Source organism: Natrix helvetica (genome assembly GCF_964273705.1).
Source record: "Natrix helvetica genome assembly, chromosome: Z".
Lineage (NCBI taxonomy): Eukaryota > Metazoa > Chordata > Lepidosauria > Squamata > Natricidae > Natrix > Natrix helvetica.
Window position 1 is genome coordinate 27,866,537 of NC_138554.1, and position 288,358 is coordinate 28,154,894.

Sequence of the window (288,358 nt, forward strand, 5' to 3'; positions counted from 1 at the left end):
GTTGCTTTGCGTTTATCTTACATATTTTCACTATTATAGTTTCATGCATAATTCTAGTCTCCATTCTATCAATCTTAGCCATTGCTTATTTTGGGTCTTTCCTTTTTTTGTTCCAACCATTGATAAAATTTATCCCAAATCTTATAATATTGAATACCACCTCTGATCTTCACATTTACGACTTTTGCAGAACTGTACAGCAAAGCAAAGCTGAAGTAAGATCATAAGCACAGTCTCAGTTTTACTTAGCTATAGCAATAGCAATTGCACTTATATACCACTTCACAGTGCTTTACAACACTCTCTAAGCAGTTTATAGAGTCAGCATATCGACCCCAACAATCTGGGTCATTTTATTGACCTCAAAAGGATGGAAGGCTGAATCAACCTTGAGCCAGTGAGGATCAAATGCCTGGCTGTGGCCAGAATTAGCCTGCAATACCGCATTCTAACCATTGAGTGACTACGGTGCACCATTGCATTGCACGCAGTCCTTAGCAGCTATTTTGCTTAATGACCCAACTGCTAGTCCCAATTATGGTCACCAAATGAGGACTGCCTGACATTTTCCCTTTCAATCATGTTGCCAAAAGTGGGTGGCAATTTTTGAGGGAAGTCTCAAATTCCCATTCCAGATTTTGTGGTCTGCACCCAAAGCTTGGACAGTGTTCATATGACTTGAGGTCTCTTCCCATGCACCCTGATATTTGAAATTGCACACACTTCGCCATCTGAAATGGCTGAATTTAGTATCATTAAAGTCTGTAAGTATTTGAATTTGATAGTCCTTTCCATTCAGCTGGCTACCATCCTTTTAATGAAATAACCTAGTTCAGTCACCGCTTGTCCCCTCGACCTCTCTACAAGTGAAATGGATGGATCCTCACCCTTCTCTATATAATTTCCTTATTATAATTTATTGAGAATGTTTTGAAAATATTGGACTGCCTCTGATGGAAAGAAGATGCTGAATGAAAGGACAGATGGAGCAAACCCATATTTGATTTTTACAGGTGGCTCTCAACTTACAACAGTTTGTTTAGTAACTGTTCAAAGTTACAACAACACTGAAAAAAGTGACTAATGACCATTTTTTCACAGTTATGATCTTTGCATCATCCCCATGGTCATGTGATCAAAATTCAGACGCTTGGCCACTGACTCATATTTATGACGGTTGCAATGTCCTGAGTTCATGTGATCATCTTTTGCAACCTTCTGGCAAGCAAAGTCAATGGGGAAGCCACATTCACTTAACAATTATGTTACTAGCTTAACAACTGCAGAGATTCACTTAACTGTGGCAAGAAAGATTGTAAAACGAGACAAAACGCACTGTCTCGCTTACCAAAAGAAATTTTGGCCAATTTGTGGTTGTAAGTTGAGGATTTCCTTTTCTTCTTATTAAATATAAAACACCCGAGGAATACAAGAGTACTCCAAACTCTCTCTGGACTTTTGACTGTGACCTCCAGAGTCAAAGAAGCTCCCAACCATGGTTGGTTTGGAGCAGGGGTCAGCAACCCGCAGCTCTGGAGCTTCATTTGGCTCTTTCATCCCTCTGCTGCGGCTCCCTGTCACCAGTCAGTAAAAGGAAAAATGATGCCATACTAGGAGAAGACTCTATGGTGGAGGAACTGGACTTTTGGTGGGCAGTGGAAAAAGGATGTTGTGCTAGGAGGAGACTATGGTGGAGGAACTGGACTTTTGGTGGGCAGTGGAAAAATGATGTTGTGCTAGGAGGAGACTCTATGGTGGAGGAACTGGACTTTTGGTGGACAGTGGAAAAAGGATGTTGTGCTAGGAGGAGACTCTATGGTGGAGGAACTGGACTTTTGGTGGGCAGTGGAAAAAGGATGTTGTGCTAGGAGAAGACTCTATTGTTAGATATTAGCATATATCGCAGCAAGTCTCCTCTCTGGTCCGCCGCTACAGCGGGAAACAGGTATCGCTGTGATTGGTCGAGAGGCGTACCCAATTCCTATAAAAGGGGAACCCTCCGGCCACAGAGCAAGCTGGATCACTACTACTGCTAATAAAGAGCTGATAAGTCACTACGTGTCCGCAGTCTGTTCTCTCGTTGCCCAAATCTAACATTGGCGACGAAGGTGGGATCGAGAGACAGATAGGACAAAGAGAGCTACCTCAGAATCCCAGGATTCGATCCAGCCCAGGAATTCGGCAGAAATTCCGGCAGCCATCTCAGGACACCGCAGCGCGGCAAATTCAAACGAAGAGAAGATGGCGATGCACACTCCACCCGCTCCATTCGACCCAACGAACGACGAATGGGAGGCTTTCATGATTCGTTTCGAGTGTTTTCTCGAAGCGAACGAATACACGGGGATAACAGATGCCCGAAAGAAAAACATTTTCCTCGGCTACTGTGGGCGAGAAGTCTTCAACACGGCCAGAGATCTCACCGCGCCTACTCCGATACAAGCGGTATCATGGACGGCGTTGCAACAGACTCTACAGACTCATTACGCGCCAAAACCTTCCCGCCACGTTTGCCGCCAGGAATTCAACACGCGGAACCAGAAGGCGGGAGAATCAATCAATCAATATGTTGCAGCCCTACAAAAAGCATCAACTAACTGCGAGTTCAGGGATCTGGACGAGCATATCCTGGCACAATTTGTTTGTGGGTTAAGGGACATTTCGCTACAAAAAAGGCTGTTGGCAAACCCAAACTTAACCCTACAAATAGCGCTAAACGAAGCAAGGGCATCCGAGTCAGCGGAAAGATCATCGGAAAGCATACAACGCGGATTCAACATAAGCCAGCCAGCACCCAGACAAACCAGAGTCCACTACGAGGACACCAACCCCGACTACGAGGATCCCGAGTTCGAGGACAGTCACCTGATGCGGAGCAGTCACATGAGGCCTGGGGGGAGACCCGGATTCCGTTTGCCGCCCTGCGCAAGCTGCGGAGGGAATCACCCCCGGTCTACCTGTCGGTTCAGGAACGTTGTTTGTTCACACTGCAACAAACTGGGGCACATCGCACGAGTGTGCCGGAGCGAAGTCCCTGCCTCACGGCAGCCGCCTACATACCACCAACAGAAGCCCAACCCAGGGGCTTGGCGAATTCAAAAAGGGCGCCCAGAGAGAAATCCACAAGTGTTTACCCAGAGAGACAATTCCCATAGAGCTGAAAGGACGTATTCCCAGAGAGATTATACACAAAGAGCTGAGAGAGCGTTCTACCAAGACGCTCAACGAGAGTATTTTCAGGATACAGATGCTGAGATAGAGTTGACCCAGAGAGAGGAATTGCGAACGTATCTCACCACAATAAGTCAGGTCCGCACCAAGCGGCCTAAAAAGCTGAAAGTCACAGTCCTCTTGGAGGGCTCTCCTTGCGAGCTGGAAGTTGACACAGGATCGTCCTTGACGATCATTTCATGGGCCTCCATGAAAAAGGCTATCCCTAGCCTCAAAAAGAGCCAACTACGCGCACCAGACATCCTGCTACGAGACTACCAGGGGAACCGAGTCCCCATCGTGGGCCAAGGCACGTTCCAAATTCGCTTCAAGGACATCGTAGCCCCGCTGCCCGTGACCATCGCCAGTGCTCCGTTACAGAACCTTCTAGGACTAGATTGGTTTGAAGCCTTGGGGTTAGAAGTCACCGGGATCAACGCCGTGGAGAACAGCAGTGCTGAGCAGATTTTTAAGGAGTTCGAGGATGTGTTCAGCCCCGGTCTTGGTAAGTATGTGGGTAAACCGATCTCATTCAATTTAGACCCCAAAGTGGCGCCAATCCGACTTAAACCGAGATTAGTGCCTTTTGCACTCCGCCCAAAAATAGATAAGGAGATAGATAAGTTAGTTGAGCAAGGAATCCTTGAGCCGGTGGATCACGCGCGCTGGGAAACTCCCATTGTGACCCCAGTCAAGCCAGACGGGTCAGTCCGCATCTGTGCGGACTATAAATGCACAATTAATATCGCGCTACAACAAAGCGCATATCCTGTGCCAGTAGTACAACACTTATTGCACTCATTGGGGCCAGGAAAGATATTTGCTAAATTAGACATGGCACAAGCTTACCAGCAGTTGCCCGTGGATAGCGCCACAGCGGAGGCCCAAACTATAGTGACGCATAGAGGAGCATTCAAATGCAACCGGCTACAATTCGGTGTGAGTATTGCTCCAGGTCTGTTCCAGAGCGTCATGGAACGGCTTTTGCAAGGGATACTGGGAGTCATCCCCTATTTTGACGACATCTTGGTGTCCGCTGCAAACGAGGAGCAACTATTAAAAAGAGTCAGAACTGTTTTGGCCAGAATCAGAGAAAAGGGCCTCCGCCTCAAAAAGGAGATATGTCAAATTAATGTGCCTAGCGTAGAATTCCTGGGATATAGAATTGATGGTCAGGGAATACACCCCACTTCAAAGAAAATTAAGGCGATCCAGGACGCCCCCACACCACGAAATCAGACCGAGTTGCAGGCCTTCCTCGGACTACTTAACTTCTACAGCGTTTTTCTGAGACAGAAGGCGACCGTTGCTGAGCCATTACATCGACTACTCCAGAGGAACGCAACATGGAGATGGGGACGATCCGAGGCAGCAGCTTTTGCCGCAGTAAAGCGTTTGCTCACCACTAACTCACTGCTAGTACAATACAGCCAGTCCAAGGTCAGACTTTCCTTATAGTTGTGGATGCATACTCCAAATGGCTAGAAGTAGTCCTAATGACTTCAACCACGGCAGAGGCAGTCATTAAGGTTCTACGGCGACTTTTCGCCACTCATGGCCTGCCCGATCTACTGGTCTCCGACAATGGGCCCCAATTCACGGCCATGCAATTTGAAACGTACTTAGCAGGTCAGGGAATTCGGCATGCCCTCATCTCGCCATTCCATCCGGCATCAAATGGACAGGCGGAGAGAATGGTGCGATCCGCAAAAGAGGCCCTCGCTAGGATGGGTCCAGGTGATTGGCAAACACGCATTGACCATTACCTACTAATTCAACATATTACCCCCAGCGCAACGACGGGTAGGAGCCCCGCTGAACTACTCATGGGCCGCCGTCTACGGTCTCACCTGGACCGTCTTCACCCTAATTACTCTGCCACAGCGCCCCCAGACTCTACAAGCAAAATTCGGAGTTTTAGCATAGGGGATTCAGTATACGCCCACAACTATGCAGGGGAAACATTGTGGATCCCGGCAAGGGTCATTGGCATCACAGGTCCACGATCGTATCTGCTAGAGCTCGAAGATGGACGGAATTGGAAAAGGCACATCGATCAACTACGGGGTCGCCTGGCACACTCAAACCTGCGGGCTGACGATGGGAACTACCTGCCAATACAAAGTCAGCCACTAGAGACCCCCAACACAGAGAACCAGGATACCTACGAGCCCAGGGGAGAACAAGAAGCCGAAAGAGAACCCGAACAACGCCAGAGCAACGAAAGTCTGCAGACCCCCGAACACGAAGCAGAGAAAACAACCGATCCTGAAACCACTCCAGATCAACCAGAACTGCGACGTTCTACCCGTGTAAGGCAAACACCAACATATCTTAAGGACTATGTAACTAACCGTAATGCACCGTCTAAGAGGGGAGGGGTGTTAGATATTAGCATATATCGCAGCAAGTCTCCTCTCTGGTCCGCCGCTACGGCGGGAAACAGGTATCGCTCTGATTGGTCGAGAGGCGTACCCGATTCCTATAAAAGGGGAACCCTCCGGCCACAGAGCAAGCTGGATCACTACTACTACTAATAAAGAGCTGATAAGTCACTACGTGTCCGCAGTCTGTTCTCTCGTTGCCCAAATCTAACATCTATAGTGGAGGAACTGGACTTTTGGTGGGCAGTGGAAAAAGGATGTTGGGCTAGGAGGAGACTCTATGGTGGGGGAACCGGACTTCCAGTCAGCTACAGAATTGAATGGGGGGCTTCTGGTTAGGACCTTTGTGGCTCTTTAAGTGTTTAAGGTTACAGACCTATGGTTTAGAGCCACCATATGAGGCCTTCATCTGTGTGGGGCCACATCACAGACCTGTGCTGGGGCTTTGGTATATCTTACAGCCATTTTGGGGAAAACCCAGTTTTCTGACCTTAAAGATAATTGTAAGTTTAAGTTAGTTGGCAAGAAACATTGGTGAAGGATATTCATCATTAATCATCTGGGGCGAACTCTTCTCAACTGTCCAGCTTCAGAAAAATGGCTGACTGTTCAAAGAGATGCTAGGCATCTGCCAGACTCCGTGCTCCATAACTCTCCCACTCCCACCAGCCCTAGCCAGTATGGCTGGTAGGGAAGATAATTGTGGGAGTATTGCAGTCCTTCAAATTTTCCTGGGTCACGGACTATCTGCCTTTGCTCTCTCTCTCTCTCTCCCCCCATCCCCCTTGTGCGTGCCTGTATACACTTGTACACTCTTCCATATGGCTACCTGTGTGCTGCGCTACTGGCAAGGAATGTGTGTGGGGTTGCAAGGGGAACGTTTTGGAGCTTGCCTCAGCATTTGAGGGACTTGGTTGCATTTCAAAGTCTGGATTTTTCTATGCTTGAGTGTTCACAGAAGCTTTTGTAGTCGAGGCATGATTGATGCCTCCACGGCCTACTTCTCATCCCCCTCCCCAATATGCACCGCTATTTCAGCTACCACCTGGGGCCACTCCCTGCCCCCCTTCTCCAAGCCTGGGGGGCATTCCAAGCCCCCTTCAAAGGGGGCAGGTTCCTGCAGGCCCCAAAATCTTAGCTGGCTCCTTCTCCTCCCTGCACGGAAACCCCCTCAGCCAGCAAGGGGAGCTGCCAAGAGACACCAAAGCAAGCCACATCACACCTAATCCCCCCCTTGATCCCCACAAAATTGTTTCCCCCTGCCCCCTCCCCCTTGATAGCTTTGAACCTGAAAGAAAAAGGCAGATGAAAAGGAGGAGGAGAAAAAAGGTGTGGTGTTCTGGGACTGATAAGCCACAATGCCAACCCACAAGAACCCGTTCTGACACTGTTTTGTCCCTTCCACCCACAGCTTGCTAATCCTGGCATTCTTTTCTGCCATCTCATTGTTCCTCCACTCTTAGCCTCCCTAGGAAAACACATCTGGAACTATGCCCTTCCATCTCTGTACATCTACCTTAGCACACATTGACCTAGTTTTATGTAGGTTGGGGTCATTACTGGTCCCCTGAAATGTGGCAAGGTTACTACTAGTCCCTATTAGAGAAACAGAGTAGAACAAAAGCCCTCTCTCACACCATGTACCTCAGAGACTTAACGCTCTCAGGCAGGGTTAAGATTTGTGGACTTCAACTCACAGAATTCTGAGAGCTGGAGTCCACATGCCTCTGCTTACAGTAGAATCCCTTACGCTACCAGGCTCAAAATTTTGGGCTTGGACAATCTGGAACTGCACCGCCTATGGTGTGACCTAGGCACAGTGCACAAAATTGTCCGCCAAAATATTCTACCTGTCAACGACTACTTCAGCTTCAACCTCAATAATACATGGGCAAACAATAGATACAAACTCAAGATTAACCGCTCCAAACTCGATTGCAGAAAATATGATTTCAGCAACAGAGTGGTCAACGCCTGGAATGCTCTACCTGACTCCGTTGTTACATCCTCTAACCCTCACAGCTTCAACCTTAAGCTGTCCACAGTGGACCTCTCCCCATTCCTAAGAGGTCTGTAAAAGTGGGTGTGCATAAACGCACCAGTGTGCCTACCATCCCTGTCCTACTGTCCCCATTTATTTATACTCATCTTCTTTGTTCATGTCCATGTTTATACTTAAACCTGTTATCTTGTTCATGTTTGACAAACTAACTAACTAAATTATAAATAAAATTGTTAACGTTGAGAAAACTAAGGCAATTTTTGGTGTTGGTCCACACGTCTTAAAATTTCCGAGGTTGAGAAACTGCTGTAAGGCATAATTTGTTTGCCGTGACATCTGCCCTGTGGAACATCAACTCTCCCCCACTCCCCCAAGATTAGATTAGCCACAACCTTGCTACATTTTAAAAGATCCCAAAAACATTTTGGCTAACAGGCAGGGGGACTAGGGAACATCATATAGCCAGCACAGTGACTGTACCAAGTACCTTGACTCTTAGTTTTTATTTCATAATAACCCCATAAGAGCAATTAGGCTGATGGTTGTGAGTTTTTTTTGGGGGGGAAGCATTGTTTATAGGCAGTCCTCCACTTAGTGACTGTTCAAAGTTACAATGGACTCCTCCAAAGCTACTAATGATTCAGTTTTGAAGTTCTGATGTTGGGTGGTGTGCTTTGAGTCAATTCGGTTCTTGTGATCTGCCCAACAAATAATCCTGGAAAGTTTCAGACTTCAGAAGTGTTTTTCATTTGAACAAATTGTGTTATGGATCCTAAGAATCTTTGAAGGAAGTACACAGTAGCTAAACCAGTTTCTTAAACCAATTGAAACATTTTCTTAAACCAATTGAATATTGCAGTGTCAACTTTCTTCAGCCCAGGGATGGTCAGACTTAGGTTTTCTGGATTGATTGTCTTTGCTAGATCCTCCAAATCCATCTACCAGGAGGCAGTGATGGGATTCAATTTTTTTTTACTACTGGTTCTGTGGGCGTGGCTTGGTGGGTGTGGGAGGGGCATGATATTGTAAAATCCCCACTCCTTCCCCACTCCAGGGGAAGGTTACTGCAAAATCCCCATTTCCTCCCAATCAGCTGGGACTTGGGAGGCAGAGAATAGATGGGGGCAGGGCCAATCAGAGGTGGTATTTACCGGTTCTTCGAACTACTCAAAATTTCTGCTATCAGTTCTCCAGAACTGGTCAGAACCTGCTGAATACCACCTCTGCTTGGAGGGTAGGTAACAAACAGTGGCTCAGGAGATGAATCAGGATGGGTGGTAATTAAGAAGCAGAAGAATCTCTGAATGTAGTTTTTAGTGTTCAAATGACAGTCCCTTCATATGAAACCCCAATTCTGATTTTTTTTGTGTTTCATTTTCTTACATCTCATTGTTTTGAGGGGGAGTAGAATTTAATCTTGTTGCTTTTGCTAAATAACTGGGAGTCAGAAATGCATTTTGATCAATTGAGAATTATTAAGAGAACAATTTAGGTGGAGATGAAAGAAGACGAATCTGCTGCACCTGGAGAGAGAGGCCATTTTGGGGAGGACTGCTCTAAACATTAACTCAGCACGGGCTCATCTCTCTTTCACCTTGGAGTATCTTAGCATTTTTCCCCCAACATTATTGCAAGGAGATCAAGCAGGGCATCGTACAAATTCACCGCAGGTTCACACCTTGAATCTCTTTTTATAGCCAAAATATTTTATTTAATAGTACGCATCAGTCTAGTGAATTAGATGACATACACATCACTATAATAAAAAAAGAAAAGCATTTGAATATGAACTGACAGCATTTCTACTTAAATTAATAACCAGTGAGAGCAGGCTTTTGCTGTGAATTTCTAGCAAGTATTGATCCAGTATTGATGTGTAGAAAATCCCAGTGGTGCGATTCAAATAATTTAACAACCGGTTCTCTGCCCTAATGATTTCTTCAACAACTAGTTCGCCAAACTGCTCAGAAAGTTAACAACCGGTACTCCTGAAGTGGTGCGAACTGGTTGAATCCCACCACGGGAAAATCCTCTTAAGCTTAGCTCTTTCTGCCTTTCAAAGTTGGGTCCAACACAACCTTTGGACTATGTAAAATCAGAGAAGCATTTTCTCTGGTTTTTTATGGCATCGATTTGAAACCACTAGGTGAGATTTGGAATGTCATCAGCATATCGGTCACCCTGAGGAAATAGTTGATATCTTGGACTGTCACTTGGGCTGGCTTAGTTTTGGGCTGAACAAGTGAGAACAAGCAAAGCTAATTTGAAGCTGCTATTGATGAAGAGATAGCTTGGCCCAGGTTTAGATTTCAAATTGTTCCAGAAAGAGTTACAGGTTTCTTGGAAATGCTTCTTTGCTCCTCTTGGCTTCCAGATTTTGAGTGGCAGCAGTAGAAGGGAATTCTTCAACAATTAAGTGCAGTGCATCAGCTGTAAAGTTTTCTTTCAACATTCCTCCATACTTTAGCTGCCATGACTGGACAACTGCAGTGAGCTCTTGGTAGGGCTACCCTTGAAAAGAATCCAGAAGGTTTTATTGTGTGAAAAGTTGCAGTTACGAGTATTTATTGGGGGGGGGGTGTACCCCGATTATATCCTTGTCACCGGAATATCTCTGCTAGGTGCCATTGCTTTTCTGACACAGTTTAATTTATTAACCTGTAAAAGCTTCTAGGGACGCAGTGGCTTAGTGGCTAAGACGCTGAGCTTGTCAATCAGAAAGGTCGGCAGTTTTATGGTTTGAATCCCTAGTGCTGCTGCCTAACGGAGTGAGCTCCTGTTACTTGTCCCAGCTTCTGCCAACCTAGCAGTTTGAAAGTACGTAAAAAAATGCAAGCAGAAAAATAGGAACCACTTTTGGTAGGAAGGTAACAACATTCCGTGCGCCTTCTGAGCGTTTAGTCATGCTGGCCACATGACCATGGAGATGTCTTCGGCTTTGAAACGGAGATGAGCACCACCCCCTAGAGTCGGGAACCTTCACCTATAAAGGTTTCTGTGGTTGATCCCGGCTATCTGACTGATTGCCCATATTCTATGACCTTGTCTGTTATTCACTCCAATAGACAATCTTGTTTTTTAGTTACCACCGACCCAGCTTATGTGAAACGGCATTCTGGCAGATGAATGCATATCCACCCGCTTTGCTTCTGGGAGGATTGCCAGAGCCCTTTTAAAAGTACGTGGTTTTTTTTTTTAATGCGGGTCTGTGTTTGTTAAAAGGGCTGATTCATTGATTCTGTTGTTTAATGAACTATTCTGTAGTATTCGTGGTGTTATTTTTGTTCTTACTAGGCGATCGCCCGGTATCTCATCTGCGATCCTCATCTGGTTGGCTTTCTCTTGCTGACGCAGGGCGGGTGTTGAACAAAAGCTGCCGGGCGGGGTGCAATCCACAGCTCCCGTCCTGGCCATCCAGCAACTTCCATCACCCCACGCCCGCGTCCCCAAAACTCCCGTTTTCTCATTACGAACCGCCGCCTCCTTCCTTGGCTCCGCCCCGTCTCGTATTTCCAAGGCTGCGCGCAACGCTGAGAAAAGGCAGCGACTCGCTTGCAAAACCGATGCCGCCGAAGAGCCGCTTCTTCTCCCTCCCCTCCCTCGGCCCTCCCTCTCCGGGATGGGACGTCCCAGGGGCGGCCGCCGGCCAGGGCGGGGAGATCTGCTGGGAGTGGGGTGGGATGGCGGAGGAGCCGCCTTCCCTTCTGCCTCTGGCTGCCAGGGGAGCGGGCTGGGGGAACGGAGCGCGGCGGCGGAGGCAACGGCAGCAGTAGCTGCGGCCCCGAGAACGGAGCCGTCTGGCCAAGCCTCGTCGAGCCGGGGCGCGCGGCTGCGACAGGTGGTCGTCTTGCTTTAGGACGGCTAACTGAAGGACCCGACCTTTCCAGCTGCCCAGCCTAGAGGACCACAACTCAGGCTGCCCGAGCTGAGTCACCCGACCGATGTAAACAAGCGCCACGGCTCTTACTCCCCTCGTATTTGGTCCTTCGAGGATCGGCCGTCTCCGCAGGCGGCTGCGGCTGGCAGGATCGCTCTGGAAGCCACAGTCCAGTAGACGCCGAGCGAGTTTCCTCGAGGGATAGAAGAAGCCCACCTGAGGATGACACCTGGCGGCAACTGGGCCTGACCGGTCTGAAGAGGGGAAGGTCCGGAGATATCCGGATTTTATCCCAGGAGCGAGAGGGGAGCAGGAGGGATTGGTCGGAAGCCAAGAGAGGCGGGGAAAGGAGGCGGAGAGACAGAGACCGGGAACCATCCCTAAGCATCCCGCTTCTGGCAGGAGGAGACCCAGCCGATTCGAGATCTGAAGTTTAGGAGCGAAGCCGAGAAGGGCGAGGCGCAATCCTGTCTCCGAGGCGCTTCTTCAATCCCGCCGCCAGGATGATCTCCGACCCGGAGAAATCCCAAATGTCTCCGGGAAGACGAGCTTAATCTGTGGCTGCGTTGGGAGGGCGCCTCTTGGGCTCCTGACCCCCGAGTAAAGACTCCAGTAAAGGTGCGCGTCGACTGCAGCTCCTTCAGATCGGGAGAAAGCAGCCTCCGAGGCTCTAGAAACCCAGAGGAAGATCATAGTTGCAAACAAAACAAAGCAAAACAAAAACCCTACCCTGAACAGCGAAATCAAGTCCTGGGGACTATGGCAAACATTGCCCACTGATCCATATGACCCCTTGATCCCTCCTCTCTTGGCCGCATTTCAGAGAGGGTTTTGCAGCCCCGATTGTCAGCTCTAGCTGTCAGTTGGGATTCTGGCGGTTCCCACACCCTCCAGCTGCGGGGCAGCCTTGATGCCCAGAGCAGGGGTGACACTGTCCAGAGATGCCCTGGGAAGTCGTTGGTTTCCTGCTGGTGCTCCTTCAACGGTCCTGGACTCTGCAGAAAACAGGTAAGTGAACTGGGAAGATGAGGTTGGGAGTGGGGTCCATAAGACCCAGGACTTAAAACCTGGGAGATGGGACAAAGAGTCTGTATTGGCCTGGGATGAGGAGCAGACATCCTGACTTGGCCATCTCTGCTTTCCTAAACCAGTGTTACCCAGGCAATTCAGACTACAAAACCCATCATCCCCAATCACAGTGGACATTGCCTTTCCGTGCACTCCCTACCAGCATCATGGGAGTTCTAGAATCAGAAGGTTGAGTACCAGGTTTGATAGAGAGCTGAGCAAACATGCCCTCCGTCTCACATGCAGGCAGCATTCACACATCATCTTATCAATTGAAGATCTACCAGCAGCATTTGCAAAGGTGCCCAGCTGGTTTAGTTTTGATTGGTTTGTCTGCTCCTGGCTTACAGGGTTGTGGGACACCCCCCCCCCCCAATGGAATCACTCCAGAACTAAGTTGTTGTGTGAACATGCATCTATTTACGCCACATGTGCCTGTGGAGCTTGTTGTGAGAGTGTTAGCCACACATGCAGAAAGTGACAGCTGGAACACAGCCATAGCCTGTGGACACCCCAGAAACTGGGAAGAGAAGAAGGAGAGCCACTTAAGTGGTGTTGGTAGACTTTTTCTCTGCCTTTGGCCTGGGAGGACGCTCCTGCCACTTTCACTTGGTGCCTCTGCTTGGCCCGAGGAGCCCTCGGCCTCAGAAGCACCCTGTCTGGACCACCTGTCTGCCCAACTGCAGACAGATGAGCCTCACCAATTTCTCCCTCACCCTGGCAGACCAGACAGCTGCTGGACCACAAATGGCAGCATGGATGGTAGTGGGATGGGAAGAGAATACCCTGGCAGAGATCCTACCCTCTCCCCCTGCAGCCCTTCTGAGCTGAAGCATCCTCTCCTCCTCCAGATGTGCTTGACTGGAGTCCAGGATTCCTGTGAAACGAGGATCCCAAGTGACGAGAGGGTTGGGCGAGACTATTGATTATTGAGAAAAAGACTGTGATGGCAGGAAGGGATGAGCCTCACCTCCACCCCCAAAAACATTCCCATGCTACTAGAAGGATAGCAGCTTCAGTGGTGGTTTTCCCAGTTCTTCCTTTTTCTCCTCTCCAAACAAGCCGATCCCTCTTTCAGTTATTTGCAAAGATGGTTATTTGAGGTATGGCAAAGCTTTTTTTTGGGGGGGGGGGCTGTAAGAGTAGCAATGGGGATTGCTTGCTGTCTATTGAACCTGGGTGTTGTTAAGGTTTCTCGACTCCAGTCAAGCACATCTGGAGGGGCAGAGGATGCTTCAGCTCAGAAGGGCTGCAGGGGGAGATCCTGCCGATCTCTGCCAGGGTAGTTTCTCCAGCAAGGAGAAACGGGGGTTTGTGATCTTGATGAGACGTCAGGCTTTTGTTTTCAGCACTTACAGCACTGGGTGAAGAATGAGGGACAGGACGCTGCCCCCAAAGGGGCTGTAAGAAAGGAAAACTGGAGAGAGACGGAGAAGAGCAGTTCTGGGAAAACAGCTCCATGTTTTTAGCTTTAGTCAGGACTGCTTTACACAGGCTGGCGCCTTTTGGGATATGTTGTATTACAGCTCCCACTCGTCTCAAGCGATTGACATACTGGCTTGGGATTGATGGGGGTTGTAGCCTTAAACCCTCAAGGAAAAACTCCAGATTGGGGAAAGCTGGAATTGGATGCAAGGAACTGCAGAGAGTTCCAGACGTATGGTGGATTAATTAAAGTAATTAAATGGGAGGAAGAGCCTAGTGAAAGGTGTGTTTGTATCCATCATCACTAGAGTTAGTTTGGTGTAGTGGTTAAGGCCCGAGGCTAGAAACCAGGAGACAGAACTGGGTGCCTTCTGGCCACTCTCTCTCTCTCTCCCAGCCCAGCCCACCTCAGGTTATTTTGGAGAAAATAGGAGAAGGAAGGAGTATTAGGTATGTTCCCCACCTTGAGTTATTTATAAAAAAATATAAAGGCAGGGTGTAAATAAATAAAGCAAAGTCACTACCACTGTGCAATTTAGCTGGGAAATCTGACCCTTGATGTTGAAAGAACCTAACCAGGATTGTGATCCCTCCCAAGTGTGCTGATGCACTTTTGTACATATTCAGTGGTGTTCTTGCACACATTCCAGAGTGAGCTTCTCTTTGGAAAGGGATCGTGGCACTGTGCTAAAGTACCTGCTTGGCATGCTAGAGGCTGGATTCCATTGGAAAAATCCAATTACAGCAGGTGAAGGAAAGCATCTCTATTTTATCCTCCGGAGATGGCCTTCTGGCAGAGCAGGCTGCCCTGGCCTCAGAGGACCAGTTCATCTCCACATGAGACGGCTTCATATATTCACAACCCAGCCAATATAGATATGTTCTGGGCTGAAGACCAAATAACAAATGCTGTCCAGGTATGCAGTAAGAAGACATTGCTATTCCACACCTCCTTTCATTGTATCTCCCAGGGAGAGGGAAAGATGTCTGGCTACTTTCCCAGCCAGGCAAGGACTTATATCATGGAGCTGGATATTAATCCTTGAGATCTGACAGTTACTAAGGCTGCCAATATCCTCCCCCTTCCACCACCACCCCCAAACATACCTTGGCTGTCCTTCAGTGCCTTTAATGTAATACTTTCCTGAAGTCACCCTACATCTCTACTTATTCTTCTATTTGGGGGCTCTTTGTTCTCTTTCATGGACAAGTGGTGTGGAAACTCTTGGGTGGTATGGTTGATCCATGCGCAGGTGTGCTTGGTGGTTGCCATTATTCGGAGAGGTTCAGAATAGGGCTTTTAAGATGGTTGAGGAATGGAAGACTCATCCAAGAAGATAAACAACTCTTTCATTTTTCTTCTTCCCATCTTGGGCCTCCTTCAGAGTAGTTAGATGTCACTTGGATAGGGAAATGTGTGCCATGAGAAGCACAGAAACAGCCAAAGAGAGATGCCAAAATCAGAATAGCAATGGAAAGGATGGGGAGACACAAAGAAGAGAAGTGAGATTAAGTATTCCAGTTTTGCAAACTCTACTCACTGGCTTCAACCACTGTTTGTTTTGGGCTCCACTCACTCTTCTTTGGGCCCTCCCCACCAATCCACTTTTATTCCGCCCTCCCCCCCACATCATCATCAATATTTCTCCATCCTTTAGTCATTGTTCAGTTTAGCATGTCATGTGAATGCAACCACCACAGCTATTTTGTTGGCTTGATTAAATCTGGAGCACATCCATTAAATGACTTGTAAACATCCATTCATTCTTGTTGAGCTTCTCTTACTCTGTTAAAAGAAAATGATGGGGAATTCAGCTTGTTGGGGCTTTTGGGGAGAGGGGAGGGCACATTTAATTTACCCAGAATTTACCTGCTGGAGAAAGAAGGTTTTACCTATCATGCTATCCAACTTTTCCTGAAACCTCCTCTGCTGTTTATGCTCTCGTACATTGACATGTTCAGGGTAAAACAGAAATTTAGCAGATGAAATATGAATACCTGCACTGAAGCTGTAGTGGATCATGTAAGATTCACCTGTTGAACCTCTGCCCTTTGGTGCAGTTAGCAAAGGTGGGGTTATTAGTGTTGACAACTCTGTTGGTTGCAGATCATGAAATACTCCATTTTCTCTTTGTTGTTTTGCTTGAATCAATTATAATTTCTTTCTATTTCTTTTGTAACAGGAAATGCCAGTTAGTCTCTTTCAAAGTAGCTTCTTTCTGTTTTTCTATGTTCTGAACAATAAGGCAGAAAAAGCCAGTTTTAAAGTTTCCTTAAGGGGGCACTGTGGTCACAGAGGCAGTTAGACAAGTTTGCTTCCTTTTGTTCCAGACAATTTTTCAGAATGGCACGACGCTATTTTGACTTTTTTATTTTTTAATCTCCTAGGTATGATCTTTAATAATGCCTCTGCAAGTCTCACTGTCCCTGAAAATACAGTTGCCTTAATTACCTGCTGAATTTCATTTTGGAAACCTGTTCAAAGATGAGACTCAGGAAGAGAGACACAAAAGAAAACAATAAGGCAATTTTCCAGTTTTGTGGAATGCAGAGTAGTTAAGAGTGTAGAACGCAGAGGCGTGACCTTAGTGCATAATCCGTGCTCCAAAATTAAAGAGTTATCTGAATTAGCGGCATTGTTACATCTTGCCGTAGGAATACCCAATCATTTCATTATGCTGTTGTGTGGATTTTGGTTAAGCCAGGATTTATTAATTTATGAGCAAGAACTCCTGCCAAAAGGCTTAAGCCAAAGGGCTTGTATCAAAAGTGCACGCCTTTCAGTTTCTCACAAGTAAACTAGAGACGTTCCTATACATGTAAAACCCATTATTCTGACGCCAGAGCTGCAGTCTACCCTTCCTTCCGACGTATGCAGTAGGCTGGAGCTGTCAGTCTTTCCAAGTTCAGTTTTCTCCTCCAGTCAGTTACAAATTAGGTCTCAGCAAGGGGTTGAATTAAGTTTTTCAAGGAACTCTTCAACTGAAAAAAAAAAAAGTGCACTGTGTTTAAATCAAGGGCGGACAGACTACAGTATTGCAGGCTAAATGAAGACCAGGCAGGATAGAAAATTCAGCAATGTGTAACAGATGTGTTCGAGCATCGGTTCATGGTAGGAAAACTTGAGTTCTGTTTCTATCCCACCTTTTCCCAGAGACATTCAAGGCAGCAAATAGGATTTTCCTCCCTGCCGCCTCCCCCTTCCTCCCTGCCATTCCTCTGGCAGGCAAGTCAATCAGAGAGACAGTAATTAGCACAAGGTCATTTGGTGTGCAATATAGCTGAGAATGGAAATGTGCCTGGATCTCCTCTGATCAGTGCATCGTGCTGGCAGGTTTCTGGGGCCCATTTGCGAAATGTTGAAAAGGGTAAAAGAATAGGGTTCCAAAGCTGGAAGGGACATCAGCTTCCGAACCTGGTGCCCTCCAGATGCGATGTACTACAGTATGACATCAGCCCAGACAATAGCTGCTCCATGCCCTGCAGCAGAAGAAACTGCCAAGGGCCATTGTGAATAGATGACAATCATTAGGAAATGACTTCTAAGAAGTTAGCCAGAAGCAGACATTTCCTTGCATTTTTCTTTTCCTTCCCATGGCTTCCAGTTCAGGTCTCTGAACTGCAACTAGGAACTTAGCTCCACTTTATATGTGACAATCCTTCAGAAATTTAAGACTATTGCCATGTTTTTGCTCAATCTTCTCTTCTTATGGTTAAATATACCCAGCTCTCTCTTTCCTCCTTCAAAGGACTTACTTTCCAAACCTGATGATTCTCCTCTGTTTCTCAATTCTCTTCTTAACTGTCTTTTCAAAGCGTTGAATATTTTAACTGAATTTTTATGGAGCTTGTACATTCCCTGTTTAAAAAGGTCATGCTGTTCTTCAGCTTTTCACTTTAATTGGTTAATCTCTTCCCTTACCCCTAAAATAGGATAAGATGATGGGATATTAGATTTTTAACACTGCTGGAGAGCATTAGATTAAGGAACACTGCTGCTTGGTATATTTATTTAATTTGCAGCAATAAATGATTTTGCATCCATGCTGAATTGTGCTGGTTGCAAACAAAGAGGGAATCTGGTTGGTGAAAAAAGAATAGAAGGAAAAGGCAATTTTAAAAAAAGTGATCTTCATTTTATGGCTGCCTGAGGTATAGCAGCCCATATATTATATGCTGCCAATAACATGCATGTAAATGGTATGTGCTGGAAATCAAAAAATCATCCCACTTTTTATCTCTTCTACACTTTTATGGATCCCTTGGTAATGGTTTCAAAATTATGCAACAGGAATTATAATCCTGAAATATTTAGAAAAGTACCACTTAATGTCATTGAACAGAGACATAGTAGCACTGATTTATCATTAATGACATTATGGCAAATGCTAAACTACAGCTTACTCTGACAGATGATATTTGTGTGAAAGTGTGTAAGTATCATCATCATCACCATCATTTAGCCATTGTCTATCCGCTGCAGGATGAAGGCCTCTTCCGCGTGTTTTCAATCAATACAATCCTGAGCTTTCTTTTGCCAATTGGGCCCACAATACTTGCTGTTATATTCGATCCATTTTGTTTTAAGTCTCTTTCACAGACACTTTTTATCAAGTGGGATCCATTCTATGACTGTGTTGTGGCCCGCAAGCGGAGCTGGCAGCAGATTTGGACAGTGAGGAGGTTGGGGAGGAACGTGGGCCAGTCCTGGAGTCTGGGGAAGGCTCTGATGAGGGCTCTGTGTCGGAGGCAGGGAGGGAGCCATGGCCATCCGACAGTTATCAGCTGCCTTCAGAGTCAGACATCAGTGAGGCAGATGAACAGCTGGAGCCTGTTCCCAGTGTTCGCATGCACAGAGTTGCCAGACGAAGGGATCAGCTAAAGAACAGGGGCTGACTCCGGAGTAAGGGCATTCCCAGAGGAAATAAAAGAAGAGCGAAAGGGGAGTGGAGTTTGCAGGAGACAATTAGTTTGCTTAATTGGTTTGTGACTCTCCGAGACTCCTTGCCAAGTTTTGCAGATATTGGCCTGGCAGATCTCCAAGCCAGATAATAATAATAATAATTTAATAATAATTTATTAGATTTCTAGACCGCCCCCTCTCCCCGGAGGGACTCGGGGCGGTGTACAGGAATAAATTTAAAAACATACAAACAATCATATACATAGCTAAAAATCAAATTAAACAACCCCTGTACGAATTTATAAAAATTAAAAAAACAGACCCTAAAACCAATCCTAAAAATTTAGAGATAAAACTGAGGTGGGAAAGGTGGAATTAGGCCAAGCCGGCTAGCTGGAATAGGTGGGTTTTAAGTTTCTGATGGATAAGGTCTGTAACTGTAAATCCTCCCTTGAAAGACTGCTGGATGTGAATGAGCAGAATTCACAGACAATTAATAAAAGGGGTTTTTGTCGGGACAAGGAGTTTGCTTCATACCCTTGGGAAGCCTAGGTCAGAACAGACAGCCTTGGTCTGCCATCAATTCTTATATATATTTATATATGCATATTTAAATATACCTAAATATATGCAGAGGTTTCTTAACACTTATCATACAATTAAAGCAACAAAAACCCAGAGGGGAGCTCCTTTCTCCGAAGTGTCTGGTTTATACTGATATTTTGGGAGGTGGGGAGATGGAAAATTAGGTGTAAAGAGGAGCGGGATGGGATATCATGGAAGAGTTATAAATGGCAAGCTAGAAAACTGTTCCTTCTTTTCTCCTCATCTCCTCATTCTTTCCTTATCTACCTCTCATTTGAGCTTTTTTAGTGTTCACATTTGTACATGAAGCATCAAGAAGTACATCACTTTTGTTTCTATTTCATTTTTTTTAATTGTCTCAGGTTTGTCAGGGTTCAAATTGTTTTCAAATCTCCCACAGGCCACTTGCCACAGATCCTTTGAGTGAATCAGGGGGGCTGCCCTAAGGATTTGTTTGACAGCACCATTGTTGACTCTGGGCCAGTGTTTCTCAAACTTGGCGACTTTAAGTCCTGTGGACTTCAACTCCCAGAATTCTGGGAGTTGAAGTCCACAGGACTTAAAGTCGCCAAGTTTGAGAAACACTGCTCTGGGCCCTGAAGGCCAAACTGGATGTGGCAGTCGCAATAAACCCAGATCCCTTCACAATTTTGTCCACTGACATGTACAATGAGGAGCAGAGAGTGTAGATAGTTTTACTTAACTATATAAATGGTACTGAAGGAGGGGAACCCCAAGCCCTTCAGGATTTCTGGGCCTTGCTACGGTACCTCTCCAATCCATCACAGTGTTTCTCCATTCCTTTTCTATCTCACTTCCATCTTGCTATGTTTGAACTGAAAAGAGAATGATGCAGCTAGAAAAACAGAGAGATAGACTGAAATCCAAAGCAATGGCGCTTCTCTAACGTGCTCCCTTTACACTTGGCTACTTAATACAAGACAATACAATAGCAGAGTTGGAAGGGACCTTGGAGGTCTTCTAGTCCAACCCCTTGCCTAGGCAGGAAACCCTATACCGTTTCAGACAAACGGCTATCCAACATCTTCTTAAAGACTTCCAGTGTTGGGGCATTCACAACTTCTGGAGGCAAGCTGTTCCACTGATTAATTGTTCTAACTGTCAGGAAATTTCTCCTCAGTTCTAAGTTGCTTCTCTCCTTGGTTAGTTTCCACCCATTGCTTCTTGTTCTACCCTCAGGTGCCTTGGAAAATAGTTTGACTCTCTCTTCTTTGTGGCAACCCCTGAGATATTGGAACAATGCTATCATGTCTCCCCTAGTCCTTCTTTTCATTAAACTAGACATACCCAGTTCTTTGTGAACTGTGTGAACATGTGAATGATGGCCACAAAACATCTCCGGTCCTCCCCCGGCCTGCTTGATGGGGAAGAAGAAGATCTTTGGGGGTGGAGCAGCTGTCGCAAACGATGGGCCATTTGCTGTGGTGCCACTTGCTGTAAAAATGCAAGGTTATGGCAGGAACTCAGAAAGAAGGGAGGAGATGCATATTTGCAAAGCCTATATAACAAAAACAATGGAAGAGGGAGTGTGGACAGGTGGGGCCCCTTTCATAGTAGAAAACAGGAACTGACTGTCAGACATATCATATAAGACATATTGCTAAGATAAGGAATAAGGCTAAGATAGCCAATAGAACAGAGGTCCACAGTCTATGGGCTGTTGCCCACTACTGGGCCGTGGCCTATTTGCAACCGGGCCACGTGAGCAGCCGGTTGGTGCGTGAATGGACATAGACCCACTCACATGAGCATCTCAGGCGCTCAGGGCGCCACTCGCGTGAGCATCACAGACACTTGTGGTGCCACTCATGTTTGCATCATGGGCGCTTATGGTTTCACTTGCACTAGTATTGTGGGCACTCATGGTCCCACTTGCACGATCGTGACCGGCGCTCGCGGCCCACTTATGTGAAGGTCATGGGCATTCTCGGCCACACCCATACGAGCAACATGTGCTGATGTGCATTCATGCACGGCTCTGCCCCCTCACAAAACCATCCTGTCTTTCCTCCTTCCCCCTCTGCTCCGGGCTGCCAAACCTGGGGAACTCTTCAATAGAAGAGATACTCAAAATCTTCTGGGATGCCCATTAATTAATTTTTAGGAATAGGGTTGAAGTAGAGCCAACATAATATTTGTTAGATAACTTTTGAAGTGTTTATTAGTTAAGACTTAGAAATAGAGATGGTGTGGAACCAATATAGGACCTTTTAGATAATTTTTCAAAAAGCCTATTAGACAATGTTTCTTTACCCCACCTTGAAAAACTGTATAAAAGTTCATTGGATCCTTGTTTCTGGGTCCTGGCAGTTTGATGGCCGGGACCCCTTTTGAGGAAGCACTTCAGTAAAAGGAAACCAACCCTGCACCTCGCGTCTGGTTTTCTTCATTGGCTTTGGCGCCAGGCTAAGACCCGAATTTGGGGACAACACCCAAAGCAGCTGATCTTATGTGACTGCTATTCTCACTAAGGGGGCCTGGTAAGTATCCCAAGGATCTCTAGAGTATCCGGAACACAGATGCGAGTCCCAGAGATACAGAATGAAAGTGTGAATATACCCTTGATTTCTTTTTAAAGAAAGGCATTACAGAAATTTCTGACATTCTTGCCTGTCCTATTTGTCGTCCTTTCTCCACAGCCTGTTGGTCTTTCGACAGCTGCAACCCCAGCAGGAGGAAGCTTTCCACAATGGTACCAAAATAGCTAATCCCACGTTTGTTGAAACAGAGCTATGAGCCTCCCGGCCCGCCTGTGTGCGTTCATGTCGCAATTCTTCAGCAATTCAACAGTGCAGTAACACCGAGGCCTCCTGTACCATTTGTCTAATGCCTCACTCCTGATTTTTACTCCCCCTCCCTCACCTCCCCAGGGCCATCTCACATTCGTGCCCCCCAGATAGCACTCCACTGGTCCTAAGCATCTTCTAAAGGACCAGCTGCCAACACCCGCCACCTGCTAGACATCCAGTCTCCGGCCTCTGTGGGCTTCCACATCCTCCCACGAAGAGCTCACTTTGCTACCCTCCCCTTCCTAGTCTAGCCTAGTCCTCTTGCTTCATATTGACCACCTGTTTATTATGTTCTCAGCTATTTCCATCTCCAACAACAGGTGGGTCCCATCCCCTGGGGCTTATGTTTGATGGTTGGAAAGGCATCTGGTTACACCAGGAGATGTTTGGGCTTGGAAGGTGGGCGGTTGGATGGATTGATGGCAGGAGGCAAGTGAAGAGAAGCACAAGTCATGGGTTATTCCCAGCTGTAGAAGGACATTACTATGTCTGGGATAAAACAAGGCAGACTGGGGGCCAACACTCTCAAGTTTTTGGCAGGGGTGAGGGGCAGCCGCTGGATGTCTGATCTCCTTGCCAGCCCAGAATGCAGCTTCCCTTCCCCCTTTGTTCACTCTTACGAGTTCTACCACCCGACATTCGGCATTTTTTAGACTGAAGGATCACTTTCTGAATCTCTGCCATTTTTCCAGAATACAAACAAAGAAAGGGGGTGGGGGTGGGGGGACTACAGATTGGATTCTGCAAGGAAAATGGCCCTCTACCACTTCTGCAACCTACTTCGTGCCATGCCAAGTAGCGCAGACGAATGTTTTTGCTCTTACTTTTTCAGCAGATATACACGGTTGTGCAAATTGCCCTTATGGCTGCCTACGATCTTTTTGCTTCCTTGAAGTGCTATTCTGCGACAGCATTCTGCCTTCGCACCCCTTATGGGGCAGTTCGATGCCAGGGCAATCTTCAAAATGGCAGGGGCCACTGGGCTTGGTCTTCTGTCTCAGATGCCTCTTCTGATCCAGAATGCTATTTTCTTTGCCTAAAGCTGTAATGGAAATAAGTGGCAGGGTTCCAATATTTGTACAAAGCATATACTTCAGACTTTGGATGACAGAACTAACTTGTGGAGATTCTTGGTATGTAGACACATATGAATGCAGTGAGGAATATGCCTGTATGACTTTGAAAGAGAATACAAGCAAAGCCAGAACTGGGCTGGGCTAGAACTTTTTTCCTTGATATGTCAGTTTTTACTTGGGTGAAAGGGAGTGTAGGCTTTGTGTGTTTTGTTTATATGCATTTAGAAATGACATACCAACTTGCAACCTGATGTGGTGCATTCCTCCCATCATTTTCACATTTCTACCACTTTAATCAGCTGCCTAGCGTACTAATTCTCAACCTGGATCCTTTTAAGATGTGTGGACTTCAGCTCCCAGAATTCTCCAGCTAGTATTCTGAAAGTTGATATCCACGCATCTTAAAAGGGCCAGGATTGAGAACCACTAGAAAGACAAGTCTTTCCCTGGGATTAATGCTTCTGATGCGAGCAGGAAACACTGTCACTCCACAGTGGGACAAGATGCTTAGTAAGGGATCCTATGATCACCCATCAACCTAAAAGCCTTGGTTTAAATACTTGGAGCCCTTCTATAATTTCTAATTAATGAATTAATATAGGCAGTCCTTAAAAAAGTGACCTGATCAGTCCTCACATTTATGATTGTTGTAGCATCCCAGTGGTTATGCGATTGTGATTTGGATAGTTGGCAACTTGCAAATTTATGGTGGATGCACTATCCTGCATTCATGTAATCACTATTTCTAACCTTCCCAGCTGGTTTTGGACAAGCAAACTCAATGGAGAAGCCCTCAGCAAAAGTCACAAGTTGCAGACAAGTGATGTCTGGCTTAGTGACCATAGCAAAAAAAAAAAATCAGGTGTGGGCATGTGATGTCTCACTCAACGACTGCACTGTTTAACAAATTTTCTGGTTCTTATGGTCGTAAGTCAAGAATCACCTGTAGTGTTAAATACTTGAACATGTGTCCTTGGTTGCATGTATATTTGTTTTAATAACATTCATTAGGTTTTGAGGTAGACAATTCTAAACTTCTTTAGGAAGACAAGAATGGAGAGGACACCAATCAACAAATAAAGATAAACGATAAGCCTAAACAGGAAAAATAAATACATAGGAATAATCCTATCATTTGCGTGTAAATAAATCAATTCCATTTTAATCCAATTGAATTTAATTTTGTCTTGGCTTTGCCCAGTTCATTATGTAGTCTCTACCACCTCTGGGGAATATATCCCCATCTGTAACTCTATTCAAAGACCAAATGTGACTCACCCTCCTCCCCAAATATTGTTCATCCTTGGTTTACAAAGACTCGTTTTTGACCTTGATGGAGGTCAGAGGTTTAGCAGAGGCTCTGCCCATCTCACTGTCCCCCCACCCAATATTCTTTCTTTGTGTTCTGCCCACACTTGACTGTCTTGGCATGGGCGATTAAATGTGTCTTTGAACTCTTTGATCCTCCTCCAATCCCTCCTCTTCCCAAATGTGAGATCTAAAAGGGTCTCCTGTGTTTCTCTTGCCTCCAGCCAAATCTCACAGGACACCCTCCGCCATTTCCCTTTGAATCTTCAAAGCCCTTGCATGCTTTAACTGATTACACATTTAGCATCTCTAATCTCATTTTGGCCCCCACCCTGGAGGCAGCCTTGAGAGGAGTCCCTCTTTTTCCAAGCTTGTCTTGTCATGCTTGCTCTGATGTTTCTCCAGCTCCACATTTCAGGATTGGGAGGGAAAGTGTTCTGTAGGGAGAACGAGGCAGACAGGAACTGAGGCAAGGCAGGTTGAAGCTAACACAACCTTTATTAACAGTATAACACGGCAAAATGTAAGGCAAACCTCGAACCGGCAAACAGAAGCATTTGAAAGTTGGCAGCCCTTTTTATACTAGAGCTGTCAGACACTGAACCAATAGAATGGCTGCATTCTCCCGCCAGCTGGCTGCTCAGGTCTCATCCAATCAGGGGCCGGCAATGATAGTCAATGGCGTCGTAGACTCGAGGACTTAACACCCCTCTCCTCCCAGTTAGCAAATCCGTAGTCAGCCAAATACGCCAGCCAGCGTTGGCTTCGCCCAGATCGCCTTAGTTCAGGGGTGGTGGCCAAAGGAGGAGCCGCTGGTGGAGAGTCCTGTGGAACATCAGGAGACTGTGCAGCTGAGTCGGCGGGAAACTTGACTGCCGCGGGACTGACCAGATTCTCAGGTAAGCCTGGCAACAAGAATGCATTGGTGTGGGGTGTTGCTCTGTCTGCACTGGAGAAGCCTCTGTCGATATTAGTTCCCAAGGGCAGGATTGGGCCTGCACCAGGTGTTGGTCTGCTGCACTGGTGGCTCGCTGTCTGAACTGGTTGATGTGTCGGCGCCACATTTGCCCATCACTGAGCTGGACCTTATAAGAGTAGGGTCCAGTTAGTTGCATGATTTGTCCGGGAAGCCACCTTGGTTTGGCTCCATAGTTTTGGGCTTAGACTGGGTCTCCCACATTAAAGGCCCATGTGGAGTCACCTGCGAGGGGGCTTTTCTCTGCTGCATAACCAGGGTGTAGCCAGTCCAGGGTTGTCCAGAGCTGACAACCCATAAGCCATTCTGTGGGACTTTGCTTGGTGATTAGGCATGGGGTTGTATGCTGTGCCAGGAGATAGTGGGACAGTTTGTCGTGCTAATTTCCTGGCCCCAGGCAGCCCAATGCCTCCTTAGCCGACCAGACGGTTCGTTCTGCCAGGCCATTTCCAGCCAGGTGGAATGGGGCCGTCGGGGCGTGTTGTATGCCATGCCGGCCTAAAAACATCTGGAAGGGTGCTGACATGAATTGGGGCCCATTGTCAGTCACCACCATGTCAGGCAACCCATGGGTCATGAATAGCCTCCCCATCACTCTATTTACGGCCTCTGCCAGCTCCACCCACTTCGAATAGGTATCTACAAGGACCAAGACATTCTGCCCTAAGAACGGGCCGGCGAAAACTAAATTGACTCATGCCCATGGAGCTCAGGGCATGTCCCATTCCCTGATGGCCACAGAGGGGGGAGCCGGTCTAGATTGCTGGCACTGCTGGCAGGTTGCTACTCACTTTTCTATTTCCTGGTCAATCTTGGGCCACCACATGTAGCTTCAGCCCAAAGCCTTCATGCGCACAATGCCTGGGTGAGCAGTGTGCAGGCAATTTAAAATTGGCAAACTAAGCTTTGGGGGAGCTACCACCCTATTGCCCCATAACAGGCACCCGTTAAGGATGGACAGCTCATGCTGCCATATATAATAGGGGTGAAACTCAGGATCTACTGGCCCCTGTGGCCACCCCCTGTGCACCCAGTCCAAAACCTGAGCCAATATGGGGTCTGTGGCAGAGAGCCTGGCAATATCCTGGGCAGATACTGGCATGGCCAACTCTTCAATTAAGAGGACCGAAACTGTAGGAGCAGAGTCCAAAACAGGCGCTGGCAGAGGGCAGCGACTGAGGGCATCAGCATGGCTCAAGTTTTTTCCTGGCCTATATTGTAGCTGATAATTATATGCTGCTAGAAAGACTGTCCATCTGGACATTCTTGGAGACAAAATCTGAGGAGTCTGGCAATCCCCTGCCAGAAAACCCAATAAGGGTTTATGGTCGGTCACTAAGTGAAAAAAACGACCATAAACGTAATCATGAAACCGTTTTACCCCTACTACGGCAGCTAGGGCCTCCTTATCCAGCTGACTGTAGTTTCTTTCAGCTGCTGAGAGCGTGCGCGAATAATAGGCAATTGGGGTTTCTGAGCCATTAGGTAGGATGTGACTCAGAACGGCCCAATGCCATAAGGCGATGCATCGCATGCCAAAGTTAATGGGGGGCAATCACTGTATTGCACTAATAAAGATTTGGATGTAAGGACATCCTTAACTGCCCTAAAGACTTGGGCTTCCTTAGACCCCCAATGCCAGGGTGTCTTGGAGTCCAGGAGCCTATGAAGAGGCTCTGCCAAAGACGCCTTATGGGGTTAAAAAATGGAGTAAAATTAAGCAGCCCCAGAAAGGCTTGCAGTTCAGCCTTAGAGAAGGGCGTGGGGGCTTTCTTAATTGCCTCTACCTTGGACGGAGTAGAGTGGATGCCTTTGGAATCAACTAGATACCCCAAAAATTCTACACTGGGGACCCCTATTCTACACTTTTCTTGTTTGAGTTTCAGGCCCGCTAGGCGGAAACGGCTCAGGACTGCTCTTAATTTATCGACGAGCTCAGCTTGATCCAAAGTGGATATAAGCACATCATCGAAATAGGGTACTACCCCTGGCAGCCCTGGAGCATCCGCTCCATTAGGCTCTGGAAAATACTTGGGGCTACACTGACCCCAAATTGCAAGTGTTTACATTTGAAAGCTCCCCAGTGCGTTAACGATGGTTTGAGCCATGGAGCTGCTGGTACGCTTGTGCCAAGTCTAACTTGGCAAAAATGTTTCCCTGGACCAAGGAATGGATCAGATGTTGAACCACTGGAACTGGATAAGGGTTGGCTTGCAACCCTTTATTAGTGGTGCATTTAAAATCCCCGCAAATTCTAATACTACCATCTTGCTTAATAGGTATTACTATGGGGGTCTCCCAGGGGGAGTGGTCTACTGCTTTGAGCACTCCTTGTGCTATTAATTTATCTAGCTCTAAATCTACTTTGGGCCAAAGAGCAAAAGGCACTCTCCTGGGTTTTAGACGTATTGGCGCCACCTGGGGGTTCAAATTAAAAGAAATGGGGGTCCCATTATATTTACCAAGCTTGTTGTCAAATATGTCCACGAACTCGCTGGCCAGCACGGCGAAGGAATCTAGAACAACGGATGCCGGAGACGTTGAGCCCCAATGCGGAGAACCAGTCAAGCCCAGGAGGCTGGGCAGATGGCCATCTACAATGATGAGGGGAAGAGGCCCCTGGAAGTTATTTCTGGCTATGATGAATGTGCTGCAACCCACAATGGGTATTGGCTGCCCTTGATAGTCTCTGACGCGAAGTGGGTGCTGCCTGAGTTGAGCTTTGGTCAGGCTGGACACTATCCATTTGATAGTAGCCCAAGAGACCAGGGATTTGGAAGAGCCAGTGTCCACTTCCATCTTGCAGGGCTCTCCCTCTATGCGCACAGTCAGGTATATCTTATAGGTAGGCTTAGTCAGGGACGCATGGCTGATAGCCCAATCAGGGTGCTGCTGGTCACCTGTGATGGCAAAGCAGTCTTCACGGTGTTTGGGAAGTCTTTTTACAAATTGTCTAGACAAGGCGCGCTCCGGAGGTGGGTCAGCGATTGTCATGGCCGCTCTGCAGACCTTGGATAAATGTCTTTTCCTGTCACATTGACGGCATTGTGGCTTTGAACCTGCAGACTGACCTTGCATGGTTCCCGCCACAACTCAGGTAACCTGCCTGAGGTAAAAAATCAGCCCAAGTCCACTTTTTCCTGGTGGCCAGTTTGAGGCGGCTAATCTCTTCTTCCTCATCCGAGAAGTCTTCTACGTCATCTTCTTCATGGTGGACAGCATGGCCCCTGCTGGCATGGGTGGCCGGTGGCAGAAATCTCTGAATTTCTGCGGTGGATTTGTCTGACATTTCATATGCCATGGTTTCATCCACGGCTGCCTGAAGGCTCAGCTCTTTTCGTGCCAGCAAGCATCGCTGAAGTCTGAGGTCTTTGATACCACAGACCAGCTGTTCTAAAAGGGCATCATCCAGCACAGAAAAATCACAGTGCAGGGCTGTTGTTCTGAGGGAAGCCATGTAATCGCTCACAGATTCCCCTTCTCTCTGGGTCCTCTGCCTAAACGCATAACGTCCGGCTATGCGCAAGGAAGTTGGAGAGTAATGATTTTTAAGTTTCTCCAAAAGAGTCTCCCAAGGCATTGAATGGATGAATTGAGGGGCTGCTAAAACCTTGAGTGTTCCAAACATCTCGTGGTCACATGCGCTGAGAAAATATCCTCTTTTATGGCCACTAGACAAACCAGTGAAGTCGTTTGCCTCTAGGAAGCACTCAAACAGCTCGAGATAGGCACCCCATGTTTCAGTGGCCGGGCTGAATGCCATGAATGCCGGTAGATTAGCCATTCTTAGAAGGACGGAACTTGAGGAATTAGTCTTGGAGCAACTACTCGTCGCCTGTGACTTGAGGCAGCTCTTATTAGTGACTTCACTTTTCCTTTACCTCAGTCCTAATCTCATCCTTCGTCGCCAGTGTTCTGTAGGGAGAACAAGGCAGACAGGAACTGAGGCAAGGCAGGTTGAACCTATTTACAGTATAACACGGCAAAATGTAAGGCAAACCTCGACCCGGCAAACAGCAGCTTTTGACAGCTGACAGCCCTTTTTATACTAGAGCTGTCAGACGCTGAACCAATAGAATGGCTGCAATCTCCCGCCAGCTGGCTGCTCGCGTCTCAACCAATCAGGGACCGGCAATGATAGTTAATGGCGTCATAGCCTTGAGGACTTAACAGGAAGGAAAGAAGGGGCCGCTGGCGGTGGTCTTCTGTGAATTTCCCAGAAGGTCTCTTCTCCAGCTGCAGGTCTTCAAAGATGTAGATTCCTTCAACTTTTTGACCAAAGCGAATTCCCCAATTACTGGTAAAAGGGAATCAGGACTATCTTTTCACATTTTCTTCCCCAAAATTATAACTTGTTTTGACAGAAGCTCTTTCTGTGAAGGAACAGAGGGAGTTTCCTTCACCAATTAGTAATCAAGGGTTGAATTCAGCCGTCAGGATTCCTCTAGGACTGAGAGATTAGCTTTAAGATTGTTTGAAAGTTTGGGATCTCTTCCTCATCCAAAAATAAAGTTCTATAAGTCGTGATTATATAGATGTCACAGCTATCCTGCATAATTTATGCCTGATTGAATTTTTGAATCAAGTACAGGTGCTGGTTTTAGTTTAATGATCACAACTAGGATAGGCAATGACTTACTTGAGCTTCCCTTTGCTTTACAGACCTAAATATGAGGAATGGTCATTAAGTTATTTTTTTCATCACCATTGTTAACTGTTGACGGTCACTAAACAAGACAGTGACTAAACCAAGGACTAGTTTTCCACTGTGTCAGTCTTATCAATGCCACAGCTCTCTCTCTCTCTAAGAAAATGCATTCAGGGGTATTTCCTGATTATAATTACTAAGCTCACGCTGTCTTGTTGATTGGAGCCAATTGGGAACTTCAGCTGCCTTCACGCAACTTAATCTGCATGAATTTTCCTGGTTTACACAATGCACTGAATTAATCATGCATTAACCAAAGAAGTTGAATTCGCCCAACACGCCAACTCACAAAAACTGAGTTTAAAACCAAAAAGAGTTAGTAACTTGTATGTGAATTTGCTATATTTTAATTGACTGACTGAAGCTTGTTGTATAAATAGGCCACTAATCTCTGACCAAGTACAAATTCACTAGTCCAGAAGACTTAGGTTTTTTAAAACTGAAAGCCCTTAATTTTCTTGATTATGTAATTTGTATCCGTACATATATTTGTGGGTGTATATATGTGTCTCACCAGGAACTGGTAGCCGCCTAGATGCTGCTGAACTATAATTCCCAGCAGTCGCAGCTGATATGGCCAATGGCTGGGAGTTAGAGTTTCAGCAATACCAGGAGAGCCACAAGTTCTTCATCCATGAGGAACTGTGGATTGTTTTCCTGGCAGGCTATCATAAGTTCCTTGGATGACCTGGTTACTATATCTCAGTTTAACCAAGCTCTCTGGGTTGCTGTGAGGACAAATTCGTTTGTGCATAACAGCTTCCTGAGGGATAGCTGGTTACTCTTCTGCAACAAAATCGAAACAGACTCTTATGCCACTTCAAAGGCTGATATATCTTCAGCTTTTATGCATCACGATCCAGTTTATCAGTTGCAAGTGATACTGAGAGAATTGTTGTGACTGTAAAGAGAAAGATATGTCTTGGGTTGGAAGCGACCAAACACTTAGATTTCGTCATAAAACAGCAATCAAATATGGGTTAGGTGTGAAGATAAAGAATTGCTTGGCTGACTTTGCTAAGAGTTGGACCTGATAAGTTGAAGAACATCCATGCAATCTTCAAGAGTTGATGATTTGCCTCAAAATAATCTTTACTTTGTATGACTTTGCTCTTCAGTGAATGGAGAGGAAATGCACCCAAATAGAAAATAAAATATGCAGGAGCAAACATGTCCCCGACCATCTCTTTTTCTCTCTGATTATTCCCCAGAATTATCTGAATGCTTTATGGTGAATGGAGCTGATTATCGGGGCCTGCAGAATAGAACTTCTCCTGGATCCTCTGGGAAGCCTTGCCTCTACTGGAACCAGACACGAGAACATGCCTACAACACGGCCAAATATCCCAATGGCGAGTGGGGGCTGGGCAGTCACAATTATTGCCGAAATCCAGATGGCGATGTACAGCCCTGGTGCTACATCTCAGAGAATGAAGAAGGGATCTACTGGAAGTATTGTGACATCCCAACCTGCCACAGTAAGTGCTGGACTTTGCATCGAGGTGGGGGATCAGATAATGTTGGATGAAAAAGTTTGGTCCACTCTGTAACATATTAATGAAATTCTCAGAAATGGCGTGTTGTGGTTTTGTCTTTTTTATGTGGGAGCCAAGATGTATGGATGAAAATCCACTCTTGGTCTTCAGTCAAAGACAGTCTTCCAAATGGGGAGGGGTGGTCCTTCTATTGACCCTTTTCAGATTTTGAAGTATGATCAGCAAGGGCAACTTTGAAGTGAAAAATACAGCTGTAGCACTCTTGTACTGTAAACCCAATACATCAAGAAGACACATTTGGATGAAAATTCAAGGACCCTGAAAAAAAATACAGGAAAACATAAACAATACAGGATGAAAACATTTCAAAGAAACCATAAGGCAAAAGTTGGCAATAAATCTATTTTAACTGAAGAGAATCAATTTCAAGACAGCTGCCTGAGCCCTTTCACTGAAAGCAATATGGCACTGTTTCTCAACCTTGGCAATTTCAAGATAGGCAGACTACGACTCCCATGATTCACAGCAGCTGCTGTGAATCATGTGGTCAGCTTGTATCACAGGTAGTCATCACTTATTGACTGCCTTGTTTAGTGACTATTTGAATTTGTGACAGTTGAAAAAGAAAAACAGCTTTGCAACCAGTCTTTGCATTTATAAGCCGTACAATGTATCATAGTTAAGTGGTTGCCATTTGTGAGCTTCATAATCACCTTCAAACAAGTAAAATTAATGGAGAATGCGAATGTCGCAGTCATGTGATGTTTCAGTTAGTGACCATGATGATTTGTGTAATGACGGGAGCAGAAGTGACATCATAGGCCAGGGGTGTCAAACTCATGGCCCGTGGGCCGGATGCATCACGCACTGGCCAAGCCCCCCCCCCCCCAGTTTAGCAAAGGGGGAAAGTCGCGATATGTCACATGATGACAATATGACATCGGAAGTTTGACACCCGTGTCATAGGCTTAACACAATCATATGACTTTTATGCTTAGTGACTGTGGCGCTTAACTACAGATCCCAACTGTGGTTGGTAAATGAAGACTACCTGTAGAGTCCTAAATCTGTGTAGTGTTGTGATATCTTCCTGAATAAACATTCAAAATTTCTACCCATATCTTTCATTGTTTCTTTCAGTGCCTGGCTATGTTGGCTGTTTCCTGGACTCTGGCACTCCCCCAACATTAAGTGGGAGCAGCGGCACCTCCACCAAGCTCACAGTGCAAGTTTGCCTCAGTTTCTGCCGCAAGCGAGGCTATAAGGTACAACCATCTCTTTGTTACATTCAACTCAGGAGGCCTTCTCAGTCCATTGAAAAGGTTGCTTCAAACAGCACTCCCAACATGGTGCTTTCTATGCGTTAGAACTACATCTCCCAGAATTCCCAGATAACAGGCTGGCTAAAAATTCTGGACTGGACTCATAAGTTAGGAATTGAGTTCTTGAACAGTCTAGATATAATTAGCTGGCATTTATTGAGGAAAGAGGACATATAGATTTAATATAAAATAATAAATAAAAGTCAGGGAATGATTCCCACATTCTATTCTCCAGCCTAGGAAAAAAGCACCAGTGAGAAGGATTTCATTCTTTCTAATCTGCCACACTGGAGTTGTATGATGCAGCTCTGGGCTTGTTTTTAATTTAAACATAGAATCCTGACATTGTTTCAAATACCGTATGCTTTTAGTCTTCCCTCTAACTTGGTTTGTAAAGCTTGAGAAAGCTAATTTAATGATCTTTAACATTGGTCTATAGCAGTGACGTGCGGTGAGGTTTATGACTGGTGAGGCACTGACACAGTGCTGAGTTTCAAATATTTTTAGACTTGTGGACTTCAGCTCCCAGAATTCCACAGCCAGGCATGCTCAGTTCCAATTTAAAGCGACAGCATTTGTTTTTCTCCTTTGCTCCTTCTTTCTTTTTCTTTTTCTTCTCCTTCCCCTCCTTCCTCCCTCTCTCCCTTCCTCCCCCTCTCTCAAACACACACACACACACACACACACACACACACACACAGAAGTTGGATTGGACTATCTCTTCTACCCCTTCCCTCTCTCACTCACTCTCAAACAAACCCCCCCACACACAAAAGTTGGATTGGATATCTTTTCCAGTGGCTTGAAGAGTCTTTGCCTGGCTTCCTGCCTCCTCCTGTGGTCTCCTCAGTGCTCGCTTGTGCTCTCCCTCCCCAAGTGTAGTTTGATTGCAGGTGGAGCCACGTTGCCTTTTCAAACTTGTAATCAGTGAAGCTGGGCTAGATTTTTATATAGTTTTATCCAGCTGTGTGTGTGTGAGAGAGAAATGAATGGGGGCCTGGGGAGGAAGTCACTACACTTGGGGAGGGAGAGCACCAGTGAGGTTAAGCAGAGTCATCCACGGTGAGGCAGCAACTAGCTCAGCTTTTTCCTTTTACTTTTTTTTTTCATGATGAGAGTGGTGAGGCTGTGCCTCACTTGCCTCACCTGACTGCACGTCACTGGTCTATATAAGAATCTATCCTGGTTCAAAGAGATACAAAGCATTGCTCTGACACAGCTAACAAATTTTGCCAGTGTGGGACTGCAAACTATTAGGAGGTTCTCTGTTAAATTTATGTATTGATTTATAATTATTGATGAATAAAGAAACTTGGAAAACAACAGAGTTTAGTGACTACAGAATAACAGAGTTGGAAAGGACCTTGGAAGTCTTCTAGTCCCTACACCATTTCAGAAAAATAGTTGTCCAATCCCTTCTTAAAAACTTCCAGTGTTGGGGCATTCACAACTTCTGGAGGCAAGTCCTTCCACTCATTAATTGTTCTATTTCTCCTTAGTTCTAAGTTGCTTCTCTCCTTGATTAGTTTCCACCCATTGCTTCTTGTCCTACCCTCAGGTACTTTGGAGAATAGTTTGACTCCCTCTTCTTTGTGGGCAGGCCCTGAGATATTGGAACACTGTTGTCATGTCATCCCCTAGTCCTTATTTCATTAAATAAGACATACCCAATTCCAGCAACTGTTCCCTGTATGTTTTAGCCTCCAGTCCCCTAATCATCTTTGCTCTTCTCTGCACTCTTTCTAAAGTGTCAATGTCTTTTTTACATCGTGGCAACCAAAACTGGATGTGTTATTCCAAGTGTGGCCTTACCAAGGCATTATAAAGTGGTATTAACATTTCACGTGATCTTGATTCTATCCCTCTGTTTATGCAGCCTAGAATTGTGTTGTCAGCTGCAGCACATTTATATTTAAGTGATTGCCCAGGTGATTGACTATTTCTCTGTCTGGGAACCAAAAAGCTTTGGTTCCCTGAATAAAAAATATCTGATAGAGAAGCTCCACTTGTAATTTCAACCTCTTTTTCATTTTTACTCTTAATGCCCCATTAAACTACATTTCCCATTAAGAACAGCATGACCATTCTTTTTTTCTATTAATAGATAGCCAAGATGGCTCATCTTTCATATTTCAACAGATGCCATCAAAGCAGCTATAAGAGTCTTGCTGGCCACTGATCCATGGTTTTTAATAAAGAGCTATCTATTTAATATTGATACATGGATAGTTTATTTGCCAACTTTTTTGAACTGATCTTAATTACTGGGCCTTGAGCAGCTGCTGCATGATTTTATGGGTAACAGTGCATATCTCCATGCCATAAAAAAACTTTCCCAGTTGATTTGCTTGCCAATTACAATACCATCAGCACTTTGCAGGCAACCAGTTCTCTACCCTTCATTTGAAATTCAGGTACAACATCTGAAAAGCAAATCAAATGATGACCAGCATCCAACATCCCAGAAGATAAGTTCAGGATCCAAAAAGATCTTGGCAGACTTGAACAATGGGCCCGATCCAACAACATGAAATTTGACGTGGAGGAAAGCAAGGTTTTACACTTAGGCAGGAAAAACCAAAGGTACAAGTACAGATTAGGCGAAACCTGGCTCAAAACAGTAACTGTGAGAGGGATCTTGGAGTCCTAATGGACAATCATGTAAACATGCCCCAGCAGTGTGCGGCAGCAGACAAAAAAACTAATACTATATAACTCTTGGTTGTATAAACAGAGGCACAGAATCAAAATCACATAAAGTATTAGTATATACTAAGGCTTTATAAAGCCTTAGTAAGGCCACACCTGAATTGCTGCATCCAGCTTTGGTTCCCACTTTACAAAAAAGATGTTGAGACTTTGGAAAAAGTGCAAAGAAGAGCAGCTAAGATGATTAAAGGCCTGGAGGCTAAAATGTGAAAAATGGTTGCAGGATTTGGGTTTGGCTGTTTAGAGAAGGACCAGGGGGGACATGAAAGCAGTATTCTAGTATTTGAAAGACTGCCACAAAAAGAAGCGGGTCAACTTATTTTCCAAAGCACCAGAGGGCAGGACAGGAAACAATAGATGGAAACTAATCAAGGAGAGAAGCAACCTGGAATTAAGGAGAAACTTCCTAACAGTGAGGACAATTCAGCAGTGGATCAGCTTGCCTTCAGAAGTTGTGGGTGCTTCATCACTGGAGGTTTTTAAGAAGAGACTGCCACTTGTGTGAAATAGTATAGGGTCTCCTACTTGAGCAGGGGGCAGGACTAGAAGACCTCCGAGGTCCTTCCAGATCTATTCTGATTGATTGATTGATTGAACCTCTGAATAAGGCAGCGTTAGCTTACATGGAAGGCCTGAATTCTGATTTTCTTCACTTGCTCTAGGCATGTGTCCTCACCGATCTGATTTTTTCCCCTTTTTTGGATTGGTCTTTCTAGCCTTCTCAGACAACTGATGCGAGTAGAGTAGACACATATTATCCCCCTTCTCTATTTTCATCCCATCCGCCCAATTCTTGGCACCCCGTGAAACAGAGCTCAGCCATCCAACAGCATTTGTTTTGTCGTTCCAGACTATCAGTTTTTATTAGCGCAACAAATGCACAGTTGTTATCCATTTGTCATACTTGGTTGAGACGACTGCCCTCGTGGTTATGCTTCTGTTCTGGAGATACTGAATTTGAAGATTAATCTATTTTTTTAATACCTGTGAAACCATTATTCAATCTGGTGACTTGATTATGGCCCCTATTTAAGCTTTCTCATTTGGAAATAGCAAGATTTTGGGGCTCCCACAGATAATTTTGGCTGTTTTTCTATAATCTTCCATATTCTCCACCCCTTTTATTTTATGGAAACAAATCTGCTGGTATTACTCTGCATGATTGCTCTATAGAAAGTAAACCATTTCTTTTGGCCCTAAAGTGGACAACTGGCTCGATAGTTTATCATGAAAATACAGTCCTTATGGTCTGTAAACCATGATTTATGGTCTAGCATGTTTAGTGAACCCAACCAATTTGGCTTATTCAGTAAACCATGATTAAATCAGGTATGGCTTTCAGTCTACGAGTACGTCATAGGAAGCCTTAAATTTCCTTCAAGACAACTGCCTGTCCTATCCTTGTTTCCTTGCAAAATTTCACGTTTCCCCATTTTAGCCATGCAGTTAAAAAGATGGTGCCATCTTAAATCTTCTTTTATTTTCCTCTCCCTTTTTGGAAAAGTTTGCTGGAGTGGAAGCTGGTTATGCCTGTTTCTGTGGCCATGAAGGGGATATCCGGCACAGCCAGCAAGTGAGTGCTGTGGAATGTGATCAAGTCTGCTTTGGAAAGTCTAGTGAACTGTGTGGAGGAGATGGCCGGATCGGCATTTACAATGGTAAGTGTGAAAATGTGCACACCCATCTTCGATAAAAGACATATCTGGTACAGCCAAATGCATTCAGATGGAATTTCCTCCCTCTGCATATTAATTGAAGGTCATCCATTGAAGTTGGTGAGGTTTAGAAATAACTTCAATACACTTTTAGAAAGACAAAATGCAAGTTACCTTCGTATTCAAGGATTTGAAATCCAAGGGCACCCTAAGTCAGGGTGTGGGCCGTGCCCTTGTACCGGTCCTTGAGCCATTCAGAATTGGACCGCGGAAGTAGGTGAGCGCATACGTGCATCTCCACTTGTATGATCAAATGGGAGTGCTTGCCCACTGATCGCACAGAACCCCCCACGCCTCCCTTGCAGATCCGCAAACCTGGAAAGATTGGGGGAACTCTGCCCTAGGTCACATATTGGACTACCTCAAACTGCATGGGGTTTTTCAGAAGTTTCATATTGTTTATAAAGGGGTTTTTCAGCATCTTGAAAATGTATGGATTTTGCCTTCCAGAATTCCCTAGCCAGCATTTGAGAGTGGAAGTCCATACGTCTTCAAGCTGCAAAGGTTGGGAAACCCTGTTCTGTGCACATATTGAGGCAGTGGTGAAATCTATTTTTTTTTTACTACTGGTTCTGTGGGTGTGGCTTGGTGGGGGTCATGTGACTGGATGGGCATGGCTATGTAGTCATGTAACTGGGGGATCAAAAGACAGAAACTCACTTTAACAATGTCTTGCTACAGCAGGGCTGGACTAAATGACCTCCAGGTCCCTTCCAGCCCTGGATTATCCTCTGAAGCTGTGTCTAGTGCCAGGTTTGTAGTCTTCTTTCCTTTCCTTTTTCCCTCCCTCCCTCCCTCCCTCCCTCCCTCCCTCTTTCCTTCCTTCCTTCCTTCCTTCCTTCCTTCCTTCCTTCCTTCCTTCCTTCCTTCCTTCTTTCTTTCTTTCTTTCTTTCTTTCTTTCTTTCTCAGCACCCCCATGGTCCATTTTTGGCCAAGCAGTCTTCTGGGAAGCCTGCTGAGAGCAAAAATGGACATACACACACCCACGTTTCTGGAGAACCTGTAGTAAAGAAATTCTTAAAAAGTTTTTTTTTAAAGGTTCCGAAGAACAGCTGTGCAACATGCGATAGTCGGAATGTTTTTTAAAAACTTTTTTAGTTTTAAAACTACCGGTTCTGTGAACCAATAGTGTTTTTTACTACCGGTTCAGGCGAACTGGCCCAAACCGGTAGCATTTCACCCCTGTGTTGAGGTTGTACAGAAGGTTAGGGTCTGAGATTGTAATTGCCCCTCCCTGTATCCCCATGACACTGTGAATTTTCTGTGAGAATCTGAAAAGTGATCCAATTAACTGCTGGCTCATTTCCTTCTCCAGAGAAAACATTTCTCCTAGTTTCAGTTCCTAGATGCTGGAATTTTTCCTCTTCTTCCCTTGCCACCATTCATTCATCCACTGTAGTTGCACCATATAATGGCTAGTGAGCATTGTTTCTGTTTTTTAAAATTCTTCTCATGAAAATGTGAAAAGGAAACAAGAAAGGTAGAAGATGCCAGCTTCCTGCCTTTTTTCAGTCCTTCATTGGATTGGATCACTTTTCCAAACCTCACAGAGAGTTTACAGAATCATGGGGACACCGGGAGGGCAATGACAATCAGTTAGAAGACGTGCCAGTCAGTTTACAGCATGGAAGGTGAAGTCCTTGCTGAATCCATCACACTGGCATCAGATAAGGTTTAACATGGACACTGGCGTGGAAATGCTGCTTAAATTTGGAGGAGTAAATTGATGGCTATGGAGCAGAGGATAAAGTTCCATGAAATTGAGTGGGATGAAATTCTGAGAAGAGACATTCATAGATTCAGAGGCATCTGAGGCAAGAAGGATAGGCAGGATAAAAAAAATGACAAAACCAATGTCACACTATCACGATGAACTCTTTTGTGTTTACTGTGTGACCTTACACACACGGGTAAAAGGAGATGAGCTTGCATTGTTGAAGGTGTGTCTTTGTTTTCCTCCTTTAAGATGACACTCTCCAATCCTGCAGATTCTTCTGCATAAATTGTGTTTTCTTTTGCGGAAACTGATGCTGCAGCACAACACTTTTGTACCTGGGATTAGAAAACCTCCATTGTTAATGATGCACGGCTGTGCTTGAGTTCATACTTTGCCATAGCAGAGAGTGCATTTGCAAGTTTCATTTGCAAGTGCCACAAACCTCATCATAAATAGGAAGGACATTTTAGGAACACGCTCTTGCACATTTTTTGGTATAGGAAAGAAGGATGGTATTTTCTTTGGCCGTTGGCTATAATTTGCTCCCATCCTGCTAGTTTTATGTTCTCAACATCTGGAATGCAGTTATTTATTTATTTTAACTAGTGTTACTTTTCAAGAACTTTGTTTTGTCTTCCTGTTTATTTAAGATGCAGCTGGACTCTTTTCCTTCCTGATTTTGACTCTTGACAAAGGCTGTTCGCAGCTTAGTATTATTTCCATTTTAATTAGTTTTTAACAACCATAGCAAGTTGGGATCTATTACTATGTAGGAGCTCCTTTCACATGTGAGGTGGAGCACTGACAGTTTTTCCATAATACAATTGCAACTTAGAAGGCACATGGCAAACACAACAAGACAGTGTTTGCTTTGTCTAGAATATGTGTGTGAGATGCACATTGAATAATTGTGGGAGAAGTGGGGGGTGCTAAAAAAAAGTTGTGTGACTAATAGCTCTGTAATTGCAAACTCCAGCTTGGCCTTTTAAATCTGTTTTTCACTTTTGAATTGTTCTTTGTTCCTTTAAATTTAATAGTTTTATTTGAAAAAGGAAAAGAAAAAAAGATCTTCCAGCTCACCGGTATGTTTTAGGGGCAATGTGATGAGGACTGCTGCTATCTATCATTTTCACAGTAATAACACTTATTCTACTATCAGTTTTATACACTCATCCTAGTCTAGTTAATTTCACATTGTCATTTTTACTATGAAACTAGACAAAGACATGTGAAATTGACTCCGCTTTTACCCCAAAATATCCTAAAAATAAAATCAATAGTAGTGCTTTGAAATATCATGTGTCACGTACAAACGTTTTTGATTAAAAAAATAAAAATAAAGCCTAACCAGAATAGTGGGGGGGAGCAGTTCTGATTTTAAAAAAAATTAACAGGACAGTTGGATCCTTCTTTTCATGGTTCATCAAATTAAGCAGCTCGATCCATCCAGCTCCCCCTCTTCCTTTCCCTTTTAAACTTTGTAGGGAAATCTTTCCTCGTAAAGGAGAAAGAAAAACAGAGTGTTTCTGCAAGTGGGAAGGATAAATCCACCCATTGCCTTTCAAATTTTGCCGCTTCCCTGCTTCCTGTTTGCCAGCATGTCCCCGGGTGATTCTTTTTTCTGGTGGGGCCCCGAGTTGGCTCCATGTCCAGTTTCCTGGAGTGACTTGTTCTGAACCCACCTGGCCACACCCACATGGTTGCATTCACCTGGCCATGCCACCCAGCTGCCCCAAGTCATGTATGCTGAGCTGGCTGCACCTAATCCTCTGCATCAACCTGGCCTCACCCATCCAGCCACACCCACCTGGTAGTGCCCAGATGGCTGCACCCACCCAGTCTTGCCCACCTGACTGCTGTGAGTCATCCCATTCCCAATCAGATAGTCTTTGATTTAAAACTGTGATTGGGACCAGAATTTCTGTTGGTAAGCAAGGCAGTTGGTTAAGTGAGTCACACTTTATTTTAGGACCATTCTTGCCATGGTTGTTAAGCAAGTCACAGCAGTTTTTTTTTTAATTCATCCAGCTTTGACTTGGCATTTCAGCTGGGAAGGTCACAAATGTCAATTACATGACCTCAGGATAATGCAACCATCGTTGCAACATGCCAGTTGCCAAGCACCTGAATTTTGGTCACATGATTGTAGAGATGCTGGATGTTGTATGTGTGAGGACGGGTCATAAGTCACTTTTTTCAGTATCATTATAAATTTGAACAGTTGCTAAATGAATGGTTGTAACTCAAGGACTACCTGTACCATGTTTGAAGGTCTGTCTCAAGATCTTGGCATAAATATTGGGGGTGGGAGAGTCACATATTCGATCAATCCCTTTGCCTGGTCATTGGGGACTCATGAGTTGCTTACTATATAAATAGGAAAGGTAGCTTAAGGTGATCCAGTTCTAAATAGTTCCACATTTGATTAGGATTAGATTAAATTAAAATAACTCCTCCTGGACAATGCCACCCATGCATTCAGGATGAATTAATGGCCAATTCAGGATGAATTAATGGCCAATGAATTAATGCCTCTGCTAGCAAAAAGGGGGCGTGTGGAGGCCACGTGTAGCTCCCTGTGGCCCATTTTCGGCCTGGACGGCCACCTGCAGCACCAATTTTGGCTGGCAAAGTGCTGCAGGAAGCATCTGTCCCATCTCCTCCCCACCCTCCCCGAGCCAGCCCACGAAGGAGAACTACAATGCTGAGCTGACCCTGGAAGAAAGGTGATACCCTAAAGAAGGGTAGATTTTCTTTAGTGCCATCATCTCTGACAGCATTCTGATTTTCACACAAATATACTTATGTGACTGCATGGGGAATTAAAAAGAAGCCAAAAGGGATTAGCATGAGTAGAACATAACTTTGCCCAGCTTCTCCACAATTAGACAATCTAGTTGTGCCTCCTTTGCAATGGCTGCAGATATTTAGCCAGGTTTAATCTCATTCTGCTAGCCCCTGAGTTCAACAAGTCAACTGCCTGGGAGAGAATTGCTCCAATTGTCAAGAGCTTTAGCTTTTGTGCTACTTGGAATCCCTTCTCTTTACGAACATTTCTTAAAGGTAGTTCTAAGTAACCATTCTCTGACTGAGCATGCTGGTTGAGGAATTCTGGGAGTTGAAGTCCACACATCTTAAAAGTTGCCAAAGTTCAGAAACACTGCTCTAAACACTGCCAATACCTGAATATCTCCCTAACCTAGAATCCAGTGAACATCTTTTTTCCAAATTCATTGACAACCAACTCAGGAGCTCTTCAGGCATAGCAGTCATGCCAGTCCAGCAATTGGCATCATGGCAACAAGTTCCCACAACTGATTTGCAGTGCTGGAGCTCTATGGAGGTTTGGGTGGACTGTTTTTCTATACATGGAATCTTGCCTCTCCACTTGGCATTCGCTAGGAGTTTTCCCCCTCTTCTTTTTCCATTCAATCGTGTTTGATTTTTTAGGGATTGCCTGGACAACTCCCTACTGTTTTCTTGGCAAACTTCTTGAGAAGTGATTTGCCATTGCCTTCTTCCTAGGGCTGAGAGAAAGAGATTGGTCCAGGATCATCCAGCTGGATTTGTGGTTAAGGTGGGACTAAAACTCATTGTCTCCCATTTTCTATCCTGATGCCTTGTCCACAACACCAAATTAGCTCTAGGATAGCAATCCTCAAATTAGCATCCTTTGTGCATTAAAGTCCGTCTATCAGAGAACCTGATTTTGGACAGCATCTGGAAGAAGGGGCAAGATTGACAGAAGCAGGGTGCTGGTATCATGATGTAAGTCCTATCTCTTTCCTGATGGAAATTCCTGGCTCAGTTACAATGTAAGTCAAGGACTAACTGTATTGAACGGACGTGGTGGCTCAGTGGCTAAGACGCTGAGCTTGTTGATCAGAAGGTCGGCAGTTTGGTGCTTCGAATCCCTAGTGCCGCGTAACGGAGCGAGTTCCCATTACTTGTCTCAGCTTCTGCCAACCTCGCAGTTCGAAGGCATGTAAAAATGCAAGTAGAAAAATAGAGACCACCTTTGGTGGGAAGGTAACAGCTTTCTGTGCGCCTTTGGCATTTAGTCACGCTGGCCACATGACCACAGAGACGTCTTTGGACAGCACTGTCTCTTCGGCTTTGAAATGGAGATGAGCACTGCCCTCTAGAGTCAGGAACAGCTAGCACAAATGCGCGAGGGGAACCTTTATCTTTACCTGTATTGAGCTTTTTTCCAAGCCCAAACCTTTTGGAGGCTACTCCAGTCCTGAATTTTCAGGAATGTTAATATGCCTGCTTCATCTTATCTAGAACCTGGCTGTTTTGCTCTTTTTCGGCATCCTCCCCTTTATCCTGTAGGCTGTTTCTCAACTTGGGGAGGAGAATCGCATCCCATGTTGACTGCTTCTGCATGCCACCATTGGTATGTGTCCTCCTGGTTGGGAAACCTCGATCTCATGGATTTTGCAACCTTATCAGCAAACCCAATCTTAATTCTCCTAGCAAGTTTCACCATATTTCAAAACTGCCCTGCAACATTTTTCCACCTTCTTTAATAGGTTTCCACACAAGGGCAGGCAGCACCCTACAGCATTATGCTGACTTTGAGAATTTATAGACAGAGGGAAAAAAGGCATATACAGGTAGTCCTCGACTTACAACAGTTTGTTTAGTGACCATTCAAAGTTACAGCCGCACTGAAAAAAAGTGACTTAGGACCATTTTTCACACTTATGACTATTGCAGCATCCTCATGGTCACGTCATCAAAATTCAGATGTTTGGCAAATGATTCATATTTATGACGGTTGCAGTGTCCCTGGGTCATATGATCCTGTTTTGCAACCTCCTGACAAGCAATGTCAATGTGGAAACCAGATTCACTTAACAATGCGTTATTAATTTAACAACTCCAGTGATTCACTTAACGACGGTGGCAAGAAAGGTTGTAAAATGGGGGAAAACATGCTTAACAATTATTTTCACCTAGCAACATAAATTCTGGGGTCAATGGTGGTCGTAGGTTGAGGACTACCTGTAAAAGGAGTTTTCCCTAATGCCAGGATGTTTTTACAAAATGCCAAACCACAAAAGCACACACTGGGTATGGAAAACACGGGGGTGGGCTTAGCAATCCCCCCCTTTCAGTTTGGCTTAGAGCAAGGGTGTGCAAACTTTTTGCAAGGCGGGCCAGATTTGGTGAGGTGAAAATGTGTGGGGCCAACCATTCAGCCTGACATTCTTTGAACCATTAACATTAAATGCAAATGAACTATTTTATGGAAGACTAAACAAGTCACTCTGGCGGGGAGAAAAGGCTGCGAACCACTCGAAATTTGAAAACGGGCCACAATTGACCCCCCGGCTGGACTTTGGACATGCCTGGCTTAGAGGCAAGAGGAGTTGGTAGCTCTTGGAACTGCTGTAGCTCAGGGCACAAGTCAAAAACAAATTGATTTTTTTATGCTCAGCTTTTGGTTAGTTTGAGGGATTGGCTCAGAGGTGGTATCCGGCAGGTTCTGACCGATTCTGGGGAGCCGGTAGCGGAAATTTTGAATAGTTTGGAGAATTGAAAAATACCACTTCAGACTAGCCCTGCTCCCATCTATTCTTTGCTTCCCGAGTCCCAGCTGATCTGGAGGGAATGGGGATTTTGCAGTATCCTTCCCCTGCCACACCAACCAAGCCACACCCACCAAGCCACAGAACTGGTAGTAAAAAAAATTGAATCCCACCACTGGATTGGCTTTATTGTATTCCTGCTTGTCTTCAGAGTTCCAAGGAGTGGAACAATCTCAGGTCTGTTTCCAAATTTGGTGGGTATGGGAGAATGTGGGACTGGGAAGTAGAATTGGTGCTCTGCAAAGGTTCTGTAAAATTGAGGTAGTTTAATCAAGCACTTGTACATCCCACCGAAGAGAGCTACCTACCTAACTATGCAGAGTATTATTTTATGCATATGGTTCTTCCAAACAGCTGCATTCCTGGGTTCCACCTCCCTCTTATCTCCGAGGTTGCACACAGAAATTGATGAGCTTATGAAGCATAATGGTTAAATCTGAGCCAGCTGCAAGATGTAAGAATATTGCTTACATAGGAAAAGATCCAACTGTTCATGTAGGTGGCGCTTACCTTTGGCCAGGTTATAACAACTCCATGATAGTTGGATGCAATGCTCAATACTCCCTGTTAATTGCTTTTAGCATTATGATGTGGGATGTAGTACTGTAGCTGTTGACAAGCTCGATTCAGATCTAAGTTCAGCCAAGTGCTTACTGCTTAGCCTTAGGCAAGTTGCTCCCATTCAGCTTTCACCAGCCTGCTATAATCATTAAGGCTATGCAACAATCCAGGTTCAAAGGTCTACACTGAATTTTGAGCACACATGGGTGGTGCCCATAGCACTTGTTGTGAATACCTTTTCCTGAATTGTATGTGAGTGAAATCAGGTATAAATCTAATTAATAATAATAAGTAGGATATGTCAGGGCAAGAATATTCGTTATGCACTAATGGGAGGCGGGGTAAATTTAAAAAAGAGAGGAACCCCCTTCTCCAGTTTTATGAGAACTCAACCGAGTTATTAAGAGAGGTGTAGCAGAAACATGGAAATGTTGGAAATCTCATCTTCTCTCCTGGGATACTCATACTTGGACCGTACCTCTTGCTACTTATAGTGGCTGGGCAATTCTCACTGCTTCCCAAGCAATACCTTATGGACATCTTCACAGTCCTGTTATGTGTGTGAAAGGAGGTTTTCATCACCTATCTTGTCTTGCTGGCAATAGCAATCATGAAAAAAATTAAATTCTATAATGCAACCTGCTGGCCACTGGGGGAAGAGGGGATGACCTTGAGGGATAGGAGGAAGAGCTGCTACCAAGGCCACAGGTAGATAAAAGAGGACTCAGCCCAGAGCAAGAATGTAGTGTGCATAAATATCTCAGATAAACCCCTGTGGCTCAGTGGCTAAGACGCTGAGCTTGTTGATCAGAAAGATCGGCAGTTCAGCAGTTTGAATCCCTAGTGCCACTTAACGGAGTGAGCTCCCCTTACTTGTCCCAACTTTTGCCAACCTAGCAGTTTGAAAGCATGCAAGTAGAAAAATAAGGATCGCCTTTGGTGGGAAGGTAATAGCGTTCCATGCACCTTCGGCCACATGCCCACGGAGACATCTTCGAACAGTGCTGGTTCTTCGGCTTTGAAAGGGAGATAAGCACCGCCCCCTAGAATTGGGAACGACTAGCACATATGTGCAAGAGGAACCAGACAAATACCGCCCTAGTTCTCAAAAAGATAAAAGGAGGAAGGGGGAGGTGTATTCAGAGTTGCAAGATTCTGTTATTGTAATAATAGATAATAGATAGTCCTTGTTTAAAAACCATTCATTCAACCATTCAAAGTTATGATGGGGCTGAATGAGGAGGACCAGCTTGCATGTCACAGCATACTGTGGTCACATTATTGCTACTTGTGATTTTCACTATCGACTTCCAACAAACAAAGTCAATGGGGAAGCCAGCAGGAGATCTCAAATGCTGAGTACATGATCACATGACATTGTAATCTTTACAAGATTAATTAAATAACAGCAACTGGGATTGCCAGAACTGATATCACAAGTCAGTGTGGTCATATAACGTACTTCGCAACTGAGCCACTTAACAACAGAGTTCCCAATTCCAATTACTGTTGGTAAGTGAAGACTATCTATGTACAAACCTCTATTTACTATAAAAAGACTACAGGAAGTCTTCAACTTACAACTGTAATTGAGCCCAAAATTTATGTTGCTGTGAGAAATTGGTTAAGTGAGTACTGTCCCATTTTACAACTTCTCTTGCCACATTTGTAAACTGAATCACTGCAATTGTTAAATTAGTAACATGGTGGTTAAGTGAATCTGGCTTCTCCATTGGCTTTGCTTGTCAGGAGGTCTCAGAAGGGGATCATATGATCATGGGGACACTACAACCGTCATAAATGTGAGTCAGTGGTCAAGCATCTGAATATAAATCATGTGACCATGGGTCATAAGTGTGAAAAATGGTTGTAAGTCACATTTTTTAGTGCCGTTATAACTTCGGTCACTAAGCAAACTGTCGAGGACTATTTGTATTTCTTTGATCAAAAAAGAAAAAATTGCTGGGCGAAGTTCTGTGCTCTCCAGTAGACAAAGGAGAAAGAGACAAGAGGCTAGTTCACTTTTTCTCCAGAAACTCAAGGTCCAGAAAAATCGCAGAATCTATTCTGCTGTACTTCCATAGCAGTAACCAAAAATTGTCTGAAAGAGAATCACCTGTCAGTTTCTGTTGAGGAAATTTTCCTGGTTCTAATCTAATTAGACATTTTCAGTTGATCAAAACCCTTCAACTAGTTTAAGAGTTATTGTCTGAAGTAACAAATTATATTAAATCATTATGTGGATTCCTCTCTAAACGCATTTGGAAGGTAGGAAAGTATTTATATTTTGACACACAACCAGATAGTCGAAACTATTGCTGAATTATCTAAATTTGAAAACAGAGATGAGGCTCTTGTCTGGGCCAAACAAAGGATAAATATCTTAAGTCACTTGATTTTTAGTAGTTATTTTAAATATTTTGAGAGATTGTATTCTGAAAATGATTTACCCATAACATCTGTTTGGCAGTACATATTGTTGAAACATGTACTGACAAAACAGCACAATCCAGATGCTTTAAGCAGTTTTAGAACTACCTGGAGTCTTAAGAACCCTTAACAGAGGCAGCACTTAAAGTGAACTCAACAATTCACTTTTACATGGAATTTAAAAAAATAATAAATAAATACAATAGTAGAGTTGGAAGGGACCTTGGAGGTCTTCTAGTCCAACCCCCTGCCTAGGCAGGAAACCCTATACCATTTCAGACAAATGGCTATCCAACATCTTCTTAAAGACTTCCAGTGTTGGGGCATTCACAACTTCTGGAGGCAAGCTGTTCCACTGATTAATTGTTCTCACTGTCAGGAAGTTTCTCCTCAGTTCTAAGTTGCTTCTCTCCTTGATTAGTTTCCACCCATTTCCACCCAATAGAAGGGAGACTAGCTTTAATTATATTATCTGTACTGTGGAATGAAGAATTGGAATATCCAATTTTGGAAAAATCGAAGGGCGTAGCTTTTTTTTTAAAAAAAATGTAAACATTATTATTATTATTTTTAAGAATTTAAGAAATTCAACAGAACATATTATTTCATGTCTACTAGACTCCTCAAATAAAGTTTTTAAAAAGTTGGACATTAGATTTTTTTTTTTATACTGGCATTATAAATATTTTTAACATCATTTTGAAAAGAAATGGAATGTAAATGAAATATTTATTATATTCCTAAAACAAGGAATTTGGTGTTTTATGAGAAGATTTGGCTGTACCCTAAACCTAGGGCTTGATAAGGTGGATGATCTTATATAATTTAAATAAAACCTATCCGCCTGATATTAAAGAATTGATTCAGGATATGAGTATGAGTCTGTTATCTATCTTTGAAATGTTTTTATTCCAAAAATAAGGAGGCAAAGCAATATGTTTCTGCATGATCTAGATTTAATGATAAACTTAAAGACTGAAATAATCTCATATCAACATGAAATGGATTTTACATGCATTTGGATCTTTTAAAATCAACTCTCTTTATTTTCTGTTCGGTTACATTTAATTTATTTTCATCATTATACAACATACAGAGTTTTCGTAACTTAGGTATTAAGTACCTTTTATGTTGATGTTGCACTTCTTTGTATTTCAGTATTTGATCATTTTTTTAAAAAAAATTAAAAATATCTAAATTTCATAACCTGAAGATGAGCTTGATTCACCAGAGGCTTTTCCTTTAATATTGATTGCAATTCTGTTCTGATTTTTCTCCTCCTGTTCCAGTCTCCATGGGGGCCTGTCAGGGGAACTTCAGTGATCTGTCTGGAGTGATCTACTCTCCGCAGTTCCCAGATGACTATGAGGCCAACAGCAACTGCAGCTGGGTCCTTTATCCTGCAGGTTATGATTCTATAGAACTCAGCTTCCGGATCTTTGATGTGCGTGATTCAAATGACCGCCTAGAGGTCCGGGATGGACACAGCAATCTTTTACTGGCCCACTTTGATGGGCGCCGAAGGCCAACTGCACCTCTGCTGTTCCCCACGGACTGCCTTTCTCTCTCCTTCCAATCAGACCAGTTTCTGCAAGCCCAAGGCTTTGCCATCTTGTATCGAGGTAGGCACTGAATTGGCTTCCTGGATGATGCGGTCGCCTGACTAAAATGTTAGAGGAAAGTTCTAAAACTTATATGATGATGTTCCACAGGAGCTCTTTCTCTCCCCCCCCCCCACCTTCTGTCTCCCAAGTGGCCCTGCTTACAGAGGGGGAAAGGAGAGACCATCTTAGCAAGATGAGTGAAGTCAACTTTTCAGGCAGTGTAACCATAGATACCTTTTGACCTGTGTGGTGGATTGTGCTCACTTGTATTAGTGACATCTTACCCTTGTACTCTGGGCTCAATCCAATCTTTTTTCCTTGTGCTTGTTTCCCCAATTAGTAGATTCTAGATCCATATGTGTTAGGAGGAATAGCAATAGCAATAGCATTTAGACTTATAGACTACTTCATAGTGTTTTACAGCCCTCTCTAAGCGGTTTACAGAGTCAGCATATTGCCCCAACAATCCGGGTTCTCCTTTTACTGACCTCGGAAGGATGGAAGACTCAGTCAACCTGCAGCCTGGTGAGATTCGATCTGCCAAACTGCTAGCAGCTGGTGATCAGCAGAAGTAACCTGCAATACTGCACTCTAACCACTGCGCCACCGCGGCTCATAAATTTAGTAGAGAGTAGAGATGTTCTATTTTGGAACATATTTCAGGATTCCTTGAGAAATGCCAGAAATCTATTGCCAAATTTATTTATCAAATGTATTGCTATCTGGCCTACATGAAAAAATGTTTCTCAATCAACTAGAATAGGGTTGGAAGGTACCTTAAAGGTCATCTAGTCCAACTCCATTCTCAAGCAGGAAACCCTGTACCATTTTAGATAAATGGCTGTCCAATCTCTTCTTAAAAGCCTCCAGTGATGGAGCACCCACAATTTCTGAAAGCAAGCTTTTCCACTGCTTAATTGTCCTTGCTGTTAGGAAGTTTCTTCTTAATTCCAGATTGCTTCTGTCCTTGATTAGTTTCCATCCATTGTTTCTTGCCTTGCCTTGTGGTGCTTTGGAAAATAAGTTGACCATCTCTTCTTCATGGCAACTCCTTAAATACTGGAATAATGCTATAATGCCACCCCTAGTCTTTCTTTTCTCCAGACTAGCCATACCCAGTTTCTGCAACTGTTAATACAATACAATACAATACAATACAATACAATACAATACAATACAATACAATACAATACAATACAATACAATAGTAGAGTTGGAAGGGACCTTGGAGGTCTTCTAGTCCAACCCCCTGCCTAGGCAGGAAACCCTATACCATTTCAGACAGATGGCTATCCAACATCTTCTTAAAGACTTCCAGTGTTGGGGCAACTTCTGGAGGCAAGCTGTTCCACTGATTAATTGTTCTAACTGTCAGGAAGTTTCTCCTCATTTCTAAGTTGCTTCTCTCCTTGATTAGTTTCCACCCATTGCTTCTTGTTCTACCCTCAGGTGCCTTGGAGAATAGTTTGACTCCCTCTTCTTTGTGGCAACCTCTGAGATATTGGAACACTGCTATCATGTCTCCCCTAGTCCTTCTTTCTCTTAAGCTAAACATACCCAGTTCCTGCAACCGTTCTTCATATGTTTTAGTCTCCAGTTCCCTAATCATCTTTGTTGCTCTTCTCTGCACTCTTTCTAGAGTCTCCACATCTTTTTTACATCGTGGCAACCAAAACTGGATGCAGTATTCCAAGTGTGGCCTTACCAAGGCATTATAAAGTGGTATTAACACTTCACGTGATCTTGATTCTATCCCTCTGTTTATGTAGCCTAGAACTGTGTTGACTTTTTTGGCAGCTGCTGCACACCGCTGGTTCATATTTAAATGGTTGTCCCGAGTCCCTTTCGGGAGAGGGGGCGGTCTATAAGCGCTCAGTAAATAAACTAGGACTCCAAGATCCCTTTCACAGTTACTACTACTGAGCAAGGTACCACCTATACTGTACCTGTGCATTCTGTTTTTGTTGCCTAAATGTAGAACCTTACTCTTTTCACCATTGAATTTCATTTTATTAGATAGTGCCCAATGTTCAAGTTTGTCAAGATCCTTCTGTATCTTTAGCCTATCTTCTGGAGTGTTGGCTATTCCTGCCAGCTTGGTGTCATCTGCAAATTGGATGAGTTCCCCATTTATTCCCTCATCCAAATCATTGATGAAGATGTTGAAGAGTACTGGGCCTAAAACAGAGCCTTGGGGTACTCCACTGCATACTTCCCTCCATGTAGATGCAGTTCCATTGAGGACTACACATTGAGTGCGGTTGGTCAGCCAGTTACGAATCCATCTGGTGCTGATGCTGTCTAACTCACATTCTTCTACTTTATCTAGTAGTAGGTTATCGTCTACCTTATCAAATGCCTTACTGAAGTCCAAGTAAACTATATCGATGGCATTCCTCTGGTCCACTTATGTTCTTCATATGTTTTATCTCCAAGCCTTTAATCATTCTAGCTGCTATTTTCTACACTTTTTCCAAAGTCTCAACATCCTTTTTGTAATGTCCCCAAATTTTTTAATTACATTTTTTAAAATTATGTTTTACATTTAGTTTAATTAATTTTTGTAATATCCCCAAAGAGTTAATGTAGGGCAGTTTCTCTTGACATCCCTTTGAATCTTTCTGTAGCCCCAGATCAGTAATCTGGCTGCGTCCCCAGATCTATTTAAAAAGAGATAACCAGAGCTGAATTTGCAAAGCTAGGAGGCACAATTGTGCCAGGCTTTCACAAGGTATGGTTTGGTCTTTGAAATGAGTGGTTGTTGGATCAGTAGTTTTCATCTGAGTAATAAGTAAAAATATATCTCTACATATTCACATTTGTGGGGTCACTAATTTCAATGAGGAAGAATACCTAAATTGATATAGCGTGCATTGAGAAGGTCAGATGTTTATTTTGCAGTAGAGCATCTCCAAATCTTAAAGACACTTTGATCTACCCCCTTTTTTGCAGTGAAGTTTTTGCTTGGTTGGCTGATTTAAATTCTTGTATTTCATTCAACCTTTCTCTAAAGCAGCAGCTTCCGGTAATTGAAAAATGGGTCTCTGTATGGGGAAGACTCTAGGGGTTCAAAAAAATTACTAATAAGCTGCATTTGTTGCTATTATTGCTTTTGTGCAATACAATACAATAGTAGAGTTGGAAGGGACCTTGGAGGCCTTCTAGTCCAACCCCCTGCCTAGGCAGGAAACCCTATACCGTTTCAGACAGATGGCTATCCAACATCTTCTTAAAGACTTCCAGTGTTGGGGCATTCACAACTTCTGGAGGCAAGCTGTTCCACTGATTAATTGTTCTAACTGTCAGGAAGTTTCTCCTCAGTTCTAAGTTGCTTCTCTCCTTGATTAGTTTCCACCCATTGCTTCTTGTTCTACCCTCAGGTGCCTTGGAGAATAGTTTGACTCCCTCTTCTTTGTGGCAACCTCTGAGATATTGGAACACTGCTATCATGTCTCCCCTAGTCCTTCTTTCTCTTAAGCTAAACATACCCAGTTCCTGCAACCGTTCTTCATATGTTTTAGTCTCCAGTTCCCTAATCATCTTTGTTGCTCTTCTCTGCACTCTTTCTAGAGTCTCCACATCTTTTTTACATCGTGGCAACCAAAACTGGATGCAGTATTCCAAGTGTGGCCTTACCAAGGCATTATAAAGTGGTATTAACACTTCACGTGATCTTGATTCTATCCCTCTGTTTATGTAGCCTAGAACTGTGTTGACTTTTTTGGCAGCTGCTGCACACCGCTGGTTCATATTTAAATGGTTGTCCCGAGTCCCTTTCGGGAGAGGGGGCGGTCTATAAGCGCTCAGTAAATAAACTAGGACTCCAAGATCCCTTTCACAGTTACTACTACTGAGCAAGGTACCACCTATACTGTACCTGTGCATTCTGTTTTTGTTGCCTAAATGTAGAACCTTACTCTTTTCACCATTGAATTTCATTTTATTAGATAGTGCCCAATGTTCAAGTTTGTCAAGATCCTTCTGTATCTTTAGCCTATCTTCTGGAGTGTTGGCTATTCCTGCCAGCTTGGTGTCATCTGCAAATTGGATGAGTTCCCCATTTATTCCCTCATCCAAATCATTGATGAAGATGTTGAAGAGTACTGGGCCTAAAACAGAGCCTTGGGGTACTCCACTGCATACTTCCCTCCATGTAGATGCAGTTCCATTGAGGACTACACATTGAGTGCGGTTGGTCAGCCAGTTACGAATCCATCTGGTGCTGATGCTGTCTAACTCACATTCTTCTACTTTATCTAGTAGTAGGTTATCGTCTACCTTATCAAATGCCTTACTGAAGTCCAAGTAAACTATATCGATGGCATTCCTCTGGTCCACTTATGTTCTTCATATGTTTTATCTCCAAGCCTTTAATCATTCTAGCTGCTATTTTCTACACTTTTTCCAAAGTCTCAACATCCTTTTTGTAATGTCCCCAAATTTTTTAATTACATTTTTTAAAATTATGTTTTACATTTAGTTTAATTAATTTTTGTAATATCCCCAAAGAGTTAATGTAGGGCAGTTTCTCTTGACATCCCTTTGAATCTTTCTGTAGCCCCAGATCAGTAATCTGGCTGCGTCCCCAGATCTATTTAAAAAGAGATAACCAGAGCTGAATTTGCAAAGCTAGGAGGCACAATTGTGCCAGGCTTTCACAAGGTATGGTTTGGTCTTTGAAATGAGTGGTTGTTGGATCAGTAGTTTTCATCTGAGTAATAAGTAAAAATATATCTCTACATATTCACATTTGTGGGGTCACTAATTTCAATGAGGAAGAATACCTAAATTGATATAGCGTGCATTGAGAAGGTCAGATGTTTATTTTGCAGTAGAGCATCTCCAAATCTTAAAGACACTTTGATCTACCCCCTTTTTTGCAGTGAAGTTTTTGCTTGGTTGGCTGATTTAAATTCTTGTATTTCATTCAACCTTTCTCTAAAGCAGCAGCTTCCGGTAATTGAAAAATGGGTCTCTGTATGGGGAAGACTCTAGGGGTTCAAAAAAATTACTAATAAGCTGCATTTGTTGCTATTATTGCTTTTGTGCAATACAATACAATAGTAGAGTTGGAAGGGACCTTGGAGGCCTTCTAGTCCAACCCCCTGCCTAGGCAGGAAACCCTATACCGTTTCAGACAGATGGCTATCCAACATCTTCTTAAAGACTTCCAGTGTTGGGGCATTCACAACTTCTGGAGGCAAGCTGTTCCACTGATTAATTGTTCTAACTGTCAGGAAGTTTCTCCTCAGTTCTAAGTTGCTTCTCGCCTTGATTAGTTTCCACCCATTGCTTCTTGTTCTACCCTCAGGAGCCTTGGAGAATAGTTTGACTCCCTCTTCTTTGTGGCAACCCCTGAGATATTGGAAGACTGCTATCATGTCTCCCCTAGTCCTTCTTTTCATTAAACTAGACATACCCAGTTCCTGCAACCGTTCTTCATATGTTTTAGTCTCCAGTCCCCTAATCGTCTTTGTTGCTCTTCTCTGCACTCTTTCTAGAGTCTCCACATCTTTTCTACATTGTGGCGACCAGAACTGAATGCAGTATTCCAAGTGTGGCCTTACCAAGGCATTATAAAGTGGTATTAACACTTCACGTGATCTTGATTCTATCCCTCTATTGATGCAGCCTAGAACTGCAATCTGCCCTTACTACGGCTCTCATCATGGCAAAATCATAGAGGCTGGTGTTACTGTTTAACATATCAGGAAAGCCTGAGATTTTGATAAGAAGTGAAGTTGAACCTCCGCTGTAATCAAGTCCTTCATGATTCATGATTCTGATTTCCTTCCAGGATTGAAAGCTTCCTCGGTCAACTTACGGACCCTTCCAGGGGATGGATCCCGCCTGACCCCTACCTCTTCTGATTGGCTGAACTCAACCTGGACCTACAGTGCCAATGACTCTGCCATTGGGGTAGGAGGTAAAGGACTAGATCGGAGAGGGCATATAATACTGTGAAGCTGTTAAATGTTATATAAACAGATTCTATGACAATGTAGATTTGCCCTGGATGAAGGAACCTTTGGAGCCATTCTAGTTATACCTGCTAAGAGAACCAGGGTGGCCTTAAATTTACAATATTTGAAAGAGGGGAATTCAAAGCAGAGAATTCATTTGCATGGTGAACTGTACTTAATTCTTTTTCCTATCTGTTTCTTTCTTCTGAATCTAGGGTGAGCTAACTGTATGTACCAATGGTTCAGAGGTGGGTTGCTCCCGGTTTGGCCCGGATCGGACAAACCGGTAGTAGCAGTGGCTCCGCCAACCCACCTGGTTGCTTCTGCACACGCACAGAAGCGGCACGGGTGCGCACGTGGGAACCAGTAGTAAAAAAAAATGGAATCCCACCATTGCACTGGTTAGCATGTATCTTCAGACTTTTTAAAGAAGAATCACCAGATCAAAGTGCTTAAAACTGCCCCGGCCTGATTTTGCTCTCAAAATATGCATAATAGATGAGGCATACCAAGGTTTGGCCATACCCTTACCGGGATTTGAACTTGGGCTATTTTACATGTTAGGCAGTTATAATGTCTGAGCCACAAGCTCTCCTCCCTTATCAGCTGAGCCGGGGGGGGGGGGGGGAGCTTGTGGCTCAGACATTATAACTGCCTAACATGTAAAATAGCCCAAGTTCAAATCCCAGTAAGGGTATGGCTAGCTGATGAGAGCTAAATAGCTTGAAATAGATCTATACTAGTCTCCCTTCATTTATTTATCAGCAAAAAATTCAAGACAAAATGGTTTCGACCTGGAAGGCTCCTAGGCTTATATTTGGGGCATACCAGGTACCTTGACAAAAAACCCAAAACAATCAATACATTTAAAAAGTCGATAAAAGATTTTTTTAGAAAAACCCATCACATTAACACATATTATCCCCCCCCCCCCACTGAATACGGATTAATACATTTATACATCCATCTTCTAAGAAGGGCACTCTTTCAGCATTTTCTCCCACAGTAATGATGTTTGGATATTTTCAAGGCTGATAATTTGGAATGGAGCAATAAGTATGGATGGAAAGCAGATCCCCAACCTTGCATTCTCCCTATTGATTCTTTGCAAAATTTCTCTTTCCCATAAATAGTTCCAGGCTGAAACAAAGAAACAGACACCCACTGGGGAACTCTAAAACTTATTCCAAAAGTATCTAAAACATATTTTTCAAATGGAGAAAAGGAACATTTGAGGAATGGGTTCTTTTCACGTTTTTATACAAACCATTCCTTCTTCTGCCGATTATGAATTGAAGCAAGGCTATCTACAGGTAGTCCTCAACTTGCAACCAAAAATTTTGAGCCCAATCTGTCACAAAACTGATCCGATTTTATGACCTTTTTTTTTCTCTAGTCATTGAGCGAAACACCATGGTCATTTAGTGACGCAATGGTTTACTATGGGTGCAGTTCGGCCAAAAGTCAAAGGTAAATTACTGGGTTTTGGCAAAATCACAGTTGCACAACCACAGTTTATGCAAAAACCATGAATGCAACCTGGTTGCTGAGCACCCAAAGTTGGATCACATGACCATGTGCGTGGGAACAATTGTCAGAACTTTGAATCTGGTCATAAGTAGCCCCCTCTGGTAGGTCTATTGTAACTTCAAACAGTTGCTAACCAACAGGTCGCAAGCTGAGAACTACCTGTACGAACTCATTTAGAAAAATATACATTCCAAATAAGTGGCAACGAGGGAATACAGGTAGTCCTTAACTTGCAGCAGTTCATTTAGTGACAGTTCAAAGTTACAACGGCATTGGAAAAAGTGACTTGTGACCGTTTTTCACACAACTTTGTAGCATACGCATGTGATCAAAATTCAGATTCTTGGCAGCTGTTTCATACTTATATTTCATAAGTATGAAACAGCTGCTTTGCTGTGTCCCAAGGTCACGTGATCACCTTTTGCAACCTTTTGACAAGCAAAGTCAATGGGGAAGCCAGATTCACTTAGCAGCTGCATTACTAACTTATCAACTGCAGTGATTCCCTTAACAACTGTGGCAAGAAAGGTTGCAAAATGGGGCAAACTCACTTAGCAAATGTCTTACTTAACAAGCATGACCATGAGGGACAGCTCCATTATGGTCGTAAGTCAAGGACTGGCTGTAAAGGAATATTTGAAAGAAAATATGTAATTATTTAAATATCTAGTGCTTTGTAAAATTAGACACAGGATAAACAAAAAAACCCACACTGTATAGGGATAAAGTCATTGTAAACAGGTAATAGTGTTATGGAGAAGAAACAGGTTTATGTGCAGCTCAAGTTTTCCTAATACGGTTTTTCTCCAGATGTGCCGGCATAGCAACTCTCCTAATTCTGAGACTGTCTGGTCAACTTATGCAAGGATGGAAACTGGGGCATCACACTCTTGCAATGGTTTGTCTGTGCAATGCACAATCTTGCACTGTAGTAATGTTTCTCAACCTTGGCATCTTGGAAATGTGTGGACCTTTCAACTCCTAAAACTCTCCAGCTTGGGAGTTCAAGTCTACACATTTTCAAATTGCCAGGATTGAGAAATATTGCACTAGAGCAGGGGTCGGCAACTTTTAACACTTAAAGAGCCATTTGAACCCATTTCTCACCAAAAAGGAAACACCAGGAGCCACAAAGGTCCTAACCGGAAGCCCCCATTCAATTCTAGAGCTGACCGGAAATCTGGTTCCCTCACCATAAAGTCTTCTCCTAGTGTGGCATCCTTTTTCCTCTATCTGTCCTAACTGAAAGCCCTATCAATTGTGGAGCCAACCAGAAAACCTACTCGTTGCCATAGAACTGGGATGGCGAAACTATAGCATGCATGCCACAGGTGGCACGTGGAGCCATTTGTCAGGGCATATGAAGCGTTGCCCTGGCAGCTGGCCAGCGTGCATGCGCACACTGGCCAGCTAACTATAGCCTTTTTTGGAGGCCATTTTTGCCCTCCCCAGGCTCCAGAGGCTTTATAGCAGCCTAGGGAGGACGAAAACAGCTTCCCTCGCCCCGCCGGAGGCCCTCCGGAGGCTTCAGGAGCTTCCCCAAAGCCTCCGAAGCACAAAAAAAATGGTCCTACGGGCAAATCGGAAGTTCAGGAACTTCCAGTTTGCTCATAGGGCCGGTTTAAGCCCTCTGGAGCCTCCAGGGGCCTTCCGGAGGCTTCCCTGAAGGCTCCAGAAGGCTTAAGCTGACCCTACGAACTTCCATTTTTTTTGCGCTCTGGAGGGCCTCCAGTGGGGGCGGGGAAGGCTGTTTTCACCCTCCCCAGGCTCCTATAAAGCCTCTGGAGCCTGGGGAGGGCGAAAAAAGCATGCAAAAAAGGGAGGGTGGCACCTGTCATGCGTTTATGCGTGCTGGGGTTGCACATTGCTTTATGGGTGCGACACGACCGTGCACGCCCCTGCATGCGAGCCAAAAAAGGTTCGCCATCGCTGCCATAGAGTCTCCTCTTAGCGCCGTGCTCCCCCCGCTCCCCAATCGAAAGGTCCTCTCAAAATTGTGGTGCCGACTGGCGACAGGGAGCTGCAACATAGGGATGAAAGAGCCACATGTGGCTCCAGAGCCGCGCGTTGCTGACCCCTGCACTAGAGGATAACTCTTACTCTCATTCTGATATTCATTTTGTTTTATTTTACTTCTATCCTGCCTTTATTATTTTTACAAATAACACAGGGTGGCAAACATATTCAACACACCTTCCTCCTGCTTTCCCCCACAAAAACAACCCTGTGAGGTGGGTTGGGCTGAGAAAAAGAGAGTGTGTGACTGGCCCAAAGTCATCCAGCTGTCTTTCATGGCTAATGTGGTACTTGAATTCACGATTTCCTGCTTTGTAGCCTTGTCTCTTAATCATTGAATCAAACTGGCTCTCTGTGGACTATATATACATATGTACTTTATATACATATAAAGTACATACGTATATATGTATATAAGTACTCTTTGTACTCCAAATTGGGTGAATGAACACACCTAGGATCCTAGCAGGTAACCTCTTATTTGGGACAAGACTTTGAATATATTGCATGAGAAAATAACAACAGCAAGATAAATCAGATCTCTGTGTAAGAAAACAGAGCACGGTGAATGCAAAGTTAGCAAGTTTGTAGGTGTATGCTTATTTGGCACATCTTTTTCTGCTGCCTTTATGAGAATGGGAAAAGTGGTTTGGAGAACTCCCTTTTTGGCTTCTGTTCAGCCTCTGCCTTACCTGACTTCAGTTCTACTAGGTGTTGCTCTGCCAGTTTCAAATCTGTCTGTTAAGCCAGAAGGACTAAGAAGAGCACACCAAGCCGAAGCCAACATTTCTCAGCTTGGCATATACGTCCATGACGCAGTCAAAGAAGAATGGAATGCATGCTGTCAATAGAAGAGGCCTTCCTTTGGCTACATTTCTGGTTGGCTTGTGTTAATGCAAACCTGCATCTGTGTATACACACATACCATACATAGAAGTATACTGGGTGACACATATTTTCATGGCGAGTATCTCCATTTCTGAAGTTTGTGCCACGTTCTTAGGAACATTGGCATCAGTAAATCACTCCTCTTGTCAATCAGGCTATCTGGGATTTTATATAATTGGGTGTCATCTTCTAGACTTCTTTCTCCTCCAGAATAATGAGGTTGTTGCTCTTCATTATCTACCCAGTGGTGGGTTCCGGATCCCGGTGCAATTGGTACGGTGCAATAGGGCCCAGCGTCCACCACATGAACGTGTGCAGCGCGCACATGCGTACTTACCGCCTGCAATGCTCCACGATGCCTCTGTGATGCTCCAGCCTCTCGGCAGAGTGTTGCACAGGCATCATACACTCCGTGAGCGTGTGCGGAAGTCCCAAAGAGCTCAAATACCAGTAAGGAGCACGGGCAGGTGGGTGGGCCCTCCGGAGCACCATACTGGAACGGTACCCAGTGCTCCCGACAGGCACTGGCATGCCCGTACCGGGGTGTACCGGTCGTAACCCACCACTGTATCTACCCCATCTGGAAGACATTGGTACTATTCTGTAAATTAAATGTGGCACCACCTAGTGGCAGAGGCTTTACCATTACAGATAGGCCAATGGAAGGTTTTAAAACTGGCCCAGTTAAACCAAAGTGAACCTGGCTTGGAGTTCTGTGACCACTTATTTTTGTGTGTGTGTGTGGCAGGAAATTAGGGGTCTTGAGTTCCACTACATTTGGAAGGCACCAGGCTGAGGAGGGCTGTTGTGTTTAGCATGATTAATGGTTCAACATTTGTTGAACACCCATTGATTTCTTCTGTTCTTTTGTGACACAGCTTGGGTGATGTACACGGCCACAGGGACCTTCATCTTAGCCATCATCATTGTCTCATATCATTTGCGCAAGAGGTAGGTTCAAGCTGATTGGGAGATGTTGTGTAATTTGTTGTGTAATGGAAGTCCAGGCATCCCTGCTTGGAAGTAGGAGTGGTAGCTTCCCTTCCTGTTTTGCAGGACAAAAGGGAATAAATTTTGGAAAAAGTAAGTTAAGGTTAAGGAGATTGAAAATAAGGTGTGTGAAGGCTGCATGGGTACAGGCTAATTCCCTAAGCCCCATGAAAGAAAAGTTGTCATCAAACACATAAGTCCTTGACTTACGACCATTTATGACTTATGACTTAAAATAAGGAAGAAAATGGTAAGTGAGTACTTGTCTACCCTAGACAAGTTCAAATCACCAGGACCGGATAAATTACACCCCAAAGTTTTGAAGGAACCAGCAGACGAGATCTCAGAACAACTGAATTATATCTTTCAAATATCCTGGAGCACTGGGGAACCACCAGAGGCCTGAAAAAGGGCTGATGTAGTTTCCATCTTCAAAAAAGGAGGAAAAAATAGATCCAGGAAACTACAGATCTATAGCCTGACCTCAATAGCAGGGAAGATTTTGGAAAAAGATAATCAAGCAACAAATCAGTGAACAGCTAGAAGCAAACAAAGTAATAACCAAAAGTCAACATGGATTGATCAAAAACAGATCATGCCAGACTAATCTTATTGCATTCTTTGACAAAGTGACAGAATTAGTGGACCAGAGGAATGCCGTCGATATAGTTTACTTGGACTTCAGTAAGGCATTTGATAAGGTAGACCATAACCTACTACTTGATAAAATAGAAAAATGTGGGTTAGACAGCATCACCACCAGATGGATTCGTAACTGGCTGACCAACCACACTCAACATGTAATCCCAAGGCTCTGTTTTAGGCTCAATACTCTTCAACATCTTCATCAATGATTTGGATGAGGAGATAGATGAGGAAATCATCAAGCTAGCAGGAATAGCCAACACTCTGGAAAATAGGCTTAAGAAGGATCTTGACAGATATGAACATTGGGCGCTATCTAACAAAATGAAATTCAATGGTGAAAAAAGTAAGGTTCTACATTTAGGCAAGAAAAATAAAACGCACAGGTACAGTATAGGTGATACCTTGCTCAATAGTAGTAACTGTGAGAGGGATCTTGGAGTCCTAGTGGACAACCATTTAACTATGAGCCAGCAGTGTGCAGCAGCTGCCAAAAAAAGCCAACACAGTTCTAGGCTGCATAAACAGAAGGATAGAATCAAGATCTCATGAAGTGTTAATACACCTTTGTAATGCTTGGTAAGGCCACACTTGGAATACTGCACCCAGTTTTGGTCGTCACAATGTGAATAAGATGTTGAGACTCTAGAAAGAGTACAGATAAGAGCTGGTACTTCTGCCCTACTCCATCTGGCATCTCCCGAATCAAAATAATGTAAAATAAATGAACAAATAAATGAGTGAATGAAGGGAAGACACTAGGACATAAATAGTCTCAGGGATGAAACTGCAGGTAGTGATGTCTTCTAGAGAAAAGATCTGATAGACTAATTGTTGAGCAACCTCCAGAAAAGAGAAATGATTAAAACTGACAAATACAGGGAAACTAGCAAATAAGCACTAGAAGCCCAGTTCAGCCTCCTTCTTTCTTCTTTGCAATAAGAAAAGCAAGACTTCTGCATGCTAAAATAAAGACATGTTTCAGAATACAGCTAAAACAAGCAAAGATAAACCTATCCCCACCTTCTCTTTCCTAGAAAATACTAGAAGGTGGCTGTCCTCTACTCTTCATTTTTGAGGTTAGCTTCAGATAAGGCTCTAGGAAGTAGTGGGTATGAAAGAAGTTCAGAATAACAGAGTTGGAAGGGATCTTGGAGGTCCTCTAGTCAACCCCCTCTTCCAGCAGGAGACCTTATACCATTTCAGACAAATAGATTGTCCAATCTCTTCTTAAAAACCTCCAATGTTGGAGCACCCACAACTTCTGGAAGCAATTTGTTCCACTGATTAATTGTTCTCACTGTCATCACAAGCCAAAGAATAAAAAAAGTCGTGGTGAATAAAAAAAAGACCCACCTACGCCAGAGATGACCCAACAGGTGACATCTCACTCCCCCACACTTAATTTATAGCCAAACTTACTTAGTTCAAGGAACTAAGCATTAATGAAAGGAACTGAGCATTAAAGGCTGAGATGGAGGATGACAAATGATCAGAGGGGAGGAGGCATAGCAACATCTCCCTAAACTCCTTTGGTTACTGCAACCCTTCAATTGACCTTATCTCCAGATAATGGAAAACCCAAAGCTATCAATTTTACACAATTTTGAAGCTGGTTGGTTTATACGGAAAAAGACAGCTAAAAGCAATTTAGAGATGTACAAATAGTCCGTATTCAGTTACTGCAATTGGGACCCACAATTCAGTTGTTAAACTAAGTGGTCTCTAACTAAAATCACCACTGCGCTTATAATCTTATTTCAGTTTTCCTTTGCTTTACAGACCTGCAAAGGTAAAAAAATGCAAAGACTGGTGCCAATTATCTTTTTTCATCACCATCGCACCCACGGGATGGTTGCTAAATAAGACAGTTGTTAAACAAATCTACCTGTATCACCAATTGCCCTGGAAAGTGATGAAAAGTTATTTTTCATGATTGTGCTCTGTGATGGGCATTGGGCATGATTGCATGGCTATTGCTGATGCCTTGCTATCAGAGCTAACTATCATGTGACCTGTTTCTCCCTCTTTTCCAGGACTTGCCTTTTTGTACAAAAGAAGACTGGGAATTCTTTAGTCCCATTTTCCTCCAAAGCGCCACGGAATCGCTGCCAGTGTCTCGGGGGTGAGGCGTGGGCTGTAGCCTACCGACATACCCGTGTGGTGATCTGCACGACACGTGGGGCCCCCCATCACCGTCCCCTGCACAATGGGAGTGGAGTTGCCGGGGGAGACGATGAGACATCCTCCGACTGCTCGTGCCTGTGCCACAGCTATGAGAACCTTTCTTCCACCAACCAGTCCTCTCTCAAGTCCCTCATCTCCACCATCTGAGGAGTTCAGATCCTGAAGTTTGTGACTTTTACTGCCAGACAGTCAAAGCAGACCTTCCTTGGTTCGTTAGGGACAAAAAGACTGGGGCCTTACAGTGTTTAGCCACTCAATATGGGCGGCTGTGACTCTATTGCAAGTGGAAGTCAAAGCTTTTAGGCTGAGAACCACATTCCAGAAAGCCAAAGGTCACTGGGTAGCAAGGCTCCATAACAATATCCCCCACATCACAGCTTTTTTTGAGGCAGGAAAAGCCTGAGGGAGTGCAGACGCTCTCGCCATGTCACCTTGGGGAAGACATGTCAGCTTAATTTAATCTCAAAGCAGCCTTTATGGCACTGGCATTTTGTAAAAAGGTCCTGTGGACAAAGAGGAATGATAGAAACTCCCATCAAACCAGAAATATTCCCCAATGGCATTATAGAGTAATGTCGGTCTGTGTGACAACATACCTGTTCCTTATCACTGATGGAAGGGGGAAAACTTTGGAAGGAATGGAGGCCTGGGTATAGTAATGCTTGATGAATTTTTGGACACTGATTAGGGAAAACCGGTTCTCATGTTGTGGTTGTATCATTGGTGAGATATTTAGCTGCAAACCCTCCGAAGACCTTGAGACCCATGGAAACATTATTTACTTGGCTTCAGGTAATTTTGTAGAGACACCAAAGAATGAGGAAAAGGAAGCTGTCCTTTGCGCCACAGGTACAGGATGGATTTTGGAACTCGAAGCCTTCATTAAATTATTTTCATTTTGCCAAGGATGCTTCTGTGTTATAAGTCATCAGCTGTGTTGGGTTGTAATTCAGAGCTTGATACATTTTCTGCTTTCCTGGACTGAGTAGGAGATACACTGGATTGTCCATTTTTCATTGAACATGGCTCATTTCTGTGAGTATTTTGCCATTAGCAGAGGGGGAACCAAGTGATCTTTAATAAGAGGACAGGTTCTGGGAGAAAGTGAGGAACATTGGTACTTTCTGCTGACTTTTGCTAATCTGGTTTCAGATTCCTGGTTTCCTACTGGACCTGCAATGTGTTTGGGAGGTAAGGTGTGGTGGGGATGTCCCTAAGGCTCTGAGCACTGCAGCTGTAGCCAAGGCTTGAATGGCTAAGCCTCTATGCTGTTCTTAAAAAAAGGTACAGAACATAGGGTGGCAACCAAAATCCTTAGGAGCCTTGAGCAATTCCCAAATAAGGTTTTTTTTTTTACAATGCTGGGATGAATTTCATGACGAGGAGAAGGTGAGCAAGATAGACAATAACTATATAAAATTATGCAGAATGGAATAATCCCCAATAGTATAACATGAGTATATGCAGTGAAGCTGAACTGACAAGAGGAAATACCAGCATTTTTCATGTCACGTAGCAAATTCTAGCTAATGGGACAAAATCTGCATCCAAATAGTGTGTTATTTTATTGAATCATAGACTAGATTGGTGGTGATGAGGCTATTAGCAGATCCTTGTGCCAAATTCTTTCGGTGTTCTTTCCCTAGTCAAAATGATTGCCCGTGCAGAATTGTTTAAAAGAAGAGGGCAGCGTAATCGCCTATTGTTTTCATTTCGTGTTTGGAGTACCCAGTAGCATCTGGTTAGCCACAATGTGAAACAGGATCCAGAACTATGCCATTGATTTAACGCAGTGTGTTTCAAACTTGGCAATTGTAAGATGACTGGACTTCAACTCCCAGAGGATTCTGGGAGTTGAAGCCCACATATCTTAAAATTGCCAAGTTTGAAAAACCTGATGTAACCTATCAGATTTTTTTAAAATAATGTACTATATTTAGGAGAGAGCGAAGACCTTATTCTTTCAACATCTATAAAGGTCAGCTTTTCGCAGTGTGATCCATTAGCTCTTGTAATTCTTCAGCTGAGAATGGAATTTGGGGGGAGGGAGGGTCTGCTCGAGCTGTTAACTTCAAAACAATATCCCCTAGATCAGGGGTGTCAAACTTGATTTCACTGAGGGTCGCACCGGGGTTGTGTTTGATCTCAGGAGGCCGGGTAGGCATGGCCAGCTCGACATCACTCATGTGTTGGCCTGAGTGCTCTGCCAGCGAAAATAAAGCTCGGGAGGGACACGCATGGCTCTCCCGAGCTCCGTTTTCACTGGCAGAGGGTTGCAGGAGGCTGTTGCAACTGAAAACGGAGCTTGGGCAGGGTGCATGCTGGCAGAGGCAATGTGAGTCCAGTCCTTCGCTGTTTCCAAGGCGGTGCTGCCATATCTAAGCACTACACAGGCTGGATTTGGCCCGCAAGCCTTATGTTTAACATCTCCTGTCCAAGATTTTCCCAACGTGGTGCCCTCCAACCGACGTCCTCGTTGTTACATGCTTTTCCCAAGGTGTAGTTCAAATCGGAACCACACAACAACTACAGAAATATATTATTATAAAATTAATCGATAATTTAACAGCCAAACCGGTAAATAAAGTTTAAGGGAAATCAGGAATTACAAGTCCTAGTAATTCTAGAGTATCCCAGCTTGTAAAGGATTTGTTTGAATGGGCATCCTTTGTGTGTGTCCCAGGAGGGGAACAGCGCTCATTAGGGAAAACTTGTTTGTGTGTGTATTTTGTGTGTGTGTGTGTGTATTTTGTGTGTGTGTATAATTCATGAACAGAATGTATGGAATGTTTCAGTTCCAATCATTTTAATTTCAGGATCTTCGACCTTGTTTACCCACGTGCCTTTTGTCAATATTAGGTACCAGAAACCAGTCTTTGGAACTCTTCAATGACTTGTAAGAAGACGAATTTTTTAAGACTGAAAGAGAACAAGACTAAATCTAAACCTAAGACCATGACTCCGGGAGCTGTGGTTTCAGCCCTCAAGTATGTGAAAGAATAAAGAGTGCCTCTGAACATCAGTAAAGTGCTCTTCCTCAACAATTAGGAAGTACATCAAGTGCCTAGGGCACTATTGTAAAACGAGGACTGGCAGATTTGTCTCTTGATGGGTCCCACCCAATGTGGGACTCTCAATTTTAGAATCATTTTGTGGCAACTGGAAAAGATCACAAGCCACGATTTCCAATTTCCTGGAAGGATGCTGAAATGGTATTCTAGGAAGTGTTGCTAGCAGCCCGTCAGACAGTTTTAAATACCAAACCATTCATGGAATGGGCCCTTTTCCACAAAAAGGGACCTGGGTTAATGCCCCATTCCTTCTCCATTTTTTTTTTTAGGTTTGCTGAATCTCCAGGGCCTTATTTTAGAATCATTTACTACAGAGTCTACATTCAAATATGTTTGGTATTTGTTCTGTCGTTTCATTGAATCGAATCCATATCCAAAACTTTATCAGGCCGACTCCTCTTGTCATCCTATTGTATAGAGTTGAAATTTGTTTAATTATTTAACTTATTATGAAATAATTGTGCTGCATGTATATTAAGAAAAACATAATAAAGCAAGTAGCCATTAAAAATAATCGTGTGATTGGATATGTGCCTGGTCTGAAAACACAGAGTGTTTAAGAAATCACCTTCACGTTCAGAAGTGAGTTTTGTATACAACAGTAAAGTGTTCTTAAAATGTTCCTACTGAAATAAAAATTGTCTTCTTTTTCTGGAAGACAGTAGAATCACCTATACCCAGGGAAAGCAATCATCTTGCTGATATCAGCAGTCTGGTGATGGTGTTACACAATCAGCTGAAGAACCCAGCTGCTCCGTGAGCTTTATAAAAGCATGATTCTGCTTGCATCAGGGGGAAGAGACATTTGACCTCCTTTGACCTTCAGCCAGGGGACAGAGAAGCTGACGTCCCCTCTGCATCCCTGCCTCCTACCTAGCAAGTTTCTGAAAACAGTTTGTAAACCCCATTTGTGGGATCAGTAGAGAGAAAGAGTTGACTCATCCTCCACTGAGAATGGCTTGCAAAACCACCAAAATCTGCTTTAGCAAGTTTCATATCCTGCCAATCCCTCAATTCCATATTATACACGTACAGCTTTCATCGATGTGGTCTTCCAGATGTACCAGAATTGCATATATTGACCGATAGCCTTTATTGTCATTTTTACTGTTGCAGGATTGACCTTTTGGTAGTCACCTTAGACAAGGGCTTTCAAACTCGCAGGCTGGATGTATGACATGCTGGCCACACCCACGCCCTGTTTAGGGAAGAGAGGAAAAGTTGCTATACGTCATGTGACATTGCCATGACGACACGAGTTTGACACCCAACCTTAGACTTTCTCAGCAACAGATCAACACCTTGAAACAGGCTGTATCCGAAGTACATCTTTCCTTGACTCACTTTGCATTTAGAAAGGCCCCGAAGCCTATTTTATTTCTGTGGGCCTTAGGTTCATAGTTTGATCGTAAGCAATCTCAGATGATTTTTCATGCTTGTTTTTAATAGAAATATTATAAGTAAATCTCACTTAATGAATATTCATTTGGTGACTGTTCACAGCTACAAAAGCACTGGGGGAAAAAACTTTATGACTGATCCTCGCACTTATGACCATCACAGCATCCTGCAGTCATATGATCACCCAGCCAGCTTCCAACAAGCGAAGTCAATGGGATAGTCGGTAGGGAAGGTTGCAAGTTGCACCCATGTGATGTCTCACTTAATGAACACAGTGATTTGCTTAAGGGTCATGACAAAAAAAGTTGCAAAATTGGGTGTAGTCACATGATGACTCATTTAACGGCTACTATTTAATGATGGATTTTCTTATTCCCGTTGCAGTCTTAATTGGAGGATTATCAACCACACTTTGTACACTTTGCTTTATTTCCTTTGCCGTGCACTACGCAGGGTATAAAATTCTATGGGGAATGGGGAGTGAAATAGGGAACAAATTATATATATATTGTGACATTGTGACCCATTACTTCTGTATTTGGGGTAGATGCTAAGATACAACTGAGTAGTTACTGTACATTGGCCCAGATCAGAGATGGTATTCTATTGGACCAGTTTGCCCGAACTGGTAGCGGAAATCGTGGGTGGCCCCACCCACCCCTCCTGGCACTACGGCATCCTATTTAGGCCAAAGGCTGAGCACTTGCACTCACATTTGCAAACTGGTAGGGAAAGTAAGTGAATACCACCCCTGGCCCAGATATAACTGTATGACTGGGACAGTGTACCATCCATTGGGCAGGATTCAAAACTTACACAATAAAGAATAAAGAAACATAACTTTTTCACATGGATAGGACTAATATAGTCAATTTGTCATGAATGTGGGCATTTTGGGGGTGAATGGTAAAAGAACCTAGACCTTGATCCATAAATTATTACCAGTCAAAAATAAGTGAAGAGTGCAATTCCAAACTGCATCAATTTTATCTTTCTTTTATATAAGGAGAATCTTCTGCAATATATGATTTGAATTCTTTCCTTCCACAATGGCAGAATGATTTATAGACTAGGAGTTTCTTCTTCAAAGTTATTTCTGCCAAACACTCACTCTGATCTCAGATAAATCACTGTCAACAGCCAGCAATTTGAGGGAAATGATATGTGGTTAGACTACCATACAGGGCTGTTGGGAATATTACTGACCTTTTCTGAACTTTATAACCCTATGTAAGATCAGATCTGGTTAGGATTTGGAATTCCAAGTCTCTGTCACAGAACGTCTGAGAAGAAAGCCTTATCAAACTGATTCTGTCTTGCTGAAAAGAAAACTACATGCCTGTAACATGTTCTGGAATTTTTAAAAGCATAAATAAACCTCCTAAATAAAGGGAAAAGTTATATTAGCCCTTATTGAAAACATCTTAGGCCCAAAATAGTCTGCAGGTTTCAAAACTCAAAGCAGTTCCCTCAGACCTTTATTTTTGGTGGGAAATTTGCACATGCTTTTGTAGTGTTGAATTGGCTTTTTTGTGGAATTGTTTGTGGAATTGTTTTAAAATGGGGATAATCTACAGGAGAAAAAGTGTTCTAAAAATAATTTAAAAATTAAATGCATCTTATAACACAAAGACCAATAGTAGTCATAGAATCATAAGTCTGGAAAGGACCTTGGAGGTTTTCTAGTGCAACCCTCTACCTAAGGCAGGAATCCTGGAATAATAATAATAATATAAAATAATAATAAGAAAAAAGTTTGGTTCATTGACACTGCAATACCTGGTGATGCGTGAATTGAAGATAAGAAGCAAGAAAAAATCACAAAGTACTGGGACTTGCAAATTGAAGTTGAGCGACTGTGGAAAAAGAAATCGAGTGTTTCTCCTCGATTCTAAGTTGCTTCTCTCCTTGATTAGTTTCCACCCATTGCTTCTTGTTCTACCCTCAGGTGCCTTGGAAAATAGTTTGACTCCCTCTTCTTTGTGGCAACCCCTGAGATATTGGAACACTGCTATCATTTATCCCCTAGTCCTTCTATTAAACTAGACATACGCAGTTCCTGCAACTGTTCTTCATATGTTTTAGTCTCCAGTCCCCTAATCATCTTTGTTGCTCTTCTCTGCCCTCTTTCTAGAGTCTCCACATCTTTTCTACATCGTGGCGACCAAAACTGAATGTAGTATTCCAAGTGTGGCCTTACCAAGGCATTATAAAGTGGTATTAGCACTTCACGTGATCTTGATTCTATCCCTCTATTCATGCAGCCTAGAACTGTGTTGGCTTTTTTGGCAGCTGCTGCACACTGCTTTAAATGGTTGTCCACTAGGACTCCAAGATCCCTTTCACAGTTACTACTGTTGAGCAAGGTACCACCTATACTGTACCTGTGCATTTTGTTTTTCTTGCCTAAATGTAGAACCTTACTCTTTTCACCATTGAATTTCATTTTATTAGATAGTGCCCAATGTTCAAGTTTGTCAAAATCCTTCTGTATCTTTAGCCTATCTTCTGAAGTGTTGGATATTCCTGTCAGCTTGGTGTTATCTGTAAATTTGATGAGTTCCCCATTTATTGCCTCATCCAAATCATTGATGATGTTGAACAGAGCCTTGGGGTACTCCACTGCATACTTTCCTCCATGTAGATGCAGTTCCATTGAGGACTACACGTTGAATGCGGTTGGTCAGCCAGTTACGAATCCATCTGGTGGTGATGCTGTCTAACTCACATTCTTCTACTTTATCTAGTAGTAGGTTATGGATTACCTTATCAAATGCCTTACTGAAGTCCAAGTAAACTACAATATATCGACGACATTCCTCTGGTCTACTAATTTTGTCATATTATCAAAGAATGCAATAAGATTAGTCTGGCATGATCTGTTTTTGACAAACCCATGTTGGCTTTTGGCTATTACTTTGTTTGCTTCAAGGTGTTCGCTAACTCGTTGCTTGATTATCTTTTCCAGAATCTTTCCTGGTATTGTGGTCAGGCTGATAGGTCTATAGTTTCCTGGATCTGTTTTTTTCCCCTTTTTTGAAGATGGGAGCCACATCAGCTCTTTTCCAGTCCTCTGGTAGTTCCCCGGTGCTCCAGGATCCCTGAAAGATATAGTTCAGTGGTTCTGAGATCTCGTCTGCCAGTTCCTTCAGGACCCTGGGATGTAATCCATCCGGTCCTGATGATTTGAACTCGTCTAGGGTAGACAGGTGCTCACTTACCATTTTCTTCCCTATTTCAACTTGTGTTCCTAATCTGATTTTTGTGGTGTTGTTTTTGATAGGCTGGACTGTTTTATCCCTTTGTGTAAAGACAGATGCAAAACATGAGTTAAATAGTTCTGCTTTCTCCCTGTTGCTTGTCAGCTTCTTGCCACTTTCTCCCAGCAATGGACCAAGAAGCTTTTTTTGTTATTTTTTACTTTTGTGGCAAGCCTTTCTTCATTGTGAGCCTTAACTTTCCTCACTTCATCTTTACATGCTCGGGCTATTTGCTGATATTCTGCCTTAGTTATGTCCCCCCCCTTTCCATTTTTATACTTATCTTTTTGTCTTTCAATTTGTCAGAGAGTTCTTTATGCAGCCATGCTGGTTTCTTTTGGGAGCTGTTATTTTTCTTCTTCGTTGGTATTGTGCTAGACTGGGCTTTTGTAATCTCATTTTTCAAAATTTCCGAAGCTTCTTGAGTTGTTTTCCTCTTGAGGATTCTCATCCATGGAATTTTTCCCAAGCTCTCTCTCTCTTAGCTCTCTTAAATCCAAGACTCTAGTTTCACTTTGTTCTACTACTTGTGTTTGCATAATGTTGAATTCCAATATTGCATGGTCACTTGCCCCCAGGGTTCCTGTGGCTTCAACACCTTTCATTTCCTCTCTGTTAGTGAGAATTAAGTCCAATATGGCTGATCCCCTTGTTCCCTTCTCTACTTTTTGGGAAAATACTAGAGAGTATTTATGCTCTCAGTGCTACCACTGACAACCATTTTGAAGAAGGTGAATTGTAGATATGGACTTGCAAAGAAAGGACTGAAAATCTCGCACTTGGTGTACATGGATGATTTGAAGCTGTTTGGTAAAACAAAAGCTGAATTGAATTTATTAATTGAAAGCACAAAATAATTTAGCCAAGATATTGATATGCAGTTTGTAATTGACAAATGTGCAACAATGGCAACCAAAGCAGGCAAGGTCATAGAAGATGATGGAGTAGAACTTGAGAATGAAGAAATGATAAAGGCAGTAAAACCAGAAGAAGGCTGCAAGTACTTGGGGATTTTAGAGGCCTCTGACTTAATGCATAATAAAGTCAAGGAATTAACTTCAGCCAAGCACATTCAAAGAATTTGCACGATATTAAAGTCCAAATTGAATGAAGGAAACATCATAAAAGCCCTAAATACCTGGGCTATACCTGTGATTCGATATTCTGCAGGAATAATTGACAGGACTTAGATGGAGTTGGACAATTTGGACAGAAAAACAAGGAAGCTTATGACAATGAAGCATGCTTTGCACCCTAAAAGTGATGTTGACCAATTATATCTACCAAGAGCAATGCGTGGTCGGGGACTCCTACAAGTAAAGCAGACTGGGGAAGAAGAAAGACGCAGTTTGAATGATTACATCCAGAAAAGTGAAGAACCAATGATTAAGGAAGTCAATAAAGGAGGCCTTTTGAAGACAACCAAGTTGAAAGCTGAATACAAGAAAGAAGTAATTGAGAAACGAGCTGAAAATTAGAAAAGCAAACCTATGCATGGCCAATACTTGAAAAGTATTGAAGGCAAAGTTGACCAAAAGCTAACTTGGAACCGGTTAAGATCAGGAGTACTGAAAAAAGAAACAGAAGGCTTTATTTTGGCAGCTCAAAAACAACCCTTAGCCACAAATTGCATGAAGGCAAAAATTCAGCATGTTACCACCAACAGCAAATGCCACGTCTGTAATGAGAAAGATGAGACAGTCGACCATTTGATCAGTGGGTGCAGCAAAATTTCACAGACTACCTACAACGCCTTGACCGAGTTGCTAAAATCATTCACTGGAAACTGTGCCAGATGTTTGGATTTGAGTACAGCAAAAACCACTGGGAACATCAGGTTGAGAAGGTTTTAGAGAATGAGAAAGTCAAGATTTTGTGGGACTTCAGAATCCAGACTGACAGGCACTTGGCTCACAACACACCTGATATAACAATAATTGAAAAGAAAAAAGTATAGTTCATTGACATTGTAATACCTGGTGATGCACGAATTGAAGATAAGAAGCAAGAAAAAAATCACAAAGTACCGGGACTTGCAAATTGAGGTTGAGCGACTGTGGAAAAAGAAATTGTATGTTGTCCTGATTGCAATTGGAGCCCTTGGAGCAATACCTAAAGGGCTACCTCCCTATTTGGAAATTCTAAATTTACCTGACTTGAACATTCTGATTCTACAAAAAACCACCCTACTCGGAACAACTTATATCCTCCGACGTTACCTTAACAGTTCCTAGGTCCTTGGTTAGTCGAGCTGTTGAGCTACCAACCAGCCCCAAAGGCTGTGAATCTCACCAAAGATTAACATAATAATAATAATAATAATAATAATAATAATAATAATAATAATAATAATAATGATGATGATGATGATGATGATGATGATGATGATGATGATGATGATGCAACAGGCAGCAAGTGCCGCCTATCCAAAGAAGCTGAAGAAACAGTGGACTACTTGGTAAGCTGCTGCAAGAAGATTGCACAAACTGACTACAAGCAGCGGCATGACGAAGTAGCAACAATGCTGCATTGGAAGATCTGAAAGAAATATCATTTGCCTGAAGCAAGAACTGTGGAGCCATAAAATAGAGAAAGCCATAGAAAATGAAGAAGTTAAATTGCTCTGGGACTTCAGAATCCAGACAGATAGGCACCTGCCACATAATACCCCGGACTTAACAGTTGTCAATAATTAAGACAAAAAAGTCTGGATAGTGGATGTGGCAGTGCCTGGAGACAGCAGAATAGAAGAGGAAGAACTGGAGAAGATAACAAAATACAAAGACCTACAAATAGAAATAGAACGGCAAGCAACGGTAGTACCAATAGTAATAGGCGCCTTGAGTGCAGTCCCAAAACAACTGGAGCACCACTTGAACACCACAGGCATTGACAAATTTGCCATCAGTGAATTGCAGAAGGCGGCTTTACTTGGAACTGCTTCCATCCTGCGATGATATGTCTTTCTTAACATACATTTTGGGTCCAATTGTGGTTTTAAGTGGAGGACCACCACCTGTACATTCTAGATTGTAATGGAAATATAATTTGAAAATAATAATTATTAAGACGCTATAATAGTCTTCCTCCCAGGAGACGTAAGTCTGTTGAAGGCGCTTAGGCTTAACAGACTAGTGTACAGTAGTTTCCGATGAATTAGAATTTAGAATCATGAGGCATTAACCTTACACACCCTTCAGCCTTTGGAGGGCGTCTTTTGCCTGTTTCGGACTATCTTCCGCGCCCGCTGCGCTACCCAATCACAGCCCTCCTTGGGAGGAGATGACGGGCGTGTCCCAATGCTTATGCAAAAAGCTGACGCTTATTAACAGCGAGCCCTGATGCGAGGAGGGGCTTTGCTTATGCTAATAATAGAACGCTATAGTTTTCTCCTGGAGAGTTGATAGGCTCTCAAAATAGAATGGGTGTGGTTTGCATCCCTACATCCTATAGTATTACGCAACGCAGAGAAATCCTGGTTTTGGACAAGCGTGCGTACCGAACTGCGGTGCAGAGATTATGCAAACGAGGCGAAGGGCAGTGGGCGTGGCTTGCCTAAGAGGATGCAAACGAAGAAGGGCAGGGCAAGCGTGGCCTGCGAGAAGCGCGGGCAAAGGCGGCGGGAGGCACCCCGCATCTATTATGTTAATGAGGTCGGTGGGCGGGGCAGAATTGTGAGCTCAGGCTGCGGAGGGAAAAAAGGAGCGGGGGGGAAGCCCAAGGAAGAGTCCCCGCCTGCAGCGGCCCCATCAGCAACGGCAGAAGCAGGAGGAAGCGGAGCTGAAAGGATGCAGAACCCCGGCAATAGCTGACCCTGGGGGGGGAGCCCGGCCATGGCTTTCCTGGGGGGAGCCCGGCTCCTGGACTGGGCCAGCTCCCCCCCTCATTTGCAATTCAACCGCTTCGTGCTAACGGGGTACCGGCCGGCTAGCTCCGGGTCCGGTTGTCTCCGCAGCCTCTTCTATTTGCACAACGAGCTGGGCAACATCTATACGCACGGTGAGATGCGGCAGATTGTCCTTCGAACCCCACGCTTGCTTCCCATTACCTTCGTACCCCACCTCCGCTTCCGGGCTCCGATCCCCTGCAGGGCCGGTCCCCGCGATCACCCTGGCCGCCACCCGCGCTTCTGCCCACCCAGAGAACTCGGGGATTGCGTGGGGCATCGCGGAGGCTTCCCCGCCCGACCCGCAGCTTTAGCCGGTTCCGTGTCTTTGCATGGCTCCCGTATTTCACGGGATGAGGAAATAAGTGGCAGCAGTGATTTTTCAGACGCCGGCCATCCCTCGGAGCCAGCCTCCCGATCTCATTCTTTCAGGGCCTGGATATATTATTTCCCACCCGTAAAAGACTTGGAACCAACCCCCTTCTGTTTTTTCCCCGTCCTAAATCTATATAGTTCAGCCCAGTCAAATATTGAACATCATTATATGGCAGCCCAGTGCAGCCCAATAGTAATACTACCCGTGGAATCATTTAGCTTTCCTGCACCGCATCCTCAGACACACAATCATCCCAGTTGCCAGCCAGCCCTTCTTTGAAAGTTGAGGTACCTACCCGCTTCTTCTTTGCACACAGATATGTTTTTATCTAGACTTTTTTTTTCAACTTTGGATTGTGACCCTCCCCCCCCCCACTCTTGCTGACAAGTTAGGGATTTCTCCTACAAGATGGCAAAGAAGGCAAGTTTGCCAGACTTGGGGCAAAGTTGTGCATGGAAGCATGGGCATAGAGTTGTTTGGTTGTAGCAGCACCTTGCCTTCTCCCAGCAAGTTTGCTATGGGAGTCTTAGTTTGGATTTAGCAAGCAAACGCCTGAGAAGGACTAAGCTTGCACTTTGTATAGTTAAGACCTTGGGTTCAATCCCTGACATCTTTTGTGTGGATTCATTCTCACCTCTTGTGCCTTCTTGACCTTGGTCTGTGACATTTTAGTATGCACCCTGTCCTGGACTTACTTCTGTAGTTTTCATCCCTGATGAAAGAGCCTAAGAGAGAATTTAAATGTTGCTAAACCCAACTCTGATCAATGATAGAAGTTGTTCTTAAGCAGTATTTAAAGGGTTGCAGTATGCCCATTTATCATTGAATAGGAATGGGTTGTTTTAAAATTCCCCTAAGTTCAAGGAAGCAAAGAAAGTGACTAGTCCTCATCAATCCCCCCCCCATACTACATAGCTATGTGAATCATTTTGTGACATGTTGATGATACTGAAGGAAAGTTGGCCTCTCCTATCTATACTCAGAAAGTCAGATAAATAAATAACGACTGCCAATGAAAAATTCTGACTTTGCAAAACATGACATATATTCAATAGTCTGCACTACTTTGCAATCTGATGTAAGCAGCTTGATGAATCAGATCTACTACACAGAACTCTCCTGCTACTTCACTTGAGTAGAGAAGGTGTTTCTACCTTTCTAGCAGGATCATTTGTATCACTGCTTTGGTACCTTTCCTATACTTGCTGTCAACTTGCAATAATAAAAGCAAGGATCCTCATGAACATAGATTTGCATTGGTGGATCACAAATTAATGTTTTGGGTTGTCGATTGGAAAAAAAAATAGGCATAAGTATCTAAAATATTATTTCTCATTCTTTGAGAATTCCAGGCATGTTGTGGCAAAAGCTTCATAAATTCTTATAACATCTTTTAAACTAGCTTCAACCACATATTCCTGATGTTTATGAAAACTCTGTTGTGAGTACTCGCTGTGGTAATATTTGAAGTGTTGCTTGTATTTTAGTTATTCTATTGCATTTGTTTACTGTTGAAGGAAAGCCAGGGTTTATCCTGGGGCTTAATCAAGTGCTGTGTTCAAGGAAATGCTGATACCTGTTCCTAAAGTCCTTTATTTTATGAACCAATTGGGAAAGGGTGTATATTTAACTACGTATCTACATACATTATACATATTTTTAATGTAATTTATGTAACCCCCCCCCAAACTTTATGTAGAATAATTCACCAAACATTGGACTTTATTGTTTAAGGAAGCAACGTAAATTCAGATTTTGTTTGCTGCATCCAAAATACACTGAATGGAATGGTATGTTTTATTCTTACATTTTTAAAAAGGTTCTAATGTTGGACCGAAAACCATGCAGGCAGAAGTCTACAGCTAATTCTGTAAAAACTAAAATCAATGTATCTTAAAAGATTTGTGTAAGCTATTTTTAGATGCATTCTCATATTATTCTCAAATACTTGGCCTTTCTTACTACAAAAGTTGTGATCCAATTTCAAAGTCTAGCTTTTAACTTGAGCATGTAAAGAAATAATACCTATATTCCCAAGGGATGCAGCCACCATCCTTTAGGAATTGTTTGGGGATCCTGTATATATGATTTTGCTTTTCATCATTATGGAAAAGAAGCAGATTGTCAATATATCACATTTATACAGGGTAATATTTAAGCTGTTGGAATTGTGAAATCGGGTTCTAGTTGTCTTCAAAGACAAAAGCTCCCCGATCATTTAAAATTGGTCATTTCCTGTCATCCCAACCTGTTTGCCATAGTCTGTAATGAGAAACATTGGATGCTTGTGTACCTACCCTAAATTCCTTGGGGAAAGGCAGGAAATTAGATATATTTGTTAGACAGAAATCTGATCAATGAATAAAATAATATGAAATAAAATAAACAAATTAAGAGAGGTGTCTTCAAGAACTGAACTTTTGCAGTCTTTTTAAAATAGGAGCCTGTGAACTAATTTTATATAAGAGATGAATGCCTTTTTTGTTGTTTCATTATTTCCTGTGAGAAAATAAGAAGAGCCATGTTTCCACTGTGGGCAAGTGCAATAGTCTGCAATAATAAAGGGAATAAAACTAGTTGTAACCAATTTTCTTAGGACCTTGCAAATTTCCTTTTGTTAGCTGTTCTTGTCAGTTGACCAATAAGTGCAGCCTTTCCTGACCTCTTATGCCTAATCAAGCAAGGTGCTCAGGGAAGTTGTGCAAAACTGCTGCTTGTTGTGGGGAAAGAAGGAAGTAGAACACTTCCTTTCTTAAACCGTTTTCTTGTGCAAATAGCTTTCCCCATTCTGGCTCCCTTCCAACATAGAGACTATAGTTCCTTTGTGCTCCTCACCCTACCAGATCACTTGAAGCAAAACAATATTTCTCAGCCTCAGAAGCTTTAAGGTGGGTGGACTTCAATTCTGGGATTTCAAATCCACACATTGTAAAGTTGGTGAGGTTGAGATACACTGATTTAGACAATGCCACTTTGGAAAAAGTTGCCTTAAAGGTTCTCGATTTTTGTAAGAATAGTACGGGTTCATTCATTTGCTGAATTAATTGAGAGTTATTTGTCATGGATTAAGAGATTTTTGTCGTCTGTGGCCACCACAATTCCTCTTAAATGTTTTACAAGATTGGAGTTGCAAAAGCTTCCCATCTACTTGTGTCAAAGAAATCAAGAATGTGATAGGACCTTTTCCACCTTACAAAATATACCAAGAGGCATAAGCACTTGTGAGCTGCAATACATGCTTAAAATGTGTGTTCTGTCAAGCTCCTGATTTTATGGCCACCATACACTAACCAGCTCTCCTTCTATTATATCTACAACCTAGATGGTGCATATTATTTTGCACCGTAAGAATCTGTGGGTTGAGGCTGAATCCTGAAACTGTTTCCAGAGTGTTCCTTTCTTCCCTATATAGACTTTATTTAAATGGACCTATTTCAATTTACTTGAGTCAATGCTATCCTCCCCACCAATCCCGAAGTACATTTTTTCAAGTGTGTCTTGGTCATCAGAAATGTTCAACAAATCAGAATGTAGGAAGCAGGTCACCCTGCAGTCTTTTGAGAAAATGGCATTTCAGTTTGCTCTAAAAGCATCCTCTTTGAATAGTAAGCTTTTCCTTGATGTTCCTGAGCCGGTCAACAAGAGCATCATAATGAGAAACGGAATTGCTCTCAGTCCGTTGATGTCAAATGAGGGCAGGGAAAAACAAGAGAACAGAGGAGCAGTTGTAGTTGCCTGAACGTATTGAGTGGTATTGGTAGAAACAGCAGTAAGCATTTGCTGGATAGATAACTTTGAACAATATATGTGGCAACTTCCAAAGTTCTCAGACAACACCCTGGGCAGTGTCCTCGGGAGCAGTATTTCTCAACCTTATCTGCTTTAAGACGGCTGGACTTCAACTCCCAGAGAAGGGGACTTCTGGGAGCTGAAGGACATCCCTCTTAAAGGAGCTAAGGTTGAGAAACTCTGTTCTGGAGATATGGAGCCCTGAGGGTGGGTGTGTTCGTGCATGTTTTTTAAATGAATCACTGTCCCACAGAGAAGACAGATACTTAGTTTTCTTCCTTCTAATAATAAGGGGAAAAACCCTGCTCTGGATTAGTGGATTAGAGTCCAAATTCCTAAATGGAGAGACTTCCTTCTACATTGTTTTCTTTGTCAAGGTAACGCCAGTCCATCTGCTGAGGAATCTGTGCATATTGCGAAGGATTCTGGGAAGGGGGATCTCTAAGGCATGCTGGATAATGGTGGACGTGCAGCCTTCTCATCCGGCTTATTCCATCCTTTAGAAACAATTTGCATCTCCCAATTGCTTGAGGGATGGCCTAAATTTTGGAATTTTAGCCAGCATGGCCAAAAGGAGGCTGAGAGTTCCGGGAGTTGTAGTCCCTCACGGTGGAGATGATCCTAAAGAAGCAGGAGGGTGAGGGGGAGAGATAGGAAGGAGCAATAGCAATGCTAAGGTAGAAATCCAGTAACTGCAAATTAATTGCAGCAACTTGTTTTGCAAATCTAATTCTTCCAGCAAAAAAGCTAAGGCTCAGATAGATCCCTGAGCCATGACAACTGTTGAGTCAAACGGAACTAAGTCTCTGTGTTTGCATACTTGTCTATATTCACTTCCCAGGAAAATTGACTTATGGACGCTATTGATTATTTTAGCTTTACAAGGGTGGAGATCTCCAGGGAGTGTCCTGTACCAGATGTCTGGGGTTAGTTTGGCAGTGTCACTTCTTAGGGTTGTGGCCCAAGAATGCAAAAGGAAGAAACAAGGGTGGGGTGAAAACAGGACTTAAGGTAAGCGTTGATATGATCTAACATTCTTTTTCTAAGTGATGACTAACCCCAAACTTCTGAGAAGCTTAGAGCTAGAACTTGTAAATGTTACTCATCTATTATTTGTCCTTTGGCAATTCTCTAAGCTACACTGCCTTTGCCTGTGGGAATATTTACTAGTTCTTCTTTTAGTGATGGCTTGTGGGGGACTTTCGCTTGATTTTGACTAACACTGTGCCCTGCACAGCTGTAATTTTGGGGTTAAAGAATATCATATAATGAGCAGGAGTAGATTCTGTTTGATATTTTATAAAGCCACTGGCAGTTGGAATAAGCCATGCTATTCTTAGATCATTGTGGTTTATTTTGATTTGGGTTTTTTTCTCTCCTATGCTGACTATAGATCCTACCCGAAGGAGCAGATTGGACTAGATGACCTCTGGACTGTTCTTGTTCCAGCTATTAAGTCATCTAATTGGCTTGTTGTACAGCTCAATATATAAGAGTTTAATCTGTCCAAGGTGATCTTTCTTTCCAGTTCAGTCTAGTTAGCTTTCATCTCTTGTAGAATTGAGGAGTCCTTCTGGGAGATGAGAAGGAATTACAATTTATAAACATAGAAGGCCTTGCTTCTGAATTGGAGAAGAAACCTTGTTTAAGTATTTCATATTCTTTACTCGATACTGAAGGATGAGGACAGGATATGATTACCATATTTGAGCTGCAAAAATCCCATTGGCCAGATAGGGCAGCACTTTCTGTATTGCTTTACTCTTGTCTAAAGGTCATTCTAATTTCCACAGGCCACATACTGTATGATAGCCATAGGAGGTGTTAGATGGTGTAAACTCTTCAGCAAAAAGTCATAGATACTACTGGTCTTGATTCTCTTGTTTTGCTTAAAAGCTTTAACTTCTAAGATTTGTGAAACAAAGTACTGTAGCACAGGTATGGGCTAGAGTGTATGTGTGTGTGGCAGATGATGTGACTTGTATATTTTGAAGTCAGTTAAATAATATACCCAGTAACCACTTTAACAGATAGCTCTTCCAGAAAACCCCAAGCCCAGTGCCAGAGCATATTTCACATATTAAAATACCCAGAATTAATCCTTTGCTTCTTTAGTTGGGAACAGCAAAATCACTGGTCAAACTAGAGGATTGCTTATCTTTGGCTGTTTAGATGAGGCAATGTCCCAGAATTCCACAGGCAGTATAGCATTGCTAAGAATTCTGGGAATGGAAATGCACACATCTGGAAAGACTCTATAGAGAAAGGTGGCTGCAGGGTCTAATTCTATAAAACGTTCATCTATCACAGAGGTGGGGAACTATGGCCCCTTTATGACTCTATATCAAGAATTCTTGAGCTGTGCTGGTTCAAAAATTATGAGAGTTGAAGTCCACAGGTCATAACAGGGTCTTAGTTCCCCACCTATCATACTAACCATGTCAGTTTTTCAATGAGCTCATGCTGATTTTTGAGGTCAGAGTCAGAGACTGGATATGCCTCATGATTTGATGAGTCTATGCTTGGAGAAATTAAGTGACATTGTGTGGCCATGAGGTAAGAGGACCTGGACCTGGACTTCCCCTTCTCTTAAATGCTGCACGTGGCTAAAAGAAGATTGTATGTGCTCATCCTTCCTTCCTTTTGGCTTCGAGGATTCTGTCCAAATAGAGAGTGAACCAATATATCCATTGCCGTCTGCTGCAATTCTGAATCCTTTGTGTAGTGAAGAGAGTTTTGATTCTTCTTTCACAGATAGAGAATTGAGGTTTGGGATTCAGCCAGGACTTTATGGTGGTGGGAGTGGCAAAACCTGATTTCACTATTATTTAGAAGTTTTAAATCTGCCTTTTGATGGCTCACAAATATTTGAAAAACATCCCAAATGAATAAGATAGATTCACTCAGCCTAGAAAATTAAATAATATATTCCAAAAACAAATACAGTAAATGGGTCAACAGTAGCTAAAAAAAAGAGAGAAGATCAATATTAATTGCTGTTTAAGGCTGAAGAGAACAGGATCAACTGTGCCTGGTATCTGAAAGGAGATTGTGCCAGGCAAATATGCTTACAAATGGAGTTTCATAATTGTGGTGCTGTTACAGAGAAGGCCTTCTCGGGAAAAGTTACCCACTGGCCACCAGAAATTGGAGACTGCAAAAAGCAGACTCTGAATTATCTTGCTCCATGTAGCCAAAATTCTGCAATTTGCCTGGGACAGTGGATCTTCAAAGAGTTGACAGGGATAGCTTGAAAAAAACAAGTGGAAGGAGAATATATCCATTCCTATTTGAAGCTGAGTGTAGATACCTTGGTTTGTAATAAGCTCTTTATGGTACTCCAGATCTGTTGCATTGGAATTCTCTTACAAATTAAGAGAATTGTGGATTTGGAGGGCACCATTCTGGAGTTAGCTAAAACATTGATATATTTATTCAGTGTAGATTTTGTGGAATATCCTTTAAAAAAATAATTAAACGGGGGACAAAGAATCCTTTTTCGTTACCCCACTTTTTGCAGCTTGCAGAAACAGCTCATCAGATTACATTGTCAAGACTCTAAATCAGAGGTCTTCAAACTTGGCAACTTTAAGACTTGTGGACTTCAACTCCCAGAATTCTCCAGCCAGCTCTGCTGACTGGAGAATTCTGGGAGTTGAAGCCCACAAGTCTTAAAGTTGCCAAGTTTGGGGACACCTGCTCTAAATCTTTTGAGAACCCCAAATTATGACAATTATTTTCATTCTTTGTGACTTTGGAACCATAATTACTCTTAATTTTGTCCCACCACATAGAAGATTTAACACTAAGCTCTTTTCCTGAGCTCATCTTGAAATATTCCAAAGATATGAAACAATTATCCACCTTCTATTTATCTTCCTATCTCCTTCTTTCCAAACAGCTAATGGTGATCCTATTATAGGCTCAGCTCTTTTCTCTCTTCCTTCCTCCCTCTCTCCCTCCTGCTTCTTTCCAGTCAGAGGACCCATGTCATAGATCCCGTGGGAAGGAAGATACATCCTATACTAGATATGCTGAAATAGTAGTTTTTGATCTGAGTGGTTTACACTTTAGCAGCTGACTGTGTAGGTGGCAAGGGGAAGCTGATTTGAACTCTTGCAAAGGTGTTTTGGGTGTTTAAGCACAAAATACCTCGCATAACACCTTTTGCACATGTTTATATACCGTATATGTACATCTGCATTTACATCACACACATGTTTATTGTTGCTTTCATCAATGTCTCTTCTTTCTGCTCCACCTTCGATGAGAATCTAGATCATCATCAGCTCATAACAGAGTTCTGTGTATCCTGTGCATAGCTCTCAGTTGTTCAGCCTGCACTCAAACTCTGTTGTGGTATAGCCACACTGTTTTCCCTTTCCTTTGGGAAATCTAATTTTGCTTACAAGTTCACTGGAGGAAGGATGGAAGTTTTATTCTCTTCTAGTGCTCATGAGAGAGTGGTTAGTTTTCTGTTTAGCCCCTAAAGAGATTTTAAAATGACTTATGTATGCCCCATCCACCTCAGCAAGCATGCTCAGCCTGCTCCTATGTACTGCATGTGCTGCATATATAAATGACAACCCATAGAAATAAGTGAGGTTTGTCTTGTAGCCAGGAAAAGATTTGGTGTAAAGGGAAGGTGTATTTGCAAGATGACAGTCGGTGAAAAGCAGGGGAATCTCCCCCTATTCCTTTTCCAGGAAATCTCAAATAATAGCATGGTGCAGCATATTTTCCCTTGCCCAAAACTGTGCAGCTTGGGGAGTATCATTATTATTGATTAGTATTGTATTGCCATGATGCCTCTGAGTTCAAAGTCCCATCGGTGATGCAACCTTGAGGGAAGCAAGCAAAGTCAGGATGTGTGCAGTAAGAAAGAGAAATATCAAGAGAGGCACTGAATGGAAAGATAAGACACAATTGGAAAACTCTAGTTAGCTGCCTTTTCTTGAACCCGGGCATTGGATGGAGTTGAAGGCCACTTGCTTCCTATCCTCTAACATTCTGTACAGTTCTTCAAGTTGTTAGATTTATATGTACATTGTGCCTTCCCAAGGCCATCACTGTGCTTTATGGCTAACTGTGGATTTGCATCCTTGCCTCTCCCACTTCTGGTATATAACTGAAATTTTAGACAACAGCAAAGAGGTAGAACCTTTTCACTTAAGTGCATTAAATTTTGCATCCTCAGCCTAAATCTATGGTGTAGTTAAGACATTCACATACAATTTCAACTATTACTCTACACAGACCCACCCAATTTTTAAGTCTAATTTCCCTGCCCAATTTCTAAAAGCCATTTTCAGCTTCCTTCAAGTTTCTTAGCACTTGAAAATTTGGATGTTTGAATTCAGGTTTTGTTGCCTTTCTTCTTTAGGTTAAAAATCAGTTTCCTCGGTGGTTTGAAGGTGGGAATGTGAGAGAAATGAAAGCAGCTTGGTATATTTTCTTCTAAAGTAAAAACATCATCCTCCAGAAACTAAGTTGCTGCATATCTTGTTTAATTGGTTTGGCTGCATTTTGGAGGCATTTGCTGCTATACAGTTAGAGCTTGGGTACCAAATTTCTGCTGTCAGCAAAATGTACAATTGCAATTTATCTGCTGACACACCATCCCTGTTGTCCTTGAGGCTGTCATCCCATCCGTTGGAGTTTCTAGGAACCAGTGAGAACTAAAGTGAAAAAAACACTTAGATATCTTTTCACTGAAATATGTGGTATTGGATTCAGTGACTTGGTTTTATGATCATCATCGTTTCTTTGATCCTTAAATGCAAAGTTTTAGATTCCAAGCCCATAATCCTCCCTATCAGTAGGAACATTCTTAAAGGCAGTGGAATGCATACTTTGGTAGGAAGATACAGGTAGTCCTTGACTTACGACTACAATTGAGCCCAAAATTTCCGTTGCTAAGTGAGGCATTTGTTAAGTGAGTTTTGCCCCATTTTATGAACTTTCTTGCCAGAGTTATTAAGTGAATCACTAGAGTTTTTTAAGTTAGCAACGCGGTTGTGAAGTGAATGTGACTTCTCCATTGACTTTGCTTATCAGAAGATTGCAAAAGGGAATCCCATGGCCCTAGGACATTGCAACTGTCATAAATATGAGCCAGTTGCCAAGTGTCTGGATTTTGATCACGTGACCATGGGAATACTGCAATGGTCGTAAGTGTGAAAAATGGTCATAAGTCTTTTTTTTTTCAGTGCCATTATAACTGTGCTTCCGGTTTGCTCGGAGGGTTGTTTTAAGCGTTCCGAAGGCTTCAGGGAAGCCTCTGGACGGTCCCTGAAGCCTCCGGAGTTCCTCTGGGGAGGCGGGGGAGGCTCTTTTCACTCTCCCCAGGCTTCTATAAAGCCTCTGGAGCCTGGGGAGGGTGAAAAATGGCTTTTAAAAAGGTGAACTCAGTTGGCCAGCGTGTGCATGTGCGCTGGCCAGCTGACAGGGCAGCGCCTCGCGTGCCCTGACAAATGGCTCCGCGTGCCACCTGTGGCACATGTGCCATAGGTTTGCCATCACTGCTCTATAAGCTTCCCAAAGGCTATCCATGCAATTTTTTTGACAAAGAATGGGCTGCTTTTTGCTCATTTTTGACCCCTCCCAGGAGCACTCTGCAAGCCCCCTAAGGCTATTCATGCCTTTAAAAAAAAATGGGCTCGTTTTCACGAAAAACGGGCCATTTTTGGGAGGTTTGCAGAGTGCAAAGACTTTTTTTTTTCCTTTCGGAAAGCTCTTTACTTAAATTGGAGAATTAGATGGATCAAGTGCTGTGCCAGCAGAAACAAAGTCTTAGATGCTGTAAATCGTCAGTGATTTATTTGTTCAGCACATGGATAAATACACCTGGAAACATCTACCTACCTACTCTCTCTCCCTCCCTCCCTACTGTTTTCTCTCTCTCTCTCTCTCTCTCTCCCTCTCTCGATCCCTCTATCTACCTACCCACCTACTCTCCCTCTCCCCCTATCTACTGTATTTCTCTATCTCTTTCTATCTCTCTCTCTATCCCTCTCCCTACCTACCTGCACCCTCTGTCCCTCTCCCTATCTACCTACCGTGTTTTCCCAAAAATAAGGCAGGGTCTTATTTTCTTTTGCCCCACGAAATATGGCCTTGGGCTTATTATAGGTGGAAGGCTTATTGTTTTAGGGTTGCCAGGCAGCTGCTCCCTTGCAAACTGGCTCCCGAACAGCCGGGCACAGCCTCAAGGGCGAAGCAGCCATGAGGTGACCGCGCTCACAATCAACCGCCCAGCAAACCCCCTCTCCAGCCAGGCAGAGCGCCATTCACTGACCTAGGGGGTATCCCTAAGGTGCCAAAGCATGTGGTGCTCTGCCCACTCCCCAGCTTGGCACATTCGGGATACCCCCTAGGTCAGTGCATGGAGATCTGCCTGGCTGGAGGGGGGGTTGCGCGAGTGCCTGTTTTGCCCCCACTGTGCTCCGAGCATAACTTCTTCTCCGGCTTCCAAACTCCAAAACTCGGCTGCCGAGTCTTCCAGCAGCGGCCGCTCTAGGAGTGTGCTCTATGGTAGTGGGCCGGCTGCCGGACAGAGTCTTCCAGACAGAGTCTTCCAGCAGCCAGCCCACAACCATAGAGCGTACTCCTAGAACGGCCGCTGCTGGAAGACTCAGCAGCCGAGTTTTGGAGTTTGGAAGCCAGAGAAGTTATGCTCAGAGTGCGGTGGGGCGGAACAGGTGCTCGTGCAACCCCCCCTCCAGCCGGGCAGAGCTCCATGCACTGACCTCGGGGGTATCCCAAATGTGCCAAGCCGCGGGAGCTGGGGAGCGGGCAGAGCGCCATGTGCCTTGGCACCTTAGGGATTCCGCCTAGGTCAGTGAATGGTGCTCTGCCCGGCTGGAGAGGGGATTGGTGGGCAGCTGCTTGTGAGCGTGGTCACCTCATGGCTGATTGACCACTGAGGCTGTACCCGGTTCTTCGGGAGCCAGTTCGCAAGGGAGCAGCCTCCCGGCAACTCCCCCCTCCGGCCAGGCAGAACGCCACTCCCCATCCTAGCGGTATCCTGAAGGCGCCAAGCAACGTGAGCGCTCCCCCTCCTGTCTCCCACGGCTTGGCGCCTTCAGGATACCACTAGGTCGGTGAGCGGTGCTCTGCCTGGTCAGAGGGGGGGTTGTCCAGGGGGCTTATTTTCGGGAGTGGGCTTATATTTTTGCCGACTCAAAAAATGTGGCAAGGTGTTAGTTTTAGGACAGGTCGTATTTTCGGGGAAACATGGTACTGTATTTCTCTATTTCTCTCTCTCTCTATCCCTTTATCTACCTACCTAATTACTTTCTCTCTGTCTCTCTCTCCCTACCTACCTACTGTATTTCTCTCTCTTTCTTTCCCTCTCTAACCCTCTATCTACCTACCTACTTTGTTTTTAATTTGCCTCTTCAAAATCTCGGTGCGTCTTATACTCTGAAAAATACAGTACTTTTTTTGGCAGACGAAGGCCACAGATCCAAGATTTAAATCATAACATTTTTTCAAGCCCCTCTGATGACATTGTAACCCTCAAAGGGTCTGTAGACCACAGGACGAGAACCACTGGTTTAAACAGTATTGAATTTAAAGGAAGGCTTGGAGTAAAACTTTTGCCTGTCTTTTTCTGGGTGGAGCTTTGGCCAGATTTAAAAAGTGGAGTTTTCTCTTTGCATTATCAAGACAAAGTAACCTGCTCTACCTTGCTGAGCCTTTCATGATGGAAGTAGCACTCTTGGGATGTTTTAAGAAATTCAAGGTTTTCTTCTTAAACGTTACTCCTCCATCCCTTTGCTCCTTGCCTCTCCCTTGGTCAATTTTACTTCAACTGAATTTTAATTTTAATTTTAATTAATTAATTTGTATACTGCATTTTAATTGAATGACTATAAACTGAGAGTCGCTTTTGGCAAGAGGGGCAGCAGGTAAGTTAAATAAATCAATTCCTACCCTTTTTTGTATTTTTATCTCCTGACTATGGCCCAGTGCTCTTGATATACATTGGACGAAGCTGAAAAAACTACATTTGGGGGGGGGGGGGGGCAAGGATAATGACTTACTAATTAACACTGTTTTTCATACTGCTGTTAAAGCCACAGAAATCCTGTTAGCAAAACATGTTTGGCCATAAGCTTTCTGCATGATGCCTCACTTTGTGACACTACCTCTAGTCTAATGGCAGGCCACCTGAATTTTACTTGTTAACTCCATCACTTGTAGAATCTTCTCTTGGGCCTGACACAAGGAGAATAGCTGGCCCTTAATGGATTTCAAGGTGTGTGTGTGTGGGGGGGGGAATGTTTATCATCTTCCTAATTGAGATCTGGCTTCAGGTAGCCTCAATTAGCGCAGTAATTGGGCTCAAGGAGACCTAATCTGTTTGTGTAAAGCTGCAACCTCTGGGGAAACAGGAGATGAGACAAAAGAGGATAAGGTCAAGCATATAGACGTGCAAATCAGAAATGGATGAAATTCATTGGGTTTGGAGTGAAAAGGAAATCTACTCCAGAATATATCCGTGTTTCCCCCAAAATAAGACAAATAAGAAAAATATTTTCTTTTGATCTATTTTTGAGGTGCAGGAAGTGGCAAGCGTGGTCACCTCATGGCTGCTGCTATATTTCAATATTTTCGTGGAGGGCTTATTTTCAGGGGAGGGCACATACACTCAAAAGCCCAATTAGGCTTATTTTCAGGGGAACAGGGTAGTAATAGGAACATACAATGTTTTTTCCCCTCAGAATAATTTTTAGGAATTATGATGGCTGGATGACAGATTACAACATATATCCTTGAGAATGACGAGTTGGTATCAAACAAGTGTGAAGATTCCTCATATTTGTGAGTTATTTTCTTTGAAAGAAAAAGAAAATATCAAAGAATGCCACATGAGTTTTACTGGTTACATTGGACAGCAAAAAAGCATTGTATGAACAGTTCTGTCCGTTTTGAGATAAGATGCTATTCTGTAGGGGTCAAAGCCTCTACTAACAATTCAACTCATGGACATTTGCATCTTAGTGCAAGTTAGTACAGTGCATTAACTTTAGGAGCTATTCAGGTGATTGCAGGAAGAAATATGGGGAAAGTCATGTAAAATTCTGTACGAAGGGACATGAATTAATGTAACGTCTGAATCTCTCTGTTCTGAGAGTTTCAAGGAAAGTAGACTGCATATGTCCGTGATAGTGAACCTATGGTATGCGTGCCACAGGTGGCATACAGAGTCATATTTTCTGGCATTGCAGCCCTCAGTGTCAGCCTCTGTTTTGGTTACTTGCTTACGGCTGCTTTGCTATGCTTGCTTACTATCGGCTGCCATAGGAACCGGGGGGGGGGGGGCATGGTATTGGGGAAGGGAATAATATTGTACTACAGGAGTCTTGTTCTCACCATCTTCTGCGCATGCTGGTGGCTGATGTTTGGACTTGGTCAAGGCCAACCATCTCACATACCAACTTGATGAGGCTGTTTGAAGATGCACCCCACATGACACCTTAGGGAGTTGCAGATTGGACACTGGGTTGGGGAATTGGGGGGAGGGTGCTGGATAAACGTTTGATATGTATATGTTCCCGCCTTTCTGGCTCAGATCTTGTTTTCCTTTTAGCTGCTTTCACTTCATATCTAGTAAAAGTACTTTATCTCTATTCAAATGGAGTTGAAGTTTTTCTTTCTTGGATATTGAAGGAGGCATGCCTGACATTAAGTAAGATCTCACTTCGCACTCATCCCATATTTAAAAGCTTCTATGGGGGAGCATCCAAATGTCTAACCCCTGCAACAAGCAGGGGAAGAGAATGGCAAGGGTCACAACCAGCCGAAAACCCGAAGATGACTGACAGGCAGCGGAAAGAGAGGATCTCATGATGACCCATGCTTTACACCTTCTTCAGGAGGCTTGAGAACGACGATGCTTCCATGTAAGTCCCACTGAAAGGGAGAGTGGATTAGCCGAGCTGGCGGAGGGGGGAGCAGAAGACCTGGTTAGCCCTGAAACGTCCCTGGGAACAGCTCCCTGAGCTGGGCAAGAGGGAGGGGCCCCAGCCACAGCAGTTCGAGCTTCCCCCACCAAATGCCTCAGATTCCTCCACTTGGAGTGAACTAGAGGAGATCCCAAAGAACTGGAGGGGGGGGGGTTTACTGCAAGTTTGGGATTACATGCAAGAGTATGGGGAAGTTTTCTCATCAGAAGTTGCCAAAGTAAGAAGTGTTACTATGGCTTTGGGAGGCAAAACGGCTGCCTGGATGTGAGCCTTGCATAATGATGATTCCCCCCTGCTGAGTGATTACAAGGAGTTTATGACTGCCCTGAGGAAATGTTTTGATGACCCCCTCCTAAATCAAAAGGCGAAAAGCAGGATGAAACCCTTTACCCAGGAGGGGAGGCCTGAGGTTGAGTACACACAGGAGTTTCGTGAGCTGTTTGTGCATATGCTGACTCTGGCTGGTGGGGAGGAACCTGGCTGACAGCTAGGGAGACGCTGTGAAACTGCCCTGGAAGGCATGGAAGGCGCTGATGTCCTTCCTCCAGGCCAGGAGAAGAAGGAACCCTCCTCTTCCACGGGAGAAAGTGAAAATGATTCAGATGATGACCGCTCGGTGAGTCCCCGATCCGGCCCCATGACCATCCCAGTAGAATTAAAAGTGCCATCAACAAGGGGAAGGTGCTGGCCCTTTTAGACTCTGGATGCACCGATGTGTAATCAGCCCAGAGGTGGTGGAGAAAATGGGTTTAAGACTGAGGACTTTGCCTTTTGCCAGTTGGATGGGTCAATTGCTGGGGGTGCCCCTGCCCATTTTGTAACTGAACCAATAGAAATATGAAGGGGGGATCACCAAGAAACCTTGAGTTTCATCAAGGCACCTGGGATAGATTGCCCCCTCATACTGGGATTACCGTGGCTACGGAAATGGAACCCTTACATGAACTGGAGGAAAGGGTGGTTGCGCATTCGTTCTGCAAAACCCCCTGAGGGGAAAGGGAGGACATCCCACATAGCCAATGCCGAAACGAACCTAGCTGCTACAGTGCAGGAAAAGATTAAAGGAGAAGAGAAAATCCCCAAAGAATATTGGGACCTCAAGGTGGTTTTCAGTGAAAAGGCCTCCAACAAACTACCTCCCCCCCCACCGTGCCACTGATTGCAGCATTGAAATCATCCCAGGGGAGAAACTCCCTAAGCCCCAGATATACTCGATGACCCCATGTGAAATGGAATTATGAAAGTTCATTGACAAAAACTTAAAAAAGGGTTTCATACAACCAGCTAGGCCACGAGTGGCCACACCTGTATTGTTCAGAGAAAAGAAAGATGGCGCCTTTCGTTTATGTGTGAATTACAAAAACCTTAATGGAATTTGCATGGAAAATGTATACCCCCTGCCACTCATGAAGGATATGTTAGCCCACTTGGGGAAGGGAAAGATTTTTACCAAGTTGGACCTAAGGGAAGCCTACTACAGAGTCAGAATCAAAGAAGGGGATGAGTGAAAAACTGCTTTCAACTGCCCTTTGGGATTCTTCAAGTTCAGGGTACTCCCGTTTGGTCTGCAGGGGGCGCCAGCAGTTTTCATGCAATTAATAAATGAAGTTTTGCATGAACACCTGTACAAGGATGCGTTAGTTTATCTCTACGACATCCTTATCTACACAGAAACACATGAGGTACACGTGACTTTGGTCCGCTCAGTCCTCAAGAAACTCCGAGCCACTGAACTTTATGCGAAATTTTCTAAATGTGAATTTTATCAGGAGAAGATCGATTACCTGGGATACCGTATCTACCACAAAGGCATCGAGATGGACCCAGCAAAAGTCCAGGCCATTACTGATTGGGCGCCTCCTCGCACCCGCAAGCAATTGCAAAGTTTTCTGGGATTTGCAAATTTTTATCGTCAATTTATTCCCTTGTTCGCTTAACATCGGTCTGGCCACTACAAATCTTCTAAAATCTAAAGGAGAAGCAAAACCTAGGCCTGGGAAGCCTTTTAACTGGACTATGGAGTGTCAAGCTGCTTTCGAGAAATTAAAGCGACTCTTTGCAGCAGAACCAGTTTTGAAACACCCTGATATTAATGCGCCATTCGTGGTACAGGCTGATGCAGTGACGTGGCGGTGGTATTACTTCAAACAAACGCTGATGGTAAATTGCAACCATGTGCTTACACCTCACGTAAGCTTACAGAGACAGAAAGGAGATGGGCCATATGGGAGAAGGAAGCTTTTGCTGTAGGATGGGCTTATATGACATGGCAACATTTTCTGGAGGGGGCGAAACACCCTTTTGAAGTATAGTCTGATCATAAAAATTTAGAAGCGTTGAAGACCCCGCGAAAACTGTCACCTAAACAAGTGCGTTGGGCACAGCATTTCAACCGGTTCAATTTTACCCTGAAATACATCCCGGGGAGGAAGAACTTTATGACTGATGCTTTGTCCAGGCTTCCCCAGTTACAACAGCTCAAAACTGAGCATGGTGTCAGGCCTGTAGTTATATTCTTTTTAGGATCTTTGGCCTGCCACACTTTCTTATAATTTCCTATGTGTTTTAGAAGTGTAGTAGTTGGGAGGGGGGAATAGAAAGGAGTAGGATTGTAGAATGGATTGTTGACATTCTTTTATAGAAGCCAAGGTCATCTTTTGTCTCCGCACCTCGACACCTGACCGGAACCAGAGGGGTGTAGATGCCAGCGTGGAAAATGATGATTGGAACATGTGATGGATTTGTGGGTGTGGGGATAGATCATGAACTTTCAACTGGGTGGAATTCCAGGATGTACATCAGAGTTGGAATTTTCCATAGAGGTGCTAAATTGCTTGTAGAATAAATTGGACCTTTAAGGATGTTTTGCCTTGGACAATGATTTATTTCTGCATGGTATTTAGAACCCTAACATTATTCCAACTCTCTCTCTCAAAATAATTCACTAATTCGCAGGGGGGGGGGGCTGGTGATGGGGGGTGCTGCATTCCCAACGCTGACTGGGACAGCATAAAATATCAGCGAAGAAATAATGAGAAAGCTTTTGGTGATAAGAAGCTGAGTGCGGAACTTCAAAGGCAATGGAATGTTGCTTCCAGTTTAATTGCATCTGGAGGAATGCAGGAGGAGGCACGACAAGACGAAGGAAAGTCTCAGACCAGAAGTCTTCAGCAAAACGTGAGTGCATGCTCCCCCTCCTTCCCCCCAGCTTGGAAGCAAGGCTTGGAGAAAAAGAAAAAAAAACCTAGAACGGAGGTTTGGGCTCCTTCCAGACGGCAATAAATGAAATGGCTTATTACCCTGCAACTAACTGGGAGAAAGATTCCCTTTCAAAATGGGAATTTCAAAGGAGGCAGGAAGAAGGGATTTTGCCAGCATCTTTCACTTGCAAGCCACCACAAATGGGGCTGCAACCAGTAAATGAAGCAAAACCAGATTGGGCTTTCTTCCCAGGATTTGGATGGAAGAGATGCTACTGGCCACCTCCTTTGCCATCAGCATGGGGAAATGCTCCAAGCCAGCAGAGGGCACCTACTTGGCCCATAACTCCTCCAAACCAGCAGAGGGCACCTACTTGGCCCATAACTCCTCCAAGCCAGCAGAGGACACCTACTTGGCCCGTAACTCCTCCAAGCCAGCAGGAGGGTCCTTGGCACATAAAACCCCCTAGCCAGCCATCATTGGTTGAGCTGCAACCTGTGAAGCAGGCAACCCCGGGAAGGGTCTTAACCCCAGGTCATGGATGGGAGGGATGCCAGTGGGCACCTGCCCTCCCTCAGCAGATGGCACCATGGCAGAAAGCTGGGCAGTGGCCAACCGAGGGATTGACCTTCCCACCGGTTCCAGTCTCCCCTGCAAGGCCCAAAAAGGTTCTTACCAGACCTTCCTACAGAGAAGAAATCTCCATGGAAGAAGGGATTACCAAACAGAGGCCTGCAGTGTGGATGGCGGGAAAATGTGCGCCTGCAAGGCCCCAAGTGGTTCTTAACCCACCTTCCTACAGAGTAGCAATCACCAACATGGAAGAAGGTTGCATTGCTGATGCTTTGCAATGCAAGGTCCGTAACCAACAAGGCCCCCCTCATTAGCGAGTTGATCTCCGAGGGGGAGCTGGACCTTGCAGGGATAACGGAGACCTGGTTGGGCTACGAGGGTGGTTTACCCCTCGTGGAAATGTGCCCACCGGGTTTCCGTGCATTCCATCAGCCTCGGGCCCTGGGTAAGGGTGGTGGGGTGGCGGTAGTTATACGGGATGGTCTAGAACCGAGAGAGTTCACTGTCCCTCAGATACCCGGTTGTGAATCCCTAGGTGTGAAATGGGGCCCAGGAAGGAAGTTGGGCCTGCTGATTGTATACTTGGCTCCTCGCTATACATCAGCGGCCCTGCCCGAGCTCCTCGAGCTGATCTCAGAGATGGCGGTTGAGATCCCCAGGCTTTTGGTCATGGGGGACTTCAACCTGCCGTCGACGGGAGCAGCATCTGAGGTGGCTCGGGAGTTCATGGCTTCCATGACAGCCATGGGCCTGACCCAATTAATTCAGGGCCCCACACACGAGGGCGGTCACACACTGGACCTTATTTTTGTATCTGAACAGTGGACGAGTGATCTGGGAATAGGGGATTTAGTTATTACTCCCCTGTCATGGTCAGATCACTCATGTCTCCAGCTCGACTTCCCTGCCGCTACCCCCCACCGCGAGGAGGTGGAGCCAGCCTGTCCAAGCTGGTACCGCCCCAAGCACCTGATGGAACCGGATAGGCTCCAGATGGAGCTTGGGCCACTACCTGTAGCCCTGACCCGCGCTCGGTCGGAGGACCTAGTGGCCGCCTGGAATACGGCAGCGGCTGGGGCCTTGGACCGGATTGCGCCTTTGCGACCTCTCCTGCGGCAGCGATCCACCCGTGCTCCTTGGTATACCAAGGAGCTAAGGGTGATGAAGCGCCATAGGAGACGTCTAGAGAGCAGGTGGAGATCCTCACGCTCCGAGTCTGATCGAACACAGGTAAGAGCCTATTTACGGACCTACCTTGTGGCATTGAGAGCGGCCAAACGTAGACATTGTGCCGCTCTTATTGCGTCCGCGGATAACCGCCCTGCCGCCCTATTTAGGGTGACCCGCTCTCTCCTGTCACAGGGGACGCGGGGGGCACCCTTGCAGGGTAGAGCAGAGGAGTTTGGGGAATATCTGCAGGACAAAGTCGCTCAGATCCGGAGCGGATGGGCCCCCTCCAGTGGGCCGGACGAGCCGTCAGCAGTGAGTCTTGTGAGACCATTCTGGGAGGAGTTTGACTCTGTTGCCCCCGAGGATTTGGACAGGTTGCGTGGACGGCTGCGACCCACCACATGTTCAATGGACCTGTGTCCCTCCTGGCTGGTACTGGCATCCTGGGAGGTGACACGAGGCTGGCTTCTGGGCCTGGTGAACGCCTCATTGGGTGAGGGATCCTTACCAACTGCCTTGAAAGAGGCGGTGGTGAGGCCCTTACTCAAGAGGCCTTCACTGGACCCAATGGAGCTGGCTAATTATCGTCCAGTCTCCAACCTTCCCTTTTTAGCGAAGGTTGTTGAGAATGTGGTGGCACAGCAATTTCCACGACACCTTGACGAATCTGAATATCTAGACCCACGCCAGTCCGGCTTCCGACCCGGGCACAGCACAGAGACAGCCTTGGTCGCGCTGGTTGATGATCTCTGGAGGGCCAGAGATAGAGGTTGTTCCTCTATCCTGGTCCTATTAGACCTCTCAGTGGCTTTTGATACCATCGACCATGGTATCCTATTGCACCGGCTGATGGGGATGGGAGTCGGAGGCACCGTTTTACGGTGGTTCGGCTCCTACCTCTCCGACCGGTTGCAATGTGTGTTGACAGGGGGGCAGAGGTCGACCCTGAGGCCACTCACTTGTGGGGTGCCACAGGGGTCGGTCCTGTCGTCCCTCCTGTTCAATGCATATGTGAAGCCACTGGGGGAGATCATCCGTGGTTTTGGGGTTGAATACCATCTGTACGCTGATGACACTCAGCTGTACGTTTCAACCCCAAACCACCCCAGCGAGGCTGTCGAAGTGATGTCCCGGTGTTTGGAAGCCGTCGGGGTCTGGATGGGGGACAACAGACTCAAACTTAACCCCTCCAAGACTGAGTGGCTGTGGCTACCGGCACCTCGGTTCAGTCAGCTGACTCCAACGCTGGCCATAGGGGGCGAACAACTGCCCCCTGTAGAACGGGCGCGCAATTTGGGCGTCCTCCTAGATGCCCGGCTGTCAATGGACGACCATGTGGCAGCCGTGGCAAGGGGGGCGTTCCACCAGGTTCGCCTGGTGCGCCAATTGCGCCCCCTTCTGGACTGGGATGCCCTACGCACGGTCACTCATGCACTGGTGATGTCTCGCCTGGACTACTGTAATGCTCTCTACATGGGGCTTCCCTTGGGACGCGCCCGAAGACTGCAGCTAGTCCAGAACGCAGCCGCACGGGCAGTCATGGGGAGTACCAGGTACTCCCATGTAACACCGCTCCTGCGCGAGCTGCACTGGCTACCTGTGGTCTTTCGGGTGCGTTTCAAGGTTCTGACCACCATCTTTAAAGCGCTCCATGGCATAGGGCCTAGCTACCTGCGGGATCGCATCCTCCCACACACATCCCTGCGGCCAATTCGCTCTCACAGGGAGGGGCTTCTCCTGGTGCCGTCCACTAGGCAATGCCAACGGGCGACACCAAGGAGTAGGGCCTTCTCTGTGATGGGCCCAACCCTCTGGAATGACCTCCCCCCTGACATTAGAACCACCACTGACTTCCGCTCCTTCCGACAGAAATTGAAGACACACCTGTTCCGACTGGCTGGCCTGGCATAATTTTAACGTCTACCTCCTGGCATACATATTTCTTACTGGTTTTTTAGGGGGATTGTTTTTTTAAACTTAATTTTGTAGGATATTGGGGTTTTAAATTCTGTACATTTTAAATTATTTACTTAGCAGTACAGTTCTGTATATCTTTTTATCCTCTTATTTATGTATTTATGTATCTATCCACTTAATAATTTTAATTGTTTAAATTTTATAGTCATTTATGATATATTTTGGTATGGACTGTACACCGCCCCGAGTCCCTTTCGGGAGAGGGGGCGGTCTATAAGCGCTAATAAATAAATAAATAAATAAATAAATAAATAAATAAGGGATTACCAAAGCCAGGCCTGCAAGATGGGAAGCGGGACAAGGTGCATCTGCAAATGCCCAAAAGGTTCTTACCCCACTTTCCTACAGAGAAGCAATCTCCACCATGGAAGAAGGGTTTACCAAGGGGGCAGCTGCAAGTTGGAGAGCAGGGCAGTGTGATGAAACGGTTCCTGAGTTTAGAGATGTAACTAGGTTCCATTCCTCGTGGGGCCCAATTAAATGCCACCATTGTTGTCAAGGTGGCCACAGAGCGTCAGAGTGCTTGGCTCCAGCCCCAATGCCACAAACGTGCGCACCAACCACCACGGCGGTAAAGAGAGGGTCCCAGATGCCACCACAGAAGAGTCATCTGGGCCAACAACCTCTGGAAGTGGATCCCCAACTTAAGGTGAGGAAGTGTCCTACCAAGGGGGAGGCCTCAGAAGAGGAAAAGGGCAGACAATCTCTGGAGGAGGATCCCCAACTGAAGGTGACAAAGAGTCCAACTAAGGGGGAGGCCTCAGAGGGGGAAAAGCCTAAACGACCTCTGGAAGAGGATCCCCAACTTAAGGTGACAAAGAGTCCTACCAAGGGGGAGGCCTCGGAGGAGGGAATTGCCGAAGAACAAACGTGTGTACCAATTGCCACGGTGGTAAAGAGAGGGCCCCAGATGCCACCACAGAAAAGTCATCTGAACCAACAGCCTCTGGAAGAGGATCCCCAACTTAAAGTGATGAAGTGTCCTACCAAGGGGGAGGCCTCGGAAGAGGAAAAGGGCAAACAATCTCCGGAGGAGGATCCCCAACTGAAGGTGACAAAGAGTCCTACCAAGGGGGAGGCCTCGGAGGAGGAAAAAGGCCAGCCGTGGATGATTGAATCCAAGAGCCCAGAACCTACAGCACCTGCAGCAGAGAGCCCTAAACGGCCATGGGAAGATGTCGCAATGGACTTCATCGTGGAACTCCCAGACAGCAGTGGGCATAAAGTAATTTGGACTGTTATTGATTTGTTTTCTAAGCAGGCACATTTCATTGCTTGCTCAGGATTGCCATCCGCAAACGAATTAGTGAAAATATTTGTGAAACACATTTATCGCCTGCACAGAGTACCCAAGAGGATCATTTCAGACTGCGGAGTCCAGTTCACAGCCAAGTTCTGGAGAGAGGTCCTGAGATCCATTGGGTCCACACAAGAACTGAGCTCAGAGGTTCATCCCAGCATGAACGGCGCAGCAGAGGAAGTCAATGCGGTGGTGGAACAATATATCCGGTGTTTTGTGGACTATCAGCGAGACAACTGGTTGGACTTGCTACCCTTCGCCGAAGTGGCATACAATGATGCAGTCCACAGCAGCAGAGGATTAGCGGGTTTCCAGATTACCAGTGGCATGGAAGTTGTTGCCATGCCTGAGCTGCCTAGAGAACCTCCTTCCTTCATGTCTTTGAGTGAATGGATGGACATGCTAAAGAAAGGATGGGAGAATACGAAGAAGGCTCTAGCAGTTGCGGCAGAAGCCTACCAGAAGCAAGATGATCAACATCGCTCACTCCTAAACCCCTACCGTGTGGGGGACAATGTTTTTGTATCTACCAAATACATAAGATTAGAAATGCTTAGCAAGGAATTGGATCCAAAATTTCTAGGGCCATTCCCAATAGTGAAGATAGTTAACCCAGTTACAGTTCAACTCAGTCTACCTAGTAGTCTAGGGGAAATTGACCCAGAATTTCATTGTAGCTTGTTGAAACCAGTAATTGGGTCTAACAGAAGAGCATCCACCCAAGCTCAATCTCCTCCTGTAGTGATGGAAGGGGAAACACAATCTGAGGTGGAAAAAATTGTAGATTTCAGGCTGAATAGGGGTCGCTTACAGTACTTAGTGCATTGGAAGGGTTACCCTTGGTCTGAAGCTAATTGGGTGAACAGTGGGAACCTAAAAGTGGAGAAGTTAGTAAAGCAATTCAATGGGAAGTTTCCCGAGAAGTCAAAGGGTTCCCCTGGGTGGAGAAGAGGTGGTTAATTTTGTTATGTTAACTTTTATGTTATTCTCTTTGCAGGAAACGTTTTTCTTTTGAGGAGAGGCCGCCTGTCAGGCCTGTAGTTATATTCTTTTTAGGATCTTTGGCCTGCCACACTTTCTTATAATTTCCTATGTGTTTTAGTAGTGTAGTAGTTGGGAGGGGGGAATAGAAAGGAGTAGGATTGTAGAATGGATTGTTGACATTCTTTTATAGAAGCCAAGGTCATCTTTTGTCTCCGCACCTCGACACCTGACCGGAACCAGAGTGGTGTAGATGCCAGCGTGGAAAATGATGATTGGAACATGTGATGGATTTGTGGGTGTGGGGATAGATCATGAACTTTCAACTGGGTGGAATTCCAGGATGTACATCAGAGTTGGAATTTTCCATAGAGGTGCTAAATTGCCTGTAGAATAAATTGGACCTTTAAGGATGTTTTGCCTTGGACAATGATTTATTTCTGCATGGTATTTAGAACCCTAACATATGGTTCATCCGGTCATCCCAGCTAGAGACATTGCTGCCCCAATGATTACTAGGAGCCAAGGCCCAGTAGACTTGGATGTAACTACAGACCTAATGAACAAACTGAAAGATGGCCTTGAATCTGATGACTGGTTCAAGGAACATTCTGATGAATGCACCATGAAAGATGGAATGGCATGGGTGGGAGCTAAACCGTATGTTCCGGCTGACCTGAAACCTGTCGTACTTCAACAGACCCACGATTCGAGAATGGCGGGCCATTTTGGATTTGTAAAGACTTTACATCTGATTAAGAGGCAATTCTGGTGGCCTTCATTGAAAAAAGACATTGAGTCCTACATAGCCAATTGTCCCATCTGTGCGGCCGCAAAAAGACCACCGGGGAAGCCCCAGGGTCTTCTCCAAAGTGTTTCTTGTCCTGGAGCCCCAGGGAAAGAGATATCAATGGACTTTATTGTCGAGTTACCAAAGACTGGGGAATACCATTATTTGGGTTATCACCGATCTGTTTTCCAAACAGGTTCATTTTGTGCCGTGTTCCAAGATCTCATCAGCGAAGTCATTGGCTAAATTGTTTATTTCACATGTATATAGGTTGCATGGAGTGCCTGAAAGCATTATTTCGGACAGGGGGATCCAATTCATCTCCCTCTTTTGGAAAGAGTTCCTGAAATTAATTGGCTCCGCCCAGGGACTAAGCTCTGCCCACCATCCTCAGACTAATGGGGCTTGTGAACGGGCTAACTCGGTTTTGGAGCAATACCTCCGATGTTTCATCAATTATCAACAGGATAATTGGGTTGAACTGTTAGCACACACAGAGGTGGCGTACAATAATTTGGTACACAGCAGTACCGGCATGACCCCTTTTTGAAGTTGTGTTTGGTCAGGACTTTGTGCAAATTCCTGAATTGCTTCAGGAAAAACTGCAAATTTTGTCCTTGTCTGAATGGAGTGATCAACTTCAGCAGTTTTGGCCCATGACCCACAAAGCGTTAGATGAGGCGCACCAGGCTCACAAACAACAAGCAGATAAGAGAAGGGTTAAGCCGAAAGAGTACCAAGTTGGGGGTAGAGTGCTTTGTCCACCAAGTTTCTGCAAACCACCCAAAAGTTGAAGAAGTTGGGGCCGAAGTACATAGGTCCGTTCCCCATTGTAAAAATCATAAATCCGGTATCGATGAAGTTGGACCTGCCAAAAACCTTAGCAGAATTTATCCTGTGTTTCATGTGAACCTGTTGAAACCAGAGCTTACTTCTTCCTTTTGTCCACCTCAACCTTCACCTCCAGTCCCTCTTCTTATTGAGGGAGAGCAACATTTTTAAGTTAAAGAAATCTTGGACTCCAGAAAACATATGGGTCACATTCAGTATCCAGGAAACATTTTCCCCCTTCCCAGGCTGAATGGGTTGACAAATCTCATGTTAGAGCTGCCAGACTTTTGCGGAAGTTCTACACCAGTTATCCTGATAAGCCTTGATTTTATAATAGATGTATATGCTATATTGTTATTTTGTATTGTTTTTCCTCTCTCTTTTCCTGCGGGAATGTTATATCTTTCTGAAGGAGGGCCGGATGTCAGCCTCTGTTTTGGTTACTTGCTTACGGCTGCTTTGCTATGCTTGCTTACTATCAGCTGCATGGTATTGGGGAAGGGAATAATATTGTACTGGAGGAGTCTTGTTCTCACCATCTTCTGCGCATGCTGGTGGCTGATGTTTGGACTTGGTCAAGGCCAACCATCTCACATACCAACTTGATGATGCTGTTTGAAAATGCACCCCACATGACACCTTAGGGAGTTGCAGATTGGACAGTGGGTTGGGGAATTGGAGGGGAGGGTGCTGGGTAAACGTTTGATATGTATATGTTCCTGCCTTCTGGCTCAGATCTTGCTTTCCTTTTAGCTGCTTTCACTTCATATCTAGTAAAAGTACTTTATCTCTATTCAAATGGAGTTGAGGTTTTTCTTTCTTGGATATTGAAGGAGGCATGCCTGACACTCAGTTCCGGAGGGCCGGTGGAGGCCGTTTCTGCCCTCCTCAAGCTTCAGGAAAACCTCTGGAGCCTAGAGAGGGTGAAAACTAGGCCCAACGGCCCAACTGGAAGTTTGGGAACGAATGTCCGGTTGGCTTGTTGAGCCTGTTTTTCGCCCTCCCCAGGCTCCAGAGGCTTTCCTGAAGCCTAGGGAGGGTGAAAACAGCCTCACCTAGCCCCCTGGAGGCCTGGGTTTTCCCCAGGCTTCAGGAAAGCCTCCAGAGCCTGGGGAGGGTGAAAATCCTCCCCACATGGGGTGGGTTGCTCGTGCATGCGCAAGTAGGTGGGCACATGCGATAGCATGCGTGCACACAGTTTTGGCACACCTTTAGAAAAAGGTTAGCCATCACTGGCATATGCCATTCTGATAGCACTTCCAGAGATCTTTCCCTGCAACTATTAAATGCTAGAACCTGGGTAGCTGGATAGCTAATGCACAGAGTAAATCCTTGACTTACAGCCATTTATTTAGTGACTATTCAAAGTTACAGTGGCACTCAAAAAAGGTGACTTATGATTGTTTTTCATTTACCACCCTTGCAAAATTCCTGTGGTCACATGATCAACATTCAGATTTCCCTCCCCCCCTCTTCTTTCAGGTATCCCTCTGCTGGGATTTCTCTTCGTGCTGCCGCTGACCATTCCATGGGCTCGACTTTCAGAATCATGGCTGGGAGTCGTGCACTATTTGGCTTGCATTTTTCCACAGCTGGGCAGCGTGCTTTACCATCTCTTCATGAATCATGAGGGAGGCCCTGCTGTTTACCATACCTTGCTCACCCTGGATATGTGTGGGGTATGCATGGTCAACACTTTGGGTGAGTTAAAGTGCTCCCTTGTGATCCATGGATGACTTATTGGATTGGAGCAGTAAAAGGGGACAAAGTTGCAGCGTGTGCTGAGAACATAGGAGGGCTGAAAGCGTATAGAGGGGCAAATTGCATAGAAGACATATGAGCCAAATTGTGTTGGCTTTGGGTACTGAAGAGACAATCTTTATGTGATGGCAAAAGCCATCTTGGGTAAAAGCTAAAGAATGAAGAAGAGGTAAGAGTGGTGTAGAATTGAGCAGTTCTGGTTATGCTTGGACAGGAAATACTCATGCTGACTTAAAACAACTGAATTTAAAACAATGAAAAACATATTTTCTGTGTATGATCCTTGCATTGTAAAGATTATTTGGGGTAAAGGGGGCTTTCGATTGTTGTAAATCTTTGTTCTGGGAGAATCTGGAGGGCAGCTGAAATATTTTTTGAGAGTGCTACATGAAGTCCTTGCTTAACAACTATTTACAATAGACTTTTAAAAAAAAGTTATGACCCATGATCAAATTTATGCCTCCTGCACGCATTCTTGAGATCGTATGATCGCATTTCAGGCATTTGACAACCAAGCATTTGTGACTGGTTGCAAAAATCCAGCTGTCATATGATCACAATTTGCAACTTCTTTGCCATTTTCCAGCAGGAAACAGCAAGCAATGCCCACTGGATATGCTGGATTTGTTTAATGACCATGTGGTTCAACCAAGTGATTCGTCTAACTTCTACATTGATTTGCTTTATAATTGCTATAAAAAGATTGTAAAATTGAATCTGATCAATTTATTGATTTTAGGCCACAATGACATACAAAATTCAGGCTCCATTATGGTTGGAGACTACCTGTAGTGACTGGCCATGTAAGCTGATTGCCATTGTTTTTACCCTTAATTTCTTGATGGACTGACTGTCTCTTTCCACACAGGTGCTCTACCAATCATCTACTGCACGCTGGCCTGCTGCCCACTTCTTCGTTCTATTGCCCTGCTGGCCTACACAGGCTTGTCAAGCTATGGTATCTTTTGTGCAGTGACTGCTCGTTCCAGTGTCCGGCGCTTACGAGCCTTTGCCTGGCAGGCTCTGTTCCGCTTCTTCTTTTTCTATTTGCGGTGGGTGGGATTAGGCACTGGCCATCCCACTTCTCTGCGTTCATACCTCATTATGGACGGTCTGGCTTTTCTTGGGGGCGTCATCAACATCTCGCGAGTGCCTGAGCGCTGGAAGCCAGGCTGTTTTGACTATTGGTTCAACAGCCATCAGATTATGCACGTGCTGGTGGTGGTCAGTATACTCTATCTTCACTGGGGAGTAGTGGCTGATCTTCATTGGATTACCAACTCAGCCTGTCCAAAGGAAGGACATCATGTTTGAATTCACCCCTTCCACAGAAAATCTGCTGACTGAGAAGTGGGTGACATATAAGGTGTGAACCACTGTTCTCATTGTTCAAGATCTTCTACAAGGGCTGAAGTACATAAGAAAGGACATCTTCTGGATGTAATTTATTTAAGAGGCTGCATTTTTCCCTGTGGGGTTAATATAGTAGTTTCCTATTGGTTGATTATTCATGGATCAACGTGTCTAGGATTTGTATACTTCTGAGTCTAAAGTAATGAATTTCCACCACTTGAAGTTCTTAGATCAGTTTGTGCAGTTCAACTATTCTTCCAAATTGCAACAGGCAAACATAATTTGGTTAGAAACAATCTTGATCATTAATAAGATAGGATCAGAGAAATAATTCACTGTACTAGTGAAGATTCCCATCCCACGTCAACTCTTACTTTTGTTTGCTGTAGGACTTTCTGTCATCAGAGCTGTTCTTGAGGTAGCTTTGATGATAGTAGGAAGAACCCGATTAGTTGCTTCTCTTTTTTGAATTTGCATTGAAAATGAAATGGGCACTGGGAAGAGAGAGATTTCTTGGTAGATGTTGGAGGGCAACTTCTCTGCTTTTTAGAGGCAGTTACTTAGATACTTTTTTATCCAGGTGTCTTTCAGACACCGTGCAATACTTTCTGATTTTTAAAAGGGCTTGTCAGACACCAGAATATTAAACTCTGCTGCATAGTTTAGTTTTTCTTTATCTGCCAGGATAATCAGGAGCCTTGAAACTGGATTTGGGTTGAAGTTGAAGAGTCCTGATTTCAATTCCTGGCTAATGTCATCAACTTTAGGGCCATGACTCTTTTGCAGCATACCTCAGTTTCCTATCTCTCTCTTGGCAGAGTGTACAATGTTTATGGTCAGATTGGAATTCTTTTTTCTGCTACTACATTCCAATTTTACCCTGACCAGAGCAATGCTTTTCAAAGCTTTATAGTTTTGTATGAATTTGGAAGAACTCTTTCTACTCCACATGGCGGCTGCAATTGCAGTAATCAATAATAGGCAAACACTGCTATCTTTTCCCCTTTGTTACTATCTTGATTGGTCCATTAACTACAGCTTCTGGATTTTGGTTCCCTTCTATTCAGAGGCATGCTGAATTGGTCCATTTTGAAGATTTTGCTTTTTAATTTGATTGGTTTTTGATACAAATAGAATCCTGAGATTGATTCTTCCTCTAAAGAACTACGTTTTTAACCGTTGGTTCATGGTCAGAATTTTTGGGGAGGGGGCGCTTTTTGAGAACCTAATCAGAAGTGGCAGGTTGAGGATCAAAACAGCATTCTAGCAAATATTTTACAATCCTTTTGAAGTTTTCCCTTGTCTTAAAATTAGGAATTGGGAGAGCTAGCATTTATTTTAGATACCTAAATTTGGTTTGTAGTCCTTAGCTTGCTGAACTATATTAGACCCTGATGCATGTAACACTATTGTCTAAATAGGGGTAAAGTATGTGAGATCTTACAGGCCCTGATGATCTTCCACATCTGAACATTCAAGTAATTGTGCGTAATGCTACTTTCAATGTAAAATGGATTTTCAAGTGAAATTTGTTTTAGTGTTTTATGGCAGATCTTGAAATCAGGTTTTTTGGTTTAGCTTCAAAATACATCTAAATCAAGCAATCCATTCAATATTTGGTAGCCCTTTACGTTTTGCATTTATGTAGATCAAGGTAATTTGGCTTTTAAAAAGCTATGTGTAGGGGTTCTCCTTGAAATGGGGAATTTCTCTATTTTCTATGCAGCACAAGTTACTTCATATTGTTTTAGTTAGCGAGGCACAGAATATTTTAAAAAATGGTTAAAGTATTTTATGTGACCTTTACTGAAAATTAATTTTCAGTGTACAGTAAACCAACTTACTTGGATTTTAGTTTAATTTATGGTCAAATAAGAAAAAAAAATCTTCTTGTATCTTTCTAAGAATATAAGTGGCAATGGAAACTCCTTTCTCCAAAGAAAGAAATTTGGAAAGGGAAGAGGATGATATTTGACTAACATATCAACTAAAATAAATCATTTCTGATTCATTTAAAGATCAAAATTGTCCTCCTGCAGCATCTGTAAATCCACCTTGTTAAAAACCAGCCAGACTGAAAAACAAGCATGTAGATATGGAGGCCAATTTTGATTTTTAAAAGAATCAGGAACCCCCCCCCCCCCCCCTAATATTAATGTATACAATATGTTAGTTTGGATGTATCATCTTTTGAAAAGATAACTAAGATAAAATATGAACGTGATGTAACTTAAGCTGAAAAGTGAGTCAAACAAATTCTTGAAGGAAGAGAGTGATGGTTAAATAATTTCTTTGTTCTAGGTTGCAAGTAGATCTGTGTTATGAAAAGAAAACATTGACCTAAACCTTCCATGTTAGAATGTACATTTTGTGTCATACAGCTACATTTTGGAAGAGGATTTAATTTGCTGCTAATCAAGTCTTGTCTCTTGTTATCTCAGGGTAGATGGACATTGCTGATGTTCACAGCTTCTGGAGTTGAAGCGTCACATATCTTTAAAATAAAAGAGCAAGGCAGCACACCCAAAAAATGCACTTCATATGGGAGGGAGGGAGAGATGGGAATTTTAAATACTTAAGATCCAGAACTTTTTTAAAAAGGCTGAAAAAAAAGTTGGGCCAATGGCAGATTTGGGCTTTTGATTAAAAAAATGTTTAAAATGGGGCTGAAATGAACTACTACTTCAAATCTCTTGATTTTTTTCAGTTTACGGTGGCTATGCTATCCCTAATGCCAGATGGCTCCTTCATATGTCTATTAGGGTATCTATCAAATTTCATTCTGAAGCAGTTGCGGGGGGGTGGTGGTGTCTGTGTCTTAAAATACTTTCACTTTAACAGCTTTTATTGTGTGTGTACATTTGAATGAATTGTTGCTAAGGTAAGATCTATGAACTTGAATTGTGGTTCAGCGAAAACTATCATGCTGGCGGGAACTAATTGGAATCTTTTACAAGTAAAGGACCATGTTTCTTCTGGAAATCATAAGTACGGTTGAAGATTCTACTATGAACCCTAACCCTTTGAAGCAGTTATATTGGCTAAAAGGAAAAAAATGTAGAAGGAACTTTATAAGATCAACTTAAATTTTAGAAAATGAGATGCTAGTTCTGGAATTTCTAAGATCTCTTCATCAGGTAAATAGACTAACATAATAGTTAAACAAAATCAGCTCCTGAACATATTGGTTGAGTTACAACTGGTATTTAAGGTATTTTTGCCTTAAATCTTGTATCATGGAACTCTTGCTACTGAAATTTAAGATTGATACTGGAAAACTACACCTGTTAAATATTCTGATAAATGGGCACGTTCATTTTCTCTATGTAAAAAAAAAAGTAGCGATTTCCCAATAGGAGCAGCTAAGTATAAAACCTATTATACTGTCACCTATTGTTTTAGAGGTTAAAATCAGATTGTCAGTACTGATGAAAACCACAAGATGCTTATTTCATGCTATTTGGGCATATCCTGTTCCTTCTTTTCTCATCACTTTTGCCTGCTTCCATTCTGTTATCTCCGTAAAAAACAGGATACGGCAGCACTGTGCTGGTGGTTTGTCAAAATTATATAGCAGGACTAGACTACTCTGCTCAGCTAGCAATGCTTTAACCTTATCATTTTTACCAAGTTAGTGCCAGGCTGAAATCATATAATAAAGAATGATGGCATCAATGTATTTTTTGCCCCTTTGCTGGTTAAATAGCATAGGAAGTCCATATGTATTGTCTATTTAAGGGAAAGTGATGAAAGAATCTGCAGTGACTTTTTAACTTCAGTTTGGGTTACAACATAATACAATATAGAGTCAGCCTATGGATGAGAATCACTGTCTGCAACCAGATTGTCTCTCCTCACTCCCCACTTCTTCCTGTAGTGCCTTGGTTGGCTGCTATTTTTCCTACTAGCAAATATGCAGAAGAAAAATTATAGCCAGAAAAATCAGCTGCTTTGGTTGTGAGATATTGCGTACATAAAATCAAAGCAGTCCCATTCTATGAGGCAGAACAGATGCTACAGAAGTAGGACAGGAATTGGTAATGTGGCAAATTTCATGCTGATACTGTATAGATTTTTTTTTGCTAACTGAATGATGCACATACCATGTTTCCCCGAAAATAAGACAGGGTCTTATTTTCTTTTGCCCCACGAAATATGGCCTTGGGCGATATTATAGGGTTTATTATTTCTGGGGCAGGTGAGAAGCGAGGTGCGCCTTTTACCTTTTCAGCTCCATCGCGTTCCTCGCCATTGTGCTCAGGGAAGCGGCTGGCAAAAAAAAACCCTTCTTGCGAGTTCAATCAAACATCTTGAAATCGCAAGAAGGGTTTTTTTTTTTTTACCAGGGGCTTCCCTGAACACAATGGCGAGGAACGCGACGGAGCTGGAAAGGTAAGAGACGCGCCTTGCGGCCCAACACCGCCCACCTCGCCCCAATGATAAAGGCAGCCTGCCTGGTTCCCTTCCCCGCCGTCCCTTTGGCGAGGGGTGGCAGGTGTAGGGGGGGAGAAGTGAGACGCATGTCCTAGCGCTACCAGAGACTGACAGCTACATCGCATTCCTCGCCCTTTCGCTCATTGAATCCCCTTGTAAAAAAAATATTGCGAGTTGAACTCATGAGGTTTTTTTTACAAGGGGATTCAATGGGCAAAAGGGTGAGGAACGCGACGGAGTTGGGAAGGTAAGAGGCGTGCCTCGCTTCTCCCCCACACACCTGCCACCCCTCATTAAAGGGACGGCAAGGAAGGGAACCAGGCAGGATGCCTTTACCATTGGGGCGAGGTGGGCAGTGTTGGGCCGCAAGGAGTATACCTTTCCAGCTCCGTTGCGTTCCTCGCCATTGTGTTCAGGGAAGCCCCTGGTAAAAAAAAAAAAAAAAACTCGAGATTTCAAGATGTTTGATTGAACTCGCGAAAAGGTTTTTTTTCCCACCAGCCAGTTTCCTGAGCACAATGGCGAGGAACGCGAGGAAGGGAACCAGGCAGGCTGCCTTTGCCATTGGGGTGGGCGGTGTTTTTTTGCACAAGAAGGAACAGGTGGGAGGGGGTGATCATATTGCTGACCTGCTACTGTTTTTGCAGCGAGCCCTCTTTTTGCCCTGCAAGCTGTACCGGTAGGTGGTACAGTGTTAATGGCGGGGAGCGGTTGTGCATGCGCTTAAATAGTTGGGGCGGGCTTATTTTCAGGGGCGGGCTTATTATGGTGCATGCTCTGAAAAGCCCGATTGGGCTTATTAGCAGGACATGTCTTATTTTCGGGGAAACACAGTACATTCATCAGTAGGCCTCCAATTGGATATTCTAGAATCAAAATACATGCATCCTAATTATATCCTAATTGAAGCTTATTAAAGTAGAATGAATAAGCTTCCAGAAAAGCACATTTTAATCTATCACCAGTCACTTTTATCTTTACCTAGTATGAATAGAGTATCTCATGTAATTTGATTAGAAAATCCTGAAACCAAGAGAGACACAATAAATATGGGTAGCTAATAATAATGTGCACAATTTACAATCACTTCTCTAAAGGTCTATATCAGCGATGGCGATCCTTTTTTGGCTCGCGTGCCACAAGGGGGAGCGCAGGGGAGTCGTGTGGGGGCATGCCGCACCCATAATGTAATGCGAGACCCCCCAGTGCGCATGCGCGCACAACAGCCCCCCCATTTTTACATGCTTTTTTCACCCTCCCCAGGCTCCAGAGGCTTTATAGGAGCCTGGGGAGGGCGAAAAGAGCCTCCCTGCCCCCCCCAGAGGCCCTCCGGAGGCTTCAGGGACGGTCCGGAGGCTTCCCTGAGGCCTTCGGAGCGTTTAAAACAACCCTCCGAGCAAACCGGAAGTGACTTCCGGTTTGCTCGGAGGGTCGTCAAAAGTGTTCTGAAAGCTTCAGGGACGGTCCGGAGGCTTCCCTGATGCCTTCGGAGCGCTCAAAACGACCCTCCGAGCAAACCGGAAGTTCCGGTTTGCTCGGAGGGTCGTTTTAAGCGTTCCGGAGGCTTCAGGGAAGCTTCTGGACGATCCCTGAAGCCTCTGGAGGGCCTCCTATAAAGCCTCTGGAGCCTGGGGAGGGCGAAAAAATGGCTTTTAAAAACGGTGAACTCAGCTGGCCAGTGTGCGCATGCTCACGTGCCCTGACAAATGGCTCCGTGTGCCACCTGTGGCACGTGTGCCATAGGTTCGCCGTTACTGGTCTATATTTTTAAGGTTTCCTTCCATTAAACATGAAATTCAAATAGCTTTCCTCATCATGTATTAGACTTGGCTTTAAATAACATCTCCTATAAGCCTTTTTTTTCTTAATGGAGTTTTACTTTATAATCATGCTTTTTAAAAAGAAGCAAACCAATTAGTGGAAATTATGAATGCTTTTAATATTCATGAAATAGCTACATTTGTAAATCCCCAGAAAAGATCATTGAGCCATGAAACTCAAAGTCCAATTCCACAAATGATGAAAAATAGTTGAGATACAAAGAGAAGACAAAAGCTTACAAAAAAATCATATAGAAATCCTCACATTTTTATGAAAGTAGGATGCCTTTTCCCTTAAATGATGACAGATTATGATCTTCTTTCTACTGACTATCAGCAAAATATTCTTAAATCATGAAGGCAAAAAATAATATATAAAAAACAGCCTTATATATACTGACGTAGATAAAATATACACAGCAAAGCATCTTTAATAACTTGCCTGTTCTTTACTAGTCTGAAGTTGGTCAAACTTTGGTACCTCTGAGCATACTGACCTCTAGCATGCTAAAGAAAAGTTCCCAAAAAAAGGGCCTAAGCAGTCAGAAAATAGTTCCCCCATCAGCTCTGACATTTTTGTTTAGGTGCTGTATAATCCTCAAATAAGCTTAGCAAATTTTTTGGCTCAAAAGTGGAGTACTCATTTGAGCATTGAGGTAAAACTGATCCCCATTTATCTTCTGTTTCATCATATGTTGGTGTGTGCTGCAATGTATTCGCAGGTAACGTGTTTGATAAAGTGGGGCTGCTGCATGGGGACTTCAGACTAATGCGACTAAGGTTGGGACTTCCCTGGAGTGTAAAAGACCTGTGAATGATTTAAAAAAAGTTAAAAAGGAAGAAATTATGGAAACTTCACAACTTAGCAAGAAAGAAACTAAAATATTTGGCCTCTCCACAGTCTTAAGAGTCTTGGGAAAATCTTAAGCTTCAAAATACCACACTTTTATCATTTCCTGAACAGCTGAAAACATGCAACTAAAGTATTAGCCTGTGCTACAGTTGCTGCCTGGCTAAGTCATCAAACATTCTGAATATTATTTTGTGTCTTTAGTTTGTAGGTGACTCTGCAAAAGTCTCCAGAAGTTTAGTTAGTTACTGACTGGTTTTAGACACAATAAGCCTAGGTTTAAGTAATAGGACTTTACTGAATATTACACTTGCACAATCCTGTAAATCAAAACAAACCAGATTATATCTGGTTATACATATATGAAAACAAATATTTCTTTATAGTCATTGCTTCAATAATATCTCACCTGCTTTTCCGGCAATGAGTCTGTTGGGGTGAGGGATGCCGTGGTGTGGAGGTGCTTCCTGCACATGTGCATATGGTAAGCAGAGGAGAACCAGGCTGTCTGGAAGAAAAATAAAAAGGAGGTTTTACCACCAGGTTTAACAGAACTCTGACAGATATATTGGAGAATGGGTGGGGAATTCAGACCAACACATATAATAAATGATGCACATCATGTTTGAACAAGTAGGTTGTGTTAGTTATTTGTTCCTTTTCTCTCTTTCATTCATGATACAAGCTCTAGGTCAGTGATGGCAAACCTATGGCATGCGTGCCACAGGTGGCACATGGAGCCATTTGTCAGGGCACGTGAGCATGCGCACGCTGGCCAGCTGAGTTCACCGTTTTTAAAAGCCATTTTTTCGCCCTCCCCAGGTTCCAGAGGCTTTATAGGAGGCCCTCCAGAGCTTCAGGGACCGTCCAGAAGCTTCCTTGAAGCCTTCGGAACGCTTAAGATGACCCTCCGAGCAAACCGGAAATGACTTCGGAGGGTCGTTTTAAATGCTCCAAAGGCGTCAGGGAAGCCTCTGGACCGTCCCTGAAGCCTTCGGAACGCTTAAAGTGACCCTCCGAGCAAACCGGAAGTCTTCCGGTTTGCTCGGAGGGTCGTTTTGAGCGCTCCAAAGGCATCAGGGAAGCCTCCGGACGGTCCCAGAAGCTTTTGGAACACTTTTGACGACCCTCCGAGCAAACCGGAAGTCACTTCCGGTTTGCTCGGAGGGTCGTTTTAAACGCTCCGAAGGCGTCAGGGAAGCCTCCGGACCGTCCCTGAAGCCTCTGGAGGGCTTCCGGGGGGGGGGGCAGGGAGGCTCTTTTCGCCCTCCCCAGGCTCCTATAAAGCCTCTGGAGCCTGGAGAGGGTGAAAAAAGCATGTAAAAATGGAAGGGTTGTGCCTGTTGTGCGCGCATGCGCACTGGAGGGGTCTCGCATTACATTATGGGTGCGGCACGCCCGCATACGACTCCCCTGTGCTCCCCCCACTTGTGGCACGCGAGCCAAAAAAGGTTCGCCATCGCTGCTCTAGCTTAAAACAGACCTATTCTGTCCTTTAATAAAAATGCAAATCATTTCCCCCAAAAGGTGAATTCTTAGCCAGAAATAATTTGAATTATCAGAGGATAATTATTTTTTGATAGGGCGATTGGCTATCTTTATCAATTAAAAAAGATGAAATTTTGTTGAAAAGCTGAATGAGTATTTTCAATGATTTTTAAATACTTAGACAATAATTGATGGCAGCATTTCATAAGCTAAAAACATTTCATAATAATTAGAGAAAATATCAGAAGAGCAATACATTCTCTCATGAAAATCAGATTTGGATAAGTTTACTAATGTCATAAGTTGCCTTCAGGCTTAGGTTGTATTTTTCTGGAGAATCATTATGACAACTATAAAAAGCGTTGGAGGATACTACTGCTTGGAATAGTGAGGTAGTTTCTCTTTCAAAGACTTGGTGCTATTGGAAGCTCTTCCTTGTCAGTTATGCTCCAAGCAGTAAATTGGGAAGGGCTCTTTATAACATGCTTTTTCAAATGCTTTTAAGAAGACAAATCATTTTCCTCTATTTGGGATTTCAGAGACTGCTAAAACCAGAGATATGTTACTGCATGCAGTTGAAGTGTTAGGGAATTAAGAAGTTCTAAAAAAGGATGAGTGAATGGACTTTATTTCATGTTACTAATTCATCAATTCCAGTATCAAAAAAATTTCAATGGATTTTTGTGATTATTTGTTTTTCAAATTAGGCAAGCACTTCACTGACCTTAAACAGCACTAAGATTCATCTACCATATTTGAATATATTTTGATGCAGGCCACTTGTTCATGTTCACTTTCTACTTCTGCTACATTTTGAGATAGATAGAAAAGGGAATATGCTTCTCTCTCTCTAACTTACTTATCCAAGGACTGCAGCTCCACAGGGCAAGTGTGATTATGTCGTTTACTTATCTCTGAAAGTTCAAATACATCCTCGCCAAAGCTCTCTTTATCATCCTCATCTTCTTCACCCCAGTCACTAGCGAGATTGCTGTTTTCCAGAGGAAGAAGAAAGGGTGAATGTGGTGGTGTGACTGGAACAGTCTTACGCCAAAAGAGCAACCATTGAGCTGGACGGTACAGAGCTCCCCAAAGCCATTGCATGAACCTGAGGAGAGTCTGTAATGAGCAAAAGGAAAAGATCAAACTCTGAGAAAGAGATCAGCAGACACACCAAGCAGAAAACAACTATGAATACCACATCTCCTAAATTTGACAGTAAAACAATCTAGAAAGGGTTCTAGCATTAAATGATAATAAACATTTGAAATAAATCAGTGAATTTTGTACTAATAGGTACCAAAGAAATCCAAGAATTCGAGAAGTAGAACCAGTTCGGTTTCATTCAATCACAGGTAAAAGTAATAAGTTAGTAACAAGGATAGAAGTCATAACCATAGTTATAAGGAAAAGAGTGTTCTGGCAGCCCTATGGAGTATTTATTTTTAAAAGGTTGTTTAGCCAATTTTGAAGCAAATATACATAATAATGAGAAGTCACCAAAGAGGTGTGGTTAAATGTTGCTGTAAAATTTGGACCATAACAATGTCTGCCTAAATTCATGCTTACCTTGTACATGGAGACACCCTGCTGGACCCCAGAGTGTGCTAACAACACAAGTTTTCGCCACCTTTCAGTTTTTTGCATGAGACTAGAATTAAGCAACATCTCTACTGAGGGCCGGAGATGATGATTGGGTTCCAACATGGCAACTAGGAGTTTTTGCAGCTCAACAGAGAGACCTGAAATGGATAGGAAGATTCAGTCACCTATCTTTAATTGTCTGGCATACTGAATTTTTCATTTCATCTTCACTTGATCAATCTGCTTTTCAGTTTGCCTGCTTCTTAAGAGATTGCCAGCAGAATTCTTGCATGTAGCTATTATACATAGAGATGTCTCCTTTGCTGCTGCTCACCTGCAGTGAATTCAGGGGGCAAATAACCCTGTCGAAGTTGCTGCCAGCCTTTACCTCCATTGGGGAGCTCCATATTACAGGCAATTTCTAGAATAGTTATGCCAAGACTGGGAAGACAGAAAGACATAGATCAAGCAACTGAAGCAGGCAGCACTATTAAACCATATCACTGATTTTTAATACCCATGGTTAGCAACATTTGAGGAAAATGAGCAAAATCTATGCAAGAATGGCCATTCCTAGCACCAGAAAATCTAGCTCTCATTTTCTCATCACATCCCACACCTGAAGACATCAGCAGCCTTGGTATATTCTCCACTGAGCAGTTCCGGTGCCATGTAGCGTGGATCACCTTCTTGAGCATCTTTCAGATCTCCAGAGTCCAACTTCAGCATTAGCCCAAAGTCACCCAACTTACAGACATTGGTAGATGATAGAAAGATGTTAGCTGGCTTGATATCCATGTGTAGAAGGTTACGATCATGTAAATGGCGCAGTCCTTGAAGCATATCCCAGAGAAAGGTCTGAACTTGCCATTCGGACAGAGGGCCATATTCCTCACAGTACTGCAACAGTGTGCCCGGGCATAACTCTGTCTGGATGTAGAGTTGACCACGCTCCTCCCAAGCCTGTACAAAGCTCACACAGTTGGGATGGTGCCCCACATGCTCATGCTTGAGCACCTCAGCCAATTTGCGCTGCCTGTCACCCTCACCCCGGAAAGGTTCCACAGAACGCTTCACTGCATACAACTGACCATCTTCACGAGACCGTACCTATAAGAGAGAAGAGTGAGAAACTTGGCCAGTCCACAGAAATGCTTTAAATTAAGAATACCACCTGATAATCTCAACATCCAAATGAGGAATGGTACCATTTTGTGCCAAAAACATTAAGTTCCTCTGACAGGGAGTAGTGTTTATATCATGTAATTAGATTGCAAATGTTTTATTTGTTCTAATTACTAAGGCAGCCAAAATTAAATCACAAATATTTAAAATACTGTCATCTGAAATGCAAAAATTTCTACAAGAGGACTTTCAAACAATTACACAAGTTACACTTAAAGATAGGAGAATATCTCTGCCTAAACAAAAGTTCAATATGCTTCAAACCTCTTTGAAATTGGGAATATGATCCCAATACTTTTCTTCCACAGTCACCATATAGGCCTGCAGAATGTGGAATTTCCATTTAGCTGTCCCAACTATACTCCATTAATATAGTCTCCATTAATTTCTATAATCTTATCAGCCACTATTAGTTGATGACCCCTTACCTTATATACTTCCCCAAAAGATCCTCGCCCCAAACAGCTGAGTTTCTGAAAACATTGCTTGAAAAACAACTCTCTTTTAGAGGCATCATATAAATGACTATGTAGAGGTGATTTCTGCTTGTGCAAGTCATGAAAGGAAACACTACGGAGCTTGGTCCAAGGCTGCAGACGGCGCTCAGAAAAAATTCGGCTCACAGTTAATGTACTCTTGTGACGTGGTCGTGGAGGAAGAGTATAGCTGAGTGGTTGGCGAGTCTTTTTGATGGAAAAACTGCATTCTGCTTCCTTGAAGAAGGCAGGCACTGGCATAGGAATATGGCTCAATTGAGACTCAGCACCTGAACAGTCAAGAGCCACCGGCATGTCTGAAAGTAGGAAGTGCAATCAGTAAGATTACGCAATATCTTCCTTTATAGCCTAACCCAGAGAGCATCAGGTTTTGGTGCTAGGTTTTTCCTTCAGGTTAATCAATCATACAAACTGAATAGTCAGGCATGGTCACAAATTATTCCACATATTTAATCTAACTGGAATAATATAGATCATGACATATATTGAGTTTAAACGATTTTTTCACACCACATAATAGCATATTAGAGAGAGACACTGTCACAGCCAGTGACCATAAGTAAAAACAAAACAAAACAAAAAACAATAAAATGTAATAAGTATCCTTACGTTGTTCATCTTAACTTGTATGAATGTAAGCAAATATATTTAACAAAACTATGAAATCCTTAGAGCTAATATAAATAGCCAAACCTATAAAGCCTATTAACTATGCATCTGTCTGCTTTGTTTATTTCTTCCTTAGTTAGATGCACGGAATAAAATAAGTAGTAGCATATTTATCATGTTTCCCTGAAATTACGACATGTCCTGATAATAAGGTCATGTCACATTTTTCTGGTGGGCAAAAATGTAAGCCCTCTCTCGCAAATAAGCACCCTGGACACCCCCCCACCTCCGGCCAGGCAGAGCGCTGCTCACCAACCTGGCGGTATCCCGGAGGTGCCAACCGGGGGAGAGGCAAAAGTGATCGTGTTGCTTAGCGCCTTCGGGATACCGCTAGGTTGGTGAGCAGCTCTGTGCCCAGCTGAAGAGGGGGGTTGCCGGGCAGCTGCTCTCTTGTGAGCGGGCTTCCCAAAGAGCAGGGCACAGCCTCATGGGCAAATGGCTATGTTGGGCTATCGCAGCAGCGCAACACAGCAGCCATGAAGTGACCACTCATGAGGAGCCACCTGACAAACCCCTTTCCAGCCAGGCACAGCGCCATTCACTGACCTAGGGGTATTGCCAAGCCGTGTGAGGGCCTGTTCGCCGCCGCACAGCTCCCACGGCTTGGCGTCTTCGAAATGGCAGTGAATGGCGCTCTGCATGGCTGGAGAGGGGGGGTGCATGAGCAGCTGTTCCGCTGTCGCTCAAGCGCCTCCCAGCCTCATGATGCCCTGGCCCAGCTCTCTCCAAACCGAGTCTTCCGGCAGTGGCCACTCTAAGCGTACGCTCTATGGTTGTACGCTCTGCCGACAGCTGGCCCACAACCATAGGGCATATGGCCAGAGCGGCCACTGCCGGAAGACTCGGTTTGGAAACCGCAGAATTCGCCATGTGGTGGCGGCAGCGGAGGTCCCCTGGCTCTGCGGAGAGAGCTGGTCCAGGGCATCATGAGGCTGGAGGCGTGCGAGCGACAGCGTAATAGCTGCTTGCGCAACCCCCCTCTCCAGCCGTGCAGAGTGCCATTCACTGCCATTTCGAAGGCACCAAGCCACGGGAACCAGGCAGCGGCAAACGGGCGCTCACGCAGCTCGGCGATACCCCTAGGTCAGTGAATGGCGCTGTCGGCTGGAAAGGGGGTTTGCCGGGTGGCTGCTCATGAGTGTGGTCACTTCATGGCTGCTGTGTTGTGCTGCTGCGACAGTTAACACAACCATTCGCCCATGAGGCTGTGCTCTGCTCTTTGGGAAGCCCGCTCGCAAGAGAGCAGCTGCCAGGCAACCCCAAAACAATAAACCCTCCCCTCATAATAAGGTCCAAGCCATATTTTGTGTGTAAAAAGAAAATAAGACCATGTTTTATTTTCGAGGAAACATGGTAAAAACATTATCGGCTGAGAGACCTTATTGCTATTATTGCCCAAATAAATGCTTCTTTATTTCTAGCTTACAATTCTGGAAACAACCTTTAATTTGATATTAATATCAATGTTTTCAGGTTTTTTTGCAGCAAGATTCTCTTTATTTTGTCCTTTAAAAAACCCTTATCAACTAAAAGCTTTAATAACAATAATGCTTTTCAAATAGCATTAGATTTCCTTCTGAGAAAATCAATGCTCTGTGGTCTGCTATCTCCAAATCCTGGCCATTTGAATAGTATTTCAGGTAAGATGGATTTCATCTATCTGCTGTAGGTGTCCAGGATCCATCAATAACAGTCATGAAGTTTCTTAGTGATTCCTGATAAGACAGGTGACATTCAAATGAAACTGACAAATATGATTTGTTAGTTTCTAGAGGCACTCAAAGCACAACTGTCAGCAGAAGTAGAAATTGAACAAGCAATAAATGGAATATAAGTTGGAGATATAAAAGTTTCAAATTATTGTTTTATTCTACCAGTTTCTTGTTTACATAATCCATCGTAAGGTACTTAAAAAAAAGAAGTAATCATATATGCTTTTCGGTGATAAGTTCTACTGAAAATAGTGGGGATTACTTAATGGTAATGGGCAGCATGGTGACTCAGTGGTTAAGACACTGGACTTTCCAGCCAACAGCCCAGGTTTGAGATCCGGGTGCCAGGAGACTGGGTGAGCTTTTCCTTGCCTCAGCTCTTGACAACTAGAAGTTTGAAAGCATGCAAATGAGAAATAAATAGGTACCACTTCGATGGAAAGGTAACAATGCTCCGTGATGTCACATTGGCCACATGACTGCGGGAATGTCTTCTGACAGTGTTGGTTCAATAGTCTGGAAACCAGATGAGCATCCCCCTATAGTTGGCAACGTCTAGCAGAGTAAAATCCACAGGGGCTTTTTTAGCTTTACTTTTACTTAAGAATAAATATTACAGAGTGCACTATATGCTCTCTTATCCAACATGGCAACCGTAATTGTGTATATTGTTTTATTTAAAAGACACAAACTACACTTTAGTGCTCAGAGCATCAGACTAATAGTAGGACTTCAAATGTAGTTATGAAGCTGGTTCTGTTCTACATACACTGGAGCAAATCTCACCAAAATATTCTAGCACAGCGATGGCAAACCTTTTTTGGCTCGCGTGCCACAAGTGGGGGGAGCGCAGGGGGGTCGTGTGCCGTACCCATAATGCAATGCACGATGCCCAGTGCGCATGTGCACACAACAGGCGCGACCCCCCCCATTTTTACATGCTTTTTTCACCCTCCCCAGGCTCCAGAGGCTTTATAGGAGCCTGGGGAGGACGCAAAGAGCCCCTCCCGGAGGCTTTAGGGACTGTCCGGGGGCTTCCCTGAAGCCTTCGGAACACTTAAAATGACTCGCCGAGCAAACCGGAAGTGACTTCCAGTTTGCTCGGAGGGTTTTTTTAAGCGTTCCGAAGGCTTCAGGGACGCCTCCGGATGATCCCTGAAGCCTCCGGAGGGCCTCCGCGGGTGCGGGGGAAGCTCTTTTCACCCTCCCCAGGCTCCTATAAAGCCTCTGGAGCCTGGGGACGGCGAAAAAAATGGCTTTTAAAAACAGTGAACTCAGCTGGCCAGCGCGCCCATGCGTGCTGGCCAGCTGACAGGGCAGCGCCTCGCATGCCCTCACAGATGGCTCCGTGTGCCACCTGTGGCACGTGTGCCATAGGTTCGCCATCACTGTTCTAGCAGGTCTGACCAAAATATTTTATAAAATACTATAAAAATGGTCCAACAAGCATTTTTAGATAATAGAGTGATCACTAGACTCCACCTGGAGTAAAATAAAATTTATAAGGATGTTATAAGCATTAAAAGAGGTATTTAAAAGAAGCAGTTGAGTTAATAGGAATTCTTTTCTAACAGAACTACAAATCTGAAGTAGAGGGTCGGAATTAAATTCTCCCTTAAAAATATTCTGTACTAATCCTGTTGTTTATATTCCAACCTTTTATTAGTTCACGTAAACATAATGGGTCTGGCTATAGATTTTCCACACTATAGTATACTCCTCCTCCTTGTTTTTAAACTGAAAAAAGTTACAACTTAAAGAATGGTACATAATATAGGTAGCCCTCTCTTAACTTCTATTTGTTCAGAAACCATTTCAAGTTACTTCATCACTAGCCTTTTAGCTAGCCTCTCTCTGATCAATCACCATTATAACATTATAACAAATTTCTCCTCTTCCACCAATTCTTCATTTGCTCTGCCACTTCTGATGCTGTTCTACTGTTGTTCCTCATACTGAGAGGAAAAGACAATACAAATACCTGAAATATTTTGGAGTAAATATCCAAAACCAGAGCTTATATAAACCATCTTTAAATTGGGGGTATAATTTGATTTTACTCTCGACTCCCTCATCACATTTAACTTTCTCCTTACTTTCTGTCATTCTTGCATTTATCCAAACAGCTTCTTGGGCTGCTAAAATGACAACCCTTTCTTTGTCCCATTGACAGATGGAAGGTTTTATCCATGTCCAAATAACTGATTCATGGAAGTGAATTTGTCTACACTGTAGCTAAATTTAAAAGAATTAAAGAAATTTTGGTATATTCTAACATGTACTGTGATGATCTGCCAAACTAATTTTCCTGACTATTTCTTATCAGGTGTGAACAGGAAGGTCTCAGCACTGAGAAGAATCTAAGAAAATTGCACATTTAGTGCAGTAATGCCTGTCTCCAAAGTTCGTCTCCTGATCCTTGGACTTCCTGTCCTGCCAACTTATGCCAAGACACTGTGATACAAATCTTCCAAAAATATTTGTCCACTTTTCCAGGTAGACAGGAAACATGACCAGATACAGTAAACCAATTCTATTTTATTGCAAGGTATTGTATTAACAAAATCTTGCATGTCTTAAAGTATAAATCTCCCACTGTCTTTACAGCCCAAGAAACTAGGAAGGGCTCTTTTTAGACCCTCTTGCTTTGTCCACTATCCAGCAGTGACTTATGTCCTATCTTATTCAATCATTCTATAGACATCTCTTTGCCCAAGTTTCCAGGGCCTTTCCCACATACCATTACAATATTAGAGGTATACGTTTATTGGGTAACAAAAATGCAATCATCATTGGATTCTACTTATACTAAAGTTAGTTCTATGGTTTTTTTTGTACTCCAGCCCAGGGTCCCCAACACCTGGTCTTTGGCCCTTTTGGAACCGGGTTGTGGAAGTGGTGGGTGAATGTGTGCATGTGAAACTGCATTTGTGAAAGCAGGATGTGCGTGCTTGAAACCATCCCCTCTCCCTCACTGCTGTCACTGCCAGTCCGCCGAGCTGGAAATGTTGGAGACTGCCACTCTAGCCCACATGACCAATTCACTTATGGAGTGTGGCCTATAGATTTTTCCAGAACATCAACTTCTTCTATGATTATGGGTCACTTTTTAAAGTCTGAATTATTTTACAGAATTCTAATGCACATAAAACTGAATTCCAAAGTACAAGAACTGTGCACTCTAATTTTTAAAAAGAGTTTAAATAAAGACAGAATGTGGAAATAATTCATTCAATAAATTATTTATTCCCCTTGAAAAAAAACCAAATATTCTATCCAGCACACCCCTAGAGAAAGAGTCCATCTTTCATCTATAACACATCAAATGCAAAATAAACATTTGTTTCTCCAATCCTAATACGTTAGTTCTAAGCTTTTGAAGCTTTTCTGCTTTCTCACGTTCTACCCATCAGTATTAATGCTAATATACGTGGAATTAATTATTCCCAATGCCTCTTGCTATATTCACACAACATACTGTCACATGGTTAATTTTAATTTACTTAACAAATTCAAATTGTGTTTGCACAACACTATCAAAACTAAAACATTGGCTTGATTAAAATATGATTGGCTAATCCATGGTACAATGTATTATGTGAATCTTTATTGAGTCAGCTTTTTCTGCAAGTCCCTTCTCAAAGCTACCAGTATGTTCCATGAAATCTTAATCTCCTTTAACCCCAACCTCTAATGTGATTAAAAGTAAATAAACAAAACTGAAATGTCTATTTTCCACTAGCCATTCTTAATTTGCCTTCTCTTCTTCTAATATTCCTATTATTCTAAATCTAGATTATAAATATCTTTGAAAAGATAATTGCACTTACAATTTGCATTGCACAAAAGCAAAGTTACCCTTGAGTTGAGCTTAACTCTTGATGACTACAGAACATTAATCCTGCAGTATTTTTAGTAATAGTTCAAAATTGGTTGGCTATTGCCTCTTTCAAGAATGATTTTCCAATTTAGCCAACTCTAGTACTATCTAGAAGTTTCCCATACAACAGCAGATGATCAGCTTCCAAGCCTTCACAAAGTCAAGCAAATGCTGCCATTTGCTAAAACATAAGAAAGAAATTGTGCTAGGTACAATATCCCAATAGTAACTTTCAACAGTCGGGCCTCCTTTTGTTGAAGTATTAGACAAACATTACTTCATCCTAGCTATTTGTCAATTAACTGGGAATAGTGAAAGGTGTCCTCCAATGGTCTGAATGACACCAAATTGAAAAGATCTAACACACAAGAGAATGTAACTAGATAATGTAACTTATGTTATAAATTGAATTCCTAAAGCTGGAGTAAGCCTCAAGTTCCTGTCATCTGGAGTCAACCTGATTGTGGCTGTACTTGAAAGAGACAATGGGAACTGAACACATACCTTATTAGAGTGGCATTATTTATATAAGTAGAGTAGATAAGCTGCAGTCCCATTTATTTTGTCCTTTTTTCCTTCTAGTTCAAGGCATATAACCACTACTATTTGTACCAATTTTTACCTCACAACAACCCTGAGGGAAAGATTCTAATGAGGCAATTATTGGCCCAAACCCACTTATGGGTTTTCTTGGCCAAAGGGAGATTTGAAGCTGGGTGTTGCTTCAAAACTCACAAAACCAAGTGTACATGGAGCTGAAGACCAATTCCCTAAATTTGGGAGAGAAAGCACCTTTACTTGTGTGTGTGGGGGTGGGGTGGGGTGTCAGCAAGCCTTAGAGTACAGAAACAAATAATACATACATTCAGTAGATGTGATAAGTCAATAAGTAAATGATCAGTCAGTAAAATACACTGATTGCATGGAAGTTTGAACAATAGAAAACATTGATTCTAGATAACATTTCACAAGTGACAAATGTATGGGTTACATTATTTTTCACCAACCAGGTTAATATCTTTCTTTGAAAGTTGCAAGTGTATTCAAGGACTTGAAAATATGCTTTATATTTGTGGTTGCTGAAAAGGCAGATTCTCCCATACCAAAAGAAATTACCTTGGCTAAAAGGAAAAAAAAGCATGTTTTCTTACACATTGAAGAAGCCCAGACTGTCATGTTAAATAAAATAAAGTAACCATTATTGTCACACACATTCACATCTATACATACACACAAACACACATACCAAATGTACTAATATTGCCTTTAAAATGCTAACAAATCAGCCTAAAATTTGAGGCAGTAGGGTCGTCCTAATTTAATCACAACACCACTCTTCGCTAACCTGCTCCACTCCCCTTCACAACCACAGCGACCGACTACACCTTCTCCAAAAGTACCCGGTGGGGTTGTTTGCACTCATTCCTCAATAGCTTAGTCGGTTCCACCAACTACCTCCCATCCCTTGGAAAAACTTCGGGGACTCTCCTACCTCTCTCAACTCTTCCTCCGTCCCAATCCCCTCGGAGTCGCGAAAGAAGTTGAAGAGCTCGGATTCTCCGGGAGTTCCCGGACGCAGTAATCCCGGTTTTTTTCTCTCAGCGCCCCACACTTCCTCCTCCTCCTCCACTACCTCCTCTGAGGAGCGCGCCAAGCTTCCGAGAAGGGAACCCAACGCTCCGCGCTCGCGCCAAAATTCCAAACGGCCTCGCCCATTTCCGCTTACGTTATAATCGCGACGCAGACGCGCCTGCGCAGACGCCTGGGCTTTTTTTTTAAGGTGAAAAAAAACACCCACTAAAGAGTCTCGTTGTCCACCCGCTTGGCAATTGAACCCCTCTTTTATAATGCCGCCTGATGTGGTCCTCAGTTTCGCCTGTTCTTTGTTTTGTTTGTCTCCCACTTCTTTTTAAAAGACGGTTATTATAATTATTTTATTATGATTTTTAATCTCAGGCGACATCTTTCTGTATTTATATTGTTTTTATCGTTTGCTGCAAAACTCAGGACTATCACAGGGTGGCGGCAAAGAGCCGAAAGTGAGGTGTTCTGCATAAATACAGCAGTCTTAGTTAAAGACGAATGTTTGCTATGCTCAGTTGTCTGTGGTGAAACTTTTTACATTTGACTTCTTGGCTCTGTTTGAACAATGATGCGTCAGGCTCTCTATTCATTTCAGTAGAGCCTTATTTCGTCAGTAAGAAACGTTAATACCATGAAACAAATATCTTAAAAGTCTCCGCAATATTTATGTCATGGTGCCACGAAATATCTTGTCTCTGGGGAAAAAAAGATCCATTTGTATCAGTGGTATTTAGGATTGTACTATCAATTTTTAAAATTGCAGGTATTGTTTCTAAAATACGTTATCTGCAGTATAGATCTTTGATAAGAGTTTATGTGGATAAAAAAGAAATAGAGCAATTGACAACTGCTAAGTAGTTGGAAGGGATGGGATGGCTCAGTGGCTAAGACAACAGAAAGGTCAGCAGTTTGGCGGTTCGAATCCCTAGCGCCGCATACAGAGTGAGCTCCCGTTATTTGTCCCAGCTTCTGCCAATCTTGCAGTTCAAAAGCATGTAAAAATGCAAATAGAAAAATAGGAACCACCTTTGGTGGGAAGGTAACAGCGTTCCCACCTTCGGTATTTAGTCATGCTGGCCACATGGCCACAGAGATGTCTTTGGACAGTGCTGGCTCTTCAGCTTTGAAACAGAGATGAGCACTGCCCACTAGAGTCAGGAACGACTAGCATATATGTGCGAGGGGATCCTTTACCTTTACATTACAAGTAGTTGGAACCAGCTTGAGAGCCAGTTTGATGATGTGGTTATGGCATTAGGATAGAAACCTGGAGATGTCTTAAGCACATAGCCAGCTGGTTGACTTGGGCCAGTCATTTTTTTTCTCAGCCCTAGGAAGGAGGCAATGGCAAACTATTTCTGAAAAACCTTGCCAAGAAAACTGAAGATTTGTCCAAGTAGGCTCTGAGAATCAGACACTGTTGAACGGAAGAAAAAAAAAGCATCTGATAAAAAATTAGTTATGTTAGAGCATAGGATATAAACACTAAGTTTTAAGATAGTTTGCATATTATGGAAGTTTGAAAGAGCCACTTTACAGTACTTGTTAAAATGTTGCATTAGAAAGAATGAGCTCAAATTCTCTCATCAGCATAAGATCTAGCTGGTGATTTTGGGCTAGTCACTCTCGGTCTCTTCCCAATCCACTTCACAGGTTTGTTGTTTGGAAACAATGCAGAAACACTAGATAAGGCCTTTATAAATGTTATAATGTATATAATGTATAAAAGCTATAAATGTATATAATAATACCGTATGATATAATGTAAACACCATTTGTCCCAGATTACATGCTTTTTTGTCATCATTTTTTGGTTTTCAGAAATCGCTTGATTTTGTACCATGATCTGAACATTTTTGAGGAGGAGTTAAACTAGTAAGATTCTGTCTTATACCAATAATTCAGAAAAAAATTGAAATGATATTTCAGAACAGTCCTAATATTTTACAATATCCTCCAACTTGCTTGACCGGTATTTGATATCATAAAGCACAGTCTGCAAAGTCCTTTAAAACATTTGAAAAACATTAAAATTTTACAACCTAGTGGATTAGCACAGCTGAAAACATTTACTATACTACCGGTATTACATTTCAAAATTGCATTTTTGTAGATTGTTCTTTTGCAAAATTATCTTAGTTGTTATGTTAATTGTCCATTGTCTGCAAAATGTTTCCTTTTGTGTGAGGTGGCTGCCTAGTAGTAAACTGAGTTGATATATAACAATATAAGAATGTGTGTGTAAATGTATATGGCAATAGGTATATTGATCAAAAGAATATAGTTGTATGAAAGTATTAAATTCTGTCTCAGACACAAATTCATGTATAATGACTTATTCCCAAATTATAAAAATTTTAGAACATTAGAAAAAACTTTTAATGAAGCATTTCATCTCTACCATGATGAAATTACTTATTATCTATTCCTTTTCTGGACAAATGCAGTGGGGTAAATAAGTATGAAATGTTTTTTTAAATATTTTGTAAATTAGATTGACTGTATTGACATTTTTGATACAAAGGTTAAGACAGTTTCCTATTGTTTAGATAAAATAAGGGTCTCCAATTCCTTTTTAAAATGTGCATATCAAAATGATTAATTAATAAACTATGTATAAAGACTAATTATGGACTTATTGATTTCATAAGATTTAATTATCTTTTCTAATCATTTAAGTATCTCTGAAGCTGAAAATGTTAATGGTTCAAATTATGATGTAAGCAAATAATATCCTTAGTTAAGAAATAATGATTTATGATCCAATAATTGATCTGAAGATGCCAACATTCATCCATATTTTCAACTTATTTTTAAAATCAATTTCTAGATTCCATAGTATCAATTTTAGCATGAGAAAAACATCAAAATGCTACATAATGTACTTAGTTTATGGAAACCGCAGCAATGGAAGATATTCAGTGGGATTTTTGAAAAAAATATACAAACACACAAATATACAAAGTTTGTTTTTGCGAACAAAGACACCACAAGTATGCAAGACATTGAGAATGGTGGATTTATTCTTATGTAAAAAGACATTGGTGTCTGGGCCTCCAGTCACATAATTAGATGAAAAACATCGCTAGACTGCCTCCTAATCTGTGGAATTCACAGGGTATGTCCTGGGGAGGGGGGGGGGAAAGCAGTTTCTAGCTTCTCAAACTTTGTGTAATATGGTCACAAACATACTATTAGTCTTCGGAAAATATTGTTGACCAAAGCTTTTAAAACTAACATGCAATGTTTTTCACTCTTTTAAAAATTAAAACATTTCTAATGACAAAATAAAACATACAGAAGGAAAAAGACACAGCCATTTATATTGGGAATGCAGTTGTTGGTCTTTAAACTTAGCACCAAAGATTGTCTAGATGTCAGATCTTGCTGTAGGAAGTTCTGAAGAACAGTATTGTCTTTCAGCATTTTCCAGAAGAGCAGCGACCTAGGAAAACGTGAAGACAAAGGCAGCCATTATTTTATTTTCCAGCATTGCCATTTACAGAGACTAAATGCGGGACAGCATGAGATGATTTTGGAAATGTCTGTCATATTTCCCACATAATTAGCTAGGAAGCCACTTCCCCAACATTCAAAATTATTTACCTTCCTTGCATATATTCCCATAACCCAGTGCAGTTTTTTTAAACAAACCAAAATAATCAAAAGCATAAATACAGTTGTTTTAAACAGGCAATAATATGTCATTATTTTCTTCAAATGTGCTGAAATATATAACTGATTTCTGTTAGCAATACTTTTCATCTAAGATGAAACCCCAGAGCCTTCAAGATAGACAGTGACTTGTTTAACTTAATAAACTGGTTAGGGTTTGTTTTAACCAGTGGTGGGATTAATTTTTTTTTACTATGGATCTGTAGGTGTCGCTTTCTGGGTGCGGTGTGACTTTGTGGGTATGGCTTTGTGGGTGTGGCAGGGGAAGGATACTGCAAAATCCTAACTCCCTCCCCACTCCTGGGGGAAGGTTACTGCAAAATCCCCATTTCCTCCCACTCCACTAACCAGCTTTCCCACTCCGTTCTCCTGTTTGGGGCAACAAGAGAATATCAGCTGGGAGACAGCAGGGGTTGGGGCCAGCCTATTTATCAGTTCTCCGAACTATTCCATGTTTCCACTACCGGTTCTCCAGAACCTGTCAGAACTGGCTGAATACTACTTCTGGTTCTAACCATAATTTATTGATCACAAGCTAACTTCACAAATCATGTTTTGCAAATCACAACAGCTGGGCTCACCCACAAGATAAATAAACAAATTATGACTTGGGAACCCAGCAAAGATTTAAATATAATTATTGAGGATTGTGCAGAACTTTTAATTTTACATATATGCCTAGAAATGAGGACAGAATGTATGTTTTGGCTGATGGTGGGTATGAAAGTGAACAGAAAATTAACATAACAGGAGATATATGAATTTCATCCTCTTAAATTATACCTCTATAGCCATTTCCCATGTATCCATTCATTCCGTACTTTGATTCCTTCCCTCCTAAACCAAAAGAAAAAAAACCCCCACAAATAATTAACATCATATTCTTGAATATTTCTTTATGTAATTCTAAGCAATAACTTTATTGTTTAGTAAACTTTAATATGGACTGTTTCATATCTGTGTTCAAACTGCAGCACTCCAAAAGATGAATCCAGATAATTTTAATCATACTTTCCCAATGTCTATCCAATCATAGCATAAACATGTCCTGGAAACATTGAATGGGGATGTGAGTCTATACTAGCATTTTTCTTTCTCTCTCTCTTGTGTGGAATGTTGAAGGGATTTTGTTGCTCCAGGCTGGTCTTTCGTCTATCCCAGAGGTGTCAAACTCTATTTCATTGAGGGCCACATCAGGGCTGTGGTTGACCTCGTGGGAGGGGGGGGGAATGAGCATGGCCAACTGGGTGGACATAGCCAGCTTGACATCACTCCCCAAACTGCTGGCATGTTTCCTCTTTGTATTGGATAGATTGGGCCGAAAGCCACTTTGGTAATCTTTCCTCTTCGCATTGGATAGACCAGGATGGCCCTGCTGGCCAGATCCAACCACATTGCAGGACAGATGTGGCCCCCTTGAGTTTGACACCCCTGTTCTATCCCATAGGTAAACTTCAATGATTTGTTCATGCTGTCTATTAGCAGGCATTATTTCCCTTCCCAACAGATATATCTGTACTAATGTGCACCCATAGAGACAGATGCTGGGGGAATGATGTGCTATTTTCTCACCATAACAATATGGTTTTTAGCGCAGTAGAAATGATGTAGGGAGTTCTAGGACCCATAGTAAATTGGGGCAGGGCTCTGATTGGCTCATGCATTCCAAAGTCTGCATTTATGATGGCAATTTGCACAGCCAGTTTCAAAACAATTTGGTGAGAATGCAGAATGGAAACAGTGCTATTTAGAAGTGCCCTGGATATCCCGTTACACAGGTAGTCCTTGACTTATGACCACAATTGAGCCCAACATTTCCATTGCTAAGCAAGACAGTTTTTAAGTGAGTTTTGCTCCATTTTACAACCAATCTTGCTACAGTTGTTAAGTGAATCACTGCATTCTATTCTATTCTGAGTTTAAGATGGTTGCTTTGCTGTGCTAAGGGCAGGGCTAAGTCACCATGATTCTTGAAATCATATTTTCATTCAGTTAAAAATAATATCTGAAAGGGAGGAAAAAGAATACATATAGCAATTAAAACATCTAAAACTGCTTGTAATTATATCATCTTCAGAAGGCAGCATAGAAGTAGGAAAATCCTCAGGGAAAAGAGCCTTCCTTTAGAAAGCTGATCTTTCAGGATTTGCCTTCCAAAAAACCCCAGGATGTCTACAGAGATGTCTGGCCCATATTTAGGAGTACACAAGATGTAAACAGGGTTCCATATTCTGGCCATATAGATCTCCCAATGACATGCCAAGTACATTGTCAAATCTTTCTCAGTTACAGAAGTGCTTTTAATGGTAGCTTGAATACCACCAGATTGGGGTCCTATCATTCATGCTTCCGCGACATCCAGATTAGCTAATCAAGAAGTGTTCTGTTTAGGGCTGTACTTGAAAGTGTTTGTAAATTGATTATTTCCAAATTATGTTCCTACATTTTTAAGGAATGGTGGCGGCAAATAAGAGCATGATGCTCTAATTTTCACTGTTTCATTGGCTATATAGCTGGTTGCAGAGTGCTGATGGATAGAAGGACTTACAGTATTTATTATGCCTAAATCTGCAGGGTTTAATTATTCCATCTTTATTACTTTAGAAATAACTCAGGGAGGTGAACATACTATACACAATACTCCTTCTTCCTACACTTCCTACATACTGTGAAGTGAGTTGGGCTAAGAGAGAGTGACTGGCCCAAAGTCACCCAGCTGGTTTTCATCCCTCAAGCCAGATTAAAACTCAATTTCGTGGTTTCTAGCCTGGTGCCTTAAACTAGACCATGAACTTAGGGTTCTGAAATGCTGAAGGTATATAAAACAAGCCTTCTCAACAACAGTCCCTAAATTAGGAAGTACCACTGAGTAAATACTTAGTATGCTTCTATTTAAGTGACAAACACTTGCTTTCTCCAAAGGGAATTCCTACTGATCACCATAAAGTTTCCTTACACTAAAACTTTTAAAGAACAATGCTTTGTTTAATACCATCTTATTGTTATGAATTCATTTTTACTAAATTGCTTGGTGATTACTTTCATTTCAAGCAGTTAGATATAAAAATGTTGAAGAATACAGTCCTTAAGGATCCTATATTGAAAGACTCCAGAATTACCAAGAAACATAGTTTGAAAAATAATTGCTTATTCTAAAACTCTGGAAGTTCTTTATTTTAGGCCAACCTAAAGTTTTAGGATATTAGCAAAAAAAAGTAAAAAAAGATGGAAAAACAGAACTGTGGTGCCACTTACGATATCCTCCTAGTGGCTGTCCAGGGCCTAGCTGACTGCCATATCCTCCTGGAGCTTGCCCTGCAGCAAGGGGACCATACCCAGCTGCCAGATAAAAGAAGAGGCAAAATTTAAGCACAAGGAAGAGGGAAGATAATCTTTGATGGTACTATGAGCCTTTCCTCCCTGGTGATAGCAATAGCATTTATATACCGCATCACAATGTTTTCAAGCCCTCATTAAGCAGTTTACAGAGCCAGCATATTGCCCCCAACAATCTGGGTCCCCATTTTACCAACCCCAGAAGGATGGAAAGCTGGGTCAACCTTAAGCTGGTGAGACTCGAATTGCCAAACTGCAGGCAGCCAGCAGTCTGCAGAATTAGCCTGCTGCATTCTAACTACTGCATCACCACAGCTCCTTAACTTACTTCAGCCAGTGGTATGTTTATATCGATGTCCTGATGAGATACTGATGTGCTATTTTGGTTCTTAATACCACTCGGACTGGCTACTGAAATGTCCTTATTGATACCGGTAGTAGTGAGGATATTTGCTGATTGGCTGATGAACAGCTAATAGCATCTCACCTAAAATACAGGGATTTTTCTAGGATCCATTGATCAAAGCTGTTCTGGTCAAATAAATACACCCATCTAAAAGGGGGCAGATAGTACAGAAAATGCCCATTGCCCATCATGGTTCTATATTGGGTTTAGCTGAGATAGTGTTAAAATCAACATAAGACTGCTTAAATCATGGGCTAGGGTGAGATAAAGTTAGTATCATGTGACAAAGGGAGACGATTAAGATTAGGACTGTCAGAACATTCTAATGCTAATTACATAACTAGCAGCAGGATAAAGACTTAAGAGTCTTTTCTGGGGGTGGAGTGAAGACTCACACTTAACCTTACCTGCCCCCAGTCCATTAGCTTGAGGGTCTCTATTGTTCAAATATCCTAGTCCATTTCCATTGCCTGCAAAGGATGGAGAAATAGAAAGGGAGAAACATGCAACCTAGAAAATCACATCAAATGCCCTGTCACTATGCTTCCCTCCTGCAAATTTGGATCATTGGAATGGGAATCTAGGAAGTGTTGTTGACCACTACTTACTGATAATGACCTTCAATCATCTATACAGAAATTATGTTTTCCATCTAAAATAGGATCATTGAAAACCAATGAAAGTATATTTTAGTCTCCTGGGAAACTGCTGGCAATCTGAAAACTATTCATCAACTGTATCCAATTCAGGCAATACAGTATATTTCCATATCTAATACAACTCTTAAGGAGTACTGAACAGACTGGCCTTCTCTGAGTGGTCCAGTTGTTTTGTCAACAGCAACTAGTCATTTAAAGACATCACACAATTGTGAGCAAAGTGGAAGCCTTATGCAGATACAGTCATTTGTGTGTATCTGTTTATTTCTAATTTTCAAGATCTGCATTGGAGTGGAATGGTTGAAATGATGATTTGCAGTTCTTTTGGGTGGGAAAGTTTATTTCTTTTGAAAGAAAATGTGCACATTAAGCTTAACCTTTTTGCCATTTAAATTGTATTTTAACAAAGGTGATATCAAAAGTTGCACATCTGCAACCAGAAGTTACATTTTGTTAGATAGGGATTCCCCTTGGCTTAATATACTCAACCACTTTGGTTTGCAAATCAAGATTTATAGCAGTGTGTTGTGTAAACTTAGGTGATTGCAGTTTATTCAAGAAAACATAATTGAACCCTATCTTAGTACAATACATTTAAAGCATAATAATCTCTCTTTCTGGGCTTGTTTTAACAGGCTAGCCTAACAGCTCCTCAGAAATTTGAGAATGTTGCCTTGGGACATGAAAGAAAGGAAAGATGCAGGAGTAAAATTGGTGCTCCTTTATTATGTCAATCATATGCTAAGTGTTTTATAACTTGGTCACTCACACTTTGAGATTCTCAGGGAGACATGAATAATGAATAGTTTTGCCTTGTCACGATAAATTATTGCTAAATTCCTATTTCCATCCTAACTTGTAGAAGATTCAATTTCTTACCATCCAACCCTATCACCTGGGCAGGCTGAGGTTCATATCCTACTTGTGGCCCACCTGGGTGAAAGAGACCAAAAATCAGAAAAGTGAATTTTTAATTCCACAGATACAAGAAATTTTCACATTACACAGGACTCACCAGATGTAATCTAGGGATTTTGAGGTTGGTGTCAGATCTACAAAGGTTTCTTGCAATACAATACATTCAAGGTAAACAGCTCCAAACTCGATTGCAGAAAATACGACTTCAGTAACAGAGTGGTCAATGCCTGGAATGCACTACATGGCTCATGGTTTCACCCCATAATTTTAATCTTAGACTGTCTACTATTGACTTCACCCCATTCCTAAGAGGTCTGTAGGGGGTGCACCAGCGTGCCTACCATCTCTGTCCTACTATCTCCATGTATTTGTAGCCATTTACTGTGTTCACATTTATGTTTATACTTATACCTGTTATCTTTTATATGTTTGACAATCTAAATAAATAAAATAAATCAATAAACATAGCAGACTTGGCCTGCAGCATTATCTTTCTAAGTAGGAAGAGGAGCTTCCTCCTTCCAAAACCCATATTGGCAAGGAGTAACCATATAGCCCAATCCTGGAAAGAAGGAGAAGAGGGCTGAAACACAGTCTCCCAACTTTTGGGGACATTACAAGAAACCAAATGCTGTTTCTTTCTTGTTTTTTAACACAGCAGGTGAGAAAAGGAGCCCCCGAGGGACAAATTGCTCCTATTTAAGAGGGGGCTCTAATCACGCTTGTACTAACCAATAGAATAGAATAGTATAGAATTCTTTATTGGCCAAGTGTGATTAGATACACAAGGAATTTGTCTTTGGTGCATATGCTCTCAGTGTACATAAAAGAAAAATAAAATGTAATACATTCATCAAGAATCATAAGATACAGCACAGTGCCATAGGTTACTAATAAGCAGTCAAATTATACTAGGAAACAAATAAAACAATATAAATTTTAAAGATACAAGCAACATGGTTATAGTCATAGGTGGAAAGAGATAGGTACTAGGAAAGAGTAAGTACTAGGAAGGAAGAGAATAATAGTAGTAATACAGTCTTAGTAGATAATTTGACAGTGTTGTGGGAATTTTACCAGTATAGAAAAGGAAATTGTTATGTCCCACCATGCCATATTGAAAGCATTAAACCGTAAGTTGATTCAGGCCTCTGAAACAAAATGCATACCAAGGCGAAGGAGATCCATCAAAGATAATTTAGAACTCTGTAAAACAATCACAAAACAACTAGAAAAAAGTTCCATAATAGTCTTACCAAATGGTCCTGCTTTACCGTCTACTCCAAGACCAGCAGGTTGAGCACCATATGGCAGCTGGCTGGGGTCTCCTAGAAGGAAACATTCAGTGCAAGAGATGTGGTTTACAAAGAAATGAATGTGCTGCACCAGGCAATCTACTCCCGAACTTCACTTCAGCTTTCCAGGAAGACAACTCTTTAATGCATCTTCTAGGACTGCCACTCTATTGTTTTTTTTTCCTTTAACCAGAAGAAGAATTCAATTGGCATAATCCTTTTCACCTTTATGTGTTGGATTTCTTCTCTATGCTGATGATAAAGTATAACTCTACTCGCATATATGACATATTTGGATATGTCATATATGGACAATCATTTCAATTTCTTAGAAGTGTTACTTAGTGGGGAAGAAACCTCTTTGCCTACAAATGTTCTAATCTGTTTACAGGCAAAACACCTTTCTAAAAATCTTTAAAATTGGGCTCTTTAAAAAGACTAAACCTTGAGTTAGCATTAGATTTAAATCTATGTTATTTTACTATTCTTGTATAGTGTATTAGTAATCCCACTACAATTGAATCTGCTTTACACACACCATATCTGCCAGCACCATAATCTCCCAGGCCGGTAGCTTCTGGTTGTTGTGGTTGTCCTCTGTATGGATATTGCCCAGCACCTGTAACTGAGATGGCAGTCAGAAGATTAACTGGGACAGAGACAATCCCTTCCCTCACATAACTACACCTTTAGTTCCAAATAAATGAAACAGGCCTTCCCTCTCTCCAAGGATATGAAGCTCCATGACAGCTTTCCCCATGTGGTACTTCGCTAACAGAACAGAAGTTCCATCATCCACAGTGATTTTCTGTCTAGTACTTTGGGAGGACATCACGCTTAAGAAAGAATTTTGAGGAGATGTGTGGCTCTTCCACAAAAAATTCCTTTTGCCTTTCTCAAAGGATATGGTTGTTTTTGGAGAAAGCCATGATAGAAGGCTTCGTAAAATCAGAACAACTGTCAATGTAGTTCTGCTCAACCATTCTGAGGTCATACCTTTGGTACTCAGAGCTTGCTAATAACTTGGCAAAGTTTAGTTAGCTAATGTCAAGCTGCACAAAGATTTATTCGGTTGCCAGTGAATGGCGGAGGAATACTGCTCTTCATTCTGTCATAGGTTGGAGACTCACCTCCATACTTGGCTGAGGCAGCAACAGCAGCTGGACCGCCTAGCTGACTGCCATATGGAATCTGGGCACCTGTGAATGAAACAAACCTAAAGACTGTGTTTGCATGACACACTTAAGCCAACATCATAACTATGGTTTGTTCCCAGGATCTTAATTGCTGAGCCATCACACCACGCTAGTTGTGAAAGAACTGGAATAAGATCTTCTGCATTTTAAAGCCAATATAGCTACAAGGAAGGAAGGTTGTTTCAACCTGAGACCACAGTAGTGATGCGATAAGAATACTATATATTTGATTCTAAAAAATCAAATACATAAAATACAATAATGATTTTTGATAGGTGGATAAAAATGCCAAATTCAGTCTGAACATCTGGTTGACTATGTGATGAACCATAATTTATGTCATTATCTGATCCAAATTTCTCCTTTTGGAGCTACCCAACGCCTCATAAAACAGATAGGGTCTATATTATGGGTGTCAAACTCAAGGCCTGGGGGCCAAATCCAGCCCATGGGGTGCTTAGATCTGGGCCATGGGGCCACTATGAAAATAGTGAAGGACAGGCCCACAGTGCCTCTGCCAGCAAAACTGGAGCTCAGGAGGGCTGTGTGCACCCCTCTTGAGCTCCATTTAAACTGGCACAGGGTTGTAGGTGGCCATCACAGCCAAAAACTGAGCTTGGGAACCCATTTTCATTGGCAGAGCACTCTGGCCACCACAGGCGCCCCCGACACAAGTGACATTGAGCTGGCCATGCCCACCCTAGAGAGGCCCACGTCGCCCAAGATCAAACACAATCCTGATGCAGCCCTCAATGACATCGAGTTTGATATCCCTGGTCTACACAATACTGGGATAATTTCAGACTAGAAATTGGTGCAATAAAGAAATGACAGGAAAAGCCTATTCCCATAGTCCTGATTAAAATTTACAGATTGACTGACTGGATTTGCATAGCATTTTAAGACATAGTCAAGTTGATTTGGAGATAGTTTGCACTCCGCTAGTATTGTATATAGCGGATCATAGTTAATCACTTAGTCTGAAGTAAAAGCCACATACAGTTGGAATCAGTGGTTTATGGCTGTAGGAAGTTATCACCCATCCCTCTCCTAGAAAAATGAAATATCCTAGGAAATATTGAAAAGGCAAAATATTATATTTCCCTGGATGTGAAAAGAGAGAAAAATGTTTTAAAGACAAAGTAGCTCCCTGCAGCTTCCTGCCCATCCCTCTTTGTCAATGGGCCATTAAGATGCCCAAACCAGTCTATTCTACATAATAAAGAGTTCTCTCCTTCAGCTCCAGGCTGATGGGATTAAGGAATGACAGTATTAGCCCTTTATCCAACTCACCACATGGCATCTGAGAATTCAATCAAACTTGGGATTCAAAACACAGCCTACAGAGTTGCCCCTGCACGGTCCCGTGGGAGTCTGACAACCAATCAGAATACATTTCTTACACAGGAACAGGAAACAGAGAGGTGGGGTCGAACAGATTATAAAAAGCCCAGGAAGTCGCTTCCTCTCCTCTCTTCTTTCTTCTTCTTCACCCAACATTGAAGCATGTGATCACCTTTTCTGTTCAGGACTCAAGCCATGTGGCCCCATCCACCATTAAACCATCTTTCCAAGCAGCCTCCATGTCTCCAGTGTCTTTTCCCCCACTTGGAGCAGAACCCAGAAGGACATTTCTTCCAACATGGCATAGCCCAGTGTGGCTTGTTCAAAAAACGTGATTGAAAGGAATTATGGCTTAGCATAATGTGTGAAATCGACACATTTTTCTCTTGCAAAATGCTGATTCATCTAATTATAAATCTCCCTGGAACAGAGAAAGCATTGCAGTTCAGTAGGCCACCTCTTTTAGCCGGATATTACGGGAGATATTCCTACCTTTTGCTTTCTAGATAGGCTGGGACTACAATTGCAAGAATTGCAAGACAAAATGAGAAACTAGTGTACTACTTGATCCTATGCTTATAGCAGTATAAGTGACTGAGCCTGGTATTCCAAACATGAGCCATACTCAGAGAGCATTTCTATTGCCATGAACCTTGAACTACATGAAGGGAATTTGTATATTTGTCTGGGTCTCACATAAATTGCCTTGCACCTTCAACTAATGTCCCTTACACTTTCACCAGCTCAAATGATTTGCTCCTTAATGTCACACTTTCTTGGCTGAAGCACACAATACTGACCCAAATAAGCTCTCACATTGAGCTAGAGATCCATGCCTGTTAACAACTTCCCTAGCCCACTACTTCTTTCTTACTCGTTGGTTTCGTCGTACTATCTCACCCCCAAGTGAATTTCCCCATTACTATCAATAGGGTGCAGCTGCGGCAGCTGCTGAATTTGAACATGAGCAAACAATGTTCAAATTCGGCCTTTGTCATCGACTTGACCAGAAGGCTTAGGCAGATTGCCATCTGGTCAGCCTACCCTCCTTATCAGTTGTTATGTTAAAAGGGTTCTCTAAATTCTTTGAAGGAAAGGAGAAAAACAAACGTGAGAAATTAATGCCACCCATCCCCATTTCGCACCTGGCTGAGCTCCAGCGAGAGGGAATCCATTGCCTCCAGCTCCGTAGCCTGAAAAAGTAAAAGAAGATATGATCTTTCTAGCCAGCTAGAAACTCAAGCTATCAATCTTGAATTTTCTATTGTGTATTTTACAGCAGCTGAATTCAGATAAAGAAGACAGCATTTATTTCTTTTTTTATACATTGGTCAACAGCGCCACATTCTGGACATACCTACGTATTTATTGCAGCAAGTGATGTGCAACAATGTTTTTTAGGTTGCTTTCATTTATGCAGCTGTCTGTGTTTCTGAATCAGTGATACCAGGGAAAACCGGGAACAATTTGCATGAAATAAATATGAAGCCATGATTTTTATCTGCTTTGTGAAAAGCTTGTAGACAGGTAATCCTTGACTTACAACCATTTGTTTAGTGACTATTAAAGTTATGATGCGGCTGAAAAATATCCAGTCTTCACTCTTATGACTGACCCTTGCACTTACGACAGTCACGCACCCAATGTTCACATGATTGCAACTCAGGTGTTTGGTGACTGACTCACATTTATGGCTGATTACGGCAGCATCCTGCAGTGTTGATTTATGGCAAAAAACCGCCATAAATTTGGAAGAATGGATTTGCACTGACAACTGTGGCGTTTGCTTAATGAGCCTGGGTTCACTCAATGACTGTGGAGATTCAATTAAAAATGGTTGTAAATTTGAGTCTGAATTCTGGTCTCAATTATGGACATTAGTCAAGGACTACCTGTGTCTCAAGTATCCCAAAACAAGAAGGCAGAAGTGGGAAGAAAGAGGAAACTGAAAGGACAATCTATACCAGTGGTGGGTTGCAGGCGGTACGCCCGGGTACCGTTCTGGTATGGTACTCCGGAGGGCTCACCTGCCCGCCTGAGCTCCTTACCTGTTCTTTAAAGGCTTTCACGCTTTTGCGCACATGCATGGCACATACAGCGCCTCCACGGCACTCCACCGAGCAGCTGGAGCGTCACGGAGGCTTGTGGAAGCATTGCTGGCAGGTACGACGCATGTGTGTACCGTGAGCACATGCGTGCATGCTGCGCGCATCCATGTGGACAATGCCGGGCCCATTCCAACCATACTGTTTGGAATGGGATCCGGAACCCACCACTGATCTGAACATAATAGTTCATCCAAAGAAGCTGCTTTGTAACACATTTATTGCCCCACTAACTTAGTAGTAGCCACTCTGACCCACCTCCTACCAGGTGTTCCTTGACTAGAAGTTGGCACATGCTGAATCTTTGCATGCAAGTCCGTGAACAACAGAGTATCATGTGCAAATTTATGAAGGAGCCTATTGGCATAATATTTACAGGGCACAATCCTGTGTGACAACATGTGTGGCTTTCTTACCATTGCCATATCCATTCTGCATCCCATTGCTTGGGAAGCTTCCAGCTCCACCACCACCACCCATATATCCTGTTGAAGAAAATACACTGTAAAAACCAAGGCACAAGTAGAGAGAGGCAGGGCAGTGGTTAGAATGCAGTATTGCAGACTAATTCTGCTGACTGCCAGCAGTTTAATTCTCACCAACTCAAGGTTGACTCAACCTTCCATCCTTCTGAGGTCGGTAAAATGAGGACCCAGATTGTTGGGGACAATAATCTGACCCTATAATCCGCTTAGAGAGGGCTGTAAAGCACTGTGAATCGGTATATAAGTTTAAATGCTGCTGCTATTTTTCCTTTTCATTTGCTTAATGCTCAGTTGGCAGGGCTGACATGGAAAACTGTTAATAATGACTTTTGAAGATGTGTAAAATATTTTTTCTTGTTCAGATAAGGAGGGACAGAGAATAGCTAAAAGGTATGTTTTAAAAAAGAAAATTGAGCCTAAACCTTTAGAGAGTTAAATCTTAGAAAACTCTCAGTAAGACTCTGTAACCACAGTTTTATAACTAAACCCCCCGTGGGTTAATTCCTAGGTTATCAAGCTGTGTTCAGAAATGAGCCCTGTTTGTAACTTGCTCATGGTAATCAGAAGCTAAGAATGTTCTGAATGCTTCCCTTGATAATCTTCTCTGATCCTGCCTTGTTGCCACCTTTGTTCTTCATTTCCCTGGCACTAGTAACAATGTGAAGATCTGGCTGAATCAATCCCTAAAAACAATCCTTTGCTCCTTTCTTAATCCCTTGAGTAATGCAACAACACACTGTTATGCTAAAGAGCTTACAGTATGTGATTTCCCAGGACTCCCTTGCCTTTATGATACCATATATCTGATGAACATGGATACATTAATATTTCAACCTCAAGAACACTACATTTTGGGCTTCCCTGTTGTTGATACCATACAGATAGTCCTTGACTTATGATGACAGCTGAGTCCAGAATTTTAGTTGTAAGTTGTGGCAATTATTAAAACTTGATTTTAAAACAATTTTTACAACTGTCACAAAGTGAGTCACTGTGGTCATTAAGCAAATCATGTGGCCTTTAAATGAACCACGTGGAAGTCAAGTGAACCCAGCATGTCTAATGGACATTTTTTGCTCTTTTCTGCAAAGTTTCAAAATTCCATTGAAACAAGATCAAAGAGTGAAGCTTCTGATTACCTATTTAAATACAGTATATGACATTTAAAGACATCATATACTTTATTCATTATGTTCCTGTTTGGAAAATTCATGTTTATAAGTAAGGAGAAGGTAATGCTGAAGAGCAGAATCTCTGTGGAGATATGTGACACAGAAGGAAAAGAAATCCTTCTTTGGGAAGATCTTTGCAGAGATGCATCAAAAGTAAAAATTAGAAAACAGATTAACAAACCCACCTCTCCCCCTTCTCATCCTACTCCCTCCCGCCCCATCTTTTAATTGGGTTTCAGTAATTGGATCTTCACAGTATTTATTTATGCCTTTTAAGTTTTGTATAGTTTTTATCTTTTTAAGATTGTAAGCTGCCCCACGGTAATATGGGCAGCCAATAAATTTTACAAACAAACAAACAAATAAATAAATGGGAAGTCAGACTGCAAAAACGTGGCTTAGAGAAGAGCAAGGGGATGTTATGAAAAGAAGGGCTCAAACGTAGCAGATGATAATCCTAAACTAGGAAGAACAGCTATAAAAACCTTATAAAGGAGATAAAAAGAAGACTGACATCACAATTGGCAAGAGAGATAAGACTGTTTTGTTACTGGAAAGATACAGGTTGACAATGAAAGTTGATAATAAAAAATTAATTAATTTTGGTTGAACAAATAAGTAGGAATTTAGTAATTCTTAGATTGTTTTAGATTGTTATTAAATGTTTATTTATCAACAAATAATTAACTATAATAACAATAATAAAATGATAATGGATACAGCTTAATGATGTATATATGTACTCGCAAACTAGTAAAAGAAATTTGGATATAAATTGCAAATTGTGATCTGGTAAAAAGACCTATAAATTTTATTAACAAACCTTTATTTAGGTCTTGTCATAAAGGTGTAATGTTTTTTGGGTTTGACGAGAGGAGGTGGGATATAAATAGTAAATGATTTTTAGCCAATTATATACAAGGAAATGTCAATGGATATTGTTTAATAATATATATATTCTCTGGTATTGGTAAAAGCAACTTGGATACAAACTCTAAACAGTGAGTTCGGGGGGGAAAGGGGAAAAAAGGTTTAGAAATTTTATTAATTGACTTTTACATAGAATATGTCATAAAGGTGTAATGTTATTGGAGGATTCTTGAAATAGCTAATGAATGCCATTATGTGGTTGTGTCTTTAAGTATGAATAATTTGAGGTAAAAGCGTTCAAATAATTGTAGTCAAATGAGAATTGTGGTACATTGATAGTAAGATATACAAAGATTTTGATTTAAAGTGTATAATCTAATATGAACTATAAGTGATGACTGTGGAAGAAATGCATGAAAGTTATCTGTAATCAATCGACACGCTTTCTACAAGATGTAATGAAGGATGATTCTTTTTTTGTGTTTTTGTTTAATTAAAATAAAAAACATTTTTTTCAAAAAAAAAGAAGGACTAGGGGAGACATGACAACAGTGTTCCAATATCTCAGGGGCTGCCACAAAGAAGAGGAAGTCAAACTATTCTCCAAAGCACATGAAGGCAGGACAAGAGGCAATGGATGGAAACTAATCAAGGAGAGAAGCAACTTAGAACTAAGGAAAAAGTTAGAACAATTAATCAGTGGAAAAAATTACCTCCAGAAGTTGTGAACATTCCAACACTGGACGTTTTTAAGAAGAGATTGGACAACCATTTGTCTGAAGTGGTGTAGGATTTCCTGCCTGAACAGGAGATTGGACTAAAAGACCTCCAAGATCCCTTCCAACTCTGTTCTGTTCTGTTCATAAATGTCTCCTTAAAGAATTATATTAATGGGTGAGTAATTGGTTCTTCTTCATCATAGACTTTGTGATTCAGCACATATATGAGAGTCATATGTTACCACCTGAAGATGGGCAAAAGATCAAAGAAGGATAAGACTAGCTTGCCAAAAAAGCTTACTGAGACCAAAGGTGCAATTTGTAATGTCTAATGAACGAGAGAGAGAGAGAGAGAGAGAGAGAGAGAGAGGGAGGGAGGGAGGGAGGGAGGGAGGGAGAGAGAGAGAGAGAGAGAGAGAGAGAACAGATTCTGTAGAGCTTAGAAAAGAACAAAGAAAGATTCCAAATTTTACATGCTGAATACTATGAAGGTTCAGGTTTTTCAGACTGAATGCTAAAAATAGCTCTGGAATATTCTGTATAGGCCTAACCAGTATAGAACCCATACGCGGTAATGTGAAAATTTGCTCTTGCTTTTAAGCAGACAGCATCAATTTGAGCAATGTAAGTATGTGAGCTGCTGTATGCAAGTTAGCTTGGTCTTTTTGTGTTGGATTCTAATACAGTGTGGGAAATGACCTGGCTAAGCCTGAGGGAGGGGCCAAATGTGTCATAAGTCATGAGTCCCTATGTGCTCACAAAATATCTCAGTTCAGCCCACCTTGAATGCCTGCTCATTTCCCTTGACCATTTGGAGTGCAGAATCCTATAGAGAGCTTAAGCTTAACAATAAATCTTAATATTCATTTGAACTGCCTGAATCATCTGATTTTCCTGGTGCTTGACATCCAGGTTGTTCTCAACATACAACCATTTGTTTAGCAACCGCTGGATGTTACAACAGAATTGAAAAACATTACTCACAATCGGTTCTTGCACTGCAGCAGCCCCAGAGTCATATGATAAAAAATTCAGGCACTTAGCAACAGGCATGTATTTACGATGCTTGGAGTGTCCTGGGATCATGTCATTGCCACTCGCAACTTTCCCAGATGGTTTTCGAAAGCAACGTCAATGGGAGAAACTGGATTCACTTAACAACCACATAATTCATTTAACTGCAGTGATCCACTTAACAACCATAGCAAAAAAAAGTCAGTAAATTGGGTGGGATTCACTCAACAACAATCCTGCTTAGCAACAGAAATTCTGGTCTCAGTTGCAGTTGCAAGTTGAAGGCTACCCTGTATATATTTCAGATGTCCCAAAAGTAATCTACTGGGGAAGCTGAGATCCAATTACCTGCTTTGGAAGGCTTGCCTCTTGCTTTATGACCTGTGGGATGAGAGACTGAGAAGTCAGACCTCTATGTATTTTGCAGATGAAGCTTTTTGGGGTGGAATGGAACGGAATGGAACAGAACAGAAGAGAAAGGGATAGGGTAGAACAGAACAAAACAAAATAGAACAGGAACAAGAATAGGAATGGGAATGGAATAGAATAAAATAGAATAGAATAGAAACTATATTGTCACTTCAATGTCAATAATCAGCATACATTAAAATGAAATTTCATTACATTCAGCTCTGAGAAGATATTATGCATACATCCACACATATGAAACAGAGAAACATCATTCTAGTTTGAATGCATATATATATACTGGTGGGAGGAAAAAGAAAGCTGCAAATTTACAAGATGGATGGCATAAGGCCCAAAGCTGTCACAGAATTTAGTAGTCCTGTTATAGGTCTTTCAAAACCTCCTCCCAGAAGGGAGCAACAGAAGTAGACCATAAAGTGGGTAAGTGGGGCTTCTAACAATGCTCCAAGCTCTAAGCGCACAGTGCTTATAAGCAGTGTCCTAAATAATAGGAAGCAAACTTCCTATAATCTTCTCAGCTGTCCTTACCACTCTCTGTATGGACCTTCTATCTGAGGCACTGCAGCCACCAAACAAAACAGTGATGCAGTTTGAAGCACCTGAGGGCAGGACAAGAAGCAATGGGTAGAAACTAATCCAGGAGAGAAGCAACTTAGAACTAAGGAGAAATTTCCTGGAAGAACAACTAATCAGTGGAACAATTGCCTCCAGAATTTGTAAATGCCCCAACACTGGAAGTTTTTAAGAAGATGTTGGATAACCATTTTTTCTGAAGTGGTGTAGGATTTCCTGCCTAAGCAGGGGTTGAACTAGAAGACCTCCAAGTTCCCTTCCAATTCTGTTTTTCTATTTGCTAGACACATTTGTTAAAACATCCTCAATCGTGCCTCTGTAAAAAGTGACCAGGATAGGAGGAGAAAGATGTGCTCTCCTCATCCGAAGCAGGAAATGCAGACACCAATTTGCATGCTTCACTAAAGGTAACTTATGAAGAGACCAAGTCAGATTGTTAGTTATCTGCACATCCAGATACTTAGTACTATTGACCACCTCCACAGCCGCAGCCTTAATACAAAGTGGAGTATAATTATGCCGGCTCTTTCTAAAAGATCATCAGCAATGATCTTTTTTATTAATAATACATGCAAATCTGGCATTATTCATCTTTTTATTTTAGTAACAAGCTAAAATTCTAAGGAATGACATTCTGAGCATTCACACTAATAATAGTCACATTATTATAGTCATATATACATGTATACACTCTCTCACACGCAGATGCCAAAGGAAGAAACGGAAAACATGATTTGCATAAGAAAAACACTTTAAAAAGACCCTGTCACAATAAATAGAAATAATGGGTTAATTAGGCTGACTGCTGCCAAGTGTTATGAGTGAAAACCAAAATATTCAAATGGACTCAACAATAGCTATCCATTAAATAAACAATCTAAGATCTCATATAAAAGGAAAGAAAAATCTGCAAACTAATCATTACAAGATCCCTAAGAATCTTAAAATGAAAGAGGCGCCCAAATGTTTCCAGAAAGTCAACACAGGCAAAAGAAGGGTTGTTTTTAACCAAGAAATGCAATTAAATCACCTGGTGGGCCTCTAAGCTTGTAAAAAGGCATACTTTGAGCATGATGTGTTTTGCACAGAAGTGTTAAGAGAAAAAAAATGTAGAAACACCTCATCAGTCCAAAGTCAACTTCAGTTTAAAGTATTTATGGAGCACAAAACTATATGTGGTCTGCTGCCTTATCTGAGGTTTGGCTTTCTTAAAATAAGAGTTGTTGACTATGATTGTTTAGTTTTATTGTATAGATTTCTCAACTGATCTGAAATTTTACTTTTATAGTTAAATATAAGTTTTGAAAATGCTAAGGTATTAAACTGTCACAGTCAACTTTAAATTTGTTTTAATTCAGATGGATTTATTAGTGTGAGAGATGATTCTTCTAGTAATTTGTACCTTGTTCTAATGTTACCATACATTATTCTGCAAAACATTTCCGTGTAATTTCTGTATTTTCTAATGTGTGTATCTTTCCTTATTTTTATTTCCCCAACATTTTAGAAAAGAAGTGCCTCTTCATCTGGGAAAAAGAGTCATAAAAAATAAAGAAAAATATCCAATCCAGGATTCTTACCTCCCAAGGGGAGACCTTGATGGGGATAACTAACACTTCTGAAGCCTGGAAAGCAGAGATGCATCATGAGGTAAATCCTAGTTTGGGACAATGTTCATTTCTTTTCAAACTAATTTAAATCATCAGTGGTCATATTTCATTTCTAGGTGAACAATGCATTTTTAGATAATCACGTCAAAGCAGCTTTCCTTAATCTGATATCGGCTAGATATTTTTATAGGCTAGAGCATTGATGGCTAACCTTTTTTGGCTTGGTTGCCAAAAGCGAGCATTTGCACGTGATAGTACGTGTGTACTATCCATAACTTAATGCAAACACCCATAACTTAATGCCCCCATTGCGCCCCCTGTCCATGCACACATGATCCCTCTCCCACCCTATTTTGGGCCTATCAGGCTCCAGCGGCTTTCCTGAAGCCTAGGGGGATGAAAACAGCCTCCCCCGCCCCTCCAGAGGCCCTCTGGAAGCCAGAAATGGATCGTTTCCGAATTTCCGGTAGGCCCATTGGCCTGTTTTTCACCCTCCCCTGGCTCCGGAGGCTTTCCTGAAGCCTGGAGAGGGCAAAAACGGCCTCCCCTGACTCTCCAGAAGGCCGAAAATGAGCTGGCCAGTGCATGCATGACTCTAGGAAAACAGCTTGCGTGCCCGCAGATATGGCTCTGTGTGCCACCTGTGTGCCATAGGTTCTCTATCATGAGGCTAGAGCATAATAAGTGCCCTGGGCTGAGAAAGATATGCTGACCCGATGTTAAAGACTTCAGATGACTTATCAGTCTATACTAAGTTTGTTTTTTAACAGATTAACAGGGTTGGAAGGGACCTCGTAGGTCATCTAGTCCAACCCCTTACCCAAGTAGGAGACCCTACATTATTTCTGACAAATCTAAGTCAAACAAGTTTCATAGTATTTCAGATTTCTTTTTAATGCCAGACAGTTGAAGCATTTGCTTAAGATAACCTGTTTGGTTGAAATATTCCACAACTGTCTCCCAAATCATTGGGCAATAGTTCCTGATGTATCTCTCTGCACTTAATCAAACGTGGTTTTTATTTATTAGTCTTCACTTAGCGCCTAATCTTGCAAAATGTTTTAAAAAGGGAATCTGTGTACTTCTTCAAAACACAGATCAGGCAGCTTCTTTCCCACATCAATAAAGACGGGCATAGCTCTGGGTTTAGGCCATATCAAATCTTCATGTTCTTGTTAGAGATACTGTTGTAATCAAATGTGGTCAGCAAATTGTCTGTGGCTGGTCTGTCTAACCATTAGAAAAATAGAGCCGGCTGGCTCCTATTCCTGGCATGGAGAATCATAAAATGCAAGCAAATCTCTGATTTTGAAGGTAATGTTTTAAAATTCCAACCATCTCTAATTTTTGTGCAGCCAAATATATATTGATTTTCCTTGGTCTTATCTTCCACCATCAAAGGTCCAGAGAAGGCATCAATACCACTGCTCTTTCAACAGTTTCTTAGTTTACAGTGGGGGTCCCCAACCTGTGGGCCGCAGCCTATTTGCACCTGGGCCACATGAGTGGCCGACTGGTAGGCATGCATGCACACAGCACCTCGTGTGAGCATCGCAGGGGGTCATGACCCCACTCGTACGAGTATCGCAGGTGCTCTCATCTCTACTCGCACGAGCAACAGGTGCTCATGCACATGTGCCTGGCCCTCCCACAAAATTATTCCCTCTTTTCCCCTTCCCCCCAGCTCTGGGCCACTAACCCAGAAAGGTTGGGAAACTCTGGTTTATATAGTCCAGCAGATAACTGGTACTCCTCTACGTACCAGCAGCTCTTTCTCTGGATGGGCCTGTTATCATGATGATTCACTCTGCTTTTTCCTGTTCACTTTCCTTTCCATCTGCTTTAACTCTTCCCTTTCCAATGGGCCATGTCAGGTCTGAAGACACAGCCTTTCTTATTTGTGCATACAGTACAATCATTTGGGGCACAAAAATCCGTAAGTAATTGCATTATTCAATAATGCAAACGCAGTTAGACTTAATAAAGTAGTTAATTTTTCACCTACAGTTCTGTTCGCTTGATAACAGAGCACAGAGAGGTGAGAGCGCCCTATTTTGTTCTAAAGTTGCCAATAACCAAAGGAATTTCCATGGGCTTTGTCTCACATGCATTTAACTACAGCACATCTTGAAAACATCTTTTTCCTAGTTTTTCCTCTTGTAACAAGTGAGATATGCTTAAGTCATTTCAGTCTTAAAGTAGGGGTTTCCCCTCCATATCTGGACAGTCCTACGGTATAGAAAATTTCTTACATTTCATCCCTCATTATCTTGAAGAGAAATCAATTGATTTCAGTAACTGGAAACAAAGCCATTTGTAGCAGGGCAGGAATCAACAGTGGGGTAGCAAGTTGTATATAATTGCATGTAATCCTCTGTTGACTCAAGGATGAGGGTAGAGAACTTCAACTCATTGGAGAGAAGACTTCAAAAATCCAATCCTTATCTCTCAACCTTCCCATGATATTGAGCTCAACGTTTCCCCATGTTGTTTTTTAAGTAGGTGTATGTAGAATGTGCCATCACAGAACATTGTGACCTTGGCTGTTTTAGATGTTCCAAAGGTGGTACAATGTGTGTAATGATACATGGGAATGGCATTGGGAGGGGTGGGGGAAGAGGCGCTCCTTAGGGAAAGATCAGATAAGAGAAGACATAGCCTACAGCTGCATAATGGGCAGAGGAAAAAACTCAGAAAGGAACTTCATTCATTTCTCAGTTTGTAAAAGGGGTGAGAGATTTGTACTTTCAGATTTGCAAGATTCTGTTAATAAAGTAATAAATCATAATCCTTTGCAATAAAGTAGAATTAACTCATCTGGTCATGCCTCCTGTCTGGTCTCATCTACCTAGGAAGACTGACAATGTGAAATGTTCAAAATAGGCCTGTTTTTATGTTGGACTATGGTACTTGGAGAACTCCAAATCAGAGGTGGTATTCAGCCGATTCTCTCTTGTTTGGGCAAACCGGTAGCAGAGGCTGCCCACCCACCCTGACATAATGTGCAAGCACTGTGCATGTGCAGAAGGCGGTGCACATGCGCAGATGTGGTGCGTGCACTCACGAACTGGTTGGGAAGGTAAGTGAATCCAACCCCTGCTCTGAATGTCTATTTTGAACATGGAAGAGTGCATGCATTGAAACTGAACAAGAAAGTCTCATCATACCAGTTCCATATCCAGTTGTCATTCCATAACCTGTGGAGGGATAGAAAGATTCAGACAGAGAAGCATTAGATAGTAACATCAATCACTTCAGAGGGGAAAATGGAAAAGAGGGATTGCCAAAATCTAAAACCCGAGCTACAAGTATTTCCCATTATTTCAAAGATGGATTGCTGTTAAAGTACTGCAGTGTTCACTTAGTAGACAAATCTGTGACCTCCTCCAAGTTTGTTGTTCCAAGCTCCTTCCTAAGTTGTCAGAAAAGGGAACAATGATTAAATAAATAGGTAGTCATCTCCTAGCCCTGTCCCTTTTTTGGCCTGAAGCCACTGAAAAGGTAGTGGGGGTCCTCAGCTCTGAAAAGAACTGTGCATTTTTGCTAAGTCTCTTTTAAATCCCCTCGTCACAAATATCTGGTTAAGAACTTGATTGTTAAGGGATGTGATGGCGTAGTGGGTAAGACACTGGCTTGTAAACTGGAAGGTTGGCAGTTCAAGACCCAACCACTGCATCATGGGGTAAGCTTCTGTCCTTGCCCCAGCTCCTACCAACCTAGCAGTTCAAAAGCATGCGAATAGATAAATAGGCACCACTTCAGTGGGAAGGTAAGAGCATTCTGTGCACCTTAGTGTTGGCCACATGACCACAGAAGCATCTTCAGACAACGCTGGCTTCCACAGTTAAGAAAGAGAGATGAGCATCACCCTCCAGAGTCAGACATGACTAAACAGGAGAAACCTTTATCTTTATACCTTTTCTATGCTCAGAGTTGGGTTCATTATGCTGAGTGAAAGAAATCATCTGCTCTTTGTATCCTAAGTAGGCGTCATTGTCTCTGATGCATATTTAGCGAAAACAAACTGTCAGTGTAGATTTTGTACTGACAGATTGGAATCCAGCTGTCAATAAAGGCAGTACTCACCTGGCTTCCCTGGTTTGTCCCCAAAACCTCGTGGAGCCCCAAATCCGTTTTGCACTCCTGCAAGGATAAACAAGGAAAGCTAAGACTTGTGTGTGACTGCAGGCAGACTTAAGGTTATTTTCCTCAAACCATACATTTTGTTTGTATTGGCAAAGCAGAGGAGTCAAAATTTTGCACCAGTTCTTTCAGACTAGATTGCTTATGATGAATGCAGCAGCAGAGAAACAGAATGGGCTTATCAATCACCGTTACTGTGCTGGTCTAGAAATCCTAGCCAGGTTACTATTAAGATAAAAGTATTGAATGAGAGAGAACGAAACTCTCTTTAACTGATGGGAAAATGGGATGGGAAAAAATATGAAACAATTACTTTAAAATAAAGAGGTCCACATTGTGAACTTGTTAGTGGGCATGTGCAGAAAGTTTGAAGATTGCAGTGGGCTGTTCAGAGTGGTCCATAAATGGCTTGGACCTTGCAATCTAATCTGAATGTTTCAAGCATTTTAGAAATGGTTCGTCCCAAACAGTCCTTCTTAAGTTACTCAAATCCCTCAGAATGAATCAAAAGGGAAAATTATAGCTTCAAACTTTCTCTGGGGGAAAATTTGGCACACCCTTAAGTGCTAGAAATGCCTGGGTCTACATTCAGTCTAAATACCAAGGTGGGCTAGACTTGTACGCCTTCTAGAGGGAGGATCAAAATCTGCAAGGTAGAGGGTGTTGCATAACAATAGAAGCACTTCTTCTTTTGCACATATATCAGCATAACACTGTACCAGCCATCTTGAATATTAGTGTATTGCTTACTTCTTAACATCAGTAGAACATATTTTGAAAGCTTCATAACTGTTGTGATACATAAATAACTTTCTGCAAGTAGCTAACATGTACAGTTAGTCCTTGACTTATGACCAGTTGCTTAATGACTATTTGAAGTTACGGTAGACCCTTCCAAAGGTACGTGCTCTAGTTCTGAATTCCAATGGCTGCCCACACACACACACACACTACACAGTTTATGTGACCAAATGTTGGATGTTTGGCCTGCATGTATGGCTGTCATGTTCCAGTGTCCTGGAGTCACGAGCATGTTTTATGCTGTTTTTGTTCTAAACATGCATTTATTTCTGGTTTTGGCAAAAACAGCCCATGGTGAACAGTGGATTCACTTAATGGCAGCTGCATTTGCTTAATAGCCACTGTAGGGAAAAGATAATAAAAATGAGTCTGGTGATGCGGAAAAGTAATAAAATGGATCTGGTCATATGGTGACCTGCTTTACAATTGTCACAACTATAATGGGCAGGCTCCGTTACAATTGTAGTGCAAGTTGAGGACTACTTGTGTTCAGGGACGTCAGGAAAATGTAGCATTTTCCATCACTCTTTTAGCTTTCTGCTTCTATGGTGTTTGTCATATATTTACGAGCTGACTCTGTCCACGTATTCCTTCTACTCTATGTCACCAAATGTAAAGGAAGCTCCAGTCCTTTCAAGTTTTTAGAAAGCAAATACAAGTATTTCTGTTCCAGTCAAACTTTAGCCCACAAATACAAAAACAACCAACCCAACCCCAAAAGTGTTATACTTCTTAGATTTATTTAATTTATCTAGCTAAACTTACCTTGTCCTGGAGAAATCCCCTGGGCCCCAAAGGCAGAGTATTTTCCTATGTTGATAAAAGACAAAAATGGAAAATGTAAACAGAAGGATAATTACAGGTTAGCCTGTACTACAAATTATGACCGATATTGCTTTTTAACTTTTACCATATGCTAAATATAATATGAACCAGGAAAAAAAAACCCTGGGTTTGTGCCTCCTCATCTATGACACCCACTGGTTCTACAGATCACTTAACAACTATGTCTCAATTTAATTTAACGTGTTGTTACAGGGATAATTTGGGGGGGGGGGGGATCTCTCTGCTTTATCCTTTCAACTCCTTAATAGCAGGATAATATGGAATGGAATGGAAAGGAATGGAATGGAACAGAACAGAATGGAGGGGAAGGGAGGGGAGGGGAGAAAAGAGAATTCTTTATTGGCTTGGCTATTGTGATTGGACATTAGACCGGTTCTAGTGAACCGGTAGCGGAAATTTTGAGTTGTTCGGGGTACTGGCAAATACCACCTCTGGCTGGCTCCACCCCCATCTATTTGCTGCCTTCCGAGTCCCAGCTGATTGGCTGGGTCTTCTTCTGTTGCCCTGCACCAGAGAACGGAGCTGGAAAGCAGGTTAGTGGGGTGGGGAGGGAGTGCAGATTTTACAGTATCCTTGTCCTGAAGTGAGGTAGAAATGGGGATTTTGCAGTATCCTTTCCCTGCCACGCCCACCAAGCCACATCACGCCAGGGGTGGGTTCCTGCCAGTTCTAACCTCTTCTATAGAAGACGTTCCACAAATCCACAGTGCCGTTTAGAACCGGTTCCAGCTCCCTCCCCACGTCCGCACATTATCAAGATGAAGAGCGAGAGGAGGAATTCTGGGAATTGAAGTCCACAAGCCTTAAAGCTGTCAAGTTTGAACACCACTGGGTTTTTTTTTTCTAAAGGGTTAGGGGTGCAAGGGTCTTGTAACTTGACAGCTTTAAGACTTGCGTGCTTCAAATGCCAGAGTTTCTGAGCCAACATTTTAGTTGCTAAGCAAGAGCGTTGTTAAGTGAGTTTCACCACATTTTACAAATTGACCACGCCTATCCAGTCACATGGCTGGCAAGCCATTCCCACCCAGTCACATGGCCGGCAAGCCTCTCCCACCTGGTCACATGGCCAGCAAGCCACTCCCACAAAGCAGGTCACACCTACAGAAGAGGTTCTAAAAAAATTTGAAACCCACCACTGCACCACGCCCACAGAACTGGTAGTAAAAGTTTTTGAATCCCACCACTGTTGGACATACAAAAAATTTATCTCCTGTACATAAGCTTTCAGTGTTCATGCACCCAACAAAGTGACGTCATAGATCATGAATTGTAAGATACAATCATCAATTATCATTAATATCAAATAAGAAAGCCAGTTTGAGGCAGAGGTTAAAGACACTGGGCTAGAAACTAGGAGACCAAGAATTCTAGTCCTGCTTTAGGCACAAAACCAGTTCTCTCTATCTCTTGGCCGTAGGAAGAAGGAGAGGCAAATCATTTCCAAAAATGCTATCGATAAAATGGCAGGGACTAAGCTAAGAATTCTTGGACTTATGAGAGAGACAAAAAGAGGGAACATTGTGGTTAAAAGATCATCATGCCATCCAGCTGTGGGATTCAAAAAAATTTACCAATAGTTCTTTGTGCGTTGCTTGGTGGGTGTGGCGTGGCTTGGTGGACGTAGCAGGGAAAGGATGCTGTAAAATCTCCATTCCCTCTCCACTCCAGGGGAAGGTTATTGCAAAATCCCCATTTCCTCCCAATCATCTGGGACTCGGGAGGCAGAGAATAGATGGGGGCGGGGCCAGTCAGAAGTGGTATTTGCCGGTTCTCTGAACTACTCAAAATTTCTGCTACCGGTTCTCCAGAACTGGTCAGAACCTGCTGAATACCACTTCTGATGCCATCACTGAAATTGAAGAGGTATTCACTCTGTCCCCTTCCCACCTATATCTGATAGATGAACCTTGTCCTAAACACATTTCAGAATAACATAACACCTCAAGCTGCAGTTCCCTAATCTCTCAGTGTCTTTATACAATAAGAGGCAAAATATCTTTGATACTACATCAAAGACATTGCATAATAACTGATAACAGAGGCAAAAGGGGGGGGGGGATAATAATTTTATTTTATTCCTCTTTTGAAATACAGGTACATTTGTTCCACGACATCTGGAGGAGAATGATTATCTAGACCCGCGCCAGTCCGGCTTTCGCCCTGGGCACAGCACAGAGACGGCCTTGGACGCGTTGGTAGATGATCTCTGGAGGGCCAGAGATAGGGGCTGTTCCTCTATCCTGGTCCTATTAGACCTCTCGGCAGCTTTTGATACCATCGACCATGGTATCCTGTTGCGCCGACTGGAGGGGTTGGGGGTCCGGGGCACCGTTTTGCGGTGGTTCGGCTCCTACCTCTCTGGCCGGACGCAACGTGTGTTGGCAGGGGAGCAGAGGTCGACCCTATGCCCCCTTACTTGTGGGGTGCCACAGGGGTCGGTCCTCTCGCCACTCCTGTTCAACACATACATGAAGCCGCTGGGTGAGATCATCCGTGGTTTCGGGGTGGGATATCATCTGTACGCTGATGATACTCAGCTGTACATTTCCACCCCGAACCACCCCAACGAGGCCGTCGAAGTGATGTCCCGGTGTGTGGAAGCCGTACGGATCTGGATGGATGACAACCGACTCAGGCTCAACCCTTCCAAGACGGAGTGGCTGTGGGTTCCGGCTCCCCGGTTCAACCAGATAATTCCATCTCTGGCCATTGGGGGCATTCAACTCACCCCCGTGGAGCGGGCGCGCAATTTGGGCGTCCTCCTGGATGCCCGGCTGTCCATGGATGAACATGTGACAGCCGTGGCCAGGGGGGCGTTCCACCAGGTTCGTCTGGTGCGCCAATTGCGCCCCCTATTGGACCGGGACGCCCTACGCACAGTCACCCATGCGCTGGTGACGTCTCGCCTGGACTACTGTAACGCTCTCTACATGGGGCTTCCCTTGAAATGCACTCGGAGACTGCAGTTGGTCCAGAATGCGGCCACGCGGGTGATTATGGGGAGTACCAAGTACTCCCATGTGACACCTCTCCTGCGCGAGCTGCACTGGCTTCCTGTGGTTTATCGAGTGCGTTTCAAGGTCTTGATTACGATCTCTAAAGCGCTCCATGGCTCAGGACCTAGTTACCTGCGGGATCGTATTCTGCCCCATACATCCCTACGACCCATCCGCTCGCACAGAGAGGGACTTCTCCAGGTGCCATCCACCAGACAGTGCCATGGGGCGGCGCCTAGGAGCAGAGCCTTCTCTGTGGCGGGCCCAGCCCTGTGGAATGACCTCCCCCCGGATATTAGGACCACTACTGACCTCCGCTCCTTCCGTGTCAAGCTCAAGACCCACCTTTTCCAAATAGCTGGCCTGGCTCAACCATAACTTCGTATCGCTCCTGATGGGTTTTTTAATTTAGTAATTTTATTTAAGGGGATTTTAAATTGTGTTTTTAATTGCCTTTCACTTATAAGTCAACTCTCCTCCATGCACATATGTATATGTCTCTGTTCTTTTTGTATATATGTTTGTCTTATGTATATTTTTATTTGTTTTGATTGTACGCCGCCCCGAGTCCTTCGGGAGAGGGTTGCGGCTAATCAAATAAAAATTATTATTATTATTATTATTAATAATAATAATTTTATTTTATTCCTCTTTTGAAATACAGGTACATTTGTTAAGTGAGTTTTGCTCCATTTTATGATCTTACTTGCCCCCAGATGTTAAGTGAATCACTGCAGCTGCTAATTTCATGGTTGCTAAGTGAATCTGGCTTCCCCACTGACTTTGCTTGACAGAAGGTTACAAAAGATAGTCACATGACCCTGGGATAGTGCAACCATCATAAAAAAATGTCTGAATTTTGATCACGTGTCCATGCAACTATTAAAAGAGTGAAAAGGGGCCATAAGCCATTTTTTTTCAGTTCTGTTGTAACTTTGAATGGTCACAAAATGAACGCAAGTTGAGGACTATAAAGAGAATCTCTTCCCCAAATTGCCATTGTTATCCAACTTACCAGCTTTGGCTCCAGCTGGTCCCATTCCAGCACCTGGTTGAAGAGCTCCTGCACCTGAAAAGCAGGATACAAACAAGGGAAGCTGAAGTTAGGGCAAGGGTAGCAATTGCAACTCTAGCACTGAACCACCATCGCTTTTAATATGTATCCTTTCATGTGCACAATTCATATAAATGAGGAGGGGAGTGGGGTTCCAATCATGCACCTTTTGCCACTCTCTGGACATTTTTGACCCATCCACATACCTCCCTTCCTTCTTAGTTTAGTTTCAGAGTTCAGTTGAGTTATAAACTAGAAGTGGATTATTTGAAACAGGAAGAAATGAATAGTGCAGTGATGGCTAACAATTTTGTTGTTGTGTGCCAAAAGCAGGCACGCACGTGCAACAGTGCATGTGACACCTCCCTGTGTGCCTCACGCACCACCACGCCCTGTTTTTGGCCTAGCAGGCCTTCCTGCAGCCTCCTAGGACCAAAAACAGGTGAGGGGCGCTCCCCCTACACATGCATGCCGAGACCCAAAATCAGATGGCCAGTGGGAGGTGTGCCCACATGTGCGGTGGAGCTGAGTTGGGGCGACAACTCACATGCCCGCAGAAAGAGCTCTGTGTGCCACCCGTCCGTGGCACCTGTGCCATAGGTTTGCCATCATGGGAATATTGGATGATTGTTGCTAGATTATTACCTCTTCCAAAAGAACCACATTATGCTATGAATGCATGGAAATTAGCTCAATTTCTATGTACAAAATTTTAAATCACTCATTGGAATAGGCTTTGACAATAAGGGACCTCCATCAATTAAGTAGCATCCAACTCTTTCTAAGAAGGCTGAGGAAGAGGGAATGACACAAAATACTTACCTCTTGTTAGAGATGAAAAGTAACCTCCTCCATGGCCACTTACTTGAGGTTTCACCCCTGAAATAAGTTGGGGGGAAACTGGGAATGAGACTGGAGTCACATCAGGTTAAATCACAATTTGTTGACTAGGCCAGACAACACGTAAGCCTGTTTTCACAGATCTAAAGTAACTAAAATAACTAAGCAGCATAGAACCTGTTAGGGTTGAAGTGGTAAATTTGAAAGAAAGAAAGAAAGAAAGAAAGAAAGAAAGAAAGAAAGAAAGAAGGAAGGAAGGAAGGAAGGAAGGAAGGAAGGAAGGAAGGAAAGAAAGAAAGAAAGAAAGAAAGAAGAAAGAAAGAGAAAGAAAAAAAGATAATGTAGGACAAGAAATGGCAAACTTTTTTTATATTCCTAAGAAAATTATATAGACACAAATTACAAATCACCAGGGGCCAAATTCTTTTTGGTGCTGCTATTATCTGAACCAAAGCAGCTGGGTTCATATGTATAGTTCACTTCATGATGATTGGATACCCATGCCTTGCTTAAGGTGCAAGGAGAAAAATAGCAATAGCAATAGTACTTAGACTTATATACCTCTTCATGATGTTTTAGAGCCCACTCTACGTAGTTTACAGAGTCAACATATTGGCCCCAACAATCAGAGTCCTCATTTTACCGACCTTGGAAGGATAGAAGGCTGAGTCAATCTTGAGCCAGGGGAAATTGAACAGCCAAATTGTTGGCAATTGGCTGTCAGCAGAATTAGCTTGCAGTACTGCATTCTAAACACCGCACCACCAGGGCTCTTAATGACGTCATCGGGATTGTGCATGCAGATCCTATACATCATAGCCTTTCTATTTTAGTTTAACTAACCTTAAATTCAACTGGATTACAATTATCATTTGCAATTCTAAAAAGGCTATCAGGCTGAAAGCATCCTGTAACTGAAAGGACTGTCCAATCCATCCAGGTTTAAAGACAGAAAGTTTTAAACAATGATTGGCAGAAGCTATCAAGTTGGCCATCAATCTTTAGTATCTGGTTAGCAGATTAAAAAAAAAAGTCACATTCTCTGGTTCCCAATCTTATCTCAGAAGAATTTCTAAGTAGAAATAATTATAGTAATTATATATTTGCTTTTATTTATATAAATCACTATATGAATAGAATAGAATAACAGAGTTGGAAGGGACCTTGGAGGTCTTCTAGTCCAACCCCTTCTTAAGCAGGAAATCCTACACCACGTCGGACAAATGGTTATCCAACATCTTTTAAAAACTTCCAGTGTTGGAACATTCACAACTTCTGGAGGCAAGTTGTTCCACTGATTAATTGTTCTAACTGTCAGGAATTTTTTCCTTAGTTCTGAGTTGCTTCTCTCCTTGATTAGTTTCCATCCATTGTCTCTTGTCCTACCCTCGGGTGCTTTGGAAAATAGCTTGACACTCTCTTTTTTGTGGCAACCCCAGAGATATCAGAACACTGCTATCATGTCACCCCTAGTCCTTCTTTTCATTAAACTAGTCATATATAGTTCCTGCAACTGTTCTTTATATGATTAACTTATGTAAATGTTATGCAATATATGATCTCCCTTGTCTTCTTTGAGGGGGAGGAGGAGATTCAGCATCTCATCAAGAAATGCATACGCTCGTCCTAGATTTAAGCTTAGTTTCAGAGAATGATAGATCAATGAACTATGAGTGAGGTTAGTTTAATCTGCTTTTTTGTGTGTGTTCTAAGTTCCAGTATGTTCTTTGGGTAGAGGCTTTTGTAATTCCCTCTTCAGTAATTCTGTAATATATCAGATGGTTGAATGAATCATCATTATCATCCAATCTCACGGAACATTCTTTCTTACTCAGGTCCTCCAATTTTGTTGAATTACCATTCCCATTGTCCCAGACCGTGGATCCTGCTCCCTGGAAGTGATGGAATGGCAGGTCCACAGTGAACAAAGCACATATACTCTTGTCTTCAACTGGCGCTGTGTGCTGTAGCACTTCAAGTTGCTATAACGCCTGATTCATTTTGGTTGCTGAGAAAGCAATTTTCCTGTTGCATCTGGTGGAAACCATCCATCGTTTTTTCATGACAAGTCTGATGGGGTCAAGTCTGGGCCTTTTCACAAAGCTGCTTTCAGAGCCTGACTCTTTCATGCCAAAGGATTATTTAATCGCTGTAGGGAAACATTTAGAACTTCTAAGCCACCCTAGAACTGCAGTGTCTCCTGGCATAGGGAGCTGGCTGGCCTCCCTTTATGGCTTTGCAAGAGTGTTTCAGTGTTTCCCCCCCTACTGAGGGCACTAAGGAGGCCTTTGTATGCAGAAGGTGGACAAGAGAATTAGGGGAATTTAGCATCTTTAGGGCAAACAGCTGTGGCATAAGTTGTAGTATGCAAATTCCTATTCACACATGGAGTGGTCCTTTTGGATAGATTTGGGGCACAGAAAGTTTGGCTGGGAAGTGGGAAATTTGGTTAGGAAAGACGGAAGCCCAGATAGGTTGAAACACTCTATAAAGTAGTCATTTACTTATGATCATTTCTTTAGCAACTGTTCAATGTTACAATGAGGCTGAATAAAGTGACTTAGGACTAGCCCTTACAATTAAAACTATCACAGCATTTCCATAGTCAAGTGGTCGCAATCTGGATGCATGTTTTTGATGTCAGTTAATACTAAATGACACAAACATTATACCATAGAAATTGTTAAAGGAGATATTTGAAGACCGGAGCCATAAATTAGTAACAACAACATCAAAACTGTAATGATATCTGATTCTATGGTTAGACTATGTATAAAATATGTTAAGGAAGGAATGACAAATGTGGAACAAATTTTATCTGACAAAATATGGGTGGAAACTAATCAAGGAGAGAAGCAACTTAGAACTGAGGAGAAACTTCCTGACAGTTAGAACAATTAATCAGTGGAACAGCTTGCCTCCAGAAGTTGTGAATGCCCCAACACTGGAAGTCTTTAAGAAGATGTTGGATAGCCATTTGTCTGGAACGGTATAGGGTTTCCTGCCTAGGCAGGGGGTTGGACTAGAAGACCCCCAAGGTCCCTTCCAACTCTACTATTGTATTGTATTGTATTGTATAACAGAAAATACAGAATGTGGACCTACAAATGATAGGCCAAGAGAATGGTTTGTGAAAAAGACTCTTGGATACAAAAGAAACTGTCTGAGGTTTTGAAAATTAAAATACAATTATAAACCAAGAGAATGGCCTAGAAAACGTTTGCTAATTTGATCTACAAGAGAATTTGGTTAAAGCTTGAATAAATTTGTGTGGTGGGATAAGGGAGAGCTGAAAAGAAATCAAATCCTATGAAGATATTTGATTGTATTACAGATTAAGACCGTTATAAGTAAAAGGAAGGACTATAATGTCAGTTTATTTGAACAAGGTTAAATTAAAACTTTTTTTTGCAATATTATGACAAACGTTTATGGACTGTTTGTTAACACTAAGATTAAAAAGTTGATGTTTTATGGATTTGCTTATAGATAAGGGATAGGATGTTGAATGAAGATATATCCGTTTAGCCTTATAAGGAGTGAATAATTATTAAATGTATTTATTTGTGATGAAGGTTAGAAGTCACTTTTTATATGTTTACTTTTTCTTTATTGCAATCTTTCTTTTTCTTTTCTCCCCTAAAGTTTTTATTCTTTCTTTCAATTCTCTTTCTCTAAGTTCCATTTGTATTAGTTTTTACTATTGTAATTAAAATTCTTCATAAAAATTATATTAAAAAGGAATAAACATATATTTTAAAATAAATAAATAAAACAAAACAACATATTAAATATTAAAAAGGTATGACAGCCCTTCAACCCTCATCACATCATCACAATCTGTAATGTTGAATTTTGTAAATTCAAATTGGGGAAATGAAATCTTGATATTTTAGGACTTTAAATTCATTAATTCTCATTGATTAGAGGCTGATCAACAAGATTTGGAGGCCCTATGTTCTTTGGCATTCCTAAAAAAATCTTTAAAAATGCTTTAAAAAATCTGCCTGAAATTTCTTGCTATTTAGACTAAAGGCATATATTTAGTCTTCTAGAACAGAGGTGTCAAACTTAATTACATTGAGGGCCACATCAGGGTTGTGTTTGACCTGGGGGGGCTGGGGGCGTGGCCAGGGGGCATGGCCAGCTCAATGTCACTTGTGTTGGGGGCACCTATGGTGGCCCGAGCGCTCTGCCAGTGAAAATAGAGCTTAGGAGGGCCCTCCTGAGCTCCATTTTCACTGGCAGAGGCACCATGGCCTGATTCTTCACTGTTTCCAGGGTGGTCCCATGCGCCAGATTTAAGCATCCCGCAGACCATGAATTTGAAACCCCTGTTCTAGAATGACAAAGCAGAGGATAAGCTTGTAAAATACAAAATCTGAGTAGTTGTAAGCCAAAATGTTAATTGGGTCAGTATTGAACCTGCAAGATAAATAAAACACAGCGGCTTCTCCCAATGTGCTGGCAATGAAACTCCCAGAAATACCAACACAATTGACTGTTGACTATATTTGGTGAATATTCTGGGCATTATAGTCTCAACATATTCAGAGAAAGAGTCTGCTGATTAAAATTGCTTTATTAAATTTTAATCTGCAGGCTATTTTTTTTTTAATTCTCGACAAATGTCCTTTGTTTCCCTTGACATTTGAATTCCTTTTACTCTTGGCCTGATTTAGAGTGAAATTTATTTCTTTTTTGCCTGCTGCAAAATCTTTGTGGACATAAAATTTTATCTTTAAGGTTGGAAAATAAAGAACAAGCGCTGAAAATAGTGTAATACATTCAAATAAAAATGTGTTTATCATAAAAGAAAAAAAGTGGGGGGAGAACCTCTAATCAATCTCTCTCTGTCTTCATATGTTAATAAGCCTAACGCATTTTGCACAATGTCTTCTTCAAAACCTCTTATTGTTTTCAACTCTTTTATGAAAAGCATCTACAGCAAACAGCAGCCACTTTCCTTGTGAGGGGCTTCATAAATATTCCTTAAGAGCCTAGCTAGAAACACGCTCAGTTTCATTTTAAAAATATCATTTCATACAATAATTAGAAGATTTCTCTTTTTGGTTCTTGATGCTTTTCTCCTTCAATGAATTTATTAAAAAGAAAATTAAGACCGTGAAGTTTGGAGGTAGACTCTATGGAACTTTGTTCTGTTGTACCCCGTTGGAAGTAAATATACAGCACACATAATCCTCAAAATGTGTAATCATAAGAAAGATTTAATTTGGAGGCATAAGCAGATTTGTGATGAAAGTAATCCTATGGTCACAATATTTGGCATGCCTTGGTAAATTTTGCAACAGCTAAAAAATTCTATTAAGACTTTATATGACTACTTAGTGCTGTGTTTAGATAATTTTACATTCCAAATAAAAATTTAAGCAAGTCCTTCTCCTGCCTGGCTTTTGTTGGCAAGGTGGATTAACCTAATTTCTTCCGTTGGATAAATCTGCTCTGCTGTGTTTGGAGGCATCATTTTGTTGAGTAATACCTCAGATTCTGCCTCCCCCAAATTACCAATCTTTCCCTGACCCCATGACACTCTATGAAGAACTGCTCCCTTATCACCCACCTCATCATCTATTACCTTAATCACTTCCATTTCTTCCTTTTTCCTGAACCAGTTAGTGGAAATGAACACAGGTCGAAATTTACCAGCAAACTTGCACTGACTGATCATGTTCAAATCCAGTGATAAATGAGGGACAGGCCATTTATTTTAATTACCTGGTTCCTGCTTTTGAGCCACCTCACTGAGTTCCCCTTACCAAACCCTGTTGCTTTGTTATATACAAGGCCTTGCTGTTTCATTAAAAAAAAATTCCAACAAAGTATGTCAGCTACATGACATTGTAGTGGGTGAAACTACTGCAGACAAAAATCACATCCGATGAACAGGTCAGATATATCATCTGATGTGATTTTTATCTACAGTAGTTTCACCCATTGCAATGTCATGTAGCTGACATACTTCGTTGGAATTTTTTAAAAAAATAAATCAGTGAGGCCTTGAATATATCAAAAAACACACATATAAATGGAAAAATAGAATTCTGATTCTTTGTAACTTTATAAAGCCACATTGTGTCTCTTGCATTCATCTTTTTAATTTTTATTTTAAATTCCAATTATGTCCTATTTTCCTCATGTAAATGGGTCCATACTTGTGATAAATTTTTTTTAAAAAAAGATCAGATTCTCCATTCATTCCTATCCTACCTCTTATGTACACTCCCTTTACATGCACCACGGTCTGACTTACCTCCCTGCAGGCTGCATCTGGTCAAACACAAGAGCAGAAGCATAAGACAGAGATCCAACCTGGCCATTGTGAAATGCTGCAGTCCCTTTGCAAAGCCTCTGGGCGCCACACAATGTTGAGTGGGGAAAGGGATGGCTGCTTTTATCCCCTCTTCTCACTCCACCCACCTCACACCTTCCTTCCTCATTCACTATTCAGATGATCCTTCCTTTATGGGCCCCAGTTGATTTGGACATAATTCCAAAAAGGGTTATGGGCTACACTAGTCCAATCCTCCTTATTCAGCTGTCTAAGATGAATTTGCAACAGTTTCTGCAAATGCTATCATGCAAAAACTATGACACTTCTATCTGTATAACCTGCAGGGACGATGCTCCCAGAAATACGAATATCACTGTTGCATTATATTGGGAATCATTAAATATATTGAGTTTGTAGTTGTTTTTGCAGAATAGAAATAATGTATGCCTTTTGGATGTACAAATGATTTGAACCTTAATTACTGTAATTTCTTGACAATGGTTCAATCATAATTTGATTTTTAATTGTAAACTTCTACTATATGAACACCTTATATAGCATCAGATTTTCAGAAGGATACTGACAGGTTAGAATACATTCAGAAAAGAGTAACAAAGGTGGCATGTTGCCTGTAAAGACAGGCTGAAGGAATTTGAGAAGTTCAATCTGAAGAAAAGAAGACTAAGAGGATACATGCTAAGTGTTCAGAAGCATAAAGGGATACCCCACCCCTCAAAAAAAAAGATGGTCAGGAACTATTTTTCACTGCCACTGAAACTAAAACCAGAAATAAAGAATAATAATTTGCAGCTACCTAGATTTAAACATAAGGAAAAACTTTCTGATGATAAAGAAGTTTTCTACTAAACCATCTATCTAAGGAGATTATAGGTTCTCTATCTCAGGAGGTTTTTAAAATGAGACTGAACAGTCATCCCTCAAGGATGGTTTCAATGGGCTTTCTCTCATATGCTGAGGGGTAGATTACACAATCTTTGTCGTGCTTTCCCACTCTGCAATTCTATAACAATATGAAAATGAAATTTTTTGGTTCCATATACAGAAATCATCTGAGCAAGAATTTGGCTATTGGTTACTGCTGACTGTGTCTTCCATTGCACTAAGTCAGCAGGCTAGCTTAGCAGAAACAGGGAAGATTGTGTGGAACAGATGTTTCTTAAGGGAGTGGGGGGATGGTTTGATTGGTGGGAGGAATAGTTCAGAAGTAATAACAAGTGGAAATTACTCTCTCCCTTCCTGCAATGCACCTTCATGCTTGGAATGCAGCATCTGCTGAAGCCACAGACCCTCTCTGGCTTTTAAAAAAAAGGAATATAGGATGAGCTCTACCTGTTCTTTCTTCTTCAAAACAACTCTGTAAAACCATTTGCAAAACCAGCCTTCCTCATCCAACCTAAATACTTGGGTTGGTTCCTCTCCCTGAATTTATTACATATCCGCCAGGATGTTTCATAAACTTTTGTATCCAGCCAGCTGTGTAATGTTCCCCCTCCAAGCTCCCCCTTTTTTCTTCCTCCTCATTTCTCCCCGCTAGCTCGTGTTTAAACTGTCTGGGATAGACACAGTCTCGGCTGTTGAACATTAGGTTTCCTGCCAGGTCTTGTTCCCAAAGATGCCTCCAGCTCTCATGCTGAAAGTTCAGGAGGCGCAGTCTTTGCAAAAATGTTTAATGTAGACTAATATTACTTAGAGGTATATTAGCTGATGATTTTTTCTGAGTGTCATTTCCACTCAGTTGCATTATGAGTCATGTACTTGCTAAATAGTTGTTAATGATCTGGAAACTTCTAGCTGCAACATGGGGAGAATAATGCTGGCCAACTATGCAAGGTTGTATGTGCCACTGATTTGTGTATGAAAGGTAGGGCTGGCTTTGGGACATGCTATATCAGTGGTCTTCAGGTTTTAAGATTCAGCTAGAGGAACCTGCAGTTGGCTCTCTTCCCATTCTGATCCTTTTGAATCTTTCTGGTGTTTGCTAACTCTCAGCTGTGACCCATGAAGCATCCTGCCACAGTGTGTACCCACACACCTTGTGTAAGTATGACCTCCCTATTGATTTGGGGGCCAACACATACAGTACATAGCCTTTTCCTGCTTTCCTAACTCTTGGAAAACGCATCTGCATTCTTAGTCCATGACCTATTCTATCTTCAGGGCAACTGCAGGAGATTTGATCCAAAAGATCTCAATGTATGAAGGAGGAACAATTTCCACAAGACTGGGGAAGGGTTGCTTTACTTCAAACACATGGCAAATTGGGGCCGGAAGGGTTGTTGGTTGGGTGCATGAACAAATCCACTTCTTCTCCTCTTGCTGTGTTTAAGTTCCAAAAATCACTGTCTGGGAATGCTTGTGGTGGCGGCGAGGGGAGTGGGAGGGTTGGTAGGGAGGAATGTGTGAGAGAGAGGGAGGGGGGGAAAGAGGGAGGGAGGGAGGGAGAGAGGGAGAGAGAGAAGAAATACTTCCCATACTCTTTCTCTATTCAATAAGATTGTGTTGGGGGAAAAACATAAATCAACTTTCTAGAAAGACACAAAACTGGGACCCAAAAGTTATTAACCAAGTTGGATAGATTTTACAAGGCAGCAACATCCCAACTTTGTAGCTTACCAGTTCTAGGTAGACCAGACCAAGAAATCAACTCCAGGGGTAGGCTAAAACTACTTTGGGGGGGGGGGGGAAATTGGCTACAATAACAGAATCTCTTGCAATCTGACTGTAGTGTTCCCTCCCCCCTCTTTCTTATAATCTTGTGAATTAGGGAGGTATCTGTCTGAGGTACTCATGAATATTATATTGTTGATTAAGGACTTAAGGTATGTTACCCCCTTGTTGTCTTGGTGACAAAGCTTGCATATCTCCATCAAGGTCATCATCCTTATCTCTACACCAATTTACCTAACTTTTTCTGGACCAAATGCCCAAAGTGTGTGCATGGCTGCTGTGTATGCACCCCACCCCCACACATGCATGCCTGGCTCCTGCACATGCACCTTGCGCATGTGTGTCCCCCCCTTCATGTGCCCCACCTCCTGTGCATGTGCAGCAGAGACCCGATGTCCAGATGGCTGGAGAGAGGTGCGCGCACATGCACAGCAGAGCTGAACTGGGCAACGGCTCGCGTGCCCACAGCGAGGGTGCTGCATGCCTCCTGTAGCCCACGTGCCATAGGTTCACCACCACAGACCTATACTGACCTAGGATGTTGGGAATTTCAGTCCGTGACATCTAGAAACCATTAGGTAACCAAGGCTGTGAGAGCCAAAAGCTGAGGCCTGTGAGAAAAGTTAATGGATTCATTTATGTGGAGTTTAGAACCTAAACTGCAACTGTACCAAAAGATAAGATGACCTTGGTGAAAGGAAGGAAGCTCCACAACAAGCCACGTGCTCTGCATGGAAAAACAGTGCTGTATTTGGGATCCCACCATGCCAGTGGTGGGTTCCGGATCCCGTTCCAACCGGTCCAGCTAAAGACAAGCTTAAACGTTTTATCAAATATGTTTTTGGTTTACAGGTAGATCAAATAATAGCAATCAGGGATTATATTTTAATTTTGGATTCAGGTATAGATTGACATAGATAGCCTCTTTGACTCTGCTTTCAAACTAGCAGTCTCCTCTGTCTTTGTTGTCTTCAAAGAATTGCCGCTGTCTTTTAAATGCAGATGGACTGCTGAACCTTGCCCTAATGAATTTGTTTTCCTATGTTGTGCCATGTGTTTGTGAAGTGGTTGTTTTGTTTCCCTGATGTACAGATTTGCACATGTATCAAAGCATTATCTTCAAAGAAAAAACAAGAAAATCCAGTTGCCTCTTGAAAAAGCACCTTTGGGACAACCATGACCTGGATGATTGAGAATCTCCATAGACATTTGAGAGTGGTATTTATATGGGCTCCGCTGGTCTTGTTGTATTCTGGTCTTTTCCTGTGTAAGATTAAGATTGTCTTGGCAATCTTTCAGCAAGGTCTCACTCGCCATCTTCAGGCTAGTGTTTAGGGCTTAAAGCGTGGTCGGAGCTGCCGTCTTTCTATAAATCTTGGTGGTGGGGTGTGGAGTGCTGGCTTTGTTTCAGTAAGTGGATTGATTGGATGTGTGGCTGTATCATGATTGGTAGATTGGTGCTGATTGGTGCTGGCTGTGTGTCCGTTGTTTTGTGTTGTAATGGCCTGGGTGGTGGGTGGGGCTCATTTGTTAACTAGGGCTGGTTTCCAGATGTCTGGTAGGCGGGAGGTATTGTCACGTTTATTCATGTTGTGGGGGTGTTTCTTTATTTCAATAACTTCCATAATTATTCTCTTGTTGAAGTGTTCAGTTTTGGAGATTAACCTGGTTCCTTCAAAATTAATTTCATGTCATGTAGCTTTAAGGTGCAGGAAAAGGGAGGAAGTTTTTTCTTTTTTTCTTACTGCGTTCTTGTGTTCTGCGATGCGTGCATTTATTCTCCTGTTCGTTTGTCCTATGTAGGTTGCAGGGCAGATTTTGCATGGTATTTCATAGACTCCTTGGTTTTCTAGCTGGATTTTGTCTTTGGGGTTTCTTAAGATGTTGGCTATTTTTTGGTCAGTGTTGAAAGCTGTCTTGATATTGTGTTTGTGGAGAATTTTGCTGATTTTATCTGTGGTGCCTTTGATGTAAGGGAGGAGGGCGATGCTGTTGTCCTGTTCTGTGTCTCGGTTTTTTGGGGGAGTCTCCCTTTGGATTAGGTTGGTAATTGTTTTTCTTTGGAATCCGTTGGAGATAAATACTTTTGTGAGAGTGTGTAATTCAGTTTTCAGGAGGTCTTTGTCGGCTAGGCGTTTGGTTCTGGAGATGAGGGTCTTGGCTACTGAGTTGATCTGTGCAGGGTGGTGGTGGGATTGTGTGTTTAAGTAGCGGTTGGTGTGTGTGTTTTTCCGGTAGATGGTGTGTCCTAGGGAGCCATTAGGTTTTTTGTAGATTAGGACATCCAGCAAGGGAAGTTGGTTGTTAGCTTCTATTTCCATAGTGAATTGTATTTTGGGGTGTAGAGTGTTGAGATGTGTGAGGAAGTTGTTTTTTTTCCCTTGTGGCCAATCACGAAAGTGTCATCAACATATCTAAGCCAGAGTTTGGGTTTGTGTTCAGATTTATCTAAGGCATTAGTTTCAAAATGTTCCATGTATAAGTTTGCGATGACGGGTCAGAGGAGTGATCCCATGAGTGCCCCTTCTATCTGTTTTTATCTTTGTCCATTATGGATGAAGTATGGGTTGGTTAGGCAATGGTCAGGTCCAGGATGTGGTCCAGGTAAGGTCCAAGATGTGTTTAGGAGAGGAGGAGGAGCTTCCGGGGAATGGCAGCTGACTTCTGAGCTCCGAAAATGCTCCGGAGCTCTTTGACAAAGGAGGGGTTGCTGCCGGCCTTTTTCCACCTTTTGGGCCGGGATTGAGCCTCAATGACCACCCGGGTTTTCTTTGAGACCTAATTTGGTCTGTCAGGATGGCGAATAGCCAGAGGGAGATTAAGAAAGCACTGGCTGACATGGAGACATGGAGATTGCAGTTGGAATTGGAGACCGATTATGGCGGCGGCCACCGGAGGGCAGCGCGAGGACGGAGAGAGGCCCGTGACGCAGGAGGCCGACGGAAGGCCTTCGAGAGGCCTTCGAGAGGGCCGTAAGTCGGCTGGAACGGCGCCCGGACCAGGAGGGGAGGCAGGTTGAAGCCAGGACTAGCTGCTGGATGCTGTGGAAGCTTCCAGCACAGCTGCTGGAAGCTGTGCTGTGTGCTGGAACCAGGCAGAAAGGGGAAGAGGGGCAGAACAGGGCTTCTGCAGTAGGGGCAGAACAGGGCCTGTCCTGGAGACAGGCAGGAGCCCCCCCACCTGGCAGACTAAGATCTATTGCCCCCCCCCCACCTGGCAGACTAAGATCTATTGTCCTTTTGCAAACTACCTGCCATGGCTTGTGCCCAGGTGCCCCTGATGACTATAATCTGCCCGTTTAACATCTGGTATCCTGCTGACTTCCTGTTATTTATGACTTATGGCATTTCACCTGCCGGGCTACTCCTACTACCTCTCCCCCTCTCCCCCTCGCCATCTGCTATTTTATAACAACTAGCTACTACAAACTATCTGCCCTCTTCCACCCACAATGGACTGCACCCAGGCCTCCATCTATTTATTTACCATCCATCTTCCAACCGATCACCTGGCCAACATAAGATCTTCCCACCTAGTTGTGATCGTGGACATTTCTTTCCTCCCATTAGATCCTGGCTTATTGATTTTAACATCAACAGCACCCTGACTTTGTCATAGCTTTTTACCATTACGTATTCGAGGTCGGACTTGCTCCAGCTGCGGGAGTCCCCCCTCTCGCAGGCATGGCCCTTTGCCCCCTCTGGGGCCCACCTTGATGACGGGTTTGTGAACCCAGAGAGGTGGAGGAAGCGCAAACTTAGGGGGTTTTTAATGAAATGTTTTTTATCCTTTTTAGGGGGCTCCAGGGTGGGGGGGGCGGGGGCGGGGGGGTCAGATCAGGAGCGATGTGAGAGCCGGGCCTCCAGGTGTGGTCGCGAGCAGAAGGAGCGGAAGGGAGGAGGAGGGGGAGGATATCATTCCTATACAGGGCTCTTTAATTCCAATGGTCGCAGGGAGGGGCAGATACGAGGACAGATTAAGAACTTACAGTCGGTTGGGAGACCGTGGTTGCTGGTTACACCCGGTCGCTTGTACCAACCCCCGCGGTCTTTGTGGTCAAGAGTTACAGACCCAGGGCCTGAGGCTGTTGTTATGCAATGCGAGGTCCGTTGTTAACAAGGCCCCCCTCATTCACGATCTAATTTTAGAGGGGGAGCCGGACCTCGTGGGAATAACGGAGACCTGGTTGGGCCACGAGGGAGGTCTTCCCCTCGTGGACATGTGCCCACCAGGCTACCGAGCATTTCACCAGCCCCGGGCCCAGGGAAGGGGCGGTGGGGTGGCAGCAATTATTCGGGAGGACTTAGAGCCGAGGGAGTCTACTGTGCCACAGACGTCCGGATGTGAATCCCTTGTTGTGAAATGGGGCCCTGGGAGACAGTTGGGCCTGCTGATAGTATACCTGGCTCCTCGCTATACATCAGCGGCCCTGCCTGAACTCCTCGAGCTGATCGCATCGATGGCGGTCGAGACCCCCAAACTTTTAGTGATGGGGGATTTTAACCTGCCATCGATGGGAGAAGCATCAGAGGGGGTTCGGGAGTTCATGGCTTCCATGACAGCCATGGACCTGACTCAAATAATTCAGGGCCCGACACACGAGGGAGGACACACTCTGGACCTCGTTTTTGTCTCTGGCCAGTGGTTGAGTGATCTGGGAGGAGGAGACTTAACCATCACTCCCCTGTCATGGTCAGATCACTCACTCCTTCGTCTTGACTTCCCTGGTGCTACCTCCCGCTGCGGGGAGGCGGAACCGGAAAGCACTAGATGGTTCCGCCCCAGGCGCCTGATGGAACCAGATAGGTTCCAGACGGAGCTTGGGCCACCTCCTGTAACCTTGACCCGCCCCCGGGTAGAGGACCTGGTGGTCGCGTGGAATAATGCGACTACCGGGGCCTTGAACCGAGTGGCGCCTTTGCGGCCTCTCCGGTGGCAACGATCCACCCTGGCCCCTTGGTTTACCGAGGAGCTGAGGGTGATGAAATGCCACAAGAGACGTCTAGAGAGTCGTTGGAGATCCTCTCGTTCCGAACTTGATCGAACACAGGCACAAGCCCATTTAAGGACGTACCTTGTGGCATTGAGAGTGGCCAAACGCCAATATTGTGCCACTCTCATTGCATCCGCAGAGAACCGCCCTGCCGCCCTGTTTCGGGTGTCCCGCTCTCTCTTGTTTCAGAGGCCGCGGGAGGCCCCTCTACAGGGCAGAGTAGAGGAATTTGGGAAATATCTGCAGGATAAAATCGCTCAAATCCGGAAGGATTGGGTCCCTGTTAGTGGTCCAATGGAGACGTCTGTGGCGAGTCTTGAGGAATCGACCTGGGAGGAGTTTGACTTGGTTGCCATCGAGGATTTGGACAGAATGCGTGGACGACTGCGACCCACCACATGTTTATTGGACCCGTGCCCCTCCTGGCTTGTACTGGCATCCTGGGAGGTTACACGAGACTGGCTCCTGGACCTAGTGAACGCTTCGCTGAGCGAGGGGTCTCTCCCGGCTGCCTTGAAAGAGGCGGTGGTGAGACCCTTGCTCAAGAAGCCTTCCCTGGATCCTTTGGAGCTGGCCAATTATCGTCCTGTCTCCAACCTTCCCTTTTTGGCGAAGGTTGTAGAGAGTGTGGTGGCCTACCAGTTTCCACGGCATCTGGAGGAAAATGATTGTCTAGACCCGCGCCAGTCCGGTCACAGCACGGAGACAGCCTTGGTCGCGTTGGTGGATGATCTCTGGAGGGCCAGAGATAGAGGTTGTTCCTCTATCCTGGTCCTATTAGACCTCTCGGCGGCTTTTGATACCATCGACCATGGTATCCTGCTGCGCCGGCTGGAGGGGTTGGGGGTCCGGGGCACCATTTTGTGGTGGTTCGGCTCCTACCTTTCTGGCCAGACGCAGCGTGTGTTGGCAGGGGAGGAGAGGTTGACCCTACGCCCCCTTACTTGTGGGGTACCGCAGGGGTCAGTCCTCTCGCCACTCCTGTTCAACACATATATGAAGCCGCTGGGTGAGATCATCCGTGGTTTCGGGGTGGGATACCATCTGTACGCTGATGATACTCAGCTGTACTTTTCCACCCCGAACCACCCCAACGAGGCCATCGAAGTGATGTCCCGGTGTGTGGAAGCCGTACGGATCTGGATGGATGACAACCGACTCAAACTCAACCCTTCCAAGACGGAGTGGCTGTGGGTACCGGCTCCCCGGTTCAGCCAATTAATTCCATCATTGGCCATCGGGGGTATTCAACTTGCCCCCGTGGAGCGGGCGCGCAATTTGGGCGTCCTCCTGGATGCCCGGCTGTCCATGGATGACCATGTGACAGCCGTGGCAAGGGGGGCGTTCCACCAGGTTCGCCTGGTGCGCCAATTGCGCCCCCTACTGGACCGGGACGCCTTACGCACAGTCACTCATGCGCTGGTGACGTCTCGCTTGGACTACTGTAACGCTCTCTACATGCGGCTTCCCTTGAAATGCACCCGGAGGCTACAGTTGGTCCAGAACGCAGCCGCGCGGGTAATTATGGGGAGTACTAGGTACTCCCATGTGACACTGTTCCTGCGCGAGCTGCACTGGCTTCCTGTGGTCTATCGGGTGCGTTTCAAGGTTTTGATAACAATCTTTAAAGCGCTCCATGGCTCAGGACCTAGTTACTTGCGGGATCGTATTATGCCCCATACATACCTGCGACCAATCCGCTCGCACAGAGAGGGCCTCCTCCAGGTGCCGTCCACCAGCCCTGTGGAATGACCTCCCTCCGGATATTAGGAATACCTCTGACCTCCGCTCCTTTCGTATAAAGCTCAAGACCCACCTATTCCAAGTAGCTGGCCTGGCTCAACTTTGATCTAACTATATCGCTCCTGACGGGTTTTTATTTGGGTATTTTAATTGCATTCAATTACTTAGGGGTTTTTAAACATTGTATTTTATTGTTTTTATTCATTAACCGACCTCCTCCTTGTACATGTCTTGGTATATGTTTTTGTAATATGTATGTCTTGTCTATATATTTATTTCATATGTTTTATTGTACGCCGCCCCGAGTCCTTCGGGAGAGGGTGCGGCTAAGAAATAAATATTTATTATTATTATTATTATTATTATTATTATTATTATTATTATTATTATTATTATTATTTAGGGGAGTTGTGTTTGTTCTGGATAGCTGTCAAGGCTTCTTTTATAGGCACTTGGGTGAAGAGGGATATGACATCAAAGCTCACGAGTAGGTCGCTGGGTTGTAGGTTTTGTTTCTTTATTGTTTCTATGAAGTGGAGTGAGTCTTGTATGTGTGAGGTGATGGATTCTGCATAGGGTTGGAGTTTGGTGAGGAATTTGGCAAGATTCTGCGAGGAATTTGGCAAGAGGAATTTGGCAAGATTCTGTAGAAGTGAGCCCCTCAAAAACCGAGACACAGAACAGGACAATGGCATCGCCCTCCTCCCTTACATCAAAGACACCACAGATAAAATCAGCAAAGTTCTCCACAAACACAATATCAAGACAGCCTTCAACAGCCATACATCCAATCAATCCACTTACTGAAACAAAGCCAGCACTCCACACCCCACCACCAAGATTTATAGAAAGACGGCAGCTCCGACCATGCTTTAAGCCCAAAACACCAGCCTGAAGATGGCGAGTGAGACCTTGCTGAAAGATTGCCAAGACAATCTTAATCTTACACAGGAAAAGACCAGAATATAACAAGATCAACATACCTACACCCGTGAAAATCTATACATACATATACACACACACATACACACACACACACACACTCACACAGTTGCAATAGAAATTTAGCAGTCAAGGAGATAACAGAAAGCAAGGAATGTAAACTAAAACTGAGTCCTTAAAAGAAACTTGCTTAAATGGTTTTGTTATTAACAAGAATATGCATAAAAATAGTCAAAATTCTGTCCCAAGTTCCAAGAAACAGGTCAGGGTTGTTAGACAGTCCAGGGGTCAAAATTTCACAAGAAGCATATATACAAATGTCATACAAGAACCATATATCATTCCCTTACTTTACAAGGAAGCTCATAAAAAATATCCGTACTGTTCTTCACTCTACTCACTAAGTGCAGGGTATTAGAGATATTACATAATCATTATCTGACTATTCCAGCTATTCAAGATGGTACCTGTATTTAATCAAACACTGGTGACCATAGGCCCTGCTAGAAGAATTTCTTTAAATTCAGAGTCAGCGTCTGAGTCATACATTTTGTAGAGGAATAGCATTTCCAATGTTGTACTATAAATTCCCAGTCAGCTTGGAAAGCCATTCAATGACTGTACCTTATTCCTTCTCCCACAGCCTAATCTATTTTGGAATGTTGAGCAGGATAAAATGGAGGCAGGAAGAGCAGTGAGTAAATGCCACCTCATGGGAAAGGCAGGATGTATAGGAGGAGTAATTAATACACCTGCAATTTGTCTAATTAAAGTTTGAAGGATTTGCTACAAATAGTTAAGTTCCATCGATGTCTTCGTTTTGGGCTAACAGCAAGGTTAGAAAAAAGATACAGGACCTAGAATACTGCAGAGAAATGGGTCTACTATGTTGAGACAGGAAATCATGATCCCTAACAGTTGGGATAGCTGTACTATCTGCCAGACCTTGTTCCTGCGACACAACCGGATTCTGCTCCTGAGGTTGCAGAGCCTTTCCGGGGACAGAGACACCTGGCATGAGACTGAATCGATTATGGCGCGCAGGTGTTGGATGCGCGTAGTAGGGTTTATGTTGCTTTTCTCCACGTTTACTGAAAACCCGTGGTCCTGCAAAGTGCGAACAGTGATGTCTACATCTCTCACCGCTTGTGGGCGAGTTCTCAAGTGGATGATGATGTCGTCCAAATAGCACTCCAGACGGATGGGAAGCTTGCGCAGGTGGGCCGCCACAGTCAGGATATTTTTATTCTATGTTATATGTTCCCCTGCTGAAATATATTCATAAGAATACCCTCATTGTCAATGCCTATGGTTTGGATTCCTTTTTGCTCCTCTTTTTCAGCAAAGAGCTAAAAATAAATCCCTAAGTTTGCAGACGTGATGCCAGGACATATGAGGCCCCCATCCCATTTTTTTGCTGCCCCGACTAGAAGTATTGAAATCCCCAGCATGATTTCCTGCGTGTTTTTAATATGGAATAGAATAAAACAGGCTTACCATAAGGTATTTTTTAACAATGAAAACATCACCATATGATTGCTGTTCCTGGTTCATAGAGTAGGATAAAATATGTTTAAGTCTCTAAGCTTAGCATGAGGAAGCATCTGTTGTTCCTAATTTTCTAGTCAGCTCTGCTATTGTTCTACACTTCCCAATTCTGTTTCTACTGTTGTCCTTCCCAGTCTCAGTTACAGTTGGCTTTGATTTTGCACTTCTCACTGCACTGGAGTCCATTTGCTCAAATGAACAGAAAGCCAGCTTGTTGTTGCTTCTTGATCACTTACTTCTTCCAGCAGTTATTCTGTTGCTGTTCTGGTTAACTGCTGTGGAGAATTTATCTTGCTTAAAATATCTCTACTCCCAGAGATCAAAACTGAGGTGATTCCGGGACAGATTTGAAAGACAGATTATCCTGAAAAGAGAAGAGTGCCAGAAACCACCAATAAATCTAATTTCTAGTCCACCTGAAGACCAGAATGGAAAGATACAGAAGGATTGGCACCCTACCAGAAAGTGAACTGAAGGAGATGAAAACACGGACCTTTGATACCTCTGAATTATGTTTGCATATTGTAAATTAAAGCTGAGATGCTCGGAGGGAAAAAGAATACTTAGGTCTTGGAAGCCAGTTTTTGTCAGATATTTTGAGAAGTATTGGCAAGTATCCAGTGCAAAATGACAGCTAAGGTTTCTGGATTCTCTGAAAGAGAACACAATAAAATTTCTGGTGTTTGGTCCAGAAAACTTCACCTCACACCTTAACTGCTGGCAATCTATTTATAAATGAAAGAAGACATTTTAGAGCATTACATATAATGATTTAAATGAACAGCCTCCTCCAACTTAATGGATTTCAAAAGTGTTGGACTGCAACTCCCATTATTCCATGCCAGGATGACTATTGCATTAATTATTGCCTCATAATATTCTCAATCTCGGTGTATATCTGGTCACCAATGGATATCTATTTTAACTACTGCTCCTGAAGTGAGTACAAAATGTTTAAAAGTCCTCTTTAAATTAAAATAAAGAGAATACCTCGTGAATTTTAAAGGGTTGGTGGACCACAAAATGGGAACTTTTTGCTCAGAAGTGGAGTTTTCTGAATGTAAATCATGGTTGCTGCTCTTGGATTTTATGGATTATATAATAACAATTATATAATAATAATTGAGATTATTGTCGATCAGAAAGGTCGGCAGTTTGGCGGTTTGAATCCACAGAGTGAGCTCCCGTTACTTGTCCCAGCTTCTGCCAACCTAGCAGCTCAAAAGCATTTAAAAATGCAAGTAGAAAAATAGGAACCATCTTTGGTGGGAAGGTAACAGCGTTCTGTGTGCCTTCGGCATTTAGTCATGCTGGCCACATGACCATGGAGACATCTTCAGATGGTGCTGGCTCTTTGGCTTTGAAATGGAGATGAGCACCGCCCTCTAGAGTCAGGAACAACTATCACATATGTGCAAGCAGAACCTTTACCTTTTTAAGAAATCATTCCCTCTAGCTTCCAATGTCTTTAGAACTAAATAAGCAAAGTGAAGGAGTGGTCATCCCATCCTTTATGCTTCTCAAAAGAATCCATAAACTTCTTATAAAACCTAATTGTTCAGCTTATCAAATATTTGTGTGCATGCATGCATATGCGTGTGCAGACTTTCTCTGCCCAGGCTTGGGGGACAAAATCTTTGAATTATCAAGGTGGGTGGGATCAGTTGTCACCTAATGCTCAAAATTCCTCTGAAGCTCCATCAGAACCTGACTATTTTCATGGGAAAGTCAAACAGCAGGTACATTCCAGGAAAGGCATGTAGCAAACAGATGAAATTTTTGGAAATCTGGGGAAGGGAGCATAGGCCATGACAAATGACGTGGTTGGGTAAGCATGCAAAAAGAGTGGGGTCCTTCCACAGGAGGACAAAAATGCTCTTTTTAGGCTGAGGAAGGTCAAGTAAGATAATATACTGGAGAAACCAAAAGAACTGACCACAAGGTAATCTTTACAATGTGCAAATGAAATTAAGCATTTCCAGTTTTGAGAAGGAATCTGTTTACGGGCAATGGCATTGTGGTGGCTGTTACAATTACCAACTTGTCCTGGTCTTGTTAGTTGATGCCGTGAGCTAAGATCGTGTGTGTGTGTGTGTTTGCTGTCTTTGCTTTTTGCCTTCTCTTTCCTGTTACTCCTGAGATGCGAGACCAGCAGTAAGAAGAGACACAAAGAGCATCTTTCTCAGCTCCCTAACTGTTGTCCGACCCTAGATATTGGATCCGTTGTTATGTTAGCAACTCTTAGGAATCTTGGAGCTTGAAATATTTGTCTATTAAATTTATACCTTGCCTTTAATTACTAAGACATTTAATGCAGGGAGGAGAACAAAATAAGAGTTAAAAGGAACAGACGTGAGCCAGTGCAAAGGCAGTTTGTCCTGGCATCCTGGGAGGCTCAAGCAGAATACAGCAAGGGCTTATTCAACAAAAGTGTGCCCAACTTGGAAAGGAAAATGTATCACAAAGAAGAAAAAGGATAGAAGTCTGTGTAAATATGCACTTGCAAGTTTAGAAATAGTGATTCTAGAAGAATACCTTGCTTTTTTGTGCTTTGTTTTACAAGACCCTCCAGAGCAAAAAAGATTACTGAGTGCTTAAATGAAGATGAGCATTTTTCAAAGCAATAAAGTATCTTTAATTAAGCTGCTACATTGGGGTGTTTTTAGACATAATGCAATTGTATACTTAATAGACTACACAGCATAGTGTCAATATAGTTTTCATATCCACTGGAAAACCAAAACATTGTGCAACTTGCTTTATTGCAATATCTCCTTTATCACAGTGGTTTGGAACAGAATCCTTAATATCTCCAAGGTACACCTTTATGGGAACTTTTCATAATGTGGAACCTGCAAACAGGTGATTTCTGTTCCTGCTAAGTATGCTACCTATATTCCAAATACTGATGGGCATCTTGAAAAGTCTCCTTTCTTAAGAGTGTGTGGGTGTGGGTGTGGGTGTTTGGCTTGGACAGTCATTCAAACTGAGAAAAATTTCAGAGAAAAATTGATTTCTGGCAGCTCTTCAAAGAAGACAACTATTTAGGAACATCGTCAATGGAAGGATAAATCAAATCAAGATGGCTGCACCATTGATTTCCTTTCCCCTTTTTATATGTATGAGATATGCAACACATGTAAAAAGAAGGGAGGTGGACAGGCTTCTGCTGTATTTCCCCTATGAAAGCTCCTCTAACTGTTCTCTGTAAAGTAGTATGGGTGACTACTGTTGGAAGAAAAATCCACTTCAGTTCCAAGCCAGGAGGGGAAAAAAAAATCTTTGGAGGTTATTTGGTTTCCAGAAACTTCAGTGACAGCAGCATGTTTCTGGGATGGCTGACAAAATGGTTGAGTAAGTGGGTAGATCTTTATAGGGTTCAGGGGTTTGGTGATTGAGATGCTCCAGGGGGATGTGCAATGTAGTGAACCTTGTGCCTTTTACTATTTCAAAGGTGGTAGGTTAATCCTATTATAAACAATTTGGAGTCAGCGTGGCTCCAGGGCTATTTCAGAATATTATGGAAAGATTACTGCAGGGCATACCAGGCATCGTCCCTTACTTCGGGAGGGTTCAGGGGCCTCCAGGAGGCTTCCTGAAGGCTCCGGAGGGCTAAAACAAGCCCTACAAGCAACCCGGAAGTCACTTCCAGTTTACTTGAAGGGTCTTTTTTTGCCCTCCAGAGCCTTCAGGGAAGCCTCCTGATGGCTCCTGAACACTCCGGAGGGCTAAAACCAGTCCTACAAGCAAACCGGAAGTCTGTTCCTGAATTTCCGGTTTGCTCGTAGGGTCAGTTTTTTGCACTCCAGAGGCTTCAGGGAAGTTCCTGAAGCTTCCGGAGGGCGAAAAATAGCTTCAAAAGAAGGCCGAAGTGAGCTGGCCAGTGCTGGCCTGCTGACAGGGCAAGCCTCGCATGCCCTGACAAATGGCCCCACGTGCCACCTGTGGCACGCGTGTCATAGGTTAGCCATCATGGCCCTCAGCCCATCTTCCCCAATGCTTCCCTGGGTGGGGAACGCCTTGACTCCTGGCATTGTTGGCATCCAGATACCAAGTGGGTGATATCCAGATCCATGTTGGTCACCACGCATAGCTGTGGCCCAATGCCTTCATCTGTACTATGCCAGGGTGGCCTTCATGTAATATAGACAAGACTGGTTTTCAGAGTGGGGCTGGAATGACTACCCTGCTGCCCCAGAGGAGGCAACCCTGCTGCATGGACAATTCATGTTGCCGTATTTTGAATGAGCAGTATTCTGGACCTACTGTTCCTAGGGTCCATCCCCTCCTAACCCAATCCAACACTTTGGCTAGTACCTTATCTCATGTTGTGTGTTTGGCAACGTCTGGCTGTAACAGGGAGTTGGAGGGTATCGATTAGCAAGACAGTTTATGCTGGGGTAGGGTCCTCCACCATTATGAGAGTGCAGTGACGTGCAGTGAGGTTTAAGGCTGGTGAGGCTGGTGGTGTCATCAGCATGAGCCGCGGTCCCCTTCATGTTGACTCAGGAAGGAGGGGAATGGGACCACATCAGCCTCCCTCCTGCGCACGTCCCATTCCCCGCCTTCCTAAGTCAACATGAAGGGGACCGCGGAGCGTGCTCCACGGGTCCGCGGCTCACGCTCCGCGATCCCCTTCATGTTGACTCATGAGTCAGGAAGGAGGGGAATTCCCCTCCTTCCTGACTCCTGAGTCAACATGAAGGGGACCGCGGCTCACGCTTCGCGGGACCGCGGCTCACGCTTCGCGGGACCGCGGCTCACGCTTCGCGGGACCGCGGCTCACGCTTCGCGGGACCGCGGCTCACGCTTCGCGGGACCGCGGCTCACGCTTCGCGGGACTGTGGCTCACGCTTTGCGGGACCGCGGCTCACGCTTCACGGGACCGCGGTTCACGCTTCGCGGGACCGCAGCTCACACTTTGCGGGACCGCGGCTCACGCTCCGCGATCCCTCCAGCCTCCCTCCTGCGCACGTCCCATTCCCCGCCTTCTTCCTAAGTCAACATGAAGGGGACCACAGAATTCCCCTCCTTCCTGACTCCTGAGTCAACACGAAGGGTACCACGGCTCACGCTCTGTGATCCCCTTCATGTTGACTTAGGAAGGCGGGGAATGGGACGTGCGCAGGAGGGAGGCTGAGGCTAGAGGAGCCTCCTGCACACGTGGTCCCATTCCCCTCCTTCCTGACTCCTGAGTCAACATGAAGGGGACCACGGAGCGCTCCCATTCCCGACCACGTGTGCAGAAGGCTCCTCAGTGCCTTTTCCCTTTCCCCTTTTTTTTAATTTTCATGATGAGAGCGGTGAGGCTCTGCCTCCCCTGCCTCCCCTGACCGCACGTCCCTGTGAGAGTGGACAGCAGTTCAGTGCATCTGCATGGCTTAGGTTTCTTCCTGGTCAGTGGGAGAGCGTGTAGTTATACACGGCAAGAAACACTGTCCATCTGGTCAGGTGGGGTGATAGGATCATGGGATGTTTGTCTGTCTCCAGGGAGGATCCCTAACAGTGGTTTGTTATCTGTTAAGAGGTTGAAGGTACATACAGGTACTCGTGGAACCATTTAATGCCAGCCACAATGGCCAGGGCCTCTTTATCTAGCTAGCTATAATTGCATTCTGCAGAAGAGGGAATCAATAAGAAAAATGCATTTTGAGCCCATTAGGTAGTTGGTGGCTAAGCACATCCCCAACCCCTTACGATGAGGTAGAGTCTCTCTATATTGCATGAGCATGTTTTCCGATGTTAATAAGCTTTTGACAGTTTTGAATGCAGCTGCTTCCACTTTTCCCCACAACCATTTCACGGATTTATCCAACAGGTGGCGTAGACGTTCACTTAGTGAAGGCCCCTATGTGGGTGACTATCGTCTGGGCTTCTGCCATAGCCTCATCTACAGGCAGTTGCTGATAAGCTTGTGCCATGTTCAACTTTGCAAAGACATTCTCTTTGCCTAGTGAGTGCAGGAGGCGCTGCACTACCAGAACAGGGTAGGTGCTTTGTTGCAATGCACGGTTGAGGGTGCATTTATAATCAGCGCATATGTGCACTGACCCATCAGCTTTTACAGGGATGACAATGGGGGTTTCCCAAGGAGCATGGTCTATTGGCTCTAGAATGCCCGCCACTATTAATTTGTAAGCTCCACATCAACTTTTGGAGTGCAAAAGGCACCCTCCAAGGTTTGAGGTGTCTGGGAGCTACTTGTGGGGTCCATGTTGAAGGCTATGGGTATCCCTGAATATTTGCCAAGGCTCTCGTCAAAAGCATTAGGGAACATTTTGGACAGCTGTCCATTTCTGGGCAGCTGATGTGATCTATTCCACTAATTCCCAACCAATCGAGTCTTAATAGGCTGGGGCATCCCATTGACTATAATTAGTGGTAGCTTCCCTTTAAATTGCTTAAAAGTTACTCAGAACCTGTAGCTTCCCAATATGGGAATTGCATTGCCCTGGATGTCCCTGAGTCTTAATGTGCAGGGTTTTAACCAGCTTTTTGCTATCTTTGAGACTAGCTTTTTAATGAAGCTCCAGGATAGTATTGATATGGACTACTCATTGTTGACCTCCATGTTGCAGAGGGGCCCTTCTAAACTGACCATTAGGAAGATTTTTCCTTTTGTTGTGTGGACAATCTGGTCCACGACTATTTCTGCTTGGTTTCTTAGAACAGAGAAACAGTCCTCATCTTGTCTGGGGCAGTATTGGGGTTGCCTCTTGGGGTAACTATTTTCCGCCAGAGGACTGGTGGTTGGTTGGGCCACCCTACATACCCTCGCTAGATGGCCTCTCTAACTGCACCTCAAGCAGATAGCGGTTTTAAACCTACAATCTGCTCAAGAGTGCTTCCTGCCATAACCAGGGCAGTTAGTTTGGGGAAATTTGGTTTTATTCTACTGACCTTTTCCTTGCAAGGCCTTGAGGCAGTGGATGTTGTCATCCTCATCTGCCGTGTCATCTGGGCTAACCTCCTCATGGTGGATTTCGAAGGGTTTTCCTGTTGGTTGTGGGTTAGTTTTCTTCTGTATTTCTTCAGTTCTTATTTGACAGTTCAATAGTGCGAGCCTCGTCTAGTGCAGTTTGTAACATCAACTCGGTTTTGGCCAGGAGGCAGCACTGTATTTGGATGTCTGATGCTGCAGACAATTTGGTCTAAGAGGACATCATCGAGGACTCAAAAATCTCAGTAAAGAGCTGCCGCCTTCCGGGCTGCCACATAGTCGTTAATAGATCCACCTTCCAGTTGGTTTCTTCAGTTGAATGCATGGTGGCGGGCTATTTGAGATGGCGTTGGCCCATAGTGGTTCCTCAGTTTAGCCATTAAAATGTCCCATGGTACTGAATGCATCGACTGAGGTGTGAGGAATGTCCGGGCAATGTTGAACATTTCTATCCCACACAAATTCAAAAAGCAGGCCCTTTTTTGACTGCTTGAGAGCTCTGTACAGTCATTCGCCTCAAGAAAACATTCAAAACGTGTGATATATGAACCCCATGTTTCTACATTGCTATTAAAAGCCATGAAGGTATTCATCGAAGCCATTCCTATCAGACTGTAGTGACCCGACAAGTGTGACTGAGGAATTAGGCTTGGGTTTTTTCAACTTCTCATCTATTTCCTCAGGGAGGAATGGGCAGTTCTTTTAGTGACTGAGTTCTGTGTTAGTGGCCTGTGTACGGCTCTCTGGTGCCTCAGTCTAACATCCCACCTTCAATGCCAGTGTTCTATTTTCAGAACAGGAGGGTGAATAAATGAAGTGAGCCAGGCTGAAGTCTAACAGATTTATTTCTAACAAGGTTGCCAAACACGGCAGCTCACAATGTATTCTCTCTGCTAATGGCAATAGCTGAGACCCTGTTTGACAGCTCCTTTTATACTGGCAGTCAAACAGGCGACCAATCAAAAAACAGCATAGCACCCCCTAGTGAAAGTGGACCAGAGGGAGAACTCCGGACACAACATTCTCCATGGGTGTTTTTGTGGAAGCCCCTCCCGTTCCCCCCTCCCTTTAAAATTTTGTATGGATGTACACAACTAGGTGGAAAAATAGGAAAGGTATAGATGGAACCAACATATATTTCTGTTTCTCTCCTCCCGATGCTCAATAACACATGCAAAGGAAATCTGGAAGATAACATTGAATCATAATTATAGTAACATTATATATGTTGTTTGTTTGTTTTTCTTAGTGATCATTCTAACATCAACCAAGAAATAAATAATTCTAGATCAATATAAGAATAGAGAAAAGTAGAGAAATTTCAAGGGCAACTTTAGGTCAATGGAATAAACCGGCTCTATTGTTCAATGAAACATGGTTGTGTTTGTGCTGCTCAATGAGTCCTTATGTTCTGTCCTGTGGGTCAAGGGAATAAATAGCAGAACCTCCCCACACTCAAGACTTTATGAATGCAACCACACATGCACACCTTGCATTCTTTCTTCTTGGTCATCAGCATTAACTTCTGGGATTTCAGATATGCCTCCTGTTGAAACCACTGCTTGGTCTTGGAGAAAGTACAACAACCAATAGTGTTGGCATTTAAAATACAGAGCATGGCACAGCTTTTCCCCAGACTGTAATTCCTCAGTTGTACTGGCTGGGAATTCTTGGATTTGTACCCCCATCACGTCTGGAAGGTACCAAGTTGGCAGAAAATGCCAAATATCAGGACTGCTTTCAAGTAGAAGGCATGCTAAGAGGGATGGCTTTGGTCCCGAACGTCTTACTCTATAATGTGCCTATTTATGCATTGCCCATAAGTGGAAAAGTACCACTCCTCTCCTCTTCCCAAAAAATGATGCTATGAAACTTGCACTGGCAAATCTTAAAATAATTGCAATAGTCCTCGACTTACAACCATTCATTTAGCAACTGTTTAATGTTACAAGGGGGCTGAAAAAAAGTGACTTATGATTGGTCCTCACATTTATGACCATTGCAGTATTCCCACAGTCACTTGATCAAAACCAGGCACCAAGCAGCTAGAATGTTGTGATGTTGCAATGTCCTAGTGCCATGTTTTCGCTGTTTGCAACTTTCCTGCAGCCAGCCTTCAACAAGCAAAATAAAAAAGTGGGATTTACTTAATGTCTATATAAGTTACTTAACAACTACAATAAACAACTGTAGCCAAAAGGTCATAAAATTGGGTGTGACCCATTTAATAACCATCTTGTTTAGAAATAGAAAATTTGGTTCCAATTGTGGTTGTAAGTTGAGGACTAACTATAGAGTCGATTATATGGTGATCAGATAGTTTTCAGATAGCTGTTGATAGGCACTTCAACCTCCCTTCTTAAAGCTCTTAGTACTGATATTAGGTTTAAGAGTATAACATTTTTGAAAAGAATGTAGACAATACTCCACTGTAGGCTTATCAAATAAGTACTCTTATTTATATACTAAGATGCATGTCATCTTTAACTAAAAATGTCTCAGGTTGCTAATATATTCTTCAAAACAACAGGCTAAAAGCAGTATAGTTAAAAATCACACTGATCAGAGTAGCAAAAGTAAGAAAAAGAGAGGATCAAAATAAAAATAAAAACACATGTTCACATTCTATACCAATCCAAGATTTTCTTAACTTTATTTTTTGGTAGCTAAGCTCACACAATGTCATACGAATAGTAACAACCAACTTCATCCAATATCTTAGGCCAAAACCAAACAAGCTACATCATGGCTTGATGCATTGCATGAATCCCATCAAAGGGATCTTATTGGTTTGTTGGGAAAAAATTATTGATTGCACAATGAACCACACAAATAAGAACTGTAATAATAATAATAATAATAATAATAATAATAATAATAATAATAATAATAATAATAATAATAATAATAATAATAATATATTTATTTCTTAGCCGCACCCTCTCCCGAAGGACTCGGGGCGGCGTACAATGAAACATACGAAATAAATATGTGAACAAAACAAACATATAACAAAGACATACACTGAAACATACACAAGGAGGAGGTCGGCTGATAAAAAACAATTAAAATACAGTATTTAAAACCCCCTAGAAATTAAATATAATTAAAATACCCAGTTAAAAACCCGTCAGGAGCGATATGGTTAGATCAGAGTTGAGCCAGGCCAGCTGCTTGGAATAGGTGGGTCTTAAGCTTAATACGGAAGGAGCGGAGGTCAGAGGTATTCCTAATATCCGGAGGGAGGTCATTCCACAGGGCTGGGCCCGCCACAGAGAAGGCTCTACTCCTAGGCGCCGCCCCTCGACATTGTCTAGCGGATGGCACCTGGAGGAGCCCCTCTCTGTGCGAGCGAATTGGTCGCAGGGATGTATGGGGCAGAATACGATCCCGCAAGTAACTAGGTCCTAAGCCATGGAGCGCTTTAAAGATAGTTATCAAAACCTTGAAACGCACCCGATAGACCACAGGAAGCCAGTGCAGCTCACGCAGGAACGGTGTCACATGGGAGTACCTAGTACTCCCCATAATTACCCGCGCGGCTGCGTTCTGGACCAACTGTAGCCTCCGGGTGCATTTCAAGGGAAGCCCCATGTAGAGAGCGTTACAGTAGTCCAAGCGAGACGTCACCAGCGCATGAGTGACTGTGCGCAAGGCGTCCCGGTCCAGTAGGGGGCGCAATTGGCGCACCAGGCGAACCTGGTGGAACGCCCCCCTTGCCACGGCTGTCACATGGTCATCCATGGACAGCCGGGCATCCAGGAGGACGCCCAAATTGCGCGCCCGCTCCACGGGGGCAAGATGAATGCCCCCAATGGCCAATGATGGAATTAATTGGCTGAACCGGGGGGCTGGTACCCACAGCCACTCCGTCTTGGAAGGGTTGAGCTTGAGTCGGTTGTCATCCATCCAGATCCGTACGGCTTCCACACACCAGGACATCACTTCGATGGCCTCGTTGGGGTGGTTCGGGGTGGAAAAGTACAGCTGAGTATCATCAGCGTACAGATGGTATCCCACCCCGAAACCACGGATGATCTCACCCAGCGGCTTCATATATGTGTTGAACAGGAGTGGCGAGAGGACCGACCCCTGTGGCACCCCACAAGTAAGGGGGCGTAGGGTCGACCTCTCTTCTCCTGTCAACACACGCTGCGTCCGGTCAGAAAGGTAGGAGCCGAACCACCGCAAAACGGTGCCCCGGACCCCCAACCCCTCCAGCCGGCGCAGCAGGATACCATGGTCGATGGTATCAAAAGCCGCCGAGAGGTCTAATAGGACCAGGATAGAGGAACAACCTCTATCTCTGGCCCTCCAGAGATCATCCACCAACGCGACCAAGGCCGTCTCCGTGCTGTGACCGGGGCGGAAGCCGGACTGGCGCGGGTCTAGATAATCATTTTCCTCCAGATGTCGTGGGAACTGGTGGGCCACCACACTCTCTACAACCTTCGCCAAAAAGGGAAGGTTGGAGACAGGACGATAATTGGCCAGCTCCAAAGGGTCCAGGGAAGGCTTCTTGAGCAAGGGTCTCACCACCGCCTCTTTCAAGGCGGCCGGGAGAGACCCCTCGCCCAACGAAGCATTCACTAGGCCCAGGAGCCAGTCTCGTGTAACCTCCCAGGATGCCAGTACAAGCCAGGAGGGACACGTGTCCAATAAACATGTGGTGGGTCGCAGTCGTCCACGCAATCTGTCCAAATCCTCGATGGCAACCAAGTCAAACTCCTCCCAGATCGAAACCTCAAGACTCGCCATGGGCGTCTCCACTGGATCACTGACAGGAACCCAGTCTCTCCGGATTTGAGCGATTTTATCCTGCAGATATTTACCAAATTCCTCTGCCCTGCCCTGTAGAGGGGCCTCCCGCGGCCTCTGAAACAAGAGGGAGTGGGACACCCGAAACAGGGCGGCAGGGCGGTTCTCTGCGGATGCAATGAGAGTGGCACAATATTGGCGTTTGGCCGCTCTCAATGCCACAAGGTACGTCCTTAAATGGGCTCGTACCTGTGTTCGATCAAATTCGGAGCGAGAGGATCTCCAACGACTCTCTAGACGTCTCTTGCGGCATTTCATCACCCTCAGCTCCTCGGTAAACCAAGGGGCTAGGGTGGATCATTGCCGCCGGAGAGGCCGCAAAGGCGCCACCCGGTTCAAGGCCCCGGTAGTTGCATTATTCCACGCAACCACCAGGTCCCCTACCCGGGGGCGGGTCAAGGTTACAGGAGGTGGCCCAAGCTCCGTCTGGAACCTATCAGGTTCCATCAGGCGCCTGGGGCGGAACCATCTGGCACTTTCCGGTTCCGCCTCCCCGCAGCGGGAGGTAGCACCAGGGAAGTCAAGACGAAGGAGTGAGTGATCTGACCATGACAGGGGAGTGATGGTTAGGTCCCCTCCTCCCAGATCACTCAGCCACTGGCCAGAGACAAAAACAAGGTCCAGAGTGTGTCCTCCCTCGTGTGTTGGGCCCTGAATCATTTGAGTCAGGTCCATGGCTGTCATGGAAGCCATGAACTCCCGAACCCCCTCTGATGCTTCTCCCACCGACGGCAGGTTAAAATCCCCCATCACTAAAAGTTTGGGGGTCTCAACCGCCACCGATGCGATCAGCTCGAGGAGTTCAGGCAGGGCCGCTGATGTATAGCGAGGAGCCAGGTATACTATCAGCAGGCCCAACTGTCTCCCAGGCCCCCATTTCACAACAAGGGCTTCACATCCGGACGTCTGTGGCACAGTAGACTCCCTCGGCTCTAAGCCCTCCCGAATAATTGCTGCCACCCCGCTGCCCCTTCCCTGGGCCCGGGGCTGGTGAAATGCTCGGTATCCTGGTGGGCACATTTCCATGAGGGGGAGACCTCCCTCGTGGCCCAACCAGGTCTCCGTTATTCCCGCGAGGTCCGGCTCCCCCTCTAAAATTAGATCGTGAATGAGGGGGGCCTTGTTAACAACGGACCTCGCATTGCATAACAACAGCCTCAGGCCTTGGGTCTGTAACTCTTGACCACCTAGAACGCGGGGGTTGGTGCAAGCGACCGGGTGTAACCAGCAACCACGGTCTCCCAACCGACTGTAAGTTCTTAACCTGTCCTCGTATCTGCCCCTCCCTGCGACTGTTGGAATTAAAGAGCCCTGTATGGGAATGGTGTCCTCCCCCTCCTCCTCCCTTCCGCCCCTTCTGCTCGCGACCACACCTGGGGGCCCGGCTCTCACATCGCTCCTGATCTGACCCACCCGCCCCACAACCCCTGAAACCCCACCCCTACAAATATTTAAAAAGCAACTAACTAAAAACCCCCTGAGTCTCCGCTTCCTCCACCTCTCGGGATTAATAAATCCGTCATCAAGGTGGGCCCTCGAAAGGGCGGAGGGCCACACCTGCGAGAGGGGGGACTCTCGCAGTAGGATAAGGTCTGACCTTAAATACATAAAATGTTTAAAAAGTTCGTCGTCGGGGCTTAGGGTCTGTGCTGAAGATGTCATGATCCAATAAAAATTTGAAGAACACAATTGCAGCAAAACAGAATAGTCCAATCATTAGGCTTAGATGGGGGGGTAATAGTAATGGATTGGTTAGATGACAATCAAGAGGTGGGGGCGGTGGGTGGTAGGTGGCAAATGGCAAGGGGTAGTTGGACTGTAGTTGGAAATAGGCAGGGAGCAGATGGTCAATCAGCAGTGGATCATATAGGGTAGGCAGAGGTCCTCTAGGGCTCACGCAGATGGAATGGAATCCGGGCAGTTGTTAATAAATAGTCAGTCAGTAGGGGGGGTAGGTGGGGTGCAGTCAAATGCACGATGACAAGGGCCTCCTGGCAATCCACCAACAAAACTCCCCCCCCCCAGTCTCTATGCAGCCTCCTGAATCATAGTCGTGGTCCTATTCCTACCAGGTCCTAGGCTTTCAATCCTGCCTTGGCCTGTAACTGCGAATTTGGGCCCCAAAACCACCATTCCAGGCCCCAACGCCGCTCCCACCGGCCTCTCATCGGCCTCCAGCTTCCTTCTCCAACTTCCTTCCTCCAGCTTCCTTCCTTCCTTCCTCAACTCCTTCTCGGCCTATCCATCCAGTCTTTACCGGCCTCAAAAGTCCCGGCCGGTCTCCAATCCTCGCAAATTCAGCCAACATGGATTTTAAACCTTTTCAAACCTCCCATAGCTCCCACAGCTACCTCTCATAACAAGCTGCAGACCGAGGGATTTGGCGTCCGGCGCTTCCAGCCTTCACCACCTCAGTCCACGGTCCCTGATGGTCCTAGGTTACCAGCCTCCAACCTGAAGTCCAAATTCGGCATCGCTGGCGTCGGCACGTCTCCTCGCACTCCGTCCGCCATTTCGAGGCCGTCTGCCTCTCCTACAATCAGCTCCAAACGCAGACGGTCTCTCTGCGGCTTCTCCGGGCGCCTCCCCCCATCGGCTGCATTTTCGGCTGCATTTTCGTTCCTCAAGCCTTTCCCAAGCACCCAGCTACCCTGGAAGACCCATTTGGGTCATAAAAGAGACCAGGGTAGCTGTTTACTGGGGGCCCGACCCCCATGCTGGAAAAGGGGGCCGGCAGCACTCCTAGTTCCCCGGAAAGCGCCCCGCAAAACACGGAGCTCTAGCGGCCGACCGCCATTCCTCCGGAAGCTCCTCCTCCTCCCTGTAGATTTGTCAACATATATACAATGTCATTTTTCATATACTGTATAAAGCAGGTAGTTAGAAACATCAAGGTATAGGGAACAGGAACCTAAAAAAATGAAGGGACTTCAATTTGCCCTCTAAATTTTAAGCAGAATTGTTATGGGAGGAAAAAGTGAAGCCTGTGCCACAAATTTTCTCCGGGCAAGAGAAATAATATTTGTCTTCACAGTTATGCTTTTCAGAGCCATTGGTAAGTTGGATCAGCTGCCTATAATTGCCATTTGTTTTACATAATCCATTTGTCACAAAATAGAAATTAGGAATCCAGACATGAATCTATATTTCAGATGTCTGTGTGATTACAAACCCTTATCCATATAAGAAATGCAAAGTGTGATTAAGCTCTCCCTTTAATGCCATAACCAGTCCATAAATTCAGATTATGAAAAAGTAAGTCAGCTGCTATATAAATATGAGCTCTCTGGCTTCCAAAAGTGATATTGAAATATGGGAGACAGCTGAGGAAAAGACACTGGCCCATGTCAAAATAAGATTGGATGGAGATGATCTGCAGAGGGTTCAGATTGATAGGAATTGTTACATTTCAATCAATTAAAAAGTATTAGGGAGGGGCCAGAGGTGGAATTCAGCCAGTTCTGACAGGTTCTGGAGAACCGGTAGCGGAAATTTTATGTAGTTCGGAGAATTGGCAAATAGGCTGGCCCAGCCCTCGCTGCCCCTCAGCTGATCTTCTTTTGTTGCCTTGGACAGGAGAACAGAGCTGGAAAGCAGGTTAGTGGGGTAGGGAGAAAATGGGGATTTTACAGTATCCTTCCCCTGGAGTGGGGGGGAGGAATGGGTATCCTTCCCCTGCCACGCCCACAAAGCCACGCCCATGCCGACAAAGTCACACCCACAGAACCAGTAGTAAACATTTTTGAAACCCACCACTGGGAGGGGTGGAGACGTTCAGCCGGACATGCTGATTGAACTTAAATTATATATACTTTTCCATGTATAGCAATGGGGTTCACATTTTAAATTTATCATAATGTTAAATACAGACACATTGTTTTGCCTAAAAATAAATATTTTCCTCAAAATACTTTGTGTTCAAAATGTGCAAGTTGCTGAGAACATAACAGAAGCAGGGGTGAAATGCTACTGGTTTGGACCGGTTCGCCCGAAGTGGTAGTAAAAAATGCTACCGGTTTGGGTGAACTGGCAATTCCCATTATCAGCTGTGTGACAATCAGCTGTGCTATGTGATTTATATTCGCTAGAAAGCAGGAAATCCTGCTTCCTAGCGAATCTAAATTGCACGGCACAGCTGTTCCCCCCCCTTGCTGTTCTACTTACCTTTGCAGACTCAGAAAAGCCTTCTTTATCCTCTTTTTTTAACACTGCACAGTAGCACCTGCGGTGTGCATGAGTGCGAAGCACACACGTGTGTGTGAAGCAAACCAGTAGCAAAGCGAACCGGTAGCAGATTTCAGAGCATTTCATCCCGGAAAAGAAGCAATTTTTAAAAAGATAAACATCATTTGGGGATGCAGGGAAGCATTATCTTAAGTGAAATATGCTATATGGATACATTTGGTTTCAGGAGGTACAGTAGCTGCCTTGGACTGATCCTATCTATTTAGTTTCTACAACTATGATCTAGGTTAGATGTTAAACCCCATCGTGCACGGATGCATCCACTAAAGGCAGCTTTCATTTAAGATTCTCTTACATTTATCTACATTTGCAGTTGGAAACTAGGCTATCACAAAAAAATCCAGTTTAGGCTTTCCCTATTGTGATTGTTTTCTACTTATTGGTCTTTGGGAAAAGGAAGGAAGGAAGGACAGAAGTAAAGATTCATACTATACATAAACATATATATTTCAGTTGATCATCTACCACATGAATGAAAAGATAGTCAATTCAATCTCAACAAATAATAGTTCTGTTACTTTATTCCAAGTTAGACCTCCACTTAGCTGCCCTCTTTTTCCTTGTCTACTTGGATACTAGAGATTCAAGGTGGAATCTTTGAAAACAAATGTTAATTATGTGAGGGCAAAGCTAGAATATTAGTTATGAAATATGAATCTTCCTTTACCCCTCATCTATAGATCTACTCTAAGAACCATTATTTCCTCATAATTCCCTCTGCCACAGATTTAGACCGGAAAATCTCCAATGACCACCAGATGGCAGCGAAGAGGGGTCTTTTTCTGTCTCTCCTGCCATCTAGTGACTGTCTTTATTTTTGTAGTCCATGTCTGGTAATTCTGCTGCCTCTATCATGATGAGACGAGTCCTAGCTTATGGGTTTGCATGCAAGGCCTTAGTTTCTACATAGCTACAGCTGGTGGAATTTCTGCCCAAAACTCAGATACTGTCAGTCAGTGCTGAAAATATTGAGCTGGGTGCACAAACGGCTTTGACAGCTTCTTATAGATGCATGGGTTTCACAGTTCCGTTGGAGATTATAGTCAAATGAATTCATATTTTTTAAAAGAGATGCTGCAAAATTCAGATCAAAATTCTGACATGTAAGTAAAAGATCCTTTATAGAAGACCTAATCAGATTTAATTTGGGCGTTACAAGAGTTTGGAGTTAAATTGCCTGAAAACTACCATGAACATCAGGTGGACTTTTTCTCCTGGTACAAAGATTAGGGTTATAGTGGGAAGGAGGGGGAAAAAACCCTTAACATCACTCTTACTACTGTAGGAAATTAAAACCCACCCCTCTGCTAGAAATATGAAATATCCTGGGAAATATTGAGAAGGCAGAATATTATACTTCCCTGGATAAGAAATGGAGAAACATGTTTACAGGCAGGAAACAGACTCACTCTTAATAGCCCCCACCTTTGTCAATGAGCCATTAAAGCTTGAGCTAGTTTACTCTACATAACAAAAGTAGGATTAACCCTCTACAGAAATTCCCCACAAGACACCTAGCCAGCAAGGCAAACAAACTTGGACTCAAAGCACAGCTTACAGAGTTGCCCCTGCATGGCCCCATGGGAGTCTGACAACCAATCAGAATACAAGCTCAAGATCAAAGGCCATAGAGGGCATAAAACCATGGACTTTCAGCATCTTGGCCCTTTTTCTTCTTCACCAAACATCTTGAAGCATGTGATCATCTTTTTTCCCCAGGACCTCAAGCCATGTGATCCTGTCCACCATTAAAACCATCTTTCCAAGCAGCCTCCATGTTTCCAGTGTCTTTTTCCCCACTTGGAGCTGACAAGTAGGGAAAAGGACACACAAAGTCCTAGCTTGAACCCTTCCTTAAGGCCAATTTGTTCATTATTATTATTTTTAGAATCTATTCATGCAAGTGCAAATTGCAAAAATGGTGTAATGTCTCGTTTTCCCCACATCCCATGGTTGCAGTTCCTGCTTTCCAGGTTCTGAATTGTCTAAGCTTTTAGGAATGTTGGAGGGGAATTTACCTTGAAAGGAAAAATAAAAATGCAGCTTTCTGGCAGGGAAAAAAAATTGTGATGGGAGTTTGCTTCCTGACCCTCTCTAAGTTCTTTTCTTCTCTTGCCAAAATGTGCCTCCTAAACCGTCTCTTCTACAGCACTCCTTGCATCATACATTTTCTCCTCTTGTTTTTGGCTGAACCTCTTCTTTAACTTCCCAGCCTCTGTAAGCACATTTCTAATTTCATTGGATAGATATTATTACACAGCCCCATTAGCTGCAGTCACCTTTTTATAAATTCCTAATCATCAGACACCGGGGGAAGGAGGTTAGAGGTTAGAGGAATTAGTGATCAGTGATCCAAAAAGAGTCTGTGGAATTTTAGGCCAGTTTCCTCTTTACTCAGATCCACCTTTATTTATTGATTGATCATATTTATATGGTTGCTCATTTGATAAGCTGTGTCTGAATGGTGTGCAAACTACAAAAAAAATAAAATTTAAAAAGTCAATAAACACAATTAACATTATTAAAAAGCTAGGAGAGAGCATCAGATATGATGAACAATGGAGTCATCTCTCAACTGAGCATCATTCAATTGCAATCCTCAGATCTGTTGACACAACCTCTTTTTGATTTCTGAGATGAGGCCAATTTCACCTCAGGGTGAGTGGGATGATGTTCCAAAGAATGGTTACTACGGTAAAAAGGTCTTATATCCTGGTTTCCACCAGGTGTAGCTCAGGGATAGGCTCCGGCTTCTGCTACTGCCGGTTCGCTCAGGGATGCGATTCGCGTGCATGCGCAGTAGTAAAAAAAATACTTCTGTGCATGTGCAGAAGCAAAAAACAAGATGGCGTCGCCGATAGAACTGATTCAGGGGGGCGTCGCAGGCCAAGTTACTACCTACTTGGCTGAATTGGTCCGAACCGGTAGGAACCCACCTCAGGTGTAGCTTCTTAACAGACAGCGCATGCAACATATCTCTTCTATCAGTCCTGATAGCATGGGTAGATGTAATCAAGATGAGGCAGCCCCTCAAGTAATCCAGCTCCATGCTATTAAGGGCTTACAGGCAAACTACTTAAGAGAGAACTGTAAAATACATAAGTCTAAGTGCTATTGCTATTGCTTCAGGCCAAAACCAGCACTTCAAATTGAATCCAGAAGCAAACTGAAGCCATTGCAGCTCACAGAGCAGAGATGTAACATGTGCCTTTCTAAGGGCACACATAACCACCCCTGCCACTATATTTTGCACTAGCTAAAGCTTCCAGATACTCTCCAAGGGCAGCCCCATGTACAGCATTAGTAATAACTACATTGTTTATTTCCAGATATTAAATTAGTAACATTGTCTTACTTGTTAACAGCAATTTTTAATGGTGAAAAGGCCTTTAAAATGTGTAAAATATAATTAAAAATAATAAAATAGTGTCTCCTCTAAAGCAGGTCTTTTTAGTTATTTCAATAAACCATGGCTAGGGACACCATAGATGAGTATTGTATGAACAAAGGTGGCCAGAGAATGATACATCCCAGTGTATTTCATTTCATATTTATCAGATTTTATAGTCTGTACAGTATGGATTTAGTGCATTGTATGAACATAAGCAGAGACAAAACAAGTCTCAAATTGCTTGCAACAGTGGTGGGATTCAAATAATTTAACAACTGGTTCTCTGTCCTAATGACCATCTGGGTAGAAATGGCTCGGTGGTCATGTGACTTGGTGGGTGTGGCCAACTCAGCATCACTCAGGTCGATGGGCGCTTCGCCTTAGCTATTACAATGTAATAAGAGTTAACCAAAGAGGCAGTTTCTGTAAGCAGGGCAATTAAGATTAGGCTAGAAATAACACCAGAATGTTTCCTTCCTGCCTTCCTTACAGGATTAGCCCTTTAAAGGGGAAAAAAAAACAAAATGAGATTTCTTCCAACAACCGGTTCTCCGAACTGCTTAGAAAGTTAACAACTGGTTCTCCCGAATAGGTTTGAACTGGCTAAATCCCACCACTGGCTTGCAAGTATAAGTGAGTTCACACAACATATTAAAATAGATTATAATAGGGTTTGATAATTTGCATTTAACATATTGTAGGAATGTAGTCAGTTTTGGCTTATTCTTCATCTCTATTCCCCTCCTTCTGTGAGACCCGACAGAGGCTCTGTTTTTTGGCCCCAAACCTTGCTTGTCTGTCTATAGATGTCGTCTTCTATCCAGGCTAAACTCTAGCACTAGCTGATGCTATGTGTTAATATTTAGGTTGAGTAATATATGGTCTTGTGAACTTGGGAGTGGCTGATTAATTGCTGCCTTGTGCGTGGAACGGTGTTTTCCCTTTGCACAATGATTGCACCTGGCTTGCCACCCCATGGCTCTTTTCCCTTGAGCTCAAGAAGAGTGAGCCAAGAAGAAAAGAATATGCATGGGCAGGGAAGGGTTGATGTGACATGAAAGGATGTGAACAATTTTGTTTTTTGCCTTCTTCTTTGATGTCTTGCCTTCCTCTTTTGTTTTCATTCTAGGAAGGCAAAGCAAAGGAATTTCACATGAGAAGTGAAGGGGAAAGAGGAAGGGGGAAGGGGGAGGAGTACAAATGCAAGGTACAAGGGTAAATACCCATTCCTCAAATACATATAAACCACTGAAAGTTTAGTGCAGCACTAAGTTCTGCATTGGCATATCTGAAGAATTTTGTAACTCTCATAAAATGAACAGCATTTTGAATACAGTCTCAAAATATGTTTCAGACCATGGGGGTACATGAAAATAGCACCTGTAAATAACACCGTAAATTAGCTGGGCAGTTGGCTACTTAAGGTAATGCAGATAGATCCACTGTGAAGCTTCTTTTGGAGATCAAAACCAAAGCACTGCAGATTTCTAGTAAATTATTATTATAAATCCTGAAAATCCTTTTTTAATGAATCATTTTTGATCAGATTACTGCCAATCAAATGTTAAACTGTGTGAGTTACAAAGGAATTTGAATGGCCTAATACGTATGGAATTAAATTAAAAGAGGTCCTAATTTCACAATTTGTTCCCAGATGCCTTTAACTATGACTAAAACTTTCAGATTCAATTGAAATGCACTAAGTGTACAGCATTCCTTAATAAACAACTATATTATTTCTGATTTGGATTTAATGTGTTATTTATAAGAGTAATGGAATAAAGAATTTGAATATTCCACACTGTAATTAATTTCTAAGGATCTTAAAGAATTTTAGATTTGTTTCATGAGAGGCTTCATAAGAGATATATTGATATTAAGAAAACTGAGCCTGGTGAGATCCAGGTTCAAGTTCCATATCAACCTCATTTACCCACTTGGAGCAGTCGGTATTTTTCCAGCCTACAGTATGTCAAGAGATGTCTCTCCATATGTGCTTTGAGTTTCTTATAAGGAATTGCAGAATTAAAATCTAGCAAATAAATAACTACTATCATCTGCCATGTGTGGCTAGGTTAGGACTATTGCTTAATTGAGGAAACATTACTTAATGACTCTGGACTTTTACCAGTTCACTAATTTCTTTGGTTAATTAAGGTTTACAATCTTATATTAAAATCATTGGAATAAACGCCACTGAAATGGATCTGACAAGAGACAGAGCGCTGTGATGTAAAGTGGCATATCATTTATGGAAGAGAAAATAAGAGGAAAAAAATATTGCATCAATATTGGGAAGAGCAGATGGTGGACTGTGGGGTTTTTGTTTTTGTTTTTTGCTTCAGGTAAGGTAGAGGAGAGTTAGTGCAAAGAATGAGATAAATTTCCTGTTTTCAAATGGGAAATGGGGAAAGGACAGCTGATAATTTTATAATATAGAAGCAATTTCATAGCATTCATGGCATATGGAAAGTGGAGATTTGAGTCGGGCAAACAAGTGGGAAATATTAAGATCTCCCTTTTAGTTCTACTACCCTAATTCACAAGAGCATGTCCCACAATTGCTTTTAAAGAAAGGGCTCTTTCTGAATCTTTCTAATCATTTATAGTTGGGTAGCCAATGTTCTTGAAAAGGCAATACTAGATTCTACCACTAGAGAGAAGACAGGGACTATCATTCTATCTGCCAGCTCTCTTTGAGCTAACAATAACCTTTTAAAGTAAATTGAAATGTTAGAACACACCTGGTGCAATCTTTAATTTAGGCAAGGCTAGTATAACCATTCAATTCTTTTCTTCAAATTGAGATTCTTATTTTTCTCCCAGTGAGTTTATTTTTATTGGGGAGCTTCTTTTATAATATTATAATTTTATAATATTACCTTGGGGATGAACACCATACAAACACAGCAAATCAATAACTTGCCAGACAGATTAGCTGTCTCTGTCTCTCTGTCTCTCTATTTATCTATAGAAAGAGACCGACCAACCAACTGACTGACAGAAGCAGAGGCAGACAAGAAAATATTTCTCTTTTAGCACAGGAGTGTCAATTATAATCAATTATGACTGGCACTCTCTTGCCCAGGTCTATGGTGAAGATTTTTCCATCACATAATACTATTTACCAACAGACACTGAGCTTAGTCCTCTTGCATTAGTAGTATTGTTTTGATACTAGGCTATATACTAGGCTATACATATATGATTGAGTTATGATCGTAATTGATCTCCACAATTTTTATTGTAAGTTGTGATGTTCATAAAGTGAGTCACCATATGACTGGACTCAATTTTACAACCTTTTCTATGTGGCCATTAAGTGAACATAGTGGCTGCAAAGTGAACATAGCAGCTGTTAAGCGAACACCATAGTCATTAAGCAAACTCATTGTTCATGGGAAGGTTTTGCTGAAAACTGAAAGTAAATGCTCTGTTTTGGTAACAACATCACAAATAATATTAATATGATCAGGGGACACTGCAAATGGCTATAAATGCAGGCTGATTGGAGAACACCTGAAATTTGATCATATGACTGGGGTGGGTGGGTGGGATGTCAGAACTTTGAAACTAGGTTGTAAGTCCTCTTTTCAGTATCCATCATAACTTTGAACAGTTGCGAAGCAATTAGGCCTAAGTTGAGGCCTACCTATAGTACTTACCATCTTCAGTTTTATAAGGAAAATAATGTATTTCAGCTAGATGAAAGTGGGTAACCGATCAAAGTTAACTGATCATTCATTAACTGGCCACTGTGCATTTTAATGTTTTTTATATAATGGACATATGCCTACTTTTTGCATCTAACTGTAGTTAATATTCTTGTCAATGTGAAATATGTGCAGTTTATTTTTGCAAGACTGAATGGGCTATTGAGCTGTGTTATGTTTGTTGAACGGTTGATAACACGTTGTAAGATAGCCACATTTTTTACTAGTTTATCTTTAACACAAACCTCTTTCCTACTTTTAAAAGCAAATGGAAGACTGCTGAAGACATTTTTAGTGCTGAGGTGGGGTGTAAGCCAAGATAGGCCCATTTCATTTGTTTGATTGTTGCAGACTTTCCATAGCATGGACAAAGCCCTTCCAAAAATGGGCAGATTAAGAATCATTTTGGGAGTGCTGTACAGATGGAAAATTACCCCTGTATCCCTCTCCAAAACGAATTCAAAACTCAAATTTAAATTTCAAAATTGAAAAAGTAGAGAGAGAAAACCAAAAATGTTGACCCAAATCCCTGAAATCCCACAACATAGACTACCAGAGTCCATATGTCTCTCCCAGCCTCATTCATTGTACCCTTGGTTTTTGATAGTGAATATCAAAAATCTTGCCATCAAAGCTGCACTTTTAAAAAGGGACAGGACTGAAGAATGGCAGTATCCATATTGACTTATGAACATCCTACCCCCCTGCCCCATAGACAGTCATCAGTTGTATACCCAAACACAGCAAGAGATCTGTTAAACTCTTACTCTAGAATTAAATTAAATTAAACTTAAAACTAATTTACTCCCCAGAACAAACCGTCTAAATAGCAAAAAATGGAGGAAAACAAAAGCACCTTGTACATCCAATATTCTCTTTGGGAGAAATAAAGGGTTAGAAACACCTTTCTATTTCTGTGAAATACTGGAAGGCATAGAATAAATGTTTGTCCAGTGGCTAAGACTCTTGGCCCAATGGGGAGGGCAGAACAAGTGAACATGACCTCATCTTGGCCAATGCTTCTGAACAGGTTTTTACATGTCTCCTACAATTGTCATTAATGGCCGCCCAAGTGCCAGAACCAACCACCTCAACCCTTGCTTGCACAATTTCTCCTTTCTCTTTGTTTTTGGGTCTGATTTAATCCAAGACACACCTTGTTCTCAGACCTGTAGGTTTTGCCAAGACACAAAGAAGGGCAAGGCAAAACAAAGTTTTAGGTGGTTGAGTCCCAAACTAAATATTATACCTCTGTCTAGTTACATCACAGCTGGAACAAGGAACAGTCACTACCTTCCTCCTCACAGGTATTGGGTTCAACCAGTTGGCCAAACACATACTGGCTTCCCATTTTTATTGGCACTGATCTTGATCCTTTATGGGCTTGTCAGAGTTCCTTTCCTTATACAAATGAATATCTGTGTGTTTTCTGAACTGGTTTGTTAAGCTCGCTGATTTCCATTGAGAAATATGTCATCATCATATCAAGACAGATAAACTAAGTTCTTTGGTTACAGACTATCTACGGCAGGGGTGTCCAAACTTGGGAGCATGGCTGGCTGGGGAATTCTGGAAGTTGAAGTCCACAAGTCTTAAAGTTCCCAAGTTTGGACACCCCTGGTCTACGGGTAGTCCTCGATTACAACCATTCATTCAGGGGCAGTTCAAAGTTACAACACTGAGAAAATTAAATTATGACCAATCCTCACACTATGACCATTGCAGCTGCCACATGATCATGTGATTAAAATTCAGGCTGTTGGCAACTAGCATATTTACAATAGTTACAGCATCCCAGATTGATGTGATTGCCATTTGCTTCCAAACAACTAGCCAAACAGCTTCCAACAAGCAAAGTCAATGGGGGAAGCTGGATTCACTTAATTGACCACATGATTCATTTAATAACTATTGCAAAAAAGGTTGTGAAATCAGGCATGATTCACTTAACAACTGCCTTGCTTAGAATCAGAAATTCTAATTCCAATTAAGGTTATAAATTGAGGACTATCAGTATTGGTGATTAGAAATCTCTTATGGATCTTTTGTGTAGAAATAAAAAAACAAACTTGTGTTTTATGTCTTTGTTAAACAACAAAGGATAGATAACTGTATAGAAAGAATGGTTTTATAATATAACTTTAGAGAGATGTTAAATACAATTGTATTTATAACTGTTGTGAAGAAAAAAAGCGACATTTTTGTATGTTTTTTCCATTTTCCTCAGCTTCCCCCCCCCCCCTTTCCCCCCTTTGGATTAGTTTATATCTTCTTTTTTTAAAGTTTCAATAAAATCTTATTAAAATAAGAAATAAATTACTTTTTCAAGGTGATTTTCCGGTGACATCTTTTCACCTATTTAATTTTTAAAAATCTAACACACACAAATGAACTTTTGTTACCACTTTTTCACTTGGGTTGGTTCCAAATTTAACAGTATGTTTGGATATGTCTACTGTAATCAATACCGTGTTTCCCCGAAAATATGACATGTCCTGAAAATAAGGCCATGCCACATTTTTGGGGACCTGGACACACACACCCTGGCCAGGCAGAGCGCCGCTCACCGACCTAGCGGTATCCCCAAGACGCCAAGCTGTGGGAATGAGGTGGGGGGGCAAAGGCTTGCATTGTTTAGTGCCTTCGGGATACTGCTAGGTCGGGAGCAGCACTGTGCTCTAGCTGGGGGTTGCAGGGTGGTTGCTCTCTTGTGAGCGGGCTCCCAAAGAGCCAGGCACAGCCTCATGGTTGAATGGCAGCAGCACTATACAGCAGCCATGGTGACCACGCTCACAAGCAGCAGTCCGGAAACCTCCCTTTCCAGCCGGGCACAGCACCATTCACTGACCTAGGGATATTGCCAAGCCACGTGAGAGCCTGTTCGCCGCCCTCCGGCTCCCACGGCTTGGCACCTTTGGAATGCCCCTAGGTGGCATGTACGCTCTGGGAATACGCTCTGCCAGCAGCCAGCCCACAACCACAGAGCGTACTCCCAGAGCGACAACTGTCAGAAGACTTGGCATCCTACCTCATTGCTTTGGTAGCAGCAGAAAAAGCCATGCGGCGGCGGCGGAGATGCCCTGGCTTTGCAGGGAGAGTTAGGCAAAGGCATCGTGAGCCTGGGAGTTGCGCGAGCGGGGAGCAGAAAAGCCGCTCGCACAAACCCCTTCTCCAGCCATGCAGAGCCCCATTCACTGACCTAGGGGCATTCCAAAGGCGCCAAGCCGCAGGAGCTGGAGGGCGGCGAACAGGCTCTCACGTGGCTTGGCGATACCCCTAGGTCAGGGAATGGCGCTGTGCCCAGCTGGAAAGGGGGGTTCCCGGGTGGCTGCTCGTGAGCGTGGTCACCTCATAGCTGCTGGTAGTGCTGCTGCGACAGTGCAACACAGCAGTTTGGCCCTGAGGCTGTGCCTGGCTCTTCGGGAGCCCGCTCACAAGAGAGCAGCCGTCTGGCGACCCCAAAACAATAAACCCTCCCATGATAATAAGGCCCAAGCCATATTTTGTGGGTCAAAAGAAAATAAGACCCTGTCTTATTTTGGGGGAAATATGGTAGAATTAAAGTACTCATGAGTAAATTAAAACCTATTGATTTCAATGGGCCTGTTATATAAATATTGCGAAATCTGGAACCCATTGGTTTGTTTCCAGTTATGTTAGCAACAATCTGAGTAATAACATCAGCAATCTTAAATATTTGAAGGGGCAGCAAAAACATGGAAAGAAATAGAGTAGAAACAGTGGAGGAGAAGAAAACTTGAAACAAGTTTATTTCTATCAAACTCTGCTGCCAGATATCAGCAAGATTCCAAACATAATCTAGTTTAGCAGTTGTCAAACATTTTGGTTGGTGGGGCGGGGGGGGGGGGGGGGAGAAGCAATTTACCTTTCCAGCTAAAAAAAGACTATAGAGACAGCATTGATAGCCCTATTTAGTTAAGCTGAGAGTTTACAGATCAGCTGCTGTGCCTAAAATTTCCATTTGCAAAATCTGTCTAGCTCTCAACTACTTCAGCTCAACTCTGCTGGCTCTCAGCCCAAGTTACGGCCCCATCATCACACCTTGAAGCTTTGCCTTCTTTTGTATCAGTGTGGGAGGTCTTTTGACAGCCTTCCTATTTATGCATCTTCATGATTGCTCCTCTCAGGACTTTCTGTATACCAAGCAAATTTGTCTGTGGTGTGAAAAATAACTGTAGGAATCCACCATTGCTCTGCTGGGTCTAGGATAATTTGCTGTGGCCAACATACCACGGGACAACCTGCCTGTCAGACCTGGAAGCCATTTTTTACATTGGGCCTTCAGGCCTGCCACAATTTCTACTGTGGGAAATTGAGAGAGGGGATTATATGGAGTATGGGTGATAAATGGTGAAAATAACATTCTTTTCTCAGAGAGTCAAGGACAACTTGCTCTGCAGCTATGATGGTGTGGTTGGGAGACATCCCCAGTTGGGACGATACCTGATTGGGCCATGTGACAGACATGTGGGTGCTAGGCAGGGACTTTAACTTTCACTTGGGTGGGGAAAACCTGGAAACCTTCACATTCGGGTTTTCCAAGATGTGCCAATATGACATCTCTAATAAAATGGAACTTTGAGGAAACTCAAGCCTCAAAGTCTTCCTTCATTAGGGAAGGGTTACTTGAAACCCTGACACTATCACAGATAATTCCATGCGGAATAACTCAACGCAATGAATTATTACATTTTGGTCAAAGAAACAATGTTGAATAACATTCATCACATTACGTTATCCAGTATGGAATTGTCTTGTGGAGAGTTGTCCTGTGACAAGTTTGCTCTAATGTGCTATTTTGCAGCAAATTGGCCATGGCAAAATGGCCGTGGAAAGTTGCCCCTTCTGTGCTCTACCTTTCCCATCTCTTTTCAGTGCTCAGAGCCTTGTGTTCCAGTGGTGGGTTCCGGATTCTGTTGCAACCGGTACAGTTGCAACGGGGCTGGGGGTCCTCCACATGAATGCGCACAGCATGCATGCACACATACACACAGCACACACATGCGTCTTACCATCCAGCGACGCCTCCGCGATGCTCCAGCTGCTTGGTTGAGTGTCACGCAGGCGCTGTATGTGCCATGCGCGTATGCGGAAGTGCCGAAGACTAAAGACAGGTAAGGACGACGGGTGGGTGGGCCCTCCGGAACACCGTACCGGAATGGTATACGGTGCTCCGGGCAGGCACCGGTACGCCCGTACCGGGGCGTCCCACCTGCAACCCACCACTGCTGTGTTCTGTACAACAGTTTTGAGATTACCTAAAGAGTCTAAATTAGTGTTTCTTAACCTTAGCAATTTTTAAGATACATGGCCTTCAACTCCCAAAATTCCCCACCCAGCAAAGGGAAGGCTTCTATGAGTTTTAAGAATGTGATAAAATGTTCACCAAAATACCTAATCTACCGTTTCTATTTTGGTTCAAAACAGATCTAAGCTATATTGGTTTAACTCTAAAATATTTTATGATACTGATTGTAAAGCATCTGTAAATTGGCCAACAATTTTCACAGTTTTAATCGGATGACATTTCAATCTCTTGGCAAGCCACTCATCTTTATAACCAGTTGGGGTGTCTCACCGTCATATGACTTTGATTTTTTATATAATTTTTTTATTACTTTCCGGAGTTTACTTAAGTTTTTGGCAAGAAATATCTACTCATTAGATAAAATGGGTTTGCTTAACGACTGCCAAAATTGGGTCTGGTCACATGATGCTTCCCTAAGCATATTTTTGCAACGACTTATGACTCTAATTCTGGACACAGTTATGGTCATGGGTCAAGGGCTATCTGCAATTATAGATGAACTGGATCCTCATTTATAATTATTTATTTATAAATAATTAGATGAAATATTGGTAACATTTCTGTTCCCCTTTCTCTTTTGTGTTCAAGTGTTGGAAGAAATGTCCATCTGGGTTCAGTTCCAAGTGGGGAGAAAGACACCGGAAACATGGAGGATGTTTGGAAAGAAGGTTTTAATGATGGACAGGATCACAAGCCTTGAAGATGTTGGGTGAAGAAAATAAGTGCCTGAATTTTATACCCTCTCTGGGCTTTTGAATTTGAGCTTGTATTCTGATTGGTTGTCAGACTCCCATGGGACCATGTAGGGGCAACTCTGTAGGCTATCCTGAGTCCCAGGCTTGGTTGAACCTTGCTGGGTGATGATGTAATGAAAGGGCTTTGGCCAATTCCTATTATGGCTCTGCCTGAAGGAGTAGATCTTTGTTCTGTAGAATAGGTTGGCTCAGGCCTTAACGGACTATTGACAAAGATGGAGGAGGGGTTTGAGTTTCTGCCTCCCTTTTAGGGGAAATATTGTGCCCTTTTAATATTTCCTAAAATATCTCATTTTCTTAGGAGAGGGGTGGATGCTACCTTCCTACACAAGCATCCAGAATGAAACAGAGAAGTATTAATTTGGGGTTAATTATTTTAAGAGTTGAAGACTCCGTGCTGCACATTTAACCTGTGCACACTTTATACAGGAGATTGTTCACTTAATTGAAAAATGTGTGTCTTGAGATCTACAGTGCCATTGAGTATTCACCTCTGGCCTCAAACCCAGTCCATGTGCCACCTAGAATATTCTGCTCTATTGACATCTTCCTTGGAGAGTGACACTTTTTGCCCTGAATTGGCCTTGGAATGTGAGTTCTTTCCTAAGTATTATGATTTTTTTTTTTGCATAATACATTATCTAGTCGTGTGTGACAAACACATTTGTTTAGCTTGGCTAACTCTGATGTTTTATGCCTGGGCCATTCCGTTCTGATGGCTGCTGAGTGTCAGTGGGTTAATCAACATTTAACACTGGATGGGTTTCAACTCTTAAATCTTCCTCATTTGTCACTAACTGGACTGTTCCAGTTTTGGCATTATCTCATGGGTAAAACACACATGTCCAGCATCTTAAACCAAACTCATTATAAACAGGGCAGAGGTAAGCAGTAACATCAGAGCACTTTCAGATATCTTCCCTTGGTGCTTACCAGGCTCTGGGTGGTTTTGAAATAAATTTTAAATTAAAAGGGAATAAATAGCAAAGTGCTAGGTTGTGAATACAAACCTTCTGTTTGCACAAAGTATTGATTTCTTGTCTATCTTGGGTAATATTCACTTTCTGATTAATATGTATTTTGTGACTGACCATGCCCACTGCCACAGTCACTTTTACAATAAGCAAGTGTCCCCTGGCAGCCATTTTGTGAATGAGCCCAGCACATGCGATCAAAATGCAAAAGCTCCAAGTTACAAATGCACCATAATGGTAGAGCTTTGTACTTTCTTGGATTTTACATGGGTGGAAAACGGTTAATTATAAAATAAACAAATGGGGGGGGGGGGATAGAAAACGTAGCGAAGAAAAGCGAGCTCCGTACAGCATGAATTACGGCATTTATTTATTTATTTTTATTTATTATTTGTATTTATAGACCGCCCCCTCTCCCGAAAGGGACTCGGGGCGGTGTACAGTCACTAAAATGCGTTAAAAATACATACATAAAACAGTTAAATAATTAAATACGTAGGTGGAGGAGGTTACAAGACTGTATATAGAATAATAAATATAGTACATTAAAAACTCTAATAACCCAAGAGTTAAAATATTACCCAAAATTACCCATTAAAATATATCCATCGGGAGGTAAAAACTAAGAATGTGCCAGGCCAGCTAATCGAAACAGGTGAGTCTTTAATTTTTGACGGAAGGAACGGAAGTCAGTGGTAGTTCTAATGTCGGGGGGGAGGTCATTCCAGAGGGTTGGGCCCATCACAGAGAAGGTCCTACCCCTAGGCGTCGCCCGCTGGCACTGCCTAGTGGACGGCACCAGTAGTAGTCCCTCCCTGTGAGAGCGGATTGGTCGTAGGGATGTGTGCGGGAGGATACGATCCCGCAGGTAACTGGGTCCTGTGCCATGGACCGCTTTAAAGATGGTAATCAATACCTTGAAACGCACCCGAAAAACCACAGGTAGCCAGTGCAGCTCGCGCAGGAGAGGTGTCACATGGGAATATCTTGAGCTCCCCATAATTTATTTATTTATTTATTTATTACTTGAACTTATTAGTCGCCCCCTCTCCCCACAGGGACTCGGGGCGACGTACAAAAGTATTATATAGCGTACAGAGGAGGTAAGAATAAATAAATAAGTTACAATACCTAAAAAAGTTAAAACCCCAGTGAAATTAACCCTTAAAAACTAAAATTACCAATTAAAAATGCCCAGGGCTGGAGAGGTTGTAGAATTATGCCAGGTCAGCTAGTCGAAACAGGTAGGTTTTCAGCTTCATACGGAAGGAGCGAAGGTCGGTTGTAGTCCTGATGTCTGGGGGGAGGTCATTCCAAAGGGTGGGGCCCACTACAGAGAAGGCCCTACTTCTGGGCGCTGCCCTCTGGCACTCTCTGGAGGACGGCACCCGGAGTAGTCCCTCTCTGTGTGAGTGGACGGGTCGCAGGGATGTATGGGGCAGGACGCGATCCCGCAGGTAACTAGGCCCTGTGCCATGGAGCGCTTTAAAGGTGGTAACCAGTACCTTGAAGCGCACCCGGTAGGCCACAGGAAGCCAGTGCAGCTCGCGCAGGATAGGTGTTATATGGGAGAACCTCGATCTCCCCATAATCACCCGCGCAGCTGCATTCTGGACCAACTGCAGTCTCCGGGTGCACCTCAAGGGGAGCCCCATGTAGAGAGCATTACAGTAGTCCAGGCGAGACGTCACCAGCGCGTGAGTGACTGTACGCAAGGCCTCCCGGTCCAAAAGGGGCCGCAATTGGCGCACCAGGCGAACCTGGTGGAACGCCCCCCTTGCCACGGCTGCCACATGGTCATCCATAGACAGCCGGGCATCTAGGAGGACGCCCAAATTGCGCGCCCACTCCACAGGGGGGAGTTGTTCACCCCCTATGGCCAGCGATGGAATTAGCTGGCTGAACCGGGGTGCCAGTAGCCACAGCCACTCAGTCTTGGAGGGGTTGAGTTTGAGTCTGTTGTCCCCCATCCAGACCCCGACGGCTTCCAAACACCGGGACATCACTTCGACAGCCTTGTTGGGGTGGTTTGGGGTTGAGATGTACAGCTGCGTATCATCAGCGTACAGATGGTATTCAACCCCAAAACCACGGATGATCTCCCCCAGCGGCTTCACATATGCGTTGAACAGGAGGGGCGAGAGGACCGACCCCTGCGGCACCCCACAAGAGAGTGGCCTCAGGGTCGACCTCTGCCCCCCTGTCAACACACATTGCATCCGGTCAGAGAGGTAGGAGCCGAACCACCGTAGAACGGTGCCTCCGACTCCCATCCCCCCCAGCCGGCGCAATAGAATACCATGGTCGATGGTATCAAAAGCATGCAAGAGGCAGAGAGCAATTTTCGGCCCCAGAATCGTGGCGCGGGAAAGCAATGACCCATTCCTTCGGGTTGCTTGTTGGCCAACATATGTGATTCCCAATCCTCCTTTGCAGGTAAGCCCAAACCGGAGCTGCCCTACTGAATACAGTACGTATCTCCGCAAAGAAGGACACTGGAAGCTACAAACCGACGCGCGGAAAGCGAAAAGAACCGAAGCGGGGGAGAAAACACCTGCTCATTTGCGTTTGGCAGCTCACAGTTGAGAGGGGCAAAAGAGTTCAAGCGGCCTTTGTCCTAAGAAGTGAAAAGTGTTTTCCACTTAAAGCACGTGCTCAACTCCCACGATCATAATTTTGCTCCTGGCAAACCGGCCACCCAGCACTCCCGGGTAGGGGGCGGGGGGGTGGGGGAAGAAGAAGCGAGAGGAAATTTGGGAAGGAGCGCTCTTTTTTCGCTGGCCGCCAGATGGCGCCCCGGGAGTCTGGGAGGCGGGAAAACAAGAGGGTTAGACACTTGATCTCGCCCAGGTGAGCTGGCCCTGGTCTCCTTTCACTGCCCGCCTTTGTTCCCCGGGCCAGTTCGTTTCCCTTAGCAACGCGATCCTATCTTCTGCAAAACGGGAACATGGACACTAGTTGCACGCAGCAATGACCTAGAAAGCGAGCTTCACCCCTTGCCTCCTAGCGGCCTCCTTCTTTCCCTCCTTTTAGCCAGGAGTGGTTTCAAGTAACCTCCCTCTGGGAACTGACCCAGGTCACCCTGGTCAACGTGGGCGAGCACTCAGGACTACTATCTTGGTTTGGCAAGGCTTCAGAGATGCTGTGCAGAGCAGCTGGGCTGGAGTGTTGGACTCAGAAGGAGCAATCCCAAATTTGGATTTTCTGAGTCGAGCTCCAAAGTGAAATTAATTGAAGCAGCTACACTTTTTTTTCTAGATCACCTATCTTACAGGATTGTTGTGAGGACAAGTGGAGGGATGGAAAACCTTTATGCTTTTCCATGAGCACTTTGGGGAATATTAATGAAGATCTTTATGTTGTCTCCAAAACTGGGCTCTTGTTTGGTGTCGAAGCCGATAAGTCATCGGACAAGGTGTGATATAGAATCATACTTTTATGTTGGTACCAAGATATAAGGACCCTGGTTTGAAAAGCTAACCAAGGGCCAAGAGTAGAATCTTACAGCAGTTCTTATGGTCAAGGAATGGTCACATTCAACCCTTTGCCCTTCCCCTAATAATGCATGCATAACAGATAATATTGATTGGTTATTTGGATTTTGCATCACTTGTTTTTCACCCCAGGTCATGGGTATCTTGCAAAATGTGCCACCTCTATGTGGGTTTTGGGGGTTTTCTTATAAGTGAGCTATTCTTGTTCCTAACGTCCTGGCTAGTGGTTTTAAGGTGCTAACTTCTGTCTCGCTGTTCTGCAGCCCCCCTCCTTCCGATTGCAGAGCAGAATAAAAGAATGAACAGTTTTTACTGAGGCAGCTCCCCCAAGACCCCCCCCCCCGCTCCCTCTTCAGTGAGAGAGACAGGAAAGGAGCAAAGTTCTTAATTGTCAAGGCAAAGAAATGAAGACAAAAGAAAATGTTTTATCAGAATTCATATTCTGCACTCTCATGTTCATTACATCCACACCTGGGTCTTATCACCACATATGACCCAGGGCCTCATCTGTGCATATATTCCATTATCTGATCCTTCATTTGATTAAAATTTCAAACATAGGCCATCAAATTTACAGAAGTAAGAGTGAGATGTAAATACAGGTAGTCCTAAATTTACAACAGTTTGTTTAGTGACCGAAGTTACAATGGCACTGGAAAAAGTGATTTATGACCATTGCAGCATCTCCATGGTCATGTGATCAAAATTCAAACGCTTTTCAATTAACTCGTATTTATGGCGGTTGCAGAGTCCTGGGCTCATGTGATCACCTTTTGCGACCTCCTGACAAGCAAAGACAATGGGGAAGCCAGATTTACTTGACAACTGTGTAATACTAACTTAACAATTGCAGTGATTCACTTAACAACTGTGAAAAGAAAGGTCATAAAATGGGGCAAAACTCATTTAACTGTCTTGCTTAGCAACATACATTTTGGGCTCAATTGTGTTTGTAAATCAAGGACCCCTCGTACTGAAATTGCATTCAATTCATCCATGTTTTTATATAACTCAGTGTGAGAGGGTTTTTTTGTAAAATATTGCATTATTTATTTGTTGTTGATTTATATAAAAGAGTGGCCGAAGGATGAGGCAGGACTCGTTCTGAGGCAACTCAACAGATTTATTGGAACGCAACAGTCAAAAACTATGTACAGACGGAGTTCAGCACCTTTCCCTGCTTGACAGCTATTTATACGGAGCTGTCAAGCAGGGCAGCCAATAGGAACGGCTATTTATACGGAGCTGTCAAGCAGGGCAGCCAATAGGAGCTGCCTGAACAGCCCGTGCTCAGCCAAGCCGCGTCTTAGCCAATCAGGCGCGGCTTGGCTGTTGCTAGCTGTCAGGTCGTAAATCGAGGATAGAACAATTTATATTTATATTATTTCTATGCCTTCAAGGTAATGCACATAATGTATCCTCCTCCACTTGTTCCCTATAAAAACAACTCTGTGAGGTTGCTTGGACTGAGAAATAGTGGCCCAAATACTAACTCAAATCAGTGCATTTATAAACTACTTTACCTCCCTACAGCACAGCTGTTATACAGGGATAATGAGAACAGCTGGAATTTTGAGAGCATGTTGTGGGCATGGTCCCAAAATGGCTGCTATAGACAAAATGGCTGCAGAAGATAACATGGTCACAGGACATCAATGTATGGAGAAGTAAACTAGTGACTTTAAATCAGAAACACAATTGCTATGTTTGTATAATAAGCTTTGTTCAATGAAATAGAATTATTATGGCTTAACAGGATGCTCACTCTCATACAACATGCAAGCACAATAGCGAGATTGTTACAGCATTTAAGCCACAAAAAATACACAACTTTACTCCATAGTAGCTGCAAATGTTATATAAACCCAAATACTCTCAAACTAATTTGATGGACTTTAGGTGACATAGTTATGCTGTTAATATGTGAATGGCTCATTTGTGATTAATTATACTATATAAATCCAATCATAGTCTGTGTTGCAATTTCTGTGAAGATGAAGTGCTATAATACATGCACACTTAAAGTCTCTACATGTGAAAAGTGCTATATAATGACTGTAAAGACAAAATGTATTGAGACTGCAGTAGTTTGAAAAATGGAAATAATAGCCTTGAAAATATTTTTAAAGGGAAATATTTTAAAGCAGTTGCTGAGGAGAAAACAAGCAGATTTGTTCATCTTCATTAGCTAGCTTAAGTTTATAATTGAGTCAATTGCAAAGAAGAACGTGCATAAAATAAAAATAGGCAAAATTTTGTGGGCTTTTTAAAATTATTTTTTGAGGACTTTGTTCATTTTAATTGTATGACGCCTGTTTAGTTTACGTGGTGTTTTTACACTTTTTACCTAAAAATGGCAGAAGTTGCACTGTTGATTTTCAGCAAGAGGGGGCTCCATGATCCACGAAAAGGGGCTTGTTACTGGAAAATGCCAACCCCAGTTAAACTATATAAAAAATGATGTTTGCTTCACACTTTAACTAGGGCTGAATCCTATATAACTAGGAGATCATAGGGCATGTCCTCTATTTTAATATATATAAAACAGCTCTTATAGGTTAGACTGGCAAGCCACCTAGTTTGCTAGATCACACCATGTTTAGCTGGATACTTCCTGAAGAATATCAAAAGACAATAATCTCCTGCTGTTTCTCCTTGACCATCAATTGCTATTCAGCACTAGAGCACTTTTGGTGTTATCTCCAAAATCTGGATTTTTTTTCTTACATGCTCCAAAACACCTTTTGGAGATAAAATCCAATGCACTTACATAGCCCTGTACTGCCTGTGCATTTGCAGAATGTATTTAATAGTTCTCAACAAGCTTAAGGTGAAGGCCTTATTTTTTTTTTAAACAGAGAAAATAAGCATGTGAATAGTGTTGAGAAATCATTCATGTTTAAACCTTAGTAGAGAAAACACAGATATTTTTATCCCTTGACTCCAGTCTAATGGAAAACTGCTACTTTATTGGAAAAAAGCTATTCCATCTTCAGGAATGACAGTTTTTCTCCTACTATAAGTAGCAGGTGAGAAAGCCTTGGTACAGATTAACAGATTAACACAGCTGGAAGGGATTTTATAGGTCATCTAGTCCAACCCCCCCCCCCCCACTCAAGCAGGAGACCGAAACCATTTCTGACAAATGGCAGTCCAATCTCTTCTTAAAAGTCTCAAGTGATGAAGCCCCCCCCGCCGCCGCCCCGCCGCCCCCCCCCATCCCCAGCTTCTGAAGGCAACTTCTGTTCCATTGGTTGATTGTTCTCACTGTCAGAAAGTTCCTCCTTACTTCTGGGTTGAATCTCTCCTTGGTCAGTTTCCATCCATTATTCCTTGTCTGGCCTTCAGGTGTCTTGGAAAATAGCTTGACCCCCTCCTCTCTGTGGCAGCCCCTCAAATATTGGAACACTGCTATCATGTCACCCCTGGTCCTATTGTTTTCTAGACTAGTTATGACCAGTTCCTGTAACTGTTCTTCACATGTTTTAGTCTCCAGTCCCCTAATCATACTGGTTGCTCTTCTTTGCACTTTTTCTAGAGTCTCAACATCTTTTTATAGTGTGGTGACCAAAACTGGATGCAGTACTCTAGGTATGGCCTTATTAGGGCTTTACAGAGTGGTATTAGTATCTCACTTTATCTTGATTGTATCCCTCTGTTAATGCAGTTTAGGATCATTATTTTGCTAGTGCTCTAAAACTTTGCAGTAGAAAGGCAGAATAGCTTGCTGCAGTGAATAATGACAGAGCAAGATATTTCCAGTAGTAACTTATGCTTAGAATACTTCTGTAACCTGGTGTTGCCCAGATATAATGTTGGATAACTCCATGCTGTAATCTCCTGGGCAGTATGGCTGTTGCTGTGATAAAGGAATTTTGGGAGTTAGCAAATTGTGAACGATATATTGCGATGGTCAGCTTTGGAAGGCAAGTCAAAATTAAAATCCCATCCTCTTTGTTATAAAGTACAGAAGAGACTTCAGATTATCACTTTCTCTAGTCTAAGCTATCTCACAAAGTGATAAGAAGTGATAATTGGAATAATTGAGGCAAGTATATTATCTCAAATTTAGTGACCGAAGAGAATACAGATATAGTATTAATAATAATAATGAGGGTGATGATAATTAAGGATTTTAGGTGTTAATATGTTACAAAAATATTTATTGCTTTCGTGCTTGAAATATTGAACTCTTCACTTGAGATTTCCTCCATTACTTTGATGGCTCTTGAATTTTCCGGTGCAAAAATTCAAATGCCGCTTTGAATAGTACATACAAGTACTATGGGTTAACTGTAGGGAGCCCTATTTCTTTTTCACTTGTTCCACAAGGAAAACGAAAAGGCCATCCTGGGGTTAGAAGGCAACTCCTTTTACAGCTATGCCTAGCAAACAATAATCTCCTATTTATCAACTGCGGTTGCCACCTTATCAACTCTTTTCAGAGTTATGTGTGCTCAACATCTTATCAGTCTTGGGCAACATGCCTCATTTTGAACTGGAGATAGGAAACTCCCATTAGACTACCCGATTACTTTATTTGACTGTCTCAGGCTTGCCTTATAAGAGCCATATCCGGATATGTGACAGTTTACATACCACTCAGTCTGGTACATGCTTAACTCAGAAATAAGCCCTTTGTGTTCACAGAGATTTAGGATTAGGGTTGATCTGTGTGATCAATTGCCCCTGCAAGGACAGGAGTGCTTGGTGTCACCCTGTTTCTTTCCCCAGCCTCACCCCCAAAACCCACTGGGGAGGAAACCTCTGTCACCGTGGTGAAATTCATTTTTTTTACTACCGGTTTTGTGGGCGTGGCTTGGTGGGTGTGGCAGGGGAAGGATACTGCAAAATCTGCATTCCCACCCTACTCCAGAAGAAGGATTGTGTAAAATCCCCATTCCCTACCCACTCCTAGAGGAAGGATACTGCAAAATCTCCATTCCCACTCCACTCTGGAGCCAGGCAGAGGTGGCATTTGCCAGTTCTCCAGAACCTGTCAGAACCTGCTGAATTTCACCCCTGCTCTATCAACTTTTTTTTGCTACATATGAAAAGTTTTATTTGCTTATTCCAAGACAGGTGGCACTTCCCCACGTTGTCTGCTGCACTTCATTTCATTTTTCCCCTTCCAATCCACTACTGTCTGCTGGTTGTGGCAAGGATAGCCCCTCCCTCTGGTCACTGGCTATTGTTTTTTCCCCCAGCCATCCTGCCCTGGGTTACTAGACTCTTCCCTCTTCTGAAGGGATTTTGATCAATGATTTTGTTTTAAATGTTCACTATCATTCCTTTCCTTCCTTGGCAGGTTCATTGATGAAATGGTGGATTTTTAACAAGTGAAATGTACAGTAGGTCTGCCAGACCACTGCAGGTTCTTCCAGCTCACCGCTAAAAATACTCAAATGCATTATTAATAAGCTACAATCCATATTAGACAATGACACCGCACTTTTTCAGGCACCAGTTGGCATTCAGACAATTGTCCAGTCTGAAGCAGATTTTCACAAAGAACGACAAACAACAGAATAGTGATGCTAACATGGAAATTGGAATTTGCCACAGGAAAATTCAAGAGCCATATATATACCAGCAATGGGATTCACTTACCTTCCCTACCAGTTCACAATGTGAGTGTGCATGCGTGCTTCCCTTGCATGTGCCGTGTCTCCACATGTGCACCGCCTTCTGTGCATGCGCAGTGCTCACGCATTACGTTGGGTCAGGTGGGCGGAGCCTCCCATAGCCGCTGCTACACATACATACACGCACATACACACACACACACACACACACACACACCAGCATCACTTGCCCATTCTGATTCCCCAGATTATATGTAAATCAAATGAGACACACTTTTTGCAAAAGAATGAATGGACACAAGTTTGACATCAGGAGTCAAAACAAGGACAAAATAATATCACAGCTTTTCAACCTCTGTGACAGACCTTACAATGACCATCTTGGGGAAGAGAGACCAACAACACCAGTCAGCAAAAGACTGCTGGCTCAAAGGTTTAGAAGATTTCAACAAAAACAAAGGGTTTTTAACACATTATAAGTGTTAATTGATAAGATATGTATGCTCTGTCTCACAAATAACCTGCATCTACACAACTAACCTCTTGTCCCCTCTCTTCCATCCCCCCCATGCCTTATCCGAATTTAAACCTTACATCAGTCTAGCGCTCAGTGCATCTGATAAAATGAGTTGCAGCTCTTGAAAATTGGTGTCTTTCAATAAAATTGGTCAGAAAAGATGCTACTAGGATCTTTATTTGAAACAATATTGCCAGGTTATTGTAGCCCAAGGGACAGGAAGAATAGAAAAATGGTGGTCCTGTCTCCTTTTTTTAACCATTAGATTCACCAGATAGAAAAGTTTCATCTATGAGATGAAGTCAACAGAAGGAAATGTGGATTAAAGTTCACATGTTCTGAAAGACCTATCCACAAAAAAGGAAAGCAAATAACACTTGCTTTCCCAGCACAGGTAGAAAAGGTAAATCCCTTAGTAGGGGTACAATATCAGGCCAAAGAGAGGAAAGGGATTGACATCTGGAAATGGACTTTTAAGCTCTTTTCTGTTTTAATCAATTTAGGCAGAGAATCCAACAACTAATGGCTGTAGTGCCTTTAAAAACCTAGGAGTAATAGAAAAGTGTATGTATAATTTAATCTCCATTTATCATATTGGTGTACCCTTTTCTTCTCTGCATTTTTCTGGGAGGAAGAAGCAGCAGAGATGGCATGGGTGGAGTCATCTCATTTTGAGACCACTCTAGTTTCTTAGCTTTGCATCCTAAGGCAGGAAAAAGCAGTTAAAATTGATATTTCATCCATCTTCCCTCTCTCACATATACACATCAGGGGTGGGTTCTGTTAGATTCGGGCAACGAGAGAACAGATTCCGGACACGTAGTGACTTAACAGCTCTTTATTAGTAGTAGTAGTGATCCAGCTTACTCTGTGTCAGAGCGATACCTGTTTCCCGCCGTAGCGGCGGACCAGAGAGGAGACTTGCTGCGATATATGTTAATATCTAACACCCCTCCCCTCTTAGATGGAGCATTCCGGTTAGTTACATAGTCTTTCAAATAAGTGGGTGTTTGTCTCACCCGGGTGGAACGCCGTAGTTCGGGTTGAACGGGAGTGGTTGCAGGATCGGTTTCGCCTGTTCTTTCAGCTTCGCATTCGGGGGTCTGCAGGCTTTCATTGCTTTGGCGTAGTTCTGGTTCGCGATCGATCGCTGGTTCTATCCTGGGCTCGATGGTGTCGTGTTCCTCCGTGTTTGGGCTCTCGGATGGCTGACTTTGTGCTGGCAGATAGTTTTCGTTCTCGGCTCGTAGGTCTGAGTGTGCCAGACGACCCCGTAGTTGATCGATGTGCCTTTTCCAATTCCGTCCATCTTCTAGCTCCAGCAAATATGAACGTGGACCCGTGATGCCAATTACCTTTGCTGGCATCCACAATGTTCCCCCTGCATAGTTGTGGGCGTATACTGAATCCCCTATGCTAAAATTACGAATTTTGCTTGTCGAGTCTGGGGGCGATGTGGCAGAGTAATTTGGGTGAAGACGGTCCAGGTGAGACCGTAGACGGCAGCCCATGATTAGTTCAGCGGGGCTCCTATCCGTCGTTGCGCTGGGGGTAATATGCTGAATTAAGAGGTAATGATCAATGCGTGTTTGCCAATCACCTGGACCCATCCTAGCGAGGGCCTCTTTTGCGGATCGCACCATTCTCTCCACCTGTCCATTCGATGCCGGATGGAATGGTGCGATGAGGGCATGCCGAATTCCCTGACCTGCTAAGTACGTTTCAAATTGCATGGCCGTAAACTGGGGCCCGTTATCGGAGACCAGGAGGTCGGGCAGGCCATGAGTGGCGAAAAGTCACCGTAGTACCTTAATGACTGCCTCTGCCGTGGTTGAAGTCATTAGGACTACTTCTAGCCATTTGGAGTATGCATCCACAACTATAAGAAAGGTCTGACCTTGGACTGGCCCTGCGAAATCGATGTGTATTCGCGACCAGGGTGCTTTAGGCTTCTCCCATTCTGTGGCGGGTGCTTCAGGGGGTGCTGGTCTAGATTCTTGGCACGGATCACAAGTAGCCACCCATTCCTCTATCTCTTTGTCCATGTTTGGCCACCAAACGTAACTTCTTGCTAACGCCTTCATTCTAACGATCCCCGGATGCCCAACATGTAACGCTTCTAACACATTTCTTCGTAACGCATAAGGAATAACAACTCGATCCCCCCACAATAAACAACCTTGTAACACTGAAAGTTCATCCCGTTTTGCCCAAAACAGTTTGAATTCCGGGCCCACGTTTCCCTTCGGCCACCCCCTCCAAACCCAGGTTTGAACTTGCTTTATTACATTGTCCCTAGAAGAGAATCTGGCAACGTCGCAGGAAGAAACCGGTCCTGAGTCCAAACAGTCAATTAACAGAACCGGTACCTCGGGAGTGGGGTCTGGCAAAAGATCCGGGAGTGGGCAACGGCTGAGTGCGTCTGCATGTCCTAGAGTGGAGCCCGGTCGATGTATCAGCTTGTATGAGTACGCAGCCAGGAAAACAGTCCACCTGGTCATGCATGGAGAAAGGGAGACTGGTGTGGGGCGGTTTCCCGCCAAAAGTCCCAACAGCGGTTTATGATCTGTAATTAGTTCGAAATTGCGGCTGTAGAGGTATTCGTGGAAACGTTTAACTCCAGCCACAGCAGCTAACGCTTCCCTGTCCATCTGGCTGTAGTTCCTCTCGGCCGACGAAAGAGTCCTGGAGTAGAAGGCGATGGGTGCTTCGTTTCCGTTTGGCATCCTGTGGCTGAGGACTGCACCGACGCCGAATGGGGATGCATCGCAGGTCAATACCAGTGGTAGCGTCTGGCTGTATTGCACTAGCAGCGAGTCGGTGGTGAGCAGGCGCTTGACTGCGGCAAAGGCTGCTGCTTCGGATCGTCCCCACCTCCATGTTGCGTTCTTTTGGAGTAGTCGATGTAATGGCTCAGCAACGGTCGCCTTCTGCCTCAGAAAAACGCTGCAGAAGTTAATTAGTCCGAGGAAGGCCTGCAACTCGGTCTGATTTCGTGGTGTGGGGGCGTCCTGGATCGCCTTAATTTTCTTTGAAGTGGGGTGTATTCCCTGACCATCGATTCTATATCCCAGGAATTCTACACTAGGCACGTTAATTTGGCATTTCTCTTTTTTGAGGTGGAGACCCTTCTCTCTGATTCTGGCCAAAACAGTTCTGACTCTTTTTAATAGTTGCTCCTCGTTTGCAGCGGACACCAAGATGTCGTCGAAATAGGGGACGACTCCCGGTATCCCTTGCAAAAGCCGTTCCATGACGCTCTGGAACAGTCCTGGGGCAATACTCACACCGAATTGTAGCCGGTTGCATTTGAATGCTCCTCTGTGCGTCACTATAGTTTGGGCCTCCGCTGTGGCGCTATCCACGGGCAATTGCTGGTAAGCTTGTGCCATGTCTAGTTTAGCAAATATCTTTCCTGGCCCCAACGAGTGCAATAAGTGTTGTACTACTGGCACAGGATATGCGCTTTGCTGTAGTGCGACATTAATTGTGCATTTATAGTCCACGCAGATGCGGACTGACCCGTCTGGTTTAACTGGGGTCACAATGGGAGTTTCCCAGCGCGTGTGATCCACCGGCTCAAGGATTCCTTGCTCTACTAATTTATCGATCTCTTTATCAATTTTTGGGCGGAGTGCAAAAGGCACTCGTCTCGGTTTAAGTCGGATTGGCGCCACTTTTGGGTCTAAATTGAATGAGATAGGTTTACCCACATACTTACCAAGACCGGGGCTGAACACATCCTCGAACTCCTTAAAAATCTGTTCAGCACTGCTGTTCTCCACGGCGTTGATCCCGGTGACTTCTAATCCCAGGGCTTCAAACCAATCTAGTCCTAGAAGGTTCTGTAACGGCGCGCTGGCGATGGTCACGGGCAGCTGGGCTACGATGTCCTTGAAACGAATTTGGAACGTGCCTTGGCCCACAATGGGGACTCGGTTCCCCTGGTAGTCTCGTAGCAGAATGTCTGGTGCACGTAGTTGGCTCTTTTTGAGACTAGGGATAGCCTTTTTCATGGAGGCCCATGAAATGATCGTCAGGGACGATCCTGTGCCAACTTCCAGCTCGCAAGGAGAGCCCTCCAATAGGACTGTGACTTTCAGCTTTTTAGGCCGCTTGGTGCGGACCTGACTTATTGTGGTGAGATAGGTTCGCAATTCCTCTCTCTGGGTCAACTCTATCTCTGCATCGGTATCCTGGCAATACTCTCGTTGAGCGTCCTGGTAGAACGCTCTCTCAGCTCTTTGTGTGTAATCTCTCTGGGAATACGCCCTTTCAGCTCTTTGGGAATTGTCTCTCTGGGTAAACTCTCGTGTGTTTCTCTCTGGGCGCCCTTTTTGATTTCGCCAAGTCCCTGGGTTGGACTTCTGTTGGCGGTACATTGGAGGCTGCCATGAGGAGGCAGGGACTTCGCTCCGACACACTCGTGCTATGTGCCCAAGTTTGTCGCAGTGCGATCAAACAACGTTCCTGAACCGACAGGTAGACCGGGGGTGGTTCCCTCCGCAGCTTGCGCAGGGTGGCAAACGGAATCCGGGTCTCCCCCCAGGCCTCATGTGACTGCTCCGCATCAGGTGACTTTCCTCGAACTCGGTATCCTCGAAGTCTGGATTGGTGTCCTCGTAGTGGACTCTGGCGTGTCTGGGTGCTGGCTGGCTCGTGTTGAACCCGCGTTGTATGGTTTCCGATTATCTTTCCGCTGATTCGGACGCCCTTGCTTCGTTCAGCGCTATTTGTAGGGTTAAATTTGGGTTGGCCAACAGCCTTTTTTGTAGCGAAATGTCCTTTAACCCACAAACAAGTCTTGCCAGGATTTGCTCGTCCAGATCCCTGAACTCGCAGTGAGTCGCTGCTTTTCGTAGTGCTGCAACATATTGGTTGATTGATTCTCCCGCCTTCTGGTTCCGCGTGTTGAATTCCTGGCGGCAAACGTGGCGGGAAGGTTTTGGCGCTTAATGCGTTTGCAGCGTCTGTTGTAGCGCCGTCCATGATACCGCTTGTATCAGGGTAGGTTCGGAGAGGTCTCTGGCCGTGTTGAAACCCTCTCGCCCACAGTAGCTGAGGAAAATGTTCTTCTTTCGGGAGTCGGTTATCCCCGTGTATTCGTTTGCTTCGAGAAAGCACTCGAAACGAATCATGTAAGCCTCCCATTGGTCGTTCATTGGGTCGAATGGAGCGGGAGGAGTGTGCATCGCCATCTTCTCTGTGTTGAATTTGCCGCGCTGCGCTGTCCTGAGATGGCTGCCGGAATTTCTGCCGAATTCCTGGGCTGGATTGAATCCTGGGATTCTGGAGGTAGCTTCGTCCTATCTGTCTCTCAATCCCACCTTCGTCGCCAATGTTAGATTCGGGCAACGAGAGAACAGACTCCGGACACGTAGTGACTTAACAGCTCTTTATTAGTAGTAGTAGTGATCCAGCTTACTCTGTGGTCTGAGGGTTCCCCTTTTATAGGGATCGGGTACGCCTCTCGACCAATCAGAGCGATACCTGTTTCCCGCTGTAGCGGCGGACCAGAGAGGAGACTTGCCGCGATATATGTTAATATCTAACAGGTTCCTAACGGTTCAGACCGGTTCGGCAGGACCAGTAGTCATTTGGCGGCCTGGGTCATTGGAACAGGCAGCGACCCAAGCCTGCCACACCCCTGAACCGGTTCTCCTATGGGGCCGCCATCTTGATTTTCGGTTCTGCGCATGTGCAGAAAGATTGTAAATGCACACACTTATTTTTTTCCTTTTTTTTGCGCATGAGCAGACCTATTTTTCTGCAAACGCACATGCGCACAGAGCACGCATCTGATGTGCGTGCAAGCGAAGCGATTTTTGCGCACACCAAAATGGCAGTAATGCCGGAAGCAACCCACCCCTGACACACATGCACACACACACTTGAACTTCACAATTCTCAGAATTCTGGACTGGGGAATTCTGGGAAGTGAAGTCCATACATTCTAAAATGGGTAACATGGAGAAATACTGTGCAGACCAAGGTGCTAAAGTAACCCTAACATGGATAAACACATCTGTAAGTCCCAAGGACTGGATTAGTACATAACGTTTATTATTTAACCAACATTGACTCGGTTCTCCCAACATGTTGAACCAAAAGCGACTTAGTCAAACTTATACAGTTAACAACAGGACTGAATCCATTAAAATACAAATAATCAGAACAAATTCTGTCTTCTTTGGTTTGAATTAGGAATAGGTTGTGGGTGTTGTTAATCATATTATGCACATTAATATATAATACTAATGTCAGATTGTGCTGCTCCAACAAATATTTTGTGACCAACCACTGTTAACAATAGTGGTTCTGTCTATTCTTTCAGTGCAACTCAAGATAATATTTTATCTTACGAAATGAACTTCACAAAAGCTTCTGTGATGTATTTATTAGAGAGAGTTGCATTTGTGTAATGAAAAATACGGGAGGTTTTTGTGTGGTTTGTGTGCACATGCATGCATGTGGACCCTTGTGAAAGCTTTCAGTTAATTTATATAGTAGATGTGACACATCTATGTAACTCTGGCATTATGCCTGTTTGGCCTAATTAATATCTAATAGTTTCTACTTTTTAAAAAATTCTCTTCTAGAAGAATTTGACCACAATAACTCCCTCTATATCTCCCTGTCTTTCCTCCTCCCTCCCTCCCTCTCCACCCTTGCTTGTTTTTCTCGGCCTCTTCCTCTCCCCCCTCTTTCTCCTCTGGAATGGGCAGCTTCCCAACTAGCCAGCAGAAAATAAAGAAATATTCAAACTCTCTCCATAACACCACCACCCAGGTCTTGGTTACCATGGATCCCCCAATGCCCTTCTCAGATTGGTCTGGTGCCCCTCCCAGCCACCTGTTGGAGGTTCATATAACCCGCCCTTCTCTGTCCCTAAGCTCAAGCTCCCTTGGGATCCTTCTAGACAACAGGTACCTGTGAAGCAGAACAATGCAATAACAAGCAGGTTGTTGGAGCCACAGAGAAACGATAGCACTGGATTTATCCTTATTTCCCCTTTAGGGGTTCTTTACCTTTCAGACTTTGGTCTACCTTTCTCCAACCCAGCTCCTAAAGTGACACACCACAGGCAGTTATTTCTGGATGACCCTACATCAAAAACAGACTCTCGGAAGCTATAGATTGCCACCTTCGAGGCTGCTTTCCATATGCAGGTAACCCAAGAAGGCCTCTTCTGTAACAGTTCTGCTCGCTAATCTACTAGAGAGACTTAATTTTGCCGAAAAGCTCCGTAGGTTTCTTTGTCTTGGATGGCCACCTCAGTGCAATATTCTTTTAGGATTTATTTATTAGGAGTTTGCTTTCAGGGCGAGAACGTAGACGCCTGACATTGCATACCACCATTTAGAGGGTGTATTTTTGCAATTCTTGTCTTCGTTGATTTATATTCAGAACAACTTGGCATCGCTGTCCATAAACCACCATCTTTGGTCCTCACGGAAGGCAGCAGAAGAAAGGAAAAAAAAAAGAGGTGTGCATTTTGTAGCCAAGGTGAAGGATATCCATAATGGCATCTGCAGGGCTAGAGATCATGGCAATGGGCCTCTGTATCTTTGGCTGGTTGGGGACTATCCTTTCATGTGCCTTGCCCATGTGGAAGGTTTCAGCATTCATCGGAAGCAACATTGTTGTGGCGCAGATAATCTGGGAGGGACTGTGGATGAATTGTGTTGTACAGAGTACTGGCCAGATGCAGTGTAAGATCTATGATTCCATGCTAGCTCTGCCCCAAGATATCCAAGCCGCCCGGGCCCTCATGGTTATCTCTGTGGTGCTTGCTATCCTGGCATTGTTGGTGAGTATTGTTGGAGCCAAGTGTACCAACTGCGTGGAGGAAGAAGGTGCCAAGGCACGTATTGTCATTACCTCAGGTGCCTTCTTTATCGTCTCAGGACTTCTCGCACTTATTCCTGTCTGCTGGTCTGCCAACTCCATCATCCGTGACTTTTACAATCCAATTGTGGCTGAACCTCTCAAAAGGGAACTGGGGGCTGCTCTCTATGTTGGTTGGGCAGCTTCGGCCTTACTACTCCTTGGAGGATCACTCCTGTGCTGCTCCTGCCCACCACGGGACAACCGCTACCCGGGCCGTATTGCATACTCTGTTCCAGCCAGATCTACTGCTCCACCAGGCAGTACGATTGACAAGCGGGATTATGTCTGAGCAGTTATAGCGGTGGGGTGGTGATGAAATTTGCCAGATATTGCAAGACTCAAACTAGGACAGGCATTATTGACTTCTGGAACAGGTAGATAGGACAACCTTATCAGTTTGGGTTCATCTATGATATCTGGCAATTCTGGAATGTTGGTGCATGTATATCTCTGTGTGTATGTGTGGGTATAGAAGTATAACAAATGATGTGAGTGACTGAGGAAATGTGAACAAATAAAGGGATATGTGAGAGAATGAACAAATCTTTTCAAATGAGCAACATAGCAGCAAACACAAGTGGAATGCAGGAACAAGTGGGCAGCTGAACAAACAAGGGAAGGTTTAGAACAAATGTATGGATAAATTAATAGTGCGTAACGTATGTGGAGGTAAAAAATAAAGAGGCAGATGAAGAAGAATAGAAACACCAGGGCAAGGGCTTTGCCATCTGGAGAATGAGATACGGTAATTATCTCAGGCCAAAGTAGTGGTCTTCTCCTTTTTCCTGTTGTCCTTTCAAAGGGTTCAGACTGTTCCTTCTCTTGGAAGACTGCACTGTGAGACACAAGGTGTGCCTTGGGCTTTTAAACCAACTGGATGTACTCATAAGCGGGCCTGTCAGAGATGATGAAGAATGAGTTAAGTTTCCAACCAATGGACTTTTGAATAGAATATTGCCATAATGAAAAGAGGCTAGGCATTTGCAGCAGAAGATCTTGCAGGAAAGAGATTATTTGGATCAATTTAAGTTGGGTTTCGTGCTGTATAGCAGAGGTGTCAAACTCGATTTCATTGAGGGCCGCATCAGGGTTGGGTTTGACTTTGGGGGGGCTGGAGTGGGCATGGCCAGCTCAACGTCATTTGTGTCGGGGGCACCTGTGGTCGGCAAGTGCTAAGGCAGGACTTCCCTCAGATCCTCCCTCCCTCTCATTATAACCTTTCTTTCCTTCCTTCCTTTTCTTGTATTTCCTTCCTTCCTTCCTTTCTTTCTTCTCCCTTCCCCTCTTTCCTGATTTTTCCTTCCTTGCTTTCTTCCATTTTTCCTTCTTTTTCTTTTTCTTTCCTCTTTCCCTTTCTCCTTTCCTGTGCCTTGGATGCTCAAATGCAAAAGGGGAAACATTTCTCCTTTTGTTTTATTTTGCTTTTAGTTTGTTTTGCTAGCCTTCTGCCAGTGAAAACAGAGCCCGGGGGGTGCTCTCCCCTCAGACCCCGTTTTCACTGGCAGAGGCACCGTGGGCCAGTCCTTCGCTGTTTCCAAGGTGACCCCGCAGACCAGATCTAAGTACCCCATGAATTCGGTCTGTGGGCCTTGAGTTTGACCTGTATAGTATAGTACAGTATAGTACAGAACAATACAGAGACAGCATTGGTTGTGCTTGCTGACGACCTTTGGGGGAGTGGGGATGGGAATAATGCTCTTGATCTCTCGGTGGCTTCAATACCAATGATTGCATTATCCTTCTGGACCAGCTGCAGAGTTTGGGGAAGGAGCGGCATCCTTTTATAGTGGTTCTCCTCTTTCCCAGGGATCAGCTCTAGTCAGTGTTTGGGAAGGGGATGTTGCAGCTCTTTATTTCTAAGGTATGTCAGAGCTTGATGCTTCTCCCCTCTTATTTAGACAACTATACGGAGCTGCCAGATGATGTCATCTGTCAGCATCGCCAGTGTCAGAGGATACCCATCTTGATCTCAGACCATCCAGATGATGCTGTCAATGTCCTGTCCCAGTGTCTAGAGGTTGTTCAGGTCTCGAGGGGAGGAACAAATTGATTCAATCCTGACAAGACAAAATGGACTATTTACGTATATTCCCTCCCACCCTTGATCTGGGGAGTTTCCATCTTTAGTTTTATATGAGATAATACTTCCCCCTTTTAGACTGTAGGTAACTTTAGGATCATCCTGGATCCATAGCTCTTATTCGAAGAGCAGGTAGCAAGCTTTGGCCAGGGGGTGGAGGGGGGCTTTGCACAGATTCATCTGTTGCACAAGTTGCAGCTGTACCTGGTTTGGGGGGCTGGGGGCTTTAGATGCTCACCTAGGCCCTGGGGAGCTCATGAATATACAATGCACTTGGAAGTTAAAACTGTTCCAGAATGCAACAGTGCAGGCAGTGATGTTCAGCATTTATCATTGCTGCTGCATGAGCTGCACTGGTTCCCAGTCTGTTTCTAGGTATAATTCAAGGTGCTGATTATTACCTATAAAGGTTTTCATTGGCCTGGTTATTTGATGAATTGCCTGTTCTAAGATATCCCAAAGGTGCTTTTTCAAGAGGCAACTGGACCTCCTAGTTTTTTCTTTTGAAGACGTTTTGCTTCTCACCCAAAAAGCTTCGTCAGCTATGACAGGATAGTGGGGAATCTGAAGAAGCTTCTTGGATAGGAAGTGAAATGTCTTCAAGAGCAGGGGTGAAATTCAGCAGGTTCTGACTTCTAGAGAACTGGTAGTGGAAATTTTGAGTAGTTTGGAGAACCGGCAAATAGCACCTCTGGCTGGTCCCAGAGTGAGGCGGGAATGGCAATTTTGCAGCATCCTTCCCCAGGAGTGGGACAGGAATGGCGATTTTGCAGTATCCTTCCCTTGCCAGACCCACCAAGCCATGCCCACAGAACCAGTAGTAAAAAAAGTTTGAATTTCACCATTGTTCAAAAGTTAAAAACAAGAAAGCCCAATTGCCTCCTGAAAAAGTTCCTTTGGAACAACCATGACCTGGATGACTGAGAATATCTACAGGCCTGTTCTGGCCATTTCTATTCACCCAGTGAGATTAGGCAGAGATGATGCATTCCAAACCCCTTTAATTAAGCAGTGTGGAAACCTAGGAAGTATGTCTTCTCTATTGCAATACCTATCCTCTGGAACAGCATTCCCATCAATAAATATCTAAGGCTCTCATTCTGATGACATTCCAAAATATTTTTAAAGGTAAGGTAGGTGTAGACCCTCTGACAGTTGTTTCCTTGATATATTATTTTTTCTGAATGTACATTTCCCCCCCTTGTTATATGGTTTTCTTATTTTTTTAAAATGTAAGCTGCTCAGAGTGACCTGGAGATGAATGTCCCTTCCATTTAAATGCACAAATAAATAAATACGTATCCTTTGTCTCAATCAGCATACTGCTTTGGGTCTGCTTAGGCAGACGTATAAAGAGTACGAGGCTGCAAGAACAGATCAAGAAGCAGACAAATTAAATAATGAGAGGAACAGAAAATGGCACTGAGAACTGGCTGTTGTATGAACTCTTTTGACTACTCTGATACAAAAGCCATTTTTTCTTGGGTCAAAATAAAAAGAGACAGAGTTGAAGAAAAATGGTGAATTTAATTCTGAAATGAACACAAGAGGAATGAATGCATATCTGACTGAAAGAATTGGGGACTTAATGAATGTAAGAAGACTTGGGAAGAAAAAAGGTAACCAACCCAAACCTGCGCAAATAACAAAGATTCATGAAAGATGTAAATATTGGACAAAGGCTGAAATTCCCTGAAAAGATGATGCAGGAGAAAGAGGATTGAAGTTTAGACATTAGTTTAGATTTAGTAAAAAAAAGTTGTTCTGAGCAGACGGGGTGGGGGGTGGGAAAGAACCCTGACCCTACAATTGCATGGGACTGGCGCTATTTGCTCTCTTGTTAATAATTAGTGGAGGATTTGGCTATTCTCAGGGGCCTGCGTAAACAAAGGGGTCTGTTTTCTCCCTGACCATTGATCTTTACCTATTACAACCACCTGCTTCAGACCTGCATAGAAAGAAATTCAGCAGAAAGAAATAGGACTTTAGACAAATGCATTAAGCCCCATTCCTTTTACAGAGATATTTTGTTTGATTTTTCCCCGGAAAAAGATTATTTCTCTCTTGTTTTGCTCTATGTGTTTGGTTTTTCAAAGATGTTCTGAAATAAGGTAATTGACTTAAGCTGCAAGATATCATGGGGATCCTTTTCATGAACAATGTATAGTATTAACTGACAATCATATTATTACATTATTCAGATAATTAAATAAAAAATTGTAACCTAATTGTGCCTGACTTTTTTTTGAAGTAGGGAAGGGGAGTAAAGGATTTCTGAAACGTGGTATGCAGAGATGGGTTTCTGTCGGTTCAGCTCAGATCGGGCGAACCGGTAGCGGTAGTGGCAGGAAGCGCCGCCTACCCACATGCATGCAAGCACGAGCGAAACGGTAGTTAAAAAAAAAAGGGAAATCCACCACTGGTGGTATCAATGAAAAAGTCTAACTGTCAAAGGAAGGGGGGGGGGGGGGCAAGCTTTATAGAATACACTTAATTTTGCTAACTTAGCTAAGAGTGACACAGGACACTGATTCAAATGGACAAGTCTAGCCACACCAAAACAAAATAAAACAAGATTAAGTTTAGACAAGTATGATATGTTGGGCAAATGCATGCTCTTAATACTATATTTAGCCTAAGAATGTCATGAGCATATAGGCAGGGATAGGCTTCAAAAATTGCAGCAACGGGTTCGCTGCCCCATTGCTCAGTGGGCATGGCCACGGTGGGTGTCGCCTAGTCAGCCTCCTGCACCACGGCAGGGTGTATTTTTCACCCTCCCCAGGCTCCGAAGGCTATTTGCGAGCCTCCGGGATGATAAAAACTGTTTCCCCTGACCTCCAGAGGCCAGAAACAGGTGAGTTTCTATGCTTCCGGAACCTCCAGTACGTGGGTTACTACCAGTTCAGCTTGTTAGGGCCGAACTGGTAGTGGTATGCCGACCTGGGTCACAGAACCGGCAGCAGTCCAGGCTGGCCATGCCCCTGATCGCTTCCCTGGTTGCAGCCACCGCCACCATCTTTATTTGGAGTTCTGGGCATGCTCAGAACAATTTCCATTGAACTGTCCATGTGTGCACAGCGTGCATCCAGTGCGTTCACGCAAAGCACACACACACAAGCAAACCGGCAGTAACACCAGCTAGAATCCACATCTGCTCTGTTAGGCCCATTTTCCCCCTTCCCTGAGTCTCCGTGTGGTCCCTACACTTACCTGGCATGATGAACAAGCCATGTGGAGACTCCTGGGAGGGGAGGGGTGGGTGGTGTGGGCGTGGCCAGCCATTGGTGGCATTTAGGGGTTTGCTGAACTGAGCAGAATCCTAGCTAGAGGATCGCCCGAACCCCCAATAGCCCATCCCTGCATACAGGGTGCCATCCAATATTCAGTATTTCCCCCCATGTGTTTCATTTTGCACAGAACTGATGCTGAATATTAAGAATACAGCGATGTTTCATGGCAAATCTTGTTTGACTCAATAGTCCCTGAACTTGAGTATCTACAGTGGATCTACAGTTAAGCACTCCTACAGTTTCAATCTCAAATGTGTCAAATCAAAACAGGAATGTACAGTAAGGCTAATGCAATTGCACAATTGTAATCAGAAGTAAAAATCATAACAAAGACAGGAGTTTGTGGCTGGTTTTGAAATTGGTTCTATACTTAATCCTGAATCTGTTGAAACTGTTTAGTAGAATTGGATGCAGTCAGAAGCATTCTTCTTTTTCAGCCAAGTTGAATGTATTAAAAAAAGGGAGAAACAAGCTCCTTGATCACGAGGGAGAGAGAGAGAATGCAACAAGCCTCAAATTAAGCACCGTAATGAGAGGATATCAAATTGCCAAGGCCATTGATTGTACTCTGTGGTGTAGAAAAATATGCCAGCAATTTATCATGCAAATGCAGTGATAGTATACTTGTCAGTTGGTCTATAGGAGGAAAAGTACCAAGCAGGCAGGCATCTGAAGAAACTTGGCACCTGAAAACTAACACATTTCTTCCCAGCATGTGCTTTGGGGGACTAAGGTGCCAGGTGCAAAGGGAGACAGACATATTACACTCCAGAGAGAGAAGACGACGCTGGTAGTTTGGGGGAAATGCAGGTATACATTTCAAGCATACTTAGGCACACTTCATTCCTTTTGATTCTTTGCATATTTCAGGCCAAGGCCCTGTTATCAAAGGAAATGGGTGATAGAGCTAATGAAATGTCAAGTTTTTGAGGTTGAGCTCCAGCTTGAGTTGTGTGTAAAAGGTGTAAAATACAGGGAAAAGATACAGTATATACTGTGAAGTGTGTGGTGTTCCTGCTGTCCTTTGTAAGAGCAACTCAATAAGTCACAGATGGCATCAGAATAGCTCAAATAGACTCAGATCCAGGAAGTCCCCATTAACACTTGCACAACACCTGCCCAATAACTTTAATATCGATTTCCAATGGAAAGCAAATGAGTTGCTGAACATCCAGACATAGGATGCTGGGTTGGGCATGGTCATGCTGAGCGTGGCCAACTCTGCCTCATGCACTATGGCAGGGGGGTTGTTTTCACCCTCCTCAGGCTCCGGAGGCTTTCCTTGAGCTTCTGGGAGGCCAAAATCGTCTCCCCCTGGGCTCCAGAGGGCCTCTGGAGCATGGAAACAGGCCCATTTCTGGACCTCCAGAACTTCGCGGAGGCTAGTTTTTTATGCTCACAGAGCCTCTGCGCGGGCCCTGCACTTACCTGGCATCCAAAATGGGCTGCGTGGAGACTCTGGGGAGGGGAGGTGCAGGGTAGATGGGGCCAGTCAGTCCTTGCAACTACCAGTTCGGCGAACAAGATGTAAAATTAGCATCCAGTTTGACTGAACCGGTCCAAACTGACTGAATCCCACCTGACAGGACTCCACAAAAAAGGTGCCTGGCTTTGAACTGCCATGCCAGCAATAGACAATCCTGAACAGGATTTGCACCTCACATGATGTCTGCTGGGACTTATTATATAAAGGGGGCATAGTATCCTCCGCTCAGTGTGATTGCAAAGTCCCATGTCAAACTAGATCATACTGTGACCAGCAGTAAGTTGAAGGCATATACAAGTCCAGTATCTGATTGCAAGGCCTTACTAAGGCCACATCTGGAATACTGTATCCATCTTTGGTCACCACATTACAAAAACGAGTTGAGAAGAACAAAAAAAAGTGTGAAGAAGAACAACTAAGATGATTAAAGGTTTAGAGAATAAAACATATGAAGAAAGGTTGCAAGATTTGAGTTTGGCTAAACTAGAGAGAAGGACTAAGTGGGACAAGATAGCAGAATTCCAGTATTGGAGAGGCTGCCACAAAGAAAAGGGGTGGGTGGGTGTGTCAATTTATTTTCCAAGGCACCAGAGAGCAGGACAAGAAACAATGGATGGAAACTAATCAAAGAGAGAAGCAACCTGGAATTAAGGAGAAACTTCCTAACGGTGAGGCCAATTAACAGGTGAAATAGCTTGCTTTCAGAAGTTGTGGGTGCTTCATCACTGGAGGTTTTTAAGAAGTCATCTGTCTGAAATTGTATCAGGCCTTCTGCTTGAGCAGGGAGCTGGATGAGAAGACCTCCAAGGTCCCTTCCTGTTCTACTCTGTTTGATTTTTTAAAATATAAATGCTTGCTTCAAAGGTTAGATGGTCTAGACCTGTGATGGCTAACCTATGTCGTGCATGCCACAGGTGGCACGCAGAGCCATATCTGCTGGCACATGAGCTGTCAGATCCAGCGTGCATGCTTGCACCAGCCAGCTGATTTTCAGCCTTCCGGAAAGGGGAGGCCATTTTCTCCCTCCCCAGGCTTCAGGAAAGCCTCCAGAACCTGGGGAAGGCAAAAAACGGGCCCTACTAGAAGTTCAGAAATGATCTGTTTCTGGCTTCTGGAGGTCTTCCAGGTGGCTGGGGGAGGCCATTTCTGCCATCATCCAGCTCTAGAGGCTTTCCTGGAGCCTGGGGAGTATGAAAACGGCCTCCCTCAGCCCCTCGGAAGCCTTCCGGAAGCCAGAAATGGATAATTTCTGAACTTCCGGTAGGCTTGTTGTGCCCATTATTCCCCCTCCCCCAGGCTCCAGAGGCTTCCCTCGGGCCTGGGGAGGGTGAGAACAGCTTCCCCTGACTCCTTGGAGGCCCTCCACAAGCCAGAAACAAATCATTTCCTGTTATGTCTTAGCCTCAGAGACGTGGCTCCATCTCCGAGGCTCGCCATTGGCTGAGGCGCGCGTGGCAAGAGTGGGAAAGTTACCGTGCTCTGATTGGCTAACCGTGGGACTGCCTGCATGTAAATTGCTGTCAAGCGGGAACTGTTCAAGCCCACTGGTTCTGGAGTTGCTGTTGCATTAGCTGTTCTAATAAAGTCTTGTTATCCGAGTCCTGCCTTGCCTCAGTCATTGCCACCCCTTCGAATTTAATACTGGCGATGAGGATGGGATGTTCTGAGGCATAGGAAGAGCTGTATCACATAAGAACGGGTTTTTTATTAACACAAGGCTTTCAGCTAATTGCTGAGGCAATCTCCTCAGAACGTGTCTCCCTCAGAATGGCCACTTTGAACAATTTCACACCGTTTGCGCCAGGGTTAGAGTCCTGGGAGGCGTACATTGACCATTTCGAATGCTTCCTTGAGGCACCATCTGGCTAACTTGCCTAGTGAGGGAAAGAGGGTCCAATTCCTGAATGCTTGTGGGCGCGAGATGTTCGGAACAGCCAGGGCTTTGGCCACTCCGCAACCAGTCCAATCCCTTTCATGGGAGACTTTGTTGGCAAGACTGCAGAATCATTACGCCCCAGCTCCGTCTCGCATAGCTAGGTGCTATGCGTTCCAACAAAGGCTTCAGAAGGAGGGGGAGTCAGTGAACCAGTACGTGGCTGCCCTCAGGGCTGCGTCATTGCACTGAGATTTTCCTAATCTACTCCCTACTTCAGCAATTCATGTGCGGGGTGATTGATTTGAGGCTGCGTCGCCGTTTGTTGGCCCATTCTAAGCTCAGCCTGCAAGTGGTGTTAGATGAGGCTCGTGCCTCTGAGATGTCCAACAAGTCCTCTGCCAAGATTGAAAGGGGTCAAGCCGCAGCTCCCCCTTGCATTACCATCTACTAAGACTGTGCCTATTCATCGCGGGGAGGTGGACGAACATTCTTTGTCCGACACCGATGAGACTGCCTCAAAACAGCAGGCGGCGGAGCAGGACGTTCACGAAAGAAATTACGTAAGAGCCACTGTGCTGGTTGTGGCGGGAACCATGGCCGTGCCTGGTGTTGTTTCAAACCATCTATTTGCCACAAGTGTGGGAAAAAAGGACATTTGGCTAAGGTGTGCCACGCACAATCTCCTCCTCAAAGTCAACCAGCTGACCATTCATCTTATCACAAGCCAAAGTCACAGTCTTACCACACCTCGGAGGACTGTTTTGCAATTTTTCGCGAACAGTTGCAGGCTGTTCTGCCAAGCAGCCAGACCAACACAACATCAGGCAATAAGATTTATCTCAGCATCCAACTCGAGGACAAGCCCTGTCGCATGGAGGTGGACACCGGCTCTTCAAAGTCTGTTGTTGGTCTACTATCAAGCGTTTGGTGCCTTCCCTAGTCAAGAAGCGCTTGTCACCTTGTTTTATTAAATTGCGGGAGTATCAGGGGAACTATATTCCAGTAGTAGGCAGTGGCCGGTTCCAAGTGGTCACTCCAAGTTTTAAGGGCAGGCTTCCCCTCATCATCATCCAGGGAAACCTCCCCAGTCTACTGGGCTTGGACTGGTTCGATGACCTGGGCCTCAGCCTCACTGGAGTGCATGCAACGATGGGCCTTGATAAGTTTGAAGGCCTGATGAAGGAGTTTGCTGCAGTTTTTGATGGGTCATTAGGTAATTATAAGGGAACCCCCATTAGTTTTAATTTGGACCCTCAGATCTCTCCCATCCATCTCAAGCCCAGGAGGGTCTCCCTGGCCCAGCATCCAAAAGTGGACACTAAACTAGACAAGTTGATTGCCCAAGGGATGTTAGAGCTCGTGGATTATTCCAAATGGGAGACCTCCATCATGATTCCTTTGAAATCCAATGGCTCCATTAGATTGTGTGGGGATTTAAAATGCACAATAAACAGGGGTCTCCAATCCAACCCCTACCCTGTCCATGTAGTACAGGAACTGCTTCATACGTTGGGACGGGGCTCCATTTTCGCCAAACTGGACCTTGCCCAGGCATATCAGCAGGTTCCTGTGGATGCTGCTGCTGCGGAAGCACTGACTATCGTCACTAACAGGACAGCTTTTAAATGCCAGTGGTTCCAGTTTGGTGTCAATGTAGCCCCGGGCATATTCCAGAGCCTTATGGAGTGATTGCTCCACAGCATCTTGGGAGTTGTCCCATACTTCGACGATGTGCTTATTTCCGCCAGAAACAGCACTGAACTCATGGCGAGGTTGTGTGCCGTTTTGTCGAAGTTCCAGGAGGTGGGGTTAAAGCTTAAGCCTTCTAAGTGTCAGATAGGGGTAACCAAAGTGGAATTTTTGGGGTATCTGATTGATGCCAAGGGCATCCATCCTACCACCTCCAAGATAGCAGCCATAAGCAGGCTCCTGTACCAACCAATAAGGCCCAATTGCAAGCTTTCCTTGGCCTCCTAAATGTCTACTCCGTGTTTTTGCCCCATAAAGTCTCTGTAGTGGAGCCCCTAGATCGGCTCCTCGATAGCGGGGCTACGTGGAGGTGGGGTCGTAAAAAGGCAGCCACTTTTGTGGCTGTAAAGGAGCTTTTAACATCCAATGCTGTCCTTGTCCAAAATTGTGACCATCTTCCCCTGACACTCACATGTGACGTGTCACCATTTGGGGTGGGTGCTGTCCTGACCCACAAGCTCCCAAATGGGTCTGAGGCGCCTCTGGGGTACTTTTCAAGGACTTTGTCCCCTCCGGAACGAAATTATAGTCAATTAGACAAGGAGGCATTAGCAGCGGTAGCCTGAATTAAACGATTCCACAACTACCTCTACGGATGTTTCTTTGAGTTAGTGACAGACCATAAGCCTTTATTGGGTTTATTGGCAGGCGATAGACAAACTCCTTCGATCTTATCACCCCACATGTCCCGTTGGGCTGCATTCCTCGCTGCATATAATTATAAGCTAATTTATTGGCCCCAGAAACAGGTGGGGCATGCAGATGCCCTAAGCCGTTGCTCCTTGCTGGCGACCGAGGCTGACCCGGATCCTGACCCTCTGGTTTTATTGATTGAGGACCTCCCGGTTCCCTTAACAGCCGCAGATGTTGCCACCCATTCAGCTAGGGACGCTACTCTGGCTCAGGTTTTAGATTGGGTAAGGAGGAGTTGGCTGCAGACGCAGCTTACCTCGCAGTTCCTGCCGTTCAAGCACAGGCAGCATGAACTGTCGGCACAAGGAGGGTGCCATAGGGTGGTCATTTCTCCTCAACTTCGGGAACCTATCCTCCACTGTCTGCATGATAGTAAGGATGAAGGCCCTGGGCTGGAGCTACATTTGGTGGCCTGGTCTGGATCAGGATATTGCACATTGTATGGCTAGGTGTCAGGAATGTCAGTAGTCCAGGCCAGCTCCCCCCATGGCACAACCTAGGAAGTGGGAGGACTCCCTGGGCAAGGATCCATTTGGATTTTGCAGGGCCGTTCCATGGACAGATGTTCCTGGTAGTCGTTGATGCATATTCAAAGTGGGTGGAAGTTGTCCTAATGCCATCAATCACTACCTAGGCTCTGATTAGGGCATTGCAAAAGATGTTCACAACTCATGGGTGCTCGGACGTATTAGTATCCGATAACAGGGCCCAGTTGACATCTACGTCTTTTCAGATGTTCTTAGCGGGACATGGCATCTGCCACATCTTGGTGGTCCCTTACCATCCCTCCAGCAATGGCTTGGCGGAGTGAAGGTGCGATCTGTTAAGGAGTCTCTAGCTAGGCTAGGTCCAGGGGATTGCAGGCCCGAATTGACAGATACCTGTTAGTACAGCACACAGTCCCATGTCCTCTAACTAACCGCAGCACTGCAGAGTTGTTAATGGGCCGCTGCCTCCGGACTAACCTTGATCGACTTCACCCCAGCTACTGCAATGACAAACCTTTTGACAACAATGACCATGCCAGGGGTTTTGAAATGGGGGATCTGGTTTTCGTGTGGAACTATGGGGGTGAGCCGAGGTGGTTACCGGGGTGCATTCTGCAATTAATGGGTCCCTGCTCTTACAGGGTTGGCCTAGGCGATGGGAGCATTTGGCACCACCACATTGATCACCTGCGACCGCGGATGCCTCAATGCAGATGCCAGCTGATCTCTTCCCAGTTGGTCCTATAGATCCCCAGTTTGCTCTGGACACCTCTGCAGAAATGCCGCGTTGCCTGACCCGTCAGTCTACCATTCCGGCCCCAGACTTACCTGGGCAATCAGAGTTGCATCCAAAGTTGCCGGGTGAAGATTAGCACAGTTGCAGGCAGTTCCCCTGGAGAAGTCTCCTCCTTCTCCTTCTCCTGCATCACTTCCAGCCGAGCTAAGAAAATCGGACCGCACGTGCAGGCGGCCTGCATTTTTGCAGAATTACGCATGCGCCTGTCTGATAGAGTGGGGTGTTATGTCTTAGCCTCAGAGATGTGGCTCCGTCTCTGAGGCTCGCCATTGGTAGAGGAGCATGCATGGCAAGAGTGGAAAAGTCACCGTGCTCTGATTGGCTAACCGTGGGACTGCCTGCATATAAATTGCTGTCAAGCGGGAACTGTTCAAGCTCACTGGTTCTGGAGTTGCTGTTGCGTTAGCTGTTCTAATAAAGCCTTGTTATCCGAGTCCTGCCTTGCCTCAGTCATTGCCACCCCTTCGAATTTAATATTTCCGAACTTCCATTCCATTTTTCGTACGTGCGCTCGCATTTTTGGCACCCAACAACAAAAAAGTTTAGCTATCACTGGTCTAGACATTAGTATTTGAACATAAATATTTTACAAATTTATAATTCATTATGTTTTACTAATCTAGGTGAAATGTTAATTTATGCTGCTAGTCCATGTATGATATACCATAAATAATAACTGGAATTGTTGTTAATAATCCCTCAAACAAAATTGGCTATTAATATTTACCTAGGAAGTTTCATTTTCTTTTCGATCTGTTTCAGTTTCCCACAATTTTGAAAAGGGAATCCATTTATATTATAATTATAGAAAATTGTAATGGAGTATATATGTGTGTATATGCACAGGAAGAGCAACCAAGATGAGAAGGGAAGTGGAGACTAAAACATACGATGAGTGGTTGCAGGAACTGGGCATGGCTAGTCTAGTGAAGAGAAAGACCAGAGGAGACATGATAGCAGTGTTCCAATATTTGAGAGGCTGCCATAGAGAAGAAAGGATCAAGCTATTTTCTAAAGCACCTGAAGTCCATACAAGGAATAATGGATGGAAACTGAACAAGGAAAGATTCTGGACACAAGGAGAAATTTTCCCACAGTGAGAGCAATCAACCAATGGAACAGCTTGCCTTCAGATGTTGTTGCATCTTCATCACTGGAAGCTTTCAAGAAAAGACTGGACTGCCATATGCCAGAAATGGTGTAGGGTCTCTTGCTTGGATGGAGGGATTGGACTTGATGACCTATAAGGCCCCTTCCAATCCTGTTAATCCATTATATGTTAAGCTGTAGACCACTGCTGCTTGCCACATTGCTAGCACAGGTTAACAGAGGAAAGAAAGAGCTCACCAAGAGGCATTTTGCTCAAATTTGAGGATCAAGGCATTTATCTTGCCATTTACTACTCTCCTAAAAATAGACCGCAGGTTACAGCTGTAATGCAGCCAAGGATTTCCATTTTAACTCATGGCAGTCATAAGTCAAGCCATCCACATGGCCAGATGCCATTTGATGCCATTTTTTTGTGACAATGATTAAACGAATCAATGTATTTCTATGGACAATTTTGTCCTGAAAACTGGCTGAAAAGACCAAAAAAATGTTGTAAATCATGGACATGTGACCATGAAAAGGTGAACTGCTTGCCAAGCACTCACTGTGCATTTATGAGACTGTGGGAGAATGCAGTCATTAGAACTCCAGAACTGAGTGATAAGAAGTTTTTGGCGAGGTCTGTTGTAATTTTGAATGGTTGCTAAACAACCAGTCACTAAGCAAGGACTGCCTGTAGATGATTACTGACATCTTCCCCCTTCCACAGATTCCTAAGGAGCAGATCTTGGGAATGGCTTGGTCTCTACACGGCTTTCTCATACATCCAACAGCCAGGGTATAAGCATCAATGAGACCTATTGTTTAGCATCACACTCCTGGGGGAATTCCAGGGATTTTCCTGATATGTGGCACAGGGAAGAGAATCCAACTATAGCTTTCCCCATTGAAAGAAGATTCAGTTCCTGCATTCTTCATAGAAGAATGGTTTAAATCTAGACTCTGAAATCAAATGAGCATGAAAGAACACAGTATTTCCTGTGGACAGTGAGTGGGCAGGTTTTCCATCACCCTTCGCCATTGTTTGTTTAATCGTGGATGGATGACTAACATGGAGCTAGTTCATATGCTCTAAAACCAAATCAGACAAGTTGGATTATAGACTTCAACTTCACCAGGCTTCAAGATGCCAAGGTTGGAGACCCTCACACACTACATGGGAACCTAAATATAATATGAGCTAAATCTTGTCAGCGTCAAATGCTGGAGGGAGGGTGTGGTAAATTACAGAACCATTTGCATTTCCCACAGATCAGGACCGATTTTTTTTTCTTCAGTTTCCATTGTTAGGACTGAGAGATGAGACATATCCCTTAAAACAGTGTTTCTCAGCTTCAGCTGCTTTGAGATGCATGGACTTCAATTCCCAGAATTCCCCAGCCTTCCACTTCACCCTTTCTCTTTGTAAGAGTCGACATAGCATGAAACAAACAGCAAGTCAGGTTGTGCTTCCTGAAGTAAATAAGTACGCGTAGTCCTCACAACCATCCATTTAGTGACCAAAGTCACAACTGCCTTTGAAAAAAGTGGCTTATTACTGTTTTTCAACATAAGATCATTACAGTATTCTCACGGTCACCTGATCAAAATTCAGGCACTTGGCAACTGGAATGTATTTCTGACAGTTGCACTATCCTGGGGTCATGTCACCATCAATTGTAACATTCCAAAATGGCTTCTGACAAGCAAAGTCAATGAGGGAGGCCAGATTCGCTTAGCAACCACAGTGATTCATCTAACAATTGTGGGGGGGGGGGAAAGAAGTAGTAAAACGGGGCAAAACTCACCTAACCGTTGCCTTGCTTAGCAACAGACATTTTAGGTTCGATTGTGGCCGTAAGGGTTTGATCTGTTTCCTGCTACACTGCATTGTCAAAGTGAAAAAATGCTCATCTACAAAAATTAATAGAAATATACAAGGAAGGATCCGGTCCAATCATGCCATAATTCATATGATTGCTTCTTTTCTACCAAACATCCTTCTGCTCAAAACATCCTGTTCCCCAGGATGGGGAGTTGCATTAGAAGTATTTCTCTCAAATGCTAGGAATCTGGGCCTTGAGGAGAAAACCTGGCTACATGGCTTCCTTTTTCTTGTAAGCAGAATGCAGAAGTGCAAGACTTATAGTTTTGCTCCCCACCCCACTCCCTCGCTCTCCCCCAGACAGAATACTTCAGGTTTCTTGGATGTGGGCCCAGAAGTCGACCCTTGTAAGATGAGATCCCTGCCTGGCTTCTTGGAGAGGTACCAGTACATTCCAGTGCCAGGCTGAGCCTTCCACAGTCAGGCGCATAGGGACAGGCCAGCCCCCCCTGGCATGAAGTACAGCTTCCTCCATCTACGCTGGTTTGCGAGGCACAAGGTACTGCCAAGGGAGGAACTCTAGCAGGAAACAATTGAGTGGGGGTGGCGATGGGGAGAGAGGGAATGCAAGTCCCATGTCATCTTAATTGTTTACATCCACCAGTGGTTGGATTACTGCCTCTAATTCCATCTTCTGCTATGCTGAGTCCTGCACGTAGTAGCAGGTTGAAAACTTCCCACGCTTGCCAAATTCTAAGACTAATACAGGTAATCCTTGACATACAGCAGTTCATTTAGTGACCATTCAAAGTTACTACATCATTGAAAAAAGTGAGTTGTTATGCATTTATGATGGTTGCAGTGACCCAGGGTCATGTAATCACCTTTGGTGAACTTCTCACAAGGAAAGTCAATGGGGAAGCCAGATTTGCTTAACAACCATATTACTAATTTAACAAGTGCAGCAATTTACTTAACAACCGTAGCAAGAAAAGTCATAAAATGAGGCAAAAATCACTTAAGAAATGTTTCCCTTAGCAACAGAAATTTGGGTTGAATTTTGATCCTAAGTGGAGGACTGTCTGTACTTGCCTATTCTTAGCTGCTGGTTATTCTGGGTGTTGAAGTCCACTTTCTGGAGTACTGAGGTTGGGGGTGTTGAGCTAAGATCAGAGGTGGTATTCAGCTGGTTTGGACTGGCTCATCCTGACTCTATTTAGGCACATTTTCAAGCCATGTGCATGTGTGCAAGCGGCGTGTGTGATCAAAGCACATGCTCAGAAGGCTGAGCGCATGTGTGAACAGATTGTGTGTGAGTGAACTGAGCATGTGCACATGTTTGCAAAACTGGTAGGGAAAGTAAGTGAATATCACCCCTGGCTAAAACATTTGTCACATTTACATTCTAAATTTACCTTCTAAAACCCAAGCAAGTTTCTCACGATTAGGACAATGTCAACAATGCCCAATGTTAGCACGAGAGCTGATCTGGTGCAGTGGTTAAGGTATCAGGCTGGAAACGGTGAGATTATAGTCCCACCTTAGGTGTGAAACCAATGGGGTGACTTTGAGCCAGTCGTTCTCTCTCAGCCCAGGGAAGGAGGCAATGGCAAATCTTACCAAGAAAACTGTAGGAACTTGTCCAGGCAGACGCCGGGAGTCAGACTGACTCAAAAGCACAACAACAATGAAATATTTGAAAATTCCCAAGTCTGAATCGCCGCACAATTTACTGGGCAACCTGGCAAGATCTCTCTTTCAGCCTCATCTATTTTATAACATTTCCTTGAGGATGAATGAGAGGCACGTTTTTTGGCAAAAGAGAAGGTTAAACATTAAAACTAAAAGCCATTATCTTCTCCAATTCCAAAGCATGGGGTTAGACCAAGCCACTTTATTGCTTGAAGCAGACTAGAAAATTCAATCTCTGCTCATTCAATTGTTTATCGCTTGTGGCATTGTGGAATTTGAGGCAAGAAATCTTTTAAGTGCTTCACTTCCCTGGCAATAAAAACACAACTGCTAGTTAAACAGTTAACCGTGTGCTGCTCTTTCTTGGCATCTTAAAATTGCTGCTTTGGTGATAGATTTAGCATGACTTAAAATCCCCCCCCCCCCAACTCTTCAGCTCTGTACTATATTTTCATTTTCTGGGTATTTAGTCTTTCTCCCATCTTTTCCCAGCAATCACCCATTTCTTTGATATCTGTGTGCAGAACTCCAGTCTTCAACACTTATGTTACGTTCCTGCTTCACCCCAACTTCTTTCATCACCAACTTCTTTCCTTCAAGTTGCTTTTGGTGTATCTCTTTCTGTCTATATATACTCAACTTTAGCCGATTCCTAGTTCTCCAGCTTGACTTTGCTCCTTGAATTTGCTCATCAGTTTCCTGACAATCAAACTATTTTGTGCATACTAGCTCTATTGCTATTTGTGCTTTATGCTGGTATCTCTGCTTGGTCAGTAGTATGACTTTAGTGAAGATATGTTGGGAAAAACCTAAATTCTTCCAAGAACTAGCCTTGCCTCAAGGCTATGGATTCCTGTGGTTTTGTTACATACTGTACTCTTGCATCTCCATCAGGAATGTACATATTTCCTTGGGGCAATATGATTGCTTATCTTCTTTTGCTCCTGCTTCCTCCATACTACAGTTTTGAAGCCTTAATTGGTAGAATTATCTCTCTGAGAAAGGCTTGTTGGATGAAACATCTGGCTAAGATTCTGTGTACAGCTTCATCTGAACCCAAGCCTACACCACCAATCTTTTTGTAACTTCTGAATACATGTAGAGGGCTTTACTATCTTCATTGCAACATGCTGAAAATTTAAAGAATTTAGAATAATTTCTCCTTGGGATATTGATGCTATGGGATTGTTTTTGCTGATAATGTAAAGAATAAGGTCTCCTTCTACAGAAGAAAGGGTACCTCCTTGGGGAATCTAGTATTAATGCTATGGGCAAGATAAAGGAAATACCTGTAACTTGCTGGTTGTGGATATGAAAGAAAAGATTTAGAAGTTATGGGATGGAAAATAAAATATTGGGACAAGGGATGTCATGTTGATTGCATATGCAAATGCAACTATTATGTATCCTTTCCAAATTTGTCCTTCTCTTATTCTCGTGCGTGAAAACCTTGTTTAGTGTTTTAGAAAAGGTGCTTCATATTCTTAGCCTGGGGCATGGGGGGCGGGGGGCGGAGGGCAGAATCATTAGCCTAAACTTGAATGTTTCAAGCCTGATAAAGATCTTCTTTTCATGTAACCGACTGGTCCATGACTCCTTGGTGCCAAAAGCTTATACACTATGATTTGGTTAACATTTTCTTTTGTTAATGTGTGCCTTCAAGGCAGCGTTGATTCCTGCTAACTGCCTGGACTAGTCCCTGCTGCTTTCCTGTCAAGATTTTTCAGAGATTGTTTGCCATTGCCTTCTTCCTAAGGCTGAGAGAGAATGACTATTTCACAGTCATCCAGTTGGCTTTGTGCCTATGGCACAACTAGAACTCACATTCTCCTATTTTTAACCTGCTGCCATAACCACTACACCAAAATGGCTCTCTTGGGTTAGCATCCTCTCCTACTATATGTCTGTTTAATCATGGTTTATTAATTAATTAAACCACAATTATCTAGGGAATTGTGGCCAATTCCCAGCCCTAGGATCCATTCCAGCAATGGTACTTACACTTATATATCGCTTTACAGTGCTTTACAGCCCTCTCTTAGTGCTTTACAGAGTCAGCCTATTGCCCCTAACAATCTGGGTCCTCATTTTAACCCACCTCGGAAGGATGGAAGATTGAGTCAACCTTGAGCCTGGTGAGATTTGAACTGCCAAATTGTAATGCTGCACTCTAACCACTGTGCCACCACGACTCAATTTAGTAATTTGCAAGCTTATTCCATTAAAATTAATGGGGGGGGGGATACTTAATTCAACCTCTGGTAACCTGATGATCTTCACATACCTAAGCTATACAGCAGATATGTCCAACCCATGGCCATGGGTCACATGCAGCCCTGGACAGCTTGTAATACAGCTCCACAAGACTTTAACATTTCCATGTGGTGTTTACAGTTATTTTCATACATTATGCTCTTCACTTCATGCAGCAAAAGGTTGGACATCCTTGCTATACAGTTTAGTACAGATGTTTGCTCAACCTATTTCTCTTGCAGAGACATGAGACTTGAGGCATGGAATTGAGAGAGAGCTTTGCCTCGTTTTGAATCTCCATCAGCCGCCTTCAACCTGAATCTCTCTAGATCAGTGATGGTGAACCTATGGCACGCGTGCCACAGGTGGCACACGGAGCCATTTGTCAGGGCACACGAGGTGAGTTCACCTTTTTAAAAGCCATTTTTCGCCCCCCCCAGGCTCCAGAGGCTTTATAGGAGCCTGGGGAGGGCGAAAAGAGCCTCCCCCGCCCTCCCAGAGGGCCTCTGGAGGCTTCAGGGACCGTCCGGAGGCTTCCCTGATGCCTTCGGAGCACTTAAAACCACCCTCCGAGCAAACCAGAAGTCACTTCCGGTTTGCTCGGAGGATCCTTTTGAGTGCTCCGAAGGCTTCAGGGAAGCCTCCGGACGGTCCCTGAAGCCTCCAGAGGCCCTCTGGGAGGGCGGGGGAGGCTCTTTTCGCCCTCCCCAGGCTCCTATAAAGCCTCTGGAGCCTGGGGAGGGCGAAAAAAGCATGTAAAAATGGGGGGTCGCACATTGTGCGCGCATGTGCACTGGGGGGGTCACGCATTGCATTATGGGTGCGGCACACCCGCACACGACCCCCCTGCGCTCCCCCCACTTGTGGCACGCGAGCCAAAAAAGGTTCGCCATCGCTGCTCTAGATGCTTTTGATAGATAATACTTAGCTATTCTGGAAGGAGTTCTGGAGAAAGTTCTGGAAACCAATATTATTTGGATGGAGACAGTACAAAAAATGGGTGATGTAAGGAAAAAAGGGGATGTGATGGCTCTGCAATTAAGACGCTGGACTTGTCGGTTGGAAAGTTAGTTGCCCAGGTTCGAGACCTGTGCGCTGCTTGATGGGGTGACCTCCCATTACTGGTCCCAGCTCCTGTATATCTAACAGTTCAAAAGCAAATATGAGTAGATAAATAGGTACCACTTTGGTAGGAAGGCAACAGCATTCCATGCACCTGAGCATATAGTCATGCTGGCCACATAACCATGGAAGGGTCTTCAGACAATGATGGCTTCCCCAGTTAGGAAACAGAGATGACTACTGCTCACTAGAATCTGAAATGACTGGACAGGGGAAACTTTTACAAAAAATTGCATCTTTCAGTGAGAGTTCATGATGTAACCTACAAATGTCTTTCCCCAACATAGCTGTCTTCATGAAATACCTTCCATCACCTCCAGAGTTGTGATTGTGCTAGAGGAGTAGAGTTGTAGCAATAGGCAAACTAGTAGAAGATACAATGATGCCATGACATCACAGTGCCACCCCACAAATTATATAATTTGAATTGTTTGGGTGATTTCATGATGAATGTGATGTCACTTTGTAGACATCCATTGTCATGAATGGTTCCAAGGGAATAAAGAAGGGTAAACATGCCATATGTGATATCTAATGTAAATATGTAAGTGGAAGCATTTTCACAATATCATTACACATCTTTTTTGTTTGCATCATGGTGGTTTATTATGAATGTTGCTGCATGGTGTATTTGCTTTTGTAGCAATGTGTTGTGCAAACTCAGCCACAGAGCACAGCAGATACGAACCTAGGCAATTGTAGTTTGTTGAGTAAACAAACCATGGATTATCACATAAATATATTCAAAGTGGGCTCATATGTAGTACTAACAGCTTGCTTACTCATGATATTCTGCAGCCATCTCCCATCTGATCAACCTCTATATTATGGATTTAAAATTCCCATAATTCTCAGCAATGGCCCTATTGCCTAAGAAATTCTGGGCATTCAAGCCACCATTTCTAGATAACCCCAGATTGAGGAAGACTAGGCATATGCAAATACTGTAAAGTCTATATTGGTCTGAGCTTGGGTTGCATTCATAGACAACCAATTCTTTTCTTGACCATAATACAGAAACTCATTCCAATCTAGTGAAGGTTCTACTGTTCAGAATCAATCTCAGTTAGTTCTTTGGGCTAAATCAAGTTTGGTTGGGTGCTGCATCCAACTCTGCTGGAATGGCTAGTGAATAAGATTCAGCTATCTAAGTTCATACAGCACTCTTAAGTCAGTGTTTCTCAACCTTGGCATCTTTAAGATATGTAGAATTTCCTAGTCAGTCATGGCAACCTAAGTTCTGAAGGTTGACAACTATTGCTCTAAAACGAAACCATGTAAATCCCATTATGACTTATCTGTGAACCCAGCAATAACAACCACACAACAAAGTGTATTTGTGGGGGTGTTCCCATTCAACTATTTATCATCATATGGTTTCCTGTCTTCTGTTGGGCAAAGAAATATAGTTGGTATGAGTGTAGTCCTCCCACACAAGTCATTCTTTCTGTTCTGCCCTTCTGCCATGCAAGCCTTTCTACTTTGGGAATGCCCTATTGTGAGAAACCATCCACCCTCACCTTCAGATTCAGGAAAGAGTCATATGATAAATGCTTTGGGCCCATTATTCCGAAAAAAAGAAGGAAGACATTTTCCCAAGTAGTATTGTTGGGCGCAATATGCTAACTCTGTAAAACCACTTAGAGTGGGCTGTAAAAGCGGCATATACAGTAAGTTTAAGTGCTATTGCTATTGCTAGTAGATTCTCAGATTAGCATCAGAATTACAGACACACACACACACACACAAAAGACAAAGGCAAACTGCTATATACAAAAGCATTAATTTTATTCAGGTTATATATTTTTTTTTTTAAAAAAAGGAAAAAACTGGCTTTTGGTATGAAATGCATGCAAGAGCAATTGCAAAAAATTAAAAACAACAGGTTTAAAAGGCCACATCCCATTTCTTCATAAAATACTGTACAACATGTCACAGCTTCAAAAACATAAGATATGTAGAGTAACAATTTCCGCCCCCACCTGACCCCCACATCATCCTATTGAACAGGATGTGATCTCTGAGCAATTACAGGCTATTTGGGATTGTGTAATGGAGGGGGGAGGGGAGAGGGCAAGAGCACCCAAAGGCATTTATCACAAACTACTTGAAAATAGGACATTGATTCAATACCTATCTACCTATACTGAATTCTTCTATCACAAATCAAGGATTGTCTTCAAAAGAAGAGCTGAAACACGTGGGAATAAATCTATTTAGTGGTAACAGTGTGAGAGAGAAAAAAATACTGATGGGCCAGAAATGTTGGGAAATCGTGGAGCAGGATGCTCTGTTCTCCATAGGGATATTCATTATGCAGTTCTGATGCTCTCAGGGAATCCACCAGTAATGAGCTTTCAGGGTGGCAACAGAATCATCACAACAATGTGACTCTCTTAAACGTAGTTTTTGCTGGGGTAATCACTGCGGGGTTGAGACACAGCAGCTGTGTACCGAGCACTATAGTTGTTGCTCTCTTTCTTGGGGCAGTTGCAGCACAGCAATCCTCCTCCGAGGATCATCAAAGCAGCAGCTGCCCAACCAAGATAGAGGGACGAGCCCAGCTCTCTCTTCTGAGCCTCCACAATTAATGGACTGTAGAACTCTCGGATTATAGTATTGGCTGACCAACAGACTGGGATGAGGCACAGGACTCCTGATACCACAAAGATGGCCCCGGCGACAATGATGATTCGTGCCTTGGCGTCTTCATCATCCACACAGTTGGTGCATTTGGCACCCACGATGCCAACCATCAGGCCAAAGAGGGCCAGAAGCACGCTGATGACCATGAGAGCCCGGGCGGCTTGCATATCCTGAGGCAGAGCCAGCATGGAGTCATAGACCTTGCATTGCATCTGGCCAGTGCTCTGCACCACGCAGTTCATCCACAGCCCCTCCCAAGTGATCTGGGCTGTCACAATATTGGTACCAATGAAAGCCGTCACTTTCCACATAGGCAAGGCACACGTGATGATGGCCCCAATCCAGCCCACTACAGACAGGGCCATGCCCATGATTTGAAAAGCAGCTGACACCATGATTCAAAGTAGGTAGTCCTGGAGAGAAATAACAATGTGTCATAAGACTTTTGTGAAATGTTACCCTAGTACAACAGTGCACCAGATCATTACATTTAATATTTGCCAAGGATGCAGCCAGAACTATCCATTGATTTCCCACCACTTTGAAACACGAAACACATAAAGCCCTTAACAGGAGTCCAAAATGATACAAAGAAAAAAAAACCAACAACAGGAAAATTCATTCAAATTTATTTTCAGGATGCAACCTACCTTCTTTGCATCTCTGTGTGCAAGGGTTGTGTGGGGTCCTTGGTGCTTTCTGAGCTTTCTTGCAGATGTTTCATTATCCTAACTAGATAACATCATCAGTGCCAGGGTGGTGAGTTTCAGTTGCCCAGTCAAATCTGCCATTTTGATGTCACTTACTCTCCCACCTCACAAATGCTGCTATTTGCAATCACTGTCTCTTGCAGTTTGTTAACTGTGGTTCCGTTCTGCTGTAGGGACTAAGCCACGCTTCCTTTGGCACCTACAGCTTTCTCTATACAGCATCTGATCTAGTAAAAAAATCCTAGATTTGCTGACGGGTGCTAATTTAGCTAGTGATTTAGAGGGGGATTATGCCAAATGATCCTGTATTGAGGCATAACTCACATTACTATATTTCCCAGGTCAAACGCTGGAATAATGCAAGTCGGCATGCACTCCTTTGAGGATCCAGGACAAGACAAGTCCACACAACTACTATGAACCAGAAGAGGTAAAAACAAAACTTTGTGTTCAGCAGGAGGACAGTTCCCCTTTCCTGTTGCCAGAGAGAAACAGGGATTCGTAAAGCTTTTCTGTCTTTGGCTTCTAGACATATTCGGCACAGTTCTGGAGGGCATCAGATTGGGGATGCAACCAATGAAACAGCTTGCCTTTGGAAGTTGTGGGAGCTGGAAAGCTTTCAAGAAGAGATTGGACTGCCATTTGTCAGAAATAGTGTAGGGTCTCCTGCTTGGGGGTGGGGGTGGGGGTGGGGGTTGGACTAGATCACCTACAAGGTCCCTTCCAACTCTGTTAATCGGTATCTAATTTGTAAACCCAGGTTTTAAAAAATCCTTGCTCCAATCCAATAATGTTTCTTTGTGGCAAACCTTTGAGAAGCTAAAGCAGTGTTTCTCAACCATAGCAACTTTAATGTAGGTGAACCATCTCCCAGGATTCCCCAGGCAGCTGTATACTGGGAGGGGGAGTAAGAGGAGTAATTCTTGGAGTTGAAGAAGTCCAAGGTTGGACTTCTGCTAAGGTTGAAAAACATTGCTCTAGGCAAACATTATAAAACTGAAGACAGTTAATCTAAATTTCAGACAAAAAAAGGTAACAATGAGGTCATAAGAGCCAACCATCGTGGAAGTTACACAGCCCATTGTGCTGATATTACGGATTCCCTCTTGCAGAGCCGGTTTTCCCTGGCCAACCTCCCCCCCTCCCCCCCTGTAGTAAGGATTAGCTGTGTGCTTGTTTCCCAAGCAAACTAAGAATCTCTTACTCATCCCATTGCTTGCCCATTATAGAGTTTAAATATTAGGGGGAAGGGGAGGGACTCTTTTTAAAAATAGCTCTTTGGAGATTAACTCTAGATCTAGTCAGTTCTGGTTAAAAGCTGGCTTAGCTGGTAGGCATTTTCCAAGCTTGGAAAATATAGTTGATAAAACTTTTCTGTGGCAACCGAACCATTAAAGGAATATTTCTCAGCATTGGTATAAGTAGCCCCATGCTGACAATATGCCCTTGAGAGAAGAACCATTGCTTGTTCACAGGGAGGACATTTTATGTGCAAAAGTTCTCATGGTGCAGTTTTGACCATCTTTGACTTAAGAAAAAATGTTAAGTTAGAGGAGACAAAGTTGGAATATCCAGAAGCTGTGTTCAACCCCCAGATTCTTAGGTGTGCATGTGTTTTATAATTGTTTCTGGGTGTTTATTTCTGTTAATTTTGTTATTGGGACTTGGAGGCAGTTAAACCATGTACAGTATGCCACCTGGAGCCATTTGGATTGCAAGTTAAATAAATAGTCTTAGCCAGGAAAGGCCACAATGGTATTTGCAAACCGTGGACTGGAAAGTCCTAGTTTCAAGTCCTCCCAGATCAGCATGGGAATTTACTAGGTCACCCAATCACTCAGCCCAACTTACCTCACTTGGTGGTTGTTATGGGAAAAAAATGGAGGGGGTTACACTATGCATAATGTTTTGAGCTTCCAAAGGAAAGGAGGGATATGAGCAGTGATGTGCAAAGATATGTATATAAATATATTGGCTCAGTGGACTCCCTTGCCACCCATTAGGCTGCAAATCACCAAATAGCCGACTGGCACTCTAGGCATTGTGGCTCAGAATTCCTGTTCTCAAAATTCCTGTGGCCCTGGGCAAGGTGGCTCCAGTGCATAAGTCGATTCAAAAGTAAATCTAACAATGATGGAGATTAATGGCTGAGTCAAGTGGTCTTTGAACTTAGTTTTTCCAGTTAAAGGGCAACATTTCAACCATTACCAATTAAAGCTTAGACATTTCACTGTAAGACTGTAACCTGCAAAACTTGGGGGTTTGAACACATGCCATACAAAGTCATTGTTCTACCATTCTTAGAGCAGATCCTCTGCTCCAATTCAACCATTTGCCTCCTCTTTAATTTGCAAATGAATTTGTAATTGCATCCTAGCCACAAATGCTGCTTTTTAAATTTTCCCACCACCCAGCCATGCCAAAAATTTAAATCAGGATTATAATTCTTCCTTCAGAGATGCAGAATAATTCAGAATCTGTTACTTTGGATGCAATTGCAAATTAAAATGTTTTTAAAAGTCAGATCATGAAAGAAATTAGGGTATCTGTGAATTCAAGGGTTTCCATCACAGTATCATTCTCATTTCTCTGAATTTGCATTATGTTCTACAACTGACGATTTAAAAAGCTAATTTTGTCATGTTGCCAAGTATCTGTTAAATTCTTCAAAGCTATGCTCACACTTTCTCCATGAATCATACTGTCTCAGAATCATGTCCAAATTACCAAATAGCTATAAATATACTTTCAACAGTTTATAATCTCTGTGGTTATGTGACCCATATGCTGATTTTCAAAACATCCTGCTTGATTAATTCTTTTGGAAAAGTAAAATATATTTTGCATAAGTCTTATTCATTTTCTTTTGCTAATTTTGATTAAGCTTAGTAGTTATTTTTGCTGTTTTTTTGCTAGTCTTTCAATTTTACCCACCATCTGATGACTTTTTCTTGGCCAAGAAATGATTACTAGTGATCTTCCTACAGTAGAGCTCAAAAAGAATGACTGGTCCAAAGTCACACAATTAGTTTCATTTCTATGGGAGAAGCAGAACTCATGTTTTCCTGCTCCTGCTCCAGCATCTTTATTAATTGTAATTATTTAACTATAAAAATTGCAAAATTCTAGACCTTGGTGAATTCTAATTCAGAAAGGATCCCCCCCCCCCCCAATACAGTATTAGGATCTCAAATTATGTATGTCGTGGGTTTGCTACAAATGGAGATTTGAGATATTTGGATATTTTACTATCATCACTGACCAAATGGGAAATAGTAATTAACACTTGCTGCAATTGATAACAAAAGAAAATGGAGAGATCACTAAGTTTATACACAAATTGTGACTTCTTTGAAGTTTATGATATAAATGGCAAAGGTCATATGTGATAGCAATAGCAATAGCACTTAAGACTTATATACTGCTTCATGGTGCTTTATAACCCTCTCTGTGGTTTTACAGAGTCAGCATATTGCCCCCAACAATCTGGGTCCTTGTTTTACCAACCTCGGAAGGATGGAAGGCTGAATCAGCCATGAGCCTGGTCAGAACCGAATTGCCCAACTGCTGACAACCAGCAGAAAGCAGAAGTAGCCTGCAATACTGCATTCTAACCACTGCACCACCACGAATCATAGGAATAGGAAGCTAAAGCTAAACAAACTTGGAGTCATCTATTTAAATGGGCAGGGAAGGTAGTCAAGCGGCTGAATCTTTCTTGTTCCTGAAGGAGGATTTTTTTTTAAATGATGTTGACATTTGACTCAGGAAAATCAGCCTAAGCCTGACTCAGCCTAAAGGTGGAGGCGTAAAAAAGTGGTTTAGCTTCAAAAACAAGGTTTACCTCAAGTCATCACTGGAATAATTGTTCCAAGGCTAGCTCAGGCACTTGGTTTTATTTTTTTCCCCTTTCTTTATCTCATCTTGAGAGGGAGCTTTTCAACTCTTCCTCCAATTAGTCATGTACCTAGAATATAAATGGCTCTTGTGCAATTAGCTTCTTTCCCCTTTGATTGCAACAGGTCAAAGATAGTTGCCCTGTTAGCTGTCTCAGTAGCTGCATCATCCCTTCCCCTCAGGGCTGTATGGGAGTCATCTGGAGTTGGTTGGCAACATTAAGCAGAGGAAATAACAGGTATCTGTTAACTGTTGACCTGGCTATTAGACATACCCAGCCAGGGGCTTTCTCCTTTTCTTTCCTTAACAATAGCCAATCCTGCTTAAGTTTGGCCCTTGACTTCCAAACTGGTCCCTCAGCCCTAAAACCTCTTTCACCCAGTGTCCTCATATACATAATTGGCCTGGTTTGGGCTCAATGTACTATGTGAACTCAACCATTGGCTAAACCTGTTGTGTGAATCCAAACTGGAGTTTATTCAAAAAGCAATGTTAAACAAAGCTTAGTCCAGTGTATGAACCCAGTCTCATGCAAATCCCAGGCAAATTGTGCTACTGAAACCAAAACCAAAGAGGAGGGGAAGAGAAAGAATTCTCTCACATTTTAATTTTTCATGTAGAATATGATTTTTCAGGGAATAATTCTTCTAGCCAAGCATCTTTCAAGTCATGTTTGGTGTAATTCTTAAAATCAGCTGGCTGATAATATTTGTTGCTGAACATTTCAAGATGACACTAATTGAAGGAAAATCTAATTCAGGCTGAGCTGTTCTCAAAACCCTTTTGTTCTCCCTCTCCATATTGGCTGTTGCTGAGTTTTGTTTTGCTTTTGACACCAGTATCAAGTTGTCACAGCTGAGGGATGTGGAGAAAAAGAAGAGATCCTGCGAGCCAAAAGCCCTTCCCTATGTCACTGTGCAAGAAAGACTCACCCAAAATTTTATAAAAACAATACACCAAGACAAATAATATTGGATGAAAGCCATGCTTTGGATGAACTTTCTAGGATTAAGGATGGATTAACAAGAAAATTCTTCCTAGTAATCTATGCAAATGACACTCCTAGAAAAGTATAGTTCAAGTATCCAAAATGAATGGTACCAGGAGAGGTCCATTGGAGACTTTTATTTGACTTTAAAGCTGCCATTTTGTATCTGGTTTAGTACATTCTTCATATGCTTAAAATAATAAAATTGCAGGGGCTAATGTCTAGAAATTCCACATCCCCATCCAAGCAAATAAGATAAAGCTAAAGGTTCCACTCTCACATATGTGCTAGTCATTCCTGACTCTAGGGGGCAGTGCTCATTTCCGTTTCAAAGCCGAAGAGCCGGTGCTCTCCAAAGACGTCTCCATGGTCACGTGGCTGGCATGACTAAATGTCCAAGGTACACAGAACACTGTTACCTTCCCACCAAAGGTGGTCCCTATTTTTCTACTTGCATTTTTACATGCTTTCGAACTGCTAGGTTAGCAGAAGCTGAGACAAGTAGTGGGACCTCACTCTGTTACTCAGCAGTAGGGATTCGAACTGCCAAACTGTCCACCTTTCTGATTGACAAGCTCAGTGTCCCTGACCACTGAGCCACCATGTCCCTAAGCAAGTAAACCCTGGGTTTAAAACACTTTCCAAATATAAAATATAAGACAAATTACAAAAGATAGTTTTCATATTTCATTTGGCAGTAAAATTAATTTCAGGTGAGATGGAGAGAACGGAAAAAAAATTTAGGCTGCAAAACAAAATTAACTCCATCTTTAAAATGTCCACCTTTTTTTTTTTTTTTTTTTTACAAAACTAACCACTCAAAAAAAGCATGTCCTGTAGGACGAGGACAAATGTACATATTTAAACAAGACTTTGGATAAGTTATCCTTGAACCCTGAAATGTTAAAACTAACAAATGTCTACAAATGTTCTCCTTTATTAGCAACAAATGTCTACATTGTCAATTTCATTTGTTTTATCCCCTTATATGGCAGGCTACTTGCAATGTCTAATTAAAGCAAAAACTCTTTTTTTGTTTTGTTTAAGTGATTGTCCTAATTGTTTTCTTTGTTCCAAGACTTTCAACCCACAGGCAGGACAAACAGCATCCCAAGATCAAGTTGCCCCAAATCAATGGGCGGAATGACTTTTTTTTTTTAAAGAATGACCCTCCGAGTTTTAATTATTTTTCGACACTGAGATTGGTAATGGATGCCGAGGGACTCTGTGAAGTGAATGATTTCCACTGCTGTCTTTCATCATTTTTGAAGCCTTTGACAAAGATTTGCAATTAGGCTACTTTATCAATGAAAATAGCTGGTGCACATTAAAACAGGGTTGGTTGTTTTTTGGGGGAGGGATGAAGTATAGGAAAAGAACACAAATGGATTGTCTTATTGAAGGCTCCCACTGAAACTTTTAGTCCCTGGGTAAAAAGACCAATAACCTTGTTGTTTTGTTTCAGTGATACTGCTATGTACCAATCAGCATTTCTCAATCTTGGCGGCTTAAAGATATATGGACTTCAACTCCAAAATTCATGGGTGGCTGGGAAATTCTGAAAGTTGAAGTCCACACAACATCAAGCCACCAAGTTGAGAAACACTATACTAGACAGTATCTTGTGCCTCATCAGAAGTGGTGGTGGTGGTGAAGAGTTTTCCTCCAATTTCTGCATACTCTGGTCTGATTGCGACATTATCCAAAGTGTTTATAAACCTTCCTTAAAATCTGTAAAATAATCTAAGCTGGAGGACAGTTTCTTATATATTAAGATATCATCAAGTTTTCTCTCTAGTCAAGCTCAACTCGGTGACAGCATATGCAAATGCAGTTTTCTGGGCAATTATACAAAAAGTTATTTGTCCCAGTTTTCTTCCAGGATTTTTTTCTGTTTACTCAACAGCCCCATCCGAGTCCTAAGCAGAGCTAATACTGTTGCTTAACATCCAAGAACAGCTGAAGTTCACTATGGGCTGTATCTGTTCAGGCTGTTTATATACTGAAGTGGTTCCTCCTAATGATTATATATTTATGTATTCATGCGCAGGTTGTCCTCAAACTTACAACTATTCAAAGTTATGACTGAGAACTTGCTTACAACTGGTCCTCATGCTTATGACCATCCCATGTACCCATAATCATGCCATTGCCATTTGTGACTTACCTGGGGGCTTCTGACACATAATTGGGGAATGCCAGATTTGCTTAATGACTGCAAAAAAGGTAGCGAAATGGACTGTAACTCAATTAACAAATGCATCACTAACAATGGAAGTTCTGATTCCAACTGTGCTTGTAAGTAGAGGACTACATGTATTTGTGGGGTCTTGGTTGTCTCTATATAATTGAACTTTTTGATTGTTTTATACGCTGTGTGTTTATGTGTGTTTCTTGTTTCTGAATTGTTTGGCTGACTATAAAGCACTCTTATCTACAGTGCTCACTCAAAAGCATTTTACGTACATATAATTTATCTCCCACAGGTATAACAATGCAATTATATTGTTACATTCTCCATCCCTCCACACCCAGGTCACTTATAGTTGTTCTCAAGAAATAACTTCAATAAAGTTGCTTCTTGGTAAACTAAACTCCTTAATTCTAATCCCCACTGTGGAAAGTAGATGTATTTGGACAGAAAAGATAGATACATATTTACAGTCTTCCCGCTTTCCCCTCTCCCTAGGCTGAAATACGCCAGTCTTCCTCCAGGTAGGTTGCAATTTCTTCCAATCGTTGTGGGAGGACAACCATGTTAGACCATGGTACCACAAAGTCAGGAATCTGGAAGCGCTTTTTTTTTTTTTTTTTTACTAACACAGTTAAAAAGCACAAGCTTTTATGCAGCCCATGATGTTTGTTCCGGAGATTTTTTCCATGAGGGAAAATGAGAAAAGCATAAAGATAAGCAGACATCAAGTTATAGAGCTCAAAATAGTTCCCTGTTTTTAATCTGAAAAAAGACTGAATGCTGTCTACCCAGAAGATGACTGGCTGTGTTCCCACAATGTGCTTATACCCACAGTTAACTGAGTGACGATTTATGCAATTAATCACATTTCTGGATTCATGAACTGTACCATGAACTAATCACATGGGTTTCAATTTGGACAACATAATATTTTACAAACTGGTTGGCTAACTTGTACCTCAATGTGTCGTTTCAACACAACCACTGCTTTTGCCACAGTCTTCTATTTATACCTGACTTTGCCTTTGGGAGCTAAGTGAGGTATACACAGGTATTTTTCTCTCTTAACAATAACTCTGTGTGATAAATTGGTAAACCAGAGTTAGCTATACTGGTTATTCAGTGCTTAATATTTAAATGGAGACTTGAACCATGGACCAAGCCTTTTAATCACTGTTTCATATTGTCTCTCAAGTTCAGGAGAGTTCAACTTAATAGTCAATGCAAAATTCAGTTAAGGCTACAAGATTGTATTGTTTTACATCATGGGGGCAGGATCAGTTCCACGTCATCTCTTTTTGTTTGTATATAAAATGGCATCCCATTCTACTTATCCAATCTATGAGTAAGGTCAATTGTTAAAGAAATTCAAAAGACAAATTCAGAAGTAGAATAGGATGCCATTCATTGGTTAAAGCTCATTCAACAGATTAAACCATCTCACTTAGTCTTAACTAGAACAGCCAGTAATATCATCTTTGTAACCATTGCTTGTAACAAAGAGGGATGGTCACCATCCTTTGTTCAAGAAGGAAGCCCAGTTCAGTTAAGAGGGGCTCTATTATTTCTGATGGGAAGAACTTCACTGCTATACAGAGGCACTGGGCCAACCCTCCCATTTAGCTTAGGGTCAGAGGCAGGACAGCTATTCAGACAGGCGTGTCATTGCTTAAAGCTACAGGTGTATAAGAATTCACCTGTTGCAATACTTCTGTATAACACTTAATATAAGAGCTTATGCCTGGCTCTTTTTAAAATCCCAGCTAACACCATTTCTAGGAAGCAGAGAAACTGCAAAACAGAAAAAGAGTTTTATTAATCTATATGAAACCTTAATATATTTTACTAGTCCATGTATGATATGATATACACTAAATAAATAAACTGCAAAACAGAACTTGTGATTTCTTCTTTAGGGCTCTGAAATATTTCAGAGGAATCAAAGCATTTGTTCCCTGGAGGTTTCTCCCCCAACTTGTCTCAGAAAGATATTCACTTTCCGAAACCATCTCTACAGTCCACTTCAAACAGGCACAAGGGAGCTCAGTTGCAAGATGCACATAGCCAGAATTCAGTTTACTCAATTAAATCCATTTAAAAAATAATAATAACCTGACGTAGTTGTTCCCAACAGGTGTGCAAATTACAAGCGAAGTTCCCTGAAAAATGGGCTTCAGCATGAGTCTGGAAGATCAGAAGACTAAATCTCTGGGCCCCGTGACCCACCCAAATTGGATCTTGCATCATTATTCTGGGGATTGACCCTGGCCTTTGTTTTTCTTCACTTATTCAGAATAAGTTATTTATTTGCGTGGGGCTGTTTGTGCCTGTGTGGTGGAGGCAACTAAAGAAACACTCAAGATTTCATCCTTAGCTTTAGGCATCCTTTTTTTAGGGCGGGAAGGAAATAATTATTTACAGGGAGTTAAGGGAACCTTCGCCAACGGTCACCCCGATCTTACTAGTTCACCTGCCCAACTTTCAAGGCAAAAGGAACACACGGTCACCGAATGGCTAGGCTCCAGAGAACAAAGGTTCCCCCCCCACACATGATTTCGGGCGGGGCTCAGGTGGGGACGACGACAAGAGGGCGGGGACGCCCTGCGGGCTTTTTCCTTGCCCTTCAACCGAAACTCGCCCCCCTCCCCCTGTCTTGAGGGCGAAAGGTTTTTTTTTTTCCTTCTGCAAAACTAGCGCGCGCCATCAAAACTTCAAGGCGCCACCCAACCCTCGCCCGGATCAAGAAAGAGAAGGGCGGTTGTCTCTTCCATGGGGGAAAGAGAAGACCGCAGTGAGCCAGGTTTTTACACAATTGCCCACCGCATGACCACCACCCCCTACACCTGTCGTTTCGTACTCCTAAGGAAAGGAAATTCTCCTTCTCCTACCTTGCGTTAGTCCCGCTTTATGGCAGGATCTTAAAAGACGAGAGAAAGGAAAGAGAAAAGAAACTCAAGGACATGAGGGATGGATATCCAGGATCTTTTGTCCGAAACCCACCAGTTGGGATTAAAATAGTTTTTTGTCCTATAGAAGGAAGATCAATTGAGTTTCAATTCCCGAATCTCGCCGGATGCATGTTTTTTTTCCGGGATACTTTTTTATTATTATTATCTTGAATATTGCTAGCCGCCCAGACTCATGAATTAGAGATGGGAGGCAATATGCATCCAGTAGATATATGAAGCAAATAAATAAATGAAGATTAACGATGACCGTATTCAATACAGCTGGTTAGAATTTGGGATTAACTCCCCCCCCCCCCCTCACGCAAAGTACATTTGGGATAAGTAGAAACCAACCCAGATCCACCGGCGCGCCTTGGCGCTCCCTGGCTCTCAAAACAGCAGGTTGTCCTAAACGCTCCGCTAATAACACGAGGCTCTTCTGAGCTGGAATAGAGAACAGGTGTCGGGTTCGAGTCTCCCTCGTCTCCTTTAAAGCCTCTTAAGATTGGAGGCATAACAAAGGTGTCTTGGCGCCACTTCTACACACAGCAAACACTGCCCCCGATCCAAAAGTTTTCAAGACTGATAAAAAGTTTTCATATCCCTAGATGATCGCCACCGCTGCAATATACAAATGCGAGCATTTAAATATATATACAGTGTGTATATATATCTATATACTCGTTCTCTCTGTGTGTATATGTATATGTGTGTGTGTGTGTGTGTATGTATTCCGTTCATACCAGGAAAGCCAAATATTCCTTCTCCCTCATCAAGACCCGACTCTTACCTGTTCAGTTAGAGATAAAGTTTCAAGTTCGTTTCCACAGCCCGATACGACGCTGCAAAGGATAAATGCACGCACCTTTCTATATGGGGCCAGCTATATACCCCCTCTCGTCCCCCTCATCCCTCCCCAAACCACACCCCTCCCTTCCCTTGATGACGTCACCGACAGGTGAAACTGGCAACTTGGGACAGGAAGCGAGACGAGAAACAAGACCCCAAAGCGAACGAGGGAGGCGGGGGTGGGGTGGGGATTTCGGCTGTTTGGACGCAACATGCTTGGACTAGTATTGCGGTTCCTCACGTTGATTGTGGTCGAAGGACGAATCCCGGGCTTTAGTGGGGCTTGCTAAAACCTTGCAAGGCGAGATTGAAAGGGAGAAGTGACTAGTCAGTAGGGACGTTTCTAGGAACTAGTTTCGCGCTGAATCAGAACGTCCTCTGTTTTCTTTGCAGGAATACAGCGAGTATCTTTATTTATAAGCCTAGGTTAAGCAAACCACGGCTGGACGCACCAGGTTAATATGGCCACTCTGAAACCAAGGAGTTCTGATGATCTTCATTAACAAATGGTTTGGGATGCTCCTTTTCCTTTGAGATGACTTCTGCTCTTTGTGCCTGCCTGTCTGTCGGCCTGCCTGCCTGTCCACCCAGCCACCCACCTTTCTTTCCTTCCTTCCTTCCTTCCTTCCCACCCTCCCTCCCTCCCTCCATCCATCCATCTGTCTATCTATCTACCATCCATAAAATCAGAAGTCGGCCACACCTTTTCCAACCAGCAAATGTTAATAAAAGGTATAGGTTTTCATGAATTGCAGCTCTTAATAAACTTTATTAGCTGGAAAAGGAGCCATAGGAACTTCCTGATATTTTTTATTTTTATTTTTTGTGTCACTATAGACTAATGTGGCTCTCCTACTCATTCCATAAATGGTACTCGGGACTTTGTCCTGTTATTTCACTGATTTATTTGCAAAGCTTTCTGTCTTTTCCAGCTACAAAGAGACCTTCTGTCAGAGGACCTTGGATTGAGTTTTGGTAAACTGCCTTCTATACCTGATGGGAGAAGGACCTCTGCCCCCTCATCCAAGGCTTCAGATTAGGGATCCTGGACGCACAGACAAGCAAGTCACTGTTTCAGCCACAGTTACTCCAGTCTGTGGTATGAATGTACTAGTATTATTCTGTTTTACAGGATGGTGGTGGGAGAAAAGTCGCTTGATCATGCAGATAGAACATTTAGAAAGAAGTACTGTAGGAAATAGGGGCTCAATGGCTCATTGAGCTTATCGATCAGAAGGTCGGCAGTTCAACGGTTCGAATCCCTAGCGCCACGTAACGCAGTGAGCTCCCGTGACTTGTTCCGTCCCAAACTAGCAGTTCGAAAGCATGTAAAAATGCAAGTAGAAAAACAGGAACCACCTTTGGTGGGAAGATAACAGTGTTCTCTGTGCCTTTGGCACTGAGTCATGCAGGCCACATGACCACAGAGACGTCTTCGGACAGGGCTGGCTCTTCGGCTTTGAAACAAAGATGAGCACCACCCCTAGAACTGGAAATGACTAGCACATGTGCGAGGGGAACCTTTACCTTACGGTAGAAAGGAGAGATTCAGTTTGATGTAGTAGTTATTAGGATATAAAGACTGGGAGACTGAGTTCAATTCCACCTTAAGTACAAAGCCAGTGGGATGACCTTGGGCCAGTCAATCTCTCTCAGATTTAGGAAGGAGCCAGTATTTTTTAAAAGCCTTGGGGGGGAGGGGGGGAACTGCAGCGACTTGTCCAGGCAGTTGCCTGGACTCAAAAACCAACTTGAAGCCTCCACTACCTCCCTCCCAAAAATGCCCCTATATTACTGCTATTGCCATATTTCAGGTTAATTGATGGCACAGAAAAGATTTGGAATTCAACAGTCCTGCTTTCTGTCCTCTTCATGTGCTCAGAGGAACTGTTATTCAGACATGGTAAGATAAACTCTATGGATTTGTGTTTCAAATTAACTCTCTAAAGTAACAATGTTTGAGGTGAAAGTTTGTTCTCTGAGCTTGTTGGTTGGTTTCCAAACATTTCTTGACCAGGCCAGGTAACATCTTCAACAGAGCTTAGGGCAGGGGTCGGCAACCTTAAATACTCAAAGAGTCCAAAGGTCCTAACCGGAAGCCCCCACTCCCGGTTCAATTCTGGAGCTGACTGGAAGTCTGGTTCCCCCACCATAGAGTCTCCTCCTAGCATGGCATCGTTTTTCCTCTACCTATCTCAACCAAAAGCCCTATCAATTGTGAAGCCGACTGGCATCAGGGACCCACAGCAGAGGGATGAAAGAGCTACATGCGGCTCTAGAGATGTGGGTTGCTGACCCCTGGTTTAGGGGATGTCAGTGTTCTTCTGTTTATAAGGGCTTCAGGTGTGGGTATGTCAAGTGAGGGTCTTGTGATGGATCATGTTATGTTCGTCAGCATTGCAGTAACAATGCTTGTATGAGACTCATCAGTTCCAGCCTTAGTGTTAGACAAAACAGGGCAGTTTTTTCTACTGTCACACACAAGTGGTCCTTAACTTACGACCACAACTGAGTCCAACATCTCCGTTGTTAAGGGAGGCATTTGTTAAGTGAGCTTTGCCCCATTTTATGACTTTTCTTGCCACAGTTGTTAAGTGAATCATTGCAGTTGATAATTTAGTTAGTAACCCGGTTGTTAAATGAACCTGGATTCCCCATTGACTTTGCTTGTGAGAAAGCCGCAAAAGGTGATCCCATGACCATGGGACTCAGCAATGGTTGTAAGTATGAACCAGTTGCTGAGCATCTGAGTTTCTCAGTGCCGCTGTGACTCTGAACAGTCACTAAACAAAAGGTTGTAAGTCGAAGTGTACTTGTAATAGGGTCCAGGGATCAGGAATAAGAAATTGGGGAACAAAGCAAAGTAGCCTGTCCTGTGCCCATTAAATTGCCCCTAAGGTAGCCGCCTGATTTCTCATGGGCATCCTACTTGCTATGTCACAGTAAAATTTGACTGTTGGTATCAACCTTTATGCCTGAGCTGAATGGGTGGGTGGTAGCTTTGTTTTTGCTTCAGGCAGCAAAATGTCTTGTGCAGATCTTGAGTGTGTTTGTGTGTGTGTGTGTGTGTGTGTGTGTGTGTGTGTTGAAGTATGAAGGTGTAAGTGAATGTGAATGTCAGTAACTCCTCCCTCCCATTGGTATGCCATTATCTGTGGGTTTGCACAAAGGAATGCAACCCCTGGAATAAAAGAAGTTTCCTTCCCACTCCTCTTTTATAAAAATAACCTCTGCCAAACCAGACAAAAACCCATCTGATCCAACATCCAAGGCCATCCAGAAGGCTCAGTGGTTTCTAGAAAACTAGTGCTTAGAGGTTCGCTACCTCCAAACATGGATTTTTTTTTCTTTAAGTAGCTGGAAGCAACCCCCCCTCCCCCTTTAAAAGGCATTAAAGCAGGTAAAACCTTCATTTGAGGCTGCAGAGTCTGAAAATAAGAGAGCAGTCCTAAAGATGTGTCCCCACCAGTTTGCTCTTTTGAACTGCAAAGGGACTTCATTCTTTAAGTGTGCTTAGGAACACAAAGAAGAGTTAATTTGGAGACCACTGGAGATCTACATTCCTGAGTTTCTGGGACAACAAGGAAGTGAAAAAGGAGGTTGGGGGCTGGGAGCCCAAATCCTTTTCTGTAAGGAACAAATAAGGGATCTAAGAGCTATATTGCAGGTTAAAACACTTGGTGACCCAAATGCTTTTGAGCATACGTGACGCTCCTTTTTCTTTACTTGGCATTAGGTATCCCTCCTTTGAGATGAGACAAAGGACTTTAGGGGTACCAATTGGGATTGTGTTTCCTCATTCGGCTGAACCACAATGTGGTTGGTTCGGCTTTAGTATGGAATGAGTGTGCAAATCCTGCCTTAGTGTTATGACGATTCAACACTGGATCCTTTATTTATGAATTTGGTATTCGTGATAAGCTTAGGTAAAGGTAGGTAAAGGTAGCACTGTGGCTTTGATCAGCATGTAAGCCAGTGTGTCAGTTTCTTGGGGTTAGATATCTGAAGAACAAGAAAGCGTGTATATATGTGTGCACATACATACACAAGAGCATGTATGCACACACAGGAGTTGAATAAACCCCCTGGTGAGTGTGAAACTATCCCCTTTTGGGGCATGACAATGAATGTTGCAAATGTATATAGCTAAGAGATCCGGCCCTTTCATTTCTGGGAGGAGGAGGAGGAGGAGGAAGAGAAAGGTGGAAGCTGTTCAGAGAATGAGCTGTGGGATGTCTGGTGGTTTTAACAACAGCATCCTAAAGAAAATCAACAAAGGGGGATTTCCTAACACTCACAGTATGTTTGGCCAATGGTAAAAACCAACTAAAGTGCCTCACAATAGCGAAACAACTTGCAATTTTTCCATAGTTCACCATCAAGAGTAATGAAAGATGGCACGAGGTTATGTTCTTTGGCAACATTTTGTTAGTCCTAAATCTTTCATTGTCTTAACTCTACACTTCGTTTTTCTCACAAATAGGAGTTTGCTACAAAGTCTTGCTACAAAACAGAAAATAAAACTTGGTCTCAGGAAAAAAGATAAAAGATAACCTCAGCTTGTTATAAGAATGTCAAATTTTGTTTGTGAAGAAAAGATCATGGAACGTGGCCGTATTAATCGTCATAGCAAAAATAATACCCCTAAGTTTGCATCACAATCAAAGCCATAATGATCCTTCTGGAGGCGATCCGGGAAAACTGACTAGGGCTGTTGATCATGAAATGCTGACCAAGATCCTTTCTTCACAATGATTTTCTACCCCAGGGTTTTTCAAACTGGTTTTCGGCAGAACTGAAAACAAACTGGATGTGAGAGAATAAGGGCAAAACAAATCCACCCCCACCCAAAAAAAGGTTCATTCAAAGGCAAACAATTTTTTATCCCTAGAGAAGTGGCATTTTTTTTAACCTTGACAACTTGAAGATGGGTGGACCTCAGCTCTCAGAACCCCCAACCAGCATGAAGGTGAAAGTCCACCCCACCTTCAGGTGGCCAAAGGTGAGAAAAACTGCCCTAGAGTTTTGCCTCTTGATCAGGGGATCTGCGGTTAAAAAAAACCCCACTATAGGTAGTCCTCAATTTACAGTCAGTTGTTTAGCAATCGTTAGAAATTACAACAGACCTGAAAAGCTACCTAAAACCCAGTTCTGAAGTTCTAATGACACTCTTCCGGGCTTTTCCAAAGTCATATGACTGCATTTTGGGTGTTTGGCAACTGGCCGGCATTTATGGCAATTTGCAGTGCCCCCATGTCGTGTGATCACAATTTATGACATATTTGCTGGAAACTGGCATTTACTTTGTAGCAAAAATTGTCCCATAGTAAACAATAGTTTCACTTAGCGACTGTTGCAAAAGATGTAAGATTGGGTTGTATGGTGACCTGCTTTAGGACCTTCATGACTTATGACTGCAATTAACAGGTTCCATTATGGACATAAGTCAAAGACTATCTGTAACAGATTCAGCAGCCTAAAACCCTGTTCTATGCTCTTATATTTTAAACAGATTTACCTGGTTTATTTACCTTTATCCAGGATTTGCATATCTGTCATTCTTCTGGGTGTGTGTTTTTTCATCTGGATGAAGTTTTGCTTGCTTACAAATATCTCAAAATAGTGATTTTTTTAAGGTGCAGATATCCTGAATGCTGTTCTCAGTTTTTACAGTATACAGTCCAAAACATATGGGGGAGATGAGCCTAATACTACTCAGTACATTCTGTGATGAGTGCCATATTATAAGGTCATCATTTTGCTTTTAATTGGAATATTAATTAAAAATATTGGCATCATACACTTAAAGACTACTATAATACCGTAATACTAAGTTCTCATTTTCATTTAAGTAATGTATTTCCATCCTAATTAAGCACTTACAAGTAAGTACTTACAAGTAAAGTAATTTGTAAAACTGGTAATCAGAGTTAAATCAATAAACTAATATAAATATTATCTAAATTATACAAACACACAGCTTAAATACAGTGGTATTTTGGTACTCAACTGCTTTGAAACTCTTTGGTTTTAGTATTCAACGCATTTTGATAAGACAATTTTGTCTCAGTACTCATGGTTTGTTTGGTATGCTAAAAGTTGATTTGTGACCCAATACAATACAATACAATACAATAGTAGAGGTGGAAGGGACCTTGGAGGTCTTCTAGTCCAACCCCCTGCCTAGGCAGGAAACCCTATACCTTTTCAGACATACATTATTCCTTTGTTTTGCATGCATCGTTATTGGTATTCTTTGTGCCTTCAGGAATCAATTAATGATCAGAACCGAAGTTCCACTGTGCAATACACTGGGTTTTTTTTTGGGGGGGGGGGGGAGGATAAGCAATGTTATGCAAAGAGCCAAAATAGTATGGCTACGATTCACATGCCCAGAGAGATGGCTCTGTGTGCCACGTCTGGCACGTGTGCCACAGGTTTGCCGTCACAACACTATATTATTCCTTGTGGAGAAAAATGTTTGGTACTCATTATTTTTGGTACCCATCACAACTCCCGGAACCAATTAACTAATTAACAATGGGTATTGAGGTACCATTGGATTACACTTTTCAAATTTCTTCAGTTTCCTCTCAAATCTTTTCAAACAGTATTCTGTCGAACACCTTTTTAGCCACGCTTAACAACCTTATTCCTTTGTGGATTTTACATTCGTTTTTATTACCTTTCCCTCTGCTTAAGGCTTAAGGTAATAAACAAACAAACAAAAGTAACAAAAACAATTCCTTCAATTGTCAGATACCAATGTTTGCATAAGTATTAAGCAAGAGTCATTTTTTTTGAGATGGGCAGTTACTGTATATAAACAAACAAACAAATGACATGCAGCCATTCCATAAGCCAGGGGTGACGCCTAAAAATTAAGTACATTTGTATGATGGGTGCCCATATCACAAAAGTAATCAAGCCATTTCATGGACTGAAAGGATTTGTCTCCTTTCTGCCAAACTGCAATCTGTCTGGAATGGTTACATTTGTTTCAGGTCCAAAACAAAATACTTCTCTTTTTTGTTGTTGTTTCTTTTGAGTGCTTCTTGTATCTTGGAGTCAGATAAATCCCTGCAGTTTTCTTCACAAGATTTCAGAAGTGCTTTGCCGTTGTCTCTTTCCCAGGGCTGAGAGAGAGTGATTGGCCCAAAATCACCCACCTGGCTTTGTGCCTAAAACAGAACTGGAAGTGACAGCCTTCTGGTTTCTGGACTGATGCCTTAAGCACTACACCAATCAACCTTTCACTTTTTGCATAAAGTAAAGGTTTCTCTCGCACATAAGTGCTAGTTGTTCCCAGCTCTAGGGGGCGGTGCTCCTCTCCATTTCTAAGCCAAAGAGTCAGCGCTGTCTGAAGACGTTTCTGAGGTTATGTGGCCGGCATGACTAAACGCCGAAGGCGCACGGAACGCTGTTACCGTCCCACCAAAGGTGGTCCCTATTTTTCTACTTGCATTTTTACATGCTTTCGAACTACTAGGTTGGCAGAAGCTGGGACAAGTAACGGGGTCTCACTCCATTATGCAGCGCTAGGGATTCGAACCAGCAAACTGCTGACCTTTCTGATCGACAAGCTCAGCCTCTTAGTTACTGAGCCACTGCGTGCATATCCCCACTATATTTCCATATTTATTTATTTCTGTAGATCTGCACTGAATACCATAAAAAAAAGCCATGGTTTTCAGCCAGAACCTCTCATTGCAGAAAAACAAATTATGCTTTTTGATTATTTTTTCACATATGCTCGTGAATCAGCTTGTGCCTAAATCGGGTATTTGAAACAGATCTTTTCCTGAACAGATACCCTCCAAACAATTATCATCCTTGATCATTTCCTGGATGGCTCAGCTGCATTTTCTCTATTCTTTCACCTCTTTCTTACTGATCCATTCATATCATGTGACAGAAGTGTTTCTCCCCAGCAATCACCTCATACATTTTTGTTCCCAAGCTCATCCCGTGTTCTTCTGTTATCACCCTTTGTGATGGTGAACCTTTTCAGCACCAAGTGCCCAAACCGGAACTGCTTGTATGTGCATGTGCCTCACTATCAGAAACCTGAAGACCAGCTAGCCACCACACGCATGCCTGGTTTTTTTGGGGGGGGAGGTTGGGACCATTTCCAGGCCGCTTTTGGTGCTGTTTTTGACCTAGAAAATGGCCAAAAAATGCCCTGGAAGCGCCCTGTTTTAGGCTGGTTTTGAGGACTTTTCCCGCCTTTTTCTGGCGCTGCAGCACCCGTGAAGACCAGCTGTACATGTGCATACTGGAAACCAGAAGAACAGCTGGCAATGGCATGCGTGCCCACAGAGAGGGATCTGCATGCCACCTCTGGCAATACTAGAGCAGTGACCCCCAACCTTAGTGGTTTAGCAGCCTGGGGAGGGAGAGGGGAACTGGGACATTTGCGCAGCAGGTGTGCGCGCACACACAGCTCTACTTGCATGACTGGCGAGTATACGCTGGCTTGCCTCTTCTGTAGTCTGGATCCAAAGAGGCCACGGCCCAGTAGTGAGGCCTGGCCTGAGGAATGGGGACCCCTGGCTAGAACACAACATGAAACCACCAGCCACCAATTAATTCCTATTCTCATTAATATAGAAAACAATCTACACAATTATTTTAGCTCTTTCATTCACAATGAAACACACAGCTCCACTTTCAATCCTGCATCCATCATTTTTTTTTGTCACAGAAGCAGACCATCTTCATAGACACCAATTAAATCCTTCCTCCTCCTCCTCTTCATTGCACATACACACAGCATAGCTTACATTTTCCTCTCTTTCATTTCACAATGTAATTTGTGTCCTTTAGTACAGGTGGTCCCCAAATAGTGGTGGGTTAGGACAGGTATGCCCTGGTAGGGGCATACCGGTGCTTGCTGGAAGCACAAGGTACCGTTCCAGTACTGTACTCCAGAGGGCCCACCCGCCCACCCGCGCTCCTTACCGGTATTTGAGGTTTTCGGGGCTTCCAGGCACGGAGCGAACAGAGCCTGTGCAATGCTCCGCCGAGCAGCAGGAGCATCACGGAGACGTCGCAGGTGGTAAGTACGCATGCCTGCGCTGCGCACGTTCATGTGGTGGTGGATGCACCGTACTGGTTGCAATGGGATCCAGAACCCACCACTGTCCCCGACTTACAAGTTTTCATTTAGTGACACTATTAGAACAGTGACTATTTTTTCACAGTTATGACCGTTGCAGCATCCCCATGGTCACATGATCAAAATTCAGATGCTTGGCAACTGACTCCTATTTATGACGGTTGCAGCATCCCAGGGTCACGTGATCCCCTTTTGCCATTTTTTGGCAAACAAAGTCAATGGGGAAACCAGATTCAGTTAACAACTGTGCTACTAACTTATCAACTGCAGTGATTCACTAAACAACCATGGCAAGAAATGGGGTAAAACTCATTTAACAAATGTCTCACTTAGCAACAGAAATGTTGGACTCAATTGTGGCCATAAGTCAAGGACTACCTGTAACAGGGTCCTATAGACAAAACCACTTGGGAAGAAGAGGAGAGATGAGAAATTTGCTCCTGCTCCAGAGTAAATTCAGCCTTTCGAGAAAGACAAATTTTCAACCAAGAATTGGATAGATCATGCTAGTGGGGTAATTCTGGAAGTCGAGGACTCGTATTTCTTCATCTTGGATATTCCAAGTTACAATTTCTCTTATACCTTCTCCAGATGGACTTCTAGATATTGTCTCTAGTTCCCCTTCATGGATTTGGTTCCTGAAGGGTTGACATCATTGTAAACACTCTGGCTGGTTAAGGTGAACACATTCATTCATTATGAATTGTTATTTTATGACCTGGTAACACACCTACAATTAAATCAATTGCAACTCACTATTTTGGCTATTACATAATATGCTAAATCAGACTTAAGCAATCGTATAAAATATAGAATAGCTTCACAAAACATCTTAAGCAATGTTGTCCTTTGTTTACTTAAATATGTGGAGTGAAGCCAGTCACCCTAAACCAGGTTTAAGAATTAATGAGTTTTATTATAGCGTATGATGTGAACTTGATAAAGAGAGGCACATACGTATACACACAATCCATGTAATTATATACAAAACTTCCACAGGGCTATGGCAGTGGTCTCATAACTGGATGTCCAATTTTTCTATGCAGGCTATTGCCTCTGGTGTTGCTTCATGTGGATCTTTTACGGCAGGGGTCTCCAACCTTGGCAAATTTAAGACTTGTGGACTTCAAAGCTGGCTGAGGAATTCTCAAAATTGAAGGCCACAAGTCTTAAACTTGCCAAGATTGGAGACCCCTGTTGTAAGAAACCCAGGCCGTGGACAGTCTTGTACAATATGTTTAATAGTCAATTGTAAGAACCCTATCCAATTTCATCTTATTAAATACATTAACCCAGCTGTGGTTTTTCTGAATTGGGTCAAATTACTGGAAGCAACATGAATGGCCATCTGTGAACCGGAACAAGGTGCATAATACAATAACACGGCACATTAATTTTTTTACTAATCTATTGGCACAAGATATTTTTACTTCAGATTCCCAGCAACACCCATTAATATGTGTCCTGGGACAAATGGCTGGAGCTAAAATCTAACACAATGGAAGGGCAGTAGGTTGTAGGAAATTGTGCTAAAGAAATTTTGAAATGCTGATAAACCTCTTCTATTCCTGAGTATTTCTGATTGGATTCTCAATATTCAAACTTTGGAGCATAGTCTGTCCCTTCTCTCTGCCTTTCTGGGATTTGTGGATAACCAACCTGCTTATCTTTTTTTCGTGAAAAGCTTCTGCGTATCAGAATGTCTACTATACCCCCAAGAAAAAGTCAAGTCACTCCTTTTCTGGTTATCTTGACAACCCTAAAAAATTAGAAATAAAGTTTTTATATCTATCATCTATCTATCTATCTATCTATCTATCTATCTATCACCTATCTATCTATCTATCTATCTATCTATCTATCTATCTATCTATCTATCTCAATGTTGATATCAATATTGATATAGATAGATAGGTAAGATAGGTAGATAGATAGATAGATAGATAGATAGATAGATAGATAGATGATAGATAGATAGATAGATGATAGATGATAGATAGATAGATAGATAGATAGATAGATAGATAGATAGATAGATGATAGATAGATAGATATCCTGTTTCCCCGAAAACCAGACCTCCCCAGAAAATAAGCCCAATGGGGCTTTTGAGCCCATGTGCTAAAATAAGCCCTCCCAAAAAATATTACAACACAAGTAGCAGCCATGAGGTGACCACGCTCACTGCCTCCTGCACCTCAAAAATAATAAGACCTCCCCCAAAATAAGGCCAAGTGCTTATTTTGGGGGTCAAAAGAAAATAAGACCCAGATAGATAGATAGATAGATAGATAGATAGATAGATAGATAGATAGATAGATAGATGTGGAGATAGAGAGAGATGATAGAGAGCATGTGTACATGTATGCACACATATGAGAAAGAGTAAAAAAAAAGCTTATGTACAAGGATCTTTACTCTGCTTTGTTGTTAAGCATAAAATCAAGTATTTCGCACCATTTGCTTCTTTAGCATTAGAATTACTTCCTTCTCTGTCATGTTTGGATTGGATCCTGCAAATCACATACCTAATTTTGACAGATGAGAGGAGGGCACATTTGCCATACTTTAATTTTAATAGAAGAGCATAGAGGTAGCCCATGTTTGAACTGTGGAGGCTCCCTGAGCCTGGATGTTTGCTTGCAGACATTTCATTACCAAATTAGGTCACATCAACACAGTGGTCTTGTTTCTTTCTTATTCCTTTTTATTTTCTCTTTTGAATGGAACATAAATGTTATTTATCTCTGAGCATCTATTGATTTATCTGAACACCAAGCATATTCCTGGAAAGTGAAAGAAAGAGAATTTAGAGAAAATTATTACATAAAATGTTATCACTGTTTTCACAGAGAATCAGAGAGTTTCAGGAACTGGTGGGTGTTTCTTTTCTGAAGGCATTGGGGTAGAGGTTGAAGGACTATCTGTCAGGCATACTGTAGTTTCATTCGTTAGATTATATAGAAGAGGGAGTCAAACTATTCTCCAAGGCACCTGAGGGTAGAACAAGAAGCAATGGGTGGAAACTAATCAAGGAGAGAAGCAACTTAGAACTGAGGAGAAACTTCCTGACAGTTAGAACAATTAATCAGTGGAACAGCTTGCCTCCAGAAGTTGTGAATGCCCCAACACTGGAAGTCTTTAAGAAGATGTTGGATAGCCATTTGTCTGAAACGGTATAGGGTTTCCTGCCTAGGCAGGGGGTTGAACTAGAAGACCTCCAAGGTCCCTTCCAACTCTACTATTGTATTGTATTATATATATTCTAAGATTCCTTTTTATAACTTAAATTTGGCAACCTGAACAGCTGAAAAGGTGAGCATGACATTTCCCCCTTTCTGTTATCTTTTTGGCCATAGGAAAGTATCCTATTTTCTGTTCTGACAGGGTTCTTTGTTTTACTGTAAATGCTATGTACATTTTAATTGGATCTAGGTTTCTTTTCACTAATACTTTTTTTTGTTTCTTGTTTAAATTTTATTTTTATTCTTTTCTTTTTATTTAGGAACATATTTTATATTTATTCAGATTCTAATGAGCCCACTTGCCTCCCGTTTCTGACAAAAAGGTGACATCTACACAATAAATTGGCAAACCCATGTAATTGCTCCCGGGATGTTTTTTTAAAAACTTGAAAGGAGAGAAAAATACAACTCACCTAAATCATTGCCATCTGAGACGAGTGTGTGAGTCAGTATTTAGAGCTGAGTCAAACCTAAGGATCGAGGAAGCAAATTTGCATGAAGACATGTTTGTTCTCAGAGTCATCAGAAGCTTGAGAAAATATGGAAATGGCTGAGTAATATATATAACCAAGCTACATGGATACATATTTTGTCTGTCCAACAAGGAATATAGCAGAAACTGAGTTAGTCATAGACTGAAGAAAGGAGAAGTGATTGTCTTCATCTCAGGTACCTTTGAACAGAAGTTATGAAGGCAAAAGATTGCTTAAACCAGGGGTGTCCAAACTTGGGAACTTTAAGACTTGTGGACTTCAACTCCCAGAATTCCCCAGCCAGCATTCTGGGAGTTGAAGTCCACAAAGTTCCCATGTTTGGACACCCCTGGCTTAAACCATTGATCTTGGTAATTTTACTTTCCAATATAAGACCAGCTATTTTTGATCCATCCAATGTAGAACTAGAGTACTGGTCTAAAGAAGCTAAGAAATGTATCTTTACGTCCTGGCTGACCTGGATTGTATTCACAAAACACACTCTCCTACAATGCAGTGTGTTTGAGGCCCCTTTTACACATCCAGTGGATTTGCCCCTCACATCCTCAGCACCATTTCAGTGATGTGGTCCACTCCCCTTCCCCTTCTCTCTTGGAGCTGCTAGTAGGAATGTATTTGCACCCAGTTGACATCTCAATCTTAGAAACCTGCCATATATATATATGCAAACTCCTGTCATTGCAAACTTATACATGGAACATTTTGAAACCAATGCCTTAGACAAATTTGAACACAAACACAAACTCTGGCTTAGATATGTTGATGACACTTTCGTGATTTGGCCACATGGAAAAGAAAAACTGGACAACTTCCTCACACATCTCAACAACCTACACCCCAAAATACAATTCACCATGGAAATAGAAGCAAACAACCAACTTCCCTTTCTGGATGTCCTAATCTACAAAAAACCCAATGGCTCCCTAGGACACACCATCTACCAGAAAAAAACACACACCAACCGCTACTTAAATGCACAATCCCATCACCACCCTGCACAGATCAACTCTGTAGCCAAGACCCTCATCTCCAGAACCAAACGCCTAGCCGACAGAGACCACCTGAAAACTGAATTACACACTCTCACAAAAGTATTTATCTCCAACGGATTCCAAAGAAAAACAATCACCAACCTAATCCAAAAGGAGACTCCCCCAAAAAACCAAGATACAGAACAGGAAAATGGCATCGCCCTCCTCCCTTACATCAAAGGCACCACAGATAAAATCAGCAAAATTCTCCACAAGCACAGGACAGCCTTCACCACTGACCAAAAAAATAGCCAACATCTTAAGAAACCCCAAAGACAAAATCCAGCTAGAAAACCAAGGAGTCTATGAAATACCATGCAAAATCTGCCCAGCAATATACATAGGACAAACAAACAGGAGAATAAATGCACGCATCACAGAACACAAAAATGCAGTAAGAAAAAAAGAAAAAACTTCTTCCCTTTTCCAGCACCTTAAAGCTACAGGACACGAAATCAACTTTGAAGGAGCCAGGTTAATCTCCAAAACAGAACACCTCCACAAGAGAATAATCATGGTAGCCATCGAAATAGAGAAATACCCCCACAGCATGAACAAACGTGATGATACCTCCCGCCTACCAAACATCTGGAAACCAGCCCTAGCCAACAAACGAACACCACCCACCACCCAAGCCGTTAAAATACAAAACAACAATGCACACACAACCTGCACCAATCAGCACCAATCTACCAATCATGATACAACCACACAACCAATCATTCCACTTACTGAAACAAAGCCACCACCCCATCCCCTCCCACCAAGACTTACAGAAAGACGGCAGCTCCGTTCCCATTTTAAGCCCACAGCTTGAAGATGGCAGGTGTGATCCTGCCGAAACGTTGCAAAGACAATCTCAACCTTACACGGGAAAAGACCCGAATACAACAAAACCAGCATATATATATATATATATATATATATATATATATATATATATATATATATATATGTGTGTGTGTGTGTGTGTGTGTGTGTGTGTGTGTGTGTGTGTGTGTGTGTGTGTATGTGTGTGTGTATGTGTGTGTGTATGTGTATATGTGTATATCTATCTATCTATCTATCTATCTATCTATCTATCTATCTATCTATCTATCTATATATTCGTAGATTTTCATGGGTGTAGGTATGCTGGTCTTGTTGTATTCGGGTCTTTTCCCATGTGAGATTGAGATTCAGCGAGGTCTCACTCGCCATCTTCAGGCTGGGTTTTGGGCTCAATATACTGTATTTTTCGGAGTATAAGACGCACCTTATAAGATGTACCAAGGTTTTGAAGAGGCTTTTTTAAAAAAAGTATATAGGTAGATAGAGGGAGAGAGAGAGAGAGAGAAAGAGAGAGAAATACAGTAGGTAGGGAAAGTGAGTAATGAGGTAGTTAGATAGATAAAGGAGAGAGAGAGAGAGAGAGAGAGAGAGAGAGAGAGAGAGAGGGAGAGAAATGCAGTAGGTAGGTAGGGATAGTGAGTAGTTAGATAGTTAGGTAGATAAAGGGAGGGGGAGAGAGAGAGAAATACAAGAAAGAGAGAGAGAGAGAGAAATACAGTAGGTAGGTAGGGAGAGAAAGAGAGAGTAGGTAGGTAGGTAGATGTTTCCAGGTGTATTTATCCATGTGCTGGAAAAGGAAATAGCTGACAATCTGCAGCACCTAAAACTTTGTTTCTGCTGGCACAGCACTTGATCAATGTAATTCTCATCATCTACTCTAACTAAAGAGCTTGAAAGGAAAAAAAAGTTTTTGAACTCTGCCAACCTCCCCAAAATGCCCCATTTAAAAAAAGGCATAAATAGCCTTTAGGGGGCTTGCAGAGTACTCCTGGGGAGATGGAGGGGGGCAAAAATGAGCAATAAATGGCCCGTTTTTCATGAAAAATTCCATGCATAGCCTTTAGGAAGCTTATAGAGTGGTGCTGGGGATTAGGGGAGAGGGGGAAATGCGCCGTTTTCCTGTCATTTCTGCCCTCCCCAGCTCCCAGGAGCTCTCTAAAAGCCTCCATAAGGCTACGCACGGCCATTTTTGTGAAGGGACAGGACTTCGGGAGGCAAAAAAATGCTGTATTCAGTGTATAAGATGCACTCAGATTTTCAGCCTCTTTTCTGAGGCAAAAAGGTGCATCTTATACTCCGAAAAATACAGTATATAACCTGTGTCACAAATACCATTGACTGGTGCTATTGGTTGATACGGGATGCTGCCAGTGTCCTAGGTATCAACCAAATATCTTCTTAAAATATATGATGTTCTTAGTAGCACAGTTTTTTGCAGTTCCGGTGATGTTATTGCAGAAAGCTGCAATTTCTTTATGTATTTTGTAAAATTCTTGGACATGGTACCAAGTGCCCCGATGACAATGGGTATCACTGTTACATGTTTCATCCATAGCCATGTAGTCTCAATGGCCAGGTTGTGTTATTTCATGATTTATTTCTAATTCTTTTTCTTCGACACTGGCATTTCCTGGTATAGCGATATCAGTAAACTGTACACTTCAGCCTCTACAACCGTGATATCTGGCATTTTGTGTTCCAAATGACGATCCGTCTGTATTTGAAAGTCCCACAAGACCTTTACCTTCTCATTTTCGGTAACTTTTTCCACTTTGTGCTCCATTGACTTTTTGGATTCAGGTAAGTCATATTTTTTACATAATGACCAGTGGATTAATTTAGCAACTTGGTTGTGTCTAGCTTTGCACTCAGTTTGTATAATTTTGCTGTATTCACATATTAAATGTGAAACAGTTTTGACTTTGTTGTTGCAAAGTTGGCAGTTTGGATTGTCAGTGGATTATTGTATCTTTGCTTTCATGGCATTAGTTTGTAGTGCTTGTTCATGAGCAGCCAGTATTAAAGTTTCTTTCTTGATGGTTCCCATCTTAAACCATGTCCATGTCAAGTTGTCATCACATTTTCCTTCAACATTTTTCAAGTGCTGTTCATGCAAAACTTTGGTTTTCAATCTATTTAATCTGTCATCCAGCTATTCTTCCTTATATTCTGCCTTTGTTTCTATTGTTTTTATACTGTTCTCCATTTTCACAGCCTGCAGCAATTTTTCTGTACTTTGGTTCACATAATCATTCAAAATTCATTTTTCTTCTTCTACAATTTGATGGATTTGCAATAGCCCTCTGTTCCCTATTTTTCTTGGCAGATACAACCTGTTGATGTCACTTCGTGGATGTAAAGTGTGGTATATATTCAAAAGTTTGCACGTTTTCCAGTTCAAGTTTTCCAGTTCAGCCAAAGTCCAGTTGATGATTCCAGCTGAGTAGCATATCAGTGGAACTACCCACGTATTAATGGATTTAATTATGTTTTCAGCATTCAGCTTTGGTTTTAATATTTTGCGGACCCTCCTGATGTAGTCCTTTTGCGTTGACTCTTTGACTTTTCTATTCAAGATGTTATCTGCTTCCAATATGCCTAGGTACTTGTAACCACCGTCCTTTGCTAATGCTTTCACTATGCTTCCATTTCCCAATTTTATTCCTTCTATTTTTTCTATCTTTTCTCCTGCCTGGATAATATAGCACATTTTTAAAGTCCAAAGTTCATTTTGATGTCACTGCTGAACAGTTGAACTGTGTTGAGTATTGATTTAAGTTCAGTGGGGCTTTTTGCATACATTTTAAAGTCATCCATGTATAGTAGATGGTTCATTTTGCCATGTTGGCTTGAGATTTGGTATCCCAGTTTTGTGTTTCATAGGATTATTGTCAGTGAAATTAATGCAATGTTGAACAGTAGTGGTGAAAGTGAGTCCCCCTGGAAGATTCCTTGTCTGATCTTGACTTCACCAATGTTCTCCCCATTTGCTTTTAGAATTGCTTGCCATTTTTGCGTATTTGCTTTAAAAAATGTACAGACATTTTTGCTGATTCCAAAGTTTTCCAGACAGGTGTTAATCAAGCTGTGGGGTAATGAGTCAAATGCCTTCTTGTAATCAATCCATGCCATATTTAAATTTATTTTTCTTCATTTTGCATTTTTAGTACCATTTTTTCAACGAGCAGCTGATCTTTTGTTCCCCCTGATTTTTTATAATTTCCTTTTTGTTCTACTGGATACACCGCCCCGAGTCCCTTTGGGGAGGGGGGGCGGTCTAGAAATAAAATAAAATAAATAAAATAAATAAATAAAACTGTTGTTGTTGTTGTTGTTGTTGTTCACTAACTAGTGGAAAGAGGAAACTTGAGAGTTCACAAGACTGATGCTATATGGGACAAAACTGTGACTGAATCTGGATGTTCTGCTTTGGATACCAGGAAGCCCCCTCTCCGAAGGAAAACAGGCTGTGAAGAGGATGTGTAGCATCCCAGACAGTACTGTGGACCCTGCTAAAACATCGCTTATATACTATGTAAATTATGCAAAAGTACGACTTGGTGTAATTGAGGGGTATGATGGGAAGATGGCAAGGCACTGTGGCATTGTTGGCTACAGGAAAAAGGAAAAACCAAGACCAAATGGGAGCTCTAACATGGATGACTGCTCATCTCGTATCTGTAGAAGAAATGCTGTAAAACTATCTTTGTGTGGTCCCTTGGGAGAAGGAATTCAGGCCATTGTCACAGTTAACTGAGCTGTATTGAAGGAATGCAGAGAGGTGCCAGTGATCTGCAATAATCAGGGTTTCCCTTCTACATGTAAAGAGCCTGGTTTGGGCTTTCTAAGTTATAAAGCCTCTCAATGATACTTTACAACTTAGCTATAAATGTGTTGTGCAAACTCAGCCAATTGCAAAAATATGTGTAAAAGGAGAAGCTACCCAAACATCAGTTGGCCTTCAGCATTTTCTGTAGTTTATTTTGCAATGTCTTAACGACTGACCCTGGACTCTTGTGGTTAAGTTATAGGATTGAGACAAGGTGGCTGACAAGTAATAATTAATGTTTGTTCAGAGTCATTCCTGATGTGGGGGGATATGGAGGCTACTTTGTTAGAACTAGTTATCCCAATAGTAATTGAGTCCCCTATAAGAACAAGGTTCAGGCGGCCACTGGTTTTCCTTCTGCCCCGGGGAGAACCCCAGTCTATCTGCTATAGGCAAAAACAGAACAAAAACCAAAAGCACACAAGATCTGAACTTTATTTCTATTATAGATCAGGTCTGCATGTTGATAGTTGCTAGAATATTTCTTAACACCTTTTTAGTTCTTGCAATAGGCATGACTACCGGATAGCTGTGTCTTCAAAACCCAGCTTATAGCTGTGGCATCAGTATTAGCTGAGTGAAGTTTAATGGAATGCACTCTGGATAATAAAGATTCCAATAATGAGGCATCAAGACAAACTCCTGGACCAAAGCATGAATCAGTGTGTCCTAGCAATTCCATAGGCTGGATACTGATGCAAGATGTTCCGGGTTTTTTGCATGAAAAGGATAGGTTGTGTTTGCAAAATTCATTTTAAAATTCCTATAGTGGGACTCAAAAGACGTACATAGCCTCAATCCAGGCAAAGATAGTCCTCCCTACCATTGGGATCTTCAATTCCATTGCTAGGCAAACTTACAATATCACTTCCGCTGCAGTCATTAAGCAATCATCCATGGTTGCTAAGTGAGATATTATGTGACTGTGAATTTTACTGTAGGGCTCTCCATTGACTCAGCTTGCTGGAAAATGTGCGATTGGTGATTACATGACCATACGATTTTGCAATGGTGCTAAACACCTGTTAGTTGTGAAGTGCCCAAATCTCAGTCATATGGCTGTGGAATGCTGTAACGGTCACAAACACCTGCCACTTGTGAAGCACCTGAATCTTGGCCATGTGACCATGGGGACACCGTGATGGCCTTGAGTGTGAGAACTAGTCATAAAGTTACTTTTCCGGCTGTTGCAACTTTGATGGTTCCTAAACAGGACAGTTGTTAAGCGAGGACTACCTGCATTGGAAAATGAATTCATGGACTGTTCTGACCTACGCTTCCCAAGAACATGAAGCAAACTCCTTCTTCCAACAAAAATCCCTTTTATTAATTTACTGTGAATTATGCTCATTCACATCCAGCGAAGTCTTTCAAGGGACGATTTATAGTCACAGACCTTATCTGGCTTGGAGAGCTGCAAAACTTGGCAAGGAGTCTCAGAGAGTCACGAGCCAATTAAGTGAATTAATTATCTCCTGCAAACTCCCCTCCCCTTTCGCTCCTCTTTTATTTCCTCTGGGAGGGGCCATTCATTGTCCACCTATGGCCTTATCCCAAGTCGACCCCTGTTCTTTAGCTGTTCCCTTTGTCTGGCAACTCTGTGCATGCACACACTGGGAACAGGCTCCAGCTGTTCATCTGCCTCACTGATGTCTGAATCAGAAGGCAGCTGATACCGCTCTTGCCCCCCTCTGCCTCCAACACAGAGCCCTTCCCCAGACTCCAGGACTGGCCCATGTTCCTCCCCAACCTCCTCACTGTACAAATCTGCTGCCAGCTATGCTGACCACTGGCAGGCCACAACATGGACCATGGCACGTTAGATATATACACGCAGGAAGGAATCTACTGTATTGCATTTAGAAGAATCATATATACAGTCCATACTTGCCTTAGACTGTCAGGGAAAGTTATATACAGGTAGTCCTCAAATTACAATCATAACTGAGCCTGGCAATTACAGTTGTAAGTCATGACAGTTGTAAAGACATGACCAGACCTGATTTTATAACTTTTTTTCTGATGGTTGTCAAAAAAAAATCCCATTGCTCATTTTGGATTGTTTTTTTTGCCACAATTTGGATGCACATACTAGTTTTTGCTAAAAACCGGACGTACATGCTGGTTTCTGGCAAAACCATCATACAGTATATCGTGGTAATATGACCACCGATAACAGCTGCAAATTCAGCCACTGAATACCCAATTTGCAGTTATGTGTCAGAGAAAGACTGGGCAAGTCAAGGGGAGGAGTCAAGTGGGGAATTGTTCTAGAATCTCCATGTAGGCGCAAGAGGGCAAGGTCTGACCTGCCTTTGAATTATCTTGAACCTTATATAGTCTGGCCCAGGTGCAAACCACCAGTCTGAGAACATTCCTATATTATAGGCATGAGCAGTAACATAGCTAATTGAACTCTTCACTTGTGGATATGAGTGTTTATGCCTGAACAGCATGTAAAGGCTCGAGGTGGGGGGCAGCGGTGGGATTCAGCCGGTTTAGATCAGTTCGGGTGAACCAGTAGCTCCAACGATCAGCTGAGAGTGAACTGGTTCACTCCGACGATCAGGTGGGCCCTCCCGCCCTCCCTTGTGCTTTACTTACCTATATCCTCTCAGCTGATTAGCATGGCAGAGTGGATTGCTATGCTTCAGGTGTGTTACTCCCCAAGAAGTAACTGTGTGCATGCATGAAACATGAGATAACTGAACCAGTTGTTAAACCGGCAGGATCCTACCACTGGGAGGGGGGATGATGTTGGAACTGGGTCATAAGTATCTTTTGAGGTTCCATCTTAAGTTTGAACAAGTTGCTAAGTGTGAATGTACCTGTATAAGATATATGTTACAGATATGTAAAATCTTCATACTTCAAGACATTATGCAATACGATCTGTGTGTGTGTGTGTGTGTGTGTGTGTGTGTCACACAAGCAGCTTAAGGAAAATAAAGAGATAGTACTATAACATGGTCTGTGTGAATTCAGCTATTGTGACTTGTGTACCAGAGTTTAACATGCTATAGTACAGTATGTTAAGCAAAGCAGCCAACTGCCCTTTAGTAAACAATGCCTAGTTCAATATGGAAATTCAGTAGTAGTTTGCCTTCTCTACGCACCCAATAAGTTCCTTGAGTCATTCAGCTGAGATTTACTCTTCCGGAGAGACCGTTGTATGTGTTCACGAATGCTTGATCTATACTAATTTTTCCACTGAAGCATGTTATCTCGGAATGGAATCTGCATCCAGGCACTGCTTGTTCCTTGGCTGGAATCCTTCGGAAAACCTCAGTGCAGCTTTGTGTTTGGTCAGCTATGCTGACAGGCAAGCGGCCTCCTCACCCCAATGGCTTCTTCCATTGCGTTTCTGAGTGCGTGGTGAGAGAGTAGCGGGCCCCCTGAGGAGTAGTGCCTCAGTGAGAGCCTCAGTCTATCCCTTCCGAGAAGGAGGGTTTGCCAGGGCTACAATTGCGGTGGAATAAAGCTGTCACTCCCTTCTCTCCTTTTTCACACAAAGAAAACAGTGTGAAATATCTGTGCAAATATCTTAGCGCTGTTGTTGATGTGGCACCAGAGAACAATAGAGTTGGCACTCCTCCTCCTCCTCCTCCTCCTCCTCCTCCTCCTCCTCCTCCTCCTCCTCCTCCTCCTCCTCCTCCTCCTCCATATATTTGGAGATAGAAGCAAAAAAATGTCTTTCTAAAAAGTGGTAACCAGCAGAAAAGTAGTTTTATTACTCTGCCCCTGATTTTTTTTTTAAAAAAAAGGATTTTGTGATACCTTAAAGAACAACAATGCTGTCATGGTAAAAACTTTTGTGGACTAGGTACCCTAAATGGCTGTATTCACTCACAACATGCTATGAACAAACCATATTATGGCTTAGAACACTGTGAGAAACCAGCCTGAGTGGTGTGTGTGTGTGTGTGTGTGTGTGTGTGTGTGTGTGTTAAGAACCTGGATAAAGAGGAAGCACAAGGGACAATGGAATAAGCAACCCTTCTTTCTTTCTTTCTTTCTTTCTTTCTTTCTTTCTTTCTTTCTTTCTTTCTTTCTTCCTTCCTTCCTTCCTTCCTTCCTTCCTTCCTTCCTTCCTTCCCTCCCTCCCTCCCTCCCTCCCTCCCTCCTTTCTTTCTTTCTTTCTTTCTTTCTTTGTGACCCATCTCTCTGTGGGGCTATTCTGAGAGGCTTACAACAGTAAAATGTAATTTTTATTTTTAAAAAATGTAAATATAACAATAGTAAAAAAAACAACAACAATGAAACAATAAAAAACAACAAAAATCATATATCCTAGCTATGCTCGACTTCAACTTTGATCAACCTTTCGTGAACATTCAGCACTGGCTAGGCAGAGTGGGAGTTTACTGAGGATGAATTCCAGCACAAAAGCCCCAGATTGAGGGAAATGAAATACAGTAGGTAGTATCTTTGAACTAAACAAGACTGACTGGCTAGCTAGCAGGGACTTGGAAAAGCTGCACCCGGTGCTCCAGAATTTTGTTGCAGATGTCACATGTTCTATTAATTTACTAATAGTTTACTAATAGTTTACTCCAGGAGCAGGCAAACTTTTGTTGTTGTGGATGTGGGTTAAAGGGGATAGAACCCCAAAAGCTACAGGGTGAAGCTACGATATCAAAGGGAGGGCAAAGATGTTTGGTTCGGTGGAGGGTTAGAGGTTTTTATATTATCAACTGTGCTTTAGTGTCTAAATTACTGTATTTTTCAGAATATAAGATGCACCAGTGTATAAGAAGCACCAAGATTTTGAAGAGGTAAGTAAGAAAAAAAAGTTTTTGTCCTAATCGGCCTCCAAGAACACTCTTCAGGCTTCAACAGGCCTGGGGGAAAGGAAAAATGCCCCAATTTTTGTGAAAAATGGGCAGAAAATGGGCTGTTTTTCACAAAAACGGGGGCATTCTTCCCTTCCCCCAGCCCTGCTGAAGCCTGCAGAGTGGGGGCTGTGGGAAGGCAAAAATGCTTCATTTTTTGCAGAAAATTGCACATTTCTTGTCCATTTTTCACAAAGTGGGATGTGGGGGCGGGGCTTCGGGAGGCCAAAAATGGCTGTATTCAGTGTATAAGACACACCAACATTTCCATGGTCTTTTTTTGGGGGGGGGGGAAGGTGTATCTTATACTCTGAAAAATACGGTACATGTTATTCAGCTTTAGTACGTTTCCTGTCTCAGAATGTTGAGTAGTTGTGCCACTGATTTCTAATAATGGTGGCTGAGGAACTCTAGGAGGTAGGGGGCACAAAACAGGGCTTTTGGGAACACCAATTGCCCACCCCTGGGTTAATCAACCTAGGTTTTAGTATCGCACTAAACAGACTGAAAAATCAGCTGGTAAAGCACAATACCTGGATATAGGTAGTCCTTGACTTATGACATTTCATTTAGTGACCGTCCAAAGTTACAACATCACTGAAAAAGGTGACTTATGACCGTTTTTCACATTTACAACCATTACAGCATCTCCATGGTCATGCAATCAAAATTCAGACACTTGTCAACTGACTCATATTTACGACGGTTGCAGTGTGCTGGGGTCATGTGATCCCCTTTTGCGACTGTCTGTCAAGCAAAGTCAACAGGAATCTAGGTTCACTTAATAACCCCGTGACTAACTTAACAACACAGTGTCAACTGTGCTAAGAAAGGTTGCAAAACGGGGCAAAACTCACTTAACGAATGTCTCACTTAGCAACAGAAATGTTGGGCTCAATTGTGGTCGTCAGACCAGGACTACCTGTATTTGGTTAGTTTGGTAAGCCCTTCCAACTCATCCACCACATACACATTGCTCAGAAGTAATAGTTAAGATCTTACAGACTTCCCTGCAAATATCTGATTGGTTTCTTGAGAAAATAGTTCTACACTAATGGAGACTTTAATCTGATTTACATCTTGGAAGGGCCAGAAATTTGAGAACTGAAATTGGCAGAATTTGGCACGGCAAGGGACCAGCAAGGTAAGCTTCACCCTGTTAAACCCTAGGTTTCAGGCTGCTTTTGAAAGCATTAAGGGAATAGCTGCTAGAAACAATTAACCTATTTCAATGAAGGATATGCAGAGATCATTCTTGGGTTTTGTTTTGTTTTTGACCTATTTGAAAGCAACATAGAGACTGGTGCAGATTAACCTTTAAAGCTGCAGGCTTTTATTTTTGTTCTAGCACGCCCCCTTCTGGGCTTCCCAGCACAGCTCCACAACGCATGCTCTGATGCAACCCAATACTTAGAGATAACTATCAATATGATTTGTGTATAGAGTTCGGTAAAAAAAAAATGTTTTAATTTAAGTTTCATTATAAAATAAAAATATAGAAGAAATAAAAGTTAGGAAAATAAGAAAAGGAGAGAAAAAAGTTCAAAGAGAGAAAATAAATTAATGACTTATGACTTTCTTCAGTGCAGATTAAAAAAATAACACAACTTCAACTTTTTGCTTTACATTTCACAGCAGTTCAAGTATTTTTATAATTACAAAATAATTCTAATCATCAAAACCTAAAATCAACATTTTATTTATTTTTTAGTTTTGAGCAAAAAGTCCAGAAGAAGTTTCCAACTAGAAACAAAACTAGATTAGTTCTTTAATTTAAACATTCAATTTTGCCTTCTTTGCCAACTCTGTCACCTTTATTATCTGCTCTTCCATTGTGGGAACTGGTGTGTCCATCTTTATACATATAAGATCCTCACTGTTATCAACATATATAATAATAAAGTTTCAAATTTTCTTTCAAGTTGTTTGTCCAACAAATCTAAAAATAAATCTTCTGGTTTCAGTTTTATATTTAAGAATCTTTTGAATTAAAGTAAAAATTAGATCCTAGTATCAAAGATCCTAGATTCTTTGCTTTATCACAAATCCACCAGAGATTATAAAAAGTACTCTCTCTAGGAGTTCTGAAAAAATTAAAATATAAAACAGATAGAATAGAATAGAATAGAATAGAATAGAATAGAATAGAAATAGGAATAGAATAGAATTCTTCATTGGCCAAGTGTGATTGGACACACAAGGAATTTGTCTTTGGTGTATATGCTCTCAGTGTACATAAAAGAAAAAAAATACATTCATCAAGAATCATAAGGTAAAACACTTAATAATAATCATAGGGTACAAAATGCTCAGCATGAAGACACTTCTATCACACAAAGGTAATTGAGTAGCTGATCCCCCCTCTGTATGCATGCGTATTTTTCTCCCTTCTATTTTTAATTGATCCAGAATATGGCATCAAAGAAGAGTTTATTTTCATTCTTTTTGTTATTTACTGTACCACTGAAGTGAAATCCTTAAAATCTGATGACTGATAATTGATATTTTAGTAAATGTCCTGAGCCTTGCAGAGTATGTTGTGGCAATTAAGACCAGTGTACCAACCTTCCTATAAGGAAGATGAATTCTGGAAAACATATGTCAGAATAAAAGTCAGTTATCCAAGTCATCAAAGGTGCTTTTTCAGGAGGCAACTGGTTTGTTTGTTTTTTCTTTTGAACATCCTGAGAACACAGATAAACCTCCAAGTGCTTCAAAGACACTTTAAAGGGATGCAGATTACCAGATGTCTGCAAGGAATATAAATCCTTCCATTCCCCACTACCATGTCAGAGCTGAAGAAGCTACTTGGCTGAGAAGGGAAATGCCTTCAGAAGAAAAAAACATGTCCAGTTGCCTCCTGAAAAAAACACCTTTGGGATATCTCAGAATAATATTGGCATGTTAGAATATTCAGGGCAGGGACTAAGGGTCTTTGACACTCAGTTTATTACTTATTATTTGTTAGGAATTATTAGTAGAACAAGTATTTTAAACATAATAACATCTATATATTGGATAAAGGAATACAGGGTTGTGACAATAGGTGTATAATAATCCTGATCTACATTATTTGGAGAAACTGTTGAACTTTCATCTTGGGAAGCTTTTAAGAAAAAGCTGCATAGCTCACTTTCAATGAAGAACAAGGAATTGTTCTTCCTGCACATAGCAAACAATTGGTTAGATAAAATTTTCTGAACTTCAGTAATTTTAAGATGAGTTGACTTCAACACCCAGAATTCTGGAAAGAATTTTGAGAGTTGAAACCTACATATCTTAAAGTCGCCAAAGTTGAGAAACATTAGATTAGATCAGTGCTTCTCAATTATTTTCTGTCATGCCCCCCCTAGGAAGAAGAAAACATTTGGCGCCCCCTGCGCGACTGTAAATAGTATCATTTGTCTATAAAATTGTTATAAGTACACCTCTGCATAACACTGTATCCTTATTAACGTATAAGAGAATAAAAAAAGAAAGAAATGTGGATCAATTTACAACAAAGAATAGCTTTATTAACTGTAGCAGAAAAGATTTAAAGGAGCACAGCTAGAACATATACATACATATATTTATATATAGAGTATCACAGAAGTGAGTACACCCCTTAACATTTTGTAAATATTTAAGTATACTTAAATATTTACAAAATATTAAGGGGTATACTCACTTCTGTGATAACACTGAAGAAATGACACTTGTATGTGCCTGTATACACACACAAACACACACATATATATCCTGCATGCAGTGATTTCTAGAAACAACACCTGCTCGTCTCAGTGGGAAAGACCCACGCATCCCAGATGCGAAGACTGTCCAAGTGGTCCTTAAGATGACCGCCGACTTAGGGAGGGAGGGAGCCGCAGAGGCTTTTGACTTTTATGCCAACCAAATGCTCGCCGATTGGCTCCCTCAACGAGCTTCTCTGCAGCGGGGCTCAAAGGGAAGGAGAGCGGGATAAAACACCGGAGCGCTCTAAGCTTTGGAAACTCTCGCCTTTCCTTACCACGGAGCCTTGGAAACTCTCCAGACAGAGACGCATCCTTGAAGCCCGGGTTTCGCTTCTCTCCGCCGGGGCCCCGCCTTACTCCCCACCCATTTAGCCGGCACTAGATCCGGTTCCCGTACGGCTCCAGCGGCCGATAAAGGTTCCGGGTCGGAGGCCTGATAAATGGACTGTGAGGGCCGATCGGAAGAAGGAGAAAGAGAAGGGGCGGCTGAGGGAAGAGAGACGCGGGCGGGCTCAGCGATCCTGACGGGCAATCCCTGCCGCCAGGGCGGAACAAAAGCGGGCAGAGGAGACGCACCAGAGCGCCCGCTCCGATCAAACGAGCTCCCCTTTACGGAGCCTCACGCCCCCCCTGGGGGGCGCGCCCCACTATTTGAGAAGCACTGGATTAGATGGTCCATGTGGTCTCTTTCCCTTGCAGAGTTCTATAATTCTGTGTGTGTGTGTGTGTGTGTGTGTGTGTGTGTGTATACAGTATACACACCAATGGTGGGTTTCAAAAATTTTTACAACCTCTTCTGTAGGTGTGACCTGCTTTGTGGGAGTGGCTTGCCGGCCTTGTGACTGGGTGGGAGTGGCTTACCAGCCATGTGACCGAGTGGGAGTGGCTTGGTGCTTAGCAACCAAAATTTTGGCTCAGAAACTCTGGTATTTGAAGCACGCAAGTCTTAAAGCTGTCAAGTTACAAGACCCTTGCACCCCTAACACTTTAGAAAAACAAACCCCAAGGATGTTCAAACTTGACAGCTTTAAGACTTGTGGACTTCAACTCCCAGAATTCCTCCTCTCACTCTTCATCTTGATGATGAGGGGACGGGCGGGGGGAGGGAGCTGGAACTGGTTCTAAATGGCACTGTAGGTTTGTGGAACCTATAGAAGAGGTTAGAACTGGCAGGAACCCACCCCTGATACACACATATATTCACGAATATATGTATTCTTTTTATGACCTTTTAATCTCTTGTTCTGGAGTGCAGCTGAGCATTTACTGGTCAGATGCCTTTCCTGACTCCTATATGGAGTTTGCAGCAAATATTTTCTTTTTGCGTCCTAATAGAGAAACATCTGTTGCTGCCTAGGATTGAACTCTTAACCTTCTGAGTGAAAGGTAAGTGTCTTCACCTCTAGGCCACTGTGCTGCTCCTATATATGGAATATATAACATGGTATTTAATATTGTTGGTTGCAAAGTAGCAGGACCTTCCTAAGGTTACAATAAGAATAGAAATGGAGGAACCACACAGAGAATACTTCTATCAACAACATATCAGTAAATCAAGGCATACCATTTTGGAGAGGATGAAGGTAAATGTTTAGGCTGGTTTTAATAGGATTCGTGATTATATTTGTATTAATGGCCATGTAATTCTGCTAAAGTTGTTCAGACTCCTGAATTTAAATGAGAGGGCTTTACTTCTGTATTGTTAAGCCAGATGTTAGTGAAAAGTCATTATATTCCTCAAGTTCCTCTATGTAGAAGGATCATGTTCTGCATAATCATAGGAGGTTATGCAAAGTTCTTTTCTTGTTTTCTAGAATCATTTCAGCGATTTTGGTAACTGCGTTTCCCAGTCAAAGGCAGTTATTTGCTATTAGTTACTTCTTCCTTACTTGTTATGAAAGCTTGATTCTCATATAAAATATCTTAAATCCTACGTGAAAATATGTTTACATACACCCATACTTGTAGTTTTGTGAAAAAGACTCTCACTTCTCCTATTTATGGGCACCATATAGCAGTGATGGCTAACCTTTTCGTCGCTGCATGCCAAAAGCATGCCTGTGTACTCATAATGCAATGCATGTGTGACTCCCCCCTGTGTGCTCCCCACCCCCACATGCACATGCGACCCCCCCTGTGTTCCCCCACCCCCTGCACTTGCAAGTGTGATGCCCCGTGTGTGCCCCACCCCCTGTGCAGGTACGCACGACCCCACATCACCCACATATGCAGACACGTCTCCAACATACGCACCGTACGCACAGCCGTGACCCGAAAACCAGCTGGCCAGCGGGAGACATGCACGCACACATGGTAGACAGGGCTCTGCATGCCACCTGTGACACGCGTGCCATAGGTTCGCCATCACAGCCATATAGCTACTTAGCCATGTCCTAAAACACTGCATTCTCATATATTGCCAAGTATTAATTTGTCCAATAATTGTTTGTTAAACCCATTGTGAGCAGTAAGACAAGATGTATGATGTCCCCTTGGTTGATTAAGCTTATAGATAAATGTATTAGAAACGCTTGAGGTGTTGCCTGGGAACATGAAGGTCCATGTAGTTTTGTATTTAAACAATGCATTGTTGGCTGAATACCCAAAGATTTACAGTGTGACAAATTGTATCACGCAGCATAGGCCTGAAAATTAATGTATCATATCAAGACTGCTGATAGGAAACACTGATGAACAATTGCAGGTTATACACAAATAGCAATAAATTAGAACAGATAGATGAATTTTGGAAAGTTTTATGGCAAAAATACGTAGTACTTGAAAGAATGTCCTTTTTTCTCAGATTCCAGAACCTACCAGAGACAGAAAATGAAGATCTTAAGGATATTATGAGTACAATTTTAGCAGAATATATTAAAAGAGATAAAGAACAGTTGTGGTGTGATATGGATCTCGTTTACAGGATTAATTCAGCATATGCTAGAACACACAATGTTCCAAGGGAGGTACATGTTAAGTTTCTTAGGAGGACCATGAGGAATGAGGTGCTAGTGGCCCAAAGGGAGGGACCATTAAAATATAAAGATAAAGAAATTACCATTCTTAAGCAAATTCTGAAAAAAATAAGGGAAAAAGGAGGAAGTATTCCTCCTTATCAAAGAAATTATACAATAAAGGTTTAGATGGTTATTGCCAGAGGGAATGTTGATTTTTTGGGAGGGAAATAGAATTAGAATTAATACAGTGGAGGAGGCAGAAGCCTTCATTAAAAAACATAGTTCTCTCCTAGAGGACAAAAATAGGGGAGGTGGTGAAAAAGGTAGTAATGTGCAAGATATGAAGGGGGGGGACTGTGGCTCCATCTGGGGACAGAGAGGAGGGAGCAATATCGAAAAGGCTTAGGTCACAAAAATAAATGTATTTGAAATACTATGGTAATTGTTGATATACTAGAAAGTGACAAAGAGATGATTGAACACATGGTTGATATAATGTTAAACAGGATTCTGTTTATGCTTATCTTTTATACGTTGTTTTTAACATTGCAAAAATTGTGAGATTTGGAGGGATTTCTACCACTAGCATGGGAGCTGCCAAAATTTTCTATGTACCTTTTTTACCTTTCCCTATAAATGTTTAAAAACCAATAAAATTCTTTTAAAAAAAAGGAACAGATAGATGAATTTGATTCATTTGGAAAGTGGCTTACAGGATGTTTCTTTGTAGAATGTTTACCGTATTTTTCAGAGTATAAGACGCACGTTTTCCCCTCAACAAAGAGGGTGAAAATCTGGGTGCATCTTATACACTGACTACAGCATTTTCTGCCTCCCAAAATTCCTCCCCCTTCACTAAACTGGCCATGCATAGCTTGTAGGAGGCTTTCAGAGAGCTCCTGAGGGCTGGGGAGGGCAGAAATGAGTGAAAAACGGCCCATTTTTTGCTCCCCCGTCCCCAGCAGCACTCTATAAGCTTCCCAAAGGCTATCCATGCCCTTTTTTAACAGAGGGCGAAAAAAGCATGGAAAAATGGGGAGAGCGCCTCTCTTGCGCGCATGCGCACGGGGGGGTTGTACGTTGCCTTATGGGTGCGGCACGCCTGCGCACGACCCCCCGTGCTCCCCCCTTATGGCACACGAGCCAAAAAAGGTTCGCCATCCCTGCTATAGG

At 43.2% G+C, this 288,358-nt stretch overlaps 6 protein-coding genes across 9 annotated transcripts; 3 read left to right on the forward strand and 3 right to left on the reverse strand.

Annotated features, from left to right (window-relative positions):
- The first annotated feature begins 11,319 nt into the window (after positions 1-11,319).
- KREMEN2 (kringle containing transmembrane protein 2) lies at positions 11,320-64,611 on the forward strand. The gene is made up of 8 exons (XM_081970978.1): positions 11,320-12,481; positions 31,544-31,810; positions 32,969-33,093; positions 37,364-37,517; positions 49,170-49,502; positions 55,282-55,410; positions 60,760-60,832; positions 63,553-64,611. The coding sequence occupies exons 1-8, from the start codon at positions 12,415-12,417 to the stop codon at positions 63,848-63,850; spliced, it is 1,446 nt and encodes a 481-aa protein (XP_081827104.1). The 5' UTR covers positions 11,320-12,414; the 3' UTR covers positions 63,851-64,611.
- A 10,517-nt stretch (positions 64,612-75,128) lies between these two features.
- On the forward strand, positions 75,129-106,527 carry LOC309382213 (progestin and adipoQ receptor family member 4-like). 2 transcript variants are annotated; one of them, XM_081933796.1, is made up of 3 exons: positions 75,129-75,434; positions 102,765-102,983; positions 103,912-106,527. In XM_081933796.1, the coding sequence occupies exons 1-3, from the start codon at positions 75,269-75,271 to the stop codon at positions 104,355-104,357; spliced, it is 831 nt and encodes a 276-aa protein (XP_081789922.1). In that variant the 5' UTR covers positions 75,129-75,268; the 3' UTR covers positions 104,358-106,527. The 2 variants fall into 2 exon arrangements, with proteins under 2 accessions (XP_081789922.1, XP_081789923.1); XM_081933797.1 differs by lacking the exon at positions 102,765-102,983.
- Positions 106,528-110,599: 4,072 nt separating this feature from the next.
- Positions 110,600-124,254, reverse strand: PKMYT1 (protein kinase, membrane associated tyrosine/threonine 1; the record flags this gene model as incomplete). Of its 2 annotated transcripts, XM_081971121.1 has the most annotated exons (8): positions 110,602-111,458; positions 111,910-112,008; positions 113,848-114,107; positions 114,558-114,730; positions 114,907-115,013; positions 115,192-115,682; positions 116,186-116,550; positions 124,008-124,254. In XM_081971121.1, 7 exons carry the CDS (start codon positions 116,546-116,548, stop codon positions 111,212-111,214), a joined length of 1,740 nt encoding a protein of 579 aa, XP_081827247.1. In that variant the 3' UTR covers positions 110,602-111,211. The 2 variants fall into 2 exon arrangements, with proteins under 2 accessions (XP_081827248.1, XP_081827247.1); XM_081971122.1 differs by lacking the exon at positions 124,008-124,254 and having other exon boundaries at positions 110,600-111,458; positions 116,186-116,548.
- A 1,417-nt stretch (positions 124,255-125,671) lies between these two features.
- On the reverse strand, positions 125,672-162,957 carry GREP1 (glycine rich extracellular protein 1). Of its 2 annotated transcripts, XM_081933881.1 has the most exons (18): positions 162,857-162,957; positions 156,568-156,624; positions 155,707-155,760; positions 151,615-151,659; positions 149,992-150,048; positions 149,073-149,102; positions 145,876-145,920; positions 143,642-143,674; positions 139,450-139,518; positions 138,074-138,121; positions 135,519-135,587; positions 134,927-135,013; positions 134,350-134,421; positions 133,055-133,108; positions 131,924-131,986; positions 131,030-131,113; positions 128,558-128,611; positions 125,672-127,544 (listed from the first exon to the last, which is right to left on the reverse strand). In XM_081933881.1, the coding sequence occupies exons 1-18, from the start codon at positions 162,921-162,923 to the stop codon at positions 127,519-127,521; spliced, it is 1,014 nt and encodes a 337-aa protein (XP_081790007.1). In that variant the 5' UTR covers positions 162,924-162,957; the 3' UTR covers positions 125,672-127,518. The 2 variants fall into 2 exon arrangements, with proteins under 2 accessions (XP_081790007.1, XP_081790008.1); XM_081933882.1 differs by lacking the exon at positions 143,642-143,674.
- Positions 162,958-221,714: 58,757 nt separating this feature from the next.
- On the forward strand, positions 221,715-226,750 carry LOC309381448 (claudin-9-like). Its single transcript, XM_081932444.1, has one exon. The coding sequence runs from the start codon at positions 222,075-222,077 to the stop codon at positions 222,729-222,731; it is 657 nt and encodes a 218-aa protein (XP_081788570.1). The 5' UTR covers positions 221,715-222,074; the 3' UTR covers positions 222,732-226,750.
- A 17,901-nt stretch (positions 226,751-244,651) lies between these two features.
- LOC309381449 (claudin-4-like) lies at positions 244,652-257,172 on the reverse strand. Its single transcript, XM_081932445.1, has 2 exons — positions 257,058-257,172; positions 244,652-245,943 (listed from the first exon to the last, which is right to left on the reverse strand). The coding sequence occupies exon 2, from the start codon at positions 245,923-245,925 to the stop codon at positions 245,281-245,283; it is 645 nt and encodes a 214-aa protein (XP_081788571.1). The 5' UTR covers positions 245,926-245,943; positions 257,058-257,172; the 3' UTR covers positions 244,652-245,280.
- Positions 257,173-288,358: the final 31,186 nt, after the last annotated feature.

Bases quoted from the DNA above. Each gene is read 5' to 3' on its own strand.
- KREMEN2 (XM_081970978.1), top strand. From the start codon at position 12,415: ATGCCCTGGGAAGTCGTTGGTTTCCTGCTGGTGCTCCTTCAACGGTCC. The intron at 33,094-37,363 runs GTACAACCATCT...TTTTTGGAAAAG, and splicing joins GCCGCAAGCGAGGCTATAAG to TTTGCTGGAGTGGAAGCTGG. The intron at 55,411-60,759 runs GTAAAGGACTAG...TTTGTGACACAG, and splicing joins CTCTGCCATTGGGGTAGGAG to CTTGGGTGATGTACACGGCC.
- LOC309382213 (XM_081933796.1), top strand. From the start codon at position 75,269: ATGGCTTTCCTGGGGGGAGCCCGGCTCCTGGACTGGGCCAGCTCCCCC. The intron at 75,435-102,764 runs GTGAGATGCGGC...CTCTTCTTTCAG, and splicing joins GGGCAACATCTATACGCACG to GTATCCCTCTGCTGGGATTT. The intron at 102,984-103,911 runs GTGAGTTAAAGT...CTTTCCACACAG, and splicing joins ATGCATGGTCAACACTTTGG to GTGCTCTACCAATCATCTAC.
- GREP1 (XM_081933881.1), bottom strand. From the start codon at position 162,923: ATGGCCAGGTTGGATCTCTGTCTTATGCTTCTGCTCTTGTGTTTGACC. The intron at 155,761-156,567 runs GTAAGTATTTTG...CCTGCTTTTCAG, and splicing joins CTTTTCATCTCTAACAAGAG to GTGCAGGAGCTCTTCAACCA. The intron at 135,588-138,073 runs GTGCGAAATGGG...TTTCATTCACAG, and splicing joins TCTCGCTGGAGCTCAGCCAG to GTGCCCAGATTCCATATGGC.
- LOC309381448 (XM_081932444.1), top strand. From the start codon at position 222,075: ATGGCATCTGCAGGGCTAGAGATCATGGCAATGGGCCTCTGTATCTTT.
- LOC309381449 (XM_081932445.1), bottom strand. From the start codon at position 245,925: ATGGTGTCAGCTGCTTTTCAAATCATGGGCATGGCCCTGTCTGTAGTG.